Source organism: Chionomys nivalis, chromosome 22 (genome assembly GCF_950005125.1).
Source record: "Chionomys nivalis chromosome 22, mChiNiv1.1, whole genome shotgun sequence".
Lineage (NCBI taxonomy): Eukaryota > Metazoa > Chordata > Mammalia > Rodentia > Cricetidae > Chionomys > Chionomys nivalis.
This window is the reverse complement of record NC_080107.1, coordinates 16,651,615-16,928,356: the sequence shown is the minus strand read 5'-3', so window position 1 is coordinate 16,928,356 and position 276,742 is coordinate 16,651,615. Positions and strand designations below refer to the sequence as shown.

The window sequence follows — 276,742 nt, the reverse complement described above, 5'->3', positions numbered from 1 at the left end:
TAGGTTAACCTTAGCGACCTCTGCCCATGGCAAAGTAAACATTCCTCCTGGAAAATTGAGCTGCCCTTGGTCCCCTGCCTGGGTGTCCTCCCCCATCGGGACATCAGCCCCAAACACTGGTGACAAGAGAGGTCACTAGCTTCATGGTTAAGGCCTGGCAACTGAGAACTGAGAACACCTGAGTCAAAAAATTGAAGATACCCAATTTCTTCATTTTCCTAACGTCAAAATTAAGAATAATAATAAAAAAAAGGGCATGAGTGGACATGGCTATGTGGCCGCTGTGGTTTCCAGGAGGCCTCGTGGACGGCAGTGGCCAACCCAGAACAAAACAGTGGCTTTCCTGAAGGATAAAACTAATATTACTGGTCATGGACAAAACTTTTCAACCATGTATGCCAAGCAGGTTTCTTGCTCCCATCTAACTACCTTAATTATGGTCTGGCCTATCTGTGTGGGTTTTCGGTTCTCTTATTGGCAAAGACCTTTTGTATATTGAAGCTGTTTCCAGAAAAATCGAAATAAAGTTTGTGTTTGTAGATATCTTCAGCTAAAGAAAGAAAAAAATAAACTTTACCATTATCATTATCTAAATTTTACTTCCTAAATTTTAAATTTTATTTAAATTTTGCAGCTGTTTCTCCTCTCTAATAATAATAATAATAATAGGGTGTGAACACTGTTACAGTACAGTTAATCAATGGCTAAAATCTGTCCCCTCCCAGTACACACACACAGAGTCTCTCTCTCTCTCCCTCTTCCTCTCTCTCTCTGTCTCTCTCTCTCTCTGTAAGAGAGCTCTCTATTATTATCTTGTGGAGGAAGGACTATAGAGAAGCTGATATATGTCTTCAATCCCTGGGAGGACCACCATCCTCCAGGGAACTGTATTTGGCTTCCCAGGATAACTTCTTGATGTGAAGGAAGGAGGAGCCTTTGCTGATTCAAATGCGATTGCAAACGTGTCCTCAGTCTCTATGTATCCCTACACTCACCGAAAGTCAAGGAAGAATCCACCTTCAGACTCTAGTCCCGTGGGTAGAAATTTACAAGGCCTTATAAAGAGAAAGAGAAAGGGGGATAAATCTCTAAGAATAAGATTTTTTTTCTTTTTATTGAGCTCTACATTTTTCTCTGCTCCCCTCTAAATACTTTGTCTTGCATCAAATTAGCTATCACTAACAGCTTGAGTATCTGTACCAAGAATTATCCAAATACATTTAAAGGAAAATGACAAGAAATTATTCTAAATAACAGACTATGTGTGATAAAAGTTACAGGGTACTGCCGGAACTATAGAGAGACTTTTGTACAAAATGGGGTTGGGTGGATTATTGCAGGGTTTTTTCCCCCTCCTCATAACTGACAAAGGTTTCTGGGACAATAACGCAGATATGTTGGTACCAGAGGATGGGATGGTGGTTGATCTGGGTGAGTTTTGGCCCTTTGGACTTGAACCTGTCAGTTTGCAGAGCCAGCAGTCTGCCTGCTCCCCTGTGTGTGTGCGCGCACAAACACACACACACACACTCACACACACTGGGGGCCTCCTCTTCCCTGCTGCCCTCCTGTCCTACCCCCTTTACCTCCTACCCTGAGAAACGATAGCCAGCCTCCACCTTGAAGAAAATATCTCATCCTCCCAACTCTCCCGTCCCCTTTTTATAAGGAAAGACAATACACTCCCACAGAAAGAAATAGACCAGGCCAGAGCTCCAACATCCTCATCCCTCCTCCTAGTAAAATTTTCAAGGTAACCCAGTCCTGAGTTTTACTTTAACTCTGTAACTATCCACCACTAGATACGATCAATTAGGTTGTCTGGTTTTGACCTTTATATGGACAGAATCTGTTAGGCGTTTCGCCCTTGATTCTGTTTCCTAACAATGTGTTTGTGATGCTTTTCCATATTTGTATGTAACAGAAGGCTTGTGCTTCTTTTACTATGAAAACACCACAATGCACGAGCCTAGAATAATGCAGATAGATATCTAGTCTCTCTGTGCTTTTCACTTTAATCCACACTACTCCAGAGTTCACCTTGTACCCTTGGTGTGCTCATGCACACGTTCTGGGAGGTGTACATGTAGCAATCAATCGCATTTGAGGTCATAGAATGTGAGGGTCAGCTTCTGTCAATCATGCTGGTCTCCAAATTCATTGCAACAGTTGTCATCACAGCCTTGACATATTATATTATCAGAATTTTCACAGCAAAAAATTCTCATGAATGCAGTAGTAATACTGGGGGTAGGATTATACTTAAAAAATAACTATTGAAGTCGTGTAACATCTTTCATATTTTCCATTTGGATTCAATTCAAACCTCTTGCAAATTTTTATCATTGGTTATTTGTTTTTTTAAAAAAGTTCAATAGATCGTTTATTTTATGTATACAGTTTTTTGTCCGCATTTGCATATAGCCTGTGTAGGCCTGGTGCCTTTGGAGGTCAGAAGAGGACATCAAATTCCCTGTAACTTGGAGTTACAGGTGGTTGTGAGCTGCCATGTGAGCATTGGGAACCGAACCTGGGTACTCTAAAGAACAGCTAGTGCTCTTGCCCACTGAGCCGCCCTCTGGCCCCAGCAACTTATCTCTTTAAAAACTCAGTTATACATCACTTTGTATTTCAGTTGGCTAACTCTTTGTCGGTTCCAAGATTTCAAAACATCTTCCTATCTGGGCCTGAAATTGTAGAGCAGTGGTTCTCAATCTTCCTCACGCTGTGACCCTTTAATACAGTGCTCATGTTGTGACGCCCCCAACCATAAAATTATTTTCATTGCTGCTTCGTAACTGTAAGCTTGCTACTGTTATGAACTGCAATGTAAATATCTGAGATGCTGGATATCTAGTATGTGACCTCTGTGAAAGGGTCGTTCCACCCACAAAGGGATGTGAGCCACCACTCTTTCAGAATCTCCCGTATCTCAAAGTAAACAGAAGTTTAAAAAATAAAATACAATATAGCCAAATTAGTCTTTGTCATGATTATATTTTTAATATCCTGCATAGAGAGTTCACCCATGTAGTTCAGAAATTTATTGTTTAGCTTTGGCTTTTAAACACAATACACTCTTGTCAAAGTTTTTGTTTTGTTTTTCATTTTGGTGTAAGGATGAGAAGATGTGGTAAGGCTTTTTTCTTTTTCCTTTTTTCAGTATGAACAGTAACAATCACTAAAAGACTAACCTTTCTTTCAGATTTAAATGTTTTATAGGATTGCATTTGATCCTTATGTCAATTTGGTTAGAAATCATAATTTTAAATGAATTCTATCTTAATTAGGGCTTTTGCTGCTCTAATAATCATCATGACCAAAAGCAAGTTGGTGGAGAGGGCTATTTCACCTTACAGCTTCTTGAAGGAAATCAGGGCAGGAACTCAAGGCAGGAACTCAGCGACAGGAACTGAAATATAAACCGCAAATGCCGCTTGCTGGCTTGCTTCCATGGCTTGCTCGGCCTGCATTTTGGAATCACCCAGGTTCACCTGCCCAGGAATGGGCACGGTCCGCACTGAAATCTCAAGAAAATGCCCCCATAATCTTACCTACAGGCAATCTGATGGAGGTTTTTCTCAACTAAAGTTCTGCTTTTGAGAGATGACTCTAGCTTGTGCCAAGTTGACAAAAAAAAAAAAAAAAAACTAACCAAAACAAGCTCCTACTCCTACATAAATAATCATTGAGTCCTTCTGTTGATGTATGTCTTTAATTTGTTGCAGTGATTACCATGGCTTCTGAGTAGATGTTGTAGCAATTGTTAAGTAAGCTTTCAATCACTGCACCCTTGTCCATTGTTTCATTGGTGGGGAACCTCTGTCAGCCTTTAAGAGGTAGAAACAGGTAAAGACGTGACCTATTGGGTACCCAGAAAAAACTGCCAGCTTGCCCAGGGGCGCTAGCTCGCTCTCTCTCTCTCTCCTTCTCTCTCTCTCTCCCTTCCTCTCTCTCTCTCTCTCTCTCTCTCTCTCTCTCTCTCTCTCTCTCTGTCTCTCTCTGTCTGTCTTTCTCTCTCTCTCTCTCCTTTCCACATTACACACCTGAGGTCAGACTTCTCATTCTTGTTCCGTGAGTTTGCCAATTATAATAATAAAAAAAAAATGGTGTTAGCCTGGGATTCTTTGACCCGTGTCCCCGCCCCCACCATTTCATTATTGATTAGGTTTATTCTTTGACAATTTCACACACATATATAGTGGTGTAGTGTATTCCTGTTTACTCACCCCCAACCCTCTCTTATCTCCTACCCACCCCAATAATCCCTACCTTTTCCCCACAGGCCTCTCCCATATTTTATGTCTTTTTGTTTTGTTTTGTCTTGGAATTTTTGGGTTTTAACATGAACTTTACGTGTGGCTAAAGGTTTGGAACTATCCACTGGAGCCTGGTGGGCTCACCTTCTGACATATAACTTAGGAATTGTCCCTCCCCCAGAATCCATCAGTTGTCAATAGTTCAGGAGGGAAGAGTAGGGTCCCATGAGCCCTTCCCTAATCCATGGTTAACTATTGACTGACTCGGCTCATTCTTTGGTGTTGTTTGTCATTGTTGTTTTGTTTTTATTTTACTCGTTTGTTTGGGTTTGGGGTTTTGTTGGTTTTTTTTTTTTTTTTGGTTTTTGTTTTGTTTTTTATTTCTTGTTTTTCTTTCTATCTTTCTTTTGTTTTTTTGAGGCACAGTCTCACTAAGCTTATCAACTTGGCTTGGAATTCATTCTGTATTCCCATGGGTGGGATGCTTCAACCTCAGCCTCCTGAGTAGCTGGAATTACATGCTTGTGCAACCACACACCCACAAACACCACAAACAGTGACAGTTAATATTACTCTCCTATCTTGAATAACATCTTTAAATTTTTATTTCTATCATTTTTATAATTAGAAAAATAATTGAATTGGGCATTGTAGTTTTTCTGTCAGCTTAACAGCTGCAAATAAATTTCCTGATATTTTAATTACCGTCTGTGGCCCAACGCCCCCCAGTCCGTGCACAGCCAGTCACTTAGGCTGAGGCCTGGAGGGCCTTCCAGTCCTGGACCCTGACTCTACCATCTCAGCAATATGAAGGTTTACATTAAGTCTCTGTCATTCTGTTTATCAACAAAGACTTGGAAGTCAGATGTGAGACTGAAAACCTACTAGGGCAGAGAAGCCAAGAAGCCACCAGTTGACCTTAGTTTTTGGCCAGAGACCCAGCAAGAGAGAGGTGTCCTCCTTGTCATATAAAACAAAACAAACAAACAAAAAAGTGCCCAACTGTAGTGCCACCCTTTCCTCCTTTACATCTTCTCTATCCAAACTCCTGGCTTCTCTATGGCTAATTTCAGTGGGTTAGTCACTGTCTTTGCTTCCTGATTCAAGGTTTAATTTATTTGCTGTCTCAGAAGTATCAGAGTACAATCAAAATATCCCACAACAGGGTATACTGGTATTTATCTACATAATTGCCTTTACATATAGAATCTGAAATTTTATCTGTAAAATGTTTAAAGGGTTTCGCTGTACAAACTCCTGTCTGAATAGGGGCAGTTTTATCTTTTTAATTTTTCCCTAGCATCCTTTATACTTTTTTTTTAGTTTTTCTATTCACTGCCTGGGACTTTGAGTAAACTGCAGAATGTCAATAGCAAAGATAATAACCGTATTCCTGATCTCAAGAAGATACATATTGAATGTGATGGTTTCATGAACTTATCAAGGGTAGGCCTGATGAGATAAAGGAAGAGGGCTCCTCACTTTCCCTGTTTGTAAGAACCTTTATAGCAAATGGGCATTGACTCTGGCAAAGCACTTTCCTGATGAGCAAACTCATCAAAGTTGATATTCATTCTATTTAAGGAATAAACTATGTATACTTTTTAATAGTAAATTATATTTAAACTTTTAAGGAAATACTATTTATGCTTTTTTTATATAGCTTGATGTTTTCTGATATTCTGTTTGAGAGAATTTGTTCCTGTTTATGAGTGACATCAGCCTTGAATTCTCTTATTCCTGTGTTATCCTGAGGGATAACAATGAAAGACCAAAAAAAGCGGGGACTGTTCTTTTGTCTTCTTTTACCACAGTTACTGTGTCATCAATGGTTAATAAAAATGTACATAGAAACCTATCTGACCTTATCATTTTCTCTGCAGGAAACTTTTAATAAATATCTCAACATATTTATTAGCTATGTATTCTGATTCTTATGCCAACAAATGGTCTTTTCTAAGAACTTATCACTTTCATCTAAGTGTGTTGTATGTGTGTGTGTGTGTGCACGCGCACGTGCGTGAGTGTGTGTGAATGTTATGTCTGGGTTGGTGCCTTCAGAGGTCAGAAGAAGGTGTCAGATCCCTTGGAACTGAAGTTACATGGGATTGTGAGTGGCCCAATGTGGGTACTAAGAACTGAATTTGGGTCCTCTAGAAGAGTATCAAGCAGTCTTTGACACCTTTCCTAAGTCACAGGTTTGCATTTGTTTTTCTTCCAGGATTCTTAGTTGCAGTTTTAACTTTTAGGCCTTTCTTACATCTTAAAGTTAACTTTTGTATATCATGTGACAAGAAGAGCCAAACTTCATTATTTTGCATGTGTATAGGCAGCTTCCCCAGTATCATTTATTGAAAACCCTATGATTTTTAGCTGCTAATTCCATGACACTCAAATCAAGAAACCAATTTGCAATAAACTTGAAGGTTATCTATACACTCCTTAATTCTAATTCATTAATCTATATGTTGGTTTTGTGCGAAACTGTACTATTTATTAGCTTTATAGTAAGTTTTCAATGTTTGGCATCAAGAATTATGAATCCTCTAATTACAGTCTTCCTTTGAAAGATTACTTAACTACTCCAGGTCCTTTGAATTTCTCCTGAATTTCCAGACCAGTTAGTCACTTAACACAAAGGAGCCAATTGCTATTGTGATAGGATTTGTGTTGAATCTATGGTTCAAGCAGGCCAGCATTTTCTTCTTAATAATACTGTCTTTTAATATTTAGTCATGGAATATATTTCTTTCCTTAGGTATTCTTTAGTTTCTTTCAACACTATTTTGTAGTCTCCAAATCATGAATTAACATTTATTCATAAGCATTTTGTTCTTACAATGTCATTATAGATGGACTGATTTTTCCTTTGTTTTATGTGTGTATGTGCATACATGTTCATGCATATAAGATTGCACATGCAGGAACACAAGCACATATGAGTGCATTCAAGCACAGAGTTGAATGTGTCAGATGTTTTCTTCTATGACCATTCATGTTATGTTTTGCAAGAGGATTTCTAATCGAACCTGGAGCCCACTGATTCAGTAAGATTAGCTGCCTAGAGAGCTTCAGGGTTTTCTGACCATGAGCACTTTTCTTAAATGCTAAGCAGACATGACTAGGACTAACATTGTAGCATTTTGCCTGTTGGTTCACCTCGTCCAACATGGCAGAGGTACGTTCACTGCCTCTGCAAGCCATGTTCACCACCCCAACTCCAAGGATGCAGCATGTCTATGTCACTATTAAATGACTTGAAGCACTCCGCACACAAACCCCATTTGAATGCTCCATAACAGGACCTCCAGATAAAGCCAGGGTCATTTGTGCTGCCAGCATGAACAAGGAAGCTAGCTCTTAAAGGAGCCTTGCAGTTTTTGCTGCTAACTTTGAATCGGGAAGCCTTTTCTTAAAGGAATCACACCTCTGCTTGCCTCTAGCAAACAGAGTCCACTGGAGAAAATGCGGCTACCAAGAAGCTGCGCTTGGCCCTCATTTTTGTGGGTCTAGAAGCCAAAAAAAAATGTATCACCATGAGGTTGTGGCCTACCAGTAAGATTCCTGTGTCCTTCTTTTTAGGCAGTTATATGGCCTTTCCTTGACTCTGCCTACTCTCTTTCTATCTGTGGTTCAGATTTTTTACCTGACTTTACTCTCCAAACCACTAGCCAGAACAGCTTTATTCGGTAACCCATAAAAGCAACACATATACAGAAGAACATCCCACATTATACTTTGTTCTAGCTGGGTTATTTTCCTAACATATCTTTCTTCAGTTAAGCTTATATAATTATAAGCCTACTCAGCATGTAAATTGGTTTATTCTGTTTTTAATCTTTAAGGAATGGCAGAAAATCAAAAGTTTACCTCTCTATTTGAAAATAATAGTGCTTTTTAGAATATAGAAGCAGAGGCACAATAGTCATCGCAAACTGGACCAGCCCTGATCTACACAGTAAGTTCTAGACTAGCCCTGTCTCAAAATACATATAGTTTTTTCTAATACCTACTTTTTCTGACAAACTATATTCATGTCAAGTTGCCTTTAACACTTGATAATTTATTTTTTATTCCTTATTTGACACTGATTTACAAGATAAGTTTTAAAAAATAATTGGAGACCTAGATTTAAAAAATAATTGGAGCTAGCTTTCTTTAGAAAGAATTGTATTTGCTTTATCAAGCTTGGAAAATACCAGCAGCTCACGGCTCCTTCACAATTTAAGACTAAGTATTTGGTTTTCTAAAGACTTCCCTTGCTAAAGCCAACAGTTGTATTTTAATGGTGTATTGTCTACTGGGAGAATCCCATTAATTATTTTCTGTCAAGTGGTTCTCTTCCAAGAATGCATCTGTTAAGTAATCTTTGAGCCTTATCAAAAGCTCAACTTGCAGGTACCACAATTGACAGTTGCCTTCACTGTTTAGGCAACTTCATCTCACTCCTACTAATCTTCATCCCTCTCCTACTACAGCCCCCGTAGATCATCCAAATTGATCTAGAAATTGTAGCATGGTTATAAAGTCTTATACCACTCCAATTAGGCACCTTAAGTCTTTTGCACACCAAGAATGTTCCAGTAAGTTAGATATTCTCCTGCTTGAAAAGCTCTTATATTATAGGAGGGAGAAATTTGAGATTTCAAAACGGTCAGTCTGACACTTTGATGAAGAGAAAACCTCAGGGAGCCCAGGACTCAGCTTGATTCTCCCATCCTAAGAGCACAGTCTAAGTCTTCATGAGTGTGGCTCAGCACATGTGAGCATGCCTGTATTTATCCGATGGAAACCATACCTGCTCTCAGATCTCTGTATGCCAGTGATCATACCAAGCATGTTGAATAGGTAATGCAAAATGAAGCTATTCAACAGCTCAACTTTTATTGCTTTCAATGGCTAGGTCTAATTCCCTTGTCACTGATTTTGTTTTAATTCCCAAATTTGTGCCTCTTATTTTACTAGCAGTGTCAGTAAATCCAAGTCTTAGTATTTCAATGGATGTCTTAAAAGGGCACAGAGGGAAAGAGAAAGGCAGCAAATACAAAATGGTCAGATTAGTGGCAGGATGATCAGGAAATGGCAATCTCTTAAGGCACTGGTTCTGAATCTTCCTAATGTTGTGACCCTTTAATATAGTTCTTAATATTGTGGTGCTCCCCAACCATAAAATTATTTTTGTTTCTACTACATAACTGTAACTTTGCTACCACTGTAAAAGGGTCTTTTGATGTCCAAAGGATGCAACTCATGGGAACCTAAGGAAACATTCTACAGGAACTGAACATCTGCAACAGCCTCTGAAAACACCCATCAAGCAGTGTGATTGACCCAGGAAACAGGGAAGGGGTCCAGGGAACTGTTCACATACTCCTCCCTTACTCCTCTTTTCGCTTCATGTTCTAAGAAAGTTGTTTCCAAAGAAAACAAAATGCGCCTTCAAAGATCTGCAATATTTGTATAAGAAAAGTCAATGTTATTGTTATAGTCCATTTATAGCTGCCACCAAGACTCCTAAAGCCTGTATTTTTTTTAGAAAAACAATCCCCCCAGTTCTACTTTGTTTTTTTTTTTTTTTCCCTTGACTTCTTGTGTATTATTGTTGCAAAACCAGAGCAGGACAATGCCCAAACCAAGGAGAACAACAGACCTGTATATGTGGATATTTTCCTCTCATTGTAACGGCATGGGGTTCCTGGTTAGACCAATATTGACAGTCACTTTCTCATCCAGTTTTATGTCCAGCATAGCTAAAGGAATTGTTACACTGGCTTCATAAATCAGTCACAAAGTCCTATGCAATGGTCAGACCCATCAATCCAAGCAATTTTAGGTTGTGCTCTGGGTCCTGGAAATAAATTGGGTTTATGTGTCAGCTTCAGGTTCCTTAGCCAAGGAAAGCAAGGGCTATCTTTACCTCAATTCTTACTCTCTATTTTAAACTGTATGGTTCACACATGATTTCATATATATATATGGATGCCTGAAAACTCTATTTTCTTGGTCATGTTATATACAGCCCTACTGGCTAACTGCCAGTGACCTCAGTCACACTGCAGAGTTTCTTTTTGGAAATCTAGTGTATTCCGGTTTTGTAGGAGACAAAACCAAAATCCTTTTGTGTACTGTGATGAATTTCAAATTTAATGTATGAGCTACAACTTCCAGGGTAAATGAAGAAAAATTTGACAGATTTTTATCATCTTCTCAAATATCAGAGTGGATAATCAGCCTTCCTCTCTATACAGTCTGAACCAAACAGAAGTTCTCAAAGAATATTTGAAAGACAGTATGAACCAAGCATTCGTGCCATGAGGCAAGCTTATCTTTTTTCTGGGAAGCTAAGAGACTAGAGAACACCAATGTTCCAGTGTCCAGCCACAATGGGTTCGGACACTTCAGGGTAGGGGTGGGTGGATTCGAAATGTTAGGGAAAAAAAAACACAGATACAAAAGAAAAGGACAGAGACACAGAATAGGGCCGGGAGTGCAACCCAGTGAATACGGAATTCACCTACATTTATTTTCTATATGCTTTATATACCCAAATCCAAAAGGGACTGTAAAAGACTGCTTTACCATGATACAAAGAACAAACAGAGCAATTACCTCTTTAGTACCCAAAACATCAAGTAACTGTGTCCTGAGTTAAGTATTCTGTTGTTTAGGCAGGACATGCAGTGACCATGCCTTCGACCAAACATCCTGTAGGCAGCCATACCCTGGATCAAACCTCCTGTCATAACCTTGAAGGAACAAAAATTGGCCTGAAATCTCAGACCTTTGGTCAGAGTGGAGCGGATCCACAATCATGGGCTCTGACAGTCTGTAGCTGTAGGGAGAGAGCGGCTGAAGCACAGATGGATGGGGGATGCTAATAGGCTCCAAGTGGTAGGTAGGTAGGTAGGTAGGAGGGAGGAAAAGAGGGAGGGAGGAAGGGAGGGAGGGAGGTTTGTTAGGTAGGTAAGGAAGTAGGTAGGTAAGGAAGTAGGTAAGTAGGTAGGAAGGTAAGTAAGTAGGTAGGTAGGTAAGTAAATAGGTAGGTAAGTAGGTAGGTAGGTAGGTAGGTAAGTAAGTAGGTAGGTAGGTAAGTAAGTAGGTAGGTAGGTAAGTAAGTAGGTAGGTAAGTAGGTAGGTAGGTAGGTAGGTAGGTAGGTAGGTAGGTAAGTATGTGGAGGTGTCAGCAGAGCTCAGAAGTGAATTAAGATATAGGAAGTTTGGGAGTTGGTTTCTGCTTCCATGAACTTCTCACCATTGGGGATATCCAGATTCCTGGACAGAAGGTAGCTGGGACTGTCACATTGACTATAGTGTGAAGTCCCACACTATTACTGATTTGGGATCCTTCAGCAGAGAAGCCATATTTGCAAGAATGAAGTAGAGGAAACTACCAGACACAAAGGTCTCAGAAGCAAAGACTTGAACAAACCTTAGACAGGAATGCCTGTGGGCAGAGAGGGAGAGGCCTCAAAGTATACAGAGAAGGCACAGTCAGAAATCTAGGTAGTCATTACTTCCCGCAGGGTTATTTCTGCTAGCTTCAAGACTGAGTCCCACTGTCTCAGTTAATGATAGAAGATGAAGAAAATAGCTAGAAGGAGAGAAGTTGGTAAATATGGATTAGGCCAAGGCACTTCAATGGACAGGGTAGAAATTACTTACTGTTGCCATTGGCTTTCCAGCTTCTTTTTACCAATGTTGCTTCAAACGTGGTTTATTTTTCCAGTGTCCTCATCTTGAATAAATCTAGGTTGGCTAAATCTAGACAAATAGTCTCAGTTCTAATAAATTGTTCCTATGCCACATTTAGAGATATTCTAAGCCACATTTCAGGCTAAATTATTAAAAAGGGGTGTTATAATGAACTTTAAATTGAAAATAATTAATTGCATACAGTCATCTCAGCTATTGCAGTGTAATTTGCTTTCCTAATGGCCCTTGACTTAGAAGATTTTCAACATTAAGATGGTATGAATGGGGTATGCATTTAGTAGAAACCATACGTCAAATCTGAACGTTTAACGTTTCCCTGGGAGAGGAGAGTAGGCTGAGTTTACTTCTCTTGTCTTAGCTCCAGGCAGCAAGCAACCCCAAGGGGAAATTATAGAGTGTGTCCACTCTAGAGCACTTTGTTGCCATGATGTTCACAATGTAACGTTCACTAGTTTCATGTCTGTCTTAAGGTATTCTTACCTTTGGAGACGTTCATTAGGATAGAATCCCACAATAGGGGAGGAGCTGTGGATTTATGCTTATTTCTGCATTCCCATGAAGATGGCTATCATGCTGTGACTGGTTTCTTCCATCTGAAAGTTCAGATTTTCCCCTGCTTTTAAAATAAATTTCAACATCTTTTGAAATCTTTAAAGTATTGCGGTTCCTAGCTGCTATCTCCACTGTGCCGTCACCCTTAACCATGGCATTCACACCACAAAAGATGTACAGAGCTTCTGAAAGCTCTCACTCAGCTTCTTCCTGGCTAGTACACCGTGGCAGAGAAGCCACATGAAAGGATGGTGAGCACTTTTGAGAAATGGCTCTTAAGCCAGGGCGTGTTTTTCCTCAAACAACCCCTCAAAGAAACAAAAGTCTCCTGTTTGAAATATGGTGGTCCTTTAGAACCATGGTCTAGGAGAGTGTGGATCTGAGCCCACCAGCTAGGAAAGTTAGAGAAAATGAAATGTGCGCAGACCACCATAATTCATAGCTCAAGTTGAGGCAGATTTAGTTCAGTGAAACCCATGTGCAGATGTCATTTGTTGACTGTCCAGTCTGACCCCATGCAATCTTCTCCTGGCTCTTTTTTCCTCTCTTTGTTGTCTTGCTGGTCTCTTACTGGTTCTCAAACACAAACATATGAAGCCCACCCCAGACTACAGTGCTGGAATGTTCCCCGGCCCTCATGTTAGGGCAAAGCTTTATCCCTGGTATCACTTCCGTTTCTACTCTGCTCACATTTTAGAGAGCCCTTGATCAACCTCCCTCCTAGGCTTCTGTGACCATTGGCATTTTCTTCTCTTTCCAGCCATCTCCCTTGCTTCAGGCTCCTCGCTGCTTATTGCTTCTCCTCATTCAGTTGTAGAAGGTAAGTCCACGTGCTTCTCCTCTAGCTCCTAGCACTCAGTGCAGTGCCTAGCACTCAAGAACTATGAACCAACCGAATGGTGAGCACAACTGGATACATCCCTATCAGTCTGACTCTTCCCTGTTTCCCTTAGGCAGTCCAACTAGTACTAGTCCAAGGCTAGTACCTTACCCACAACCTTTCCTTGCAGGGATTCTAAGCTAAAGTACTATCTTAGCATGTCCAAAACTAAGTAATAAATAAGGAAACTCCCTTTACCAGAGACCGATTTCTATTTTAGTTGTCAGCTCTTCCACTAACACTGCACCAATTTCCCTCCCATCCTTACACCATTACGCATAGAGCTACAAACCAATCAGCCATCAATTATTGATTTATTACAGCACTGCGCCCTAGTACATCAATCAGCTTTTGTTACTCTGACAAATACCCAGGAAAAGTCAACAAACAAGAAAAAGTAAGTTTTGGTTCACGGCTTTGGCAGTTTCAGCTGATAGCCAGTTACTTGCTTTCAGGTTTGTGGTGCAGGTGTTAGCTAGCAAAAGTGAGGAGCAAATTGCCACCCTCATAGCTTGGAATTGGAGATGGACAGGAAGAAATAAGATACACAGTCCTCTTCCAAAGTACACATCCAATAATCTAAAATTTCCCAGTGCCCTCCATCTCCTAAGGGCTCCCCGACCTCCCAGGAGCACCATAAGCTAGCGATCAAGCACCATTCAAAAGACAAACTGTCACATAGAATTTTGAGGATACAAAGGTGAAATGCAAAGACCTAATTTTTTGTTTCTTAGAGTGCTTACATCTCAGATTAAAAATATAAAAACCAGAGAACAGTGAAAACTTCTCCGTATCTCCATGGAACAACAACCATGAGGCAGAGAGAGAAAGAGATAGGGGGTGGGTGGGGTTTTAAACTTCAAAACTGGCTCTCAGTGACACAGCTCATCCAACAAAGCCACACATCTTAATCCTTCCCAAATGGTTCCACCAACTGAAGGCCAAGCATCCAAATATATGAGCCTATAGGGCCATTTTCATCCAATCTACCATACTAGAGATAGATTTAGGACTTTGTCTGCTATGAAAGAAAAGTACTTCAGGCAAATTCAGTAGGCTTAAGAAGCACATCCATAGCTTGCCTGTTGATTTGAGGCATTTGGATTAAAAGAGAGTGTGTGTTGGGTGGAAGCAGAAATAAGGTAGATTAGCAACACTGAAGGCAGAGCTACTAAGTGCTCGGCAGAAGCATTGCCATCTGAGAAGCATTGTAACTCTATGAGCGGTCATCTTTCTCCCTTCATCTCAATTTCTAGGGAAAATAAAGACTTCTATTGTTGACTAATCCTTCCCAAACTGTCTTTTATGTGAACTAAAGACCATCAAAGCTCTCTGTAGGTGTGTTCAGATTAGTACTGAAGCCTCAAGCTGAAATTTTTAGCATTTATATTAGTGGTATTTTTTTAATAATGTCCTACTGCTATTTTTTACTGGAATAATTTGGTTTGGAGGAATGAGAAAAAATGATCTTTAGTGGGTGCCTTTCTGACCATGGAGGGATCTTGGTGCTAGCATCTCTTAAGAAACTTACTTTCTCAGCTATCAGTTGCAGCTTTTGGGTTCTCTCAGGGTTTCCTATATGCAGTCTAGAAATACATGGCTTAAGCTGATACTATTAACTTAAAGATTATTTCTACTTCCCCATCTTTCTCAATGTCGAAAGAAAGAAGGAAATTTGTAGAGTATGCATTCTAGACCAGTTAGCATAAACCGAATACATATATATTGTCAGACATTACACTTAGGTCTCCAGGGGTCAGCAAGACAAAGCTATCTTTCCATCATGGCATGGCAGAAGTCCTGCTCCACATAGTTTCTCGGGCTCACAGCTCACAGAGTGCCAGCAATTACACCTCAAGCATCAAGAACATATGATTTCCTTTGTGCCTCGTTAGGGAAGAGAGCATGAAAGTCTGGCTAATGTGTGCTTTCACACATTGCACAGAACCAGTCTCATAATGTCACATAACTGAGGCATCTGGGAAATATAGCCTCCCTTGAATGCTGAGTGGGACCAGAGCCAGATTCTGGCAAACACGTTCGAGGTCCACTGTTACCTGACACGAAGGCAATATGCTTCATATGTTTTCTATAACTATCCATGAAATTTTTAAGAAGTAATATTATTAAAAGAATAAAAGAGAAAATTGCATAAGAAGAACCCCATGTGAAGTATGAGAAGGCAATTCCATGATGAATTAGTAAGCCAAGAATGCTGGATACCAAGGAATGTTGGCTCCATTATAAGCCAGAGGAGAGGCCTGAAAGTCTCTCCTTCAGAGCCCACAGAGGAATAAAACATTGTGGTCCATTCTTGTAATACAAGCACTTAAAAAGGTCGGGCAGGAAGGTTGAGATTTTTGAGGCCAGCTTCAGTTACATAGTGAATTTCAGGCCGACCTGGGCTACACAGCAAGTCTCTCTCTCTCTCTCTCTCTCTCTCTCTCTCTCTCTCTCTCTCTCTCTCACACACACACACACACACACACACACAGGAAGGAAAAAGAAAAGCAAAGCAATATGCTTACTATTTTCAGATCAAAAGAAAGGAAGGAGACAGACAGAGGAAGAGAGAGATGGTAGGAAACCACAAAATGTGCAGAGTTGGTTAACAGACAAATATTCCTGAGTCTGCATCTCGATTCTGGCATGCATTAGCTGTGAGACAAATCAGCTGACATTTCTGTCCTTTGATGGCCACTTTGATCAGGCCTCTTGTTGCTATGCAGTCTGTGCTATCGTCTCTCCTTCATACTACTGTATAAGATCTATTATTAAGGTGTTTTCTTGAGCCAAGGCATTATTAGTCCTAATTTTGCCTATTGTGCTTCATCCAGTCATAAGCACCTGACAATGCTTATTGAGAGACTGCTTAATTTTGCAGCTATCTTTGGCGACCACAGCTCAGGAGAGAGTGATGCTGATAATGGCACCAAAGTACCTTGTAAAATTGTAGGGGAAAAAAAGCATAGCTATAATAATAATAATAATGATAATACTTTTACAAATTCATAGGGTGATCTAATCTGGAAGTATATTGATTCATAGGTAACTTTATTAACTTTGGTATTCATTTCATAAAACTAAAAGAACAGAGTACCATAAATAGGGAAGCTTAAAACTGAAATGTATTCTCACACAAATCTGGTGACTAGACATCAGAGTTCCAACCTTCAGCAGTTTAGTTCTCTTTCTTGCCTCTCCTCTTTAGACAAAGGCAGAAATAAACCTTGACATTCATAGCTCTTGGCTTGATTCCAATCTTGGTCTTAACAAGATGTTCCTGATAGGTGTACTTCTCTTCTCATCTATTATTATGCCAGACAAGCTGGATGGTACCCTCACTTCAATGATCTCATTTTAAGTTGACTGTATCTGCAAAGACCTAAGATCAAAATAAGGCCCCTCACAAGTAACGAGAGTTAGGTCTTTGATATACATCAAAGGGGGACAGTTTAACCCAGAACGATTCTGAATGGTATTTTTTTTTAATGTTTTCAGTAATGTTGGTGATATTAGTAGATTTAAATTTTTTAAAAAATCAGATTTCTGCGCGTTTTAAAAATTACATCCCTAGCCCCCAACTCCCAAGAGTAAGAGTAAGCTGATGGATTAGAAGCTGCATTCATAATGCAGCAAATGAGAAGAGGCAGACTAATAAAAAACTTAAGCAAAAACAAAAGAAAAATGAGCAAAGGGTTTTAATGAATATTTCTTAATGTTTTGTTTGTTTGTTTGTTTGTTTGTTTGTTTTGAGACAGGGTTTCTCTGTACTTTTGGAACCTGTTCTGGAACTACCTCTGTACACCAGACTGGCCTCAAACTCACAAATATCCGCCTGCCTCTGCCTCCCGAGTGCTGGGATTAAAGGTGTGTGCCACCACTGCCTGGCATATAACGTTCTTAATGGAAGTGAAGAATCCAGTCCTAACTGGCAGGTCCTTAAGTTCAGAAAGGAAACAACTTAAAAGTTTTGGGAAGTTCCTGAAACAAATCAGATTCACCAGGCTTCTCCTTACCTAAGAATATAAACTGTAAGGACTATTAAGAGACACTCAGACCATACAAGTCACTAGGTTCAGATCAGTTTGATCTCTCTGGAAAAGATATCCATCACAAAAAAAGTTAGAACTGAAAACCTACAATGAGTAAAATTCAAAACTTAACAAGTGGAATGCAGAGACCAACTGATCAATCAGAAGACCAATCTTTAATCTCAAAGTTAGGCTAAAGAAATTCACATAACCAAATAAGGAAATGGGGGTGGGGAAGGATGGAAGAAAATGAAGGAAGTTCATGAGGCTTCTCAGAATAGGTAAGGTGTGGGAAGAGACAGGTGATGGTGGCCCAAGAAAACATACCTACAGTTAGACGGTACACACTTGGATGTAACTATCATATGTGAGATGACAGCAGTTAATGAACACACACATTAAAAAGTAGTCATATTACAAATATGATTACAATAGAAAGTAATGTCTCTGTTGATGAGCTAGATCTAAAAATTTTATGATGGATTCATGCTTCAAATATGTTGAAGATAATTTTAAAACTTACAAGTTTTTATCATTTAAAATTTTAATTTATGAATTTAGAGTAATTACGAATAGAAAGAAATATATCACTGTGATTGTCCTTTCATATATTTCATATAGTGTTTTTTTTTTATCTCCTTTTCTGTCTATTTTTGCATCCAGTAGATTTTTTGATTCTTTTGTTTCAATTTTTAGCTTGGATTCTTTGTTCATTTTCCATCTTGTGCCCTCTAAAAATGATATCTCTGTGGTTGCCACTGCACTTACATAAAATACGTAAAGTTGTAATAATTTGTATTAATAATAAGACCTGACATTCACATCTCCCTCTACTTTATGTTATAAATGGCACAAAGCACATCCTTTGTAATTTGTATCCATTAAGATGATTTTAGAATTATTTATTATACTCTGTACCTAGATCTGTGTGAGGCCGGTATAACATTACAGGATTCTGTATTTGTCTGTATATTCTCTTTGGCGGGGAACTTTTTATTTAATATAACTTTAGTTTTCTATCTAACATCTTTTTATTTAAAATGGAAGAACTTACTTCTATAATTCTCCTAAGGCAGTTCTCAGGATAAATTTCATTAGCCTTTGTCACCTTAAAAAAGTCACTATTTCACATTAATTTTTATGAATATGTTTTGACATAGTATTCTTTTTTAACATATTTTCTCTAAGCACTTTAAGAATCTCATTCCATTTTGATGACCTGTAATGTTTTCTGATAAATCTATTTTTACTCATGTAAGACATGTCTTATAGGCTGTGGAAATTTTTTCTTGCTGTTTTTAAAATTACCTCTTTCATTGTCTTTGATTTTTGATCTTTTTTGCATATTGTGTCTGGTTGGTTCATCAATATTGCTTCTTAATTTCCTTCCTTACATTTGGAGAGTTTTCAGCCATTATATTCTCAAATGAGCTCTCTCTCTTTCTGTCTCTCTTCTCATTCTGGATCTTCTGAATCTTGTTTTTTGGTTTGACGATTTCCTCACAAGTCCCCAAATCCCTGTGGTTTTCATTACATTTTTAGGTCCCTTGGTGTTTTTGCTCCTCTCAGTAATTTGAAATGATAGTTTACTAAGTTCCTCAATTTTTTTCTATTTGATGATTACACAGTAAAAAAATAATCAGTTTATTTTGTTATTTGACTCTAAAATTACCGGAAGTTTTTGACTCTATAATAGTCTTACTTTCTGTGTTGTTTCTTTTATTTTTTTCTTCTCTCTCTCTCTCTCTCTCTCTCTCTCTCTCTCTCTCTCTCTCTCTCTCTCTCTCTCTCTCTCGCCTGGATTCCATTTCTGTTCCCCATTCATGCAGAGAACTGTGACCTGTGAATTCCCTTTAAATAAAGGACACCTTATTACACTTAACCCTGCATTAGTGTGGAATTAATATATTTGCATTTGTCTTTATCTTCCTTCTAAACTCAAATTCTATCAACTTGGAGGAGAAGCTGAATAGATGACATCAAGTGGCTTTTGTTTTCTTTTTTTTCTAATAATTCTTTTTAATAATTTTAAAATTATTTTTTAATTTCTAAAAAATTAGTGTATAGAAGTTGTACTAATGAATGGATTTCATGATATGTTCATACATACATGTCACATACTTTGGCTAGAGTCATTCCTCTATAATTCTTTCTCAACCTCTGTTTCTTTTAAAAAAATAATTTAAATTTATCACTTGGAAATGCATATATTTACATTTCATATTTTTATTATTTCTATCCTCTCTTACCCCTCTCCATTTACCCTAAGTACTCCCTACCCCATCTTCCTCTCAACTTCAAGTCCTCTTCTTATTAAAAAAAAAAAAAATGGCTTTTCTTCCTCCTGTCCACGTAACTGTTTGTGACCTTGTGGAATTGGTGCTTGATTATTACTTCGGCTTCCTAGCTTATTTTTGGCATCATCATAAAGGACCTGAGGATGGTTTGCTGCTTCAAAGCCAGTGTTTTTGTGGGAGAACAAGGTTAGGGGCTTCCTGTCGTGAGATCATCCTGGCAGCACTTCTGATGCTATTAAAAGTAATAACAGACCAGTTTAAAGACCAGACAGAGGGAATTTATAAACAAGATAAGAAAGTTCTTGAAGAGACTCATAAAACAAGGGCAAAATGCTATTTCTCAAAGGTGTGTTTTGTTTATTACTAAAATAGAAACGTATGCATCATTTAAAGATAATGAACTTTAAAACTGAGAAGCAGCTGGACGGTGGTGGTGCATACCTTCAATCCCAGCACTTGGAAGGCAGAGATAGACAGATCTCTGTGACTTTGGGCCAACCTGGCCTACAGAGCGAGTTCTAGGGCAGGCTCCAAAGCTATAGAGAAACCCTGTCTCGAAAAACCAATAAAGAAAAAAAGAAAAACCCAAGAAGCAATAGCAGGTTTCTAGATCATGTGTTAGCCAGTTCTCTGTCACTTTTCCAAGACCACCTGAGATTTTAGTTTATAAAGAGAAAAGATGATTTTGGAGGGGGTGACTCACAATCTGGAAGTTCAAGTCTTGAGCCTATGGCAGTATCACACATAACAATTCAAGCTACTCACCCCTCCTTGGTATAATTCCATCTTGCGAGTCTGTTCAGAGCAGCAAAGTGCATGCCTCTGCTTCCTGAAAGACTCACAGGACATGGCATGCACCCCCTGAGGCCTCAGAATTTTCTTTTGATTGTGAACATAAGGCTGACAAATATTTCCACCCTAAGGTAGGTAATGATGAAAGTGAGCACCAGTAATTGTCAAGCATGGTTCAGGATATTTGGTGAAGAACATAAAAAGCTTAAAGATGAGGGAATATGAAGAACGGCACATTCTTGAGGCAGAAGCAATAAATTATTATGATAACCCTTTGTCCATTAAAATAACACTAGCAATGGTGAAAATCTATATAATCAATAGTTGCCCTTGAGGGTTTTGAAGTGACAATGCCTATGACCTTCAGGTAAGCTGTTGTTCAGGGTCTGTGTATATTAATGCACATCACCTGGATGCTGCAAGAGGATGTCGGTGAGAAGATGAAGATGAGGAGGAAGAACTCTTAAGAACATCAGGGGTGCAATCTGCTCCTGGAAATTGTAACAAGTTTCCAAAGAAAAAAAAAGTAAAACTCGTTGAAGATTATAGTCACAATTACAAAGATGGTGATGGTTATGAAGAAGATGATGAGGATTATGGTGATTTTGATAATGAGATAATAAAAAGTTCCAAAGAAAAATTCTATATGAGATATTCTAGTTAAGAAAAAAGACACAGAATCAAACATAAAATATCAATATTAAGATAAAAAATTCAAGAGTCCTAAAAATAAAACAGGGAAAAGCCTATGAAACACCAATAGGACCAAGTTCTGTAGAAGACATTTAGGTAAAAATGCAAAAAAGTGTAGAGAAAAGTGGTTCCCTTCCCAAAATGGAAGCCAGTTTTGTTAATTCTGTGCAGAACCGCTTCCTGATGACTGACCATGGTTATAGGCTTTCCCACAATGATGCTATGTGTCTTTCTTTTATAGTTATTATTGTCTTTTTTTTCTGTTTCTGGACCTCAGAAATACTGATTGATACAGTTACAAGAGTATTTTAAACAGAAAAAGAAAACAAGAAAAGAAAAAAACCCTAGAACATGGAGTTTTTTCTTGACGCTTGGTCAAATGTCTTTCTGTTTTGTCATTTGGCCTCTGTTGGAAGAAGAAATATGTTGACAGAACTTTCTGTCCCATCAGATCCCACAGCCATTCAGTACCAAAGAAACACAGACTCCTGTGTTAATTATAAACTGGTTGGCCTATTAGCTCAGGCTTCTTACTAATTAACTCTTACATCTTACATTAACCCATAATTCTTGTCTGTGGTAGCCATGTGGCTTGTACACTTTTATCAATGAGGCATCCTCATCTTTCTTCCTCTTGATCTGTCTGGGTGATGACTGCAAACTGAGCCTTTCCTCTTCCCAGAATTCTCTTGTTCTGGTCACCCCACCTATACTTTCTGCTGGGCTACTAGTCAATATGCATTTTATTAAACCAATACAAATGACAAATCTTTACAGAATGCTAGACCATTGTCCCTCAGTACAAATAAGATACACAGTCAATGATCTTCCATTCTCTGGATTTAAATCTTAAGGATCAACTGCCTTGGAAAATGAAAATGTATTTGTATTTCACAGTCTGTTTCAATCTAGGTCCCCATGTCACAAACCAATAAGTCAATATCACTTTCATTTCAAAGTAAAATAAACAGAGATAATAACTATTAAAGAAAGAAAGGAAGGAAGGAAGGAAGGAAGGAAGGAAGGAAGGAAGGAAGGAAAGAAGGAAGGAAAGAAATAATTAGAAATGTGTTCAACTTTTTAATTTCATTTTTCCAAAAAGTCAAAATAGTTTACTCATATCACTAAATATGTTTTAGAGTATATTTATGTAAATATGTGATATGCATTGTTTAAATTTTGTCATCTTATATAAGATTCATATTTCAAATTCATCATTTGCTTATATATTGATAATATGTTTGAGTATTTCAAGGGAAAAATGTTTATAAAACTCACAAATATTTTTGGTTTGCTCTTTCTAGGTTTCTCAATAACAACTTTACCATATCATGTTTGACCCATTTATTTATTTATTGTTCCTTCATTTACTAACAGTGCACTATATTTCAGTTACCAAGGTAGCTCTGAAGTGAGGAAATTCTACTTTCAAGAATTTTGTGGAGGGGCAGGCAAGAGGTCTAGCTAGGAAGAGGACTTGCTGCCAAGGCTGAGGACCTGTGTTTGATTTCTAGAACCAACACTATTGGGAGAAAAAAAGAGACCTCCATAGGTTCTGTGACTTCCACATGCATTCCCTGGTGCTCGTGAGCATGCACTTACACACACACACACACACACATAAATTAATAAATAAATAACTTTTATAATTTAGAAAAACTCATTTGGAAAATGAATGAATGAGACAAAGAAGCTACCAGATACAACTGACTTGTTCCCATTTGCAGTTCTTACTGTGTTCTGAATGTTCCATAGTTCCCTCTCATCTTTTAAATTGAAATCTTAATGCTCAAAGTTCTTTTACTGGGAAGCACTGGCCTGGAAAATGACTATATGATAAGCATGGAACCACCATGAATGTCATTGGTGCCCTAACAGCCAGGCACTATCTGTGAGACAGGATGCTGGCCTCTAAGAGACAATGAACCTGCTAGTGCCTTGATCTTGAATGCTGCAGACTCAAGAACAGTGGGAAATAGCACTTAGCTGTTTGCAAATCCATCCAGTTTGTGGTGTCTCATCTTAACCCTCTGAACGCACTAAGAGCACACAGATGGACATCCCCTATGAACACACTAAGAGCATACCAATGGGCATCTAGTAAAAGGACTCCCTCTTTTTTGAACTTCAGAAGAGCCTTTGTAGAGGAGAGGACCATGAAGCAAAAGAATGAGTGAGTTTTCATCACACCGTGGAAAACCAGTTACTCAAGAGTATGGCAGAGAACTGAACAAGTAGTTCTGTACAACATACAAGAGCTGGGCTGATGCTCTACAGACAGTGGGCTGAGACATGATGAAGGTTAAAAAGAAGAAGGAGAGATGGCCCAATAATTTAGAGCATTTGCTGCTATTGCAGAGGACTATGGTTCAGGTCTCAGCCCAAACATGGGGTTCACAGTGGCCTATAATTCAACCCCCATGTGTCTGGTTCTCTCCTTTAGTTTCTGCAGGTATCTAGCATGCGTGCAGTGTCCATACATGCAGGTACTCACTCACACACATAAAATAAACCTTTTTTTTTTTTTAAAGGAGAAAGGAGATAGGAAAGCAGAGGAGAAGACACTGTGCCTTGTGGAATGAATACACACTAGAGGAATTTGGACTGCATTCTACATAGTAATTCTAAAAATCATATCACATTTTTCCAGGAGTCCTCAGTGTTTTCAAGTCGCCTCTGCTTTTACAGTCACTCACATACTCTGGATTTTGGTCCGAAGATTCCAGATGATAAAACTGAGGTATGGAGAATAAGAAACTTGGCTGGAGCTACACAGTTAGGTGGCCGTAGCTGGGTTCCTAAAGGCAATGGGAATTGCATGATGTAATGCTTGTTTTGTAAAATCAGTCTGGCTCAAGTATGAAGCAAGAATTTGAAAAGGCATTTCAATAATGCAAATGAAACAGGCTGAAGGTCTGAACTGAGTTGACATAACAGAGAGGGAAGAACGTGGTGAAATAAAACTTAAGGGACTTGTAAAGGAGTTAGTGATGGGTGGAGTGAAGTTCTGAAGCCAAGAAGGGCTTCTTCAAGTAGAACCTGTGATCCGGATGTGGGATGCAAATAATCAAATGCTTCTCTGGAGTGATTTTTTTTTCAAAGAATAAGACAAAGTTGTTGGAATATACACTATGAAATAAAATTCATAAAAACCCGAAAAAGCAGTAGAAAATAGAAAATGATTAAAAGGGTCTCTATAAAAATGATATGACAGGCCGGGCGGTGGTGGCGCACGCCTTTAATCCCAGCACTTGGGAGGCAGAGGCAGGCGGATCTCTGTGAGTTCGAGACCAGCCTGGTCTACAAGAGCTAGTTCCAGGACAGACTCCAAAACCACAGAGAAACCCTGTCTCGAAAAAGAAAAAAAAAATGACAATCTTCTGTAGTAAGGAAGATTGTCCCTCAGAGATTGAAGTAATGGTACCTTCAAAGTTACATGTATTTTTGAAGCATGTTTACCACAGTAGACTGATCTTGACCCTGGTTGATAGAGGGCATTGAAACAGTTCCTTTTAAAAATCAATTAAGGGTTCATGAATCCAAGCTCTGGATCCAGGTTCCTACACTTTAGTTTCTCTCCTAGCAAATATAGATATAATAAGAACCTATAGTGTCAAATAGCATATATGCTAACTGACAGATATGATGCTGTTTTTTTATGCTTGACCCTATGATAAAAAATTAGTTTTTATTTTTTATTGAAAACATATTTTATACAGTGTATTCAGATTATGATTTCCTCTCCCCCAACTCCTCCCAGACACTCCCCACCTCTCCACACATCCAAATCCACACATATTCTTGCTCTCTCTCTCTCTCTCATTAGAAAACACACTGGTGTTGGAAAAAGAATGAAAGATAATAAACAAAAACAAATGAACAGAAAAAAAGTAGATTCAAAGAAAAGGCACAAAATCATTTGTAAATGCAGAAAGACAACTTTGCCATACAGAAACCCCATAAAGATAAAATCGAAAAGCATCAAATAAGCAAAAGAATTGTAGGGAGAAAAAACACACAGTCAAAGAATTAGGAACAAACAAAAAACTAAAATAAAACAAAAAACAACAAACAAGCTCCAAATCCATTGAGTTCATTTTGTGTTGGCCATCTTCATCTCCTGTTAGGCATGTGACCCTTTGAGTGTGGTTTGTATACCCACTGAGACTCCATTAGAGAAAACTAATTGAAAATAAATAAATAGATAGATAATAGATAGATAGATAGATAGATAGATAGATAGATAGATAGAAACATACATACATAGATTATTAGACTGTATTTATTATCTTTATTTTTTTCCTCTGTTTATTAAGTCGGTCATTTTTCTCACCCCTGAAATCAGGACAGTCTTCTAAAGTCACGGTGCACCATGAGAAAACTAAACACTTTCAAACAAGTTTATCATACTTATGATATTTGCCCATGATCAATTTGCAATAAATCTTCAGCTAGCCAATAATCCTCAGTTGTGTCTGAGTGATAACACAACTACTGTTAGCTGTCATCATTTTGGGAACTATAAATGATTGAAAAGCAAACTCTGAGTGTGTGCTGCTGCATAAACAACCCCGAAACCACAGTACTCATCCCTCGGTATGCTTGGGGTGGTCAGTTAGATCACAGGCTTCACTGACTGAAGTTCTGTTTTGGTCTAATGTTGGTTTCAGAAGATTGGAAAACACCCAGTGGTCAAAACCATCACCTCTTTGGGAATGTCTCTTTAACACAGACATGACTCAGGAGACTTAAATAAAATTCAAAGTTCTTGTTGAATGTCTATTACTGTATGAACAGTCTGTTGCATGAATTCTCTGTCATAATCCTGTTTGGAAAAGTTGGATCCATTATGCAGTGAATTGCATAGCAAACTGCGGAAGTTTTCGCAAAATATAGTGTTGTCCAAAAGGCAAGTATTCTCCTCTGAAGTCATGAAACACGGCTTTGTTTTGAAAGCACTGTGTCATTTATGTAAGAGGTCTGTGGCAGCTGCTCAAACTAAAAGCTTTAAAGATTTGGTCCTCAGTCAGTATTGGTCACCAAAAGACTGGCTCCAGAATTCCCCATAAACTTCTCCCCAATAACGGAGACATTGTGAAATGGAATGGCAGCCAACACCTGAATCATACCACCTCTCCCTCCAAGAACATCAGTGGTCTCTTCCAGGAGAGAGGAAAGACCCTGTATTTGCTTGGAAAGCTTGGATCATCCTCAGAGGAATAACTCAAATGAGAAGAATTAAGCAAAAAGTTTGAAATTAATTCATAAGCAACCTTGGAGCTAAGATTCTCGTGAAATGATTTTTTTTTTTTTTAATTCAGGGCCTTCAAGTGGTGAGCAAGCATTCTACCACCCAGCTCCACCCTAATCCTTTAGGAAAAGATATCTGTACTGAACATCTACACACTTGCAAGAAGACTGGGGTGACTCTTTTCTAGTCTGTGATCTGTTTCCTGATAACAAACTGCTAGGGTTGAAGAAAGAAAAAATAAGAGCAAGTTGAAAAAAAAATCCAAATTTCCACTTTTGTTTGATTAAAAATTAGATGCATAAACATTCAAAGAGATGACTGTTTTTTCCAATAATCTTTGCTTACACAGCCCCATTCAAAATATTCACTGAGACTTCAAAAAGTTAAAGTTCACCAATTTTGTTCATTAAGAGTTTCTCTAAAGCCTAAAATTCAATACTCATGATTTCATGAAACTAAAATGGTTCATAGCTTTAAGAAGCACCCTACAGAATGGAAAATTTTATTAATTGTAAACTGTTTGGCCTATAGTTCAGTTTTTGAAATGTTTGAGAATACCTATTTATCTGAAATATATCTTTGTATATCTAGAAAATCTGACTAATATGATTATGAACTTGTTTATTATAGATGATTGTGGTTTTGTAAATCTGTATTTCTTAATTATACATTATGTTTTTAATTGAGCTGAATAAACACAATATCTTTAAAAGAGTAGAAATATACATACAATATAACAAAATTAGCCTTAATCTTGTATCAATAAACTAAAATCCATGTAAAATATTTTGAATTAACAATTTTTTTGGATTAAAATAGATTCAGTAATCTTTTTTCATCATTTCTGTATCATATCTGCTTTTCTTCTTTAGAAAAGGATTGGCTAAGACCAATAACAATTTGTAACCAACTCCCTTTAAATGATAACAAACATTCATAAACAATATTTTGGGAATTTGGATGTAATTTTCTATATTTCTTCCTGTTGATTACACAGTTTTCTAGGTTAATTCCTTTTGGTTGGTAGACAGGTACCTTTGAGGAACCCTGAGGGAATTTAGAATTATGGTTAAATCTTGTCTGTAGTAGCCTGTGTGGCTGCATCATCTTAGCTAGTTGTCTTAAAGCTGTTCTAGATGTTGGATCACCTGGGCAATTGCGCCCATCAGAGATTTCTCAGGTGGTCTTCCTTTATCAAATCATATTAACCTGGAAGGAATTCATAGCTTCTCATCTTCTATGGAAACAAAAGCAGAACCTCTTTTCCAAAGCAATATATCCTTAGACCCAAATTGTTTGGGGAGGCTGATTATTCATTTCTCAGTTGCCTACACTCCCAAAATAACCACACATAAATCTGTATTAATTGCAATACTGTTTGGCCAATAGCTTAAGTGTATTTCTGCCTCTTATATCTTAAATTAACCCATTTCTATTAATTTGAATATTGCCACATGGCTGTGGCTTACCGGCAAGATTCTGGTGCATTTGTCTCCTGCAGGCGGCTACATGGCTTCTCACTGACTCTGCCTACTCTCTCTGTGTATCTTTTCCAGCCTGGCTATATTCTGTTAAGCCATTGGCCAAAAGAAGCTTCTTTATTCATTAACCAATAAAAGCAACACATATACAGAAGGATTTCCCACAACAACAAATTTCAAAGATATCGTTAAAATATATATAGATTGGTTTAGCTTAACAGTTCCCACAATCAAATGTCTCTCAGCAGTCAGCTCATCAACAGTCAAAAAAAACCCATAATAATATACATAATTCAGATTTATGTGGCTTATTATATATATATTATAATATATATATTATATATATATATAGTATATCACATATACATAATCTTGGGAGTGAGAGAAGAAAGGGTAAAAACAGTCACTCCCAAGATTATGTATATGTGAAACACACTGTGGTTCATTTAGAGACCTTTTTTTTCTGAATCTGTCATTATTGTGCATTTCTAACCCTTTTTTGTCTGTATGAGTAAAGTAGCTGGTGCTTGCAACTCAAGTTCAAAGGCAGCAGCTGAGAGACATTATACTGTAGCCTGTATAAGAGACTGCAGGAACCTGACATGCAGCTTAGTTTGAGCCTGCAGGCCCTAGCTAGGGGACACATTATTTGTATCATGGCCTGTATGAGAGACATGAACTATTGTATAAATAGAATCACCCTTTTGTAAAACTTTTTTAGGTCTTATGTGGATCCACACCCCATGTTGGATGACATTTGTAATCAGGGGCAAGAACGGTTGGGTGCTGAGCTTTCTATACTGGATAACTACCAGCTTGGAGTTGCAAAAAGCACCAAGATTTCTTTTTGCAGTGGATATTTATTCTGGTTTTGTAACTTTGCTTGTTTGTGGTTTTATTTAATTTTAACATTAGTAGTAGTAGTAGCAGTATTAACTTTATTTCTCTGTGATTACATCACATGTTGTTTTCTTCAAGGTCATGGAACCAAATACCTATTGCTTCTGTTTATATGACACAATTTTCAAATTAGATTTAATTTTATAGAGAAACAAGTATGGCCCTAGGTTAATGTTTAAAGGATTAGCTGATATTTTCACATAATGCATTTTAATAAAGATTCAGATGGATTTACCTACGGGTAAACAATTCGGAAGTCTGCAGTGTTGCCCTGTAAAGCATTAAGCTCTCATTCAAGGAGCAGTCTATGGATCTCTCTACTCTCATAGAATATACAGTCTGGAGACTTTGCGCTGGAAATTAGGGTACAGTGTTCATATTTACAATTTCTGACTCACTGGCTGATTATTTTCTTTTTGCCCTCTCATTTTGTGCTCTGATAGAATAACACCAAAAATTAAATAAATACATAAAAAATAAAAATTTAGGAGGAATTCGTTCACCAGGGCACACAATGGTATTCTAACCATGACAAATTTGAGCAGTTCACACTCTGGATAATCAGGAGAAAAAACACATCACTGTTACTGTGCTACTATGTTTATTCAGGCCTTTTTAAGGAAAGAATCCCTGCTATACTTGAAATAGGATGAAAATGTCTATGAGATTCTACTGCATCCTGATTCAGCTAAGGCCACCAGGACTCTTGAGTTTGCTGAGTAAAGAATGCTAGCCCTCTGAAATTCCAACTGAAGGTAAGGAAAGTATGGCCAACAAAAGGGGTGGTGAGGAAAAACTCTATCATAATTTGGGTTTGGAGTCTTCCAGAATAAGTTGGTAGTCATATGAAAATGTTATCTAGAGGTTTATCTTATTTCTTGGATTTTATTTTTGTAAAGATACATCTTGGAAGTTGTAATTTTAAATGCTATTTTCCTGATGGAAAATATTTCTAAATTTTATATATTTTCTGTGTCAGCCAGCAAGATGGAATTTCAAATAGTTGCCTCCATGGAATTATGCCTGTTTTTTTATATATACCTAATAATAATGTCTATAAGTAAAACATTACCATGTTAGCTTACTGAATGATATAACTTACTAACAAAATGAATACCACAGTTTAGTACAAAATCTGGGTCCTACAAAGAAAATAATACCATGATTTGTGATTGGAGTCTTCCAGAATAAATTATTAGTTATGTAAAAATATTTTGGAGGGTTTTTAATTTGCAACAGTAAAATGTTTTAGACCCCCAAATAATTTACCACAGATATTATTTTTTTAAAACTTCCAAGCATTTCCACAGAAATGAGACATGAATGATTGAACACTACATTAAGCAAAGCCCCATTGTTGACTCGTGGGAATGACAGAGGCCTCATGGACTTCACTGGCTCAGTGTCAGTGTTACAGGCATTTGCTTAAGGATTATGTTGCAAATTAATGTCAATATACCATTTTAAAGATGAAAATAGAGCTTTCTAAAGCATCTCAGTTTATGTGGATTCATATGCTGCACCACTGAGACTACTGCAGGCAAACCCAAATATCAAAGTAACACAAGAGAAGTTATTTTCCCACACGAATCCTTCATCAACATGAGTTGTCTATTAACATATCATTCACTTTATTGCTACTCATTTCTATCATCAAAATAATCATGACTTCAGGCCTTTGGGCTTCCTAATATCTTCATACATCATGTTTACTTACTCATATAGAGACAACGCAGATTACTCTTTGTTAATTTAATTTAATTGATTTATTTATTTTACATCCCAAGCACTTCTTCCCCTCCCTCCTCTCCTCCCACACAATGCTTGACTTTTACTATATTGTTTACAAATATTCCTGCTAAATATTAAGCTTGCTTAGATTTATTGACAGAAACTGGACTTTGGAAATAGGCCACTGCAATCAAATCTTGCTTTTGTCACATAATTGCTGGCTCCATGTCCTAGTCCATATAATGGGAATAGTGAAAAACAATGGTCATACCTGCTTATCAGCCTGTTGTAAGGAGTTAGCTATCACTCCACAGTATCCAGCACATTCAGTTGCTCTCACCTGACACATGAGAAACCAGACTTCCTGGAGTGTTGATTCTTCAGAAGCCCAAGTACAGTGGTTTATTAGTGGCCTTCCTTTCCCTCCTTGAATTGTAGTTTCTCTATTTACAGCAAAACGATAGAAATGCTGGAAATAACAAAGGCTGGCTTTGACAGCTCATTATGGACCCCACAATGAACTATTTCTGAACATTACCTCAGCGCTCTTCACAGTGATCCCAGACTCAGCACCAGTCTTTAGAGGAAGCAACAGATGCTTAGAGAAACTAAATAACATGCCAAGAGTCAGCTAGTGAACAGTCAAAATATTTTAGAGAAAGAGCTCATGTACCTAAGTGCTGTCAATGGCTGGCCTTGGGTCATGGAATTAGAAGAGACATCTTAAAATATTTTTATATTTATCTTCATTTTATGTACGAAAACATATTTACTTGATAACAGGTTATTGAAATACATTAACAAATTGTAAAGATAATAGTATTTCCTCCTCATACTGACTATGGCGAGCTGCTCACTAAAGTAAAAGACTCGTCTTTGAATTTTTGGGCTAATTCACAAAGCAGTTCTCTTCTAGCCTAACCATGAACATAGGGAGACTGGAGAGATAGCTCAGTGGTTAAGGTGCTCTTGCAGAGGACCCAAGTTCAATTCATTGCACTTATATAGTAACTCACAGATGCTTGCAACTCCAGGTCCAGGACATCTGATATCTTCTGGCCTTTGTAGGCACCAGACACATGCATGGAACACAGACATACTTGCAGGCAAAACACTCATGCACATAAAACAAATATGGATAGAATGTTTTAGTCCCTAAACACCACCCGCTTTTTCTTAGCAGAAAAAAAACAAAACAAAACAAAACACGGGGCTGGAGAGACAGCTCAGCTGTTAAAGGCTACAACACAACCAAAAATTATAAGAAATGTAACATGTACACAGTTTTTTTTTTTTTGAAGTGCAAGCAAAAACCGAGTTTTCAGTTGGATCAGACAGACTGTGCTCTTGCCACTTGGGTCCCAAAGAAGAATACTCCCCATGGGTTTTCATGGTGATGAGCAATAGAAACGAGTGGCCAAATGGACACAGAAACCCAGCCTACTCTTCAGAGGAGGCAAGTTTGCCCCTTTTCCCACCACTTCTTATAACTTACAAGAACTAGAGAGGGGTGAAAACAATGTGTGACTGATCAGAGCCAGGCGGGGCTAATATTATTCTAGATCTTTCTAGGTCCTAAGTGATTTTACCAATGTTTTCCTGTTTCATCCTTCAAATCCAGCGTGAAACAGGTATGGATATTCTTACCTTCCATGTGAGGTCGATAAAGCTGAGAGCAGCTGTGAACTTCGGAAACTCACAAGGATGAACATCCGAGAGAAAGCACCATAGCTCTGACTTCCAGTCATCCACTCCTCTCTCCCCACAACACTCAAATACGTGTGTTCATCCTTCCCAAGTCCCAGAAGTGTAAGTCAGCGGACAAGCGCAGGAGAGCATTACATAAGACAGTATCCATGAACTGAACTGTAGAACAAACAGTGTTAGTAAACAAAGAGGCATCATTCTACTGGTATGCGAATTCTCTACTTCCTTACTTCTTCTGTGTCAGAACTCACTCTTTGAGGTTTATCTTTCAGCTTAAAATAGTTGGCCAACTTCTGGCATGATCTATGAAATGTAAGGTGAAATTTTATCTTATGACTCAGAATAAATGAATTCTGTTGATGAAAGCAAATCATAGATCTGGAAGATTATTATACCTGAAACCACATTCCACCAGAGACTTTTCCATTCCCCTCCCTTCATAAGGTCCCAGAAAGATGAGCAAAGACTGACACCTATAAAAGGGACTTGTTTCCCATTTCCCAGACAGATAGACTGAGGCACAGATATTTTAGGAAGATTCTGTTACCCCACAGCCTACCTTGGCGACAGCTGAGCTTTGCTTCTTGATTTGTCCTTAAGTAGAGCTTTAGGAGAGGTGGTTGATATCATACCTGCCTATGATATAACTATAAGGCTCTCATCATCTTTGACATTTCTGTAAATGTATTATTTTATATATCTGTCAACATGGAGATTAAAAGAAGAGAGTATGGGTTTGTATTGTTTCCAGAACTTCATGAAACTAAAGACATTGAGACAATGGGACATGCTACCGAAATGCATTATAAAGATTTTTTTTTTTATTTTTTTATTTTTTTTGCCAAGAGACTGAGCTGTCATTTGATCGCAATGCTTTGGGACAGCTGTGCCTAGGGGCAGGCCCGTGGACTCATTAGCCTCCTAGCTCTGCAGCTCAGTCCATCTCAATCCTCACCATGGTTTCAATCAGACCCAGCTGCCTCTCATTATACTCCGGTTGGTCTGGCGTGGCAGTGAGCTCTTGCAATTTTCTGTATAGCAGGGAGAAAGAAGAATCTCCAGCATGTGTCTATTGCTGTGCATGAGGCAGTGGGCATGGCAGTGCCTCCTTCCTGAAAATCGCAGCATACTATGATTGATCTGGGGCATTGAAAAAGTGCCATGTGCCAAATATAGATGATCCTTATTATTTCTCTTTGCATACAGATGAACACGCAGCTGAGGTGCTCTCCGGAGGCCTGGGAGTCAACTTACTCCAAGGAACGACTGCACTATTTTTGCTATTTTCTCATATTATTTCTCAAGGCTTGAGGGAATTTAAATGTGACTTACTTGGCAGTGACGAGTCGCTGTCCCTTCGGTACCTCTCAAATGAGATCCTTTACACCAGTCACCTCACCGCACTTTTAAATCTGGAGAGAGAAATCCTGTCCCTTACAGGGAACCCAGACTTTGAGAAAGAAGGTGCAACCTCTACCTTGAAATTGGCTTCTTAAGAATGTCATTATTAAAATCACAGTGCTCAAGTGAAACATCATCAGCATATAGATTTTCTGGAAAAGGAAAATGGTTTCCCTAAGTACCTTACATTTATGAATCTAGGACTTGAAGTTCTGAGAAGTATATCGAAGACCTTTGTGTCTCTGTGGAGAAATACCTGGTATGGACAACTCTGGGAAAGAAAGATTTGTTTGGTCTTACAGTTTCAGAGAATTCAGTCCATGTTTGCACAGCCCCATTCCTAAGGTCATTATGGCTGTGGGAGCACGGATCCCAGGTGTCACCTCACTTGATGGTTGTCAAAAAGTGGAAAGAAGAGAACCAGCACTTAGACTTTGTCTTTCCTTTTCTGCGCTTTTCTGGCCCATGGATGGTACCACCCACATTCAGAAATGGTCTTAATTGGACAGTTTCCCTTCTGAAAATAACTTCAAAGATACATATAGACAAGATGCCTCATGGATATCATAAGTGGGTCTAAGTCTGCCCAAGCCGACAATGAAAATTTACTGTCATATTAAGTAACTCAGATGAGGTCTCCTGATAAATGGACTAAAAACTGGATCCCTGGAGTCCAAGTCATTCTACAGCTTCCATCTGTACAGAGCGTCACAGCTGCTTCAGTCATCAATCTAGGTATTTACGGATTTTTTTCAGTTTCTTACAATCAAGAATAAACCATGCTGCACACTGCTACAACTGGAAACCGAGTCTCCACATTCTTAGTATCTCTCTGGTAGATCACATCCTCTCAATTAATAATGAAACAGAATTTATCATCAAGAACACCATGCTGGGCAAGCACTCTTGGAATAAGTTCCATTTTGCTTCTCATTTTTAAATGACCATTTAAAGTTTTAAGAAAGCATCCCTTCATTTCATTTCCATTCATTGCTTCAGGCAATATTCTCTGCGAGGCTCCAGGGACCTTTGTCTTGAAAACAAGCAGTTCTGGGAAGAAATGAAAAGACCAGCTGCTAGTGTTTGTTGAAGACGGGCTTCGTTGTTGCGACAGAGGGCATCAACAGGCTGGTGGTTAGGAGGAGGAGACCTCCATCTCCGTAACCACCCTGCCTCATTCCACAGCACATACCACAATGACAGTCGCTCCATGTAGACCGTCTTGTCAGCCTCCTACAACTGAAATGATGTGGAAAGTCTGCATAGATATTAGCCAGATAAAGACCAACTTCAAACTGCTGTACCTCAGCTCACACTGCACTTTGTAGATACTGTTTTCTCTTCAACTGGCAGTGGTTGTTTGTATGTGTTGGTGTGTGAGTTAAGTATACCAGAGTCAGTTTTCAACAATTCAGAATACTGTTAGCACTTTTAGTGGTGAAACATATTTAATTAAATATGGGCATTAATTTTAAGGTAAATACTATCACAGATATTTTAGGTAACATGTACAATATAAGCATACTTTAATTGTTTTGCTTTGTTGTTTGTTTGTTTTGTGACATGGTCTATCTATTAACCCAAACTGACTTTGAACTCAATACTATTGTGTCAGCCTTCTGAGTTCTAAGATTACAGATTTGTGCCAATTTTTATATACTACTGAAAAACACACAGAGAAAAGCATGAGACTCATTTTTTGTAATATTTGCTCGGCTACTAGAGCCTCAAAGTCTCCTGAAACATATGAACCTCTAAACACACTCGGCATTCTGGTAGGCAGTCAACTGTCCAAGACATTGGAAGTGTAAATTTTTAAAATTCATTTTGAAATAAATACAGACTTTCCCCACAGACAGTTCATTTAGACAATAATTTGTAAGGAAAAACTCAGTCTTAGAAGCTAGTTTCATCAGTCTGATCAATTACCAGCAGAGTAAGATATTCCAAAAGGCATTTCCATCTTGAGGGGAACCAACAGGTACTTAACTGGACTTAAGGCCCACTCAGCAGGAGGAACTTCATGCCAAGCACTGTAGATTTAAGCAACAACCTGTGTCTAGTAATGCCAGGGAACCCAGAGGAGAACCAACTATGACCATTTTCCTAAACCAGTATAGGGCAGTGTCTAAATAAATACTGAACCTACTAACCACAGATTCGTGCGTATCTCTCCATCATCTACGAGACCGCCTTCTGCAGCAGATGGAGATCATCACAGCAAGCCGCAACTGGTCAAAATGAAGAGGCCAACTGATTGTGGGGTGTCCGGCTCCTGTTAATACATTTACAACACAACCTTACGGTGAAGATCCAAGGAACATTGATTGTGACGTTGTGGAAGAGGAGGAGGAAAGACTCTAAGAGACAGGGGACCAGGAGATCTGTTTTAAGATGGTCTCTTCTAAAAACCAAAACAGAACCCAAACTAAAAAGCATTAACAGCAAAGATATTTTGAGTGAGGAAGGAGCAAGTGGATCTGAGAAAAACGGGTCAGGCGATAGGATTAAAGGGCAAATATAATCAAGAGACTTTGTATTCAAAAATAAAACATTATGTAAAAGGGGAAATCAATTTGGACACTAAAAGCAATATTGATGCTACTCCTCTTGGCAATATCACAGGCATTCTTTGAAAGGAAACATCATACTCACCCCATTAACTAGAAGACTCCCAAGACTGGCCAGGTCAGCCAAGCAGGTGCGGCCCAGGACTGCTATAATTATGTAGAGAAGTGTGAAGGTTTTCCATGGCATGGTACTCGACTGCACTAAAAATAGACAGCCCTGAAATATACTGCAGTTGAAGGACATGATAAAAATAGGAAATAAACTTGAAAAATCATTGTATAATAGAGTTCTGGCATTAACTTCACCCAAACTCATTAATAAGATTGGTTATTTTTATTGCATGAAAGAAATAGGCTACCTTTTTACATATTCAAGACAAGTGTTGGTTAAAGAAGTGTATTGAGAGTTGAAGAATGTTTGATATTAAAAACATTGATGGTTTACATTCTAATTTTGAATAGTCTCAATTTTTAAGCTGACATGTCTTATATATTTTAATGGTATTGCACACACGCACACACACACACACTAAACATCTTGAGGTATATATGGCAACTAGATACATGTAATTGACCTTTTAGAAGTATAATCCACTATTGGAAGTGTCATTAAAAATCATTGAAGTGTCACAGTTTAAGACATGTGCAATTCCTACTACACAAACAACTCAATAAGAGCTCAAGGAATTGAGATGAATCAGGTCACTTAGCTAAAGTTTAGCTCTTAAGATGACATCAAGTGACTTCCATACCACCATACCACCCTCATGGATTGTAAGTCTCACACTGATCCCAAGCTTCTGAGGTGGCGAATCTGCCCTGGATCTCACTCTTGACCTCATACTTGGTTCTCCCTTGTTTCCCACCCAGAATCCTACGACTCCCCAGCTCTACATCTCCTTCCTTCCCCTCATCTTGAGTCATCACTGCCAAAGCTTTTGGCCAGAATTCTCACCGTTCAGACTTAGATTTGGGCAAATGATCTTTAATTTCTGCATGTCTGTTTTGTCTGTTTCTGGCCTATGATTTATCATTATGTTACAAAAGCAAAAAGAAAACCAAACAAAACACTATAGAGGGCTATGTAGTAAAAAGATTTTAAATTTGGTAGCCTGGAAGTCTGGACTTTCTAAGCTAGCTTCAAAATTTTAGCTGAAACAGACTAATTATGTACATACTTTTAAACTAATTGATTTGCTAGTGATTCCCCCCTGAATTCAGTATCCAGTTTCTAAAAAAGAATAACATATCACCTACCTGGAACAATTTTCCTTCTCTTCCAGGGAAAACAAGTCTATCATTCTGCAAAATTGGTGTTTATCATTACTTACTTGAAAAATTTAGTTTTTTTTCAAGCAAAAAATAAATAAGACTTTTGTATAGAATAGGTTCTTTTCACACACACACACACTTTTTTTCTTACTTTAAAAGGTTTTAACATTGCTTACCCAAGCATATCTGTGTTGTTGACTATGGCAATCAGATAATTTGCTCGTTTGGATAACGTTATATTTGAGAAATGTGCCACAATATTCAAATACTCATTTTCTTGTCAATTGGCATTTGATTTGTTTCTTTTCCTGTGTGTGTGTGTGTGTGTGTGTGTGTGTATGTATGTTTTAAGTATTACAAAGTTTCTAAAGGACACTTGAACAACTCTTAAAAAGGTGAGCATGCTGGGTTTTCAGTATCAACAATGGTCCTGTAAGGACAAGGTGAAAAGTGTCAATTCAGTGACACAGCTATTATAGGACAAGGAAACAGGCAAGGACTAGCAAGGGCGAAGAGAAAAAAAAAATCCTTAGACTAAAGAGGCAAAGAGGGTTTAAAGAGATTAAAGGAATCTCAAAAGGCCAGCTGCTGCCAGAGAAAGGCAGACTCAACAGAGCTCCTGCTCTCAGTGAGGTAGCTGACATCCAGCAGGAGGGTTGACACACTGGGAACCCTGACCTGATCCTACCCTTCTCTCTAATGTCTTGCCAGGACTATGTAGGCTGGACAGGAAGCCCTTCATCAAGGGACCCCATTGAGAAGACTACAGATGTCTGTTTCTAAGAGTAGGATGTGGAGGATTGGAGACTGGCTCCAAAGAAGTAAACAGATACATGCAAATGTTAGCTATTCTTCAGGTTCATCTCATTTGCCAAAGTATTTATATCAGCTGAATCAGTGACCAACAGTTTTAGGAAATTAGAGTGATTCCTATCTTCCCTGACATTGACCTTCTCTTCTATTTACTAAATAGATAAATTAACTCTTCTAGAAAATCCATAGTCCCACACCATGAAGCTTAATTATGTGCTAAAGCTTATGTAGACAAAAAAAAAACTAATGAATAGTCAAGACATCTCTAATAGGGAAGGAGTGCCTTCTCCCCGCCACCCGCCCCACAAAATATGAAGGGTGCTGTCCAATTGACTGTCAACATTAGCTAGCACCCTAGTGCTTCAGTGAAAATTGTTTTGAGGGGATATCCAGCATACAGCAACTGGTCATTTTATTCTGATTCTTTTCTCCTTATACCAGCTACATTTGGCTTTTTAAGTGTATGTAGATCACATGAGACTAGAGAAAATTTAGCAAGTGATAGGACGTTGAGGTCAGGTTACCAGAGTTATGGATAAAATCTGTAAGTTAAGTTCATTGCACAAAATGGAGCTTGGAAATTGACTAAGAGCCTAATAGCTAGAGTAAGGAGGCAGAGTATTAATAATTAATAGAGTCATTCTACTGCTACACTATGATGGGTCTAGCACCAGCATCATCCTGGGTAAGCTGCCTGGCTGCTATGCATCTTATGTGTCAGCTGAATGACAACATCTGTATCACCGAGTAAATGGTGCACAAGAAACACTCGACACATTTTATTCAGCATCCTTCTCCATCAGATTGTGGAGTGCACATTTCTAGGACTGAACCACGACAACCTTCCAAAAGGTGCTTTCACCAAATCACCATTTGCTTTTCATGATGTATTCAGACCTGAGTAACACTGGGAGTTGCTAGAAAAGAAACAAATGACCACAACTTAAATCCCTCTCCACTTCCCTGTGTGTGATGCAGAAGTTGGGCTCAATAACTCATCCACTGACTTTATTATGAATAATTTCAAATATAGTGAATAGTTCAAAATCATTTGGTCATAGCTCCATGCCACCATATAAATTTAATAATAGCCATATCATAACAATTCTGAGGATAATGGGGACACTAGCAGAATTTATGATTTGCTGTTGGCTCGTAGCTATCTACAATCTCCCGACAGAGTCACTCAAGTGTTCTCTTCATGGTGAATTCACGAGTGAACATTTCCCTACTCATGACGTGGAGATTCCTTTGATGGAGAGCTATCCAGTACCTCACAGGTTGAACTCTTACTCTGTAATGGAAGCTCGTGCCTTGCTTCTGCTTTCTTTAGTTGACCCCATAACTCTTGCTTCCTCTCTCTCTTCCCAGATTTCCAAAGAAATAATAATAGCGACAAAATTGGCAAAGTGAAACACAGGATGGCCAGTTAAAATGAAATTTCAGATAATAATTGCAAGACATGTGTCCCTGATACTACACAGAACTACTCATATTGGAGAATATTTATCAGATATGTAAATTGACATAAACGTCTTGTATGTTATTTGTCAACTTGTGAGTTTGAAGAGCCTTTGAAGAGACTGGAGAACAGACCGAATGCATCCATGAACACGGGTCCAGTCACCGGATCACGTTTAAAATGGTGCATTTCATCTACTACCACACCAAAGATCTTATGGCGCAGCTCAGTGTCATGCTGGGTGAGGCTCTCTGACGTCATTGGTCTGGGGTGGGCTGGAGCATGCCAGAGAGCCAGACTTAGCAGTCACTTCTGCTTTCTCCCTACCCTTGATCCTTCCATCAGAACCACTCCCAGATCTCTCAGGGCAGTACCTCAAGCATAGATCTAGTGACCAAAATATACCAACGTTCACGATGTCTCAGAGCAAGTACAATGTCGCCTCTGTCTTGGTATTAGGCACAAAACCAGATCCTTCCACAGGTATAATAATGGGTCTGGTATCCGTACAGAGAATGCCTGCCAAGTCATGGGCCAACTGTGTGCATGAACGGCAGGGAAATAATGGGGACCCGAGACATTAATAATAAAAATCTTATATCCATGTTGTAATTTTAAAACGTTGTAAAGAACCCATCAGGGTGAAATGTCTAGCGATTCAGCATTCAACACTGAGAATCTGAAAGTGCTTCTCTGTCATTTCTGTCTTCTGTTCTCGTTATCATCTTGAGGAAATGAGGGGGGGAAAGAATTTGTCACAGACTTCTCAGTTGAGAGGAAGTGATACAATTCTAGAGCAGCGTGGGCAAGACTTTTCAAAATCCCCAATTAACGATTCATAGACTGGCACATCTCCCATCCCATGCAACCTATAAAAGATTAAAACTACTTCTGTAGATTAAAACCTGCGGTGGAAGCAATCTTTGTTTTCAAACAACGGGTTCTAAAAATACAACATGGCAACACAGTTGATGGCTCCCACATTCTCACTGGCTTTCCTCATCCGGTTCCTTTAAGTGACCAACCACTAGCAGCATGAGAGGATATTTTATTTTTTTCTACGTGTTCAGCTATAATGCACAGAATCGCTTATCATAGTTTATACTTTCATTAACTGTTACTGTGAAACCCATCCTGTTCTACAACTTTTTTTTTCTGTATCTGCGCTAACCCAGGACTCTAGCTTGACTGAGGACTGTATATGATCTATGATGAATATATCCCAGCGTGGACCACTGATAAGGATACATACACGGCTGTCACATCTTACTGATGTCTCCTTTACATGTTAGATAATTTTGAGGGTATAAGCAAGGGACCTCTGATTTACAACATGTTTCCTAGCAAACGTCAGACATCACCCCATTGTTGCTCCTTATTTTGGATGTTTACTACTTTGGTTCTTACAGCCTTGCTGAGATGGTAACCTATGCATTTCCTGCTTACTGTCTACTATTTCTCTGACTAGTAATGAAAAAATTATTTGCCATGTTTGCTAGCCTTTTACATTTCCTTATCCTGCTAACAAATTAACCCCTTTACATACCTAAAACACATTGCTCCATGCACCTTATTTGCCTTCTTGGCACTTACATTTCACATCTTCAAAGTTGGAGATTCATCGTATCTTTTATAACAGCATCATATATTTTAAACAAGTTTTCACATGCTATGGTCTGAAAGCACCAATTACGTCCTAAGTTTTCAGATGTTACTTTGAAAGCCTTCAATCGGACACAAACACATGGATGATATAGTTTGAAGTAAAACCACACTTTTCCTCAAGTAGACAATTGTCCAAACATTAATTTTCAAAAGCCTGCTCTTTTCTCTACTGGTTTAAAATGATAGAACCTAATATCTGTGTAGAAGGTTCTCACTCTCAGGTGTCAAACAAGGAACAACAGCAGCAGGAACCAGCCTAAGTATTTTCTGTGATGGCATCAGAATATCAGGGCATCACTATTCCCGGGGAAGTCTGATAAATGCATGCTAATGGTTGAAAGAAACATGTCCATCAGCGCTGGAGAGATGGCTCAGCAGTTAAGAGAACTGGCTGCTCTTGCAGAGGACTTGGGTTCAAGTCCCAAAACCCACCTAGCAGCTCACAACTGTCTTCTTTTGGCCTCCACAGGCACTGTGCACGCACACGCACACACACACACACACACACACACACACACACAGGGTGCACAGGCAGACATGCAGGTGAAATACCCACACACATAAAATTTCAAAAAAAAAATGAATTTTCTTCATATAAGTTATTCAAATATGCTAGTTAACACAAACCACACTGGAAACAAGACTTCAAATATATAACTTGCTTTTATTAACTGGAAAAAGAATTCATATTTGTCCAAATAGCAGATACACCAGTATCTTTAGTAAGATTCAAAACAGTGTCAGGCTGTTTGAACAGTGTCTGGAATAAATGAGCAATTAAATTTTTAAGGAAATTCAGAACACCAACATGTTCTAGACTCTAGGATCACTATAAGCCAAGTACACAACAAGTATTGTTCCCCTTAACCAGTTTGGCTTTCAGGAAAATATATATTATTATTTAGACAATTAGCATCTGAGTTTCATAAATGACTAATACAGCATTTTATTTTAATTAAATCAACATTTTGTAAACTTCTAACTAGTCTTTAAAGTTTTGAATATGGACATAAACTAGCCCCTGTTCTCCCTATATACCAAATGGGAAATACCTGCCATAATATATCAACATTTTCATAGGAATATTTTAAGACTTCTGGCATTAGAAAATATGTAATATCTGTGCAACACCATCATAATTATATACAGAAAGCATCTTAGAATCTCCTTGTGTAATTTAACTACTAAAGGTTAAAGTGATATATTTAAAAAGTAATATTATTTCCTATAGATCTGGCACTCACTTGTAATTAAAGAATGCACAAAATAAGTCTCACATGAAGTGGTTCTTCAATAAAAATAACTGAATATTATTTATTTGATTTACTAGTTTTCGATATCTTTCAGCCAAAAAGGCTTTATTATAATTTATGTTTCCAATTACAGCCTAATGCTGAGGCAGTAAATGTTAGTCTGTGCTTGCCTGTTTCCCTGTCATATAATATGTCCATAAATCTCAATTTACACCTTTGTTTCATGGTACACAGTATGTCCATAAATAAAAGAAAAAAATCACTAAGCTGTGATTATTCAGGTGGGGAAAAAAAAACTCAAGTCATTTACACCTTGTTTAGTTTCTAAAGCAGCACTACTTAGTTATGACAAATAAGACCAAACATTATTATAAATTATAAATTCTAGCCATGTTTCTTTTGGCATTAAATCCATAACACAAATGCTTTTCCTTGAACAGATTTATATATTAATGTACATCTGAATATACATCTTCCGATATCCCTTGTACGCAGAAGGTTAGTCAGTTAAGTGTGTCACAGCAGGTAATGTTAGCGACTGTCCTGGGCATCAGAGGACACGGCATGGCTGAGTCCTGACTTGCCATTCACAGCTATTGTATTGGACGGAACAGTAACCTAGGAGGAAAAAACACATTTTGTTCCCGTCAGTTTTTATAAAATGGGACAGCTGTCTAAGTTTTAACAATCATCACATTGTAACTTCTGCTTAACTGAAAACGTTAGCATTCAGTATTTATCACTCAATGATTTACAAATAATTAAGAATAAATGCTCACTCACTCGTGAAACGGAAAATGAGAGACTCGCTATTTTCACAACAAACAAGTTAAATAACCCATCAACATATCTTAGTCTTTATAAAATTACCAAGCCAACAGAAAAGACAAGAGCAAAAACAGACTGCAGGCCAAGCTGTCACAGTGCAGTTTTAGCTAGATGAATCCTGGCTTCTCAAAAGTGCTTTGAAAAAAAAATGAGAGAAAAAAAAAATGGATTTTGCAAAATTTTACAAGTTTGTACTAATACCAGAAAGTAGTTTGAAATCCTTCTCTTACCAATTCTCTATATATTTAAAACAAAAGCATCTGCCATCAAAACTTGGTCTTTAAGAATTCTTTCATGGTAAGGGCTACAGCCAACTGTTAAGCCTGTGACCATTAGACCTAGAAAAAGGAATGACGGAAGGGCTTTACAGGAAGCTTCAATCAACCTTCAAAACTCAATGCCTGAGTGTTCTATTTGCAAAGCACTGGAGAAAAGAAAAGAAAAGAGAAAAGAAAAACAATCATTCAAGACAGTCAAGCAGGATGGTATATACAGCCATCCCAGCACTTGGGACGCTGGGATGGTATGGGAAGTCCTTCTGTATATGTGTTGCTTTTAATGGTTAATAAAAAAAAGAAGCTGCTTTTGGCCAATGGCTTAACAGAATACAGTCGGGCTGAAAAAGATATAGAGAGAATAGGCAGAGTTAGGGAGAAGCCATGTAGCCGCCAGAGGAGAAGACACAAGCTGCCAGCCGGAACCTTGCCAGTAGGCCACAAGCCTCGTAGTAAACTATAAAATAATAGAAATGGGTTAAGATGTAAGAGTGAGCTAGAAATATGCATAAGCTAATAGGTCAAGCAGTGTTGTAAATAATACAGTTTCTTTGTGACTATTTCGGGTCTGAGTAGTTGGGAACAAACAAACAGCCTTCCTACTACACTGAGGCAGAAGAGCTCCAGGCCAGAATGGGATTGAGAATGAGACCCTTCCTCCCTCCCCACAAAAAACAAGTTTTTGAAATGCCTTGGAATTCTAAGGTCTTTTTAAAAAGACTTAGAGAATGTAAAAAAAAAAAAAAATGGATCATGACTAGTAAATATACATGTCACATGTAAAATACAATAAAATATTATAAGAAAACAATCTCTACATTGCAATTTGAGCAGCAAGGATTTACAAACAATTGCTATCTTTGAGTAAGAACTGACAGCCGGTTGTGGTGGCGCACGCCGGTAGGATTTGCTGAAGGAGGCAGAGGTAGGAGGATCACAAGTTCGAGGCCAGCCTGGGCTACACATTTCCCAGCTGGTATCTTGGGCAATTGAGGAGAGGGAACCTGAAATGACCCTATCCTATACTGATGAATATCTTACATATCACCTTAGAACCTTCATCTGGAGATGGACTGAGATAGAGACAGAGACTCAATTTGGAGCAACGGTCTGAGCTCTTAAGGTCCAAATGAGAAGCAGAAGGAGGGAGAACATGAGCAAGGAAGTCAGGACCACCCACTGTGACAGTGGAACTGATCTATTGGGAGCCCACCAAGGCCAGTTGGACTGGAACTGAATAAGCATGGTTTGAAACTGGACTCTTTGAACATGGCGGACAATGAAGGCTGATGAGAAGCCAAGGACAATGGCACTAGGTTTTGATCCTAATACATGAACTGGCTTCGTGGGAGCTTAGCCTGTTTGGACGCTCACCTTCCTGGACCTAGATAGAAGTGGGAGGATCGCGGTCTTCCCACAGGGCAGGGAATTTGGACTGCTCTTCAGTATCAAGAGGGAGGGGGAATGGAGTGGGGGGAGGAGAAGAGGAGTGGGGATAGGGGGAGGGGAGTGGGAGAGGGGGCAATATGTGGGAGGAGGGGGAGGGAAATGGGAAACGGGGAGCAGGTGGAAATTTTAATTTAAAAAGAATAAAAATAAATAAATAATAAAAAAGAACTGACAGAGGAATGGCCACAGATCCTGTGAATAGAGCAAAGGAGACAAAGAATATGTTTTTGCTTGCACTTTGGTTCCTGCTTCGCACTAAATGAAGATTTGCTTCTCTGTGGTAATGAATTTCCTGGAAGGCTTAATCAACTAAGATAAAACCACACACCTGAAATGACAACTAAGGACAGCTGCCACAAAGCAAGGGTGCTCACCTAAGCCCACTTAGCTGTCTGGTCATGTGGGCTACTTTCCAGTATAAAAAGCCACAGTAATGACTTTTCACTGCCGAGTTTTAATCCTGAAGCTTTTCTGCGTGAGAAAATTGCCTTTGTAATTCATGCTATAATTACAGTTCTCAAAATCCTTCTGTAAAGAGGTTTGTTTTTCACTTACGTGTGTGTGTGTGTGTGTGTGTGTGTGTGTGTTGGGATGTTTGGGTATGGGATGCCTGTGTGTGCGTGTGGAGGCCAGGAGAAGCTATTGAATCCCCTGGAGCTGGAGTTATAAGCCTTTGTGAGCTGCAAGGCACAGGTGCTAAAAACTGAACTCTGGTCCTCTGGAAGAGCATCAAGAGCTCTTAAACCACTGATCCCCTTCGTAATTGTTTATAAGAAACAAATGTATTCACAAAACAATAGTGGAGGCTTTCAATATTCACCCGGTAAAATTTGTTCATTGGAACATCATAAACAGAACCCAGTTCAGTGTTCACCAATAAGCAGCCAATGCCACGGTGCCATTCTGTAGTCAGAAGGATTAATGCTGGAATATAGAAAGAACTGCACCTGCACCTCACAATGGACACCTGCAAACGGAGGATCCTAATCAAGAAACCATCACGTATGTCTACCATCTCTCTCACTCATGTCTACTCATATACTCAGTAGCCCTTGTTATCTATCTTTTAAAAGAACAACAAAGAAAACGCAGCTCAGCCCCAACTCCATACTGAATGTTCTGTTTTCAGTACTGATCATGCATGGGAAGACAGGGCTAGAGTCCTCTGCCTGAACTACAGAGTCAGGGCAGGGCAGGGCTGGATGTCATGAGCAGTGGAAATCCATTATTTGCATATCTCCCTGCATATCTTATGCTCTGTTATGTGAGCCTTTGGGACAGCACTTAATGGTGTAAATGTCGGAGAGAAAATAAAGTAGCAAAGTGAGCACGATTTCGTTAAAATGCTATTCATTTTGTATTTGTACTAAAACTTCAACAGCTTCAAAAAAAAGAACTACAAAAATTCACAATAAAAACAAAACTGGCAACCCATAAATGGTCTGGACAGCTCACAAATGACCTATAATGATTTTTTAAAATGTCCAAAAATTCCAGCCATCAGAACAACTAAAACTAATTTGAGATTCTCTTATACCCGTCAGAATAGCCACATTCAAGAAAAAAATGCTGCCAACAAATGACAGCAAATATGTGGGGAAAAATAAAAATAACCCTTATCCACTGTTGGAAGTGCAAATCAGTAAAGCCACTGTGGGATCAACATGCAGGCTTCACACAAAACGAAGAAGAGAAGAAAAGGAGGAGGAGGAGAAGGAGGAGAAGGAGAAGGAAGAAGAAGGAAGAAGGAAGAAGAAGAAGAAGAAGAAGAAGAAGAAGAAGAAGAAGAAGAAGAAGAAGAAGAAGAAGAAGAAGAAGAAGAAGAAGAAGAAGAGAAGGAAGAAGCAGGAAGGAAGCAGGAAGAAGAAGGAAGAAGGAAGAAGGAAGAAGGAAGAAGAAGAAGAAGAAGAAGAAGAAGAAGAAGAAGAAGAAGAAGAAGAAGAAGAAGAAGAAGAAGAGAAGAAGGAAGAAGCAGGAAGGAAGAAGAAGGAAGAAGAAGAAGGAAGAAGAAGAAGAAGAAGAAGAAGAAGAAGAAGAAGAAGAAGAAGAAGAAGAAGAAGAAGAAGAAGAAGAAGAAGAAGAAGAAGAAGAAGAAGAAGAAGCAGGAAGAAGCAGGAAGGAAGAAGGAGAAGAAGGAAGGAAGGAAGGAAGAAGAAGAAGAAGAAGAAGAAGAAGAAGAAGAAGAAGAAGAAGAAGAAGAAGAAGAAGAAGAAGAAGAAGAAGAAGAAGAAGAAGAAGAAGAAGAAGAAGAAGAAGAAGAAGAAACATATGCCCTAGCTATACTCTACCCCACCTGGGCACATTCTCAAGTGATCCCATATCCTACTTTAGGGACACCTGTCATGTTTATCACAGTCACAAGGAAATGAATCTGCCTAGATGTCCATCAACAGATGAGGAGACAATGAAAATGTGGTATAAATACACAAAGGAATTTCAGCAATAAAAATGGAATTATGAAATTTGTAGGGAAATGGCTAGAACTGGAAAATCCCCTATTAAGTAAAATACGAGAGGCACAAAGACAGACAAATGCCGTATGATCTCACATACACATGCACCAAGCTACTAACTGCTAACTATGCATTCTCAGGTACAGCAGCTAGGTTTCTGACCACTAACTATGCATATTCAGGTATAGTGGCTAGTTTTCTGACAACATGATACGAACTTGTGTTACTTGAGAAGAAACTTTAGTTGAGAAAATACTTCTTATGAATAATCACAAAATTTGAACTGTGGCTATGAAAAGCAATACTACCTATTTTTCACACAGAACACATTTAGAGAGAACTGTCAACCTGTCTGTGATCCTTTGTTTCAAATCAAGCAACAAAAAATAAGAATAAAAGGCAAGCAATTAAACAACACAAGTTAGTGCGCCTGTGAAAGACTTCCTGTTCCTTCCATATATCCATCCAGTCAAGGAGAAATTTTACATTCTGAGGCAATCTACAATATGAAGTATAAAACACAAATTTACTTTAGACTCAATTTTTCAAAGCTGTATTCTATTTATAACGATGTAATGGCCCGACTTTCAGCAATTTTTGAACAACACAAAGCACCAAAAGCAGCCAAAGTCCTTGTGTCAAAGTCAACCAACAATAACGGACGATTTAACTCCCTTCTCTATGAACAATTTGCTGATTCATGGGTAAATCTTCACACCGGACACAATTTTAAAATATTGTGCTAGGCTAAGTAAAGCTCTGTATGAAGACAAACTAGTCTCCATGGCTACCTCTTAAGTAAATGGGAGTAAGGTATAGGAAAAACCCAGAGAAGCATGAAAATATCACATTATGTTCACAGCCACAATCACACAATGAACGGAATGTCCTAATCAAGGTAGCTACTCCAATGAAGGCTCCCTGCTCTTCAGGAACCAGAGCCATGGCCAGGTTGGTACCTGGAACTAAACTGATCATTTTAAGTTCAAAGATACAGGTAACCATGGAGCCAGCTCCCCTTTCCATATTCAGATTGTATATGCTGTCAAAGCCACTGTTGAGTCCGTATGTGCTACAAGGCATGCCCAATGGTACAACAATGGAATGATGTTGTGGAGTAACCACCCACTTTCTGATTGGATTTAAAGCCTGCTCCATAAGGTGAATCCCATACCTGGACCAGTCCATGGAACCCCCAAATCTCTGGCTAGACAGGTCATAGGCGGCCCTAGGCGCAAACCTGCCACTATCATTCTGCTACATAGACGGTATTAAACCAACTCCTGATGATTATCATTATAGTCCTAGATTAGCGCATCTCTCGTGAGGATGAAAGAAGCTTCTTTTTTGCAGTAGATGGCAGGCAATTCATACAGACTCACGACTGGTCAAGAGGTATAAATGGAAGACAACCAGAATGCTCATCCAGAAAAGGGATATCTATATCACAACTCCTCTTCCTCCTCCCCAGTTCAGGGATCTTGGGTAAGATAAAGCTGACAGAATCAAAGAGTCAGAAGTAGTGGAAAAATACAAGGGAACTGTTTTCTGGACACATCGGGTTGCATGAGGCCCCACCTTCAGCTGAGGAGCCACTGACTACTGACATCTGCTGGCAATGGGAAAGTCAGTTTGAAGGGTGTGACTCCATGAGGGGTAAACCACACGTCTGTCATTAGCCAAACACCCAAGAGGACACGCACAACACAAACTGGACTTGGTGGGCTTAAAAAAAAAAAAAAAAAAAAAAAAAGGATGCAGAATTCAGTAAAGGATAAGAAGGGGATCTGGAAAGAATGGGGCAAGGAAATGAATGTAACCAAAATACCTCACGTCAAAGTCTCAAAGGCGCAAGGCAAAAGCTGTCTAGAAGACAATATGAAGCTGAGAGATGGCGGGCAGACAGACGAATGAAAGAGCAGGAGTGGTGGGGAACATGCTCAACATACAGTGTATAAATGCAAGAACTATCAAAGAACATTTAAAATAATGTCCCAGTAAGATGCTCTAGTCTTCAAAAACACTACTGTGTATTATTTTTAGAGTCAGAGTTATATTTATTTGGAACTTTCCAAAAGACACAACATGAGCACGGTTATATGTAAGCCTTAGTACACAAAAATAATTTTTAATAATAGATACTCTAGCTGAAACGCTGGTCACTGAGTTTAGAGACTGAGTATTACTAGCTCCTTTAACCACTTTCTGTGAACTAAAATAGATTATGTATGAAATGTTCATTAAAAAATCATAGGAGTTGGCACTCTACAGGCTCCAAGCTGTTAATAACTTCCGACTCAAGGAGATAAAGTTTTCTACTCAATAGAATCTGAAGTAATGAGTTTTAAATAGGATACAATTTCAGGCGCATCATTTAGGCCCCCTTTTCTGTTGGTTCAGATCCAGATCCTTCTGGAAGCTGTGAGAGTTTACTATGTGAAAGCCTTGCCAAATCAGGCCCAGGAATCCACCAGTTAAGTGTCCTGCTGCTGGCCTGAAACACACCTGCAGTTCAACACACAGTGTTCTGCAATCTGTCCGCAGAAACTAGTGAGTGTATGCACTTGTTCACTCCTAAAGCGTTGTGTTTAATACCTGTGTAGACACCAGGTTCGCCTGTGGATAAATGCAACACTGTTTTTTGGGGCCAGGCTATAAAGAAGGCAGTGACTTGGCTTATTCACCTTACTGCCCTTGATATCTAGAAAAATGTTTGTTACTGGATTTAGGAATCTTAAATTGGAGGTAATTGGCTTGAGGATCATTTGTATCTTCCTTGATCAAGAACAGAAAATATTTCATAAAGGAGAATGGGTTACCTATTGACACTAGCAGATTTCCCCCTTGACAAAGAAATTTGTGAGGACTGATAAAATGTTAATTTCAATATTTAAATCTATATGGACTTTTCTTCTGCCTTGGTACTTATATATAATCTACAAAGTCCTATGAATTATTCCTTCATGTTTCTATCATTCTTGAAACCACTTACTATTTTGCTTTGTCTCAGTGCTTGCCCAGGAGAAAGTGCCAACTCTTCTGGAACAACAGTTAAGACACACAAGTATGCACACATGTGCATATACACACAGGCATGCATGCAGCCATGCAGGCAGAGACACTGCCCTGGACAGTTCTGCATGGCAAAGGTTGGTCACACATGAAACCCCCAGTGAGTCAGTGGACTCAGAACTTCCATGCTGAAGGGCTTCTCGGCTGGTCATCCTGTCCTGTGCTCTCCCAGGGGATGAAGGTGGAGAGAGATGCGAGACCTGCCTGTGACGCTCATGCTCTATCCAGAGTAATGGTGCCCCCATCATCGCTCTCTCTCCTACAGCTGAGTAAGAATGTACCGTATCGTGTGGTGGGCACTCTGCATATGGGCTCTGGGTGAGCTCTGCTCTGCATTCTCTAGATTCCTCTCCACTTATGACAGCTGAGGTTCCTTTTTGTAACTGTCCTTAAAAGTCACACACAATAATTACTTTGACCACTGAGATGACTGCGAACATAAATGTTCCCACAAGTAAAAATCCACCTTTTCTGGAAAAAAAGGGGGGGGGGCATTTCAAGAAATTCTTATGGTGCTAACACAATTTCTTAAAATAAGAGTCAAGGTTAGTTTTCTACATATACAATAATGAACTCAGTCATATTTTGAACTTGGCCCACAGAGTCGGGGGAAGAAACTGACATGTTTTTATGTATGGGAAGACTCTGAAATCCTTCAGTTTATACTTCAAAAATGACTCCTAAGATAAAAGAATAATTTTTGGCATCTTTCCTGTTCATATTCGAGTGTTAGAAGACCCCCTACCACACTCAAGTATTAGTTTAACAAGGTGAAAATAAACCCTCTGTTGCCCATCTGCTAGGGAAAACTTACTCTCTTTAACTTGGAGGCAGCCTCTCCAGAACGGATTGCGGTCAGCAAGCTCTGCCGAACCTGCTCCGGGTCAGAGCTTTGGAATGTTAGAGAACTCTGCCTCTTAAGGGTGAACGATGTGCCATCAGCTGGAGTCAGCATTTGAGAACTCTGTTCATTCTGTACGGGTTTATTTTTCTACAAAAGAAACAAAAAAAATGGATGCAGGGTATTTTTATGAATTTCAAGAGGAGAGGCCTGCTTTTACAAACTGTGTTATCAAGAGCCCTTTTAAGACCACAGCTGCTGTGCTAATGATGCAGACACAGGTCTGTATCTTGCCCTTCACTCAGTTGTCTCTGCTGGTGGAGCCCAGCTGGAAGATGAACTCCCTACCTTCCTTTCTCAGCAGAGGAAGCTGTGGAAGAAAAATGCTACCTCTTTTTTGTTTCATGAACAAAGTGGCAATTTTACTGTGTGTAAATCAAAGAACACTGATACTGCCAGCACAGAACTGGCTACCAGTGCCAAAACTCAAGATAAAAAAATTCCACCAAATGAAAATCAACCCATTTTCACGGTTCTAACATATTCGGGAAAATGTATAAGGCTGTTGAATATACCAATTATTTCATACTTTAGAATCCAGTGTGCCATTTAACAGGGGACTATTGATGTGTCTACTATACTTAACTACCTGAGGTTTTTTTGTTTCTAGAAGCAACAAGAACCATGGACTGACTAGGGTTTTCCCCCATTAGATTAAAAATAAATGTTAAGAACTTCCAAACTAAATACTCAGAAATTCAATTAAACCTCTTAAGAACAAATATTTAGCAACTGATGTAACTTGGAATTGTTATATCAAGCAATCTTAAAAATGTCTTTTACAAACTGTCAAATTCCTATCTTTACTTTTTCAGTGAACTAAATAATAAAGCCTAGGCAGTGTCTCAAAACTGCATCGACCAAATTAAGCAGTTATTATTTAGGAACGTGATACATTTCAGGGAAAAGGCAGGTTCTACCTCCAAGTCCAAAATCCATCACTCTATCACACATACATCCTGATGTTGGATGACTCCAGTAGACAGAAATGTCAAATGGATGAGAAAATATTCTTCAAGATAAATACTGCCTCGGCATTAAAGAAAATATTTACTTGGCATCGGGGTCACTGGTCTCTTAGTCTAGGAATGTTTGAAAAAGCTGTAAAAAGCACTCCTGGAGTTGCCAAACAAGCATGGAAGTCTCCTTTAAACACTACCAGAGCAGAGTACACACTGTAATTTTTTTAAACATGGCTTGTGGATTAACATGAATCACACTGTGAATTTCAGAGCCTCCTTAGACTATTTTATGGCAACCCAGAAGACAAGAGGCTTAGTTGACAATTCAGGTCAACAGGACTTTTTTTTTTAAAACTACTATGGTTGGATGGAAGTTTGATCTTCGTGTTTATTATGGCAACTAACATAACGGATAATTAAGAAAAATACATTTTAAAGCCACTTCCATTAAGTTACATGTGATATGTTTGGTAAGCTGAGGTTTAACACATGTGACAGACAGGCAATGTACAACTGAGACACATTGGGCCCCTCCAGTCTCTGACACCATTTGTTTCAATTAAAACTACTTACTAGGCTATTACATACTGCTATAAAAGTGGATGGAAAAGCAAAGTAAATCATAATATCCAAACAGTTAAAAAAATAGCAAAGCACAGGAGAATTGGCAATGCTCTACACTCAGCAATTATACATGCATATGAATAATGAAATGTTAACATACTTGCTAACGAAATAGCTACATAACAATGACCTTCTACCTATATGAGTGCATTGTAACTGTCAGAGTAAAAAAGTCAGATTCTTAACTACATCCAGTCTGTTCCCAAAGAGCAGTTCAAAGTTAAGCAATACACAAATGTACCAAAGTATTGGTATAAAATGGGCTGTCCCTTACTTTAACCAAGTCATACTAGAATCTGATTATATTGGAAAAGCTAAGGCTTACCTTCTCGACATCATCATGTTGGGGAACCACCGCAGGTGTATTTACTGTGTGTGTCTTTTCACCCTCCCTGTTAGCTGCAGGCTGGGCAGAGCAGTCCTCACTGGGTGACTCAGGACGCACTTTACTGAACGACTGTGACCGCTTCACCACAGCAAGGGCAAAGGGTGAGGGGCCAGAGCTGGAGTAGGGTCGTGGGGCCCCAAAAGTTTTCAAGGTCTTCAGGTTTAGTGATGTTCCCTGACCACCAGGAAGAGCTACAGGCTTGGGGGCTACAGGAGGAAGAGAGGTCTCAGGAGGAAGAGCCACAGGCTTGGGGGCTACAGGAGGAAGAGAGGTCTCAGGAGGAAGAGCCACAGGTTTGGGGGCTACAGGGGGAGATGTCTCAGGAGGAAGAGCCACAGGTTTGGGGGTTACAGAGGGAGGAGAGATCTCAGGAGGAAGAGCCACAGGTTTGGGGGCTACAGGCGGGGGAGAGATCTCAGGAGGAAGAGCCACAGGCTTGGGAGCTACAGGAGGAAGAGATATCTCAGCAGGCTTCTGGATGATTCCATCAGGTTTTGAAATATTGGACAGCGGAGCAGAATGAGTCCTTTCACTTAAGGGAGAAAGAATTTGCTCTGGAGCGGGCCGTGAGTCTCTCTGCACCTCACTGGTTGCTGATTCTTTGGGGGTAGGCCCGGGGGCCGTGTGGACACTCTTAGCAGCTGCAGAAGTCACATAGTGGCCTGATGCTCTCTTCTGCATCTGCAAAAAAAACGAACTTGGTTTGGCCTGGGGATTTGAAGCTCGGGCTCGAAATTTTGACTCCAGAATATTGTTTATGTCTTCCAAATTTGGTGCAAACGGAACGCCGCCAGTGTCCATAGTCACCCTGGGAGGTTTCGGGGGGTTCTCGGCACCAGTAGGTGAGCTCAGAGTCCTCTGCGAAGGGCGCTCTGTGCCCGGGCTGGGCTTTGGTTTAAGGTCAGACTGAGGCTCCTGGGAGCCTCTGGGAGTAGCAAGGGCTTCTGTTTGCATGGCTGTTTCTTTGGTATTCTCAAGCACATGTTTCTGCTCTACAGCATGCATCTTTTGGCCATCTTTATCCTCCAGTGTTTCTGATTCCCAGGCTTTCACTATCTCCAGGGATTTGGGAGGCACTATTTTGTATGTCGTCATTCCAATTTTAGGGATATACTCTCTCGTAATTTCATTTGACGGTTTTGGCTTGGGGCTGTAGTCCTGTCTGTAAAGTGGAGAATTCTTTTGGTAAAGAGCAGCTGGAATCTTGTCACTTCCATCTACAGGAGACAGAGGGCCGTCGTTCCCAGACACACAAGCTGGCTCTTTCATGGGGAGTCTATCTTGGACATGTGTTGGGGTGCTGGGACTCCTGGATGCCTTTGAGGCATTTACAGGATCTTGGAGACTCGAGGACGATCTGCTGCTAGTTGAAGTCTGCACACTCTCGTCAACCTTGAGGTCAGACGAATTATGGTCTGCATGATTCCCATCAAAACTGCTGCAGGCAGGGGTGGCCTGAATTGCTGCATCTTGCATTTTTGTCTTTTCTACATCTGGTTGATTCATTTTTGGATCAGGTCCTGATGGTGCAGTATGATCCGTTCTACACACAGGAGAGCCTGGGAGTCCACTAGTTTCCATATCCACGGCTTTCTTTGGGGCTTTGCCTTCTATTGCGGTTTCTGTTTCCCTCAGTCTGTCTTTCATATAATCTGTGTTTGTGGCACAGACCGTAATTTCATTTTGAACTACAAAGAGGAAAAAAAATACTGTCAAGCATATATGTTAAAATGGAGGTGGCGGATTCAGTTTCTCAATGTGTCTCACTGAATCTACACAGCTGGATGATTTAGGTGCTATATACCATTTTCAGCTTCTTAATTACACAAAGGCAAGTAATGGGACACAGAAAATAGTATAGGCTGTTTCTAAGAGAAAATAATTAAGTGTGAAAACTATTTGTATAAATCCCTAATAAGCAACTTTAATTTACTGGTATCAAAACTCTGAATTTCAGGTGTAATATTTTCAATGAGTTGACTTATTAATCACTATTTCTCATCAACAAGTCACAATTATTCCCCAAGACTGCCAAGAAGATAGCCTAGACCCACCACTGAATTCATCAGCTGCCCACCCTCATTTACATCTAGCAATGATGCTCACCAAATGCCCATGAATGGCTGCAACATTTCCCAAGGAAAGTCAGTAAGGGAGAAGGTAGCTACTGCATTACCTTTCTTTCCTTCCCTCTATTCATAACTAACACTGACTTCTACAACGGGACAATGGTGGTTTAGATAACTGCACGTGGTGAAAAGAAAAATATAATAAAATATTTTACGGATAATATAAATTAATTTTTAAAATCACCTATAAGTTGACAAAGGTCACTACAAAGTACATGTACATGACATAAAATAATACTGAGGTATACTTGCAACGAACCTAGCAATCATCTGGTGTCAAAGCCTCACTGATGTGACTACCAAAGATGGCTCAGTGGTTAAGAGCATTGCCTGCTCTTCCAAAGGTCCTGAGTTCAATTCCCAGCAACCACATGGTGGCTCACAACCATCTGTAATGAGGTCTGGTGCCCTCTTCTGGCCTGCAGACATACACATAGACAGAATATTGTATGCATAATAAATAAATAAATATTTTTAAAAAAATAAAATAAAAAAGGAAGTGACTGATTGACTTTTAGATAGTCTCACTATTTAACCAAGACTAGTCTCAGCCTTCTGAGAACTGAGATTAAAGCTTGTGTCAGTGTCCAAGTTTAAGGAGGAACTCTGAAGACCAGGATCTACCTGAGTGGCAGACGCCCACCCTCTGTGTGCAAAACCCTGTATACAAACCCTAGCACTGCAAACTAAATAAGTAAACTGACTCCCAAGTGAATCAGTTATAAAATCATGGTTTTCAATGGGCACACTATTGCCACAATGGTGCATGCAGTGAAAATCAGAACCAAGAAGAGCTTTAGAGCATTTTAATACAGTATCAGAAGAGTACTGAGAATGGAAAAAACGAATCAGATATAAGCACATTTCCATTAGCTATAAAATTCTGTACTATATTCAGGGCAAACATACACACACACACACACAACCAACACCAACAATAATAATGTTAGCATTATCCATTTCCTCTATTTCCTAACAAAAACAACAACAACATTGGAACTATTTCCTTCCAAATATAAATTACATGTGCCTGTGTTTGTTTTCCATGACTATTACAAATTTTTCACTTAACACAGATTGGACAATAAACATTCATACACCTTTGCTCTCATTCTCTTAAAATGTATTATCACACGTTCCTTCAATTCTTTCCTGAACATTATTCTGTTTTGAGGTTCAATCTCATGTTGATATAAAGTGTCTTGGTATTTTGTTATGTGCTACAAAGATTGCTCAGGAAGTCATAGGTCCAGGTCCCTGATCCAACACTATGTGACTTGGCTGAAAAGTCAGGAATACTGAAGTGCATGGCTTGCAGTAATCAAGTAACAAAGTTAAAACAGAAGAAGGGGATCAATAGGAACTGAACGGATGAAATAGATGGAAATAGTTTACAAGGACAGCACGATCCTACACCAACTGGCAAAAGTAAACCAATTACATCATGAGAAAAATAAGAAACTGCCCTTAATTTGGGTGTAAGAATGGGGAAATGGGGCTGGAGAGATGGCTCAGAGGTTAAGAGCACTGACTGCTGTTCCAGAGGTCCTGAGTTCCCAGCACCCACATGGTGGCTCACAACCATTTATAATGAGATTTGGTGCCCTCTTCTGGCCTGCAGGCATACATGGAGGCAGACTGTTGTATACATAATAAATAAATATATCTTACAAAAAAGAAAAAGAATGGGGAAATGGTGGCAAATGATGTTGCCTACTTATAAGGCTTGAACATCAGGCAGGCAAGTGCCAGCCGAAGTGTGGCAATTTGAGTACAAAATAAAAACGTGCCCTGGGGCACGGGGAGGGACTCAGGCCACAGAAAAGATGCACAGAATACAACTTTAAGACCTGAGATTTAAATTGATAGCATCCAAAGGTGGAACAACATCATAAGGTGCAGACACGACAGCTAAGAGCCCACCCTGGAATTATGCTCTCCATGTTCAAATCCTCGGTCCATCACTTTCTGTGAGACAGTACCTTCAAGAGTAACAGTTCCCAAAATAGTCATAAATGAGACAGATATGAAAGGAGACAACGCATAAAAAAATTTATTCAGCATGTTTTAAGAATAGTCTACAACATCGTGTTGGCCATCAGTATTGGTTTCTAACACTCACCGTGTTCTTGGTTTGGTTCCAATGTCTTCAAGTCTCTAATACGGTCAGATACTGTGTCTTCATTGTTCATATCATATATGACAGGATTATTTGGCCCTCTGGAAGACATGACATTGTATATTATATGTGGGGGTTATTCAAACACACCACGAAAAAAAAACAGGCAATACTTTTTTCAAAGACAGATGGATTGAAATAATCACCCTTTCCTGCCAAATATTAGAACTTTGACAGCGAAGAAAAATATAACAGAGGAAATGCTGCCATGAAACACTGGCTTCAATACACTTGTCCTATTGCAAAGGAAGATGCGAGAGGCTTGGTGAAAGGAATGTCTTCCAAATGAATGTCTTTACTTAGCTGTCAGGAGCGATTTTTTTTTTTTAAAGGGAAAAGGAAACGAAAGGGAACATTTTAGTCTCGCATCTGGTAGAACCAACTGCATAAATCAGGAAGTGAACTGACCTCACTGACTTTTTTTTTTTTTTTTTTTTTTTTTTTGCTTCCTAAAGAGTTTAATTTGGAGACAATCCCACACAAATTTGGTAAAGCTCTAATGAAGACAGCTTATGTTGGTTGTTTGATTTCATCTTTATTCATAGCACTGAAATTCAAACACAGGATTAGTGGACTAGAGGCATTTTAAAAATTCCTGCGTCAGGTGGACAATACTGCTTGCATCTCAAACTTGACTGTTAACAACGCTGGTGGCTTAGTCTACTTCTGATCTGTGGAGCATTTTCACGGTCCAGGTAGTGAAAACCCTTGGATTCATTCAGTACAAAGTCAAAATTCAGTGCTTTATTTGGGTCAAACAGATAATAGCCAAACAAACAGACAGAAACATTTTAATTATATGTGATAGTTTCCTGACATGGGGAATACTATGCCTCTTGAATTGGGTTTCATTTGAATGCACTTACATGTAGCTTGCTACCTTATTAGTAAGGATTTTCCAAGGACAGTATGAGAGAGAGAATCTAAACAAAATGGTCAACCATAATTAAGCTTAAAATACCAGTTTTCTCTCAGAACAACAGCATTAACCAAACAAACCACCACCACCACTTGTGGCCTAGAAACTACTTACTTTCCCTCTGTCTTTCTGCCTTCTTGGCTTTGTCCCTTGGAGCTTGGAGAGGCCTCTCCATCGCTAAGGCTGAGGGCTGAGTCAGGCTCATTCTCCAACGCATTTATTCTATCAGTAGATTCCGAAGGGATGTCAGGCGATTTCACAGAACTACTTCCGGCCTGATCTTTGGATGACTCACCCAGTTCTTCCTTTTCATCTATCTCTTCAAGACTATAATCAGAGCTTACGCCAGCTACAAAGAAACGCAGATACAATCCTAAATATTAACCGGCCCTTTTCATCATGAGCAATCTAGCAAGGAGGGGGTATTTATAATAATAATTAGCTAGCATTTTAAAACGTGGCTCCAAACTAACAGTGGAATGTTTTTCTAATGCTGAATGGTGATGTTCTCCTGGAAGCACACCGTCTCACACGGGTGTCATCCTAGAACCACGTTCTATCACGCTGGGCTTTCATCACGGAAGGTGAATCTTACAAATGTCACATAACTGCATTTAGAAATCAATACCTTTGATTAGGTAACTTTAGAGGCATGCGATAATAATGTGAATTAAACAAATTAGCAACTTGAAACTCAGATTAATAGAACATTTTTGTACTGCCTACTAGTATGCCCTCGGACTGCCTCAGCAGGTATCAGCACTGACTGCAGTTGAGAGGACCTGGGTCTCCTTTGGAAATCCTGATGCTCATATACATTCTGCTACTAAGTTAGAATCCTATGACAGGCGGTCAAGAATTGTGAAAATTCTTTAAGAGCTTCTAATGTGCAATTTATTCTAAGAGTCATGTATCTAACTGCTTAGTGTAATTTTTAATGACGGAAAACAAAGATCAAATACTGCAAATTAATTTTTATTCTCAAATTTTTTTTTCTCCTCTTAGATATGTTATACTAGCCCTCTAACTTTACACATGCTAGGTAAGACTTTGCCACATACTGAGCTATGTGCACAGCCATGTTATAATATTGTTCCCAGTCAGTTTCCCAGATTGGTCTTGAATATGCTCTGTAGCCCAGGGAGGCTTAGACATGCAATCCTCCTGCCTCAACTTCCGGAGTAGCTAGAATTACAAATCTGAGGCAGCAGACGCAGTTCCAGCTTTTATTACCATTTTGGGATCTCTTGCTTATTTCGTTTCATTTTTCCTTTGTTGTTAAGGTAAATCTTCTGTTTCCCCGGCTGGCCTCAAATTTTTGTACCCCTGAGTGCTGGGAAATACAGGCACAATCCACTACATCTAGCTGAAGCGACTTCCTCTGACACTTTCTCCTGTGCTCCAGAAAGGATGACGTACACACACAAGCGGGCAGCCACGCTCACATTACTTCTTAATTACAGCTTAATGTAAAATGTAAAATCAAGTATGTTACACTCAATGTTCTAAAGCTGCCCCCACCACTTACTATATTAAAATCTTATCCCATACCGATACGAATGTGTGTGGCAGCCCTTCTCAACGGTTTTGGATAATATCTCATCCTACAAGAATTTCTTTCTATCATTATTTCTTACTGCTGACAACCAATGGCAGCAGGGTCAGAAAAGGAGACATTCCAGCAACAGAGTGCTCATCGTCCTTCCCAACATTAACTGTGAAAGTCAAGTTACCCATGAGGCTCAACACTTTTGCTTAAACAAATTGAGCATTTCCATTTACGTGACAGTATCCGAGTGAAACTTAATTTAAGCTGGAGAGGGGGCAGTAAGGTCATATGCCATTGCTCCAGTGGACCCATAAACCATACCAGGAGTTGGATTTTAGTGTTAGACAGGAACGTGTGTCAATTTCAGTTCTTTGAAAAACAATATGAGCCGGGAGTCAAGTCACATACTTTTAATCCCAGTCCTGGAGAGGCAAAGGCAGGTGGGTCTCTATGTGTTTCTGGCCAACCTGGTCTACAAAGAAAGTTCCAGGCCAGCTTGGGCTACAGACCTTGTCTCAAAAAAGAAGGAAAGAAAGAAAGAAAAAAAGCGCTGGTGGTTAGTACAGCTGACTGTTTCCTTCACAGAGACTTGATTACTCACAAAAAGTTAAGGAATTTGAATTTAAGTAAGTTTGAAACACATGAAGGTGAAATGCAAGCAATATTTCAAGGAATGTGTTTGCTGCATTTGAACTGTGAAACTATTAAACTTAACACTTAAATATGTCTTTTTAGATAGCATGTGTTTTTCCTGGTTCTCAACAAAATAGAAAAATTGCTTGACAGATACTGTGCCTCTGGTAAAATACAGCTCTATTAAATCAATCCTAAACACACTCCTCTTTGTAGTCAGCACCGTACTATGACTATGGATGAGTTCAAACTTAATTGTCCAGTTTACAGCTTAGAAATATTTGAGTAATTTCCCCTTTGGAGGCGATTACCATGATGCAATCTGTAACACTGAAGGTCTTGTGTGTATGTGAGCTTTAATTTTTCTTGAAAAAAAAAATCCATGGCAATATTTGTTGAGTCATATAGGAAAAATGAGTGTGCACATTTCATTTTAAATTCACACCATTATAAATATCATTAAAGGGTATTTAATGATAGCAGAGTGGGAGGTCCCTGCCCCCTTAGCATGCAGGCATGGCATGAACCTCCACCACCACCCCAAAAACTTCTCCTCAAATTGTTGCCAAAGTCTGTAAACAACTCTACACTATCACAAGGAGCCTGTGACAGCGTACTATTTTTAAACGACTAAACTGAAATGATAAGGGGCTCTTTTTGAGTCATTAAAAAGTGAGTATATTTACGAGGAGATCCAAATATTATGCAACTATAAAGTTGTTCTATGCGAAAACAAAATAATCCTACTTTTAAAAGAGAAAAGACATCTAAGAATAACATGAGAAAAAAAATAAGTCATAAGTCACACAGCTCACATGGGAAGTTCAATAAAGAATACTTGGAAATAGTCTCTTATACGTTCATGGGAGATAATAAAGTCCAAGGAGCCCTTCCGAACAATGCAAGCCAGAGTGATCCTCAGAGCCACTGAGTGAATCCTCTTCTGCTATGCCCTGCTTATTTAGATAGTGAAGGAAAACCACGCATTTCAAACCTGCACAGAGGCAGAGACACTTACATATGAAAGGTTTTACAGAGGATAATAAGTAAACTGATCTCTACTCAATGGCACCTTCCTCTGCATATACCAAAGCCACAGCCAGTCAAGGCCTGAGCACCTACACGTCAAAGATGCTACAGCTGCCTCTGGAGTTCCAGGGCCCTCAGAGAGCGAGAGTTCATCCGCCGGCTTGGGCACAGTACACTGCTCCTGGCTTAGGAACCGGGGGCCAGGGGAGCCATCTGCCAAGGAAGGAGAGTCTGTGGAAATGGCACTTAGACAAGAGAGTTAAAAAACAAAGCAAGCAGACATCAAGACGCAGTGGGAAGTCGGTGCTGTTAGCTCACATTTACCCATGGAGTAGCTCTGAAAAGGGAAAGCGAGAAGCAGATATGGGACAAAGTTTGAGAAGCCTGGCCATTTTTCCACGATATATTTTATGTTGACAATAGCCTCTGATAAATAAATTTCCTGTGTGGAATGAGATGGTCTTGTTGAGACTGTTTTAAGAAAAACAAAAGGCACTACTACTTATATAATAGCAATGTCTTAAATCATAAACATGATTCTTCTATGACTTAAAAATCTCAAATTTCTTTTTTTTTTTTTTTTTTTTTTTGGTTTTTCGAGACAGGGTTTCTCTGTAGCTTTGGTGCCTCTCCCGGAACTAGCTCTTGTAGACCAGGCTGGCCTCAAACTCCCGAGTGCTGGGATTAAAGGCGTGTGCCACCACCGCCCGGCAAAAATCTCAAATTTCTAAGCACCTTGTAAGAGTCAAAGATTCAAGGTCAGCGACTCCTAAACGCATCCAACTTTGTGAATAAAAATGGGACAATCTAGGTACTCATATCTGGCAGCATTTCCATGCTAATGTGCTTGAGGTATTCTTTTCTTCCTAAGGGCAGGGTGGCCTGGTACTATGGATCCCCTGCTTCAGCCTCCCAAGTGCTGCAATTACAGATGCACATCACTACCCGCAGCTCCTAGTCCTTCTTACAAAAGCTACTAAGTAGTTACTATTGAACTATTAAAAACAGATCGAATTTTTTTTTTATTTTTTTTAACCTCATTTACTTGGGGAGAATCCACAGTGTGGGCTATGTTGTGGCAAGTATTTGCATGGGAAAAAACAATTCATCATTAAAGTAGGAAAGCATGAATGCTGAATTCAAACCCAAAGCAGCTGTTGAAAGAGACTGTGTTGAACTTTAAGTCTCTGAAACAAACCAAAAAATCTCCCCACTGTGGTGTGACCCTACCTAGAAGGAGGCTATTAACTGTCCACTAGATAGTGCATAAGGAAAACAGAGAGAGCACTCAGGGTCCAGCTCTAGAACTGGAACTTTCATCTCTGCCAGTTTCTTATCCTGGCGTCTAATCTCCAGGGGAGGAAACAAAGAATTCATTTCATAGACCAAAAGGGGGAAAAGAGGTCAAAGTATTCCAATGTCTCAGTATGAGGAGCATTCCGGTTAGAGTCATTCCTCATGTCAAGGCGTTTCTTCCCTTCACAATGGAAGCGTGCAGCGACGAGGGTCATACCTGGGCTGGACAACACCTCAGGAGAGTCTGCTTCCAAAGCGCTGTCCGGAGCAACTCCATCTTCTGAAAGCAGGGCTGAAAGAAGCAAGAGAACCGATAACGAGTCACACTCAGATGAGAAATGACTCCTGGGGAATTTCCCTGCTATCACTTAATCCAGGAAGGATTAACTTAAACCACGCAGCTGTGAAATGACTACATGCACCCCACCCTCCATCCCCACTCCTAGGGAGTGAAACCTGGAATCACAGTATCTTCTGAATTAATCTGCACACTGTTCGCATACTCATTACGATAATGAAGTGGTATAATTTTGCCATTTTTCACTGCAGACTTTCCAGAAGCACTTAAGCAATAATAATCAGGCGATTTTAGAAGTGTGTGTGTGTGGAGAGAGAGAGAGAGAGAGAGAGAGAGAGAGAGAGAGAGAGAGAGAGAGAGAGAGAGAGAGAGAGAGAGAGAGAGAGAGAGAGCGGGCAAAGTGCACATCTTAAATTCCAGTTCAGTTCTCAGGGACAGAAGCAGACAGATCTCTGAGTCTGAGGCCAGCCTGGACTGATTAGGGAGTTCTAGGCCAGCCAAGGATATATAGTGAAAGCTGTTCAGAAAGGGGAAAAACAAAAAGCTATGTCTCACTGCTTTACTGACTGTATTAGAACACAAAGCCAATGTACTGTACACAAGAGAATACCATTATCGGACGCAAGGCTGCTGTTATCGTTCTGCAGGGGTGTTTTCGAAGGTGGGGCGGGTGCTTTTCGCTTTGTTCTTTTCAGAGACAAAGTTCCTGACGAACTACTGAGCTGCAGGGACCCTGTCCTCACCATGACCCCGTCCGTGGAACTCTGTAGGAAACAAAATGGCCAAAGAATCCTATATTTAGCAATCAAGCACAAACTTCAGGCATGGCCCTGACCTCCACGGCAAACATGTCAAATACAAAAACAAACCACAACGGCCTCCATCTGAAAGTATTTGTGGAGCATCTGTCGTGTACAGATGGTAGACAAGGAGATGGACACATAAACAAAAAAAAATGGGCCTTCTTTAAAAAAAAAATTAACCTAGCATGGGACTGACACAGAAACTACACTGTGCAAAGACTTCAAAGGGACATAATTAAAAGCTAATTTTGGAGGAAAATTCTGGAGAAATTATTAGATGCAAAGGACAGTGTGAAGGGGCTGGGGAGGTGGGCCAAAGGGTAGCCCTGCTGCAGAAGCGTGAGGCACTGAGCTTGGATCCTTAGAATCAACTTAAAATGCACACATGGTGTCCCACATTTGTAACCCCAGTGTGTGGGGAGGGGGGGCGAGGAGAGGAAATCAGTGAATCAAGTCTCCCTGGGCAGCCAGTCAAATCAACTGATGAGCTCAGGATTCAGTGGGAGGCCCTGTATCAAAGAAATTAAGGTGGAGTGCAAAAAAATAAGATACCTACCACTAACCTCTCCACATACATGAATAGGGGAGTGTGTGCATGTGTGTACACACAAAAGGAGAAGGGAAGGGAAGGTAGTTGCATATTAAGGGCTGACTTAGGGTCCCTAGATGGGTTAATGGGTAAAGGCTCTTACTTTCAAGCCTGATGACTTGAATTAGAGACTCCGGGGATCTATATGGTGGAAGGAAAGACCGACTTTTGCAAGCTACCTCTGACCTCCACAAGTGCAACGTAGCACACATGCATTTGTGGGACAGGCATGCATGCACACATACACACACATAAATATAAAACAAAATTAAAGAGTTGATTCAGTATGAAGACATACATGGAAAAACATGTAAGAAAAATCTGGAGAACGGAAAGGATGCCATGAGGGAAGGATGGGGGAGAAGAATCAACTAAAACACGTTTATTCAAGAACGTCATAATTGTAGCTAACATATGCATTATATTTAAAAAATGCTGAAAACCACAAAAAATAAAATATTTGATTGGTTTAAAAATGTAAACACACATACATACCTATATACACGCAAGCATGCATACATACACGAATATACATTCCCTTCACACATGGCCTCCTTTCCACTTCCATGTCACATGTAGATTTTTATGTGTTTCATGTATATCGTTCTACCAAAAAATCTAGATTTGAGCCAGCTCTTTACATTTTTTTAGATTTATTTAGTGCATGTGGGTATGTCTATGTACATGTGTATGTGCACACCTATCATACCTAACAAAGTCATGTGTGCTACATTGTGGAGGCCAGAAGGCAGCTTGAAACATGATTCAATCTATTCAATCTACCTCTCTCTCTCTCCCTTTCTCTCTCATCTATCTAGATCTATCTATAGATAGACACACAGACAAACAGGCATACATATACAGAGAGAGGCAAGCCCTTTGAGGTCACCTGCCCCACAGCATGTGACTGTTAGTGGACCCTAAGACAAGCATCACCCAGCAGGATGGCTGATGCCTCCTGGGCAACTGCCTCACCATCTTTATTTCTGCCCCTTATAAGAAAACTGCTTCACAGACATGTATATATAGTTCAATCTCCTACTTTGTGTTGGAATCCCTCCAACTAAAATTTTCCAAACTTTTGATCCATTATTACTTTTGCTCAAAAAATAAATCCACTAAACTTGACCATAAGTGACATGATAGTCATGTAACACACTCCTTGACTTGACCTGCGCAGCACTAAGCACAGATGAGCACTGCTATTCAAACTTTGCCTTACCCGTGAGATGCCACACTCCCTACTCTCCACAGCCCCACACCACAGCTACTCCATTATGCTGTTCTTTACTGTTCATCTCCTGAAGAACACATGTGGGACTCACCCACAGTATATAATTCGTTTTAAATGTCTATGTTCATTCTCCTGGCAACCCCACGGTTCCCTGGATTTTAAGCATTCCTGACATAATCATGAACCCCAAACTCAGGTCTCCACCCTAGACCACTCTTCCAGCTGCACTAAAAGCTTTAAGGATACTTGATGCTGGCATGTCTCCACCTGGGCTCTTGACAACCACCACGCTTCCTTCATCCCCACAGCTGCTTCCCTCACAATCTTCACAAGCCTTGGCAAAGAGAAAGCTGTGCTTCCGTCTTCCAACCGTCTCACCCACTCTCTCCACCCACACTGCCTCTGTCTGTTGGGTCTTTCCTTAACATCCAGCACCCAGATGCCATCTAGCGCTCTCTGACTCACTGAGAACCGTCTAAATGGACTTCATTCTATGCCACTTCTCATCAACAAAAGGACTTTCTTGATAAGATGCACACTGCAGTGAGCTCCTTTACTCAAAATCCACTGATGACTTTTTGTTGGCCAAGAAAAAAAAAATTCTAAGTGATAACACGGCTCTAAGATCTCTTTAATACTCCTTCTCCAAGATGGCTGACCCAGATCAGTCACACTGCCTTCTTGCTGTCCCGACCTCAGGGTGGCTCCCTTTGCTGTTCTCTGGGTCTAGAGCTCTCTTCTGATAACACAGGATCATAGCCCTCATTCTTTGCTGGTTATTTCTTTTTTTTTTTTCTTTTTGATTTTCGAGACAGGGTGTCTCCGTAGCTTTTTGGTTCCTGTCCTGGAACTAGCTCTTGTAGACCAGGCTGGCCTCGAACTCACAGAGATCTGCCTGCCTCTGCCTCCCGAGTGCTGGGATTAAAGGCGTGCGCCACCACCTCCCGGCTTTTGCTGGTTATTTCTCATGTGGCACCTCCTCAATGAAGCCTCGACTCCCAAAAGCTCGCACCTGCTCCCCAGCTTGATGCCTGTAGACTAGCATTTAATAGTGTTCTCGCATACTACAGAGTTGGATTAATTGTTCAGTGTCAATTTCCCCTCCAAAAGACCAAAAGGGCAGGGATTTTCTTTTTCCCAATTATGCCCACTGCTGTATTTCAACACCAATATCTGGCTCATAGACGTTTTGTAATTATTTTAAGTAGGAAGCTGAGGTGAACTTGAACTAGAAATACATGCATTATCTTAGGTCAATCAAATTTTTAGAAAATAATTAAGTACATTAAAGGGTAATGAACGAATTCATAGGAAAATTTCAATCCTTGTACCTTGGTATTAAATCAAAAAAATTTAACAAATTTACTATTTCAGAATTTTAAAAGATTCTTCCAGATTAACCTCCCAAGACAAGGCAAGAAAATAGAAAGGCTTGATTTAGCCCTGCATCAGGTTCTAAAGACATCTCATAGGATTGAACAGTGACATCTACTGCAGCAGACACTCAGCTACACAAATCTCTCTATCCAGTCCTTTTTACAAAGGGAATAGGACAGTGTATCTGCCATGCTCTCTGAGGTAGCCAATAACTAAACAGCCACACCACTTGGGAAAATACCTACAACCAAACCCAAGCTAGCCCTTACCAAACACTACTCCCCTCCTCTCTCCATGATACTTGATGCTAGCATGTCTCCACCTCTCCATAGCCTTGCAAGAAACAAGCTACGATGTGCACTCAAGTCCACATTTGGATTTAGAGCCACTAACGTCAATTCTGACTAAGTATTGCAATCAGACCCCTTGGGAGGGCATGCAAGTGCATCCTTAATGGACTTATGAAATAATTCAAGGACCTCCTGTGACAAAGAGCTGAGAAGGAAACGCGGGACCTGGTAGTGTTTAAACATCACTTTCAGTGGAATATAATAAAGTTTAAAAAGCTTCTACTGATGCCTCTGAATTCTGAAACCTTTATTTCGTGTCCCATGAAAAGAACAAATTCTCCTGAGGTCAGTCAAGGGGAGGTTGGCAGGCAGTGGTGTCCATCCTGGCCAGGAGGCAGTGCCTGCTCAAGTCACCAGGGTGTTCAAGGCACGACAAAGCTTGTGTTCTTTGAAGATGTAAAAAACTGAAAGATGGTTTATCTATTAAGCACATGTGCTGATCTTGCAGAAGACTGAAGTTTGGTTCCCAGTACCGACACCTGGTAGCTCACTGCCATCTGTTACCTCAGCCACAGGGAATCAGAGGCCCACGCCAGGCCTCCATAGCTGAGCAACACTACCTGGACCATAACTGTGTAGAACGAGTACCTCCACATGTGTATTTTAAAGGGCTCTGGCTGTAGTATTTAAAACTACTTCAAGAACTAAATTGTGACACATGACATTTGGAAGGAAAAATGAAGAACTGTAGAGAAAAATACATGAACACAGGCAAATGATAAAAATTCACATGCGATTTGATTCTGATATACATGCCATATTATATAAGAAAAGGCACCCGATATAGAGATCATCAGGGAAGGCTCAAATTCTAAAAACCCTGACATTTCACTTCTTAAAATATTTACCCCAGAGCTGAAATAATCAGGTGTAATTTCTTGGTGAATTTACTTCTTTTGGCAGAGCCCTACTGGCACGTCATTCCCACCACAGTACGGGTTCATCAGTGAGAATACAGTAGATGATCCAATAACTCTGAGACGAGGGAGCAAGAGACACTGTGGTTTGCCTTCTGGTCCCAGGCTCCTGGAGCTTTGGCTGATTGCTTCCATGACTGTATAATAAAGTGTCTCACCTCTAGGCTGCATCCCCTATCAATGTCTCTCTCTGAGGGGGTCTCTTTCATCACCTGATAAAAGCAGTCATGAAATGACTGTTCTCAGGCAAGAGTATGTGGTCACAGCCAGAACTCTTGAATGTGAGGCAGAGAAGTATAATAAAGCAGATGACAGGAATGAAAAAGGGAGGAATTTTTCTACACGGGCTTGAAAATTTATATAAACCTATCTGTAACTCAAGGAGAAGACACAAAGGTTCATTTATCAGGCTGGGGGTCGCAAAAGCAAGCTAGTATTTTTACACATGATATTTACATTTCTAGGGATAAGGAACTTAAAACACATCAAAATGAGATAGACTGCAGTTTTATAAATGGTTTAAATTTTTTCAGTACTATTTATGAAGCCAGTTGACAGGGAAAACACAGACATCCTAGGAAATGTTTTATGGCCTCATCCTGTGAAAGTCACACCGTTAGCTGGCAGAGAAGATAGAAAGAAACACAAATTCCTAAAGATGCAACTTGGATCAAGGGTGCTAAGAAAGAGGACACTAGGGAAGAATGCAATTGTTACTAAGCCACAAAGGCTAGACCTAAAGGCCCAGCGTAACTATAGTTTATGTGCAAAGGCTAGACCTAAAGGCCCATCATAACTATAGTTTATGTGCAAAGGCTAGACCTAAAGGCCCATCATAACTATAGTCTATGTGCAAAGGCTAGACCTAAAGGACTATCATAACTTTAGTTTATGTGCAAAGGCTAGACCTAAAGGACTATCATAGCCACAGTCTACATGGTAAGTGTGAGAAAAACTTACTAACTTTAGTGACAAAATACACAAATGTGAGAATTGGTGCAAATGGCCCAAAGGCAGGAATTTGGAACAAATAAGAATTGTGACTTTAGATGATCAGCATAAGATGATGACAGGAATACATATTTCAGTGACAGATGAATGAGATTAGCGTTAGCTTTTGAGAAAGTAGATTATACACTTTATTGTCTTATAAGACAGGGAGACAAGAGGTGATTGATGACCATAAAGAGTTTTTCAGCAAAGAACTACAGTCGTAAAGATAGAGTCAAAGAAAAACAAAGCCATAGAGCCAAATCTATAGATCTTTTATGTTGACTAAGAACTACTTTCTAAAACACATGGTGAAAACCCAAGAACCCCAAAGAAGAGAAGTCTTTAATCTATTGAATATATCCTTTAGTCAAGGTTTTCATAGAAAGGGGCGTGCAAATCAGAAGACTTCAGTATTTCTTGACTAGCTTGTCCAGCCAAGAAAACTGTTATATATTTATGCCGAATATGTGACACACAAGACTGGAGAAGCTCCAAAGCCAAGAATATTAAACATTACAAAGCGGACTTGCAGAACTACTGCAATAGATTAAGAAACACACATTATGAGCTTCACTGGAGACCAGTCAATTTACTCAGAATTATTAACTTGTCTAACTGAAGAGAGGCGTACAGAGTGTTCTCTCAGTTTGTAAGATGATACACTCTAATACTTCCTAACAAAGGGGATCTGGAGTCAGTATTGGGGGCTCAACCAGGAAACATGCGGTTTATTGGCTTAGAAACTTCAGCCCTCTCAAGTATAGAACTTAATCACATTAACCATGAAAATTATGTCAAAAAGAAACAGGCTTACTCAAATGGCATCATGCATGTATAATAAGAGTACATGCTACATAGACATTAGTTGGCATTACTACATGTGTCTATTTTTAGGCTGTGAATGTTACTTTGTAAATAAGAAAACAATAGCTACTGAGATGAGGCAGAGAGTTATGGGTATGACGTGGGGGCATTTAAAATCATCTAGACGGGAATTTACTCACTCAAATGGAATGAGAGCTAACAGAAGGCAGAATTAAGCAGCGTCCCCCAGCTTCTCTGAGGACTAGCGTTAAGAGACAGTCTTAGCTTACACATTAATCGCGGGTACATCATAACATGGGGTAGTGAAGTATATCCTGCATGAGTCAGAAAGAATGCTGGAAAAATGTCTTTAAAGGTCAGAAACAGAGCAGCCCAACTCCAATGATGCTAAATGTTCTATTACAAAATCTTGGATTATATTTGCTTCCAAGAATACTTTCATGTTTGGGAGTGGTGGGTTTAGGGTGTACTTAACCAACAATTTAAAATGATCTTTAGTCTTAAAATGTATTTCCTTTCTATAGGACAGATTCATATTATGCTTTGCTAACCTACTGAACAGCATAAAAATGTATTAAGTATCTTATGATAGACATTAGGCTTATCCAAATATACCATGGCGTTAACTCTTGGTGGAAGAATCCCTTAAATAATTTTACAACTTAAGACACACAAATTGAGTTTAAATATCATTAATTTGAAGATCATTATTATGCCATAATAAGGGACATTTAGAAATTTGAGGTACTGAATCTGCAAAGTAGGTAAGCTTTGTAAACAAGTTTTTCTCCTACGGTAATGAAATCAGTATTTTATGTCAAATATAAACAATGTCTAAATGGAGGTGAAATAAAGAAAAGTCGCTGTAAAGTCTAACAAACACTGCCCATCCCTTTGAGGTTTTGCTATTTATTTTCTCATGTGTAATAATTACACCTGCATAAACACAATTGGCCTTACATTGGATGAAAATATAAATGTCACTTGTTGTCACTGAAGCAGTTTAAAAATAAATGCTATTCCTGGTGAACTATGGAAAACCTTCTTTCAAAGACTTAACCTCTGCACTCTACTCCTTTCTTCTCTGAGTAAAGGCAGCGCCTAGAACTTCGTGTTCTCTATTTCCATATTCTCTATTCAAGCCCATATACAGAGTTCTCGCTAAAAGCTCGGGAGGTCTTACCTCTTCAGGATCAACTCAGATTGTGCTATCGAAGTGAAGGAGTGGAGAAACAGGAGGGATACATCCTGAACCAGCCAGCTGTGCTGAGCAGGGGGCAACAGGAGGCATTAGGTATGGGGCCTGCAGTTCTTCAACCCACACCGAGCGAGCAGTCACCTACTCTGCCAATTTTAACACCACTCCTACCAATCTTCTAAAATGAGTCTATGATAGAAGCCAATACAATAAGAGCTAGATCAACTAGCAGGTGTTCCAAGTGGCAACACCACCAATAGTCTGTGGGCTTTTGTGTCTGATTAAAGTTAATGTCCCCCATGGAATTGCAAGAGGCTGATTTCGTCATGAGATTTGTATCAAACGTATCTAGTATAAAATTCATTATTGGTTAATAATGACATTTGATTCCTCTAGTCAATAAGTTGAGTAAGTGAACATACCTTTCTCACACTTTAAACCCTCTATTTCTTTGTAGTAACGTGGGGTGCTTCTAGTGTGAACTCCTGTGTTACAGGGACGACAGAGAGCAAGATGCTAGGCATTAAGCCTTCTACGTTACTACTGTTCCTTGGGTCTCAGAATTCCCACAGGAGTAGGCACTGGGTCCTGGTCATGGCTGACCACAGAGCACTTTCACCAGGTAAAAGCCCGACTTACATGTCGCAACACAAGAACTCGGAGATTCTGGGAAATTTAGTTACAAAATCTTATCCCTTAGAGGAGAAAACTCAGCAAAGGAGAAGTTCAGTGGAGATGAAAAAATAGATGGAAATAAAACGACAGGGAGAAAGAACCAGACAGGACAACGAGTTAAGACTAAGATGATACAGGACACGTCGGGGTTTAGTAGCCTCCCATTTACAACTGCACTGGCCCTTTTCTGTGCAAAGAAAAATATTACAAATTCCAAGGCCTATGCTATGCCCTCGACAGACTTCACATTCCTCTTCTTGAAACAAAGCAGTGTTTTCAGTCCTGTCTCTCATCATTCATGAAATATATTTATGTAATCAAGGCTGATTACTGACAATCCTCGGCTTTAACACTTTTAAGCCAAGAGATGAGAGTTGAGCTCAGCTGCTCAAAGATGGATAAGAAGAAAGTAGAGCCTCAGATTCAAAGTAAAGGAGAAGAAATGTGGTTATCACGGGTCCCTAGAATTACAACGAACTGGGCAGACATGTTTTTTAGGGACATGTAAGAAGACAACAAACCAATTACAGATTAACTGAGCTCAGAACCTATGCCAGAGGGAAGCACCAACCAAAGTTGTAAACTGGGGGGGCATTTCAATTCAGCCCAGACAGGAAACCAAAGCTGCCAAGTGAGCTGTATCCATGTGCCCTCCCTACAGACTTATGGCTATGTGTCATCTGTGGTTTCTCTTGATGCATGGTGCTTACTAGAGGAGGCAAAGTCTATTCATGCACCACAACAGGAGAGTAGCTAAGCCAACCTCGAATTTCTGACTTCAGTGTTCTGCTGAGACCTTAGTGCAAACTTTAAGGCAAGTTTAGTTGTTTTCTCACTCACAAACAAGAAACAGTGTGCTCTGTCTACAACTCACTGATAGACAAGGAAGAAAAGGGTGTGCTCCGTCTACTAATGGTCAATCTTTTGCTCTTTGAGTATTATTTTTCTTTAAAGTTGAAAACTTTATAATTAGCAGATCCCTTTGCTCATCAGTTTGAAGCAGGACTGAAAGTACAGACAGAGGCTGTGTAGATTATTTGAATCCTGTTCTTAGAACTTTGCCTGGAATATTAAAAATAAACCCATAAGCAGGCGTTGTAGATTTACTTTTAGTGGCTAATTAGTTAATAAATCTCAGGAAACTTACAACGAAATAATGTACATTATATCTGCCAAAGATGAAGTATTATAGTGTGATAGTACATTTTTCAGATGAATTAACCCACTCATAGTTCTGGAAGTGTAGCCAGATGTACTCTGTATATCAAGCTGCAAATGCCATGGTAACCACTGTTCCTAGGCAACTGAAGAACTATGTGTGGGGTCCACTTTCTGTACAATAAATACAAGAGGAGAGTGGAGGGGGAAATAAAGTGTACATGATAATCTGAATCAAAAAAAGCAGAGAGAGGAATATTTCTTAACGAGTACAAATCTATAAACTAAATCTATTACAACAGGGGAATGCCTTAATTACTCTGCATAAGATAACTAGAATTAAAATTCACCGAGTAAAATAAAAACAGATGTTTACTTCCTTCATCAGGACAGCATCTGCTTTTAAACCACGCTATGTAGCAAAGAGATAAAACTGGGTAAAAGAGGAATGTGAAGCACTCCTAAAATATGCCAGCTATTTAAAAACTAATACTCTGGGTATTAAATTTCACTTGCATAATATTAGATGGCAAGAAGTCTCAGTTTCTCAATATTTCAATGTTTTCTGTGGCAGCATGTAAACGGAGACCGACTGAAATGGCCGGTAGATACTGCGCCTTTTCTGTGCCTGCAGCCACAACCCTGTCCCAAAGGAGGTCAAATACCATGCTGGCGGCAGGGGAAAGCTATTGAGGGCTGTATGCCTAGGGTTCTAAGCAGTAGAGTTACACCAAAGTGAAAACTTCTCCAAAGGTTTTGTGAATTCTGAGGTCAAGATTTCCAACCATATCTTTTCAAACCCTTCTACTTCCACTTGAAACATAAATAAGCCTAAGAGGCCTAAGAGACAAGGCGATCCATTTTCAATGGACACCAAACAGGGTACAGGAATCAGATTCCTACACTTAGCTTTAATTCCAAAATTCTGTATTAGTTTCAATTTAAGTCAATACCATTGTGCTTGATAACCCCACTATATATGGCTATGCATATTACACATAGGAATACATTGTTACTGTTCATACATACACTAACGAAGGCTGAATACCATATACCTTATATCACAAATGAGATTTCAAATCACTAGGGAAAAAGCCTGCTTAACACAACATTCAGATGGTTCCAGAAAAAACTGCTAGGAAATTTCCAACTGAAAATTCATTTTGAAATGAACATTTTCATAGAACGTAATAGATTCATTCATCTTTACAGAGAAAATTACATGGGGCTGAAAATCATGCCTAAGTGTACAGAAAAAATTATGAACATAAAATATGACATTATAGCCCTGACTTAAACGGAGCTTCAGTAAAAACTTAAGTCTTTAGATGGAAAGTGCAATGTGGAAAGCCCACAAAGATCAGGAAAGAGCGTTTGTTAACTTGGATCTTTAATGATTGCTTTTGGGAAGAGCACAAGCAACTGTCAAAATTATACTGAAAACTAACAGCCAGTTATATGAATAATTTCAGCATATATATATTATATATTTCCAGAATCATACATTATATAAATCATAATTCCAGAATAACACACATTTATAAAGTATATAATTCTAGAACCACATATATATAAAATATTATATAATTCCAGAATCACACACACACACACACATATATATATATATATTTCCAGAGTCACTACCCAAGTGCCACAGTTTGCCAATGTTGAGAAATGTCCTGTAAGAATGAGGTAAATTATTAACTACGGAAAGCCAAAAATCGAAGAAACATGGTTAATACTTTTTTTTCAAAAACAGAAACATTTAGAGTAAGCACTGACTAACAAAGGTAACCACTAGACCAGTGACTACTTAAAAGGGAACCAACATGAACCAAAGATTGAAATGAAAACATCCATTACAAATAGTTTTCATGTATTACTAATATTTATCGTTCTAGTTTACTTTCCTGTCGCTTTACCAAACAAAATAAGAATTTATAACATGATATAATCATTTCAACACTTTAAGATGCTTTGGGGGTAAAAATGGAAAAATTAGAACGCTGTACTTCTGTTAAACAGCGCACCCTTGTGGTTTATACCGCATCACAAGCAATAGAAGCTTTGACCATACATATTTTTTCTTTCTGCTATGTTTTCATATGTCATTGTTATTACTTTCAGTAACATAACATTTGTTAAAATTTCAACTAAATTGTTCAAGTATATGTGTAATATTTTATTGTATTTTATACTTTTTACTTAAAATTTAAAATAGCAACAAAATAAGTAACATTCACTCATAGACAGACATGTTCTGCTGAATTTCACGAGTATTTGAATATAAACAAGATTAACTCAAGAGTTAATTATGATTTATATAAGTATCCTATCTATAGGCCCACACACAAATTAAACCACACAGGACAAATTCAGAGAAGGCAATGATTATTCTTAGGACATTCTTCATTAGGAATCAACTCTATGGAGAAGTGGGACTACAGAGGACACAGGTGGCATCATTCCCTCATGAGCAACAATGACTCAAATGTCCTGCTTAGAGTTCAGAGGGTCCTGAAATTGATAAGGAATAGAGGTTTAAAAGGAAAATTATGATCAGTCAATAGATGAACTTGAGACCCAATAAATGATCGCCGATACAGTTTCTGACCTGGGAAGTGGTAGATAAGAAACACAAATGCGCCAGCCAGCCACAGAGGGCAATGTGAAGACAAGGCAAGCAGGTTCGCTTCTGACTCTCTACCCTGGGTTGCTGTGGCAATGACTTGAGCAGAGGGAATGGAGGCACTATGAGAATAAATGAAAGCCTGGTCTCTAATAGACGTGAAAACTGTAAGACAGACACACACTGATATGATTCTGAACTTCTGAATACAGGGTAAAAACGGGATTGCATGTCAAATGTGCTGATTTTCATACAATGATGAGACAAGTATCCATGTGTTCAGATCTAACAGCAATAAGATGAAGATCAGAATTACAAAACTGGCATAGTAGTTTCCTAGGGATGCTATAAAAAAAAAAAAAAAAACTCGCACAGCTTAAAACAAGTTCTGAAGGCCAGAAGTCTAAAATCAGAGAAAGGGGAGAGACCTGCTCCCTGCCCTTGCCTACTGCAGTCTCTGGTGGCTTCCAGTGTTCCTGTATGGCAGAAACCCCAGGCTGGCCTGGGTCTGCACATGGCCTTCTTTCTCTTCTGTCTCCATGCTGTGAGAATCACCATAAAAGGATTTTAGCCTTTGCATTCTGGCCCAACTTAAAACAAGATGGTGGTAGCTCCAAACTGAAATCCCTATGCATGCCCTCTATTTCTACGTTATGTTTACAAGCACTAGGGCTTAAGAAAGAGAGGCAGAGGGTCATAGGTAGACAAGTAAAATGGAAGCAGGCTTCCAGAGAAGTAGGATTCTTCTTCCCAGAAGGCACCATGAGGAGAAATGACAGGAAAGCACAGGGGTTGGTTCTGAAACAAGAACAATGGGGCATGGGGAGGAACCACAGGCCTGTAAAATACTCACACCAGCGGCCATTTAGTGGAATTGAAACCTTAGAATCTGCACCTGGTTAAATCAGGACCTCAATACAACTCTTAGAGGGGCATTATTCAATCCACTATGGCTGAAATCCACTCACGAATTCAACAAAATAAATAGTCTTTCTTAAAGAGGAGAGTAAGTAGACTTAAGATCATAGATTCGGGTATGACCAGTATAGAAAATGGGTCATGGATAAAGACAGGAATAGTATTAAAAAAAAAAAAAAAAAAAAAAAAAAAAAAAAAAAAGACTATCAAGATGAAGAAAGAGCTAAAATTGGAGGGTGATTAGTCGCATAAAAACTAAGTAGTAAGTGCCGAGATGCGCAAGAAGGCATGAGTTCCATGAGTTCTTGTGTGTACATGAATAGACACACACACACAGGCAAACATAGCCCCGGCTTAATCATTAAGGATTTTGGTAATGAATAAACAAAAAAATGGTTCTTTAGCTCCTCTGGGGAAAAACAAATAATTCTGGTTCCTGTTGAACAATACATCAAAGAACTACCCAGATGATCCAGATCAAAAGACAAAATAAATGGAAAATTGCAAAAAGATGTGTAATTTGCCAAAGGCAATATACAAAAAAAAATTTACTTAACACGGGGCACCAGGTGGTCACAGAGCAGAGGGTGAGAATCAAAGGAACCAGCTTTCTTTCCATGAGGTCGCTGGTGGCATGGCTCAGACATGCAAGACGGAGACGCTAGTTAGATGATCCAGACTCCTTGGAAATGGAAGCACACAGAAAGCTCCCAGGATGGCTTAAATGAAGACGGCTGGAATAGACGTAACTTCTGTACAAAGGGAAGGCTAGCTTGAAAGTTACATGAGCATTTAAGAGTTTAGTTTTAAGGCAATTAATCTTTGAAAGGTTCTTGTTCCTATAAAGACGTATAAAGGGGCTACAACACAAAAGGGAGTCTTTAGGACCAGCCTTGTCCTTTCTTCCTTGCCCAGCTGCAGTTTGGTTCTTGCTCAAGCCCAAGCATGCTCTATCCTTGACATTCTGGAATCCAAATGGAGTCTTTCACACAACTATTGTGCTCCACTACTGTTTCTCTCTCAGTAGTCTGTGTGGAGGACAAGTTAGACAGAGAAAAACAGATACCTCTGTGCATCAACCTGAAAAAGAAAACAAACAACAAACAAACCCAGCACACCTTGTCAGCGTCGTCCACGCTTGTGGATCTCACCACGCACGAAGCTCGCCTCTCCTGGCCTTGAACAGCGCCCTGCGACGTGGGCATGGGGGGCAGTGGGGCACGCCTCTTCTTGGGTGCGTCCGAGGGTAGTGTGTTGGAAATGTAGGGTTTGGAAATGGTGTTGGACCTTGTAAAAGACGGACGATGCTTGCTCACTAGCGGGGTCGCAGGTGCGCTGGCAGTCTAAAGGAGAATCAGAAGGCAATGGCTGTTTATAATCAAAATAAAACCACCTTAAAAATACTTGGTAAGAGTCTTAACACGCTGCATGAGAATGTTTACCTGCTCCCGCTTTTTCTTACTGCGCTGGAAAAAGCTGAAAATCCCTCTGTTTTCTTTCTCCTTCACAATGTCTGGGGTCTGCAATACTTGGCAGGACTCTGAAAAAAGATGAAAAACCATTTCCTCTTTGTTCCATGGGTGTAACGTTCATTTCCACTGTTTCTTTTCTCGTCTCCCCTTTGAAGGCGTTTCTGGTGATAAACGTTACCAGTAACAGCCACTTGCTAGGCAGCATATACCTCATCCAATTCTCAAAGCGACAAAAGAATGCAGTCACCGCAGTAGACCAGAGGGAAGGGAAGCTGAAGGAATTGAAGACACACAGCCAGGGCCACAAGGCACAGCTAGACAGTAAACTCAGTTCCACAGGCTGCATCAAGACCAGCATTCCAGAAGCAAAGTAAGAAGGTTACCGCACAGTGACCCATGATGCTTGTCCCACCCAGCCTGTCCTGCTGATTTCAGGTACAATTTTGTCAGAGCTAAACAACCATGAAGTGTTATTTCACTCTCAAAAACATGAGCCGTTATAATTACAGCTGCCATGCTATAGGCAAGTATGCTTCAAGGGGACCAAACAAGCCGCACATGGAAAATGCTCTAAGAAAATTAAACCTGTATTGAATACATACAGATTTTTTTCTCATTGCCATCCATCCTGATTGAAAACCCACTATAATGACCATTTACAAGGTACTGGGTGTCACAAGTAATCCTGAGATGACTTAGAGCATAGGAGGGGGTGGGGGGGCATAGGAGGGGGGGGCATAGGAGGGGAGGGGGGCATAGGAGGGGTGGGGGCATAGGAGGGGATGGGTGGACATAGGAGGGGTGGGGGGCATAGGAGGGGTGGGGGGCATAGGAGGGGGTGGGGGCATAGGAGGGGGTGGGTGGGCATAGGAGGGGGTAGATGGGTATAGGCTATTTGCAAACACTAAGCAATTCTTAATCAAGGATTTGAGTTTCCACAGATTTTGGCACTGCAAGGGTTCAGAAGCAATCTCCCCCAGGCACTGGGGGAAGAATGGGCCAAATAATGTCTCATACATGCTATTTTCTTAACATAATAGTTCTAGTAGGGCCAGAATTACCAGGCCATAAAGGTTAACAGTGCTAAAACTGAACATTAGTTAGAATGGCAAGCATCAAATTTCAAGGCTGCATCCAGGATTTCTTCAAAATCCTGCCCTCTCACCCCCCCCCAAAAAAAGCCTGTTTCCTAATGTCAATGGAAAGGGTTAATAACCAAGGGTCAAGCCAGCACCAAGGCCACTGTGTCCCTGTATGCTTCCAATACAGTATCCAACTGAAAGGAACCATTGCTGCTTTGAATTAGCTGATTTGCTGTTTGTATAAAGCAAGGAGATACAAACAACTCGTCACGTCAGGGTGAAAGTAACCACAGTCCACTGGGAATCATACCGAAGGACTTAGGAGCCATCCTATAATGGATTGGACTGGCAAAATATTCACTAATATCTATATAGTGAAACATATCACATGGGCATGAGGAACTGAATTCGGATTCCCTGAAACCTCATAAGGCTGAAGGAGAGAACACCCATCTATAATCCGAGCACTCCTACTGTGTAATGAGAATCAGACAGGAGAATCCCGGAAGCCCGTGGGCCCTCGAGCTTGGCATGCACAGCAGTAAGGACCCTGTCCTGAATGAGGTGGAATACATACAACGAACAATCTGCTCCATGCATGTCATAGTGCACACACTCCTGCGCTGGTATCCCACTGGCCCTCCATATCCATACACACAAGATTAAACAAAGAAATGCTGGTAGCTAAAAAGAGGATTACATAAGACTAACACCCTTTCTCGATTCCTTAAGACGCACACAGCGAAGGCTGATGATTAGTGATGTGATTAATGTGTCTCTAAGTGGAAGTGCAAACCACTATTTAACAAGGGTGTTTTGTTTTCCTGGAGAAAGGGATCTCTCTGTGCAGCTCAGGGTGGCCTTGCAGGCCTTGGCTTACACAATTCTCCTCCTCCACCTCCTGCAGAGCTAGAACTACAGGCAAGCATCATTTGGTGCTTATGAAGTATTCTTGCCACAAATGATCTCACCCAAGCCGGTCAATTCTCTGATTTATAGTCAGTTGACAGGAACAAAAAAGTAGGTGAAGTTATACCCACAGGGTGCATGGGGTCAATCCTGGAAGACAGAGACTATGCGATGAGCCATGGAGCCAAAGGACTTGCTGTCTTTAGCAAAAGAATTATAAATTCAAAGGTGGGGGGCTGTGGAAAATATCTCTTCCACAAAGACATGAGAGGTTTATGCAAATCATAGTGCAATTTTAATGATAATTGAAACAAAGCACTTCTCATAAAAACTTGAGAGAAAGCTTAAATGGGACTTAGAAGTAAATGTACAATCTTAAATGATTTTATTTAAATAAGTATTTAAAAAATAAACAAATGGTGACAATGTCCCGACTACTGAAGAGAAGCAGAGAGAGTGAGCTGGTTGCATTTTTTTTTTTTTTTTATTTGGAGTGTGTGTCAATTTGACCCAAGCTATGGTTATCTGGAAAAGCAGGGCAGATTTCAATTTAGAAAAGGCCTCCCTCACCAGATTGCCTGTAGGCAAGTCTGTGGAGCATTTTCTTGATTAATAAGTGATGTGGGAAGGCCCAACCTCCTGTGGGTGGTGTCATTCCGGGGCCGGTGATATTGGGTTGCATGAGAAAGTCCATGGCCTCTGCTTCAATTCCTGTCGCCAAGTTCCTGCCCTGCTTGAGTTCCTGCCTCAGCCTCCTTTAAATGACAGACTGTGAGCAGGACCTTTTCCTTCTCATGCTGCGTTTGGTCACAGTGTTTTTATATCCCAGCAGCGAGAAGGAAAGTATGGCAGGCAGCTAATATCGCAATACGTTTTAGTGCAATCGGTCACAGTAACGCACTGAAGGAAAACTGCATTTCAGAAATTGAAACACCAATAACTCCAACACGAACTAAGTAGGGCACACTGCACGAGGGCCTTCCTAAGGCTAACAAGTAACCGTGAGGGCATGGGCAGGGCCGCAAGGCTAAAGGATTTTCATACGCTTTACTTCTGAGAACACCTCTGTGAAGGAGGAAACAAGAGCTTCATTCTGAGCTATTTTTCCCCACTGGTATAGGTTACCAGCGGTGTGACAAACACAAACAAAAGCAAAACGAAGCCCAGCATTCCATTTACATTTAAGGAAGCAAGTGCCCAGATTTGAATAACTTGGGAACTCATGGACCCATTCAGCAGGTACGGTCAGAATATGTCAAATCGTGCTTCCTTTGGGACACCTGGCACACACACACACACACACACAGCAGGTCAGCCCTCCTCAATTAAAGCTGTTTGCAGATCACTGAGTTAAACATTAAGACACATGAAGCCTTGCCATTATTAAGGAAATCGGCTCAAGCACTGCAACTTCCTGACTCTACAGAGAGACCAAAAGTCCCTCCACACACAGTCTGAAGGCTTTTGCTGACACCCCACCAAGTCAGGGGGGTAAGAACAGCTACTGGGTTTGGATTGACCTGACCAGCTGAACTCTGACATTGTAAAATGAGCTCTCCTGCCTCCACAAGTCCAGTCGTGGTGGGTTCTGTTCACAGCAGTTAAGCCTCTGAAAAACCCCATACACTGAAGGCCAGGCTAGAAGAGACATTAGAAATCAATTTATTAAACACTTTGAAGTTCAGGCTAAGAAGATCATGGAACGTGATCAGGAGCAAGCCAAGTATAAGCACCACTTCTAAAAGGAAACAAAGACAATTTGTCCCTATTTCCCGACTATCCCAGAAGTAGAATGCAGACATATAAAGGTACCCTCCCTCGAAACTTGCCACCCTGGGTTAACAGCCAAGGGAGCATCAGAATTAAAGAGCCTAGTTTCTGAGTCTCTGCCAGGGTATATTTTAAGATAGAAATTTTTACCTCCTTTGATTAGACTAGCCTGTAATAGCCACCAAGAATAAATCAACACACACTTGCTCCTGTAGGCTTACTGAGAAAAGCCTGGTAACATGTAACACACAGTTTAACAAGGTTTTGCTTTTAGGCAGGGTATTAACAATCAGACAGATCAGAGATCTGAGCCGATTCTTTTTTAATAGAGAAAAAAGATTCCTAAATTCTATTATCAAATAATTTTAATCAAATTGTTCCTATGAAAGTAATATATATACATATATATTCGTTATAAATCCTATAACATAAAGAAATACAAAAACTTATCACAGACCTACCTCTCAAAGCAAATCACTATTAAACATTTTATGTATTTCCTTTCGGAAGTTTAACATGAAACACTTTTTATACTACAGTATTAAACGCCTTTATAAGCCTTTAAAGCTAATTTTAACATAAAATTTTCATGCTATTATAAAATTCTCACAAAAAATGGTGGCAAACGGAAAAAAAAAATGCTGTGATTCAAGAGCAATGCCCACCTCTCCCAACAGCTGCTCTGTGAGAAGCAGCTCAGACCCTTCCACGGAACCACCCGAGGATTCGTCCACGCTCGCGTCCAAGCAGGCTCCTACCCAAACCATTTTCCCCCACATGAGAGGAACAAATTCATTTTCCCACACTTTTTGCACAATACATTTCCTATATTGTTTTTAGTGTATGGGATTTTTAAAAAATGTATGTAGCTAAGGCTGGCCTCGAACTTGGAACCCTTGAACACCCCCTAAGCAATGAATTACAGAGCTATATACTATTACGGCCAGTTCTAGAATGACATCATCGATCAGCACTCTGTTGAAGTGAAATTACTATAATTAGAACCGGAAATCAAAAGAGGGAACCTATAAGTTCTTTTTTTTAGGAAATTAAACCCCCAAGATTTTCTCAGTTAAAATCTCTTACGGGATATATGTGTTAGTAACGTTAAGGAAATAAGATTAGAATCCCAGTTTTAATCAGTCCAATTCCATGTTATAATTTACAACTTCTACTGATTCACGTATCTTACCTTGGAGAGATGACTTACGGAAGGCAGTGACAGAGGGGGCTACAGCAAGAGGGAGTAAAAAAGGGGAAATGACTGTGATGATAATGTCCGTTAACTTTTAAACATCACTGACTCAAACCAGCAGTCTGGGGATTACACTGCACCACACCCTCAGAGTAATGTCTGAAATTCTCTGCGCAGCGTGCATTAACTGTGTCCTCCACTGCACCCTCATTTCCTCCGAATGAAAGAGATTCACACTGAATATCTAAAGCTGCCTTGGTCTACCAGGCATGGGGGCGGGAGGGATGGATATCAACCTCATTTGAGATCTCCACATTTTGATGCATCCCCTTTTTGTATGAATGAAAACTCTGCTATCTACGAAATTTGGGGAGGTATTTATGATTCCTTTTCTATGCAAGTTTACTCTGGGTGCTGACCTAAGAAAAGAATTAAATAAAAGTCTCATATAAAACTGTATTAAGAGCCGGGCGGTGGTGGCACACGCCTTTAATCCCAGCACTCAGGAGGCAGAGGCAGGCGGATCTCTGTGAGTTCGAGACCAGTCTGGTCTACAAGAGCTAGTTCCAGGACAGGCTCCAAAACCACAGAGAAACCCTGTCTCGAAAAACAAAAAAAAACTGTATTAAGTCTTCATAAACAAACTACCCCTTCATTAGAACAGCCATGGGCTGGCACAGGAGTATCTACTTTATTTAAATCCCAAAGGCACAAGAAAGTAAGTTAAATCCCACCCAAAGCAGGACATAGTGGCACGAGACTGTCATCCTAAAATACTGAATGAGTTGGAACAGGAGGATTTCTTGAGCTCAGAAGATTAAGCCCAAGCTAAGCATCCTGGTGAAACCTGACCACAAGAAGAAAAAAAAAAGCTACCAAAATATAAAATGTGATGATAGCCAAGAGGGTCAGTTTTTCTTCCCATTTTAGTAACTGCTATGAAGTTAAATTGCACAGTTGGTTTGATTTACTTATTTCTATATTTCTATTCAACTTTTTTTCTTCTTATCCTCTTTCCATCCATATGATTGATCCATTAAATCACTGGCATTATGAAGCTGGGAGCACCTATCTATACACACTACACAAAACACACAAACACACACAAATCGTTTAAGCGGGGAAGGGGGAAAAGTCTACTTACCTCTGCTGATATCCATGGCATATAACTCTCTTAGTCCCAAGTCATTAAGAGATTTCGTCAAGTCCAGGGGCTCCTGAGCCTGGTAGTCCTTCAGCAACACTGTATGCAAGGGATCAAACTCACATTTACTGCATATAATGGGAGCAAGATCTTGCAGTGGTGCATGAGGACTAACTCTCACTATGGTCTTCTGGGTTTTCTTAAAGTTGATCACTACTCGGACAGTTTTCTGAAAGGTAAATTAAAGCCACAGTTACAACACGATTTATTTACTAAAAAAACATTTCTACAAATGCATCTAGAGTGATCATTAGAATAGCTGACCACAACAATTGGTTCTGTAACATGGAAATTAAATAGCTACACCACGGTCATTTACTGCAGCAAACTTTCTGCAGCGCTACCCAGAGTAACGCATTACTAGAGGCTTTACATCTCTTCAGCAAAGTTTCTTTCCATCCTTTTCTTCTCCTGGTAGAAAATTTCCCTTCTCATTAATGCTATGTCCTAACTTTAAAACAAATTCTAAGAAAAGAAAAATTTCAGTTTTTTGTTTTAATTTTTTTTAATGATCCCGGGGATTGAATTTAAGGTTTTATTCATGCAAGACAGGTGTTCAACTATATGCTATGTACTTGGCCAATTTTCATATTAATACAGAGTGTCATTAAGCCATCCTGGCTGGACTTGAACTCAATCAACAGCCAAGGCATGTCCTGAATTTGTGATCCTGCTGTGGTAGCCTACGTATCTGGAATTACAGCCATGCACCAGGCCTAGCTCAATTTATTTAATAGTTAAATTAAATTCAAAATTCTTTTTTATTTTTTTTTTAAACAAAACAAGGTTTCTCTGTGTTGCTTTGGAGCCTGTCCTGGAACTAGCTCTTGTAGATCAGGCTGGGCTTGAATTTACAGAGATTTGCCTGTAAATTCTGCCTCCCGTGTGCTGGGATTAAAGGCGTGTACCACCACTGCCCACCAAATTCAAAATTCTTTTAAGTTTGTTTCTATTTACCTGTTTTATTTTATTTTACTTTATTCCAGGCACATGGTCAGTTATAAGTAAGTGAATACTACAGATTGTCATTGATGTTTGTCATTTATATTATTATTATATTACTATTCCCAATTAGTTCTAACATAACAGTAAAGAATATCAAAATCATCCTTACTTAGACATACTACTAATAATTCCAAAATTATTTGCACTCATTCTAGAGTCTCCCTATTTTGATGTAACTGGATTAAACCCATTAAATATGGAACTCTGTCATGGGTAGCTACACTAAACAAAATCCAGTTTTCAGATTCTCAATGATGTTCATTCATAAAACTAAAATCCTGTATGTAACTGAGGGGGCCCTGAAATTGATAATTTATTTGCTACATAAATAAAATTGCTCCAACACAGATCAATAGTATTGCATACAGCAGGGACATTCAGACCTTGACAGAGGACAGACCACTGTCTTATTAATATTTAATGTTTAATCAAATATTAAAGACAAAGTTTTATAATGAAATTTCTGTAAACATTTTTAATAAATGCTTATAAGCAATGAAGACAATATAAGAATGTATGTATATAAGACTTGTATGTATTCAAGTCATCATGCAAAAAATTTTATATATTTTATGAAGTTAAAAATGTTGGTGTTCATAACTCAGAAGTATTTTTTGAAGTAATAAATGTATACACCTGTGTTTATAACAATAACTTTATGAGAATAATTTTATGAGAAGTAAAGTAAGCTCTTATAAACATAAGATCACTGGTGAAATGTCTGCCTAGCAAATATGAAGTCCTGGGTTTGGTATTGGTCAAATACACAAATAAATAATGGTATGAATATCAACAAAATAAATTAGCATTATCGTGGTTCAAACTTTCTGGATAAAATTCACACGTTAAAAACAACTCAGAATCTGAATAGATGGCTCAGTGGTTAATAGTGTGTACTGTACAATCGTGATCCATGGAACAAGCCAGGCATGGTTTCACACATGCCTACAGCCCCAGTATTGTGAGGTCAGAGACAGGAGAACCACTGGCACTTGCTGCCAGAGTAGCTAGAAAGCAAAGCTCCAGGTTCAGGGAAAGACCCTGCCTCAAAGGAGCAAGGCAGAAAGTGATAAAGTTAGGATACTCGTTCTCCTTTCCTGGCCTCTGTATGTCCACCTGAACATTTACTACACACAAACACACACACACAAACATAAACATTTACTTCCCCCCCACAAAAACAATTACTAAAAAAACGAGCTACTTTATAAGATAATAAATCATGATTTGAGTGTATGTTGTATTAATGACTTACAAAATTTATAGAAGTCAAATATATTAAATATCATGTAAATAGAAAATATTTCAAAGCATAACTTAAACATGAATTACTGTCAGATCCTGATGTAGCCAATCCTGTCATTTTTAGAGCATTTGCTATCTAAATTGTTCCCCCAATTCTAGTTGACCCAAGAATGGATAACCAGCAGATAACAGAGTGGTTTGGGGAAACATGATTACCAAATTCTAAAAAGCCAGATCAGAAATCTAATTTTATTTCATTTATGATGAACCATAAATATTGACTTAAAAAAAATCAACTGACTATTCTCAGCCGTATGAACATCAAAATCTGTGATAGAATTCTTACCTCTGGGATTATCGGTGTAGGCTTCTTCTTGTCCAGAGATTTTGGCTTTAAAATGACCTTCTCTACCTCCAGCATTCCTATTGGTGTGTTTGGCTTATATTTGATGAGATTCTCTTCGGCAGACAGTAAGTCAATTGTGTGGCTTGACGGATTTAAGTGATACTGTGCGCAGAGGAACACGAGCAAGTCCATCATTGGCTTACTGTTAAGACAGGAGGAAGGATGATCCTTAGAGTCCAATAGACTGTGCAACTTAACCATTTGGAGACTCCTACTCTGGTCCTGTTTGTCTTCAAGACATAAAGCAAGGCCACAAAGTAAGAGCTGTGAGAGCAACTTAAACATCTCATGAATAGGAAGACAAAATCTGAGCAGATTAAATGTGGTGGTTAAAGTGTCTCAGATCTTAGAGGATAAGACTGGTTCAGAGAGTTTCTACATTATTTTTATCTGGCAGGCTTTTACATTATAAATTGTAGGAGTCTTTCCTTACCCAGGGACAGTCGCTTGGTTTATAACACAGTCCTCCATGTTAGAACTTGCAGTCCTCAGCTCATGAACAGGCTACATCCAAAGCACTAATAGAATAAACTGCCTCCTTTTGGGTTTTAAAGTGTGCGTGTACGTGTAACATATATTAGTGGACAAATATATGAGGACCCCCAAACTTCTAACAAGCCCTGTGGGTTCTCACATTACTCACAGAATACTCAGTATTCCCTAGGTTCTGCTGTCACTGCCCAGGTATTATGCCATGCCTGTTCCAAAAATTCTACTACACTAGTTCACAGACCGGACCACATGTCAGCCACTACACTTTGCAGCCCTCCGACAATCTGCTGGAAGCCTAGGCAGACACAACTCCTTATGTACCCATAACTGGGCCTCAGCCTTGTGATTCTCCTGCCTCAGTCTCCCTAGTGCTAGGAGTACAGCTGTGTGCCATTATGCCTGCTTTCTGTTTTCTGTTTTTTAAATTGAGATTTTTAGGGCGTATCGTGCTTGTCACTGTTATGGCTCGTTAATATAATGTCTCAGGTTGCTTTTTTGTTACAGAGGCAGACTGAAGTTGGTGTGGCCTGTACATTGTATGGCCTACAAAGCTTAATACTTTTTATCTGGCCCTTGATATAAAAAGTCGATGGGTCCTTCTGTAAAGCAATAGAAGTAAGTGTTTGGGTTTTTAACAATTAATGGCCGACAGGAGAATACAGGGCTGATCTGTAGGCAGGAAAAACTTCCACAAGATTCTTCACCCAGCATGGCATTTGGGGGTACTTCTCCGCTTGGGAGTCCCCTTTCCATGGGTACAACCTGCTGATACACAAGTTTTTTTGTTTGTTTGTTTTGGTTTGGTTTGTTTTTTCGAGGCAGGGTTTCTGTGCAGCTTTGGAGCTTGTCCTGCAATTACCTCTTGTAGACCAGGCTGGCCTCAAACTCACAGAGATCTGCCTGCTTCTGCCTTCCGAGTGAAGGGATTAAAAGCGTGAACCACCACCGCCCGGCCCCAATTAAGTTTTTGTTCACATTAACAGAACACTGTGGTCTTGCCTTTCTTAATTGTCAGCCCTTTAGGAAAAGGAAATTATAAAATCTTAAAATCTTTTGTATGACGTTTTCCTCAAATGTCTGGTAATCCTGAATCTTTCACACTTAAGACAAAATCATCACAACAAGGCACCAAGTTCCTGTTTTGTTGTTGTTTCTTGGTCTGTTAATTTGTTTGTTTTTTTGGTTATTCGAGATAGGTTTTCTCTGTAGAGCTCTGGCTGTCCTGGAACTCACTTTGTAGACCAGGCTGACCTCAAACCCACGAAGATCCACCTGTCTCTGCCTCCGGAGAGTTGGGATTAAAGGTGTGAGTCACCAAGCTCAGCTGCGTCCTGTTTCTTATTTTATGGGCAGAGGGACTTTGCTTTAGGGAAATCTGTGACCAATCACCCCCTTCATTTTTGGGGAAATATAAATGCCAGTAAAAATGATAGTCTAATTTCAATTCTAATTGAATAACTGAAATAATTCTAATTTCAAATCCACTTGAAACTAGCTACTAGATTTCAGGAAGCTTGACAGGGAAATGAGGGCAGGAAACTCACCATTCAGCTCACCATGTCAATAAAACACTTGGGGATTTACATAAAGTTACCAAGGGAATTGTATAATCCTCAGGAATTGTAATGGCCCCTTTTGCACAGACCTTATCTAGGACCCATGCACACCTGGATGTGGTCACCTCTCTCAAAGGACCCAAGTTTAGCCATCTTTATTCCCAGGACCTGAATGGAGGCACAGAATGAAGGCAATGCTGGTCTGTGTTTAGAGAAACAGCAAAATGGTTATTTCGTCCTGGGCAATTCTGCTTGAATCACACACACACACACACACACACACACACAGATCCATGTGCAGTGGTTGATGCATGGATAAACAGCTGTTGGCGGGAAAGCCACATGCTTTAGAAAAAGATATGTACTGAAAACTTTAGCAAATTTGTGTGGCAGCTTTGTTCTCTACAAAGCTGTGCCATCAACAGGAAAGGGGGCTGGTATCTTTTCCAAGTCTACCAAGGTCGAATGGTTAAAACATGTAAGAGAAGCCTCAGCCTTTGACACGAACACACCTCATAGTCTTCCTCCACCAGAAGGGTAAGAATCAGTCTAGCTCTGCCAAAAAGGAGCCACAACACTATCAGACAGCACTCAAACCTGAAGCAGGGACCACGTCCGATGGTCACAGCTAGACTTGGCTAGTCACATATCGCTCCCACAGAACATAAAGTCATCCTTCAACATACATGAGAAGAGCCCAGCCAAGTGCCAAAGTACTTTTGTCAAAGACAACAATCTGGCTTAGGAATGACTGTCCTGATGTGATGTGACTGACGGCAGCTAGCAATCATATTTGGCTACAGATTACCTCAGGAAAAGTACCATTTTCCTGTAGCCCAAGGCTAGCTACATCTGAGACCCAAAGCAAATTAGTGAAGTGGTTAAGGAGCATGTGCACTGGACGGACCCTGACTCACTGACATGCGCACTGGCCTCCTCTCCCCTCATCTCCACATCGCTGTGAATTCTTATTAATCACACTACCTAGATGCAATATTACTATCATTATTGTTTCTATATTATTATTAATACTTAGACATTTATATAATGATTTCCTGGAAGGCATATTTAAAAAAATTTAAAACAGCTAATGTTAAAAAAAAAAAAGGTCTTTAGAAACTCTCTTTGATATGAAAAAATCTCTACAAGATCTCCAACCTTTTTTTACACATAAATGATCACCTTTTGTATTTAATTCTCTCTATTATTTCATTTGAGCTTGCATCCACGATTAAAGCTATTCCTCCAATATGACTGAACCAAAGGAGGTTAGGAAATCATATTATACATGACAGCTATAATAATCATCGGATTAAGATTTTCTAACTCTCCAATCCAGAGTTTCGAGCTACATTTTAGCATCCTCATGATTCAAGGCAGTGTCCACGGTGTTGAAACAGATGGTGAAAACAGCCTATCTGCCTTGTGTTAGAACTTTACCTTAGAGATGAAAGGCTTCATCAAATCCTCCCTACATCCTCTGGGACCCTTCCGTATCTGGGACACAGAGTAGTAGTAATCTTAACCTGGTTTTGATAACGGATGGTTAGAGCTTCTATTTCTGTGTTTTGAAGATCCAGTTGGACATCAAAAGATACAGGTCACGATGCAATAAAGGGCTCCAAGAACAGCCAGACTTGCAGAAATGACATAGGTGGATTGTCAAGCCTGCCCATGTTTAAACAAGGTCACTTGCCAACAGGGTGCCTAGGTAATTTTTCATTCAATCTGGACAGCTGAGAGCAAAGGAGTGCTTGCCCTTAGTAATGACTCGGGGATAAAGGGTGCTCACAGAACACTCTAGAAAACAGGAACAGATGACAATGAGTGAAGAGATGCATTTTAAGCAACATAAGAATAAGTAAGATTCTTTCTGATAAGTTTTTAAATTTTCCCCAGTCTCTAACAATGAATCTCATGCGATTTCAACAAATCCTCAAAACTGCTTTCCGTTGAACTGTTTCTCTGCCTTCCGAATGCACGCCAACAACTGTGTGAGATCTATGCAGTGAAGAGCTGACAGAGGATGAAAGGGTGCTGGCTACTGTGTATCCAAGACAGAGAACACAGCTCACCGGGGCTTTAAGGAGCACTTAGGTACACTACGAGAAATCAGAAGACGAACACAACCAGCAAGACCTGAAGGCAGTTAACGCTTGAACAGGTCATCGTTAAACTGCGAAACGGTTTCATAACCAACACTAAAAACAAAGGAAGAGTAAAAAGTCTTTTTTTCTTTTAAAGCCATCATTTCATACTGTAGTTTACCTGATCATTCACTTTTAATGCTATTTCCACAGCAAATTATAAATAATTACCTTTATTTTAAAAAGAAAAACCCTGGCCGGGAGATGGTGGCACACACCTTTAATCCCAGCACTTGGGAGCCAGAGGCAGAAGGATCTCTGTGAGTTCAAGGCCAGGTGGGACTACAGAGTGAGTTCCAGAACAGTCAGGGCTACACAGAGAAACCATGTCTCAGAGGGAGAGGGAGAGAGAGACAGAGACAGAGAGAGAGAGACCTATTGTAACTGCCATGCACCTTCCAGAGCTAAGGAAAATAAGCAAAAGGACATGAGTTCAAAGCCAACCTGGGTTAAAGGCCGAGGTCCTGCTGGTCTCAACAGCAACAGCACACATACACAAATCATCACATCCTAACACAAATAAAACAATCTAACAAAAAAGAATATATCTACTAAATATAACACACACACACACACACACACACACACACGCATGCACCATTGTGGTTTGTCTTTGTTATTAACTTGACTGAGTCTGCAATTACCAGGAGAAACGTCAGAGCTTGTCTCTGAGCCCTTTTTTCAATACTAAAAGTTCTGTAAGTACTACGTTGCTTCTTTGAGGAAATGCTATGCTTTTCTTCTCCAAAGGTGAGGTGAAAAGGTCACTAAAGAGGCCCTGTTTGTTTAAGTTTACATATTAAGTCTACTAGAAGTAGGAATGGTGACGGCAGAAGGAAACTGAAGCGAAGCAGAAAAGCAGAGAAAGCAGGAATTCGTTAGAAACTAACGGAGCAGCGCAAAGAGACTCCTGTAAACACAGCTCAGTTCTCGATATGCTGACAACAAATGGAATAAGGTCTCATGTTTTACAGACGGGTCACAAAGTTGCTACACAGCTGAAGATGACTGACCTTCTGATCTTCCTGCCTCTAGCTCCCAAGTGCTGGCTACAGACCTGGTTTTACTTAATATTTTCGATAAACACAACTATCTGTGAACTTTTGAGTTCTGGTATCCATACCTGCTTTGTTTTAACATAAACTGACTCACAATGGTGTCGCCTGTCATTTTGATGAGTCTACTTACTTCCAATAGGTGGCGCTCTACTCCCTGTGAATGCCCTGAGTCGGCTCCTGATCCGCCCTGTACCAGTCGGACTAGCTCATAGAGGCACTGGACAAAGTATGCATAAGCCACAGGTTTTATGTCAAATATCTCTGGTCATTTAACACAAAAAGCCAAGAGCGGTCAGCTGATGTTTCCGAGATCACAGTGAGCCGTGAAGCAAAGTGTAATTCCTAGCTAGGCGTTTCTACTTTGAAGTTTGGGGCGGGCTCTCTTTTTTCCGTAAGATTTTTCCCTTTTACAGTTATAAAGAGATGATAGTCTAAGTCTCCCCGTTAGCTTAATAAACAGACTATATTTTACTATTTGGAACACTTTTGTGCTTATTATCACCTTTTAAAATAATGGTTCATCGGTTCCTGGAACTGTTAAGACAGTTTTAATCACACACACATCACACCCCTAGCATACTCGGAAAATACCTAAAAAGTATTGCAAGGAAGTATCACGGACTCAAAATCACACAGTGGCTTTGTACCGTCGACATTTCAAATCATCATTAGTGTTCTATCTGAAAGGCTCCAAAAAATGACCACACACGGATAGCTCTTGGGTGGTAAGTCGAATAGAAGCAAGCTGCTGCATTAAAACCTGAGAGCAAATAAATTCCAACTTACAAAACCTGAACCCTAAACAAAACTTTTAAAGAATCAGAGACACTTCCTTTTAGGGCATTTCTACCGTGATCACTACTTGGAAAGAATGGCTCAGCAGTTAAGACTTTTCCAGAGGACCCAAGGTTGGTTCCTCAGCTCCAGAGAATCTGAGACTTTCTTCTGGCCTCCACATGTACAGGCAGGAACACACATAGCACACATACACCACGTACACATGCACACACACACACGCGCGCGTGCACATACACACACGTTAAAGGCGAAAAGCATCTTTGTTTTTTAAAGATAAATATGTAGAAAGCATAGCACGAAACACTACGTTCTAGCGCATGAAGAATCAAGAGTGGGGAAGTGAGATGAAGCAGGTGATTCTGGGCTATCAGGATGTTTTGTATAAAGTGTTATGTGAGCCTACATAAGCTGACTGGAGAAAAAGAACAGACGGAAGTCCTGGGGAGGGTTGGGGTGGTGTTCATAAGTTCAATACGTACTGAGGTTTTTTTTTGTTGTTGTTGTTGTTAAAAAAAAGTACCTGTCAAAAAACAAAGAGTCATGTGGTAAGGCTTAAGATATATAAAAGAAGGCAGGGAAGGACAAGCCTACTTAATTTCAGAGGAGAAATTAACATATCCCGACCTCCACGGTTCCCTGATTTTGTACTGAACTGTCATTGTTGCACAAACGGAGAGGAATCTGTGTGGAGCCATAAAGGGAGAGAGCCTAGCTGAAGGAAATCAGGTCCCTATACAAAAGAGTTTGGGGGTATGGCTCAGTGATACAGAACTTCCCCAATGCTGGTTTTGAACCTCAGCATCATCTCCCCACAACTAAAAAAATAGGGCAACTATGTGCCAACCAGAGATAGCATTTCATGTAATCCTAGCAATACACCATGTGTTATTTAATCCTAACAATTCAGGCACAAAACATTTTCATAGATAAGCGAATATCCCAAATCAACAACAGCTGGGCTCGGACACACACAGACGTTGACGGAAAATTACTCAGCTTTGAGGAATGGAGAAGCCAAAGAGCTAGAAGGCGAAAGGTGTGAACAGATCTACGGTCCTGGTAAGAACACACGTAGCAAAAATGATTCACAACCTTCAAGTCATATATATGAAGAAAACTCAGATCCAAAATAAATAAATAAATAAATAAAAAGACAGGCCATTATAAAATCAGTTTAGACTAGAAAGGAAAGGAGGAACAAATTCAGGTCATCCAAGTCGATTCCTGAGGCACCCCAGAAGAAAGGCTCGCCGGTGATGAAACCAGCCTTATCTGTACACCTTAGAGAAAAGCAGGGAAACTGAACTGCTGCAAATACGCTTTACTGCCTCCGCCAAGGCAATTCCCATCCCTGTTTAAGTCAAGCTATGACATCAGAGTACTGATGTGATGGTCACTGTCTGCAACTCCCTCGCCAGAAGAGTGCAGTCAGAGGTAGGAGTCCACCACGGATAGTCACAAGTATAGCAGCCTCATAAACAGGGTTCCATGAAGAAACAAGAAACCCTAAAACTATTGCCACTACAAAAGCAAATGGAAAAAAAAAAAAACATAACTTACTAAGATTTAAGGAGACTATAAGACAGTTATGAATTATTTCCTAATGCTGAGTTTATTTTATGCTCATCAATTTTTATAATATTATAGCGTTACATAAGACTTTAATTAACCTAAAATTGCAGTTATGCTGAGTGAGGGTTTTACAGGAAGCCACAGCATTAGAATGCGATGACCAACACAATGCTTATTTCTTGTGCCACACATGCGCAGATTCGTGCTATGCTAAGGTCAAGCAGCTTCAATTGCTAGCACATGCTACTGGATAACAACACAAGGTTGGAGGTAAGAAGTGAGTGTGGTCAGGTATATAGTTCATGTCACTTTCCACTTCAGGGCGAAACGGAAAATTACCAGGGGCCTTGATCCATTTTCTCAACTTTGTGTTACGTATTCAAAACCATCAGCCTCCTAAATTGTGTCTTCATTCCTTGCTAGTTCAAGTTTGATTTTCAATTTCTACTTGATGCACACAGATTTATAGAATCAAATAAGTAAATCGGGGGGGAAAAATCCCTAATGTTGCATACAAATCTATTTGTTGGATAAGTAAGAAAATGCTGCATTTTCAGCAAAGTAGCTCCTCCATGGTAGCAGCCTGAAGGAGAAACAAGAAGGAGAGGATAGAGGGAAGGACTGTGTGCTGTAGGCTCTGGCTTTCGATCCTTGACTTGCAAATGGAGTATCAGGGCAGGCTTACTTTTAACACCTATTAATAGAGAACGAGATGCATAAAAATCCCAAATCTTAATCACTGAATTGAGCTGGTAGAATACATAGCCTTGATATTAAAATGCTTTGAGAGATTTACTATCTTAGCACTTAACTTTAAAAAAAAAAAAAAAGGTAACAACGGAATGACAGCAGATGTATTTTATCAGAGGAAAAAAACAATGAAGACATATGTCACAGAGGTTTCAGTGGTGGCAGAAGAAAGTGGGGTCATGGTATTTTAGCAACTGCAGCATACCTGCCAGGAACAGTAGTCGATTTGAGAATGTCTCCAGGCAGGACCACCGAAAGGTCAATGTCTTTATCCACCATATTTTCATTTCGTTCCGGGATGACAGCAGTTGATTCTCCAGGCTCCTCAGAAGAAGAAACACCCATGCCCTTCGTCTCAGCAGGAGGAAGAGGTGCCTTCGCTTTTGGTTTCCTCCTAAAGTAAAAAGAAAACCCGGAAAATAAAATATCTTCACAGAAGCTTTCTAGTATTATCTAATCTTATAAAACTCCCAAGTCTAAATTTAGATTATTTTCACATCCAAGAATCAGAATTTGTTAATTAAAAGACATGAAATATAAATAGCCAATAAGCACATGAAAATGTTCATCAGTAATCATCAGGTAAACAATCTAAGGTACAATAAGAGTCCATCTCTCCTACTGAGAATAGTGGCTATTAATAAAAGTAAGAATAAATGATGCTAAGATGCACAGGAAAAGGAGCCCTTCCAAGCAGTAAGTATGACTGTAAACTGGTCAAACCACTTTGGAAATCTGTACGAAGCTTCTGGGGAAAGCAACACAGCAGATGGACTGTGTGACCCAGCGTGCCCCTCCCAGGTGTTTGCTCAAAGGACAGTAAGTCAGCGTATCATAGAGATCCTTCCTCTAGGATACTTACTGCACAAGAGCCACACTCTGAAATCACGTCAAGTGTCCATCAAGAGGAATGCATAAAGAAAGCAGGTATATGTACACATAACAGAATTGTGTCATTTGTAATAAAGCTGATATACAACAGAAGATTTTAATAGTAAGTGAATTCTGACTTGGAGAGACAAATAATGCCTGTTTCCACTCATTTGTGGACCCCAGCTTTTATACAGATGCACAGAATCATTTCTCTGTACACGACCTAAAAGTAGAAACAACTATCTATGGGAATGGCGGTGACGACTAGGAGAGAAGAAAGAGGAGAGGAAGGGAGGGGAGGGTCAAGTGCGAATGCCATTCTATGCATGTATGAAAACATCCTGATGAAAACCAGAGCTATCTACGTATAATGAATATACACTTTTAGAAGACAGCAGAACCTATATTGGCCTTCATGCAGTTGAGCAAATGGTCATTCCTAACACGTTCAGAATATCATTTCTCGTCTTTGATGCAGCCCCATGAACAATGTCTCAGGATGGACTACTTACTGTACCATACACCTCACAAAGGCTCCCGAGTCTGCCACTTCCACTCTAGTATGCCCTACTTCTCAATCCAGATAAACCTGATCTGTCCATTATAGTTTATCTTAGTTTACCCTCTGCTTCCAAATATGTACACAGAGCTTCTTTCTTTGAACAGATGCAGCATATGCAACTGGATCTCTAAATCTCACAATATTTTTCCTATTTTTTCCTGGGTCCCATAAGACACTTTGGACTTTTGGACAATGCTAGAACTGTTAATATTATTGGGATTCTTTTTTAAAAAAGATATTTATTTATTTATTTATTTATTTATTTATTTATTTATTATGCAATATTCTGTCTGCAGGCCAGAAGAGGGCACCAGACCTCATTACAGATGGTTGTGAGCCACCATGTGGTTGCTGGGAATTGAACTCAGGACCTTTGGAAGAGCAGACAATGCTCTTAACCTCTAAGCCATCTCTCCAGCCCCTATTTTTGAGATTCTTACAAATGAACTAAATGCCTTTTGTGTTATGAGATGGCCATGAGCCTTTGAAGACCATGAGTGTGGGTTATGGCTTAAACAAGGTTTGACTGTCAATCTGACACGGGATAGACTTGTAATTGGTTAATATTTACAGTTAGCATGGGTAGACTTAAAATCACCTATGAGGAATAACTTCTTGGTGTTTTGTTTAAAAATAAGATCAAGTGTAGAATTGCCTGAGAGACAGACCTACGGGTAGGCCTGTGAAAGTGTTTCCAGAAAGATTTATCCGAGGGAGGAAGACCCATCCTTCTGTGGGTGGTGCCATCCCAAAGGCTGGGAGGAGAAACCAAATGAAATAAAAAAAAAAAAAAGCAAGGAGAGCTGGAGCCTGGAAGATCACATCCCTCTCCTGACTGACCAAGGATGCCATGACCTCCCTATACTTCCTTAAGTCGCTTCCATAGGTGTTTTGCCACAACAAGAAGAGTAACACAGTTATTTCGTAAATTCCAAGTTGGCTGTAATGAACTTTCACAAATAATTATACTAATGAATGTTTTCACTGTCAAAAGGACAATGGGGCTACTTGGGCATCCTAAAAACAACTCCTACAGAACCAAATGACAGGTGTGATGAGCTTTAAAAAAATAAAATGTGGACCAGGCGGTGGTGGCGCACACCTTTAATCCCAGCACTCGGGAGGCAGAGGCAGGCAGATCTCTTTGAGTTCGAGGCCAGCCTGGTCTACAAGAGCTAGTTTCAGGACAGGAACCAAAAAAGCTACAGACAAACCCTGTCTCGAAAATAAATAAAAAATAAAAAAAATTAAAAAAAAATTAAATGTGGGAAAAAACCTGTAACTAATCATTTTTTAAATATTTAAATAAAATTAACTTTAAAAGTTTAAAAATATTATTTTAAAATAAATAATAAATGATTGCAGGGCCAGAGAACTAGTTCCAAGATTACGAGCACTGGCTGCTCTTCCAAAGGACCTGGGATTCACTTCCAGCATTCACACGGCAGCTAGCAACCACCTGTAACTCTAGTTCCGGGAGCTGTGACACCCTTCCCGGGTCTCTGCGGGCAGCAGGCATGCCGGCAGTGCACAATCGTATGTGCAGTAAAACGTTTTACACATAAAAACAGCGCTTCAAAAACTATTTGCTTTGGGAGGAAGAAAACTATTTCCTTTCAGGAAAAATATAAACTTTAAGTCCACGTTTCCTGAGAAAGTGTAAGAACCACACAAGATACATATACCACCCTCCCCACTCAGTGTAGAACTTCCTAGGCTGAGCGTGTCCTGCCAGTTAGTGCTGGTTCCAAAGGGGACCCATTCACAAAATGAGGGTGTGTCTCTCCGGTTCACTTACTCCGTCCTCCACAGTCTGATCTATGAAAAGAACACCAGGAGGAGGCCTGGATTTGGCCTGAATCTTAAATAGCTTCAATATTTTAACTTACATGACCTTTCATTTATCAGCAGAAAATTTCAAGTGCTTTTTGGTTTAACCTGCTGACTTCTCCCAGTGTTCATGTTTTGATGACATGACATGAATCGGCAGAAGAACTGAATGTCACCCAAGCCAAGTAAAAAAGCTAAATATAGATTATAGGCTATCTAAATGCAGAAAATTCTAGACATGAAGAAGGAAGGGAGAAAGATGGGGCAGGAAAGAAGAGAGAGAAGACAGCCAGACACAGGCATTTAATAACTACCATCTACAAATGCGAGTCTTTATTACCATTTATCTTGTGAGGTGTTCATATGCAGGCATGTTTGCATGTGTGGGTGTGCACGTGTAGATGCAGATGCACACACAGGTCTCTGTATAGAGACCCAAGGTTGAACGCAGGAATGTTCCTCCATTGCTCTACCACATCATTACTGAGGCAGGACCTCTCATTTGTGCAGTCTTTATAATCAGCTTGTTTTTGGGATCCCTGCATCTGCCTTCTGGGACTGGAATTACAGGCAGGCCACTGTACCTGCCCCGCATTTCATACATGATTCTGGGGATCTGAACCCCAACCTTTAAGAGTCACCAGCAGGTATTTTCATTGCTGATCATCTCCCCAGACCCTAGTTTCCGGTAGTGTACTGAAATTGTAGTTTCATATCTGAAGAGATGGTATGGCCATTAAGAGCGTCTGTTGCTCTTGCAGAGAACCTGAGCTGGGTTCTCATTCAAATCTGGCATCGTACAACCCATTAACTCCAATTTCAGGGCATCAAACAGCCTCTTCTTCCTTGTTTCATGGGCACTTGAACTCATGTGGACACACACATACTATAATAAATAAAAATAATAAACATAAATCTCAAGATGATAATTATTATCAATACAGTCCCACAACCCACTGGCTGACTGATTTTGATGCTCAGGATCAAATTCATTGCACTCAGCAATTAGAAAAGAGTTCCACCACAGGGTTGATTCCCAGCTGTGCACCAAACCTTCTAATGAAGAATACTGAGGGGTTTTCATGATAGCTCTTCTTTACCAGTGGTATAGTGCAGTTCCCTCTGCTCAATCATCAGAGCAGCTCTCCTTGGCAAATATCAGCAATAAAACAATGTACAAAAGAGAAGAAATAAAAATGTATTTGAGACAAAAAAAAGTTCCCCAGACTAGATGGAAAATTAATCCTTAAAATTTGCACACCACAGTAAGTCACTATGGGATTATTTCTTTTGAACTTGAAAAAATTACATTTATTTACTCAGAAAGTGGTGGGGAGACACAAACACGCCACAGAGGTCAGCTTTTAGGAGTCAGTTCTCTCCTTTCAATTAAGTAAATCCTGCGGCTTGAACTCATACCAGTGTGGCAGCAAGTGCTTGTACCAGCTGAGTTATTCCAGCGGCCTAAATTATTGTACTATGTAATGATTTTCAAAAGGGAAGCTCTAATTCCAAATACCTAGCATAGCACTTTTCTGTGCCAAAACACGTAACAGAATCAACTGAAGGAAAGACGGGTTTATTTGGGCCCTAAGCCTGAGGGTCCAACAGGGTGCAGGCACAGCAGAGAAAGTAGCACTAGCTGGAGCAGCAGAGGGGTTGGTCACATTGTGTCTTCCCACAGTCGTGGAAGCAAGGAGAGAGATGAACACCAGTATTCATGTCTTACTTTGTCTGGGTCCCCAGCCTCTGGGATGGTGCTATCCACAATCAGGGTGGGGCCTCCTTCCACAGCTGAACAGTTCTGGAAACACCATCACAGACACATCCTGAAGTACTTCAGGCGATTCTAAATGAAGTCTAACTAATCATCACACCCAACGATACATTTTTAAAATACCAAAACGTCAGTTGACTCGTATTTCTCCTGGCATCCTACAACTAATGTTGTTCTTTCCATCTGATCTACAACACTGAACATTCTGTGTCCAGTAGGATCCTAACTCCAGGACAGTCAAAATTGAGACCCCTAAAAGATGAAGAAGAAACAGACACTCAGCAAAATGACAGAATTAAAATGAAATGTCTCTTCTTCATTTCAGAGAAAAAGTGAGAAAGCCATCTGAGATTCAGCAGCTCCTTGGGGAGTTTCTGAGATCAACAGGGTAGCATCTCTGCTTTATTATGCTGCCTAATGTTCTTGCAGATTTAGCTTTGCCACAGGCATGGAAATACGACTCAAGACGACAGCCTTTGAATCGGTGCAATCCAAAACCAAAACCCAAATGCAACAATGTTTCCACCTTCCCAGCACAAGCTGCTAGCAAGCATGTGTCCCCCAGTGCAGGTAGTGAACCCCTCATTCCAAAGAACTGGCAGTGTTTCTGAGGCCCAAAACCTATGCCTCTTCATAATACACTGAGGACTGATCTCTTCTCAAAGTTAACATTTCTCCATCCAGGTGTAATGAGAGGAGATCAGATTTAGTTAAAAATTGTGTCATGGTGGATATAACATTAGGCCCTGGGGAGAATCATGAACAGCAGAGAGCAAGACGAATTTCCCACTGTCAATGTGGCTTTGACAGGCAAGAAGGAAAGGCAACAGAAGAAAAACTGCCACAATGACTCAGCTGACATTTGTCTTGTCAAGGGCACTAATTGCATTCCCAGGTCTAAGCCAAACAATGCAAGCCCCATTTCATGGCTGTTCAAGCTCTCTACCAGGGACCCTCCTTTTTGGTGAAAGCACAATCCACTGCCTTCCTCCTTCTCTGTCACACCTGTCTCCACTACCATACTCGCGGCTGCTGTACTCTCCATGACAGAGACCCTACTGTCCGTTTTCTGTACCTAGCTAGTCTCTGTTCAAATCTCTATTCCCAAATGACTTCAACAATCCCCATGGTTTTAAATGCTATCTACGTGTGCGTGGCACTCAAATTCATACCTGTCTATTGAGCTCTTCCTTATTGTCCCCAAATCTCATGATGATCCCACTTGGATGTACCATGTGTGTCTCCAATTGTATATAACCCCCAAATTAATTTTCATCCCCATGTCCAGTTTTATACAAATCTCTCCCTAACTCTGTGAATGAATCCCATTAACCCTTCAGTTAATGCAAGCAAAACTCCTAAGCCCAATTTGATTTCTCTTAACCTCTTCTGTACTTGCAATCTGTCACCAAATCCCACAGGCGTTTGGTCTAAATCCCATCTTGAACCTGTGTTCCTTGCTCCAGATCCTCTGTTCCCATCTGGATAATTCAGTCATCCTCTCAAGTGCTGATACACCTCCTGCTGTCTCTCCTTTCCCTTAGAATTCATTCTCCCCACAATAGTCGGAATCATTTCCTAATACATGACTCAGTCTGTTTCACACCTCTGGACCTCCACTGGCTTGTCTTGCATTGACAGTGCATCCTAAAGTGCTCTCTCTGGCCTTAAAGTCCCCTTGGAATTGATTCATTTGGTTTCAGAACACCAGCAACATCACCTAAAATCTTACAAAGGTCAATTCCTTCTCCAAGCAGAGTCAGGGGTAGTGCAACCCACACCTCCTAACCTTCCAAATGCACACTGAGCAGCATCTGGGCTAGTGTTGTCTTTCCCTTTCTGAACCAGACCCAGCCCCTTCACAACTGAGGCCCTTCCACAGCTTTCCCCATCCCCAACACTCCCAAGCACTGTCCCACTGTTCCGTAAGTCACTTATTCCTTCTTCTCATTCTGACTTTAGATAAGACATTTTCTCCTGAAGGGATGGTGCAGGGGGAGACATTTTCTCCTGAAGGGATGTGGGGGAGGAATGTGGGGTGTGTGTGGAGGATGATCAAAATACCTTGTATGCATGTAAAAAAAAAAAAAAGTCACAGTGAAGCCCTTATTATAATCAATATAACAAAAACGAAAAACCTCCTTTTTGTGTTGGGAGCTGTGAACCCCCAGATCCTGAATTTCTTGTAAACAACTTGTTTTCCTCTGCTCTGAGACAGCCTGCAGCTGCTCTGAGCACAAGATCCTCAGGAGTTCCTGATGGCAGGGGAGTGGTTTCTGGTGGGTTTGGCTGGGGTGTGGCTATCAGTTAAGGATCTCTATATAAGCAACTCTGGTACACAATAAAGGGGGCATTTTGGGGTCATTCCTGTTTCAAGGATGACCCATGTCTCTATCTGTGTGTTTCGATCTCCAGCTCCTTGCCTGGTTCACAAACTGTATGGTAGGGCATAGAGCGCATAGTGTGCAGACAGGCGTGTTGTGCTACATTTCTGAATTATTCAGACCTCTCAAAAGAGATGTCAACCCCAGTCCTATGCAGTAAACCACTTCATGACATAACACTGTCCTCATCATGTCTATTACTACCGGAAATCATCTTGCTCATACATTCACTTGTTTATTATTCAGGGTTTGAATGACAGTTCCCTGAAGGTTGGGACTCAGACCATCTCATTCTCTCTTGTCCCAGTACAGACTGGGTATTCTCTACACCAAAGCCAGCACATACCCAATTAGCATCTAAGACCCAGCAACAAATTCCAATAAAGGACATAAATACGGAACAAAATAATGCTATCCAATATTCTCAAGAGGAAACCCTTGAACGTGTTAGGAATTACCCTAGCTAGATGTGTGTGGTCCAAGAGACTGAGGCAGAAGTAGAAAGAAGAAAAGTAGAAGACGAGAGGAGAAGGGAAGAGAAGAAAGGAAGAGGAGGAGTTGTCTTAGTTAGGGTTTCTATTGCAGCAATGAAACACCAAGACCAGAAGCAACTTGGGGAAGAAAGGGTTTATTCGACTTACACCTCCCTATCACTGTTCATCATCAAAGGAAATCAGGACAGGAACTCAAACAGGGCAGGAACCTGGAGGTAGGAGCTCATGAAGAAGTCATGGAGGGGTGCTGCTTTACTGGCTTGCTCCTTATGACTTGCCCCCCCCCCAGAAACCATGTCACTAATTAAGAAAAAGCCCAACACATTTGTCTATGGCCTGGTCTTTCTTTTGTTTAAGATTCATTTATTCATTATATATAGTGTTCTGCCTGCGTATATACCTGCAGGTCAGAAGAGGCACCGTATCTCATTAGGGATGGCTGTGAGCCAACAGTTGGTTGCTGGGAATTAAACTCAAGACCTCTTAACCAGTGAGCCATCTCTCAAGCCCCTATAGCCTGATCTTATCGAGGCATTCCCTGAATTGAGGCTCCCTCATCTGCAATGACTAGCTTGGTTCAAGTTGACATAAAACTACCCAGCACAAAGAAAAACCGTCTTAAGTGTCTCCAGATGGGATAGCACATCTTCACACCGCCAATGTCATAAGGGCTAACAGGGGAGCTTCTGCAGGGGAAGGTTGATGTCTAAGGATGCCAGTGGAGCAGAGTTTTAAGGTTTCTGGTTCTAATTCTAGGGCACTCAACAGCTATAGCTCAAAGAGTCATACAAAACCAACCCAAACACTGAATGAGCAAAGGCCAAGTCACAGAGGAGAAAAGAAAGAGTAAAATCCGTGAATATCCACCACTAAGCCTTACACAGACATTTTCTTTCCATTTTACATTTCATCTCATGAGGCGGTTGCCATTATACTTTAGTGAAGAAAGGAGTCCCAAGACACCCAGAATGGGGTATGACCACAAATGAATACCAAACTCCTCAAGCTTAATACGGGTAATCTAAATAAGGCCTGCTGTGTATGCAGCAGAGCATATTCCAGATGTGCAACAACCTCAGCCTCCCCAACAGTGACCGCTTTGCCCCTGAAACAGCACGAAGACTCCTGGGTCGTAAAGTCCTGGCTGCACTGTCCACGGTCATTGTGTTATCTTTTAGCATTTCTAAAACACAGCATTTCAGAGGCTCACAGGTCCCACCACATTCAAAGGTTTGAGCACGACTTTTGTTCAGACACGGGAAACAGACACAAGATCCGCAGAACTTGGTGAGCGCACAGTGGCTGGGCTAGTCTGCAGGCAATGTCACAGGGACAGCACCCACTCCTCCCCTTGGGAGCTGTTCCTGTCCTCAGACACTTATGGGGCTGCTCTGGGGTTCCCAAGAACTGGAAATCTAGAAAATGTTCCACTGCCAAATGCCTCTCTCTCACTGGGCAAACACACTAGGAAAAGATGACCCGCTGACAAGCTTAAATGAAAAACCCTGAGCATCTTCTGGGTCGTTTCCCACACGCAACTGTTTTATATTTCAGCACCCGGAATATCAGCGCTCTCCCACAAGCCATCCTTCATCTCTCAGGGAATAAATGTAAAAAAACTACTAATGATTTCTCTCCATAACAAACTGAACCGCTGAACCATCTTCCAATCATCAAGTTCTAGTCACACGTTTCTGTCCACTGAGCAATAAATGTCAGCAGTGGCTGGACGTGACAACCCCTCTCATAAGCTTCCTTTGTACCTTGTTTAATGCCTTCCATGATGTATATGGAAAAGTCAGGAAGTGTCCAAAGTCGGTCTAAAACGGCAATAAGTGGGGCAGGCAAGATGGCTCATGGGTAAAAGCCTTTGCCTTATGAGACTTACAAAGGAGCTTAATCCCCAGAAGACACATAAAGTGGGAAGGAGAGAACCAGCTCCATAATATCAAAGTAAACTTTCTTCAAAATGCAGTAACAATCAGGACTGGAGGGGTAGCTCAGTGGTCAGGAGTGCTGGTTGCTCCTCCAGAGGACCAAGGTTCAATTCCCAGCAGTCACATGACAGCTTACAAGCATTTGTAACTCACACATATGGAATATAGATAAATATTCAGGCAAAACACATAAATAAGGAAATAAAAACTTTTAAAAATAGAAGAGTAATTTAAAATGAATAATTAATTAAAAGTAATAAAATCTGGTTGGCAGCAGATTATTTGTATTAATAGAAACACAGGGAGAACTAATTTGACAAAAGTAAGAACAGGTTTTTCAAAAGCACACTAAAATTTAAGAATAAAAGATTTTATTTATGCAGCATCTACCTCCACTGTTTCAAAGAGGTGGAATACGTCACTGAGCAAGATGCAAGAAAAATGTACTGATCAAAGACAATATTACGCACCACAAATTTTTATTATATTCTGATATAACAAGCAGATGCAAAGTAATAGTTATACAAAGTCATTCAAAGTTTAGTCCAAGTATTGTATTAGGTTTCAAAACCATAATAGGTAAGAAATTCCAAAACTTGAATGTGATATTTATAATTATTAATATCTATGTGTGTGTGTGCGTGTGTATGTGTAATAAGTAGTAGGAATGAACTATCTTCTAAGCAAGCAGGAAGATAGGCTAGTCAACCAAAGAGTGAAAGAAAAAAATTACTTTAAAGTCATAATCTCAAAAATCAAATATGGACTTTGGTAAATATTAAACAGCATCCAGTCATTGCTCTACACTGTGTTAAATCTGTGCTGGGGAGTGGTTCAGGCTGGGATAAATGAAACCAATCGCATCAGAACAAAAAAGCAAACCCCTTTAATTAATCTTCTAGAATAATTATCCTATCTAAAAGTTCTGACAAAGACTAACTAGGAGAGAAGAGCCTGTTAAAATCTAAAGCAGAGTCTAGGTAACAGATTAACCCAGTGTTATAAATATAAAACACGAACTTCTAAGTTTTTACATGAAAACAATCCAGGAAAGGCATTCAGAGCCACAGGTTGGGCACAGGTTCTCAGGCACAGGTCAGCTAAGGTTTAAAAATAAGTAGCAACTTTACAGACTTGGTAAATCGACTTAAACCTAAATTTAAAACTTAGTTATGTGAACGGCCCTGTTAGGAAGATGTAAAGATAACTCACAAACGAGAAAGATGCCCACATCTAGAACCGACAAAAGACACAAAAAAAATCAACAGAGACCCTGCCAAACTATAAGAAGCAATTTCAATTGTTTTTCAATTACAAAATGAGGGGAATGGTTTGAACATTTTAGCCATGAGGAAGGTCACTGCAAGTCTGACCACCTGAGGTCTATCTACAGAGCCTCAGACGGAGGAGAGCACGGACTGTCCACAGCTGCCCTCTGACATCCGTGCAAGTGCAGTGTCAGACGCATGCAGATACACACGTGTGCTCGCTCTCTCTCTACACACACACACACACACACACACAATGGGGGAATAATAAAACTGAATTTAGAACAGTAAAGGTTTGAAATTGGCAACTAGGCACACAAAATGATGTCCAACACCATCCAATGGGAAAATGAAAATTAAACTCAGGTAATATAAACCACTGTGCACTGCAAAAAAATCTGATCTCATCCACGATGGCTCCTGCCTTTTTTTTTGGATTGCCAACATTCCTCCTCTGGCATCTGTGTGTTTTTGTTTTGTGTAGGATGGCTTTTTGGTTGGAGAGATGGCTCGGAGGTGACAAGCCTTCACTGCTCTGCTGAAGGACTGGAGGACTTTGGATCCTAGCACCCATATTAGGTGGCACAATGCCTGTAACTCCAGCCTCAAGAGATCAAAGCCCATTTTTGGTCTCTGTGCACACAATAAGTAATTTCTAAAAGACTTCATTTTGTTTGTTTCTGGTAACTTTGTTCTAAACCTAACCCTGCACAGTCCCAGGCAACACTAATCTTCTTTCTGGGTCTATATATTTGTTTTTTGAGGATATTTCATTGATTTTTGCTTCTGTCTTCTTCCATGGAGCTCTCAGCTTTTAAGGATCATCCGTGCTATAAACGCTTTTAAGGGCCATTCATGTTATAGTCACCGTAGAATGTCTCTCTAAAACATTTTACTTCGCTGTTACAGGAACCGCCTTCTATGTATTGTATGTTTATTATATTTAATAAATTCAATATTATTAAGATATTGCAAAATCAGTCTTCATAGTTTAAGACATTAAAACAGAACAGCCAGGTAGTGGTGGCAAATGCCTTTAATCCAGGCACCTGGGAGGCAGAAGCAGGTGAATCTCTGAGTTTGAGATAAATCTGGTCTACAGAGTGAGACTCGGGGCAGCCAAGGCTACACAGCGAAACCCTGTCTCAAAAACCCAAACCAAAAATGAGAGCGAGAGGGAGAGATGGGGAGAGAAGCAGAATTTGGATGAAATTCAGTAGGCTTGTACATGTAAACTAGACACAGTCTCCCAACTGAGGATTGTACAGACATGTGGTTTGTTTTATCAGGGTAAGGGAACTTATGATCAACTTAGTTAACTAAAATTTAAGGACTTCTACAGCATTTCTACATACACAATTGCTGCAGAATTTGAACCATACATTGACACATCCTCAGGGAATCACGACCGAAAACTTGTTTTTTTTTTTTAAGTTCATGCAAACACTTGTGGACTAAAACCTGCTAACTCTTATCTCATTCCTGAGAATGGCAGCAGGGAGAAACACCGTGGGTGAGAACACACATGCCAGAAGTAATGCCAGCGATTACCCCAATAAAACAACCACCTAGGAAGCAGCAAGATACACAGATGCATCTCCCCAGCAACCAGCCCTTTGATTCCTCTAGACACACAAAGTCCTTTTATCTGAGGATGAGATAATCTGCAGCAACAGTTTCGATTACTTACACGTTCTTATTGATCAAGATACATTGAATAAAATCATATTTTAAAACACAGTCTCATACATATTGTCCAACCCATGGTGAATATAATGACTCAGTGCAAGAGGAATTGTAAAACTCCTAGTGTGTCATTGGAAGAAGACAATGGAATCGAAAACCACGTATTTTTTTCAAAGAACATTAGCAAAGAATATGAATTAGCAAAGAAGGTCTCCAAGAAAGCCCTGGCTTTACTGCTTCCATGATTATTGCTGTTTTTTTCCTTCTGGCAGGCACACCACTGAAAACGAGGCAAAGGGGTCTACTCACACACTGAAGCATAGAAACAACAAGTACTTACAAAAGACTAACCATAAATTACAATTCTTAGTATTCAAGATACATAGATTTTTAACAGCAAATGGAAGTCTGCTGAGTCTAATAAGTATTGTGAGACTTCGATTTAACCTATTATCATGAAAAACATGTAATTTTCATTTGCTTAAAGAAGCAGCTTAATGAAATATTGTTATATGCATGAAACACACACATATATACTCTGCAATGTATACAATTTCAAATTAAAAAATTCTTTCTCGTTAAGAGCACAATGGGATAAGGTTTTGGTGCCTTTACTGTCGAGTATTCTCTCGCCACTTTAGACAAGAACCTACACGAAGAACTACTTTTCACTGTTTTAAGTAGAGAGGACGCATCCACAAAATAAACCTCCTTAGCAGTCCAAACGTAACCAGCCAACAGGGTTCCTAGCATTTCTATCACATTGAAACAGATTTCTCTTCCTCCTGTCTACCCCAAGTCATACCTTTTACTTTCATATACTATGAGTCTGGCAAGTCTCCCAAGGAAATTTATTTCAAATGCATTCATCCAATCATGAAAAAAATAAGAACACATTTTCTATTCTTGTGAGACAGGTCAAGCATTTTATTTTTAAACTAATTGTACAAAATTAAAGGTAACTCCATATAACAGGAACTGAAACAGGTGGTGAAGAAGACCACACAAGACAAGTATAATTAAGCCCCTGCCCCAGCTTTGGGTAAAGAAGCAGTCACATTCCCTACATTCAAAGGACTATGTCTACTATTTTAAAATATTAAATAACTGTTCTTATAAATCCCAAAATGTCCACTAAAATGGAGCCTCTATGAATACTAAAGTAATTATTATAACACTGAATTACTGTCTTTGACACAGTTTACAAAATAAGGAAAAATTCCCAAGAGAAGACTCTCTTTGCTGGCAGTCAGCTACAGATCTAGATTTCTAACCTAGGGCAGTCACTTCCAGAGGCATCTTCTTCTCCCCATGCCATGCAGGGACTACATTCCCCATTCTGAGCTCCTGGGCCAGGTGAAGCCACGATCCGAGACCTGAAAGCCAGCTGAGTAAGGCATTGAAAGCAAACCAGAACACAAGAGGGAACAGACGCAGAACCCAAGTTCCTATGACAGGACACCTAAGTGAATCTCACCTGAAGAAAAGCACTCAGTGTGCATACACTAGGAAAGATCTAAGCTTATTTGTTTGTTGTCTAACAGCCCTGGTTGTCCTTGAACTCGCTCTGTAGACCAGGCTGGTCTCGAACTCACAGAGATCCTGCCTGCCTCTGATTCCAAGAGCTGGGATTAAAGGCGTGGGTCACACCCAGCCTAAGAAAAGTTCAATAGACCCATGATTTCATGATCCATAAAGCTTCATTAAATTATTGTGGTGTTGAATAGAAATCAGGTGTGCTGCCAGGGCGGTGGTGGCGCATGCCTTTAAACCCAGCAAGATCTCTAAGTTTGAGGCCAGCCTGGTCTACAAGAGCTAGTTCCAGGGCAGGCTCCAAAGCTACAAAGAAACCCTGTCTCAAAAAAAAACGAACGAAATCAGGTGTGCTTATTATAATAGTTATATAGAAACATCTCTTCAATGTTTTGCCTCAGAATTTAATGAACACCATTCACACTCTAACCATTTCCACACTCCCCTTCCTCCACCTTTCTTTAAAGCAAAATATGCAACCTTCCTTTTTCTTTAAAGATGTAGTGCTTATTTTATTATTTTATGGTAATGTGTATGTATTATGGGTTTGTGTGTGTGTGTGTGTGTGTCACTTTCAGGAATTACAGCTAACATTAACAACTCTTTCAGACTCAAAATGATAATAACCTTCAGTAATTCTAAACAAGCCACGTGCGACGGGTCATCAACTTTATATGCTGTGTAGTTTGTTGTTTAAACAAGAGGGGAAACAATTTTCCAGAGGTTCTCTAATGGGAACATAGTTCTGTTTTGATCTGGCGCTTAACGCAGAGATGACTGCAGTATTCCTCAAAGACAAACCAGAAATCTGAGTTTAGAAGATGCTTTTTCAAGGTTAAAAGCTCTAACACACAAGTTGCTCAGGTTGTGGGTGTAGCTGTGAGGCAAAGCAGGCCTCCAGCATGCATGTACACCGTTTGGATCTGGCAGAATCAAAAACCAATTTACTCCATGAAACAGAACCAAACCAGATCCAGACGACTGGAAGTTCTGGTAAGCCACTGAAATTAACACAAGAGCTCAGTACCAGCCCACAGCATGAAAAGGAGAAGCGCGATCCTGGGACAACGTGTTTTGAATTGTACACTCCACATGGCATAAGGACCCACAACCCCATGGTATCTTCATATGAGTTACTTTCCGTTTTCTTCTGACAAGGCTAATAGTCAAAGGAGGTGATCTAAATCAGTCAGAGATAAACTTCAAAGTGCTATTAGAAACACACTTAAAGTTAATTCTGAAGCCTAATATGTAATTATTTCAAATATTAACATAGAACACAATTATACTCTCAATATTGAATGAATGTGCAAAGAGTTTGTGTTGAATAGTTTCTTTATCTGATTCTGCATGGTTCTGTAATTTGCTTTCCAAACAACGTGGCCTTAATGGGACTCAACAAGACAGCCAACATATTTTCCTCTTCCTTACTAATGACATCATTAAATAGGCCTGTTTCTAGTCTTGACCGTCTGACCTCATCCGCTACATGGACAAATAGTTTGTTTCCTTAATCCTCACAGTGTATACTTACATACCAATTAGTCAGCGATAGTAACAATTTATCAATTTTAAAATAAAATATGATGAAGATGCATTTCCTGTTGATCTGTATGATACTTATAAAGTAAATGGATTTCTTTGTAAGTACAATTTTTAAAATATAAATCTCATGCACTGATTTCTATGGGTAATTTAAAATTCAATTTTGTAAGGTGAATTTCTACAAAGTATTTAGAAACAGCCTCTGATATGTATGTACATATCTGTTTTCATTCGACTAAAATTCCCCAGACTTTAGATTTATAACAAGTGAACTTGTAATTTCAAAATCTGTAATCTCTCCCATCAGCAATTATTGCTTCTAATTTATTATAAGGTTTGACCAATCTCAGCACTAGGAAGACTTCTGCATAGGACCATCAGCTGTATTTGGGGGAAGCCACACAGAAGGTCACAAGACAATGCTAACTCACAGTTTTCTTCATTAGGATTTTTGTTGACTGTTATTAGCGTGTGCGTGTCTGAGTGGAGATATACCACACAAGTGCAGGCACCAAAGAAGGGCTGGCGAGGGTGGCGGATGCTCTTGGCATTCCAGGTGGCTGGGAGTTGCCTGGCATCAGTGCTGAGACCCAGTCACTACAGGGTAGAAAGGGCCCTTGACTTCTGAGTCATCTCTCCAGCCCCGCCTCCTCTGCAGTCACCAAATTTTCCAATTCAAACCATTTGGAGTTTCAACGGAAAGAAACATTCATACTATGGGCAGATATTCTATTTCAGACTTCTCTCACTTATTAAAGATACTGTCCCATTCCCTACCATTATATGATACCAGACAAGGATCTAGCGGCAGGGTGGTAAGGTCCTTAGTAAGAGAATCAATTTTTTAGCACCCAAGGATCTAAGGACACAGCACAGCACATGCAAGACCCTGAGTCCGAACGCTGGGGGTTATCGATTTAAAAAAAAAAAAAAAACAAACCTTTCAGCTCTCACATAATATAAAACGCAGCACCACAGCACAGAGAGGAACCAACTTGGGCTGTTCCGTTAAAACAAACTCGTAAATCAACAGGCAGCGTAACAACTCTTCTCACTCCAAGTCCGCAGAGGCAGCGTTAACGTTTGATCCATCCATTACATTTACAGGTCTTTTCAATTTTAATTCAAATAAATCTGACCACATACACTTTTTACTCACTACCTCGAAGGTTAAGATAGAAAATTCCGCATCAGTCTACTAGAGGGAAACGAGCCTGCTGAGAAACAAGCGTCATCATTCAGCTTCAATTTCTCTGTCAAATAACTTACTCAGAGTCTGTGACTTCACGGTATATAAAAGGAAAACAGCAAAAGCTTCCTAGGGTTCTCGTGCACACTGAAAGATGGCGATTAGACTTGTGACACCATCAGAGCCCCAGGTAAGAGCTATCTTACCGAAACGCCCGGCAGAATCTAAAAGGAAGTTTATACCGTGTCTACATGAGCGTAAGGGACAGCTAGGCACACAGAGTTTAAGGAATTGTTAATTTACAACTTCTTCAACAAGCACAGATTACACAACTGCCTATATTCAAAGCTGTCGAGAAGAGAAACACCAATTCACAGAACTGTGACTATCTCAGACTTTTCTACAAGATGCTGACCTAGAAAAAGAGTCCTCATGTATAAAATATTTAAGAGTAGAGACTGTTCAAAAGGAAATATTAAGCATCTTTAAAAGCAGTTGGTGAGGAAAAAGTAAATTGGGGTGAAAGTTTCAAAAACACACATACTTACAAGTCTTCCAGAATGTCTCTAAGACACAGCCCCACGTTAGCTATTTACTTTTGGAGGATGCTGGACTGCCTGCCTTTCTGTTCTGTTCCAAGCCCAGTGTTTATCTTGTGTGTGTGTGTGTGTGTGTGTGTGTGTGTGTGTACATGCACGCATGCACCAGGCACTTCCTACCTCTGACAAATATACAAAAGCAAGAATTTCTGATTCTTAACAAAATCATTCTGGAAATGATCACATAACATTTTCATAAACTTTTTAGAGAGAGAGAGAGAGAGAGAGAGAGAGAGAGAGAGGTGTTTTGCTTTCAGGAAATATGGAAATTACAAAAGTCAATATCTTGTCTCCTCCATAAAGCAATAAATGCTTGCAGATTTCAATATACACAGACACTTAATTTTTAAGATCCATCCCATCAGATTGTTTAAACACTTTTAATCCTGAGGAGTACATCTGTACAATATTAAAGAAAAGCCTTTCTAATTATTTATAGAATAGTTAGAGAAAGCGTCCCATGTGAAAACAGAAGTCAGTGGTGGATTGTTGAAAGGACAAGGACCCAGCAAGCCCCTGGCTGATGCTACCCTGTTGGTGTAAAGGCAAACACACTGTCCACTGTGGAAAGTTAACGGAAGCTGGGCCTGGAGTGCGGGCACCCCGCCCCTACCACAAAAGCCACCCTGTGAGTGACGTGTAAATCTGCAAGGCTGAACTTCACAGCCAGGCCTTTTACAATGCAAACATAGCTCTAAGATAATTAAGAATTTTTCCAGGGCCCTCAAAATCAAATGGAGGCTACTCAAATTGAAGTCACAGAAATAATACAAAATTATACGTTCTGTTACTCCCACTAATGGATGCATTACTTCTTGTTACACTATAGATGCAACGGCAACTCTGGCACAGGGAGACATGAAAGCAACCAAGATCTTCCTCTGCAATTTCCGTTCTGGCTTTTACAGTTTTTATTGTATTTATCATCACTGAAGGAGGAGGAGATGCATGCACCACGGCTCACATGGGGTGCCTGGGAAAACTCAGCTTGGCACACTTACGTTTGTTACATGAGGTTCTTCTTCAGTCCTCTTTATTTCTTATCTATACCTTTCTGCAGAGCAAACATCTCCTAAAGATGAGCATGAGCATAAGACAGGAGATCTGATACGCAGCATGGCGCCTGCAGTGAATGACACTAGAAATGAGCTAAGGAAATGCTCTTACCATTAAAAAAAAAAATGGAAAGGAAAAAGCCAATTAGGAATAAAGCGGATAATTTAATATACTCTGATGGAGAAGCCAATCACTACATATGGACATACAACAGCATGCTGGAAATCAAATACACGCATCTGTTCTAAAGGTATTCGTGATTTCTGTTTCTACTTGGCAACTTCCCAGCCCCAGGTGCTCTTAGCCTAATCCATCTGGCTGCACCCTTGCACCTCCAAGAGGGTCCTTCATTATCTTATCAGCGCTGACCCCGGCGCTTTGAAGAACTGGACCATGTTCTAGTCCATACCTGACTACTTTTCGAGTTGCCCATCTGAAAATACTAGTCTGGAATCAGATTTCTACCTACAATCCAACCTGTTTTGTCCACTTGAGTGCTAGCTTGCCTCAACTGTCCCCCTGGTCCTACTGAACACACAGTATCCCCAGGTGGTTCATCACTGCTAAGTCTCACCCTTCCTAGTTATTGTCCCCTAACTTTCCGCCCTCTCTTCGTAACTGTCTAAGTAGGCATCTCAAACACAATGTGCCCAAGGTGACCTCTGTACTCCTCCATTTGCCACGTTAAAAGCAGACACCTGGGATACAACATCTACTACTTGATTTCTCTTTTCCTTCTTCCCCATATTCAACCCACATAAATGCACTTCATCTCTACAACACACCAGGTGACCCTACCGTGTCAGGCCACACCATCGTCATCTCAGGCCCTCTGCTCTCTGCCACTTCTGTCCCAAATCCTGTGAAGTCTCCTGGGGTTCAGTGAGGCCACACAAGATGGGAGAGCTCTGGTTCTGGTTCTACATTCCCTTCTCTGTCCACTGTGCTCTAAAAACCACGGCTCCACTTTCAGGTCTGTTCTACAGCTCTCCAACGTGTCTGCTTTCTAGGCCTGGAATTCTCTTCTCAAAGAGTTCCTGTCACTCAGATCTCCCTTCAAATATTTCCTCCTCATAAAAAAAAAAGTTTTCAGGCATCGTGTGACAGCACCACAATGCTCATCAAGTCTTTTATCCCTGGTCTCGCTTTGCATTTATGTTTGTGAGGTTGTCCCTTTAGCACATAGCCATTGGGGCTGGAGACATGGCTCAGAGATTAAGAGCACTGGCTGTTCTTCCAAGGGGCTAGGGGTTCAATTCCCAGAACCCACATGGCAGCTTACAACTATCTATAACTCCAGTTCGTGGGGGGGGGGGGGAGTTGACACCTTTGTACCAATGTTCATAAAATAAAGTTAAATAAATTTTAAAAACTTTCATTATCACAACCTAAATTCAAAGAGACACCTTTTTCGTCTTTATTCAATGCTTGCAAGAGAGACGAATTTGAGAATCAACATGATCTTTTTTTGTCAAATAATTATATAAATTATGACTAACTGTCCTCTGGGAAACCTTGTGATCAAGTTATATATGTGTGCATGTATACACACATCTAAGGAACACTATTTTTAGTCCCTCAAATAGCAAAATGAATTAATGTAGTATATTTTTAATTTAAAAATAAAATTAATGTAGTATATTTTTAATTTAAAAATAATTATTGTATTAGCATAATTTTCAATTCATAAAAAATAATTCTATAAATATAATCCTATTTACATGTTATTTTCCCTATTATTAGCATTATATATAGCAATGTACTAATAAGTCAAATACCACACTCAATTCAGTATTAAGTTGAATTCTAAATTTTAACCTTGCTTTGTTTTGCTGGGTTTATAAGACAGTAACTAGAAGTCACTATATAGCCAAGGATACCTTGAATTTGTGGTGATCCTTCTGCCTCATTTTCTGCAATTACAGATGTGAACCAACTCATCTGGCACATTAACTTTATATTTTAAAAACGAACTTTCAGTTTCACTTTTGGCAAATAAAGTTTTCCAGTGGTCTTACAACAGAAGAGAAATAAAATGCTGTGAGTCACGTGTCTTCATGTTACTATTAAATGAAGATTCACCTGAAAGATCACTATTAATCAGGATCATTTTCAAGTTCTGTGCTGTCTTCCTTTGCTTTATATTGCTTTGATAAAAATCTGTAACCAAAACCAACTTGGAGAGGAAAGTGTTTATTTCACTTTACAGCTTACAGACCATCTTAGGGAAGTCAAGGTAGGAACCTGGGGGTCAGAACTGAAGCAGAGATCACAGAAGAAAACTGTTTACAAACTATTATTAGACTACTTCCTTATAGAACTCAGGGCCACCCACTCTCCTACAATGGGCTGGGTCCTTCACATCACTCATTAAACAAGACAATGTCCCACGGACTTGTTCAAAGGCCAATCTGATGGGAACATTTTCTCAGTTGAGATTTTTCTCTCTTCCCAGATGTATTTAACTCCTGTTAAACTGGCCAACAAGAACAACAACAAAAAAAATCAAAACCAAACAAACAAAAAATACAACAAACAAACAAACAAAAACACTAACCAGTGCAGCAGAATTATCATCTGTTTTCATTTCTGCATAGGATCCAAGCATCCCATCCACCTGGGCATATGTTCAAGCAACACGGGAGGAAAATGGAGTCCTGCTAGCAGCCTGAACTTAAAGAACATTCAGAAGGCTCACAGCGGTCCTTCTTAAGAAGACTCTTCTAAACCAAAATGGATGAGGCTTATAACTAAGTGAGCATAAATTCAGCATGGTATCCTAAAGCAACTTGTAAAAGTTATATAACAATGTCTTCAAAATGGGCATCATTGAGGCACAACAGAGTGGAAGGGGTCATGATGTGGAATATGACTTTAACAGAGTAAAGGTAGGTTACATTTGTCTATGATTCAATTGAGTGGAAGGGGTCATGATGTGGAATATGACTTTAACAGAGTAAAGGTAGGTTACATTTGTCTATGATTCAATTGTTTAATTATGAAAACATATGTTGCTTTTGTTTATGCTGCATTTGTTTAATTATCTAAGGCACCTGATTGGTCTAATAAAAAGCTGAATGGCCAATAGCTAGGCAGGAGAGGGGTATGAGGGACTGGCAGGCAGAGAGAATAAATAGGAGGAGGAATTTAGGCTCAGGAGAAAGGAGAGAGACAAGGGAACCAGGGAGATGCCTGGATCCAGCAAACCCGTGTCAGTTGCCAGACAGACACAGGGGAAGCAGTGAAAGCAGGACATACAGAATGAAAGAAAGGTAAAAAGCCTCAAGGCAAATCACAGATGAAGAGAAACAGGTTAAATTAAGCTCTAAGAGCTAGTGGGACAAGCATAGGATAAGGCTGAGCATTCATAAATAATAATAAGTTTCCGTGTCATGATTTGGGAGCTGGTTGGTGGCACAAGAGAAGCCTGCTACAGGGCCAAGTGTAAAAGATACTGGTATAAGGAGACAGAGAGCTGGGTAGTATGACTGACACCTAGCTAACATCAGATGAGAACCCATGCCACTCTGTGCCAGTGTTTTTAGAAGAAACTGGAACTCTGAACTTCTAAGTCAATCTTCAATGTTATCTCATAACCCACTTCTCCATGTCCCTGGAAGAACAGCACTGAGATCTGAGGCCAGCAGCTGGGTCTCACCCCTCCCATCTGCTCCTACGCACAGTACCCAGGAGTTGCCAAAAACTACAAAATGATAAATTGGGAGACCTCCAAAAAGCGTCTCCTCAGATCTACCAGGAAGGCCGCCTGACCTTCTCAGAGGCTCATTCACCATTATTTGAGCCCCACTCCTTGAGAGACTGCTGAGCTCTAGCAGAACAAGATAAAGGGTCAGAGGATGCTGACACTCTTCTACTTCCTTCCTGAAGCACAGTCAACACCGCCGGGCAAAGAAGTCTCGGCATCTAAAGATAGGGGCTTTCCCAAGAAGGCCACAAGCAACGCTGAGTAGGAGCAGATCTTAAGGCACCTTGGCATCTATGAATAGACTAGGGATACATCATAGTTGTACCTAGTACTATCACTATACTGAAAGCAGAAGGTTGTAATTACAGGAGTACATAAGAAGGAAGCAGATGACTATCTGCCCTGGGCAGGATTCTTGAATAGCCATTAGCTTGTTGTGAACTCGAGCTGTTGTTTCTCCCTACTCCAACTTTAATCTTCATATGGGCGATGGAGTAGGAATAATAGCCACTCAAGGGATTACAGAGAAAACTTAAGAGTTCCTATAAAGCCCTCCACTTGGTGCTCACAGCACAAATAGTTAACACTGTGTTTCCTGATGCCACAGAAAGAACACAAGCGGGTCTTCCTAATAGCCATTTTGGAAAATTAAAGTAATCTCATTCAATTCTTCCCCTTGAATTTGTAACACTCATCCGTCAACTGAAAGATGAAAGATCGCTTGTTTAACGCTCCTGGGTCAACTGCATGGAAAAGTTTGGAGCTTTCTTGTGAAAGCTTTCCTCCAGACCAATTTAAACCTGGTTTGCCCATGGAAAATAACGAATCACTGACATGGGTGTGGTTGTACAAAAGCTTGTAATCCCAGCAAGTGGAGGGGGTGGAGGCAGGAGGACCAAGCATTCCAGACCAGGCTAAGGTACATAGCAAGACCTTGTCTCAAAATAAGAAAGAAGGAGTACACATTACTGAAGACCTGATTACTATTTTCCTTGGTGCTCAGGATAGAGGATTACGAGCTCCACAGACAGACACACATCAACACCCCAAAGCACAGGGCTCTTATTTTTCCAACAGCAACCCCACTTTTGAGCATTTTCACCTTTGTGCCACATTTAGAAGTCAACTGATGTTTGCCCTGGGCGGTGCTCAGAGTCTGTTTGCTGGGCAAAATGGAAATTCAGAAGGTAGGGACAGAAGCCAACAGAAGGGAAACGCTGTGTTTTCATGGAGACCTGCTGTCACCTTGTGAGGTCTCTGGACATGGAGCAAGTAGCATGCCAGCCCTTAATTTGCTCTTTCACTTAGTCAGTCTAGAACAGACACAGACTTTGACTATGTTGTGCAGATTTCCCCAGGGGCGTTTCCTAGCTGGAGAATTTTCAGTACACACACACACATCTCTTCAGAGTTTCACTCACAGTGAGTATTGTGTTTCCCCCTCCAATATTCTGAATTTTACAATGTGTATTTAGTTGCTTCCTGAGGAAGGCTGGGAAAACTTTGCAAAGGTAGCTGAAAATAAAATTGAAACTAACGAGTTGTAGACGTGTTAGGATAACACCCAATGTTTAGCCACAAAAGCTTTGGTGTCATCATCTGGTCCAAAGCTGCGGAGCTTCTAGAACACCAGAGACTTCATGCAAGGCTCCCTAATCACCGTTTGCCATTTTCTACAACCTCACAGACAGGTATTCAGCTCCTTGGAGAGATGCTTCTGGACAAATTAAGGATAAGAACTTCATTGTCAATCGGGCGTATTATTCCTGAATGATTGGATTAGCACCACTGCTGCCTAACTTTAGAACTCTCATTTTTATCCACTGTGATAAAGGCAGACTCGGGGCCCAAAGTGCTCCAAATTAAATCATCCATCCTGACTTTGTTTCAAAGACTCAGGTGTGACTTGCTCAAAGCAAATCAAAACTAAAAAGGCTTAAGAAAGCCACATAGAAAAACAGTAAAAATGACTTAGATTCAGCCATTTTATCAGCAGTTCGCTGGGGGTGCGAACCTTTACTTCTTAGAGAATCTGCAAACACACTCCCCTAATTAACAAATGTCAGTAGCTTATTTTCAACTGACTGGGGACTTTTACTGTCCATCCATCTACCTTCCTTCCCCATATAACCGGTTAAACAGACAAGAGCTTTTTATCTTATAACCTGTAACATTTCTTAAATGTAGACCCCACTTCTAACTCCCCAGTCATTTTGATGTGCATCTTTTGTCTGTATATTTTGCCATTTTAGATTTCCAGATTACAGAATGAAACATCTTGGGAGGTAGTTTTTCTGTGGGTTAACTGCTGGTATTAGAAAAGCAAGTGGAAAAGCCTGATTTTTATTACTGCTTAAATTTACTTTGAAGCTTTTCATTTGCACTACAGCTTACTAATATTTTAATGTTATATAAAACTGTCTAGACACATCATTTCTAAACTAACTCTCATAATGACAAATTTAAAAGCACCCAGAAGACTAGAAAGTTTAACCGTTAGTATCACTAATAAATGAATCGATATGTTTAATTTCATAAACTGAGCAATAAAAAAACTAACCAGCTGGTTTCCAATACTTTGCCCATTTCCAGTGCTTTGAAACCTATTACATCAAAGATAAATAATAAATGAAAACAGGAAACAGTAGCCACATTAATAGATGTTATAGTTTAGAGAAGAAAGTGCTATGTAGCAGTTTCCTCTCCAATTGGAAACATTCCATCCCGAAGTGAAGATTCTCAAGACAGAAGGTAAACAACAAAATACCTCCAGGAAGTCCCTGAAACTGATCAGCTTCACTAGGCCCCTGCCTCTGGAGAGTACGCAATAAAGACTGGTAAGACTCGATCTTAGACAAGCCATGTTGTAAAGAAGAACTGAGACCAGACCAGCTGCCTGAATGAAGCACATCGAACTGCCTGGAAGAATGATACCTGCAAGGTCATTTGCTGCTGTTTTCTGCCTGAGTCAGAAAGCAGCCCCTTTAACTTTTCTTCCCTGCTTAACCAAGGAACTCTCTGTGAAAACAGGTGTTTGGGTCTTATCTGTGCCTAACCCAGGGTGCGGGAAGAGTCCCACACCATGTGGCACCAGTGGTGGCAAACTTCTTTAATGTACTATGTAAAAGAGATACAGTTACCTCTTTTACCAGTTTTGAGGAATAAAAATGGCAATGTATATTAATAATTTAATGTATTAATTTATATTAATATAACAAGTAGATACCTGTTCAAAGACTTATACTTCATAATAGTAATAATTGGAATAGAAAAACAGTATGCTATTAAATGACATTTAATGATGAAGGTAAAATTTCATCTCCTCGAAAATAAAAATATCCAGAGGTATCTGAAAATAGTTTCTCAATAGTTTATTAGTATGCATTGCTTTGGAATAGTTTCACATGGCATATAAATGGGAGATCAGCCCTTCAGTGTGTGATAATAGCTACATTTTTAATGTGATTCCATAAAAATGATGCCAGATTCCATTGGCCTTTAAAAAAGGCAGGATATATGTATCTCTTAGCACGGGTGGGCACCGACAAAGACAGTCGAGGGAGTCGTTGGTACCAGCAGCACAAGACCTGCCAGGGTTGGCCAGAGCCACAGGAGTAAAAGCACCTTCTCCATCCCTGATGTTAAACCACACACCCAGATTTTATTGTCATAAGCAAGGAGTTCAGAATGAAGTTAAACCCATTAAGTACATCTCATGCGCAGGGGATGACTGTCACCTCTTCCTAGAGGTGCTTCCATCAGGAGGTGGCCCCAGACCTAAGTCCAAGAAGGAAAAACAGCAGGTACATATGGACCACAGTCTTCTCAGACTGAAATTAGAAGAACACACCTCTTTCTAGAGCTCTGGGGCAGGAGTTAAACATTATTAAAGCACTGTAAAATACTGCCAAATCATTGTTAACGTTAATAACAAAACTTGACGGTAAGCGCTCATTTTAATAAGCAAAGACACTGGGGACAGAGAAGGCTGAAATTATGATTAACAGCTTGATGGACCCTTTCCTTTTCCTGCATGGCTTGAGGAAACAATTATTAGTTAAGCTGCAGCCAGCCAGACTACCTGCATGCCAGCACCCGACACTCTGAGCACTCTACTGATGCCCTGAGTAAACCACACGGCAACCACAGCTGCCTATTGCCAAAGCACAACTTCACCTCCTAAAGGCACATCCCAGCCATGACTGCTTCAGATGACCTACTCCAGACTTGCCATCTTGTGCCTCTGTGAACTCTAGGTGTCTGTGCAGATTTTCCCACCCAGAGCAGAGAAGAACCCCTTTCCATCGTCACCCTGCCAGAAGGCTTGTGATTGTCCTTCATTTGCATAAGATGCTGCTGTAATTGGTGGAACATGGTTTCTCATTTGCATAAAGGGGCGGTGCTATGACTAGAATGAACACGCTTGCCTAACTTTTCCTAGACTATCATCAGGCTGTATATGCTGGCGAGTTTTATGTCAACTTGACACAAGTGAGGGCCATCTGGTTAGAAGAAGTCTTAGAGAAAATGCCCCTGTAGAATCGGCCTGAAGGCAAGTCTGTAAGACATTTGCTTGATTCATAATTAATGTGAGAGGGTCCAGCTCCTGTGGGCAGAGTCAACCCTAGTCTAGTGCTGGGTGCTTTAAGGCAGCAGGCTGTACAAGCAATGAGGAGGAAGTCAGTAAACAGTGATCCTTAGGGCCTCTTTCAGTTCCTGAATGGGGGAAAAAAAAAAAAAAGAAGAAAGAAGGACATGGCCGCTCCCAGGTATGGTGGAGGAAAAGGTTTATTATAGGTAAAAGGGAGAGCATAGCCAGAGGCATGGACATCTGGGAGGATCCAGAGTGAACATGACCCTGAACTAGGGCGTGTTAAGAGAGTGTTGGGGGAGAACAAGAGAGGAGCCAGTGACCAAGAGGGACAGCCTGAGCCAAGCAACTGTCAGAGCCAAAATGGCTGTATTATATAATGGGAAGGGTAGCCCAGTCCATGGGCTGTATAGGTTTAAAACAGGGGACATGGTATGGTAGCCATACCCTTTAACAGGTAGGGACTGAGGGATGCTAGGAGAACCTGGTGGCCAGGTCCGCTTCGATATGTTAAACAGGCTCCTGAGTTAATCATTTTTCTGGGTTTGAGATAACAGTTCCTTCCTCCAGGTTCCTGCCCTGGCCTCCCTAAATGATGAACTTTATATAAGAGCTGGAAGGCAAAATAAACCCCTTCCTCCCCACACTTCTTTTGCCAATCACGTTTTATCACAGCAATAGAAACACTCTGACACTGCTCCACCCTTGGTGAATCATCTGAAAAGCATCCAGGGGCTCTCTTTAGTGTTGCAACAGGGAGAGACTCCTTTTGAGAGGGCTTTTCTGAACAACTTTGGGTCACCATTATTAGCAGAGCAGGCTGATGTGGCAAAGCAAGGAAACTAACAGCCCAGGCTGAGGTGGCAAAGGCAGGGACGGAAGAGGCAGCAACAACCACAAGCATGAATGATGAGGAGAGGCCCAGGAGTGGGACAAAACAACAAAGAGCAGAGGCAGAGGGGACCAGAGGGACTGGTTGTGGGAGGGAAGTCAAGAGAAGGCAGGGAACTGAGGCTGACAAAGAAGGCTGCAATGGCCTAGGGAAGAGAAAGACGCCCTGTGGACTGGTTGCTCAAAGAGTTCCAGAGAGCTGTCAGGCCTTACCAGCCAAAAGTTTAGACCCGCAGCCAGAGAAGTCACATCTAAGGATCGCAATACCCTAGGTTCAGAAGCTGCAGCCACGGAGATGGGGTTCCCAGATTCTGAGGCCTGTATGAACACTCTAATACAAGCAGGTGGGACCTGCTGTTGCTTGTTCCTGTTGGCAATCAAAGCTTATATAAATTCCCAACTCTGTGTGGTAAGGGACAAGGGGACAAACTGGTTATTAAATCCCATTGCCTTTGACCTGAGAGCCTGGAACCTTTCTGGCTTCTAAAGGGCTCAAGGCTGGAGGCCTCTGGGTCTTTTCCAGTCCAGGCCCATAGGCACTGGGCCATTTGTCAATATTAGAAAAGTTACTCCCCACCTCCCGATAATTCCTAGCTGGGTGGGGCAGAAGGACTTTCCCAGCTTTCTTAAGAAGACTTTGTTTCTGTCCTTACCTAATAGTAATTTCTCTCATTCCACAATCGTCACAGCGCTGAGCTCACACTGCATTCGCATGTATGAACAAACTACAAAGCTGTTTCTGTTCATGCATATTTTATATTCTCAAAACAACTCTTAAGATCTCTAAAGGGGGTCCTACCATCACATCACAGTTTCTGTACACAGGCGTTTCTTAACAAACATTGCTGCAGACCCTCTGTTTGCAGTCAGTACTTCTTGCTAAATTTAAAAACCTTTGCTGTGTAATGCACAGATATTTCTTGAGTCTAAGTTCTTTACACACGATTGACACTGGTATATGGAAATGCCAGACCCACTGTGTGTTGCTGCTTCTGGAAAGCCCACTATGATACGTCCTCATCTACCCACTGCCGATCTCTTTGGAAGAGCCAGCTCTGATGTCATTTTTTCTAAGAGGACAGCCCTCATCTCACCCTCTCCATCTTCAAGTTCTAGATTTCCAGCTTCCATTTGCCAAGCAAGAAGAGGCCGCATTCATAAGCTATGAACATGTGATTCCCTCACAAGATACAGGCATATGCATTTACCTATTTCCCCTCTTCCGGTATGTTCTATTATGGAAATAAATTTATCATTTTCATGGAAGGATTCCATTGCCACTAGAAGCGTCAACCAAGGATATGAAAATGGCAGAGGTAAGTGTAAAGCGAAAGTGCTGTGACTGTACCCCTTCCTCCAAACCCAGGTGTTAAGAAATGGAATACCGACCCGGACCGAGCTGGGAGGAAGCTGATTGGTCTACAGGAAAACTAACGTCATTACAAAAGGCTGTCCCTCTGCACTCAGCCACATGAGGGTGCACCACCTCAGAGGGGCCTAGTGCTTGCTCCTGGGCTGGCCAGCCTCCAGAACACAGAGGGCATGACTTTCTGTTCTGTTCTTTACATATCACCCCATTGGTGGTATTGTGTTAAAGCTGCAAGAGGAGTCATGGCAGTACCATGAAACTTCTGGAAAACCCCATGAATGAAGTACTGAAATATTAAATAAGGTTTCCCCATCTCCTCGCCCACTCCTTTTTTTTTTTCTTGAAAGAAAAACAGTGGTCAAAGCCCTTCACGATGAGTCAAGAGGACACAGGGGTAACTCTCAGCAGGGGCTACTGCAGGAAGCTACACCAAGCATTTTCATATGAGCAAAGAGGTCAGAAAACAAGAGACAACATCACCTCTGGGGTTGCTATGGTAACAAACAAAGCCTGCACAGATATTCTAGTCATCACCCTATTCTATTTACTGAGGGTTTTTCAGTGGTGGCTGAGTCAAAAAAAAAAAAAAAAGACAATTAACAAACGGCAGCTGAGACTGTGTCCTGAAGAGGAAAAAAAAAAATAGGAAGCTGATTTGGGAGCACGGATCACAAGTCTTCTTTGATATAAAGTAAATAGCAAGAGGAAATCCTCTCTCATCTTCCAGAAAGGAGACTTTTAACACAGACAGTAATAAAACTTGTACCTGAGGTCATGAGGAAATGTTAGCGAAGTGGAAACACAGTAAAAGAAAATAAATCTGAATGTTTTTTTAGTTAAATATAATGTGTTAAAAATCAACCTGACAGACGTAACCATGAACACATTTCCACTATCAAGCTCACTCCTGCATGAAGAAATCAATCAAGCTTTCTACACTTGAATCAAAATTCGGAGGACCTGCCTTAAGATAAGGAGTCAGTTTATTTTGTGCTTTGGGCATGTGTGATCACATGTATATACTTGTGGAGGTCAAAGGTTAACCTTAGGCATCACTCTGCCTGCTGTCCACCTTGGTTTTTAGACAGGGTCTCTCTCATGGCCTGGAACTGACTGATTAAGCTCAACAGTTGTCCAGAGAGCCCAGGTATGTGCCCATCTCTACTTCCCCAATACAAGGATTATACAAGCACGCTGGTATACACAACTTTTTACCTGAATTCAAGTATTAAACTCAGGCTCTCATAAGCATTTTACTGAGGGAGCTATCTCTCCTGCTCTCATGTCCTTTCTGACTATACGAATTCTAGAAGATGTCGTTATTCATATAAAACACAACACATCTTGCTAGACAGCAAAGGGAATGCACCAAAATATGCACTCTTGTCACAAATACAAAAGAACATGGCCACTGCAAATCTTAACAGCCACACCAAATAAACACGAAGAGAGGAAGAGGGAAGAAATGAAGGCACCGTGTTCTAGAGGCAAGGACTGGCACAGTCTTACCTGAATTTTACTACTAAGAGGACTTAAGACATTTCTAGAAAATGGGTGGGATGCACATGCAGAGACAGGTAACACAGGGCAGCCTTGGAAAGGATCATGAAGTTCAGTTTCAATGTGGTACAGGAGAAGCTCATGAAACTGTGACCATATACATTCAGAGGGGAAGGAGGGGGAGAGGAAGGAGGGAGAGGGAAACTATGAATGAATCTCAAATCACACCGTGGAGTCTAAATATGAGAATCGTTAACTTACAGTTCCATTTTCTTCAGATCCAAGATACATCATCACAGCCGATTCGTTTCTCGGGTTCTTTCTCAGCAGCCCCAACCCACACAGCTTCTTAAAGGCTTCTGTTTCACTTCCTAAACCACCATGCTTCTCAGGAGGCCTGGAACAATCTCTAAAGGTTCCCTCCCCCTACTTCCTTGCCTTAACTTCCTTGATCTAGCTCAATCACACACTTCTCAAGCAGCGTTTGTTCCATCCTCTCTTACCCCTCTAGACAGGACAATGCTGGCATTTCCTGAGTCCCTTGTGCTCCTTGAACACTAATATGTAACCTGATCATCAGCCGCCACTCTTCTTCTCAAGGGTCACATCGTCCAAGTGAATGACACCTCGTTCACTTAGCTCCAACAACTACCAAGGAGTTGGACTTCTGGTTCACAGCAAATGACTCTTCCTTATTGCTGTCATTACTCTGGAAACGTCAGAGCCTACACTTATGGTCCATCCAATACCTTAACTGGTTCACTGGCCTCCTCATGCTTGTATTCTGCCACCTCAAAGACTGTGTTATTCCCTGAAATACCTTGTACTAGCCAATTTTTATTGTCAACCTGAGACAATCTAAAGTCACCTGTACAAAGCAAACCTCAACTGAAGAATTGCCTAGATCTGACCGTCCTGGAGACATGTCTGTAAGAGACTGTTTTGACCGCCACCTGAGGGATGAGGGCCCAGACCACTGTGGGCAGTACCATCCCTGGGCAAGTGGTCCAGTGCCATATAAGAAAGCTAGCTGACCAGGAACCATTCCTTCATGGTTCCTGCTTTGCTTCCTGCTCTCCTGACTTGCCTCACCGATGCACTGTGACCTAGAAGTACAAGCCAAATAAGCCCTTTCCTTCTTTGAGTTGCTTTTGTGGTCATGGTGTTTATCACATCAAGAGAAAAACAAACTTGAACATAGTCCCACATCAGGAAACATAAAAGTTACCCAATGTAGTATGACTCAGCAAATAGCAAACCTGTGCTCTAGAAGTTGAATATTTTACCACGTGACCAGAGTTGCTACTTTGCTGTGTATATGAAGTATAATAAAGATTAGGTTTTTAAATGCTCTTAGACACATAACGCGGTAACTGAAAGAGCTAGCTGACAAACTGTTTTGACAGTGTTATACTAAGACAGGTTCAAGATTTCTTATCCATGATGCTTTGGAGTACAAGTGTTTCAGGCTGAATTTTTTCACATTTCCATAAAATACACCATCTCTTACTCAAATATCTGACCTTCAAAATACTCCCAGATCTGAAAAAGAAGAAAGTCTTACGAGGAAAGATTGATTTGTGGCTTCTGCTTCAAAGGTTTCAGGCCACAGTCACTTGGCCCTGAGACTTTGGGTCCACGTGTAAGAAAATCCACAACGGTGGGAGAACATGGAGGAAGGACACAAGCTTACCTAAGGGCAGATGGGATGCAGAGGAAAAAGAAGGCAAGGTACCAGGATCCAGATTATCTCCTGCAAGGTCATGCTCCCACAACCTAACTTCCTCCTGATAGTCTTTACATCCCAAATGTTCCAGCATCTCCCAGCAGCAGCACAGGACATCAAGTCTTGAGGGTGCATTCAAGATCTGAGCAGTAGCAGTGGACAGACCTAATCACCAAATTTTATGGTGGGGTATTATTATCAAAAGACCTTCTCTACTTCCACACAAGGTTTCTGGATATATATTTTAAAAAAAATCAACCAACAGAATTGCTCTGTTATTGATTTCCTCTATTTCTCTTATGATTTGGTTTTCTATAGTCATGCCCAAAGTAAGCTTTTAGAAAAAATGTGATGATTATTTTCCACTGAATGAAAACACAGCCACTATAGCAGAACTTGTTAGTAGCTTCAATCCATCTGTCCCATGCCTCTCGAATGGGTTAGTAGAATGGGGGCTAGATGGGGGTGATTCTAAGGACTACGCAAATTAGCAGACTCTGACTGGCCCACACCAAGGTACCAGACATAACAGCTGTACCACTGTGGTTTACAGTAAGCCAATCCCAAACCAACTAGAAGATGGCACAACACAACTCTGACTATGTAACTGCTTGGAAAAGGCTGAAAACTGGCCCAGTGAGTTCCAGAAATCCTGTGTGACAAGCAGGAAAGAAAAGACCATTTTTCTCTATGAAGTCTAAAATCTAAAGAAGATTATTATGCAGCTGTGGCATTTGGTACTGCAAGCCTTTGGGATGGGTGAAATGCAGGGGATCAAAGTCAGGGGGCCCTGTGGATGATGCCTAAGAGCTTTACTAGTGAAATGTGCTTTGCCTTTTTTTTTAAACTTTCTTACTTTTATGGGTGTTTTGTTTATGTTCTTATTTTATAGGTGTATATCTCCCCCCTCACTCTGTGTGTGTGTGTGTGTGTGTGTGTGAGAGAGAGAGAGAGAGAGAGAGAGAGAGAGAGAGAGAGAGAGAGAGAGAAAGAGAGAGAGAAATCCAGAAGAACTAGGATGGATCTCTTGCGTGTGTGGTGTGGGATGGCTGTGTGTGTGTGTGTGTGTGAAAGGTCCAGAAGAGAGAGGATGGATCCCCTGCAACTGGAGTTACGGATAGTTGTCAGTTGCTGTGTGGATGTCAGGAATCAAACCTGGGTGCTCCAGCCCCCTTTTTATAATCTGAATGGAGATAATTAAAAGCTAGCTTTTGCAAAGGAAATGAAAATTCCATGACATACATGCAGGTAGCCCAGCCTCAGTTTCTCCCCTAGTATCACCTATTAGCCAGAGAACAGAATGGGAGATACTTTAATATAGGCTTTCTCGGTTTTACAGGTGGTAGCATGTTGGGTGAAGGTTAGTCTAAAAAGGAAGAAAAGTCTAAAATTGATCCAACCATTGCAAGGAGTTAAATGATCAACCATAGAAATCAATGAGTATAGGAGCCAGGGAGATGATGACTCAGCAAGTAAAGGCACTGGCCACCAAGCCTTCTCAGCGATGGAAGGAGATAAGCAACTCCTACAAGTTGTCTGCTGCCCTCTACATGTACATGTGACAGTCACAAAATAAATGCTAGGTAGAGAGACAGAGGGATGGATGGATGTCTTTTTGAAAAGAAATTAAATCACTACAGAAAAATGTACAAGGAATACAGGAAATAAAAAGGGGCTGGCATAGAAGCCAGGAGAATAGAGGTGGGACTTATCAGCTTTTCTTTTCAAAGGTCTGCTAATTCTAGGCAATAGCAAGAGAGATGGTTTGCAGGAACAGATGTTGCAAATAAATATATATATACAGATACACTATGACAGAGAACTAGAGATCACAAACCCCATTTTCATAGATCATGGTAGTGCGGAGGTTGGAGAGGACTAAGAAAATTACGGGCGAGGTGGAGGAGGAGAAGTGGGCATTGGTGGGAAATGACCAAGCTAGTGGACAGCAGACAAGAAGGTTGCCAATGGTGTTTGGCTGGATGGTACCACTGTCCAAGGCATCAGAACTCAGAGATTTTCAGACTTAGTTTACAAGAGTGAGGGACACAAAGCAAAAATGCAACACAGAAAATCCAGCATTTCCTCTTGGCTAAACAGAGTGAGAGTTGTCCAAGAAGCAAGGGCGTTTTTGAAAAGCGAGAACGGCAGGAAAACACCTACGCGAGAGCTCAAGGGCGGGCTAATCACTAGGTCAAATATTGATTCTCAAAGGGCTTGAATTTTAGCATTTTATTTTTTCGATTCAGATTTCCAACCAGGTGAGAGTACTAATTACCTCTTTACTGCCCACCAGAAAGGCAGAGCGGAGAAGCCTGTTTTAACCATCAGCACTGCAGATGACCTCGCTGCTACTCAGAAGAAACAATCAAGGGCAATGGGGAGACTCTCAGCTAAGACTATTGGCTATTTCTCCACACGGGGAGGTTCACACTCACAGGGCTAACTACAGAACTTAGTAATGCTTCCACAGGAGCCAGCTGGCCTTTCCCCACCCCCTCTTCCTTCCTTTGTTTTCCTTAAGCTTGCCATTCTTCTTTTTTTCTTCTACATTCAAAAGCAGGAGGAGAAAGAGATGAAGTAGATAAAAATATAAAGAAAGAAACTAAACACAAATAGTCTTTGTCGTTAATCAAGAACAAAGGGTTTCATTCATCTATGCCTGTGAAATTATGCGCCAGGGTCTAACACTTGTGCAATAAACAGAAAGGCTGTTGGGAAGAAAAGAAAATAGACCGCACAAGGGACTTCAGAAGTGAAAGCTGAGCTTGTTCGGGACATCACCGGCCACGAGGGGGAATGTTCTGGAGGACTCCTACTTCTCTGGAAATAGTGTTAGGTAGGCACTCGATCGAAAAGTCACACCCAAAGATACAACTGGGCCTGGAAATAACTTCCTTCCTCCTCACGTGTCTTCAGAACATCCAGTATCAGCTTGTGTCTCTGAAAGAATGACTCCCATCAAAAGTCTCCAGCAAAATCCACATCTCGATTTCAATCCATTCAGATAAATTATATAAATATATACACATAAATATACATTGTATATTTACAAACTTCATCCTGTGTAGCCCATCCTTACAAAAGAATGCTGCCAAAAATTATCCCAGAGATACATGGACTCAAACATGTTCCTAAATTTATATATATGTGTGTGTGTGTGTGTGTGTGTGTATGTATTTAAATTATATGTTATTATATAATCATAAATATAGTATATAACATATAAAGTACAATTTTATATATTACATATAATTTTTTTCCTGGCACTTGGTACTAAAAGTTCTCAACACCTCTTACTACTTGCTAGAATATTCAGCTTCTCAAAAATTTTATTTTTTGAGTTAACTGTTAAAATTAATCACATTTAATGTGTTTTCACTGAGAACATACCAATGGCATGGATAAAACCTCTTGTAACTGAAAATCAGAAACTAAATAATCTTTTGCATGACAGGGAAAGAAGGACCAAAGGTGACATCTTTATGATCGCTGGGGGGTGAGGCAGGTCAGGAAATGTGGCTATGGAAACCAGCAAGGGCTCATTCCACTGTGACTTTTTCAGTAGCTTGGGTAAAAACCCCAGCCTGAGCTTCCTTCCTGTGTGTCTTCCTGAATGACAGAACCAAAACCTGGAGCATTCCCTGTCCCAGGTTCCCTTCCACCCAGGGCTCTGCTGACCAGATATGCAGGCCAGAGACCAGGAAGGAAGTGAGTTCAGCAGGCCCAAAGCGAGCTGCCTCTGAGGAACAACCCCGCTCTCTAATCACTGACTGAATGAGTGTGGAAATGGCAAAACATGAGATGCATTAAAGACAGGATCTGAGATGCTGTGAGCCCCCCCCCCCCCCGTTTGCGGTTTTCTTCTGGGATTCTGGGAGTGTAACTGTCCTTGGGATGCACCTTCTCCACCTGAAGGCAGCAGACGTTGCCACTGGATGGCTACATACAACATTGCTGCATGGATGGCGCTGCTTTCACTGCCTAAAGCCCTGCTACCCCAAGCTGGCAGCCTTTTCACAATTTTTCATGAAATTCTTTTCTATTTAAAAGTTATGTGTCAGTTGTCTAATCCCAACACTAATGAGGGCAGAGGCAGACGGATTTCTGCGAGTTCCTGGCCAGCCTGGTCTACATAGTTCCAAGATAGCCACACATAGATACACACACACACACACACTGAGACCTGGCACATGTTGTATATAAGACAGATATGATCAGTGCTCAATTTTTCCAGTGCTTTATTTTCCCAGGTTTTAGTCTTAGGGTGTGTGTATTTGTATGTGTGTATGTATGTGTGGTGTTGTTGAATGATGCTGAGAATTGAACATTCTAAGCACACATTCCACTGCTAAGCTACAACACCAGCTCCCAAGTGCTTTATTAGATAATCATAAAGTCTACAAGATGACTTGTAATCAATGCTCAAAAGCTTAGTCTATCTCCAAGATAAAAGTTAGAATTCACCAAGGGAGAGATTACTGGTCAGGAAAGTTCAATGGGTAAATTGACTTCTCCAGTCGTCTACAGAGATGATCTGCCAGCAAGGGAATGAAAGTTCTCTTACCCACTTCTGGCTGGAATACCAAAAAGTGGACAACAGAAAAATCCTCCTTCAACTCCTGATTTTCAAAGACCTGATTTCTTAAAAGTCAGCATAGTGCCAGGTACAGCAAGCACCACATACTTTAGCTCTAGTTACCCAGAAGCCTGAGGCAGAGCGATTCCTGGAGACTAGGAGTTCAAGACCAACCTCAGTGACACAGTGAGATGCTGTCTTGACAAGAAGTAGTAAGGACAGAAACATTGAAACAGCATTCACAATGCAGATTTTGAGGTTGAGATGTTCTGAGTTCCTTCCTCCACTGGTTCTAAAGTCACCTGGCTTGGAATCAGAAAACCACAAGCATGTCCAGTACCGATCCCCACTGGCTCCTGAAAGAGCAAAGTAGGGGCTTCAACCATCACATAATTAGAAACGGCTGCTGTTTCAAGATAAGATCATGATTAAGAAACAAATAACCCAAGTTAAAAGACTGGTATACAAATGTCGACTCCATCACAAAACAACCTTGAGCCAACTACTGGACCTTTAAGCCTGAATTTCTTCAAATTCAGATTGAGCAGTAACAATTATATAATATTTATATAAATTGTACTTAAGGAGCCATAATCATTTATATGTTCTGAGAGGGGAAAGACTTTTCCCTTTAAAAAAATAAAATAAAATAAAATAAAAACCCACATTATAAATCGTTTGGGGCTCAATAAAATTTCTAGCATTAAATATTTACAACAATTTTCTACTGTTTTGCATTGGTGTTTTGCCTACATGTATGTCTATAAGTTGTGAGCTGCCATGTGGGTGCTGGGAATTGAACCCAGGTCCTCTGAAAGAGCAGACAGGGTTCTTAACTGCTGAGCCATTTCTTCAGGTCACAGTATTCTCCTTATTCTTTGCATCTACAGAGAATACTTTTGAGCCTAAACTCTGCCTGCGGACACTGCCCTTCACAGGTTCCTGCCTAAGATAAATATTTAGGGAGAAGATTAAGTGACCTGCTCTGGTGGAGCTGGGATTGACTCCCTTTGCAGGCCCACCAAGATCCTGGAATCCCTCCTCGAAGAAGACATTCCACTGGAAGACACACCCAAGGCTTCCACCCATAAACATTCCCACCCCCAAATTCCATTTCACTCCTAATCAGGGATCCCTACTCTACTGGGGAAAGAACAGAACAACAACCTTATCTCCTGCTGGAGATAATCAGCTTTCAGAAAGAATCCTCCAGAAGACAGGGGCCCTGCAGTGTTTCCACTGGAACCTGACAGGCCAAGAAAATGAGTCAGCCTTGGAGGCACCTTCTTCCTTCTGGGGCGCCCTCCACACTAAAATGGAAAGATGAATGAAACTTCTTTTTACCCAGAAGAAACTCTGCTGTCCTTCTTGGAGGCACGTTCCAGGCTCTAGAACAATTTTCAAAAGGAGGAATTAAACTGTCTTAGATGTTCAAAATGTCCAAAAACTCTTACATTTTTATTTGCTCTGTTATAAATTTGACAAATTCCATTTTTAACAAAACTTAACTTCAAGTAGTTTTATATTAGCTTGACACCAATTTTTTTTTGGTTAATTTTATAACAAATACGTTATTATCATAACACTCTATCCGTGCTCAAAATTAAATCCTGAATAAGGTAAATCACTAAGGCTCTGAAAACAGTCTACCTGCAGAGACTTTAGCAAGCATGGTTTCCGTGGCAAGCTGTATGTGAATTCCTTTTCAATGCTTACAGGCCTATATGAGAGTGAGAAACAGCATGAAAAACAATGTCTGTCACAGAATGGAGAAGACACTCAACAATCGAGACCAGCGTTACTGCCTGTTCCTTAGAGGCTGGTCAGACTAAAACTATACCCTTATTTTTCTTTCTGTTACTAGGGCTTCAACCCAGGGCCTCACACATGCTAAACAAATGCTCTATCACCGAAAAATACCTTCAGTCCCTTTTAGTATAACTGATTTTGAGACAGGGTCTCCCTAAGTTGCCCCCACTGGGTCTACTCTCCTGACTCCACCTGGTGAGCAGCTGAGAGCACAATCCCTCCTAGCAGAACACTGCTTCTTAAACTGCTATGAAGCATAGAAGGAATTAGTCTCACCGCTAGAAAAGCAATTTTCAATTAGATTACAGGGGTGTGTGTATGTGCTAATACTGTGAAGTTTTAATGGCATTTTAAAAACAGCTTGTACATAAACTATTTAAACACTTACTCATAATTCACAGGAACCTGTCCCAAACCATGAGATTTCCAATGTAGGACAAGGTAATACACACTTAGAAATGACAGAAGGGACGGCATTTAAAATATTTAAACACTTACTCATAATTCACAGGAACCTGTCCCAAACCATGTGATTCCCAACGTAGGACAAGGTAATACACACTTAGAAATGACAGAAGGGACATAAAGAAGACAATGGCAAGCTTGCTTTGTTACACCAAAGAATCACCGGACTTTGTCATGTACCAATCCCTCTGAGATGAGAACTAAGCCGCAGCCTTCTCAACCTCAGTGCCTGTTCTTACGCTGTGGTTATAATCCTTCAATGATGTGTGCCATTACTCACGCAACAGATATGAAAGAAAATGACATTAGTCTAAAGACTGTGTACCTCATGGAAAGAAACTGACCTTGAGTTTCAGAGGTGTTCTCTACCAAGCTCGGATCCTGAGGAAAGGGAACCCTGCATGCACTCATAGGCACTTCAACCGATTGCACTGCAGAAAGGAGATGCAGCAGAGCGCGAGGAGGGCTGACAGAAATCGGGATGATACTCCTGAAGAATGTCCCGGTACCTTATTTAGAATTGTGACACTTTCAGTGACCCTTTGCTAGGTACAGCGATGGTCCAGCAGATTTCATCCCACCGGGCGCATTCCACCGTGCAGCCAGGTGCACACTGCCAAGCAATGCCAAAAGCAGAGAAGGAAGGAGAGAGAACAGAGCTAACCAGGCCAAGGGGCAGCGCTATGCCACAGATTCCTCGGGCTACATCATCCTCCTGTGTCAGCCCCGTACGTCAGAGCAGAGACCTTGTCAAATTTGCAACTCTTTTCCCCACCCAACAAGTACTAGTGTTTTGAGAATTAGTATTATTAAGAATATGAACTGTAAAGCCCTTTAAGTCAATGCCAACAGCAGGAGCCAATAAAAACAAAAGTGAATTGTGAGCAACGCTTATCACAGTGGCCAGTTTTCACTAAACCCACTTCCTCCTCGGGCCCTTCTCATCTCTGTCTCTAGGGAAAGTGGGTTCCACATATCAAGTAATCAAATATGTTTATTTTGAAAGGGAAACTACGACTTTAAAGCGTCCCTTTAAAAATTCTTCCTTTGCAATAACGTTCTAAAGGGGAATTATTTACAATTGTTTTTAAACATAATATTTTGAAGCTCTCAGAAGGCTTGGAGGATACAAACAAAATTCTCCGACAAGAGACTATTGTGCATCTAGAAGAACATGAAGGGAGAGCTATTACATGGCAAAGTGCATGCTGATAAAAATAAACAATTTCACCCAAATTTAATTTAGCAAATAAAAATAACTTTTTTCATGTCATTGCTATTGATTATATCCATTAATTATGTTTTACTAAGCAATTATTGTATACAGTCTCTAATCTTTTCTTACCATTGAGTTTCTAGATTGACCACAATATCCACCACACACTGTGTATCCTCACCACAGCTGCACAGGGGTTGGAATGCTATGACGTCATTTTTATAACTCCTAAGAATATATATACATCTATAATATCTAAGGCACTTAAATGTTGAAAATGCACGGCTAGACTTAGATAAAGCCCTTGGCATTTGAAGTTAGTAAAATGACAAATTAAAATGTATATATGTAATTTCAAAGTTGCATTTAACACCAGCTTCTAAAGCTGCAGCTCTCAACCTGGGAGATTGAAGGACCCTTTCATAGGAGGATACATATCAGATATCTTATGTATTAGATAGTTACATTATGATACATAACTGTAGTAAATCCCAGTAACAAAAGTAGCAACAAAACAATTTTATGGCTGGGGTCACCACAACCATAAAGAAACTGTATTAAAGGTCCCAATACTAGGAAGATTGAGAACCATTACTCTAAAGGAAATATGCTAGTCTTTTAGCAGGATGAAAATGTATAATTTTTCAATATATATATATGGATCCCAAATATAAGGAACAAGTTTAGCTGACTTGGCAAGCAACACGAAGCATTTCAAGAAGAGAGGCCCCTAGACACTGGACCTCCCCATAGAACATACTATTACATTCTGTAGTAGTCTGAAAGAAAACGGCCCCCAAAGAGTGTGGTACCATTAGGAGGTGTGGTTCTGTTGGGGTGGGTATGGCCTTGTGGGAGGAAGTATGACACTGTGGAGGCGGGCTTTGAGGTCTCATACATGCTCTAGCCACACTCAGTGTCAGAGTTCACTTCCTGCTGCCTGCACAAGATGTAGAACTGTCAGTCACCTCTTCAGCACCATGTCTGCCTGCACGCTGTCATTTCCCACCATGATGATAATAGACTGAACCCCTGAAATGTAAGTCATCCCAATTACATGTTTTCCTTATAAGAGTTGGCTTGTCATGGTGTCTCTTCACAGCAATAGAAACTCCAACTCAGACACATTCATCCATGACACTATTATATATCTTGCCAACATATATTTAACTTCAAACTGTTTTTTACCTAGATCTGTGCTTTCAATGAAAGGATTTAAGAATACAGCAATATCTCAAGGAAACAACTGGAAAAAGTCTAAAAGTTGCAATATTTTGTAAAGCAGCTGACAGTCTCTTCCAGAAATCAGGGTGGAACCTCTCCCTGAAAAACTCACCTGTGGAGAAAGCCATCAACAGAGCATGCAGGCCAGAGACACAGAAACTTAGGAAATGATCAAAACCACAGAAGGAAGGCTACCTGGAAACTCACAGAATGACCCACTGGGCTCGCCCCATCTTTATTACTCTCTTGGGAAAAAAATTATAAGATCTTTGCCAATTACCTTGTGAGGAGAAACAGTGCCTACTGTCAACAGAATCCAGAAGATGGCTGAACGAGGCCAGAAGAAGAAACTGAAAGAGAATTTTATTTCTGGTACCAGGAAAAACATGGAATCTCTGTGACTCACACTCGGGTTCCAACACCAAAAACTCTATCTCTAATTTCTCTTATGAGCAGAAAACCGTAAGCAGAGAATGGGATGAACACGGTGTTACAGAAGACTATGTAGACAGATACCTGATCAAAAAGCAGAAAAATCGGGGTGTGTCAAAGCCTGAGGCACACACAGACTGCAGACATCCATTAAGGACAAACTGCACTTGCCAGATTCCTACAAGCAAGCTGGAAAGAAGTCAGCTGTTCAAGGACAGCACACACTGTAGCTCTGGCCAAAGCCTCTGTGTCCCTTCTGTACTTTAGTGTTCACAGGCTCCTACCTATGAGTACAAGCCCTTCTGGAGAGGCACTCCTTTCTTGGTCCCAATCCAGGAGCTGGGTGGTACCCTCTCTGGCTGAAGGTGGTGTGCACCTGCTCTGATCTGTAAAAAGAATACCTGAAAACCTCACAAAATGAGTGCTGGTCACGGTAGACATCATCTGAGGAAATTTCCAGGACAGAACAGATACCAAGAATATTTGAGAGTCCACTAAGCCAACGTGAGAATTGACTCATATAAGGTCAAGATTCTATCTTGGAAAATTGAAGAATATTAACACCAAAAAGTCATTTGATGGCCGGGATAAACCAAATAAAATTTCATTTTGGTGCAAACCAATCTACCAGGCTGGCTAGACGAGAGAAGAGGCAATCATTGAGGAGAAGGAAAAGAACTACAGCCCTCCCCTAAACAAAAACCCTAAAGACTGTCACCATGACAACTATCAAGACTGCAGCCAACTACTGCAAAACCAAGCAGCTCCGCACAGATCTCAGGGGTGTGATAACCAAAGTTCAGTGTGTCCTTTGCGTACAGTCAGTGAGATTTATGTTATCTAAATCCTAAGATTTACACATCGTCACTTCAAAGAGCAAGGCTGCGAACTGAGTCACGCTCCCAGTCGCATCATTTCTGGGTTCAATATGCTGACATAATCCCTCGCTGTTTCAAAACGAAAGATGCTGTGTGTTGCGACTTGCTGCTTCTCGGCTCCAAATACACCCTCTAATGAGTACCTTGTGATAAGCCAGCGAATTATTTTAACACTGCCCCAATCACTTCATCGTGCCAGTTCAACCTTTCGCAAAGGGTTCAGAAGGGAGGCTTACTCAACTGCCTGCCTTGTGCAGGGTGGGGCACAAGGGATGTGGATATGGGACCTCCAGCAAAGCCTGCACCATCCACAAACAGACCTTGGCCCAGTCATGGGCAGGCCCAAAAATGTGATCCTTTTGCTTTACCTTGACTTTGAAACCAGAACCCACAGGCTTGTATGTTCTGAAGGCCTTCTGCTTGCTTGAGCTAGTATCAAGGCCACCCTGAGGCCTTGCTGGAAGGTCATGCATGGAACAGCTCTTCCTTTAGGTGCCCCCTCACACTCAACCTTACCCAGCCCCACCATCCAGCACCCTGGGAAGGGTGTCTGTTTGCCTGTAGCTCTTAGGCAGCCCCCACTTTCCACACCACTGGCAGTTGACTGCCTAATCCCCAGGTATTCTCTGGAAAGTTGTCTACTTGCCAAGTATCTCTAAACCAAACCATCTAGTTTCCAATGGGTGTATGTTGTACTTTCTCCAAGGACGTGTCCCGCTTCTGTGAATGTGTTCTCCTATGGCGACCTGGCCTCACCCTAGTGTACCTGTGTTTCCTTAGATATCATAATCACTCTTTTAGGCAGCTGATGACTCTTCATGTGAATTCTCTGTTGAACATACAGTCTGGATCCTGTTTCCTTATCGAAACCATACTACTTCAGATGTCAAATAGTAGTTTTCTCCTATACATGTACTGAGAAAATCTTCTATTGTTACTTAACCTATTCTATCTTAGTCTTCCATTTCTCTCTCTCTTTTTTTTTTTTTTTTTGGTTTTTTGAGACAGGGTTTCTCTGTGGTTTTTTGGAGCCTGTCCTGGAACTAGCTCTTGTAGACCAGGCTGGTCTCGAACTCACAGAGATCCGCCTGCCTCTGCCTCCCGAGTGCTGGGATTAAAGGCGTGCGCCACCATCGCCCAGCCTTCCATTTCTCTTAATAGTATACCACCTTCATAATTCATAAGTTCACCCTAGAGTCCAGAATGCCCAAGTATGTCGTGTATGCTAGCCTAATATCACTATCTTATGATAAAGATGAGGCCTCAGACATTAGTGGCATTCTGAGATAGCATTCGTATGCATCAAAAAGTTTAAGAAATAAAAAGAGCTCTTTATAAAGAGCCTACGTTCCTGACCTGGCAAAACTTTACCTAAACTTATGAGGCATCTCAACTCTCAGGACACATAAACAGACCTGGGAATCAGAAGACCCTAAACTGTACATCATATTAACTAAGCTAAACAGTTCCTTAATACCCATCAAGACTGAGCAAAAACAAGTGATCTTGCAGACAGCCCTGAACTGGTCAGACATGCAGGCACACATCTGTACTCCCAGAACTCTGAAGGCTGAGGCAACTCTTAAGTTCAAGGCCAGCCTGACTATATACCAAGATGCTGATTAGATAAATAAGTCATTAAATGTCTTCCTATCGGATCTAACATTGCCATGAAGGCAAGATTTCTTTTATTCTCATTTTTATATTTTTAACATTGTTTTATACTGATATACTTGTATATATTGTGCTACAATCATATTTACTCCCGTTTCCATTACTTATTCCACTGTCACTTCTGCTGACCCTGTTAGCCCCTCTTCTACTTTTCCTTGTCTCCTTTGAGTGCAAGCGCTGTGCAGGTAGCCATAGCTGTCATGTGTTTATAATGGCCACAGCAGTGCCATGTCCAGAAGACAGTGTTTTATTGTGCTCCTCCCTACCCTCTGGCTCTTAAAATTATTCCACCCTCTCTCTTCTGAGGCGTTTCCTGGATCTTGGAAAGAAGTCATGTAGACATCCCACTCAGGTCTGAACACTCAACAGTCACATAGTCTCAACACTCTGACCATCTGTGGGTCTCTGTTATAACCACTATCCATGGCAAAAAAAACAAGAAGCTTCCTTGATTCAAATTAAGAGTAACACTGGTCTTATGGGTATCAAACACGAATACTTAGAAGGCAGTTTGGCTATATGTCCATTTAGCAAAACCTAAGTAATGGATTCCTTCCTAGGGCCGATGACCTTCCCTGCCACAGGCTTGACCAAGTTGCCAGCACCCAACACAGAATGCCTCATGCAGAGACAGCCTCAAAGACCATCACAGAGTGGCTGGTTACCCCCTCCACAGTTCTGCCACTGTTGGACCAGTAGATACCCCTTGTGAAGGTGTTACCTCTAAATAACGGTACAACTATGTGCTAGGCATAGTTTGGAGTTATTTTTCCAAAATGTTCTGGCTGGAATCACCAAATATTCCTATGAACCAATTAAATCAATTGCTTCTTCTAGAAATCAGAAAAGGTTTTAGACACTTGTCAGTGACAAAGGTCTGAGATCCAAACAGATCTTCCGGCCTTCAATGTCTCCACTCCCATTTTACCACAGCCACACGATGCCCATGACTCCAAGCCTTCATCAAGATAAGGCAAAACAGAAACGTCAGTCATTCCTTCAGAAAGTACTGATTACAATTTTTGGGGCTATGATACAGTTTTCTTCTAAGAAAAAAAAGGACATAGAACACTTTGACTCTCTTTTGTAAAAGCACATCAGCTAGCCCTCCTTTCTCTCAAACAACAAACTATCCTTTGCTTAGATATCCCCATATAAGAAACGTAACAGCCCTGACAGATGTTGCTCCAGATGTTCGGTTTCAGAGCTACCCTGAATGAAACCCAAACGATGCAGCTCCATCCCTGGACCTCCATGCAAGGCTACAGACGACATAAAACACCCACTGAGAACATCAGTTACTGCATACTGAATCAGAACTCCATGCTGGCTTGCAGGTGGCATACTTAAACAAACCTGAGACACAAAAGTGGCCAGCAAATGTAGGATGAAATGTATTTACTTACCCAGTTTCAACATCAAGGTCCTTAGTGCCCTCACTGCAGGGTTTCTGGATAGAGAGGTTAACGGTTTTAAAGCAGTTATAAGTCACAGACTCTGCATACGTTAGAGGAGAGCTGTGTTTCTAAAAGTTCTTTTACGTCTCTTCATGTACATTAGGAAACGTTTAATTATATTTAAATTTCAGTGTGCTGTGTGGGTATATGGCTATGTGTAGATCAGGAGACAGCCCTCAGGAGTTGGTTCTCTCCTTCCACCGTGTGGGTCTTGAGGTCCAAACTCAGGTAGGTCTTGTTGGTCTTTACTCACCATGCCATTTCTCCGGTCCTTTTTTTTTTTTTTTTTTTTTTTTTTTTTTTTTTTTTTTTTTTTTGGTTATTTTTCGAGACAGGGTTTCTCTGTGGTTTTGGAGCCTGTCCTGGAACTAGCTCTCGTAGACCAGGCTGGCCTCGAACTCACAGAGATCTGCCTGCCTCTGCCTCCCAAGTGCTGGGATTAAAGGCGTGCGCCACCACCGCCCGGCCTATTTTTAAAAAATTACACTTTCACTGAATTTTTACTTTAAAATTTTAAATTGTATAACATCAAATTTCTCACACACAAGAAAACTCCATTTTTTTTCATTTCACTAGAACTCAAATAGGAAGTTTTTAAAGAACTCAAAACTAGTTGTTCAGATATAATACCAAGATTTCTCTTCTTTAAAATGCATTTAATTACAACTATCCCAGCCAAAAACAATCTTCCTAATAAATACTTTCACTGTAAATAATAACTGAGTTATCAGGCAGGGAAAAGAATTGCATTATAATTCTCTTGTCAGGAAAACAAAAGAAAACTCTCAATATAGAGGTTGAAGACTTGCTCACAGCAACAAATGTTTTAATTTTTTCAAAACTACTTGATTTAAGTCATCAGAAGACACTGTTTCAGGCTCTGGCTTCACAAGAAATGAGCAAATACACTCTCCTTGGTTTCTCCAATACAGATACACCACATGAAAGAACGGGAAAAATCTGCGGAGTGAACGGGAGCACCTGATTCAATTGCCCCCCCCCCCCATCCGAGTACCCTGTTGGACTCAAAACTCAAAGCTTAGCTGCAACAGAAGCTGAAAGCAGACCAAGGAGACATGGAGGGGCCCAACACCCAGGAAGAAGCTGCCCTTTTGTTTTTCTTGAGCAAAAGCCCAAAGTCACAGTACCAACTTCAAAAAGATGTTAACTAACTCTTATCAAGTGTGTTGAGGATCTGGATTCTGAAGCTTAAATAACAAGGCAGTAGATACCAAAGAGGATCACCCACTCAATGAGGAGACCTATCGTACATGTGGATCAGAAGGCCCAACACAGTAAAGATAGCAACCCTTCCTCAATCCATCTATATATTTAACAAGCCTGTCAAATCCTAGTAAAGCACAGAGATACAGGCCTCCATTATTGTTAATTTAACGTGAAATCCAAAATTAAAACTTCATAAATAATATTAATAAATAATGAAGTTGCTGTAAAAAAAAACAAGAAAAAAATACCACAACTTGCTAAACTAGCTAAAAATAAACACGAACAACACCGGTTTTTGGTGAGTTTGTAAAGCAAATAAAATTTCATGCAGTATATAAAGTGTAAAGCCATCCTGAAAAGTAGATTGGGAATGTCTTATAAAAGTCAACATATATTTAAGTATGTAATTCGGCATAATTACATAATATGTACTTCTAGGTGGTTCCATGGAAGAAATGAAAACTGAGTCTCTCTCTCTCTCTCTCTCTCTCTCTCTCACACACACACACACACACACACAAACCCATTGCATGCATGATCTAGTTGTAATGATCAAAAGCTGCAAACCATCCCCAGTATATTCAATGAATAAATGAGTAATCTAGTATATGGGCTACTAGACTGAATAGCAAAGGAATTCACCACTAAAAGAAGAAACTGGAACTCAATGGCTTAATCTTAAGTGAGAAGAGACAGTCTCTCAAGGGGCTTAGAGAAGAAAGGATGAAATAAAGAGGGAGAGAGGAAGAGAAAGAGAGAGACCTGAAGTTTTGAAGAAATACTTTAAAAGTCAATCATAGCAACAGTCTAGAACCAGACTTACCAGGTGTTATGCGGGGGCAAAGTTCTGACTATAAAGGAACACAAATATTTTTCTACAAATGTGACCATGGTACACCCCAATGGTGGTGGGATTTACAAAACCCTATGCATGACCTGAAATACCTGTAATTCTACAACCAAGAAGTCCATGCATTGTGTTGACTATCTGAAAATTAAGTCATTTATAGATATCAAGATTGTAGAGATTGACCCATGGTTTCCTGCATATTCCTGTCCCTAAAATCAAAACATCCATAACAGGAGAAGGACCTTAGATAGTATGTTCACTGCTATTGGGCACTGTGAGTAATGTATTTTTCTAGAGGAAAGGGTATGCTCTAAAAGCGAAAACGGGCTGGATATAACCCAAAGTCCTAAAGATACATCTAGTCATTAGAACCAAGCCATTACTTGCTTGAAATGTGTGTTCATATACGGTGTGTATGATGTGTGTAGCATATGTGCGTAGCTTTGTGTGTATGTCAATGAGCCTACGTGCAGGTCAGAGCACTGCGGGTTTCTGTGCTTGGAGTTCACCTTGTTGCAGGGGGATTTTCTCTGCTGTTCAGCGCTCCACTTCAGGATAGCTGACCCACAAAGTCTGGAGATTCTCCTGTTTCGCCCTTCTATCCCACCATAGGAACATGGGAATTACAAAGTCAAAGTAGTCAGGTGTCATGCACAGAGCCATTCTGTAAGTACCGAAGCTCAAAGCTCACTAAGTAAAGTCTACTGGACAGCGTTGGCTGACGTCAAAACGTATATACCTTCACTTCTGCAAGCTATAGAAGACCACAGCAATTAAAATGGAACTCTGGATAGTTTTAAACTAACAGATATGGTGACACACACCTTTTATTTCAGCACTCGGGAGGCAGAAGCAGGTGGATCTCTTTGAGTTTGACGCCAAGACAACCAGGGCTATATAATAAAGGGACCCTGTCTGAAAACAAACACACAAAACAAAATAAAGAGGCTTTATCATTTTAAAACCATAATTTTTGTTATCTAAATTTTTAAAAGTTTACCTGACTTTCTAAGAAACATTCAATTTCATTTATTGCTAATAAGTTTAGAATAACATTAGAAAGGGACAAAGGCAGACAAGTTTACTTGCAAAGAAGACATGAACAAAAATTGTTCAAAGCCAAGTAATAATGAGGCAATAACATCAGTGCTAAATTGGTAGCTGGATGAAAGATTAATATACCTGTATATGAGTAGGGAATATTCTATTTGTTTGTTTAGTTTATTTATTTTCTGGTTCAGGATTTCATGTAGTACAGGCTAGCCTCAAACTTGTATGTGTATATATATATATATATATATATATATATACACACACACACACACACACACACACACACAAGGTTACCTTAAATTCCTGATTCCTCTGCCTCTGCCTCCCAAATGTTAACCATCTCACCCTATAAGCTGGGTTATTCCTAATTCACTGTGATCACACACACTGCCTTACAGACAGGAACTAAAGACCTCAAGTCCTCACAATCTCATCACAGTACAGTTCCTTCACCCCATGCCAAAAAAATAAGTTACCGAAAACTTTGGGACAAAATTAGAAGGTAATGTTCCTGTTAAGTATTTTGTTACTGCATGCCTTGCCCTTTCAATGGATGTGCTATTAGTAATAATACCTGAGTGTTTTTAAAGCATGACAGCAATCATAAAAGGCTTTTTTAAAGTTGGCAAACAAAACTAACATTGGTTATCATCACCTAATGTAAACAGGCTCATAATCGTTCTGTCTTTTCTCGATTACCATGGCAGACGATTCTTTATCTTCTATTTTCTTATAAAATACAGTGTCAATTAATCTAATCATAATGGGACCCACATGAGGACAGCCAAGGAGCTAAAGCGCCAGACATTCTTGAACTCTGCCCCAATTAAAACCAAAGAAGAGTGATGGTTGAACCCCAGCAGACGTGAGAGCAGGCCCCAAAGGGCAGACCTCAGGGAGCTAGAGGCAAGAAAGGGCTGCAGACAACTCAACATTCCCAGAGCATGAAAAATGCACAGCCCTGGGCAAAAAATGTCCTCATAGGCATAGGTGAAAGAGGAAGCCTTGTGCACAGGAGGAGCCTAGCTGGAATAGGGCACAGGTTCAGATAACCCTATTGCCAAAGGCCTAAACTGACTCAGAACATAAGCTCGGGCATTGAGACGATTTCAACACTTATTGGAAATGGGAGAAACAGCAGGATAGATGCATTTCAGAGAAGTCTGGGGTATTTTATTACATAAGGGAAAAATTACAAGAAACCATGCACAACATCTTTCATTTGATTAACATGGGATTTAAACAGTCGCTTACTAAACAATTAATGAATTCCTGTAATAATCTTACCACGAGTAACTTAATTTAGGGTTTTCCTCAAGAAAAAGAGTGGTTTCTTTTGAGCAACTTCCTTGCAACATGCCAGGAGAAATTACTCCAGAGCCTTTCGAAGGTACCATCAATCAACTGCTTTCTGTTTGGTTGGTTGATTGGTTTGGTTTTTCAAGACAGGGCTTCTCTCTGTAGCCCCTGGCTGTCCTGGAACCCACTCTGTGGTCCAGGTTGGCCTCCAATTCAGAGATCCCCTTGCCTCTGCCTCCTGAGTACTGGAATTAAAGGCATGTGCCACCACTGCCCCACAATCAACTTTCCTCACATCAATTTTCTATGGCTGAATCAACAACTGATGCATAATTTAATATTTTGTTTTCTTTGAATATCCTTTTATCTAGAAATTCCAACTTAACACCCCCTCAGCACATATATCTAGTATTTTGTTATTGTTGTCTGTTTCATTTTGCTTTCATTTTGAAACATTTTACACAGCTCAGGCTCGCCAGGAGCTCACCATCTCTTGTCCTGGATTGGAGCCTGGGCTCCAGCCTGGCATAAATAGCTTTCTCACACCTTGACACCCACCTAACAAGTCTATTTCATTCTTCTCTGAATTCCTTTCTTCCCCCAAAGATGTATGGCTCCCAGCCTGTACCTCCCCTCTTCGTATACACTACTGTCTTCTTCCTGTCAGCTTTGTTCCTCAACAAAATGGGCTTAATTTCTTAGCTCACGTTCTCTCATCTTTAACCTCCATAATGAAAATCACACATTTTTGGCTTCCAAGCAGGAATTGTTACTAATACTAGGATTCTATTCTCATACCTACTCGTTTTGACTTCTTTTTTGCAACTCTAAATGCTTAGAGAAATCTGGTCACTATTTCCAAGACGTTGATTTATTTTTATTTGAACTTTATTTTAAATAGTATCTTTGGACTGAAAAATTTGTATCTGTGGAAATAAACTAAGGTTTCCCCCTGGGATGCCTATAATTAGCTTCACAAGCTTCTTAAGAACACTAAGCACATTTTACTTTAGTCTGATGCCTTCTGGTTTCTTTTAATTTAGTAAATAGCATGTTAACGCTCTGTTATGTGATAGCCATAGACCAGCTTGGAGACATCATAGTGAGTAGAGGCCATCAGAGTAAGGTCTGTGTGGTTCCTGACTTGAGGTCTGATAGTATTTCTGCCACTGTCTTCCAGCCATGGCTGATGGGGAACCTTCTTCAGCCTTTAACCTTTAAGAGGCTGGACCACAGAAAAACCGCCCAGGGCTCGTGTTCTTTCTTTCTCTGGTTCCCGCGTTACACACCTGAGGTTGGACTTCTCATTCCTGTTCCGTGAGTTTGCCCCTTATAATAAGGAAATATAACTGGACTCTTTTGGAGTTAACCTGGGATTCTTTGACTCGGGTCCTCACCCCCTTTTCCAGTAACTCACCCCTGCTTGCTGCTAACAGTCTACTTGCACGTTCCAAAATCACCACTACGAACACCTGCCCCTGACTTTAAAGTCAAGCCTCTGCACGCTAGCACAAATAAAACCAATGTTAAATAAACCCGATGAGATATAAGCATGGACTCTGTTAGCACAATCTTGGGGAAAGACTTGAACTTTATACCGTGTCCTTCAGCTGCTGGCTGTATTACTTACTTCTTCCTATTGAGTCCAGCTTTCTAGGGTAAAGGCTCCTAGACTTTGAAAGCACTCAAGCACATGAAAAAAGCTAACATAGTGAATGGCTGCTTTTTCAAGAAAAAAAAAAACTTACAGTTTAGTCTTTAATATATAAAACAAAGTCCACAGTATTTTGTACTATCCCCTATATTATTCCATTTGTGAACATCGTCACTGAGATTGTTTAAACCAGAAACATCTGGTTTGTTGCCCCACACCATAACACCACACTCTTTTTTTTTTCATTTATTTATTTATTATGTATACAATATTCTGTCTGTGTGTATGTCTGAAGGCCAGAAGAGGGCGCCAGACCTCATTACAGATGGTTGTGAGCCGCCATGTGGTTGCTGGGAATTGAACTCAGGACCTTTGGAAGAGCAAGCAATGCTCTTAACCACTGAGCCATCTCTCCAGCCCCAACACCACACTCTTAAAAAGTAAGAACGATCTTACAATGTGGTACTTACTGCATCCACTAGATAGTCTTAGTGGACATCAGCTCTGCAACATATAACACCAAAAAAAAAAAGGTTACCACATGTTGGGAGCTGTGAACCCCCAGATCCTGAATTTCCTGTAAACAACGTGTTATGCATGCAGCTGCTCTGAGCATGAGACCCTCAGGAGTTCCTGATGGCAGGGCAGTGGTTTCTGGTGCTTTTGGCTGGGGTGTGGCTATCAGTAAAGGATCTCTATATAAGCTGCCCCTGGGCACAATAAAGGGGGCATTCCTGTTTCAAGGATGACTCGTGTCTCTGTGTGTCTTTGTGTGTTTAAATCTCCAGACCTTTGCCTGGCTCATGAATGGGCCTGTAGTGCAGGCACCACAATACAGGAGTAGTGCCATACTACCATGTAGTACAGGCGGGCGGTACAATCACAGGCTGCCATCCTCAAAAGATACCAACACACGAAATAGATGAAACATTCTCAACATCTGCAATCTATTGCCTTCCCTTGTAAGGCAAAATTCCTTCCTTTAACTATAAAATATATGCTGAATTTTAATGGAAAAAAACTTTTGAAATATGTTGCCAAAGATCTGTAGACTCAGAGTTGAAAAGGAAAATATACTGTATATATTTCAGTATTGTGGTCTTTGTTAACATTCAGCTAAATTATTTTTAAAACACCTGAGGAGAAAAGAAATACTTATCCACCACGAACCATCTGACCTACTGAATTTTTCTGTGTAAACAGCCAGAACTCTGTTTCTGGAGTCATTCAGGGCACCTGACATTTCACCCATGAAATCGGGTGTCTGAGAGAAAGGGGAAAAAAAAGAGGAGAATGATACAAACAGGAGTTTTTGTGGTTTAAACTTCTATACGACGAGGTGCTTTGGCTGAATGAAAATAGTTCAGATCTAGGATTGGCCTTTACAAAGCTATTAGTGGGGTCTCCTAGGTACCAGTCAGTATTAAAAAAAAAAATGAAGATAACTGCTAAGTAATTAATTTTATCCCTCGCTGCATGTTACATTCTCAGTTCTAAAGAACAAAATCTCTAACAAACTCGCAATTGATTCATTTAGAAATGCCATTAATCAACTGAAACCCAACTGTGTTCACGTACCCACAACAAGTGGACTACAGCAGTCTCAGACCGGCAGTAAATACACTCCAGTGTTTTATAAGGCATCTAAACAAGTCACCCATCGAAGTGACAATATTAGCAATCAGTCCCCATCAAATGTGCCAGTGACTTCGTAATCCCACAGGTCAACAAAGTCCTAAATTCATGTTTAGTTTTATTTAACTTCCCTAATTGAAAGTCAGACATCAATTCCTCTCAGACAAGTTTCACGGTGAGTTTCAAGGGACAATTCCGCCCCAGGGGAGAAAAAAGTATTTTTAAAGAAAAATGAAGAACCATGAAAAACAGGTGCCTTGCTTCAAGCATCAATTTGTCAGAGTTCTTCTGACTTTACGAGGCTTGCAGGGACATGTTAACCCAGGGATGAGAAGGGGGAGAAAATCTAGAATTGGTCAAATTAGAAAATGGCAGCCAAAACTTGCATAATCGATCCAATCTACTTAAAATCCCAAAGGCAAGAGCAGAGCAGGTCTGGTTCCAGAAGTGTCATGTCACACTGCAGGTGCTGCTGTGCACAATGCACAGAGCCAGCAGAGGCACTGGCTGCCAGCTGAGCTACAGGGAAGCACCTGACTCTGAGCAAGAGGAAGTAATCCCTACTACAGCCACTGCATTTAAATATTCCTAGGTTACGCTGGTCAAGAATGATGCAGCGTGACAAATTAGAATATTCTATTTCTAAAAGCGCTGCCATGCAAAGTAGCAGGTTCCCTTGTGGTGTGTTCCTACAGAGTGGGCGTTAGCTGGTCCTTCGCCATCCCTTTCCTCTGCCCTCTGTCTCTGCCCACATCCCACGTAAACCCTTCCATCTCCAGTATCCCCACTTCCATGTTCAAATCCTTTATATCTTTCTGTTCCAATAGATGAACATTAAAAACTAAGACACATATTGGTACAGGTCTACAGTACAAGCACTGGGGAATACAAGCACAGAGGTAAGTTCAAAGCCAGCCTGTGTGTGCACACCACACCACAAAAATACTAAGTGGCAATGCACTGTGTACATAATCACAAGCCAACCCCAGTTGGGACACTAGGACTCTGACTACATGTGTTTGGCAAGGCTGTGAACTAGAGGGATAGTCTGAGGTCAGTCAGGGCCACAAAGTAAAACTGTGTCTCAAAAGTCAACAAAGCCTGGGCCAGAAGGAAGAAGGTTCAGCAGGTGACAACGCTTGACATAACAAAAGGCTTCTGTGCAACCTTGCACTTACACGCACATTATATACCTACACGTTAATAAAATTTCTTAAAACTTGTAGAGCTGTATGTGAAAATCAGAAAAATAACATTGGCTAACATCCTGGATTCAGCAAAATACAGAAAAGTACATCTAAAGATTGACTCCAAATAGAGGATTAAAAGCGCATCATCTGGGACCAGTGCTGTACGTGTGGTTCAACTTTCCCAACCCAAAGGTAAACGGGCCCACCGGTTTCCTCCCAGTGCTCTTCGTTCTAAGACTCCAGGTTTTTAAAAGGTATTCTGACTTCCGGAGACATCAGGGTTCTAAGGTCCCTATCTGAAAGATCCTGTGAATGGAGGCAACAACAGGACGTGAAGAGAAGGTGCTCCCAGAATTACCTGCAGGTTTCTACTGTCGCGTTAACACTAAAATCAAGAACTGAATTTATTTAGTTCAAAAGCAAAAATACAAAAAGCAAAAGTTGTTCAAAGGCCAAAAAAAAAAATTCACTTATATTCTCCAACTTAAACTCTAGACATATTTAATACTCAGAATCCTCTGTCGCGATATTTTCTTTCTGAGATTCAACAGTTCAAGAGGCCTGGGATGTCCAAACACATCAGCTTTCATTCTAAACCTAAATGCCCCCAGCATGTTCTTGGTTCTCCTGCCCCCACTTGGTTGTACCCATATTAGCAGTAGACAGGACCACACACTGCAAACTGAAACTGGCTACCACGGTAGGAGAAAGTACTTTGAGACTCATGCTATTATTTTTTTTAATCAACATCAAGTACCACAAATGAGACAACAAAACCATTTTACTTCTGAGACTTGTGGATTTATGTAAGAAACTAGGTCAGCCAAGAACATCTGAATGCCTTTCAATGGTGAATTCCTGCTTTACAGAAGATCTGAAACAATAATATATACAGGACATTCAGCAAATCTCTTCTACAAAAAGCCATTTGGGATCCACATTCAAAACTGAACTGGCTGGTGGGCAGTACCCTCAGGGCTTGTGATTTATACAGGATGGTGGGCAGGCCATATTCTGTCTGTGTCTCTAGGATTCTTTAATCTTAGTTCTTATCTGTGTAATAGTTTTAACAATTCACAATCTTGAATAAACATGACGATCAACTCGAACTGGAGTATCGCTCAGTGATAAGCACCTGCCTAGCTAGTTGCAGGCTCCATTTGTTCTCCAACACTGAAATCAACCACTCAGTTACACTTCACACAGAAGCGCTTTCCACAAATGTGTAAACAGGAGCATTCGGTGACCACAAACCAGGCTAGGGGACAGAGAATGGCTTCAGACAGTGCGTCCGCCTTATACGCCTGTGACTGCCAAGATTCTCACTGTCCCCACTTAATTTTTCAAGTTGTAAGACAAATATATTAGCACCCAGATTGATGCTGTATAAAAATAAAACACAAAGTTAGTATAGTCTAGTCTAGTTTAGTATAGCACCTGGTATATAATAGGCCCCTGAAAACTGCTAGCTGATTTGAGTGCTAAAGTCACAGCCATGACACCCTTTTAATACGGTATGGGCAAGGAAAGGCACTGTCATGCTTAAACATTATAATATAATTGAATATATTATATTACAATATATTGAACATTGAATATAATATTCAAGCCACTTGAACATTAAACAACAAAGTAAACTATAACTTAAATTTCTATATTTTCCCATGGCTGTGACATAGCCAAATAAAATGCTTAAATTTAACTAAGCTCAAGTAAATCAGGGCTACTGTATTCATTTCAAAAATTTTACTGTTTATTCCTTTAAATGACAATTTTCTTGAGGACTTGAGACCAAAATATTTAACTTTCAACTCTAAAAGAAAAAGAAAATTGAACTTTCAGCTTTCCCAGAATTAGGTTGTGGAAAGTGACGCATTTGGTTGCGTGTCATCAAATGGTCTGACAAGCAGAAATGCCGACCCTGGAATGGATCCTTTACATCTTCACTGGACTCAGATGAAACCTGAGAGTCAATTGCTTTTTAAATCACAGTTAAACAGTACCAGAGGCTAAAATACACACGCACACATATGCATACACACACTGACATAAAATATCTTTGTTTAATCAACAATGACGATTTCATGGTTGTATGTTCAATTTACTAGAGAAAGAATGTGCCCGCCAAGAGGTCTCATGGAATAAAGAGGACACGAAATCATAGCATAAAACATGTTCGTACGGAAGATTTTACCACAAACCATGGCCACTTGGGTTTAGCGACAGCACCAGAGAGCATTATCCCATCACATAAGGGACTCCCGACATCCACAGGGATGTTTTTCCTTATTACTTCTCAGCTTAGTGTAGACTTGGTACTCCCTTACCAGCTAAGCAGTAAAAAGTGGTGAGCAAATTCATCTACTACAGCATCTCCTTCCCTTCTAAAACCTGGGAGAAACAAGTACAGCGTAAACAGAAGGCTTCTGATGTCAACTCCAGCCTTTGCTCTCCAGAACCCAAAACATTCCTCAGGCCACTAAAGTATCTTAGAAAATTATTAGAAAATCTAATGGAAAAGCTGAAATCTTTTCAGTCATTTTTATTTACTACAGTCACGACTGAGTTGTTCAATGGGGAAAAAGAAGAGAGGGACTGGAAAATAAGGTGTCTGGGCCCTTCTTCATGCACACTGCACACACAGACACACAATTAGTTTTCATCTCATTTTATAAGCAAGAGAACAATGGCTATGAGGATTTAAATAACTTGCCCAAGGCCACCCAGCAAGAAAAAAAATGCCATTTTGTTTCAGATCTGTGTCTGTATAACATTAGAACAGGTAGCAAGAACTTTGCTTTTTATTCCTTCACCCTTTCCCACCCCTCCTACCACCACCTCTTTTACCCCCAGCCCTGCCACCAGGTTCAAGGAACTGAAGGCAGGGACTGCTCATGTCAGAGGAGCTGTATCATCAAAGGATTTGGAGCCTTCACCCTGGGCCCAAAAAGCTGCTTTTTACCAAGCTTTGCCAAACTCCCTATGGGAAGTCTCTCCTGTGCACACAAGAAAATAATCTTTCACCTGGATAAAATGGATAAACCAGTAGGCATCAGCTATGAGTTACAATGGAGGCGATGCTTCATTTCGTTGTCTCGGGTTTCCCTGTCTAAGCTAAACAGGGTCAAACACAGCAGTAGCGCTCACTGACTACCAAATGTTAGAACGCGGCTAACAGAACCCACATAAGACTTCACATCGAATAAGGTAGTAATAAAGACTGGCCAATCGTAGCCTGGCACACAGTGCTTAAACACGGAATAAGTAAACTGTCCAAGAATCTGCCAACCGCATTTATCTCAAAGTTTGTACATTGATGAGGAAGAAGATACTAAGACATCAAGATAACCTTTCTGTCAGTCCTTCTTTCCCTCCACAACGCCACCTCCATTTTGGTCTGAAGACAAAAAACAAAGTAAATCAAACAAACAAACAACAACAAATCAAAACAAACCAAAAAAAAAAAACCCACCAAACACCAAAATTAGTTGAGACAAGAAATAAAAGAAAAGAAAATTAAAAGAAAACCAGGCAGGCATAGATGTTTTAAAAATATATTTAATATTTTTTCCTCTTCCAGTTGAAAGCAAACTAATCCAACTCTAGAAAAATCCCTAAACTCCCATCGCTTTCTACCAAGCTCCTTCATTATCTGTCCTTTATGCAACAAAGACAGCAGAAGCAAAGTCAATTCTCCATCAGTTGACCAGAGCTGACGTAAGTGACTCTGAACCAATGTTTACATTTTAGCCTCTTTTATTATTAATTTGATTGATTAACCTAACTTTGTTGACTTAAGCACTTGCGAGTTAACAAGCTGCTTTGGAGAAGGGCTTATGCTAAAAGCCCTTCTTCTACTCTGAGTAGACCCTGAAGCTTAACTTGATTGGATCTCCTAGCAAAGAGGTTGGGTCAGAAATGTATGCATAATGAATTCTTTAATAAATAAAACAGGAGACTGTAGTGGGGAAGGACACGTTCACTGAAATAAGAGAGGCCCAACATGAAAACATGGCTCTCTCCTGTCCTTAATCTCACATGAGAAACCTGTTAAAGCACATCAAGGCCCTGTCATTGGACATGGCTCTTAAAATATCCAAGGAAGAGGATTATGGTATTTTTTCAAGCAATGTTTAAACAACCAGCACAAAACCACAATTGGTTAAAAGGTCTGTGGATCTGCTACAAAACAGCTTCCCCTGGGACTGAAACATTCAGTCCTGCAAGAAGCTGCTTAACAAGAAGGTAAACAACTCAGTATAGTTTCAGGAAGTTCCTGAAACTGACCAGACTCACTAGGCCCCTGTCTGCCAGAATAAGCAAAAACAGCTGAAAGTGGAGTTGAGCCACAAAGAAAGCTCTGAGACCAGACCAGACCTGGAAGAGGTTTAGACCATTGAGTCACTTGGAAAGGACAATCCAACCTATTGAGCTCCCTCCAGGCTGTGCTGTGTGTTCCAGATTCCCCAGGCTTGTGAACTGTCACCTGTCCTGAGGGCTTTGGTACTGTAACTGTCTTTGAGTCATTTCTGCTCCTGCAAGCAACCCCTCACCCATATTCCTCTAAGTAACGACAAAACGCTCGTTTGCTCTGCAAGTCGAACTTTGGTGGTATCTGTCTTTGGTCTGTTCCTATCTAGGGTGAGTAGATGGGTGTGCTACATCTCCCAAGGAAAAGTTTTGTCATATAATAGGATCATCCCTCCCTAAATCATTTTTTTAACATATCTTAAAGTACATATCCAGGCCAGGTAATGGTGGTACACACCTTTGATCCCAGAATCTGGGAGGCAGAGTCATCTTTAAGTTCAAGTCCAAACCCGGTCTACAGAACAAGTCCCAGGGCTACATGGAGAAGTACATGTTCAGAAAAAATTCCTTTACCTGGCAAGTAAAAGCAAGGGAAAAGGGGGAGGGGAACTAAAATAGGCAGCTATTTTAAAAATATGAATTCTTTCACTGCATCTTCCTTTATAAAAAGTAATAGATCATCAAAGTTCTAATTATGGTCAAAGCAATTATTAAAAGCCTCCCATGGAAAAATCAATGCAAGTAAGTGCTAAAGCGAGAAAAAAAAACTGAGTAGATCTTTGTACTTAAGAAGTTTTCCATTTTGTATAAAAGCCTGCAACCCTGGAGACAATCAGGAAGAAGAAAAGTATTGGTTCAAGGATCCCGGAAAGCTTCAAGAATGTCGAATGTGGAACTCGGCAACACTGACAATCCTATGATGCCTCTGGACAGCTGAGCTGGGCCAGTAGAATTCCACACGACGAGGAAAAAGGCCTGGGCAGAGAGAGGAGTGGAATTCTCTGGATTTCTAACGAAGCTCCCGTTGGCTTCCCAGGTGTGAAAGGAATCTGGGCAGAAGGAGCCTGGGGGAGGTGAGGCCAGAAAGGAAAGTTAGGAATAGGAATCCATGTGTCCACAGTGCCTTGACAGACACTGGGGTTGTTAGAGGACAGGAAAGGAGCTCCCTGTGGACAGACCCCAGGTTTGCCAATATCCTTGTAGGTGTAATAAATACTACAAGAAAAACCAGACCTCCACCGTAAGACCCCTTGTCTCCAGGACAGAACAGCTAACAGCAGACTGAATGCTAGCACGTTCTCTGCACACCTCAGCTGCAGGATCTACGCCTCCAGAGCAGGGCACAGTGACTCATACTTGTTAATTCCAGCATTCAGAAGCATGAGGCAGGAGAATGACAAGTTTGAAAACAGCCTGAGCCGCTGTCTCAAAAGATGAGGAGTAGGAGGAGCAAGGAAAGAAGAAGAAAAAGAAAAGCAAAAGGAAGAAGAGGAAGAGGTGAAAGGAAGGAGGAAGGGCAGCTCAAGGGTTTCCTCTCTCAGGATGCCTCAGGCCTTCCAAGGCAGCCTTTATTACTGGACTTTCCATAGTGAGCACCGCACCCCTTAGACAACCTCCCCAACCAATAATAAACTTCTAGGCACAAGGAAAGCTTGCCCTTTTTATACCTATTTACCCCCCATTTGTGGCATGAAACAATTTCACAACATATTGAATAAATAAACATTTTTTTTCTAGTTTCCTAATAACTGATCAAGTTTTGGGTACCTATTATTGTACATCTTTATTGCTACTATTTACTACTTGAATGAAGGCATTAATCCTAATTCCACTAGTATATTCTGGTTACAAAGACAGATTTTTAACTGCAGAAAAGTTATAGAAAGAGTTGTGCCATCCAGTGTAATGTTGAAAACTAATAACTTAATCCTACAGAACACTGGTGGCATTCAGTCCACATCCTAAGTGCCATCACTTTGGTGCCGACACTGACATTCCTCCACCGGTCACTTACCAACTCTCTGAGAACATTGACAGCTGCTACAACGCAGGTGATTCCCATGACTGCCACTACCACAGATGACGATTTGATAAGTCCTTGATCTAGCAGCTAGCCAGTGATCTGCAGTTTTTTCCAATGCCCAGAATCCCGTGGAAGGCCTAGAAGATGTCCAGCATCCATCCCCCTCAACCTTCTGAGTGCGTACATTTGGAGCAGAATAGAATAACTGCGGTTTTCTTAAGTTCGCACCCAGCAGACACTGGGGCTGGTGGAAACCCCCCCACAAGACCATGAGGGTAAAGCTGCTTCAGGACAACTGTTAACTGAGCAGCTCTTGGGAGGAACAAGGACAAAAAGAATGGGGAGTTTTGTGAAGAGGTGATACTTCAGAGGAAGGAAAACAGATCAGAATATGCCTGCACACTTCTGAGGAGGCAAAGTCAAGACCACGGAAATAATACAGAAGTTGAATTCAACCCGACAAATCTCATTTCCAAATCTAAATTTATTTTGGGATTAAAAAAAAAATGGCTGAAAAGCATCAAGGGAACTTTACAACGGAATGTTAATCATTTCAACATAGCCTACCCTGCATTACAAAAATACTTTTAAGAGGTCAGCAAGATGGCTCAGTAGGTAAAGGTACTTGTCCTGTGAGCCTGATGACCTGTTTTATCTCTGGGCCCCACATAAAGGTGGAAAGTGAGTATCAACTCCAGGAAGCTGCTCTCTGCCCTCCCTGGTATGCTGTGGTATGCATATTCCTGCACACATTGTAAAAATTTTTACATAAAGGTAAAACATACTGTATGACACCTCAAGCAAAGTATCTTTAGCAGAACAAAAGGGGAGTGGACGACTAAATAAGGCCAAGCAACAAATACATAAACAAAAATAAACTCAATGTATGCTAAGGCATTCCTTCAAATAAATCCTAAAAGATCAATTATTCAATAAATAAAAGAATAACCTTTAGCTGGGTGGTCATAGCACACGTCTTTAATCCCATAACTTGGAAGGCAGATGTAGTATGATCTCTGGTGAGTTCAAGGCTAGCCTGGTCTACAGAGTGAATTCCAGGATGGCCAGGGCTACACAGAGAACCCTGTCTCTGAGTAAGAAAAAAAAAAGGAAGAAAGAAGAATAACCTTCATTTTATTTCTAGCAGATATTTGATGACACATTAAGGGAATATTTTACATATAAAATACAAGTATTTTAAGTAAGACAAAGGAAAATACACAGAAATATCTCTAAGATAATAATAAAATTAAAATGTTTCAATAAACCAAGCTGCAGGATTTCCACAAAGGCTGGAAAATACTGAGAACAGGACATACAGTGTCAATGGGTTTCACACAGTAAGAGTTTTGTAGGACAATCAGCTAGCTGGGCGCAGTAGCTCGTGCCTTAGGCAGATTTCTATTGGTTGGAGGCCAGCCTGCTCTACATAGCCAGTTCCAAGTCATCCAGAGCTATGGAGTAAGACATGGTTGGGGGGGGGGAATAATCAAATAAAAAGATGAATGTGAAAATGTAGACGAGCTCTCTGTCTCCCCTGTGAACGTGTGAGAGAGAAACATGACTATTAAACACCCTGAGAGAGTCCTAAACATCAGACCCACAGAAGCAACACAAAACAAGAATAGTAACTCAATCTTAATTTGAACACGCTTCACAGATACAAACGTCTAAGGAAAATGTGTCCAGCACAAGGGAATGTAAGGCTGAAGATCAAATCGCTCCGCAACAAGTAGGTGCAGACTATTTATAAACCTGAGGCCATTTTTCACCAACTTTCATTTAGAGTGCATCCTTGATTTAAAATGCTAGAAGATGTTTAAAGGTTATCTCAGAAGAAAATCAATGCCTCCTAATTTCTTTTTTAACTTCATGAATGTCCACGTCTTCCTATTTGAGACAGTTCAAATCACAGGCCAAAGGATGCTCAATTGTACCACAAGGACATGTGCTCAACTATGTTCATAGCATCACTGTTTGTCATAGCCAGAACCTGGAAACAACCTAAATGTCCTGGATCAAAGAATGGATAAGGAAAATGTGGTACATTTACACAATGGAGTACTACACAGCAGAAAAAAAATGGCACCTTGAAATTTGAAATGGATGGATCTAGAAAACATCATATTGTGTGAGGTAACCCCGATTCAGAAAGACAAATATCATATGTACTCACTCATAAGTGGTTTTTAGACATAAAGCAAAGAAAAACCAGCCTACACCTCACAATCCCAGAGAACCTAGACAACAAAGAGGACCCTAAGAGAGACATACATGGATCTAATCTACATGGGAAGTAGAAAAAGACAAGATCTCCTGAGTAAATTGGGAGTGTGGGGATAATGTGGGAGGTTACAAAGAAGAGGGTGTTAAAGGGAGGGGAGCAGAGATAAATATATACCTCAATTAAAAACAATAAAAAGGAATAAAAATGTGTCTTCCTTCAGAAATGGCCCTAACAACTTTTAATTAAACAGACTTATGGAAACAAACTTTGGCAGAGTGATGATGGTACCTTGGAACACAGCATGAAACAGCTCCTCTCACCTGACTCCCCTCCCTCCCCCGAGAGATCCTGTCAGGACTACATACATAAATTATACAGCACATACACAGTTACAGATGTGCAAAGTGACTTGAAGAACACAGTGAGTAGTGTCCAGTCTGTGCACACAGATGGACATAAAGGCACCAAAGAAAAACTCCTTATATAAGAGAAGACATCCTAGGCTGGGAGACAAAGTGTTCTGATGAGAGAGTATCCTAACGATCAAATCCACTTGTGTGGTTGCTTATTTTCTTTCCTACAGGGAAAGGTAATGAAGTTTTTTAATACAGACAAGGTGTACTTTCTATTATCTCTTCATCTTACCGGGTAGAGCCTTTTCTAATGATTGCTACAGGCTAGAAAACTGTGCTTACAGAGAATCGCATTCCATGAATTAATGAGTTACAAAACAGTCTGATTTATACTTGGGAACCCATGATCGCAAGCCAAGTATGCACTACGGACTTACTAAGCAGAAACTGAGAGCTGGGGCAAGAGAGAGAGCTCAGCCCCCATCCATGTCCACAGGAGGTTTGCCTTGTAAACTCTGAAACCTTTAGAACCCACACGAAGTCAGGCAATCCCAAAGTTCAAGAGATAGATAGGTTAATGCCTGGGTTCTGTGGCCAGTCAGCATTATTTGGGGGCTGCCTGGCCATTGAGAGTGACCCTACCTCAAAACATCGTGCATACATCATATGATATGGTAGCTATTCCAAACCTTCAACCACTCAGCTATAGACATTGATTACATGAACTTGTGCTCAAAGAGTTGCTACTGGTCTTTTGTTCTTCTCTTTACATACAGCTACTTCAGGTGTCTTATCACTCTAGGAAGACCAGTCCCAAGTTGAAGACAATAAAGAAGACTTGCCAGAGTCTCCTCAGATGAAGAATGACTGTCACTGCGGCCTGTCAGACTGGCAGCGTGACCCATGCCTACTGAGCCAACCAGCCTGGCAGGGAAGAAACAAGCCAAAGTTAACTGTCTCTCGCTGCCATAGCAATGAACCTCACTCCTCCTGGGTTACAAAATATTCCCTCCAGGAATTTTCCCTTTGGCACCTCAGTGGCCCTTGCAGTGTATGCTCCATGGTGAGGCCAGTTTTCTCCACACTTGCCTTTAGAAGCCCAGGCAGTTCTGATACTGGGTTATAGCCAAGAAAAAAATCTGTGCTAACTTCCTAGAGTCCGTTAAAAAGCAAGCTTAGGAGAATTCTGACCAGGGAAGCAGAGAAGAATACACACATGCACACGGTCTCCATACCCGTACACTCCTCAAAAGACCCAGATACCTTACGAACCAGACATGATGCCATCGCATACAGAAAAGCAAAAAACCATTTGATGTTCATAGTAACTGCCATTTCAAAGATTTGGATTTTCATTATATAAACTCAAAGTATTATTGTTTACATGCCTCAGAGGTTGTTTAAAGATTGTGTGTGTGTGTGTGTGTGTGTGTGCGCGCGCAAGCATGGGTGAATGCCACAGAACGAGGGGAGGTCAGAGGACAACTTTCAGGAATGGGTTCTCTCCTGCCACCTTGTGGGGTCCAGGGATGAACCTGAGGGTGTCAGGCCTAAACACAAGGAACTCTACCCCCAGCTATCTGCCGGCCAAAGGTGTACACTTGCCATGCAGAGTGTACAACAATACCAAGAAGCAGATAGTTTCATGTAACATCCAGGCTTGGTTTCCAGACCTGCCACTGCCTGGTCATGTGACTCTGTAGCTTCCACTTTAGAAAAGGTACCAGATATCAGCTGCATGTTACCACTAAGCAAAGGAGAACATGGCAAGCTGCTAACATGACACCTAGAAAATGGGCATGACATCTGTGACAAGTATCAGGGAAGTCAACACCATTGTCTTTTTTGTTGTTGTGGATTTGGTTTTGTTTTTTTTGGGGGGGGGATAGGGGCAGAGGTTGGGGCATATAATGAGTTGGCTCATTATACAAGCCCTAGTAGTTGGTCTGAAACTTGATATATAGAATTCACAGAGATCCACCTGCCTCTGCCTCCCAAGCGTTGAGATTAAAGGTGTGTTGTTAACTTCCTGGAGCACCAGAATCCATACACTGAATGACCCAGAGACCTAGCATAGAACCAAATACTACTGGAGGGAAAAAAAATTGTCAATGTAACGATGCCTAGTGATAGTCTGCTAGACTCATAGACTGGTGCCTAGCTAGCCCAGCTGTCAGCAGAGAGGCTTCATCCAGTAACTGATGAAAACAGATGCAGAGACCCACAGCCAAAAATGAGGCAGATTTCAGGGAATCCTCAGAAAAGAGGGAGAAAGGACACCACAAGAAAATCCACAGAATAAACAAACCAGGGTTCATAGGGCCTCAAAGAGACTGAATCGACAACCAGGGAGCCTGTACGACTGACCTAGACACTCTACATATATGTGACAGCTATGTAGCTTTGTCTTTTGGGGACACCTAATAGTGGGAACAGGGGCTGTCTGATTCCTTTACTGGCTTTTGGGACCTTACTCCTTATACTGGGTCACCTTGCCCAACCTTAGTACGTGGGCGGTGTTAGTCTTATGACAACTTGATATGCCATGATTTGTTGATATCAATGGGAGACCTGCCATTTCCTGAACAGAAACAGAGGAGTAGATTGAGGGGTGAGACCAGAGAGGGGATGAGATGAGGGACTGGGAGGAAAGGAGGGAAGAGAAACTGCAGCAGGCACGTAAAATAATTTTTTAAAATAATTAAAAAAAAATAGTGTGTGTGTCACCACGCCCAGTATCACCTAAGTTACCACAACCTCGCACCTTTTAAAAGTGGGATTCTGACTGCACAAATACTCGTTTGGGAATCATCATTTACTTGAAAAATATCTTGTGAATATTCTTTTGACATCTGAAGCTGGCAAAAGTCTGTGCCACTTGGCAAATTATCTTGTGAAGCATACCAACTAAAGTCAATTTACCAGGATCACCCAGTTCCTGTAATAATTCTAAAGGGCTAAGGAGCCCATGCCTAAGTACAACATATGCTATGAAGACCCCCTCCCCCCCCAAAAAAAAAGAAAGAAAAAGAAAAAAAAAGGTTTATATACACTTGTCTCAAACAAATTAAAAATGTCTAGGACTATAGCTCAGTGATAGGCTCTTCTGCCAAGCACGCAGAAGGTCCTAGGTTCAACTCCTGGTATACAGTCTTGTTAAAACAACCAAACAACAAACAAAAATGAGTCAAAAGAAAAAAATCCAAGTTAACATATAAATCCATGGTCCTAGTTACGGTCTTCAGTCAATCTGACACAGCCTAGAGTCACCTGAATACCCAGGATTTGCAGCACCCCATGCCTCGACTTCTTGTTTAGGAGAGGCAGGTGTCCGTTTATAGAAAGAATGTTCTCTTCAGTGTTTGACCTGGGGCCACAATGGTGTCAAGCTCTTACTCTGCTCACATACAAATGTCACTCTGATAGCACTTTCTTCCATGGAAATAGCAGATGACTTCATCAAGATTAGTGTAGGTTCTGCCTTCAGCAGGCCAAAAGCAAGCACCATGAACCCAGCACGGATTTTTCACAGTGGATTTAGGAAGCTTCACCAAATCCCATCCTCTCCTTCCCAGGAAAACAAACTGAAAAGTAGGCATCCTTGCCCCTCCTTGGCTTCCTGTTAGTTCCAGTAATAATGGCAACATTACAACGGGCTGCTTTCTAATAATGTAGACAGCTATTTGAAATTTCTCAAACATATCACATGGCTGGTACACACTATGATTTCCACAGTTACATTCTGAAGTACTAGACTTTTCTATGACTGAGCGGGATCACACAGTGCCGGAGTCAGCCAGCAACAATGCAGAGAGACCCAGTGCCAGCTCTTCTGCCCAAGCTCACCCTACGACAGCAGCCTGCCAAGTGCCTGATGACTTCTGGATGGACCAGTTTTGTCTGAAACCAAAACTAAAGCTGTTAAATGCCAGGGAGCCAAGTGTGCTGGTTCCTTCCCCCAGCCAATTGTCAGTAGGCTGCAGCTCTGAATGAAGGGAATGTGACTCACTTTTAAATGCACCAAGACTACAGGATCACCTGTCCATAGGTTATCATTTCACAAAGAGCTTTTTGTTTTGTTTTGAATTAATTGTGTTCACTGAAAATCCCATCCATGTATAGAATGCATCCAGATTACTCTCGCCTCCCCCACATACACCCTCATACCCATGCCTGTCAACACCTCCCTTTCCGCCCTACCTTTCCCTCAAAGGTCTTATTGTTTTGCTGTTGTTGATTGTGAAGATAAATTCTGGCTTAGGAGTTCATCTTATTTTAGGAGACTAGAAAATGCCGGTGCATTGCCAAAATATCCTTAGGGAAAAAAAAAGAAGAAAAAACTACTGATGAATGTGTTTCTATGAACTATAGTTTGTAGTTTTACACCCATTTTGGTAAAAACCAAGCCACAAATCCAGCAGCACTTAAATCTAAGGAGAAAAGAATCCTCAGAACTGTCAATGAACAGGGTTGTGCTATGGAGGTAATCATTTGGCCATCTGGGGAGATGAAAGTGGTTATGAGTTTGTTATTTGAGATAGAACCTCATTATGTAGTCCAGGGTGACCTGGACCTTCAGATCCTCCTGCTGGGGTCCTCAGAGTTCTGGATCACAAAGAGGGCTTTTGACATAGGCCTGCACGTCCACGCCTGACACAATTTAATTTCTTGCCTTCCTAACATCTCCCAATTTTGTCTGTTCTTTCTAGGGCCGGAACAAATAGACCATTCACAATTCTATCTTATGTTTCAATCCATTGTTGCTTGTGTCAACAGGCATATTCCTCTGCTAATAGGCATCCTGCACCAAAATGCCAAGGCCACCGACAGTTTGGATTTTCCAGCCTTGACACAAGAAAGAATGATTAGGTACTCCTGCCTTCTTCAATTTCAGACCTCCTAGCCTGACTTACAAATCAAATTCTCCTTTCCTGTCCTGACTCAAGCAGGAATATTAAACCTAAAGAAGAACAGCACTGTCTATGTGTCCTGTTAATTTTGCCCCATAAATATAAAACGGAATCAACAGCACTAGGAATTTTCACTTTTTAAAGAGTGAGAATCAGACTGAGTATGGACCAGAGGGACCACAAAGCTAACACAGAATCTCAAGAATGATGGAAAATCTTTGTCAGTGATTTGACAATACTGCACTTAACGGCATCTCAGCAACTGCCTGCCATCCGTGCTTACAGAAGTAAGTTAGTACTCTACCCACTCCAACGTACAGCACAGTGGAGTTTCTCCTACTTTTCTAGAGAAGCAGCTCTTTTGCTTCCATCCCCAGCATCAACTTATGACTCAAGTCCTCACAGATTCAATTAATTCCCATCTAAAAGCTAATTGTTGCTTGTCTGAGTTTGTGCAGAAATGACATGAAAATCTGATATTTACGCAAAAGTCGTAGCCAAGAACACGGCCTCAGCCTTTCTTTTTCCTATGTCACAGTAGATGTAAGAGTTTTATGGTGATCACTTAGTAGCAAAAGGCTAATGCCTGCCAAAAGAAAGATAAAAAGCGGTGTGGGGGGAACTTTATAAAGAAAAGGAATGCATACTAAGGTCGACCAAATTTAATGCAAGGTACAAACCAGCATTACCAGGTAAAGAAAACAATATGCAAACACACTTTTGCTCATGACTCTAAAGACACACTTCTTCACGTGCAGGATACACGGCTCTTGAGTACCTGAGAAGAGGCTACGTGACCATGAAACAAGATCTTCATGCTATTTAATTGGCTGAAATTTTACATCTCATTCATTGTAAAATATTATTTCTGTCAGAAGACAACTTTATTGGGGCTGGAGAGAGGGCTCCATGGTTTAGAGCGCCCATAGTGCTAAAAGAGGGCTCACGTTTGGTTCCCAGGAAACCACATCAAGATGGCTCACAAATGACCTGTAACTCTAGCTTCAGGAGATCCCATGTTCTCTTGAGGGCATCTGGACTCAGATGTAAACATAAACACATACACACTTAAAGAATAAAAATAATTTTTAAAGACAACTTTGTTAGTGTGCTAGCACCAGAATATATTAACCAGTGTGTTGCTTACTATTTAAATTATGTTTGTTATGTGTAACTGAGGAAATTTTTTTTTTTTTTTTGGTTTTTTGAGACAGGGTTTCTCTATAAGCTTTGGAGCATGTCCTGGAACTAGCTCTTATAGACTAGGCTGGTCTCGAACTCACAAAGATCCACCTGCCTCTGCCTCCCGAGTACTGGGATTAAAGAAAGGTATGTGCCATCGCCGTCAGGTGAGAAAATTTTAAATTACTGCCTCCTACAAGATCTGAGTAATAGGAGATGGTCGAAGGGGAGGGGAGAGGAAGGGAGAAGAGCAGAGAAAAATGCATAGCTCAATAGATCAATATTTAAAATAAGGGGAAAAAATAAATGTAACAGTAAAAAAAAATTCAGTCTCCTACGAGGATCCCAAGGAAACAGTAAAACTAGTGCTCGATATGATCATGCATGAGGCCTGGGTACGGCTGGGGGGGGGGCAGGAAACGCTCATTTTGTTGTTGCAAGTGTGCTTTGATTTGTGATGACTTTTGCTTATGCTTGTTCAGAGTTGTCTTACTGTTGCTTTTGAGACAGTTCCACTCTTACGCAAGCTGATCTTGATCTGATTTCATTGTAATCCTGCCACAACCCCCCATGTGCTGGGATTATAGGTGAGAGCCACTCTGTCCCCACAAGGGGTGTTGATATTAATACCTATCACCTGGGAGGGGGGAATCTACATGGCCCCCACGAAGGGGCTCAAAAGAGCTTTCTCACTGCTTTATGTCATTCCATGTCATTTCAATATACCACCTACTGGGAAAACAAGAACCAGATAGTGATACAACCCACATACACAGTACAGGCACCTTTATTGGCATAATTGTCTACATAATTTGACTACAGATTAGACCGCCCCGCTGCTGTATCGTTTTCCTTACGGTGACAAAATACTGACAGAGGCGATTTGTAAGGGAGAAGCTCACTATGGCTCATGGCTTTTCCTATCCCTGGTAGGACGAAGAAGCCAGGTGGATTCTCGGGCAGCCAGACCCTGTACCGGAGGTGCCAGTTTTGGAAGGACCATGAAACAGAGCTAGAACCTGAAGTAGCACCAGGCTGCTGTCAGCCCTCAAAGACCAGTCCCTGTGACCCACACCTCAGCTAGCCTAGGCCCAAAACATCCTTCCAAAAGAGTGCTACCAGCTCGGAGTCAAGTTCCCCAAACATGAGCCTCTGGGAGACATGTCAGGTTTGAACCAAGCTATGTCCCCCAAGTTACATAAGCTGCTCTTGAAGAGGTTGCATACAATCTTGTGCATAAAACATTGCAAATAATCTAAGATCACTTGAGTGTTTCACAACAGGGCCATAGATCAAAGCCCTCAGAATTGCTTGTTTAGTGACAAGGCCAACCAGCATCAGCCCAAGCAAGTGTTTCTCCACCATCAGAAGCTGTTGTCTTTGATTTATCAACTCTCTGAATATATGATCTTGGCTGCTGGTTCCTTTTTTTTCATCTACATCCCAAGTACAAGTTTGATCATCCTGACATTTGTATTTAGCAAGACACATTCTCACCTAACCTAAGTAGAATAAAAGACAGTTCTCCCCTTTAAAACCCGCTGAAATTGGTTTCTGAGGTAAACAGTGTGAGAATATTAGCCAATTACAAAGGGCTAAAGGAAAGAAAATAATACAACTGATACACAAATTTTAAAAAATCAAATTGTATATAGAGTTGTTACCACAAATTTCAAAACATTCAAAATTTTGAAAATAAACATGATTTTATACCTTTAAATTCCTGAGATTTAAATGCATGCATCACCCAAAATAGCTTTTCCTTGGCAGCATTACACTGTTTGACCTCCCTTCTGGACTCCCAATCAACACTACCTTTGTCCTCCTTACATGTCCCTGAGAGGATCTGCTGGAGCCTGCGAGGCTGTGCCTCATTCCCAGAAAATGCCCTAGAGCCACAATGGCGCAGCAGTTCTGTGCTGACTAAACCGGGACACGTTCCTCGCCCACCACCTGAATCTCACTGCATGATGAATAATGCTAGATTCAACAGAGGGCTGGGCCCTTTGCGCCAAGGCATAAGACATCCCAGATGCCTCTAACGACAGGAGTGATCGGCAAAGCGCTGGAACTTTCACAAATCGTTTGATAGGAAATCTCTCGAAGCACAAAGTAAAAAAGGACAGATTAGAAGTTATGACATGCTCACCACTTGGTCCCTGTCTGTGAAACAAAAGGCCTCTGGTATCCTTTTTCCCTTTGTAGGGGCCCAAACCATTACTATCAGTGATTTACTTCACCTTTGTGTCCAAACCAGTTCAAATATTGTGGGATTCCAGAACTGTGGTCTCTAAGCCACTTAGCTGACAGAGTTATTATAAAGAACCAATGAATGACCAAATTCAGTTTTCAAATACCCCACTGTTGACAATTGGCCCCTCATCCCCTTTCTGTCTTTGTCTTTCTCTCTCTGATTTGGAGAGAAGCTCTTGCTCAGAACAACAGGTAGACCTCAAACTACACATATAGCTCAATTTGAGTGTACAGAAATCCTCCTGCCTCAACCTTCCTTACTGCTGGGATTACAGGCATGAGCTGCTACCGCTGGCCAATTTTAACTTCAAATGTGCTTAATGGGCAGAGAATGGATTTGCGTTATCAAAGGCAATTACTAATATTTAATTAATCTCAAAAGCTTTTAGCAGCACCATCAATTCAAGCTTGCAGCCTTCTCCATATGTAAAAATGCAAATCCCAAAATGCTGCACCGCAAAAATGTACCTGAAATCATGAATTTGACTTCAAAATCCTAAAAACTTATCTAAATAAATTCAAACCCATTTGTTTTAAATGCTGGAAATGTGTTCTCAGGCTTAACAAATCCCAGGGCTGCATTTTCTTAGCATTCTGTATGAATGAAGTCCTTATACAGTTTGACAAAACACGTAACAGCATACTTGGAAGGTGAGAATCCCTTCTGAACAGTGCACCTTCCAAAGCAGATTGCATTTCAAAAAGAAAATATGGAAAAGGACAGTGAACTAGAGGTGAAATACATTGGAGAGAAAAAATTTGTCCCGAATAGGATGTTAAGGGGAAAGTGGGTATATTTCCTTTCAGATCACCTGAGTTAAATATTTTTCTGTGAAATGATGGCACAGATCACACTTTCCTAGATGGAAAAACAGTTCATAGGGAAGACGCTATCACAGCAAAAGCGAATCTACAAAAGAGAGAAAACAAAAAAAGTGTGGGGGCTGCAGGACGGCTCAGGGAGGAAGTGCCTGCCACACAAACATGAAGGGCTAAGCTCAAATCTCCAGTACCATATAAGCTGGGCATGATGTGGTACAATAGACATCTGTAACCCTAGTGCTGGAGCAGAGACAGGGAGAGCCCCAGAGCTCTGTGGTCAGTACTCTGGCCAATTGGTGAGATCGGAGCTCAGGGAGGAAGACTTCGCCAAAAAAACAAAAAGATGGAGAAAAATACACCCATGTACACCCATGGTCAATCTCTGGCTTTTCCGCATAAGCACATATGCACATGTGTTCATGTACCAGCATGCACATGTGCATACACACAAGCATGCATTCATGCACTGTATGTAAACATTTATGCAGAGATAAAGTCTGGTAGCACACAACCACAAAAAAAAAAATCAACATTTTAAATGCACCTCTTTTCCCTTATAGACATTCCTTTCTGCTACTTTCAGCTTCACTCTCTTGAAGCACAGTAAAAAAATTAAGAGTATCTAACTGCTCTCTGGAGACGGAGAATGACACATCTTAGGATGGAGGATGTATGGGGGGTGACACATAGGAAGGAACGAGAACTAGGACAAAGGCACTGGACAAAGCCAGGCTTTTCTCAGAAATTTTGCAGCCATCCACCAGAGTCACAGAGAGCAGAGAGAGTGGCCAAAGGACAGAAAACACAGATGTCATACTCTTAGACAGCAAGTGGCAACTGGGCACAAAATAACAAGGCAGGGACACCAGGCTGCTTCTCAGACATTCTATTCTGCTATCACTCCCATCCCTTTTCACAAGTGAGAAAGTGAACTCAATGGTTCCCATAATTACCCTGACTACCGTTGATTTGATTGGTCTGGGAAGCACAGCATATCCAGTGAGCCCAGAATGGAAGGGTCCCGGTCATTTTCCCATTAGCAGCTCAATTTCCTGTTTTTCTAGACTATTTGAACTGACACACAATCCCAACAGCTGTTAAAACGCTGGCTCTGACCGCCACTGCTCCCCCTGGGCTCATCCAGTCCTTCCAGACTTCTGTTTCTGCAGAAATAATGGCATGTGTCCGTGTGCACGCAGACAGTAGACAGATGGAAATCCTCCAGGACTGGCCATAAATTCCTCACCTAGGGTTGAGGATCTTAACTACTTCCTTAGAAATAGATCTTGTCATACAGACAGACGCTATGGCATTAGGCCATAAACAGAAATGGTGTGGCGTTAGCAGATACACCCAAAGGCGGTCAATTACTTGGTGTTTGTGAGGGTTCATCTCAACTGTCAGCTTGATAAACTGTAGAGTCACCTGGAAGAGGAGCCTCTGGGCATGCCTGAAGGATAATCTTGATTAACTGAGGTGTACCAGGAGCGTGGTGCCATTCCAGAGTCAAAAGGAGAAAGGGAGCTGGGCAAGCAAACGTCACCCTCTGTTCTCCAGCTGTAAACGACGGCTCCTTTTGTCTTGACTTTCCCACTGCAGATGGGCTGTACCGATGAGCCCTAAGCCAGAATGAACCCCTTTCTCCCCTAAATTGCTTTCATCAGAGTATTTCATCACAGCAACAGCGAAAAGAAACTTAGACAGCATCAAGCTTTCAAACTAACCACACTGGGAACCACATGGTGCCCGCACGCTATTAGCAGTGTTGGCACTTAAAAGTCGATCTACACACAAGATCAGAGTCACTATGCACCATATCATGAACCTAAGCTATTAGAACTCAAGTTCATGTTCAACAATATCTTAAAATCTTTTCCAAACATCAAATTTTCTCAAATAGGGAATTCTTTTAAATATTCTTTTAAAATAACGACTCTATTAAATTAATAATGTCCAAATGACATGTTTTCTACAAATCTGGGGAAATTATAACGAATAATTATAAATAAATAAATAAGTAATTATAAAATAACATGTCATTTTATCTCATACTTTGAAAACAATACAGGATTACAGTCCGATTTAAAGCAATGCAGGGTAAATACAGGAAATTCAAACGAGGGACTCAAGTCATAACCAGGACCTGCATTCTCACAACCTGGAGGCTTCATGGGGCTCCACATTTTCTAGACAATAAACAAAGTTGAGAAGTTGACCCAAATTTGTAGTTCAGTAGCTTTTCCCCTATCACACTCCTATGAGTTTGCTTCCTGAGGAAGCATACCATTATTTTAAGACATGGAAATAATCAAAATATCACCTACTACATGACAGTGAAGAGCGAGACACAATTTACTGTCTGGAAGCCACAGCGACTTTGGTTCTTGACAAGAGGTATTCACTACCTAAAGTCCACTCAATGTTACAAATCGATCTAGCTGCCTTTCCATTCTTTAGGGTCTCAAACCTGAGACCACCACACCCTTTTATGAACTCCCGAAGATACTTCAAAATTCACTTCCAGTTTCCAGATGTTTGAAATCCATCCCTAAATCTTTAAATTGATGGGCAGCATTGTGAATTCAGTCTGTGAAAAACCAGCAACCCCAGCTCAGGCCTCACATTTCCTAAGGACCAGCCAATCACTGAAGAGTCTTTTCCAAAGCAGGCATTCCTCAGATAGAGAGCTTGTATGCAAAACTGGAGCCCCTTGGCCCTTTAAAAATAGTCCTGGGAAACTTCACTCTCCCATACTTTTAGTTTGTTTTTATTACAACAGATGGGGAAAAAATTTAGCAAAGCAGTGTCATGAAATAAAAAAAAGTTTCATAGCTATCATACTAAAGCTGGAACACTGAAAGGCCCAAGGCTAAGAAATATCTTGAACAACATTAAAAATATTGCTCGAAAAACAAAAAAAAAATATTGCTGGAAATTATAAAGACAGTTTGACTTAACTCTTAATAAGTAGAGTCAAAATGCTAAACAGGGGCTGGTGAGATGGCTCAGCTGAAAAGGTGATTGCCACCAAGGCCAGCATTGTGAGTTCAATTCCTGGAACACACACAGTAGGAGGGGCAAACCTCTGACTCCACGCACACACATACATACACGCACATACATACATACACACACACACACACACAGAAATATAAAATAAATTAGAAAAAATAGATACCGTGTTCATTTCTCCCTGGGCATTTACGTCTGAAAACTGTACCACATCTGCCATTATTTGTGAAGCTTTCCCTAGCACAGGCGTCTAAAAGTCCAGCCGATATAAGATAATGAATACTAATCCAATGTTCTCTAAATGTTAAAATTCAAATCCATTTGCCAAGGGCCAAGTCTAGCCTTCATTTGAAAAGGAAAACCAATTTACTATTCTGCAAAACCTCTGATATATGATATATTTTCTTTTATGAATGTATACATCATTTAGAGCTAACTGACATTTGTGTTCAGTATTTAAAAGTAAATACTTTTTTCAATTAAAAAATCAATACTTCATGTTTTCACTTCATAGGTGAGGCTGGAGGGGTCAACCAAGTTTTGCAAGAAGCATCTGAATGTGCACATGTTTTCAGCTCTGCAGGCCACAATCTGGTCTGTTCAATGTCAGTGTGAACACAGTATGCAAAAGCATGGGTGCCAGCCAGTTCAGCTTCTCCAAAACCCTGGTAGAGAACAAGAAATTAATATCCAAAGAATACCTAGGATCAAAAAAGAAAATTTTTTTTTCAAAAACACTTAAAGTACTTGAACAGTAGCTCTCAAGAAGATAGAGAAGAGGCCGAAAGAAGATACATAACTGAAAGCTGCATGACGTCACTAACCAGTATAAATTATAAATCAAACACATAATGAGACACACTGTCATAACACTAAGTTGGCTACTATTGGCATGAGGCATGACCAGAAAATTATACTTGGTGAGAAAGTCAAGAAATTAGAAGCTTTATCTACTGTTAATCGGAATGTAAAATGATATAACTATTGTAGAAAACACTATGAAAATTCCTCAAAAAATTAAAAAGAGGTCGGCATGGCAACACATGCTTGGAAACCCAGTAAACTGAGGCAGATGACAGCTCTGGCTGCATAGCAAGTTTCAAAAAGCCAGAGCTATGGAGCAAAACCCTGTCTCCAAACAATTAAAAGGCATTTAAAGACTGTAGTCATGGTAGCAACACACCTATGTTGGGAAGCTGAAGCAAATCTTGAGTTCCAGGCTGATCTGCACTACATAGTGAGGCCCTATCTTGAAGGGAGGAGGAGGGAAGGTAGGAGGAGGGGAGGAAGGGAGGGAAGAAGGGAGAGCAGGCTAGCGGGCTGACGGGCAGACGGTATGAGACTCCAATTCCACGTCTCACCACCTATCTAAAAGCTGAAAGCTGGGTCTCTAAGTGTTAATTGTACACTCATATTTATAACATCACTCCTCACAATAACTAAAATACAGAAGACACCAAGCATCCACAGATGGATGACTGTATCTTTACATACAAACATATTACTGACCAACACAAAGGAATGAAGTGGTTACACATGATACAACATGCAAACACTGAAGCCATGCAAAACAAGCAGGTCACAAAAGACCATCAGATCCCACTTATGAGAGACGGTCAGTAGGGTCAAAACCACAGGCAAAAAGCAGAATGGTTGCTCGGAGCCTCGAAAGGGGGAAGCAGACCGCTCTCGCTGAATGAAAATAAACTTTTTTAACAGAATATGGAGATGGGGATGATGACTACATAGCAATATGCTTAACACAACTGAACATACACATCCAGACATCTAAGACAATAAAATTTATGCCATGGTTACTGTTTACTATAATTTTAAAAACGAAAATAGAGACCTATCTTGACCTGTATATAGGTCACCATTTGTCAGGCCACAGTCTGCAAACCCACGCGGTAGGTATGGTATCTTAAGTTCTAAGAATAAACAGAACGTTAAGTTGGCACCAAAGTACTGATGGTATCCTGATGGTATCTTGTTTCTTTTTTTCCTACACAGTACAGATAATTTCTTCAGCAAAGTAGTCAGGAGCCAATTTCCCAGTGTCCCCCATCCAAATTGTTTCATATAAAAATAAGAACTAAACTAAAATGAGGATTTCACAAATTAAATGATAAGAAGTCTCAATAAGATGCTGGGTGGTGGTGGCACGCCTTTAATCCCAGCACTTATGAGGCAGAGACAAGTGGATCTCTGAGTTGGAGGCCAGCCTGATCTACAAAGTGAGTTCCAGGACAGCCAGAACTACACAGAGAAACCCTGTCTTGGAGGGGACAAGGGTAGGGTGGGGTTTACAGAGGCTTGGTTAGCACTGCTATGTAAATACATGCTACAAAATTGTTACTGTTTCCTGCTCACCTTACTCAGAGGAAATTAAGATTTTTGAGGGAGAAACTGAGTATTGTTTTACTAAACAATTTCATGCTTCTCATTTGGTAAGCTCTCTTATTTTTGAAATTTTGCTGCAAATAAATTTCACAGCCACATGACAGACATAAACACCTTGTCAAGTAACAAAGGATTGCCATTTACTAGGAGTAAAAGCTTTACTGTGAGTTTGGAAACATAATTTACCAAAAATAGTTCACTATGGGCTTCAACACACAGCCCAAGTATTTAACCTCCTTTCCAATGGTACATACTTCTATAATCATTGGAATGTGTAGTATTTTTAAATATATAAAATATAGACATTGTTTTGAAAAGAACTATGAGAATGAACTTTCAGACCTCGTGAAATAAAAACCACTTTGAGCCAGGTGGTAGTGCACGCCTTTAATCCTAGTACTTGAGAGGCCAAGACAGGCTGATCACTGTGAGTTCAAGGCCAGCCTGGTCTACAAGAGGTAATTCCAGAACAGGCTCCAAAGCTACAGAGAAACCCTGTCTCAAAAAACAAACAAACAAACAAACAAACAAAAACCTTTGAGTCATTAATCATAACACCAGAACTAATAAATGATACAGTTGTAATGTGTCACTCTGTGTAATGCTGTTGAAAGACACAGCTTTGGAAGCAGATCTTGTTTCCAATATTCCCGTGTCTACTGGTGTTCTGTGATCACAGATGTTAATTCAGCAAGTATAAGATAAAGTTAATACACTTTCTCAAAAAGGACAGGCAGCCAGAGATGGTGCACGCCTTTAATCCCAGCACTAGGGAGCCAGAGGCAGATGGATCTAGCTAGCTCCATGACAGCCAAAGCTTACACAGAGAAACCCTGTCTGAAGAACCCATTTAAAAAGTAAAAAATACTATGCATAATGCGAATAGAATCTTTAGAAACTAAACACCAAGCTTAGTTCTTTAAACAATAGCCGTGCTCCCCTCCCAACATCAGCTGGTGCTGTCAAGCAATCACTCAAAGCCAACACCATGCCCTTGGCCTAGACCAAGCCAATCAAACCAGAACAGGTAGGTGTGTGAGGAAGTGTGGGCATTGGTTTTGAAGTTACCTGGGTGGTTCTTCTGTTGAAACTTTAGGCTAAATATTCAACAGTCAAACTTTAGAACCAAGAACGCATCCAAACAGAGGCAGAAGAAAACAGTAAGTTTTTCCTTCATTGTCCCGAGCCCTCCAATTAACGCCACTGCCACGAAGCCAGGAAAGTCAAAAGTGAGTCTGTGAACCCCTGTCTATCCAGACTTGCCTCAGAATCACAAAGATTCTTCAAAACAAGGCCATAAGACTCCTCTGACATTTACATTTTGAAAAGTCAAAAATGAAAATAAATAAATAAAAGCTTATCTGGGCAAGTAAAGAATGCCAGCCTAAGCACCTGATTCCAAAGATAAAGTCTCAAGCTGAGGTCAGCAATCACGCTGCCTTTTCTCAGTGATTAACGCCAGGGTCCTTGAGTGCTGAGACACAACGCTTGGATGCCTTTCCTCCAAGGGAATAAGCACGCTCTTCTCTGTGGGGATCATGTGCCAAAGCTCCCGTGGATGTCCAAAACTGGAGCTGGTTCTAAACCCTTAAATTTATAAACTAGGAATGGTGAGGTGCTAGTAACAAGGACAAGAACATGGGGCATTAGCATAACAAAGGTCGTGGGAGGTGAATGTCTCTTTCAAATCACCTTGTACTTTCAATTCAAGAGAGCCCTTAACATATTTGTGACATATCTAAATTTTCAGATTCATAAGTCCTGGAATATTGGGACCATTATTAAGTAAAATGAGTATTTCTTCCTGGTTTTTTATTATTATTATTATTAACCATGTCTCACTCTGTAGGCTGGCTGGAACTCATGACAATCATCCTGCCTCAACTTCCCCAGTCCTGGAATAACAAGCATTAAGACACCCAGCAAATAATGGTTTCTTGACCCTAAAACACTACTGTGCTTTATCGGCTTATGTGATAGCCAAGATGGCTACCAAGTGATCAATGGTAGCCAGCAGAGACAGAGCTGGGTTGGTAAGACAGAATAACTCCAGATGACATAATATGTCATCACGCTACTCAGAAAGAAATGTGACTTAACATTTACAAACCATTTCTTTCTGGAATGCTCTATGTAATATTTTGCTCCCATTACTGAGCACAAGAAACTTTAACTACTAACAGTGGCTATCCACAGTAGAAAGGAAAATCACATTTGGTTACTACCCTCACCTCTAAAACCTTCCAACTCTCCAACCACTGTCTCAACAGTGCTTGTCTCTTCAAAGACACACTAACAAACCAAGCATTTCCAATCAAGGAAACTAGTAAGTGATAATAATATTCATGTCACAGTACAAATTAAACCAGCTCACTTTCATTTCTGCGAGAACCTACAGAATAGACACAGAGAGATGATAGATGCCAGACAACGAACATACATAGAGGATACATATTATATGATACCTATGAATATGCAGAAGGAAAATTATTAGATGAATTCACAATGCTATTAATTTGAGCAGAGATTTGAGAACTGGACAGCTCCTACAATCAGAGCAAGGTCTGAAAGCATTCACTATGGAGATGACAGCACACTGCTTATAGAAAACAACTCAGCTGAGTCAATCAGCAGGGAGCTGGTTAAAGCATAACTAGTTGTTTACACCTTAAACCATTAACTAACCGCAAGGCTCAAATACTCTGATCACATTATGTATTGGGTTGGTCTGTTGGAACTAGTACCAGAGGACTGTTCAAATCAATTGCTTTTTGCAATTTTGCTTTAAAATCATGTGTGTATGTGTGTGTGTGTGTGTGTGTGTGTGTGTATGTTTAAGCCATGTAAGTAACATGCAAACTTTAACCTAGTATCATAGTACACACAAAGGCAGAATTTCCAAGAGGTTGATGCGAGAAGATCCAGAGTTCGATGTCAGCCTCCACTTAGCAAGGCTCATCTCAAGACAAACAAACCCATGGGAAAAATAAACAAACATTTAATCTCAAAGTAAAATCAAAGCTGTTGAAATTCAGAGGCTCTGAAGTCTAAACTCAGAAGCATTTTTTCAAAGTCAAAAAGCCAAGCCTACACGAAATGCAGCCAATGACTAGGAGTGGATACTTACACAGAATAAAAAAAAGAGAACTAAGAAATTGATAAGGGACTACAGAGGTGAGCCAGAAGCCAGGGTAAAATGCACTGGGTGTGGTCACTAGAGCAAAGACCCCTTGAGGACCAGCAGGCGGTCACAAGGCAGTCACAACTTCTTTCTAAGCAGGTGGCTCCCATCTCTCCCCGATGCTTCATCATGCTACGCTGTGAGTTAAATCTATGAAAACACTGAGAGAGAGAAAAAAAAAAAAACTACCGTAACTTTTATTGAGACATCCAATATCACAATTATTAATGTTTCAAAGAAGCAGTAGTAGCCAAGGGACTGTGTTTTGTTTGCCTAAAATAATGCTACTCCCTGAGTTTGCTAATACATAACAAAAAACAATGCGAGCTGGAAGAGGGAGACTAAGCAACTTTACTGTAAATACTGTACTGCAGGTCCATCTTAAGATACAATCAAATAATGCCTGTGACTAGGTACTTCTGGAAGAAAAGAGTTGTGTTGAGCTCCAGCTGTAGAGGCTAAAGCCAGAGTGCAGGCAGCACTATCTGTCCATCAGGTGAGGGCTTGCGGGCTGCACCAGACAGCGCAGGTACCACAGCAGGAGACCATGAGAAACGGAGCAAAAGGAAGTAGAGAAAGCCAGGTTCACTTTATAACAGTACTCTCTACCCGCAGACAACCCCTTCCATTAATCTTCCCTAGTGACCTCATCACCTGTTAACGGTGCCACCTCAATTCTGTTTTATTGGGGGAGGGGGTCAAGTTTCCAAACAAGGCACCTCCATCAGAAAACCATATCTAAACTATAGCTCTCGGCTAGTGATTTAACACCGATGGTTTGTTAAAACATAAGGTTTTTTTTTTTTCTTTTAAGATCTTACCATGGTCAGGAGACTATTCAAATCAGTGAGCACAATGAACAGTCACCTCAAACTTCAGGTTTTCCTAATTGGCTCAGGAACTTGAACAGAGGGTTTCCTCTGGTCCCCTTTGTGAAATAGTAGCTGCGTTGATTTGTCTTTCAAATAACCTGTTACAACAGCGTGCACCTTGGGAAATTACAGACAACAGAGAACCTCTTTTAAGTAGGCCTCACCAGCTATTAGGCTATTGAGTCATAATATAATTAGTTATACAGTAAGGAACCGACCTTCAAAACCAACAATTATATTAAAACTGCACCCTGCCACCTCCTAAATACTCTTATTTTTCCACAATTTAAACCTTTTTAAAGGTAGGTGTGTGTGTGTGTGTGTGTGTGTGTGTGTATATATATATATATATATATATATATATATATGAAAAATCCAAAGATGGACTAACCAACAAATATAACAAGCACTTAGAATTACATGCCAATAGACAAATAAGTAGAAGAAGGCAGGCCACTAGGAACTCATTTTTAAAAGGATGCTGTTAGGTATTATTGTAGCGCATGTATTGGTGCACTTTTCCAGATGTCTTAAGTTTGGAAGGTTAAAGCAAGGTTCTTTAAAATATTTTCTTCGGTGAGATTTTCAGGTGTATACCTGTAATCTCAGTACTTGGGAGATAGAGACAGGAATTCAAACTCTAGATAAGGTTCCAGACCAGCATGGGCTAAAGAGTATCTGACTCAAAAATAAATAAATATATGTTTTAGAAACAGCAAAACATTTCACTGAGAAGTTATATGCATACTCCTAAAGAACCCATGAAGTTTAGCCTCTAAGCTCTCAAGTGTACCTTGAATATTCCCTAGAATACCTGGGGTATTCTAGGCTTGTACTAGAAAGCTCTTTGTGTATTTCTTCATCACGGAGCTATCTGAACTCACCCATTTTACTTCAAAGCACATTATGATTCCGAGCATTCGTAAGTGCATTTTGTTAATTTTGTATTTTTTAGAGAAGTAATCTATTACCAAAGGCACCAATGTAACCCTCCGTTACTTTGTGAGAGTTGAAGTCTTGTGAAAGGCAGTTAACTTATTAACTTACACAAATCTCCAGCTGTTTCCACGCCTTGTTCTAGGCTCGTCCTAGCAACACATTGAAAGGGTATATGGAAGGATACACACTAGGATCTAAACAGTGAAAAAACCAAGGCCAAAAGAAAAAAAAAAAAGTGGAGATCTACAGCAAAGGGGACAGTAGCATGGAGAAGGTCAAAATTTAGAGGAGAAAAAAAAAGAATTCAGACACTGCATGTTTCCTCTACGTAAGAATTACACTAAATATCTGTTAGATTAGTCATGTGGCCTTGAGAGTCTTCCACAGTTCCTCTAGACAACTGCCAATGCTCGCGCGGCCTCTGATGAATAAACATGCTGTGACTTGCTCCTAAGGAAACGCCTGTCATGTTCCAGGGAAAAATGACTTCTTCACTCTTAAACCAGGAAGAAAAAAAAAACTGAACGACTCTCATTCATTGCTTACAAAGTCAACGGTTCCTTGATGTTCCTATTTCTGGAATGTTCACACTCTGTTTATGGCATTTCTACGTTCTGATTAATACAGAAAAATGAAAACTGGGGTGCCTTATGGGAAAGAAGGTGCATGTCGGGACATCTTCAACTAAGACGGTCCAACTAAGCTTGACCATTTACCACGACAAAGGTTACTCTCAAGTTCTCCTCGGCCCTTGCAGGACTACCTGTTCTCACTACTGTTTACCCAAACGTTTAACAGGGTGATTTCTAGCATATTTGGCAGGCAGGCATACTTCATTTAATATTAACTCACCATGTGACATCCCCTTCCCCTCCAATCGCTCCTCAGACACGTGACAATAAAAAAAAAAAGTATAGCTGTTTGCCAATGCGACTTTGCGCTTGGTTTTGGCATCACCAATTGGCCAGAGGCACACACACACCCCCAGTCAGAGGCAAGCACCCCGCCTGCTCCCGGAACTGTCAAGCCGGGCTGACAGCTGGCACACCTTGCAGCGCCCTCCGTGGGCTTTCAGAAAACCCCTTCCTTGCAGTCACCTTGACAGGACTGATCCTCCTGGGCCTGAGCACTCGGCCAGTGGAACTTTTCCTTCCTTTCCTGGAGCGCACTTACAGGTGTCGCTCCCCCGGCTCCAGAGCCTCAACAAGGAATCCTTTGTTACCACTTTTGCTCCGGGACTCCTCACCCAACGCCTGGCATTCGCCTGGCCTTTTACCACCCCGGTCGCAAAAGCCTGCCCAAACCACTGAACCCCCACCCCGGGGACACCGGGAAGGGCGCAGTCTCCCGCCGCGTGTGGCTCGGCCCGGGAGCCAGGCGACCCCGCGGGGAGAGCGCTGAGGGTTGGTGAAACGCGCCGAGGCCTCGGCGGCCGGGTGGATGACTCCCCTGCTTACCCGACGGAGCCCGTGGGTTGCGGGGCTGGGGTGCGGGGCGCGCTGCGGGGTCCGGGATCCGGAGCGCTACGGTCCATCGCGCTGCAGCTCGCTGCGCGGGCTCGGGCTTGGAGGCGGCGCGTCACTGCTGGGGTGGGAGAGGCCGGCGGGTCAGGGCGGGAGTGAGCCGGCCAAGAGCCCGCCTCGACCCAAGGCTGCCGGGGGCGGACCCGCCTCCCCGGGGCGCTTCCACCTGCGGGCCGGTCCCCGCCCGGGGGCGCCGCCAGCGAGGAAGGCCACAGGTCCCCGCCCCGGCTGCAGCCCGCAGCCAGTTGGCGGCAGAGGGGCGGCGCGCAGCGGCCCCGGTTGCGAAGGAGGAGGAACGGGCTGGGCGCGGGACGGTCGCCACGCCCGCAGTGCTCGGCCTGTGGCGGCCTGAAGCGCACGAACTAAACCCCTGTGCAAACTTTCCCCGCGGAGCTGCGGAGCGCAGCGCCCCCGCTTTCCTAAGCCGCTCCCCGCTCTAGGGGATCTGGCCCGTCCAGTCCGCACGCAGCCCGCCCCGAGCTCCGCTCCTCCCCCGCACGGCTGACTCGGACGTCCAGAGCGAGCCTGCGGCCGAAAGTGGCAGTCCCCCGGCCGCAGCGCCCGCGCCCCCACTCACCCTGCCCCATGGCCGTGCCCTGAGCTCGCCGCCGCCTCGACCGCCTCGCGCCTGCAGAAGTGAGGCTGACGAGGTCGGCATCGGAGCGAGCAGGGCAGCCAGCCGGAGAGGGGGGACGGACAGGGCAGGCGGGCGGGGACGCAGAGCGAGGAGAAATTTCCTCCCCTTCTCCCCCCGCCCGGAGGCGTGCGGCTTTAGGGTACCGCGGGCGAGGCTGGAGAGCAAACTCCTGGGTGGTGCATTCTAGTCCCTGTCGCCAGCGCGTCGCTTTGGGAAGCTCCGCAAACCCGTGGGGGACAAGGAGGGAGGGTACCTGGCCGGCAAAACCTGAATGAGGACCGTCACGGAAGTGCAGACAGCTGGCGGACTGAGTCCTGCGGGCTGACATTCTAAGTGCAGGGTTTTTTGGTTGTTTTTTTTTTTTTTTTTTAACCTTACTGACCCCTGCGGTTGCTAGCCTGTAAATGGCACCTCTGACATTATGATCTTTCTAATCGGTGGCAGGTTTAAGCTTGTAGTGCCTTCCCAGGCATGCTTCTCCTGATGTAAACATCCAACAGCTGTGATTTGGGGACTAGCCGTTCTCATATGACAGTCTGTAAGCTAGGAAAGAGCTGAATGTAGATTGAGAGGTCTCCTGGAAGTTTCACAGGAATTAAGGAATAGCAAACAGTGCCTGCTGGTCTGTAGTTTCGGTTCCTGCAAGCCTGCTCCTCAGAGGAGTGTTCCCTCCTGACAAGCAGGTACATTTGCATATCCTCTTTTCATTCTTAGAAGTTTGCCAGTTATTTAAAGTCAGTCATATTGATGAGTCCAAACGCTTACGTCAGAAAGTAATGTTAAATTTTAAAAAGTAACTGGAAACCTCAAGTGCTGTGGGATAACAGAAAGGATTCAGGTTATTGGTACACGTTAGAATTAAGTTGGTGTTTATAACCTATGCTTAATTCAAGGTTCTTCGATTGCTCATTCATTGTAACCACCACCAACGAATTCTGGAATTAAAAGTACCGACTACTCCCCACTATTTGGCATTTTGTCTGTTACAGGCAGTCTTCGGCCTCCATGGCTGTACAGATTATAGTCTCCGTACAATCCTGAATATGAAATAGAGGTAGGGATCGTGGCGGCTTCTGAGGATGACTGTATTAGAACCATATCATTAAAAGTTGCTTTTAAACATTTTGACTACTAATGAGACGGTTGATGGAACTAGATCTGGATTTTAGACTTGGAACAATAACACAGGTTCGACAAGTTCCTGGAGCCTTTCTGGCTCCTGACTCTAAACGAACAGATTTACAGTTGTTGCATGGACAGTGAGTAACACCGAAACTACATAGAAAAATCACAGGATCAATCACCTAATTAGCTTCAACCTTAAGTTACTGCATATTAGTAATATTATTAGATCCCAGCTAGGCTGATGCTAACCCTAAGGTTTTCACAACGTTTCCTAACTCTGAGAGCAATTTTCAGGGCACCAGTTCTGCCTGTCATCCTTTTGTTCCTGGGCAGAGGGCAAGGCCAAACTTCCCATGCACTGCCAGTGAGCCTATCCAAGTGGCTTGCTTGCACAAGTGGAATGTTTCAGCTCCTTCTAGGTTCACATCAAGGGGAGCGCTGAGTCTCCACGGCCTTCTGCGCTGTTGGAATGATGCGGAGATGTGTGCAGATGGAGGTGACACAGAACTGAAGGATCCTAAGATGTTAAGCTATGACTCTGAGCACAGCTTCATGGAGAGGCCCGGGATTTACAACAGACTCCCACAAAGAGCTACTCTTGTTTGGGATTAAGTCACTAAAACACATTCAGCAGCTTTTGGAAACAAGACTATACTTCATGTTCTTATTTATTACCATCCATGATGTAATCTTGGAATTGCATAAGGTACCAGCAAAATAGTAATCGTGGTTACTAGAAACCTTTTTACATAACACTGGAAAATGGCCCCTTCTCAGTCCCTCTGAAAAATTGTTCAACTCTGTTCAGATGTTGCTTAATTTCCTGAGTGAAAATCTCACCTTTTATTCCATACAATCATTTCTAGTTCTTCCTCTCAGGTATTGACTTTTCAGAAAGGTTTTCTAGACTGCCCAGATAGAAATAGCCCATTCTTCTTAGCCCCAGGGGATTGGTAGATGAACCAAAGCCAGCATACCTGACGAAAATAGGGAGACAATTTTATTTCAGCTCACTGTTCTGGGGATTTAGAGATGTCCATTCATCATGCCGGGGGGGAGGGGGGTGATGGGAAATAGCAGTTCGTGCCACAGTGACCAGGAAAAGGAGAAAAATCATGTGCCAGCAGGGGCCTGGCTTTTTCCTTTCTTCAACTTTTCCTTCATCTGAGCCCTTAGCCCAAGAGAGAAAGTGCTGCTCACATTCTCAGTTCAATTAATCCTTTCTAGAACTGTCCTTGTCAACAGGTCCACAGGTGTGCTGTACAAATCGAAGTGACCTAAGTTAGAAAAAATGACACTGACAATTGTCATGCCCACATAGAGGGATTTGAAAGGCTCTGTTCTCATTGCTGTCTCCTAAAGGTAGAACTCAGGCCACAAAAGACAGTCTGTGAAGATTTGTGGAAGAGGCAAAAGAAAGAAACCCTAAGGGTTTCACTGAAGACATTTGATGTGTGACAAAACTTTTCCTCGGGAGATGTAACACACGTCTGCTCACCCAGTTATGAAACCCACACAGACCACAGTGTAGATACCACCAAAATTCAATCTGGTTGTACTGACTGATTTTGGGTGACAACTTGGCCCAAGATAGCGTCATCAGAGGAAGGAGCCTCTGCTGAGGAAATGCCTCTATGAGATCTAGCTGTAAGGCATTTTCTCCTTTAGTGAGCAATGGGGGAGGGACCAGCCCTTGGTGGGTGGTGGCATCCCTGGGCTCTTGGTCCTGGGTTCTATAAGAAGGTGGGCTGAGCAAGCTAAAGAAGCAAGCTAATAAGTAGCTTCCCTTCTTGATCTCTTCATCAGCTCCTGCCCAGGATCCTACCCTGTTGGAGTTCCTGTCCTGACTTCCTTCAGTGATGAGTTGCAGTGCTCAAGTATAAGCCAAAACAAAACAAAACAAAAAAACAAAAAACCCAAACCCTCTTTCCCCCTCAACTTTCATTTCAGTCATAGTGTTTCATGGCAGCAACAGAAACAAATTGGTACCAGTCTAGTGGGGTATTGCTGTGACAGATCTATGTTTTGGGGAGGACTGTGGAAGGACTTTGGAATTTTGGACTAGAAAAGCCATTGCGTGTTGAGACCTCAGTGGGATGTTCTGTAGGAACTTGAAACATAAGAACGGTCAGAGCAGTGCAGAAGTTGGAGGCTGGCTTGCAAATTGTCAGAGAAGTTTAAAGACTGTCGGGGCCCTTTGTTATTTTGAATTAAGCTCCTGTCCTTAGCTGGGGCTGAAGAATCAGTTGTGATTAACAAGACACCAGAACTAGTGAAGTGAAAACTTTGTTACTGGGACAACGGATGCTGCTTGGCTGGAGCTGAGAAATTAGTGGTGATGAAGGAGATACCAGCATCAGTGGTGAAATCTTCTGGGAAATGTTTCCTGAGAACACAGAGAAACTGCCTTCCAGAGGTAGCCAAGGTCGTGCCTCGTGCTGGCAGCCAGACATAGTCATGTATAAATGCCACCCAGGTGGTAGTGGTTTTGGAAGGATGAGGGGCTGTGGAGCACCAGCCTACAAATAATGACACAGAAATTTATTAATATGAAAGCTTGGCCTTAGTTTAGGATTTTTTCCCAGTTAGCTCTTATAACTCAAAGTAACCTGCTTCTATTAATCTATAGCCTACCACATGGCTCGGTTACCTCTGTTCTATACTGTATGTCCAATCTCCTTAGTGTCTCCCAGGCATCTCCTGCATGCCTATATTTCTTCTCTTCTTCTCTCTCCCTGGAAATCCCGCCTATCCTCTCCTGCCTAGCTAATGATGGTTAAACTTTTTATTACATCAATCAGAGCCACACATCTTCACACAGTATACAAATATTCCACAACAAACTATTTTTGAAAAAAAATGCATTAAGGCTTCTCAAAATATTTTGTAAACGTTGTAGAACAATAGGAGTGATGGTTTGGAATAAAGATAACCCTGCTGGCTTTCAGTCTTGCTTTGGTCCAGGTTTTTTTTTTCACTGTCCTTCTTTTCTTCCCTTTGATGGTAATGTATATCCTGTGTCATTATATGTTGGAAATATGTGATCTGATTTTTATTTTGGTTTTACAGAGGGTTACCTTAGAAGAATGACTTTGAACTTTGGGCATTTTTTTTTTAGATATAAACTGATTGGCCCATTATCTCAAGCTTCTTGTTAACTCTTATAACTTATATTAACCCATTATTCTTATCTATGTTAGCCACATGGCTTGCTACCTTTTTCGGCGGGGCAGATTCACATCTTCCTTCTTCCGTGATTTGGGTAGGACTGCCGAACTTTGGATATTTAAACAATGTGGAGACTGTGATAGATTATAGGGACTTTCGAAGTTGAACTAATTGCGTTTTTGCTTTATTAAATGGCTATATGCCTGTGGGGGCCAGGAAGTGGAATGTGGTGTTTTGAACAAGAATAGCCTCTATAGACTCATGATGTAAGATTCCCCTCTGTATGCTGTGAATATCATTGGTGAATAAAGAAACTGTCTTGGGCCTGCACAGGGAATAGAGGTAAGCCGGGAAAACTAAACTGAATGCTGGGAGAAAGAGGAGGAGTTTAGAGAAGCCATATAGCCCTACCAGAAACAGACGCCAGAACTTTATCCTGTAAGCCACAGCCACATGGCAATACACAGATTCTTAGAAATGGGTTAAATTAATATGTAAGAGTTAACCAATAAGAAGCTGATGGGCCAAGTGGTGATTTAAATAATATGGTTTCTGTGTGATTATTTAGGGGCTGAGCAGCTGGGAACAAACAAGCGACCTTATAACACTCTGAAGTAAAATCCTTCTCAAAAAATTTTAAATGATGACTAGAGATAGTGCTTGGTGGTAGGGTACTTACCTGGTACGCTCAAGGATGTGGGTTCAATCCTTAACACCCCCAAAGCAGTAAAAGCATAATATTGTTTGTTCACCATACATGTGCACACACATGTGAAAGACACTTCTTTGGGTGAAAGAAGGAAAACTTTAGATAAAGAGGGGGCACATGAAGTATGTATGTCCTTGACAAAGGAAATTTATGCAAATATTAAGTTATATTTACTATATAGTTAATAAATAAGTATGCCTATTTAACTGTAAATAGTCAAAATAAAAAAATAGTTAACATCAATCATAAATTCTGACTCTCAAGAATTATTTTGTTGTTGTTTGTTTTGTAGTTTTAAAAATATATTTTCATTGATTATTTGAGACTGTCAAACCTGCATGCAATGTATTTTGATTTTAATTACCCCTAATGCCTTCATTTAGCCCTCCCAGACCTCCCACTACCCATACCCCTCCCAACTTCTCACCATCTTTATATTTTTTTATAACCCACCAAGCCCAACTTGTATAGCCCACATATTCATGAATGTGCAGCCATCCGTGGAAGCATTCTGATACCTCAAGATTAATAATTCTCTACTTTTTCCAACGTAGGTGCTTCCTTCCACTGCAAGAGTCTTGCTGGCAGGCACCCTTGAAGGTGAGTCACAGTCATGCCACCTCTGATACGTACCTGCCAATTTATAATGACTAGCATTTAGCATAATTATGAATAATCACAATTTCGAGCTGGAGAAGCACATGAGCGAAACAGAGAATTTTGATACGTAGCATGTGTAACCAAGACAACTGGTCTTTTGTTGATCCGAGTTGTGGAAATGTTTAAGGCAGAGATGATTCTAACACTACCAAGGCCAGCCCTGGTGTAACATAGGCTGTGGTTCAAGATAATGATCTCCCCCACAATAATTGCCTACATTGTTTAGTTATTAACTAATGTCTTCCAGGAATAAAACTGGGTTTCCATTCAGCCAAAAACAGGTGTCCAACTTGCCTAAGTTTTTTTTTTTTATGCAGATGGTATGTATGTAGCCTGACCCCTTCCAGATCCTCTGTTTTTTGTTTTTTGTTTTTATGAACTTTTTATTCTGTTTTGAAGCAAGCATAAGATGGGATGTAAGTATGCTTAGGGAATGTCTTTTCTATCTCTTCCCCTTGACCTTGTAATTATGCTGTTGTATATACAGATGAACGAACCCAGTACTCAGTGAGATGAAATCAGCAGATGGCACTGGGAACTTGCGTTTCGAAGCCAAAGACTTAAATCTCAGGTGTCCTGGCTGTTTAAATGTCAATCATTGAACAGTTTTATAGAAGCAGGTATAGCAATAATCTTAAAAGCAGCAGGAGCTAAGCACTCTCTCGTTATTTAAGTTGCCCCGAGGTCTCTGTACCTTTCTCCTTAAGCACGTGTCAGACTGTGAGTGGGAGAGACATACTCATATCCTAAGACACAGAACATCTCTGTGACCTTGAGAAATTAACTCTTCCGGCACATTCCTCCTACATTCCCCCAAACATCTCCAGTTCCGCCACCTTTAAACAAGAGCTGAGAGTGTGGGGAGAGGACTTATTCTGTACTAGAAATTATTCTCTAAGGGAGCTAACATGTGCTCAGTACAATAAGATATTTCAATTACATTGTTTTTTATTTGTTTGTGTATGTGTGTGTGTGATATATATGGGCTTGGGGTTTCACATGCCATAACATCAGAGGGCCTCTTTTGGGAATCATTTCTCAACTTCCACCATGTGGGCCCTGGAGATGGAATTCAGGTCTTCAGACTCAGTGGCTGGTTCCTTTACTCAAGCAGCCATCTTCCTGGTCCATATGGTGGTTTGAAATGCAGACTCAACTGCGGCTTGAGATGTGACTCAGCAGTACCGTGCTTGGCTAGTATTTACAACCCAGGTCTCAATCCTAAAAGAAGGAGGAGACTGAGGAGGAAGGAAAGAAGGAAGGGAGGAGGGAGGGAGAAAGGGAGGGAGGGAAGGAGAGAGAGAGAGAGAGAGAGAGAGAGAGAGAGAGAGAGAGAAAGAGAGAGAACAAGAGAGAGAGAAAGAGAGAGAACAAGAGAGAGAGAAAGAGAGGGAAGGAGGGAAAGAAGGAAGGAAAAAGCAGTTTGTCAGCATGTTCATTTATTTCAGGTGTTGTACAAGAGTCTTGGTGAGTTTCTTTCAGTTTCTCTTTCATTTTACCTTCTTTCTTCAAAGACTGATAGATTTATCATTCTCAAGTGTACGGATACCCATGAGATTCTGGTCAGAGTTTAGAACCTTATTTAAGGAACTAAACTTTTTGCTCGACTATGAAGCAGGAAAGCTTCATAAAGCCTGGTGTTTAGGACAGATAACACCTTTTGGTTTATGTTTTTATTCAACACATGTTTCAAAATGACAGAGCACGTATATGCACCGTAATAATTCTTTGTCCGTTGTCTCTTAATATCACTGTTAGCAAGACAGTTAGAGGACACGCGGACTGTCAAGCAGATTCCTCTCCGAAGCTGAAATATGTCCACATGTCAGCAGCTGTTTCTGCTGTTGGATGCTCTAATCCTGAGCAATGGCATCCTTCTGCTTTAGCACCCTGTGGGTGGTGTTGACCACACCATGTCTGTCTAGGCAGACACGTATGCCTCGCTGAACACACACTGCATCTGAAGTCACTTTGTATAACTGATATATAAATTGCTACAAAAAAAGACTTTGTTTTTATTCTTTCACTTTTGTAAACCAACCTGGATCTGTACTCCCTTTCCTGAGCCACATGGCAGGAGCGCAATCACAAAGCCATCATGGGTATCACTATCTCTCACTGGCCAGAGTAGAGCACATGGCCGAAGGCCATTAGGAAAGGGCTGGTCCTTGGCTTGCTGTGTCAGATGGCACCTACTGCGCAGGCTCATTCTGCTGTAGTAGACAGTGTTTTCTCTGTGTGAACTTAGGGTGGACACACAGGACTCCCCAGTGTCACTGGAGGCAAGCCTGTTGTTCTGTTTGTTCTTCCCTACACCCAAAATTCTGCCATCACATTTCTTAGCTGAGCCTTTCTCTCAGGTTAGGGACCAAAGGGCTTGGTCACTTCAACTCAATGAGCCAGTGTCTACACCCTACTTTTTCTTGAATATGTCCAGTTAATTCTCCAAGGGGCATGACCTTCAAGAGCAAAGTGTAGGACCTTAGGAATATCAGAGCTGAGAACCAAGAAGCCAAGAAATCCTCCTTGTGACAATGAATGAGCAAACAAACACATGTTCCTTTTGCTGATGAGCCCTTGGCTGATAATGACATGCTTACTAATAAGGGTGGCTACTGTTCTCTGGTAGAGGACTTGGCTAGCATATTAGAGAGTCCTGGTTCCACCTTCAGCACTGTAAATAGTAATGATAATAATTGTTATTTGTTACATTATTTATACAACTATGTTTTATTTATAGTGCTTTCATTGTGTATTTGATTGGCAGTTAGAGAATTACTTCTAAGTGAATGAAATGTATTTGCTGAGTTTATTTTTTTCGCAATATGGATTTAATCTTCATATTTTGGTATTTGAGGAAGCTTATTAACTTTTCATGATTTCACCTAGTATTTGTTTTGTTTTACTTAAAAAGCAAACAAAAACAAAAGTAGTTTTCCTTTCCAGGCTAGCCTCAATCTCACAATCCTCCTGCCTCAGTGCTGAAATGAGGAGCATTTTCTATCATGTGGCTGATTTGGCACCTGTTTCTAATAACTATCAAATCTATACTATTTTTCTACTGGCTTTGTACATTCATCTACAGTAAGACATCTCCATAATGTTAAATTATGAAAGTTCATTAAAATCTGTTTTCATTAATATGTTCTTACTTCTCCCATTACCAAGAACAATAATAATAATAAAAAGTCGAGACATGGTCTCACTGTATATCCTAGGTCAGCCTTGATTCTTTATCTGCCTGTCCTAATCTATTGCTCTTTCAAGATATTGATTTATTTTTTCATTTTATCTATGAGTTTGTTTGTGGTTTTGTTTTGAGACAGCCCTATATATTGCCATGAGTGTCCTAGAACATACTATATAGACCAGGATGACCTCAAACTCACAGAGATCCTTCTGCCTTACCTGCCCCAGTGTTGAAATTAAAGGTATGCCTCACATGCTGAGCCCACCACAAGCTTTTAAACTATATGTCTTCATTTCTATTTTTCATGGGTATCAATTTTTGCTGATTCTTTCTTATTCTTAGTAATACTTCAACCTTTAAATTCTAAAATCTATTTAATGTTGGAATCGGGTGTGGTGGTACATGCTTGCATTCCCAGCATCCCGGATTTCATGTCAAGAGACTCCTAAATTTGAGGTTAGTCTGGAGTTCATGAGGATTTTAATGCAACCTGGACTACAGAGTAGACCTGTCTTATCAAACAAACAATAGCAATAAAAATATATACCCTAAACTATTAATATTTCTTCACAATTTTTTTTTTTTTTTGGTTTTTCGAGACAGGGTTTCTCTGTAGCTTTGGTGCCCGTCCCGGAACTAGCTCTTGTAGACCAGGATGGCCTCGAACTCCCAGAGATCCGCCTGCCTCTGCCTCCCGAGAGCTGGGATTAAAGGTGTGCACCACCACCGCCTGGCTTCTTCACAAAAATTTACATGTAATAGCAATTAATAAATAATTAAAGCCAATATTTAGTATGTATTTATTATTGAAGTTCTAGGGCATACCACATAAACATTAAAAATAAAATCGGTTTTTTGCAAAACATATTGTAAAAAAGTCCATCCACACTGGGAGGAGTGAAATCGTTGATCCTTGCAATTTGTAAGGAAAGACATTAATTGTATCTTCCTCCCATGACCCGGGGGGGGGGGGAGAAAAAAAGAAGTGTAAAGAACTATTTTTGATAACCACTTTATAGAGCCACCATGTCTTAAGCACATGGGATTCTGTGACTTTGGAAGTGAGCCTTTTCTGGTCCCTGCGGCAGTCTACCAAAGTCCTAACTGTCATGCATCTATAGCTGTGTGCTTGTGTGGTCTTCAGCTCAGAGTAAAGCAGGAAGGTGAGCTCTGGGTGCTGCCCTGTCTCCTGCACTTTGGATCTAGTGTTATATGAACTCACAGGCGTATTTTTTAAAAGCCTACAATGCAGCTATTTGAGACAAGTTGCTACATCTTCATTAAGCAGTTCTAATACAACTCTCCTCATTTATTATTTTAAAGGCAAAGAACAACCTATTCTCCCCATCCCCACTCCTAACATACACACACACACAAACAGCACACATTTCTACCTTGATGCTAAAAGCAAGTGTGTTCCCGGATGCTGGACACTGAAACAGCTGTCACAGAAAGTTTGTGTTTGGCACAAGATATGCCTTCATGCTTTGTCATTTGCAGGACCCAATAATGCTGGGACATGCATTTAGAGCACATGCCTGGTTCCCCTATATCATATTGCTTTCCTCCAATAAGTAGAAAACACAATACCTTAAGGTTAAGCTCACAGACCGTGTGCCATCTCAAGAAAGAGGCCATAGCTGAATCCAAGTGCTTGCCAGATTGGAAGAAGCAAAGTATAAGGAAAAACGGTCAGAAGCCAGGGGATAATCTCGTCTATGTAGGATCTCTTCTGTCCTCTTCCAAAGAGAAATTGTGTCAGAAAGGCTCAGGTAACCCTGGGATAGCTTGAGAACTTTGGAGTACCTGTGCCCTGCCCTGAGGCTTTCAAGGCAAGGCAGTTTGGAGTCATGCCATTATAAAGCAGAGCTGGAGGGCTTGGTGAGATGAGGCTAGTAGTGTCCCTACCTCTGTGTAGAATCTTTGGCCAGAAGTTTTCAGAGGTTGTTGAGAGCTGGTGAACATAAATAGAGAAGCCTAGAATCAGGACAAGGGGAGCCATCGGGTCAAAATAAACCCAGCACTTGGACCCATCATGGGAACACCAAGGGGAGAAGTCAACACAGCCAAGCAGGACCTAAACATAGCACTCTGCGGGTCTTTGCTCCACACTTCTATATGCCCAGACAGAGGCTACGAGAGAGAGAGAGAGAGAGAGAGAGAGAGAGAGAGAGAGAGAGAGAGACAGAGACAGAGACAGAGACAGAGACAGAAGACAGAGAGGGAGGGAGGGAGGGAGGGAGGGAGGGAGGGAGAGAGAGAGAGAGAGAGAGAGAGAGAGAGAGAGAGAGAGAGAGAGAGAGAGAGGAGCAAATGAGCAGTTCAAGTCAGTCTGCATGGAGTAGCATGATGACATCACATGCCCATGCCATGGCATCCACCAGGTGGGAGCTCCTGAGGATAACTGAGTCAGCTGTCCTTGCCTTAAGCCCACAGAAGCGCCAAATGGAATGTGTTTATTCTTGATGGGGCAGAACAAGAGATGGCGGCTCACCTTCCTTGGGAAGGGGAGGGAGAAAAGTGTGACTGCTGATGCTAAAGGTGCCTCAGGGAGCGGGAGAGGCTTTCTCATCCTCACCCATATTCCTGTCCCTGGAGGGAATCCTCCCTTGAACTCTGAAGTGTGGGGTTGCTCCTGATAGTTTTCGTTTGAGGTTCTTTTTTTCCCCCTGATTGTTGCATTCAGTCGTCAAGTAAACATGTTCCAGTGCCTGCTTCTTACATAGCAAAAAAAAAAAAAAAAAGCCTAAACCACAAAACCAGAATGTCACTTTCCAATGCAGAATCAGTGAGTCATTTCTTTTGCTCTTTATTCTACACTCCTGGAGATAGTTACAGGGGGTTCTTTCCCTCTTTCCTTTAGCCCCTCCTTTTTTTTTTTTTTTTTTTTTTTTTTTTTTTTTTGGTTTTTCGAGACAGGGTTTCTCCGTAGCTTTTTTGGAGCCTGTCCTGGAACTAGCTCTTGTAAACCAGGCTGGCCTCGAACTCACAGAGATCCGCCTGCTTCTGCCTCCCGAGTGCTGGGATTAAAGGCGTGCACCACCACCGCCCGGCTTGTTGTTTTGTTTTTGATTTGTATTTGTTTGTTTTCATCTTCTCTTTAAAACATGGCATCTAAAGAACTTTATGGGGTCAAAATCAGGGAGATATATTCCCTGTGGTTCTACTGGACTAGACAAAAGCAAACAGTAAAAGAAAAAAGATTAAATAGATGATCCGTATAACACTAGAACCCACCATAACCTAATTGACATTCATAGAGCAAGACACCAATATGTTTTTAAGGACACATGGTGTATTTGTAAAGACAGCCATATTCTGATCTAGGAAGCAAACCCCACCACATTCAAGAGATTTGAAAACAGGTGCTATAGTTTCTAATTACATTCTAGGAATTATTAGACAAGATATTTAGAAAAATATTAAGTACTTGCAAATTAATATAGTTTTCCATAGTGAATAAAATGAATGATAGGTAAATAAGAAAGTACTTAAATTTTGTATCAATAAAATCTATAATATGAGAATTGGGTGTGAAGCTAAACACTGTTTACAGGAAATTAAGAGTTGCCAAGAGTTACACATCTGAGGAGATCAATTTTGATCTGATTGTCAAACATTAGCTATTCTTTTCCTTTTCTTCCTCTGGGTGCATGTATGTGTGAGGCTGTACATGGCATGTACACTTACATGTGGATGGCAGGGATCAAACCTGTGTGTCTTTCTCAATCCCCATACCTTTTTCCTGTTGTTGAACCTGGAACTCACTCCTGAGCTGGGCAAAACTGGCTGGCCAGTGTGCCTCAGGAGTCCTCCTGCCTCTGCTTTGAAACACTGGGATTATAGCCCTGTGCTCTTCAGCATTTTTAAGTGGGTGCTTGTCATCAGACCTCAGGTTTTTATTATGGCATGTCAAGTACTTTCCCAACTGAGCCACCTCGCCAGTTCACTAATTTTCTTTCTAAGGTAAAGAAAAATGTCCCTGGAATGCAGGTCAAGCTGACAATCTCTACAAGATTTGTAGCGTGACTCTTACTGAATGCCAGGGTTAAATGTGCAATAATCATGCTTCAGGATTAACTTTTCTTTAGCATTTAAGCATCTTTGGTCTTATGCCAGTGAAAAACATGTGGTGCCATATCCAGATATTTGTTTTTGTCAAGAATTAACATGGGATTCATAAGCCCAAATACACAATACAGATGGAAAGCCTTAGCTTTCTGCACAGCTGGCCTATTGTCACAGCTGGGCACAAACACCCAGAGGCAGCTGGCACGCATTTGCATACAAGGCCCAGCTCACGTTGAAGCACTCTTGAAGTATTACATCGACCTAGAAGGGGACTGTAAATAAGATGGCATTAAGCAGGCATCATGGGGACACGGCAAAAGTCGCTGGAGAAGGACGTGGATTTCCCCTGTGTGACAGTGAACCCTGGTCGTTTTTGTGAATGCAGAGAGATCTGGGGAACCTTTGCGGGTGACCCTAGAGTATTTCCCTTTGAACTTCCTGAAAGTTGAGTTTCCAGAGTATAAATGGACATAAGTCATTTATGAACATTGGCTGAGGGTTTTTGTGCTGCTGTTATTAACCAAGTGTAACTAGCATGTTCCTTCCTATGTTTCTTAGTGGTATTTCACTCTTCAAACCCCGCTAAAATAACTCCACCTTTACACAGCTTCTCTCTACATGCATTGCCAGATGAGCAGGCTCTTGCTTTCCTATTGTGCAGTCTCCCTCGACTTATAATGTTTCCCATTGTTCTTGTTTAGGGGTCTCTTATCCTTTGTCCCTTTTTGGGCTATACCCATATATGTCATATGTGCATAGATATGTATATACATATATGTGTATATGTATGTGTGTATATATGTATGTATGTATATGTGTGTGTGTGTGTGTTTTTGAGACAGGGTTTTATGTAGGCCAGGTTCACCTTGAACTTGTGTCACTGAGGATGATCCAGAAGTCCTAACCCTCCTGTTTCCACTTCTGGAATGCTGGCATCACACACAAGTAAGAAAGAAGCTCTGTGGTCCATTTTCAGTACGAGGTGCACTTAGAGCCCATCAAAAAGTCACAGATGAGCAGAAGGCTCAGGCCCCTCTCTGCCCCAGCTGGTTTCTGTTATCCGGCTGTCTGAGGAGTGTTAGAAATTTGCAGGCCATATACTCTGAACTGAGCCCACAATAAAAAGAGAAAAGGGAAGGAAGGAAAAGTAGCATTCTCAAGTTCCAGAATGTTCTTTAGATAAGGCTGAACAAGTAGAATGGGGAATTTGGGAAAGGGCTGTTCTAGAAGAACGTGAAGGTTGCCCCTCTCCAGAGTACCAGCCTTTGGAGAAAAGAGAGCAGGAAGTTCCCACGATTGGCAACTTTAAAGACCACTGTCTTACACCAAATCAACACACCAGCCATCTTGTCTTTTCTGTGCTAGTGTTCCTTCTGACAGATGGTATATTAAAAAGGGTTTCATTTCCACTAATCTCCAATTTGTTATCACAGAGCGAGGGTCTTGTTTCTCACCCGCATGTGCCACCACAGCTGGTTTATGTCTATTTAATCTTTTGAAGCATGGACTTTAAAACAGAACCTAAATACCATTAATATATCAATACATCTTAAGTCATACATAAAAGGAAAACAAATGAAAACCTTGGATCTCAAAAATGCATACCAGTGCAGGCTTACCTCTTGGTTAAGCCTGAAATCTGGGGCACGGCTTCGTGAATTCTTTTGTCCTATGTTACAGTTTTATTCACCTCTCTAGCCTTGGGTATAGATGCTCCGGGATCTGTTTAAACAGCCCACATTTGGCTGCGTCACCCATCTTGCTAAGGCGGTAGTGGGGTTCAGACATATAATTGCTTAATTTGAGCTCATGAATAGTCTTACATTATTCAGTTCTAGTCCTCTCGTAAACTGTGTTGCCCCAAGGTATTTGGGAGTAAAGATCTGGTTGTGGCTAGTTTCGCCTCATGGCCACACCATAAACACACACCTCTGTGGGTCACAGAGGTTGGTCACTGCATTCTCCAAGCCGGTCATCCTCCAGGTAGGTGCCAGAGAGGAGGCTGTTCCCCAGTTTTTGGTCCCCTGGGGCTGTGTACACTAATTGGCTGCGGTTCTTTAATCTTGGTGTTTCTCAAACTCTTTCAGCTTCTATTCAGAAATTTTCTCACCCTAGGGCTCCTAGAAGCCAGTTCCATGGCCCGTTTAATTACCTCTTCTAACATGTCGGGACATCCCTGAGTTTCCCTGAACTCAAGTTGTATTCTACATTATCCCCTGTAAAAAGGGAGGTGTTCAAACACTCTCTCTGCACCCATAGTTGATAGTGCATCGGTTGGATTCCTGTCTCACGCTAGGATTAGCTCTCTAATCTTGACCTCGGTGACTCTAAGTAATTTCATTTTGGCATCACCTGGCTGGTGACAGCTGACATTCAGATTGAAGATAAGCTTCTGATAAACAGTGTAGATCTTCTGTCAAAGAAATATTAGTACTTGGGATAATTGAAGGCACAGAATTCCTGTTTATAAACGTCGAAAATTGGTAAGAAAGATTTTGAAGCCTTGGCTATAAAGCAAAAAGAATGGTGTGTCCTTCCATTACCAAATGGAGCATCATCTAACAGGTTCGGCGAATGATAATTTACCTCTGCGGCAGTTATGGCCTTTCTTAACCATACACTATTCACTGTGGATTCCTGAATGCAGTACTGTGTGCAGTGAATGCATGCCGACTAAAGAAAGAAACTGGATAAAAAGGAAAAACAACGCAGATTGTAAAGTCATGTGGTAACCTTTGGAGTTATACTTTTTTTTTCTTTTGAGTAAAGTCTTGTTATGTAACCTGGTACCATGCAGCCCAAGCTCGTCTCAACTAGTGCCAGTGCTCAGACTTTGGCCTCTCAAGTATGTGGCCATGCTTGGCTTTAACTTGAGGATTTTTATTAGGCAGAAACGTAAAGAGTTTTTCTAATAGAAAGGACAGGCCCTAAGGACATGAATCATTTTGTATCTGATCTAGCCATCTTACTTCAACATTCTTTCATTTACTGAGTGCCTCCTTGTGCACACTTAAAATCACATTTGGCTCAGCAAGTAAGGGGTATAGGCTTGGTGGCCTGAGCTGGGTCCCCAGTATCCACATAACAGTGGGAGGAATGACTTCACAAAGCTGCCCTCCTCCCTCCACATCTGTGCTCTGCACATGCATCCACACACATATCATGGCCAGACATATATCATACACATGGGCAGACACATAGTGGCGATGATGATGGTTACTTTAGAAACACATTTATCAGTTACTTTCTTCAGTGACAAGTCCCATCTCTTTGAGACCCTCTTGATAGTTATATGAAAGCCAGATTTTACCACAATTTTTTCGTTATGCCTCACTATTCTTGGAAGCTGTCACTGTAGGGTGCCCAAAAAGACTCCCCAGTCACGACTAACGATGGCCAATTGCAAGAAGCGCAACTCAGAACTGTTTAAACCAAACACTTCTCTTCCTGTGTCCTGAGAGAATCCCAAGCTACACTAGAACTTTACTGCAGTCAAGCCTCCATTTCTTGGGTTTGCCTGTTTTCTCATCTGTCCTTTTTCTTCTTTCTGTTTCTTGGCAGTCTGCCAGTCCATCTCTGCCTTTCCTTAATTGGGCCACACAGATACAGAAATGACTGGCTGTCTTAGTCCCATTTCCACAACCATGACAACATTGTCCAAAGATCATGAACTTATATAGAGGAAATCTTATTTTGGCCTGAGGTTTCAGCCGAGAGTCATTTGGCTTTGTTGCTTTGGGCCTTAGACGAACCAGAACATCATGAAGGGAACACCTGTTGTGCAAAGTTGCTTATCTTTTAGGGAACCCCAAGCAAGCCAGGGGACAAGGAACAGGCCCAAGTGTAAAGCCTGCATTTGTTCTGAGTATCCCACTTGTTCCTATGGGCCCACTTGGTATGCCTTGGTTCTAAAAGGACTTTGATTTTCTTTTTAAACCACCTTGGATGGGCACCCAGCTCATCTCTGAATCACTTCCGAAAGGAACATCGTTCTTTGAGGGAACATCCCCAATAGTCAAGTTCCCACTGCTAGGCCTGACCTCTTAAAGCTCAGGTCACCTCCCAATAGCATCAGACTCTATGAAGTCTTTATCTCACAAGTCTTTGGATCCCACATCCAACTACATCGGCATCAGAACGACAAAGCTACTTTCAACCGATTGAGAAAGTAGCTGCCATATCAATGTTCTCAACCTGTGGGTTGTGACCCCTTTGGGGTTAAACAATCCTTTCATAGGGCTGCCTAAGATCACCAGAAAGCACAAATATTTATATTATGACTCATAACATTAGCAAAGCAAGTTATAAAGTAGCAATGGAAATTATTTTATGCTTGGGGGTCCCCACACTGCATTAGGGAGGATGAAAAATGACTGTTCTCACTGCATGCATGTGTGGCTATTGCACAGCCAGTGACGTATTATCCACTGTGGCTGCAAAGGTTTAAAGTTTGGCCACGGTCTGCCCATTCCAGTCAAGTACATGACAGTGTTTTCTGTCAAGTAAGAGAGAGTAGAAAATCTTGTCTCTTGTATGTTTTTCTATTTGCAAGCACAAATCAAAAAGAAAAGCATTCATCCCCTCTGGAAGAGACAACCTCCTTGAGCTCAAGACTAGAACATGAGGGCTTCCATGCTGTGATCGACAGCAGAAAGTGGACAGCCAGAGATTGAAGCTCTCTTTGTCTGTGATAGTAGAAATCCCTAGCCCTCATTGACAAACAATTTTCATAGCTTTGGAAAGCATTAAAGTGATTGCTACAACATTTCTTGAAAGAGCAGGGCTTTGGGTTAGTCACTTTATTGAGGATAAACAATTAGATAAATACTAATTCTGAGAATTCCCAGAAAAAGAAAAGTGGTTTCTCACAGACACCAACAAATCAGAAGACTGTGCGTGTAAGAATCAAATTTATAGATAGAATTATAAGTGAATCTAAAAAAGAAATTATACTAGTTTTAAAAATTCAGGTGTATGCCAGGCAGTGGTAGCGCACACCTTTAATCCCAGAACTCGGGAGGCAGAGGCTTTGATTTTTTTTTTTCTTTGAGACAAAGTTTCTCTGTATAACAGCCCTAGCTGTCCTGGAACTAGCTCTTATAGACCAGGCTGGCCTTGAACTCACAGAGATCCGCCTAGGCACACACCACCACTGCCCGGCAACATTTTGATTGTTTTAAAGCATTTTATTATACTAATTCATTTATTTTGTCATTGGAGCATGCACACTGGTATACCATGAGTAGATGCCAGTAGAGGTCAGAAGACAACTTGTGGGACTTGGTTTTCTGTTTCTACCATCTGTCTGGGTTCTGGGTGATTTATAGCTCACCAGGCTTGGTGATTGATGTGGGAAGTCCTTACATCTCTGCAGACCCTAGAGGAAATCTTGAGGACAGTCAGTGGTTCTTTAAGATCCTGCCTAAAACACAGTCCCTTTCACAAGGTTCCAGAGCTTTCCTTTTCACCTAGAGCTTACAGGAAATACACAATATCTAGACTGAAGAGAAAACCACAAATGGATGCTATGACTGAGTTTTCTCTGATGAATGACTATGTTATGAGATCTAATCGTGTCAAACTGGAAAACAATGGAGCGTCTATTGGAGTACCTACCACATAATGACGTTATTTTTGGGGTTTTGATGTGACCCTGGCTGGTCTGGACCTCACTTTGTAAACTAACCTGGCCTTGAATTCATAGAGATTCACTTGCCTCTGCCTCCTGAGTGCTAAGGCTAAACATATGCACCACTATGTCTGGCCTACATAATAATTCTTTTTTTTTTTAAATATTTATTTATTAAGTATACAATATTCTGTCTGCATATATGTCTGCAGGCCAGAAGAGGGCACCAGAACTCATTACAGAGGGTTGTGAGCCACCATGTGGTTGCTGGGAATTGAACTCAGGACCTTTGGAAGAGCAGGCAATGCTCTTAACCACTGAGCCATCTCTCCAGCCCTACCAGCACTGTTCTTAACGTATTTAGCTAAACAAACTTAGTTTGCCCCCTCGACTATGAATGAGACTCTAGAGATCCCAGAGTCCATGGCTGTTGCGTGTAGGACTGAAGAACCTTCATGGAGAAGGTGGGCTGTTTGTATGTGTCTTATATGAGCTGTGCAAGATTGGAGAAATTCCTTAACCTCTCTGTGCTGCAATGCTCACATCTTGAAAATGGGAGTGGAGATAATATCCCTGTCTCGAAAAACCAAAAAAAAAAAACAACAAAAAAAAAACTAATATATGCATAGGACATATGGGGTGTAGTAATCTCAGAAAACATATCTGCTATCATTGATATCACATCAGTTTCCCCCAGACCATAAGAGATACCCAGCATCAAATTAAAATGAATAGCTATGACAGATTTTAAAGAAATCTTACCACTGTTTCCACTACTGTATGGTTTAATTACAAACAATATTTATTCCAATGAACTGTTAGACAGTATAAAACATTCCAAGTCCAGTCGTCACAGCCCAGCTGAAATCTTTTTTCATTTAAGTGTGCACTTATTTGCTTGCTAATAATGCTAGTTAAGTTTAAAACACATTAGCCAACCTTTGATAAGTACTAAAATTTGATCATGCTATCGAATCCTTGCCCCTCCCCCCTCCTCTTCGTTGTTATAGATTTAGGGGTACCACACTCCAATTGAAGGTCGGCATCCTGACATTTCATCATCTGTAATACTGAGATGGCCTCACCAATGTCTGGATCAGGGTTGAAGGGAGGCAAGGTTAAATGTTAGAAGATTCCTGAGAGGGTCAAGAACAGGCCCTAATTTGTAGCTGAAGTTCAACAGCACTAATTGAAATGAGTGCTAATTGGTTTCCCAGCTATATCCCACACTTCTCTGAGCCTGGTGGCTGTGATTTCTTAAGACCGCAAACACCAAGTTTTAGAATTCCAAGTGTCTCCTGAGTATTTGGCAAGCGAAACTCACTTTTCTGAAAATAAACGTGCCAGAGATGGCGTTAGACGCGGAAAGCTTTTCATTGGCTGCGGCAACACGGGCGGCAGGGTTCTAGCAGCCGCGTTTCAATTTGTAATTTAATTTAGGAGGTCAGAATGAGAGCTACCAAGAGCAACCTTAATCCAAGTTCTTCGAATTCTTTTCCCTGCCTTATGTTCTGAGCAAATGGTTTATTAAACAAGCTTCTTAGAAGTCATGATAGCTTGGCTTAGGCACTAATCTGTGTTCTACAAATTTTGAATTCATACTACATGCCAGGCATGACGTCTAAGCTAATAAAGATAGAGTAATGAATGGAACACTAGATTTAGCATTAAGAAATTAATTGCTAGCTGGGTAACCTTGATTTAACCTTTACTTTTCAGCTTTGTAGACTGTGTGGTTAGGGGAACATAGAAGATGAGAACGACATTGTCTGTTTCCATCACTGTCTGTAAAACAGTGACTTTCCTTGTCACGTCGGCAGGCTACCTGGTGGAAGCCGCATACAAGAGAAGGGCTCATTGTGACTTGTGGTTTAATCAAATCCTGTGATGGCTAATCTTGCCTGTCAGCTTGAGTCAATGGAGATTCTAGTTGCTGGACACTCTCCTGTGAGGGGTTTCCTTTATGAGAGTGTTTGAAGCAGGAAGACCCACCCTAAAAGTGCGGGCACCTGCTGGTGGAAGACCACGCTGAAATGACATAGAAGAAGAAGAAGGAACTTTGCTTTTTAACTCTTTGTTTTCTCGCTGGCTGGCAAGTGTTGTTGATGTTTTAGTCTTCTGACTGTTCGGGGGTGCCCACCACCCAGCTCTCAACTGCATCACACACGGAGGTGTTCCTATTTATGAATCCCCGGCCTTAGCTTGGTTTATTTCTTTTTTTTTTTTTTTTTTTTTTTTTGGATTTTTCGAGACAGGGTTTCTCCATAGCTTTTTGGTTCCTGTCCTGGAACTAGCTCTTGTAGACCAGGCTGGCCTCAAACTCACAGAGATCCGCCTGTCTCTGCCTCCTGAGTGCTGGGATTAAAGGCGTGCGCCACCACCGCCCAGCAGCTTGGTTTATTTCTTGCCAGCTTTCCTTAACTGAAATTATCCTGACTACCTTTTGCCTCTGCGCTTTTTCCTTTTCTGTTTCTGCATACCTTTCTTTACTTCTTTCTCTGTGACTGGCTGAGTGATGTCGCCCTTTCCTTGTTCTCTTGCTCCTTTTCTTCCTGAGATTTCCTTCTATTTATCTTCTCTGCCTGCCAGCCCCACCTAAACTTGCTCCTGCCTCGCCACTGGCCATTCAGCGCTTTGTTAGACCATCCGGTGTTTTAGACAGGCAAAGAATCACAGCTTCACAGAGTTAAACAAATGCAACATTAACAAAAGCAACACACCTTAAAATAATATTCCCCAACTGGAAAACTCGTCTATCCTGATACTGAGGCGTTCCTTTGCTGATATCAGAACCAACATCTTCAGGATTCCAATGTAGATGAAGACCAGCAGTTCTCGGGGTTTTCTTCCAGCTTCCAGCACCAGGTTGGGACTGCAGAGACATCTGCATCGTAGATCGAGATTGTCATTGTTGTGCTACCAGGACACCTCCTGCATGTCAATCTAATAAATCCATTCTTATTATATATTCATTTTGTCAGTGCTATTCCTTTATAGAACTCTGACTCAGACACACACACTCACACACATCACAACTACCACCACCACCACGGCAAGCATGGTACAGCTCCAAGGCTGGAAAATGAGGGTTGTTACACCCCAGTAAAACTGAGGAGTGGAGAGCTTGATCCAGATCCCAGAGTGGGCTAAAGTCCTTTAGATGTTATAAACTGCCTCCTCCACCTAAAGCCCACAGGTGAAAGGTTCTGAAACCTCCTTTGGGAAGAAGGTGCCACCACGTGGGCACCAAATGTTTAACCACACAAGTGTTTAGCAGGGGGCTTCACCCCAGAACCCTGGTATCCATATATACAAGGAGTTGGAAATGTTGGGCAGAAAACTCCATTCCAAGCCCCCTCCCCTGGGAGTGGCCGCAGTTCAGACTCCACCCCGAGAAAATTCGCCAGTGACCCCTCCCACAAGCTATTTAAACTGCCCCCCCCACCCAGAAAATGAGCAGGTGTTCTCCTCTTTTCCGTTCCCTCTCCATGTTTTCCCGGAAGCCACCTGGGAGTGCTGGCAGCCATTAAATATGGGCATCTTTTAATTCGGCCTGATTTTGTCTGATTGGGATTATTTGTGTTGGCGGAGAGGTTTGTCGGCTAGAAAAGCCTGGCGGTGGTGGCGCACGCCTTTAATCCCAGCACTCGGGAGGCAGAGACAGGCGGATCTCTGTGAGTTCGAGGCCAGCCTGATCTAGAAGAGCTAGTTCCAGGACAGGAACCAAAAAGCTACAAAGAAACCCTGTCTCGAAAATCAAAAAAAAAAAAAAAAAAGAAATAAAGAAAATGAAAAGTACTTAACAATAAGCTCCTCTTGGACAATTCAAATCGTTCTGACCCTAGCCCCCATGGGCTAATGGCCGTCTCCTAATGCAAAATGCATTCAGTCCAACTTCAAAAGACTCCATCAGTAAAGTCTGAAGTCTCTTTTGAGACCCAAGACAAGCTCTTATCTGCGAGTACCTAAAGAGTCAAACAGTACACGATGGCACAGAGTAAGCACTCCCAGTCCAACGTGGAGAAAATTTAGAAGTACGAAACAGGTCTCTTTTATAGGACTGGTAATCTGCTGCCTAAGGGCAAACAGGTACCAAATTAAAAACTGAAGTAAAGTTCTGTGACTTTTCCTAATGGACAAGTGGATCGGCTATGAAGAAAATGACTAGAAGAAAATATACCTAACGTTTCTTAAAAGGTGTCTGAGGCTTAAAATAAACACACTGTTCACTTGAAACAACCCTAAATGAACCCTAGAGATGCTACTGCTTTTGTATAGGAGTTCTGAGTCAGATCATTTCCAGAGATACTATTCACAGAGAAGGTCTTGGATTCTAATTGCTCTGTTCTGCCACCTTGAGAATGCATTTAGATGATGTAAAACTATACAAAAATGCAAGACACTAACCAACACGGTAGAAATGGAGATAAAAACAACTGTGTTGATTCTGGGCTGTTGAAGGTTGTGCTTTCTTTCCGAAGCTGTTTCCTGCTCAGCTTTGAATGCCTGGTGTTGAAGCTGAGAAGCAATGGCTTTGTCAATGGGGTGATTATCTTTCCCACCGTTCTTATAAAAGCCACAGTGCCTTGATCCCAGCAGTGATTCCCGAGTCTGCCTTTCTGCTGGATTTCTATTGTGACTGGTGATGGCTGAAACCCAGCCCAGATCCCTTGGTTGCACAACACCGCAAGAGAAACCAGGAGGCCTTTCACCCTCTCTCCCTGCCTCTGAAAAGGGAAAAATGGCAAATATTTCCAAACAAGTAAATGTGCTAGTCAGAAAATACTAAGAGAGAATTTCCTTCAGAAACCCATCTGCATACTTTCTGGCTATTTCTATGCTAATGCAGTTGCAACAGGAAATAATTGATCTGAGTGGACATAGTGAGGAAACAGTCGAAATTAGGTATCGTCACATGACAGATTTGTTCATTTGATGGAGGAAATTCTTTTCAGGAATTAAACTGCCACCACCACCACCCCCCCCCCAGAGTAGAAGAATTTTAGATATCTTATTTTGAGGCGTTAGTGTCTCTTCGTGGTATATGATCATTCATCCTTAGCTTCCAATGGCCTTCTTCATTCCCTCACTGTTTAGAAGAGAGCCTTGTCCTTCCTGGCCCTTCTCTGCCTTCCACACTGGGCAAGGACTCATGAAACTCTAAGTTGATCTCATTACATTGGCCTGGCCTTATTCCTGGCCTTTCATAGGATGCCAGATTTTGTAATTGATGCTTCAAGCATGATTCCCAGATCAATCTGTTTTCTGTTCTGGGGCTACCACTACCATGGTACTCCAGCCTCTTATGTTTGCTTCATTATAAATCCGCCCATACTGTCTCTTGCTTTTGTTTCTCTCCAGACCCCCAGAAGCTCTGCTTCCTGGGTGGACCTTGTCTTTTCTTTTTCAGTTACACACGTCTATGCTAGTGTGCAGAGCTGTGATAGCCTGAGGAGGCTAGAGGAGGATGCTGGGTATCCTGTTCAGTTCCTGCCTTATTCCTTTGAAACAGTGTCTCTCACTGAACCTGAGTTAGGCTGGCCACCAGGACTCTCCAGAGACTCTTGTACTTCTGCATTTCCAGAGAACTGGAGTTATGGGGGAATAGTCAGACCTGGCTCTTTTTACATGGAGGCCTGGTCATTTTAATTCAGACGTTCAAGCATGTGCTACAATAAGCACTCTTACTCACTGAGCTATCCCCACACACCAGCACGGTCTTGAACTACAGTAGAATTCAGACTTCACCCTACATTCAAGACTTGATGGGTCAAGCATGTTTGTGCACATCTACAATCCCAGTTCTCAGAAGGCTGGGGCGTGGGAGGAGGGTGGTAAGTTTGAGATCAGTTTGTGTCTCAATATAACCAAAAAGCCAAAACAAAACAAAAAACCTAGAACAGAACAAAACCCTAAACCAAACCTTTGAGGTTTCATATTATCTGCACAGTGGCATTTAAAACCCTTAACACATTGTGCATACCATTTTTTTCCTTTCAAGGCCAATATACATCTTACTAACAACGTCCAAACTGTCACGGATAATGGTTTTGGTAAACTAAACAACATATTATTAACACACTATATTTCCTGATACTGTCTTTTCTAATTTGAAATCTTTGGACTATTACATCCTTCATCTGAAATTTTATTTTTCCAGTGATTGCATATTAAATCCTAAACCCTAATCAACCAGTCCGCTTACCACTGATCTCACATTAACAGCTGCAACCAGACTCTACCATATACCCATAAACTGTCCAGAATCACACTGGATATCCATGGGCATCATCCCCCATACTCTTTCAAATACATGCCAGGAAAATATTATCATTATTTCACAGGTAAAGGAAATAGCTTCAAGAGGTGGAAGACTGGGAACTAGCTGTCACTCTCAGTCTTTCTGAGGCTGGGAATATGGACAGAGTCATGCAGATGACAGTTATCAGAGACACTAAGAGACAGGTGATCCGGGATCACACATCAAGACACTCCAGTTCCCCTTGGAGTAGGACAACCCCTGCGTGTGTGGGTCCTGGAACCAGAAACTAGACGCTGATGGAACTCCTGGTAGTGGGGACGGTGACTGTGGAGGGTACAGGCCGGGATGTTGCCTAGGAGACACAGAGGAGCAAGTAGCAGTATCCCAACTTCCCCCAGTTTAAGAGGAGGCAGAAAGACAGTAAGAGCCAGAGGTGGTGGATGACGTCATACGCCATTGTCCAGAACAACAGGACCGATGCACCGAGAGCGATTAGGACAGTTCACTCCAAGAGCAATTGGGACAGTTCCCACAAGATCACACTTCTTAAACTAGCGCTGAGAAGGGGAAGTGGACACAAAGCCTCACTCCTAATCAAGGAGCTATTTGCAGCTGATTCCTACCGTGGGAAGGAAAATCCGTTTTCTCTAGCAGAGTGACACACATGTTCAGGAGTAGTTGCCAACACAAAATGGACCCCATGCTTGTTTTGGTGTTTTTGTTTAGGCTTTTTTTTTTTTTCGTATTTTGTTTTGGCCTTTTTTGTCTTACTGGTCTTTTTTTCTTTAAATTGTTTTGCTTTTATTTTCGTTTTGAGAGAGATAATGAGGAGGAAAGAAGAGTGTGAAGTCGGGTGGGTAGGGAGGTGGGACTCTGGGAGGAGTTGGGGGAGGGGAAAGAACATGATCAAAATATATTGTATGGGAAAAATACTAAGTAATGAAATTAATTAATTTTAAGAAGCAAAACACGCTCAGCTTCTCCTTGTAAGGAATCTGTTAGCGCAACAGACTTCTGTTTGTTTCTTTTAAGGACTTCTGTGTTTGGGAGCTGTGGGCAGAAATCAGCATGCGCTAAATTGAGTGTGGTTGAATGGAGACATTCATAGAGCTGCGAGCTGCGAGCCAGCAAGTGGGACTGGCTCATCCTCACCCTAACCTGTCACGGGGTGAAACAGGGTGCTGGCTTTGTGTTACATCGCACCTCAGTGATTTCATGGGTCCTGTGTCCTCCTCCCACAGAGCAAAGAGGTGGTTTCTTGTCGTAGCTGGCCTGCCTATGTGTGTGCTTGTGACGTGCAGATTCCTAGAGTTTAATGTTACTGTTTTATTCTCAAAACAGCTGCCTGCGCTGCCACTGACGAGCCTTTGTTCCGGAAAAGAGCACCATGGGCTCAGAGCAGTTAGCTGACGAGCACGCACATTTATCCTTGGATGTTCTAGCTGTAATTTGGGGTGCTGGAAGTGCCCTGAATAACAGGCTCTGCCATGTGGTTATTCACAAAGGTCTATAGGTAGCCACATTAACATGAAGCATGTTCTTATAGTCGTAAGCCTCCGTCACTGTCCTCCGGCAAGCTCTCATCTTTCCTCTCCGGCAGTGAACTACCATGGCTTTATTCACATTCTTGCCTTCTCCATCACAGCAGTTAAAGCCTTCTGATGCTTCCCTACTCTAATGTAGTAAAGGGCTGTATGATAAATGAGTTTTCTAAATTATATTTTTCAGTTGCATTTTTCTTTAAATAATAAAGACAGTGTCATCATCCCCCGCTTCCCCGCCACCCCCCCCCACCCACACCCCACACACCCCCCCTCCCGACGCCCCAGCCCCATGGCTCCTCAGAGGCCACAGGCAAGCTCTATAAGGAATGTTATATGCTAGGCATGGCGGAGCAGCCCTATGGTCGGGGGAACTTTAGCAGTGGAAGCAGGAGGATCTGAGTCAGAGCTTGGGTTACATGAAACGGTATTTCAAACAGTCGCACCAGCGCCAGCACCCCCAAGGGAACTAGATCCTGCACCTTTGGCCTGGGAGAGCAGTGCTGATCCCCAGGTAGCAGCAGAGCTCAAAGTCTGACCAGCATTTATTTGCCAACTCACCTCGCCTGCGGAGGCTTTGGGGGTTAGTGAGTTGCTGGAGCTGCTGGCAAAACAACACGTGTTTTCTAATGTCTGTCAATGAATGGTGCTATTTGTTTTGGCCTTTCCTGGGTAAATTTGGTGGGGAGCCAGGGCAGGACAGGGTAGTCCTTAGAGCGGAGCTAGGCAGTGCAGCTGCAGGAATCTTTAGCGGTGGACAGGAAGCAGAGCGAAGGATGCTGGCCGAGGCATGGTGGGAATAGAACTTGACTTACCTGCTCATATTTAAATGATGAACGGAAGCCAGAGAACTACCACAGCAAGCCTTAGCGTGCTGAGAGAGGTGACTGCTCCCAAGGTGGGGGAGTGTGGGTACATATATCATTCTGGGGTATATCACACCAGGACTGCAGCTTAAAAGTTCCTCTCACCTAGCAAAATTATCTTAGACATTTCATATATGTGATCATAATTTCAGGACAGTGTGAGAAGCTTGACACTATTGGGGGGTTATGTATACTCATATTTCTGAGAAATAAGAATGGTTAGCTGGTATAAAGACATGAACGTATTTACCAGTTGAGAAGTAAGCACCAAAAATTAAATACCATAGGAGAAGTCGTATGCCCTCAGAGACTAGATGTGCCACACCTAAGTGATGAGAACTCAAGGAAAGACACATCAATCCACCTTTGAAAAAGATTTATCTCAAAAGGGGGACCTGATTGGGGGAGGGGGAGGGAAATGGGAGGCGGTAGTGGGGAGGAGGCAGAAATCTTTAATAAATAAATAAGAAATTGTGCATGATCCTGGTTATCTAGACAAGGTATCATAAATCAAACATTCACTGCTCATAAATCTTGAAGAAATTTATTTTAAAACAATTCTTTGATATTCATGTAATTGTACCACCTGTATTAAAGATGAAAGCAAACTTGTACATGAATGTCTATATATATATATTGCTCTGAAGCAAAATAAAGTCAGAGCAAAAAGATTTCTGTCAAAAAAGATAAAGAAAAAGGTTTATCTCTGTATATGTGTCTTTGGGTGGACATGTCCAGGAGCCCATGGTCACACTGGGTACAAAACCCCACTCTTAATTTGTCTCCTTAACTACCAAATCACATTTCCAGCCCTGCAATGTGGATTCATGACGCTTCCACAAGGTTGGCCAAAAGACCTACAGATGATGATGACCACAATATCAGAAATTCTCATATTTTAATCAAAATATGACTTCTAAGACTGTTGACTATGAGCCTATAAAAAGAACTCTAAACTCTTCTTCATTGCTTTGGGCTTTATATAGCCAAATAATTACTGAAAGCTTCAACCTGTCCTTTTTACTTTTTTAACTGCAAAGGTCATCTCTCTGCTTCTTCTTGCTTTGAGATCAAGCACAACATCATCAATTACATGTTATTAGGATGTTAATTCTCCCTTCAAATACTTCATTATGCACATATGAAGTTAGCTATGTATTTTTCCCCTCTGAATCAATTTAACAACTAGAGGTCAAGAAAAACCTCATTTATTTTACTGTGCTTTGCAGTTCAAAGCATCACCATCTAGTCCCTCACAAATACTTTTTTTTTTCAGTTGTTGCCTGGAAAAATGCATTTGCCTAGCTTTTTTTTTTCTTTTAAAGCTAAAATTGCAGAGGTCAAATTTTATGGATGATACAAAAGACTTTTCTCTGTGAACAATCACACATCCTTACCACTATAAATATCTGAAAGCAATCTCACAGTCCCCCAGGTCCAGACGGGTCCACCACAAACTGACAGCTGTCTTCTAGTTCAGACCCACTCAGACTCTCCCAAGGAAGCGTCTCCTGTCATGTGATCAAGAGTTTAGTTTTTTTCTGTGAAAATGTATCTGGTCTCTACTTTCTGTTAATATATGTATGTATATATATATATATATATATATCCGTTCTTGATTTATTTTTTCTCCTAGAACACGGAGAGAGAACATCAAGTCAGACGAAATGCTGTGAGGGAAGGTGTATGTAGAGGGATGGTGTGTGTGCAGGGAAGGTGTGTGTGCAGGGAAGGTGTGTGTGCAGGGAAGGTATTGTGCAGGGAAGGCGTGTGTGCAGGGAAGGTGTGTGTGCAGGGAAGGTGTGTGTGCAGGGAAGGTATTGTGCAGGAAAGGTGTGTGTGCAGGGAAGGTGTGTGTGCAGGGAAGGTATTGTGCAGGGAAGGTGTGTGTGCAGGGAAGGTGTGTGTGCAGGGAAGGTATTGTGCAGGGAAGGTGTGTGTGCAGGGAAGGCGTGTGTAGAGGGAAGGCATGTGTGCAGGGAAGGCGTGTGTGCAGGGAAGGTGTGTGTGCAGGGAAGGTATTGTGCAGGGAAGGCATGTGTGCAGGGAAGGCATGTGTGTAGAGGGAAGGTGTGTGTACAGGGAAGGCATGTGTGCAGGGAAGGCATGTGTGCAGGGAAAGTGTGTGTAGAGGGAAGGCGTGTGTGCAGGGAAGGTATTGTGCAGGGAAGGTGTGTGTGCAGGGAAGGTGTGTGTGCAGGGAAGGTATTGTGCAGGGAAGGTGTGTGTGCAGGGAAGGCGTGTGTAGAGGGAAGGCATGTGTGCATGGAAGGTGTGTGTTCAGGGAAGGTATTGTGCAGGGAAGGTGTGTGTGCATGGAAGGTGTGTGTGCAGGGAAGGTATTGTGCAGGGACGGTGTGTGTGCAGGGAAGGTGTGTGTGCAGGGAAGGCATGTGTGCAGGGAAGGTGTATGTAGAGGGAAGGTGTGTGTGCAGGGAAGGCGTGTGTGCAGGGAAGGCGTGTGTGCAGGGAAGGCGTGTGTGCAGGGAAGGCTTGTGTGCAGGGAAGGTGTGTGTGCAGGGAAGGCTTGTGTGCAGGGAAGGTGTGTGTAAATTCAAGGTGGCTTACTTAGATTGAAATATGTGTCTTTGGCTGATTTGATGTATTTGAAAGTTGTTCATAGCAAGAAAAACTAAGACTGTAGTGTGCGGGCTTGCGAGAGGGCTTCATAGGGAACAGTCCTCTGAGTCTCATGGCCTGACCCCAACAGTGGGAAGAGGTTAGACTCCTTTAAGTTGCCCTCTGACTTGCACTTGAATCCCACTGAACAAGTGTGCCTGCCCTAATAATAAGTAAAACGTAATAAAAATTTAAAAATATATGATATATTAAATTAAAATTATGAAATGTTATGTATGCTACTATATTAAAATGGTACAGAGTAAGCTTAGAAATTTATCAAGAGTTTGACATATAAACCAGAGCCAGTTCTCTGAAGTGGTCCTGGGAGTGATCTATGCAGACAAAAGAGTCTAATCCACATTGTGAACAAGGGTAGAGACCAAGAGATAATATGCAGGCTCCTCGATAGATAACTTCACTGTGTACCTTCCTGCCTTGAAGCTTTCACTAAAAACAGAGGGCTTTTAATTCTTTAAGGTTATAAAAACTGCACAAGAATTTTTAAGAACTTAATTTTTATAATTATTTATTAGCATATTGATGGGGACACGGTGTGAGGGCAGAGATGTGCTGTGGCATGCCTGTGGAAGTCAGAGGACAGCTTGCAGGCAGTCTGTTGGTTCTCTTTTCCACTGTATGGGTTCTGGGTATGGAACTCAAGTCATCAGACTGGGTGATAGGTTTTCTGCCCCTCCCCCATAGGTTTCTCCATTAGCACAGTAAGCCAGATCAAGCCAAACTTGAAAAAGTATGACCATAGGTTTATCTGAGCAAAGCAACCCCCAGGCAAGTTCTCCAGTCCCAGAGAGGGAGATCAGAGAAGCCACCCCTACCAAGAAAAGCAGGGAGACTATAGGTTGTTAGGGCAGCAGTGATGACGTATCCACCACAAGCTGGTTTTGTGCCCAAGTATGATCGAAAGTTGAGTGCTGCTTACGCAAGGACTTGGACTGCTGGTGGCAAGAGGGGACGAAGTTGCAAGAGTCACCAAGAATGTGGAACTGGGCTTTCTGGCACCTTTTCTGTTGTTGTTGTTGGTTACTCTCTGAGAGGGCAGAGTTTGGAGAGAGAGACGGAAATGGGGCTTTCTAGATCATACAGAATGAGCTGGTGGTTTCAACTGAACCCTGGGTGAGTGCCCTTACCTCCCCAGCCATCTCTTTCGCTCCTCCATAAAAATTTTTAAAGGATGTCACTAAAGAAGACATCATAACATAAAATCTTTGCTGATGATAGTTTTATCTTTATAGTCATTGGGATAGAATGGAGGTACAGATTTCTCTCAATCTTAGGTAAATCTGGAGCCATTCATTTTGAGGGATTCAGAGACTGGCAGCAGTTAATGCTAGAACATTCATGGTATGAACTCTATAGATGATACCTTCTGACACTGACTCTGAGGTATGGAATCTTTGTTAATATTTTTGATTTGTGAAGTAAATATTCCTTTGAGTGGCAGATAAGAGAGTAAGGAGGTGAAGGGAAGGGGGAGGAAAGAAAGAAGCAAAAGTCATTTTGGATGAATGAGCCACCTTCCACAGTTGCACAGGGAGCCTCAAGTATACTGTAGATTTGGCTTGGTTGGAGGCAGAAGCTTGGCTGTTAACCTCCAACACAAGTGCATATATGATATGAGTTTTCCCAGCATGGGGGTACTTCTAAGGCTTGTCTGTTTCTCCGTCCAGAGATGATGGCCAGAAAGGACTGCTCAATAAGTCCTCAAAAGGGGCATATACTTGGCTATCAAAATCTGTATTTCAGTTTGGATATATAGCTCTCTCCATGTTTTACTGGGTCAAGTAGACTGTGGTAGGGGTTTCACTCTGAGGCAGGGTTTACCATGCCAAGGGTGTGTCAGACTTGAACAAAGAAACTGATTGCTCCTTGGTGTGCGGTGTGGGTTGGGGGAAGAGGATGGCATCCAGAAGGTGAATCAAAGGTATTACAAGGGATAATACATATTATGGTTGGCTTAATGTTGCCTATAAATTAAAACCACCTGAATAGGGAGGCTCACCTAAAGAACTGCCCTGATTGATTGCCTTAATGGATGAGGAGAGACCCACCCCAACTGTGGGTAGTACCTTCTGGTAACACCCTACATAAAACTGGGTGTGTCAGAAGGAAGATTGCTCACCTTTTGCTCCCTTGGCCTTCAACTTGCTGTTGAGTTCATTGACTTAACTGTTGCTGTTGCTGCTGATTGTTGATTGCGCGGGCTGCCAGATTCCCATCATAAACTAAGAAAAAAAGCAAAAAACAGAAAGGACTTGAGTGCTCCTAGGAGTGGTAGAGGAGAAAGTTTACTGTAGATAAAAAGGAGATCTAAGTAGGGGCATCTGGGATTGTCCAGAGTGCACATGACCAGACTGAGCAGGGCCATGTGGGGAGAGGGCAAAGGGGAAGAGAAAGGGAAGAGAAGGGAACCAGGTGCAGTATCCAGGAGGCCAAAGGTACAAAAAGGAGAGCGGGCAAACAAAATGTCTGGATCATATAGGGTAGAACCTCTGGGGGGAAGGGCAACCCAGCCCCTGGGCTGGATAAGTGCAGAGAAGGGGGCGGGGTATGTGGGCCATACCCAGTAACAGGTAGGGTCTGAAGGATGCTGGTGGGAGAACCTGAAGGCCAGGCCATTTTCATGTAAGCTGACTTCAGTAAATTCACACACATATCTGTCTAGATCTGTATCATCTATGTTGATCCCATTGGGTCTCTTCCTCTAGAGAACCCCAATGGATATGTCCAAGTTCTATGAAACTGGGGCACAAGGGAGGAGCAAGGAAAGGAACTCAAAACCCACCACCAACACCAACAAACACGACATAGCCAAAACAGACCTAAGCCGTGCTCATCTGTGGGAAGGGTGAGGATACTCTGCTCATATAAACTGTGCGGTGCTCCTGCTTTGGAGTAAGGCTGGTTGGGGAGCTCTCAGCTCAGATAGGAGGAGTTGCTAGAACAGTCCCCATGTGAAGAGTCCAGTGCAGTGTTGTAGGCCACAGGCTGGAAAGAAGCCTGGCTCTCCAGGGACCAAGGAAATCTGTGGAAGTAAACCCCCACAGAGACCTGGAATGATGGTGAACTTAGCACTAAGGACAATGACCTTGGGTGAAGTCCAGAGGAGGGGCCGGCTGACTCCAACAGAAAGGATAGTGAAGCTGTCCAAGAGCAGGAGTGGAAGGCTTTCAACCTGTGCCAGAATAATTGAGGAATGTGAGGTTGTTGTCGTGCAAATTACCTCAGCCCAGTAAAATTTGTCTTCTGAAATTTTCTCACACTTTAATAGGAATTCAGAGCCTTTTTGACTCTTTGAGACTCTAGTTCTGTGGTCCTCAATGGGTGGTGTGTGTAACGTGCCCTAAGGATGCTGTGTTGTGAGCAGCATCTCTGGGTGTGCCTGGGAAGAGGAGTGAAAAGAGTCTTTATTTAAGGGCTTTCAACATCATGTTGGCAAACAGCATCTTCTTAGAGAGACTGAAAAGCTTTAGGATTTTGCTAGCTCTTTTGGGCCCCAACCACTGAGGCACAGTAGTATCTGTCTGTTCGGGAATATCTTTCTCTCCTATAACCAAATTGAAATCACTCAGATTGGCACTCACTATGCATCCTCGAACAGACTTGGGCCTCCTCTCTCCAGTTCTTGATCAATAACAGGAATGGTAGCCGGGCGGTGGTGGCGCACGCCTTTAATCCCAGCACTCGGGAGGCAGAGGCAGGCGGATCTCTGTGAGTTCGAGACCAGCCTGGTCTACAACAGCTAGTTCCAGGACAGGCTCCAAAACCACAGAGAAACCCTGTCTCGAAAAAACAAAATAAATAAATAAATAAATAAATAAATAAATAAATCAAGAATGGTCTTTACAGAGCAGCAGATAGACTCTGCTGTAGGTTCTTGAGCTTAGAGATAAGCACTAAGGGAATCAGGAATGCCAAACACACAGTATTATCCTTTCAAAGGGAGGAATGCACAAACTGTCTTCCCACCCAGACGGCTAGGAGCCTAGTGACCTTTACATTATCTGTGTGGTAGAAACCACACCACATCAGATCCTCCCCCAGACCTTTATCATGAGCTAGTCAATCTACAGAACCTATCTTTGTGGAAGGTGTCGCCTGTACTCTACAAAGAGTTTCGATGTTGTCACGTCTTAAGCTTTATTGTGCTAACAGGATTGAGTTCGTTATCATCAGGGAAGTTTTCACCAAATTGTGTTGTGTTTAAAGATGCCTGAAATAAATAACCTAGAGTCAGACTCTCAATGTTTGAACTAACGGAGGCTACTTAGTCATGTTGAACCAGATTTCCTTTGGCCTCCTATGAACTGTTACTCTGCTGGCTGGGGAGGTTGCAGAGCCCCTGTGCTCTGCCATGGGTCAAGACACTTTATTTTTTGGAAAAACTGACTTTGTCCTTCCCCACCACATCTTCAGACCACATAACTAACCCTTCCACTCTTTACCCAGAACATAATCAGCTACTTCTATGGCCCTGTGCTTCCCATAGAAAGTGCAAAGCTTGCCTTCCTTGTTTGCTTTGGTGAGTTTCTGACAGCTAGTAGCTATTCAAAGGAGACACTCAGTTTCATCTTGATACAGACAATGGAAAAAAAAGCTGTCTTTTATGCATTTTAATAAAAGTAAACCATAAAGACAAACAACATGGTTTTCCTATGATATCTAGATTTGTGTTGCGTGTATGGGTGTACCTGTAGGTAGCACAAGAAATCAGAAAGGGGACCATGAGAAGAGGTCTGCAGGGATGTTTCTCATTCAAACCACCACGCTTTGTTGTTCTCAGACGCTGTACACAGATGACCTAAGAGAAAACCTAAGGAGTCCATCTCGGTCTGATTCCTTTGTGGCTCAAGCCCTGTTTTCCTTAGTTCTATGGCAAGTAAAACTTTAAATGCACACTAAAAGTGTACAGCATTTCTGAAGAGCATCCAGAATGCCAGACTTTGTGAATCCCAGCAGGACAGAAAGCTCCCAGATCTTTATGTATGTAGATGCTTTTGTTTGGCATGCATGTTTGTGCATGCATACATGCAGTATCCAAAGAGGCTAGAAAATAGCATTGGATCCCCTGCAACTGGAGTTACAGGTGGTTGTTAGTAACCACGAGAGTGCAGGGAACTGAACCCAGGTCTTTTGGAGAGTGGTTAGTGCTTTTAACCACCTAGCCAAGCCATCCCTTAAGCCCCAACACCCAAATTCATCCAGAAGGTGATGCTGTAAACCTCTGAACCCAATTTCTGGCTCTGTGTCTTTACATTCTCACCTGTGCTTAGGTTCCTTTCTGCTTCTAGGGAATTCCCTTTTCTTGAAGAAGGTCACCTATGTGGTTTATTTACCTACTTAGAATATAGTTACTAAGCAATTTAATGTTTCTTGCAAATGGCCTCTCCATTGAGTAGAAAAGCAGGAAAGATGACTAGAAGGAAAAGAGCGAGAGCTGGTTTTACGCACCTCAACATGCACAATACATACCTAACCACACAAAAGGGATAGAGGAGGGAAAGAAGTGGATGGCCGTTATTCATGCTCTTAGCGGTTTATCCCCATGTACTTCTTGTTTAGCCATGTACTTTTAAAAGGTCATGCAGCAAGGAGGAACAGCTGTGTTTAATCTCAACAGACACACGAGGCAGAAGGCAGGCGCTCAGCACCGGGTATACCTTTTTTCAGAGTGTTCCACTCATTACTTGTATATCATGCCTGTCAAACCTCTGTTTAAATTACCCAGGACAGAGGAGTATCTTGGTCAGCCATGATGCCCTGAAATGTTTATTCACACTGGGTTCTTCCACTTCCTGTCAGGCCCAGGGATTGCAGAGGAAGCAAAGTTTTTGTCTGCTGCAAAGGCTAGGAGTCCTTAGAGAGGAGGAGGTGTGGGCACCAATTTAATATTCTCTCGGAGTTCGAAGTGATGGGGAGAGGGTGGCAGCATTATTATTTTCTTAGAACCAGACTTCCCGAGGGCTACTTTTGATCCTCGAAATTATTCGCCAGTGTTAATGAAGGTCCATATTTCCTGCTTTCTTAAGAATTTCTATTTTTATCTCGCTGTATTGGGATGGAACCCCCAGGCCTTGCAGTTGCTAGACAAGTGCTGTATCACAGAGCTACATCCGCAGTCCAGAAGTGTCTGCGTTAAACAAGAAAATCAACAACCTGTCTGATATCGTAATAGCATGCCAGAGATGCTAATTTTGAAAAGCAGAGGAATTTAGAGTGTTGTCACACTTGTATAATGATGGTGATCCATTTCAGCTGGGCATGTAAGTCTAAGAGGCTATTTTTATCCAGGGAGCAAAGCACACAGACATACAGCTGGTGTTTTAAGAATAGACAGTGTTAGCTGAAACAACAAAATAGTTGGACAAAAGCTGGGTCAGTGCATTGGATTAATATCATGGGAGCTACTCAGGCCCATTACTAACTAGGAGCAGCTTCCACTTAAAGCTATGAGCCCAAATTTGGCTTTTATATAAATTGGAAGCCTCCTAGGTTTCTTATTTCTTTGAATGCATCTCAGAATATGATCAATTCAGAAATGACCAAGTATTTCAAGGAATGAAAAACAGTTCTATTGACAGCTTGTATCTGAATTATTCCTAAAAAGAGAATAACATTTGTTTAGAAAGTGAAAATGATAAGGTGTAGAGTAATGGATGGGGATGTTGAGGGGCAGGGAGCTTCTAGAGGCTGCAGGTACTGGGAACTCCCTAAGGAAGAATATACTTCATTGTTCATTTCAAAAATAGATAAATGGAAAGAATAGAGGTGGAGCTTGATGGCCAAGCCTGAGGACTAGTGGAAGGACCTTCACAAGGATTCACGCTTCTAAAGAGGCAACAAGAAATAGAAATGCATACACTTCTTGAAGTGAGTGTAGTTTTTTTCTTTTCTTTTTCAAGACAAGGTTTCTCTGTGTAGCTTTGCTGTCTGTCCTGGAACTAGCTGTTCTAGACCAGGCTGGCCTGGAATTCACAGAGATCTGCCTGCCTCTGCCTCCCGAGTGCTCAAATTAAAAGCCTGCACCACCACCACCCAGCCATGAGTGCATTTTTTTATGGAAACAATGAAACAGTTGTATGTTCTTTGTCTAAAGTGGTTCTCAAATTGTGGATCAAATGACCCTTTCATAGGGCCACATATCAGATATCATGCATATTAAATATTTATGTTAAGATTCAAACCAGTAGAAAAATTACAGTTATGAAGTAGCAACAAAAATAATTTAATGATTGGGGGTCACCACAACTTGAGGAACTGTATTAAAGGGTCACAGCATTAGGAAGGTTGAGACCTGTGAGTCCAGAGTATTGTGGTGACTACTATGCAGAAGAAAGAGCAGCTACAGTCTATGGCTGCAAAGAAAACATGAGAAGGAAAGCCTGAAAATTTGCAAAAATTAGAGTGCAGCCCCCTTTGAACTGTAGGATAGGGTTTAAGACGAAGCTTAAGTAAATGCACTGGGGACCAGGCATTCTCAGATGACATTTAAGGTATACACAGCAAATTATTTATCCCTAAGAAATTTTCACATGAATCTAACATTTTTAATTGCTTCTCTTCTTTTTGAAGTGTTCTTTGAAAGGTCACATTGTCTCTGAGGGAGCATCTCCTGCTGTGTTTCTGCAATCAAACGGCCTCTTCCATAAACCCTGAGGTTTCATAAGTCCAAGTTCCCTCAATGTTTAAACCTCCTTTTTTTCCTCTTGTCTATTTTTAAAGCTTGAAAAGAAAAACCTGAATTAAAAAACTTGGCATAGCAACTGTTGAAGTCATGCTATCCCCCATTTTGATTTACTCTGTGTTGTATAAGACGGTGGTTTCTCAGGCTCTCCTTTGTTCTAGAAGACTCCATTTACAAGCAATGGTGACGGGGAAGTATGACTCTCCACCCGTCCAACATAGAGTGATAAATGACTTACTTATTCCTGGAAACAGAAAGGTAGTTACCCTGTAAGTATAATGGGGTGAATTGAGACTTTTAGGGCACACGGTTATCAGGTGCCCCTCCTGATGTGCTGTCCATTTCAGAAATTAAATCAAGCAGCAGGGGGAGGATGGGGTTCTTGGCCTATGTGACGTCATACTAACCTATCATCTGCTACACGGTACGCGTCGAGCGCCAAGGACTTCCCAGCTGTTTCTGGAACTTCAGCTTAGCTCTGTCCCCTGTTGTTAATGTAGCCTGCCCGACTGCCTGTCTGTCCACCTGTTCACTTTTGGCCTGTCTAGACCTGGGCTTGTCCTGCAGTTTCTTGCTGGTGATCCGCTTCCTGCTTTTCACCTGGCAGCTGAACTGTATCGCTTCCTTCTCAAATCTGAGTCCAGCAGCTCCCGCAGCCCCTCTGTCATGGCGCTGGTTTGTCTGTTAGCTCATTATAACAAACTCTCACCTCTGAAACCTCCTGAGTGCCACTAAAGGCTCTTTAACCTGGATTCATCTTGTAAACCATATTCATATGCATATAGATATATAGGTATATTTGCCATGTGCTGTGTAATATGAGAGTTATTAGTATCTGAGGATGAAATAGAAGGGTTTGCATTTGCCTTGGCAGAGCTAAGAATTCGCTGTCACTGAAACTGCTCAGTGTTAGGAATTTATTGAATAACAATTGTTCAATAAATTCTGGTTTCATGAAAGACATATCTGTGTTCATTTACGTTTCTGGAATAGTGTCCCCAGGACAGTGGCACATGACTGTAATCCCATCTTCACTCAAATGGGGGAGGCAAGAAGATAAGAACGTTTAAAGTCATCTTCAGCTGCATAGCAGGTTTGAAGCCAACCTGGGCTAAGTGAGACCCTGTCTCAAAACAAACCAAAGACAAAACAAAACATAAAGGAAAGGGGTGGGAACAAAACTCATTTTGCAATGTCTTAGACGCAGAGAATGCCAAACCCAAGGACATGGATCTGAACCTTTAGTCTATGTTGCTGTTTATAGAGAGAACCATACTGAAAAGGTAGAGTTTGAGAAATTCTTTTTACAATTAATTATGTGAGATGAGCCAGAAATGTCCCAAAATCTGCTTTTCTGGGATAAAATATTTTGCATTTTGTCTTAAAGGGTGCTCTATTGTTTTCTTTCCCGGAACTTAGCCAGTTCAGCACTGATGGGAGTTGATCAAAGGAGCCGGCTGAATTTCTTCTTCCGGGACAAGTCTTCTTATCCTTGGGCAAAGTCAAATTTAAGAAATGATAAATACATAGCCTTAGAAATAAGAAATCTCAAAGTCTTTCAACTTTTAAACTCTCAGCTGAGGTATTGCTTGAGGACATTTTTTCAAATCGCTGTCCTTTGCTGAGAAGCTTTTCTTCTTAGTGTTAACGTCGAACTACAGAGCTATCTGCTGAGGTTCAGTGAGTGCTAACTGTACCTAAGAAATAATCAGTTTGACTAAATACTCAGCGGATCCTGTCTCCGGAGTAAAGGGGATGGACCAGAGCAAAGTTTTCTGGCGGGACCTAAATTTTAATATGGGTTAAATATATCCAGGTGAGGGACAGTCAGCCAGTAAATGTTTATTCAGTGAGTGTGTAGAATAAGATATGCAAACATACACTGACAAAAAAAGAAATATCATATGACTGTTCTCAAAGAGTTGATAATTAATAAAATTGCATAGAGGCATGGAGTATTCATTCAGTAATAGAAACATCTGAACGATCAGAGCAGGTCAGTATGTGTGTGCTTGGGTCATCTAAAGACTATTACACGTAATTTTTCTGACAGTTCTATACATTGTAAGGCAAAAAAAGAATCCCACTTTAACTTCTTTCCTTTTGGTTTTTTGAGACAGGGTTTCTCTATGTGGCTTTGGAGCCTGTCCTGGAACTCACTCTGTAGACCAGGCTGGCTTCAAATCACAGATGTCCGCCTGCCTCTGCCCCCGGGTTCACTTTAAATATTTCTTTTGGATAAATGTTTATTTTACATACAACTTATTGAATGACAATCATAGCTGGAAAAATTCAATAAAAATATTTTGACTGTTATTGATACTTTTATCCAGTTTTTCTTTCATACTTTAAATCTTATGTCAAAAATTACTTACTATGAAAGACATAGTGTTACAGGTTACAGAGAAAAAGAGGCTTTTAAAACACAATCTGTTTCCAAGGACTGTTTGCCCTGGTTGGTTAGACAAAGTCCTTCCTATTATCATAATGACAAACATTACAGAATTCCAAAGGAGGAAGGGACGGACCAGTTAGGGCTGCAGGAGATGGAATCTGGAGGAGACAGACAGGGTGATGGGATTTTGGATTTTGGTGATGGTGGGGTGGGCATTTCAGAGGAGAGCAGTATGAGAAATGAAAGGCAAGTCTGAAAGATACTCAGAGCAGTTTTGGTGCAAAGAAATGTTTAGTAATGTTTGAATAAGGGACCTGTCTCTTGCAGTCATGGCCGATGTGGCCAGACGGCAGTATTGTGACCATGTAGTGCAAATTTTGAATAGTCCCTATGGAGTTTGTCCTTCATCCTAGGAGAGCCTCAAGGAAAGATTTTGACCAAGCATGTGATGCCAAAATTCAGGTTTGTTGAAGTGGTCCTCAAGGTGAGCCACACATTATTTTGGAGAACAAAAAGCCTGAAGGCAAAATGCTCAAATTAGGGGTCTTGCCAGTGTCTGGTGATAATCTGGGAAAGATTGGAATCCCATTAGAATCGAGAATGAAGAACAGACCAAACCCAGTGCTTTTGGGCCAGTGTAGTTATGCTTTGACACATATTCATAGAAACTGATTGCAAAAGAGAGTGATATGAGTTCTTGATCTGCATGATTTCATCGTCAACAACCCAGCTTCACTCTCACAGTTTGTACAATATTTGAAGCAGGACATTCCATTCAGAATTTAAGTCCTTAGAAAACATTGCACGGGTTTGAGGAACTGGTGGATTTTCTTTCATCTCCCCGTGAGGGCTATGAAACTCAGACTTCCTGAAGCTGGCAGGTTAAGGACTCAGGCTTGGGCTATGAAGCTCAGACTTCCTGAAGCTGGCAGGTTAGGACTCAGACTTGGGCTACGAAGCTCACACTTCCTCCAACTGGCAGGCGGCGACTCAGGCTTTGAGCTGCACCACTACAGCTGTGTTGACTTTAGGCTACAGTCTCTATTTTCCCTTTGTTCTTAATTCCCCTGCCCCTCCCTACATCTTGCCTGCATTTTGTCCTCGCTGCTAGACAGATGTCTATCTGGCATTCTCAGCCTGTGAGCAGATGTCTTCATCTTGCACTTTCTTTGCCCAAATCCTAGACTTATAAAAAAATGTGATTCTTTACCAATATTACTGGGCCTCACCTGGCCACTTTTCAGAAATGTGAACTTTCAGGCCCTCTTAGGGAGAAGAAACCTTGTGGGGAAGTCTGGCTGTCTGTTGAACTAAGCCTTCCAGGTGATTCAGACAGATGCTGAAGTTTGAAAGCCATTGCTCTAGGGGGTAACTTAAACTCTATTTGTCTAGTCAATACGTTCTCCTGCTGATGGTGTCCCTTGTCCATTCTGTATGTTTGCTCTGTTTTTCTAGTAAATTCTGTATGTGCTCTCTAGAATATATAAATTCCTTCTTTCTTCTATCCTGGGTGTTGATCTTTAGGCCTTGCACATGCTAGGCTACAGCAGAATTGTATCCCAAGCCCTCCTTTTAATTTTTCTTTTGATACAGGGTCTCACTAAGTTGCCCAGATTGGCTTGAGTTTACCCTGTATCCCAGGGCAGTTTTGAACGGTTTTGAACTTGTAATCCTCCTTGTCTCAACTCCTGAGTAGCTAGGATTATATATCAATGTCATTTAGTCTGGTGAGATGTGTGTGTGTGTGTGTGTGTGTGTGTGTGTGTGTATACACATTCCTGAAGAAGACTGTCTAATGTTTGTAGTTAATTAAAAGTCCTGAGAGGCACTGTCCTCTGCCTTCTTAGTGTTGGGATGAGAGGCAAGCACCAGCACACCTGGTCCATGGGATGCTTTCTTTCGTGGGCATTAGCACATAAACCTGGAGCATCATACTTGACTTTAAGTGACTGTATGACATTAGCAGAGGAAGAGTTGGGATTTTCTTGGATAACCTGGACTCAGACTCCTTGTGGGAAAGAAAAGAGGTGACGAGTGATGCTTGTCACCTGTGCAGCTGTCACTGGAAATGGTCCAGAAGCAAGGAACGTCACCTGCTCTGAGTTCTGAAAATAATCCCAGGCAGGACGGAAATGAAAGACCCTCAGCGAACTGGCTAGGAACACAATTCCTAAAAGATAGAGATGCTGTCTGATGTATGTATATTTGATAGACACGAGCTGCTGGATGTGTGCTTTAATTTGTCCAAACACCATTCTCACCAATGCCTCTTTAAACTTTAGGAAACACTTTAGAAGTTTAAAGGCATGGCCTTTTAACAAATTGGACAATAGCCTATGAATTGCTTTGTCAGCATCATGGAAGGAATGAGCTTTGGTGGAGGAGATCTCTTTCTAAATAAATGGAGGCAGGACTCACGGGGATGGAAGGTTAGGCCTATCCTATCACAATGTGAAAGATGTTGGCAATACATGCGCCCGATAACTGGGTCAAAAGTGCTTCTGTTCTTCATTTGTTTAATAACCAACAAACACCTATTTATTGGATATTAAAGATGTATTTGGTTCTTACCAGGGGATTTTCATCTAGCTGCAGATTCAAGGTTAACATATCTGAAGCAATACCAAAGTGCAAGATGACAGATTGCTAAGTATTAAATTGTGTTATCCTTGATGTCTGTTGTTTGTTCTTGGTAATCTCACCCATCTCTGATGGCGTTTTCTAATAAGTGAGCGGGCAGGTCAGTGGTTCAATTTTTTAGCGTGGAATGAAAGTATCCACATGTACCATCTGAAAGTGTGTACTTAATCTAAAAATGGCATAACAGTTTAGCTGTATGACTCTTAATGGAACTGGGAAAATATATAAATTAAATATTGGAAAACTGTACAGCCAACAGAGCTTGTATTCCTGAGTTAGTGGCTGATGCCTTACAGAAGCAAAACTCACTAATGACCCCGCAGGCCTGTTCAGGTATGCCCCTGGGGCTTTTGGGGGGTCTTTTTTAATTGAGGACTTATTTGTATTTTTTTTTAAATTATGTGTAGGTATGGGTAAGTGCATATGAGCATAGCTGCCCAAGGGGGCCAGAGGTGTCGGATCTCCTGGCACTGGAGTTACAGACAGGTATGAGAAGCCTGATGCAGATGTTGGGAATTGAACTCTGGTCCTCTGGAAGAGCAGCAAGTGTTCCCAATGCTGAGCTATCTCTCCAGCTCCCTTTAGGCCAGCAGTTCTCAACAGGGGTGGTGGGGCGTGGCAAACAACGCTTTCTCGGGGTTTGCAAATCAGATATCCTGTATCACAAGGTATTTACACTATGATTCATAAGAGTAGGAAAATTACAGTCATGAAGCATCAACAAAAATTTTATGGCTGTGGTCACCACAACGTGAGGAACTGCATAAAGGGCTGCAGCATTGGGAAGGTTGAGAACCACCGCACTACGCCTTTCTTACTGTGTTGTTTGATGCCGCAAGGCTCAGCACTGGATGGGAAGTTCTGTGAAACTGTTTTATAGAGATCCTGGGGGGATATTTGGTCTGTGTATTATTTTTAATAATATGTCCGTATTACTTCTGCTTGTGATATCATCTCGTAATTTAGCAGTCGGATGACCCAAACTGATCCAAATACAGATGAAAGGGTAAAATTGCCGTCTTGGTGGCACTTGATGTGAAGACGCCATTGAGATGAGCAGGATTTTCTTCTCCCGATTACATACTTTTAAAGATATGGCCGGGCGGTGGTGGCGCACGCCTTTAATCCCAGCACTCGGGAGGCAGAGGCAGGCGGATCTCTGTGAGTTCGAGACCAGCCTGGTTTACAAGAGCTAGTTCCAGGACAGGCTCCAAAACCACAGAGAAACCCTGTCTCAAAAAAAAAAAGATATGAAGACATGAAATTCGTTCTAAAAATGGAGGTTGCCTATAGTAGACTCAGCTGTCCTAGGGATCTCTGGGAATGAATGTTGTAGACACCCAGCCTCTAGCTCTCTGTTCCTTTCAGTTTGCTCCGCTGCACATAGCTGTCTAACTCGGGGGCCCATTCTTCCCTAGAAGCCCATACTCAATGACTCATGGAAACGCTACGGGGACATTTGCCTGGGTACTCAGAACGGAGCCAGCTCTGTGGCATAGCTTGGTATGCCATTGGCTTGGTAGAGCTCTGCTTCTCATCACCGCTGCTTACGATTCCCAGTAAATACCCTGCATGACAACCTGCATGTCAGCACCTGCTTCCTCGTCATTGCAGGGACCTTTAATCCAGCCCTCTCCAGAGGCAGAGGCTGGCAGGTCTCTGTAAGTTCGAAGCTAGCCTGTTCTACATAGCCAGTTCCAGGCCAGTCAAGATTGCATCATTAGAACCTGTGTCAAAAACCAAGCCAAACCAAACAAACATCTCCTAAACAAAGCAAACAAAAAAACCAAGCCAGATTAACAAGAACTCCCAACTGCTTCCTTGAGGGCCTGGGACAGTAAGAATGTGTCCTTTCCTAAATTCCAGATTCAGGGCAAGCTTTTAGTCTCTAGGTTCAGCTTCTGATTGTCTTATATATTACTGTCATGCTGCAAGCTCTATAGGTCCAAATCTGAAATGTAGCTGATGAGTTAGGTTAATGCCTCAGAACAACAAAAAAGAGTGTGCCTTTCTGATTTAAATAGCACACGTATCATATTCCCTCCGCACAGGACACCTGGAGATAATTGTGATATCCTACATAGGCTTGTTCTGCCCCTCCACTTTATTATGTGTGCTTCTTCCTGGGAGCTTGTTGCTTATTCATCCAGGGACCCACTTCCTCATAAACACGGGATGCTTCCAGAGTTACAACAGAGGGCTTCTCTTTGCTGCTGGATAGTTATTCTACTTAAGAGTTGTGTTTTCTTCTCCCTTCCATTCGACACATTTCTTTAAACATTCGCTTTATCCTGAAGAAACCCCACCCCCAGTTCTAAAGTACAATCACCTACTTATTTGAAAGCACAATACAGTGGCTCACATACAAGATAATAATGATTTGGGGACTGAAACCGAATACTAAGGTCAAACTGGTCCTTCTCAATTAGATTAGCGCAGTCACAATAAAGCATGTCTGCCCCCGTGTAAGGTAAAATATACATTCAATTTTTTTTTATTTTTCATATTGCTGTAAAGAGTAAAGACGAGCAAGTCTTGATACATGTCAGTGATTGCAAGGGACAAAGAGACTCGCACGCGTGGTGATTTCAGGAGGTGACATCTCTGAAAGCAAGCACAGTCTGTAAACCAGTCGGCTCACTGAAAGATGCTGAGGTTCCCAAGGGAAAGCTGTGTTGTCAGTTGAAGATGGGTCCGGGAGGAGTTTGTGAGGGAGGAGTTGCCAGGAAAGCAGTAGAACATTTCCTGTCCGTGGGTGCAGTCCTGAGGACTTGTGATGGCCATGATGAATCCCACCACCATCACCACTGCACCAACCGGAAGCATGACGCAGGCCATTATCTTATCCGTGTGTGTCCTTGGCTCCTCGGACAATTTCAGATAACAGGCTGAGGGGATGATAAAAATCAAAGGGGCCGCACAGAGCACACCCTGGGTGTTGAAGACAAGATGCAAGTTAACGTTAGAGGAGCGAATTCCTTGGGGTGTGTGTGTGTGTGTGTGTATATATATATGTGTGTGTGTGTGTATTTTATTTTTCTGAGACAGGCTTTCACTATGTATTCAAGGCTGGCATCAAATTGGCAGTCAATCTCCTGCCTCACTCCCCCAAGTGCTTGGATTACAGACATGAACCATCACATGTAACCTCATATAGCTTTTGAAAAGCATTATAGAAACATTTATGGGTGAGGGGATGGCTCAGTAGATAAAGGCACTTGTCACCTAGGACGCAAGCCTTTTGGTCTAAAGTCCATCTCAGGAACAGAAGCAGAAATGGGAGGTGAGAATTGACGCCACAAAGTTGTCCCGTCTTCCACACATAGGCCATGGCCTGTGTGCTCTCCCACCTCCATGGCATACATACATATACACACTAGTGATACATATTTAAAACAGTCCAGTGTTTTAAAAGTATTTGTCATTATACATATTAATAAAGTTGTATAGGTTCAGCGAAGACAAACCAAGGAAGGAAACATGTTAAGGAAAGACTTAGATGTAGGTTTCCCTTTCCAATGGAATAGTTGCAAACAAATAATAAAAGGAAGATAGAGTAATGAATAGCGAACCTAGGGGAAGATTAATAGACAATAAAGCAGATGGCAAGATGAACTCCTGGCAAATATGAAACCCACTGTTTGGTCACATCGTCTTTCCTAATACTGTCTAGGAATCCCAGTATATCAATAAGCCTTTCAAATCGGAGTGGGTTTTTCTGCTGTTTGAGTACAGAGAGGGACAGTGGGAAATTGGATGAACATTTCTCTTTTCTCTTCTCCCACATCTGTTTGAAAGTGGAGCCTGTCTGTGTCAGAAAGAAAGGTTTAACCCTCGGGGCTTAGCATGAAATCCTATTTCTAAGCCTTCTTTCAAGTAACGCTAAGTGCATTAATTACCCTAGAAAATTGACAGCGGAACCAAATGACCATAACTTGTTCCACTCCCCCAACTAACTGCCCATAAATCCAACCTAAGGGGGAATGTCAGGTTGAAAATTATGGGTGGGAGAGTTGTTTATTGTAGAAACAGGGACATGTACTGACTTCAAAGGGAAAAAGATTTTCCCCTTTAGAAGAACTAATTCTCACTAGAAACTGTGCAAACGTTGTTTGTAAATGTTAAGATTCACTGTATTCTAGACAACACATTTTTTTCTCACCTTGTCAAGTGCTATACGTTAACTAAAACATAAAAATTTTATGACAAACGTTTGTCATACATCATAAAATTTTTCCTTTTAAGCAAATCTCATTGTGTGTATTGGAAGTTTACAACATGGTGCTGTGGGACACGTGGATAACATGTTACTATGATGGAACAAGTTTAGAATAAGACTCAATTACTTTTGCATGTAGGAAAAAAAGCTTCTGAAGATCTATTATATAACCAAATTCTCAAATACAGTATGCTGTTGTTAGTCTTACTTGTTACTCCTTCCACCTATAGCCTTGTTCAGACCGCAAGTCTGCTACCCTGCACCCTCACCCCATACCTCTGTCTTTCCTCTCTCCCTTCCCTCTAATAACCCATATTTAGTCTCTGACTCTATTTGTATTTTTTTTTCATTCTCTGTCTAACTTGTTGCACTTAGCATGATGCTATTCACGTACTGCCAAAAGGCAGGGTTCCCTTCGTTTTAGGGCTGAGTTACACTCCATTGTGTACACAAACTCTGTCTCCTTTACTCACTCATTGCTGATAGACACATATTTTGACTAATGCAGATAATGCTGCAGTGGACATGGCATGCAGATGTGGGTATGAGATGGTCAGTCTGTCGCCTTTGGGTATTAACCTTGGATAGGGACGGCTGGCTTTTGGATTAAAGACATATGTGCCACCATGCCTGGCTTATTTATTTATTTACTTATTTACTTACTTCCGAGACAAGGTCTCATTAGTTGCACAGTATTTCAATCAATGCAAACTGAATTTGAAATTGGGTGATGTAAAATTACAGACTATACCTTTAACATCTTGAAAAGAACGAGTTTCTCAATACTAGCCAGTAAAATTACATGCTTCATACGAAATGCCATCTTCATAGTAGAAGCGTTCCGTAGTATATTTTTTTTTTAGTGTTTTTTTTTTTAAGTTACAGATAAATGACTTTGTGGAATCAGACTGTGGAATCAGGTAGTATCTAAAATTTTGGGGAAGAATGCCAAGAAAATATTTCTATAGTAAGAGAGACAAGAATGACAAAATACTAAGAGGTGCTGATACTGCATTCTAATCTAAAATATTTAAGGCTAAGGAGGTGGCCTTAACATTAAAGTTCTCACCATGCAAGTGTGAGGACCAGAGTTCTGATCCCCAGAGCCCATGTAAACACCAGCTGGATGTGGGCACCTACTTGTAATTAGTTCTAGCCTCTGAAGACAGAATGCAGACAGGATCTCAGAGCAAGCTCGTTAAAGACTTGCAACATTGGCAATGTTGGTGTTTGATTGAGAGACCCAGCCTCAACAAACAAGAAAGAAAAGCAGTTGGAGATGATTCCTTACATAAACCTCAGACCTCACATGAATGTGCATGCAAACTTAACCACACATGTGCCCACATACATGCAAACATACATGCATACATATGCATACCACATACACACACACAAAGATAGAAAAGAATAAACAAATGCACAGTGGTGTTTTGCCCTTTAGCACTTGAATAGATACAAGTATCTACGAGAGGTACATAGCAAATAAAAAATCAAATATCAAATGGCTGAAATTAAATGAACAACACGATACTTTGAATTAAGTTATGAAAATATTATGGGAATGAATCTTCCTTTGTAAAAAGTATGAGCTTCTAATTTCTTTGAAGTAAGAGATTAGGGGGTGGAAGTTGCTCACACTTCTACACCCTGGTTTGTGTGTATAGATTCTGCCCTTTGTAGAGACCATGTATGGGGCTAACTTATCTAGAACAGAGGGTGTGATGCTGCTGTCAGGAAGGAAACTGTCACCTGCTGAGATGCTGCCATCAGCCTTTGGGGACTCTTCCAAATCCAACTTGCCAGCAGGCAAGGCAGTATATATATTCATCCTTATTTTTCTATCTTTATGTGTGTAGGGCATGCATGTCTATGTATGCATGCTTGCATGTCTATGGGCACATGTTGAGTGTGCAAGCACATTCATGTTTGCATTATAGTTCTTATGCGTTGATTGCTGTGACTTGAATGAATATGGCCCCTTCAAGTTCATATATTTGACTATATGGTCCCCAGTTGGGGGAACTGTTTGAGAAGGATTAGGCAGTGTTGTCTTGTGGGAGAAGCTGTATTGTGGGGGGCAGGCTTTGAGGTTTCAAAAGCCCCTACCATTCCCACTTAAATCTCCCCTTCTGCCCCCACACCTGGTGCTTAGGTCTCAAGATATCAGTAGTCAGCTCCAGCATCATGCCGCCTGCCTGTCGCCATGCTCCCTGCCTTGATAATCTTAGACTCTAGCCCTCTGGAACCATGAGAACTAATTAAATGCTTTTTTTTTTTAATAAGTTGCCTTATTAAAAAGTTGCAAGGTGCTGTATCTTGTCACACCATGAAAATTGATAACAGAAAGATCAGTAAGTTGGGACAGGGACAGTTACAGAGCAAACGTGACAGCTGATTTTTGTGCTGGAAGAAACCCAGTTGACTGACTTGTTCATGTTACTTTCTAAATGGCGTGAAAGCTCGGCTTTGCTAGAAGTCATGACTGGAGCTCAAGACCGACAGAAAAATGATAGTCTGAACGAAAAATGAAATTTATGTCCTGGAAATGCTGAAGCATGCATGGGCAGCCCATATGTGGCGGTTCTGTTGAACTTGTCCATATTGGACAATTATTCCTCAAGAGGGCACCATATCTCATTACAGATGGTTGTGAGCCACCATGTGGTTGCTGGGAATTGAACTCAGGACCTTTGGGAAAGCAGGCAGTGCTCTTAACCTCTGAGCCATCTCTCCTGCCCACTTTCTTTTTAATTGACTCTATGTAAAGGAGTACAGCCTATTAATCCATTTAGTGAAGGACTATCTGAAGATACACCACCAGCTTTGGAAATTGCTTGGCAGGTCATAAAACCATAACTGCTGACTAAAAAGATGGTACAAATATTGTCTTATTCATTAAGGCAGGTCAGTTCCATCCATTGCCGATGCCAGGACATTTTGCAATTTGCATCATGGAAAGAACAAAAGGTCTGCAGGACATTTATAAGCACTACAGCTCATAAAATTATGTTTTGTGGCCTGAGTAGAATCTAGTAAATGATGCAAGAAGCTAAAAACTAAATAGAAAAAAAAATAAATCCTGATGAACTGTGGACTCATGGGGAAGAGTTTTCCATCAGCCTCGGGGTCCATCAGGAACCACTCCCAGCAGAACCCCTCCTAGGGTCCCTCCTTGGCATGTCACACCCTTGGTCCATGGGACACCTCAGAGACTGGTGATCATCTTCATCTTCCCATTACCATGGCTCTCTGGCTCCTTAAGGCTGGCGGTTGCTAGGTAGGCATCATGGCTGCTGCATGCTGTTGGAGATTCCAGGCCTCCAGGGCCTGCAGGAGTGAGGTTAGGTAGACTGGGGGTTGGGATCCATTGATAGGAATGAGGGAAAGATCTCACTGGGCCCCTTGCTGCTGCTGTCTCATTGAAGAATCAGCCCTGCGGGTCAGTGCCACTGGCATAGGCCCCTGGTACCAGGGTTCACAGACAGGGTTTCCTTAGTCACGGGCATCAGTCCTATCTGGGTGACTGCAGGGAGGAGGAGCCCCCAGGCCCTTGGCAGTGATACAGGTGACAAGCGTGACCCACTTCTGATAGCCCCTCCTCTATCCCTGCTCATACCCCTGAAGGGAGTGAGGTATGTGGCTACCCTGGGTAGGGGATACAGCTTCTGAGATTATCAAAGCCCTGCAGGGACCAACTTGTCAGCTGCTCCTCTATAGTAGCGGGAAGGAATGGCAGGAAGATTGACAGGATCCATGTTACTTGGAGAGAAAGCTCAGGCCTGGGGTATACAGGGAGTGACAGCCGGTGGTTTAAAGGTGGGGTTTTCTCGAAAGATCCCTTCTCCTTGCTATTGGTCCTTGCCTCCCTAGCGAGCCTTCCCTTCAGCCCCTGGAGCATACCTAGTGACTCCTTTCCTTGGGGGACACCTGATGAAGCATGACTTCCTGTAAGGAAGGGTTACTACTCCTCGACCCTCCACCCCACAACCCCTGTGGCCATATTTTGGTAGTTCCTGGTTCCTTTGTTTGTGCTGGGGAGCAGGTCTGAATCTCGCAGGGTCCCTTCCTCTGACCTCCTCTCAACTCCACTCCCATCACTGCTAATATTTCAAAGCAGAATGGGGAGAAAAGACAAAAAATTAACCTATCTTTTAAATTTCTGCTTTACAATCAATTGATACTCATGAAAGTTATTCCTATATCTTAGGAGAAAAAGAAAGCCTCTATCTTAGGAAGTATACCTACTCGGGCCCTGGTTTGCGCGCCCGATGATTATGTCTCTCTGTCTGGGTCTCATCGGCCTGCTTTCTTCCTGCCAAGCAAACAGCATACAGTGCTTTGGGGGCTGGTTCCTGTGGCCACGGCACCAGCTGTTTCATTTCCCCCCCTTTGTTCCACAAGTAGAAACCCACAGGGCCCAATTACTGCAGCTACCTCGTCCCTAACAGCAGCATCCAGCCAAGATGCTGGAGTCTTGCAACAGAACAGGTCAAGGACTGCTTTTCTTTGCTTTTAAAATGGACTCTAAGATTGAGAACGCCTCTGCTTTGAGAATGTTTCCTTGCTGTCCTCTGCTATGAAAACATGAAACAAAGGTGAAATTCTAAACGGGCTTTGAATTTTTACCAGATAACCCAAATTATTTAGCCTGTATTTATTTAGTTTTTAGCAATATCAGCATTTCCCTGATTTTGCAAGTTCTCATTCTAACATACCTCTCATCTTTGTGGGTGACTGTGATATCTGAAAAGCCAGAACAGAGAAGAATTTCTAAAGTGATTAGAGACTGTGGCAAGGCCCTGAATTGTCTGTCATTCACTTCCCCTCACAGAAAGTCTACTAATTAATATGAAAGCTATGAAGAGAAAATGAACACAAAAATCTTTAGTTTCAGTTTACTTCCAGCCTGTTATTTACTTTAGTCCTTTAAAATATTGTTTCATACGTAACATGGGTTATTCTTAAAAATAATACGTAAAGATAAGCTTTATCTCTCTTTCTCGCCTTCCCCCACAAATACACATGCCTACACACACACACATACACAAACACATACACAAGAAATCATTTTTCTGTGCTATGGATAGAGTGCAGACCCTTGCATAAATAGGACAAGCAGTCCACCGCTGAGCTCTATGTATGTATGCATGTATGTATGTGTAATAAAAGTGGTATATTCATATGTATGTCAGTGTGTTCATTCATGTGGAGGCTAGAAGACAACTTTTGGTGTCCTCTGACATCGATCTCTGCCTTCTTTCCTTGAGACAGAGACTCCCATTGAATCAGAAACTTTCTGTTTCAGCTAGACTGACTAGCTGTTGGGGCTGGAGAGATGGTTTAGTAGCAAGAGTATTTGCTGCTCTTGCAGAGGACCCAGGTTCAGTTCCAGGCACCCACATGGTCACTTACAACAATTCTTAGCTTTAGTACCAAGAGATTTAGTGCCCCTCTTCTTGCTTCTGTGATACCTAGGCATGCATCTAGTACACTTACATAAATGCAGGCAAAACATTCAAACTCATAAAAATAAATACATTTTCCAAAACAAAAATGATCAAGCTGGCAAGATGACTCAGTGGGTTAAAGTTCTTGCAGTACAAGGCTGACGGCTTGAGTTCAGTCCCCAAAACCCATGGTGCCAAGAGATAACCAACTCCAAAACACTGTCCAGTGGCCCTTATGCATGTATATAGCTGCATACATGTGCTGCCTGCTCTCTTCTCCCTCTCTGTCTCTCTCTTAAACACAGACACACACACACACACACACATCATGAATACTAGTGAATAAGTAACTCGAAAAGTTAAAAAAATAAAAATCAACCTAATAAATTTTGAGAACTCAAATGAGGTATTTCATAAAACCAGAAACAAACAAACAAACAACAAAAAAAAAATGATTGGTAGTGTTGTAGCTTGAATGAGAAATAGGCACCATGTATTTGAAACTCTGGTCCCCAGAGGGTGATGCTGTTTGGGATGGCCATTGATCCTTTAGATGTGGCCTTGCTGAAGGAAGTACATTACTGGGGACAGGCTTTGGTGTTTTATAGCCTGGACCCATTTCTTGTTCTCTCCCTCCCTCTCTCCCTCTCCCCCGCCCCGTGTGTGTGTGTGTGTGTGTGTGTGTGTGAGTGTGTGTGTGAGTGTGAAGTGCAATCAGTTTGCTTCCTGAATGCCATGCTGGCCTCATCAGTGGCTCTGTCTTCCCTGTCATGGTGAACTGTGAGTCAAAATAAGCCTTTTCTTCCTTAAGTCAGCTTGTCAGGACATTTTATCACAGACAAGGGACTGCTGTAGGGATTCATTATTCCAGACATCTCTACAGTGTAGTTGCAATGGTATTAGTACTCACAACACTGTGACATGCGTGTGTATGAGAGAGATGTATATGTGTGTATGTATATAATATACGTAATATATATTCCTTGCTTGCTTTCCTGCTTCTATTCCAGTGGTTCACTTATGATCCTGAATAGTTATAGAAACAGGTCCTAAGCTGTGGTGGCAAGGCATGATCATTCTTGTAATAACTTAAGCTGTTCTCAGCAGCGTGCCCAGTGTGCTGGGCCATAGAGGAAGTCATTACATATGCTTGTCTTGGAAGAGTTTATCATTTGTAAAGTAAAGATAATTCATGGACAGTTCAACTATCACATGGTCTAAGATCTTACGTAAAAGTTATTTCATTAAATTAAACAGGGACCATTCACAGAAATCAAGACTACAATGTGATTGGATTTCTGCTTTTTCTCCCCTTTCAATTTGTTTGAGAGATGGGGTCTTGCTATACTGCTCAGCCTGGGTTCAAGGGATTCCCGTGCCTAGTCTTCTGAGAAGCTAACTTGCTTGAACTACAGGGCTGCATCAACATACCAAAGGAAGCCTTTTTCCTGTTATTGATGTAATGGAAAATTCCCCAGGGTCCCTAGTGTTTGGCATCTGATATAAGAAAAGTCCAAATTATTTGCTTCTCGACAGGCTGTGTTCCAGCTTTTGTCTGGAACTTCAGGTCACAATGGCATTGGGAAAGCATAGTGACGTCAGTATGAGCGATAAACCCTCATTCATCCTGCACTTCTCATAGCCAGGAGAGCAGGATGAGCTGGAGTCTCCCCTATACAACCCTGCCCTCCCCGTGGTGCATGACCAGGAGATGCTAACTGGTTTTCTTCTGATTAGAAATCCTGGAAGGCTTGTGGAGAGGGAAGAATAATGACCCTGCATTGGTAGTTTTCCTTCCATTGCTATCTCAACAAATGGCGTCATTAGCCTAGGGTCACACAATAGAGTGGAATTATTCTTGATGTCCTTCTCTGTCCCTCTGTGTTCCCAATGGAATCTGTCACCAAAGTGTGTGAAGTTTTGTGTGTGTGTTGTTCATCAACCACATAGCAACTGAATGTTCATGTTAGTGAGAATGGTTATATTCTTTCAAATTTCCTTCCATCACTATGCTTTTACGTGTAGTGCAGAGTAATTGCTCAATTACTATATGGTTAATGAATAAATGAGTTCCAAGTACCAGCCAACAACAGACTTTGTAGGACTTAGGCAGACATAGAAAAATAATCATTGCAGGAAAAGAAATGAATGGAAAAATAGATAGGATAAAGGAGAAGAGAAAAGATTGATATGGCAGAGCGACAGGCTGAAAATAAATCTGGCAGCTAAGGGAGCCTTTGGAGAAATACACTGGAAAAGCCGGGCGGTGGTGGCGCACGCCTTTAATCCCAGCACTCGGGAGGCAGAGGCAGGCGGATCTCTGTGAGTTCAAGACCAGCCTGGTCTACAAGAGCTAGTTCCAGGACAGGCTCCAAAACCACAGAGAAACCCTGTCTCGAAAAAACCAAAAAAAAAAAAAAAAAAAAAAAAAAAAAAAAAAAAAAAGAAATACACTGGAAATAAGTTCCCATAAAGGCAAGGATTGGGCTACTGAGCAACAGCATTTCCAATCGCGTTGAAAGAAAAAGATCAGTTCAGATATGACACAATAGAGAGCTACATCTGAGTGCTTAGAGATGACAAAAGAAAAGTCTGGGGAAAGAAAAAAAAATATTGAAAGGAAAAGAAGTTTGGATCATCCAAAGTGATGATGTGATCGGGATAGAATTTTATTCTTTCTATAATTTCAACAAATCCACTAGACATTTCAATTCTACACACAGTGTAGGGTGTGGTCAACTTGAGAAATACCTGGATAGTACAGGGACAAGCTATGCAGCCATGGAATTCTAGACACTTCTAGTCAGATATAGTTTGGTTGTGAGGGATTGTTCTGAATATCATGAGATATTATTGATGTCCTGGCTTCTTCTTACTATATACCCATAGCATTGCTACCCTGCTAGGCAACCAAAGATGTCTCTGGACATCACAAATACCACCCTCTTGGATGGGGAGCAAAATCATGCCCTTTGAGAAGCACTGCCATAAACCATATGCTTTCACAGACAGCAGAGGGTCATCGTTGTCAGTATTTATTATTATAATGCAAACAGATTTCCACTATACTTCAGAAAGTGATACTTTGAAGAAAAGGAAAGCACATTTTGTATTAGACAGTAACATTTTAAAAGATATTTCAGAAAGCGTAGAGCAAGTCCTTTCATGTACTTACGTTGAGTTCTAAAACTATCCCAAGGCAATCAATCAGCAGTGATACGAGCGTGGCTGCAGTAACGATAACCACTGTTAAGATGATGTGGAACACTGATGAAGGATTCCCACCGAAAAACACATTGGCAATTACCTGGCGAATAAACAGAGCAGTTGATAGGTGTTCTTGAGGCTTACTGGAATCAGTAAGAGGCTTTTGTACTAGCGCGATGACTATATGAACCATCCACAGTAAGGCAACGCATCAGACCTTAGGACACTAGGAATGTTTCTGTTTTTTCAAAGAAACTGCACATCCGCATACATAGCAATAATGAGTATTCCTTGCTGTGAACATTGTCAGTCAGTGTCCTATGCTGTAGACCCAGAGCCTGGCACACCATTGTTGTAACACACACACATTTTTTTTTTTTTAAAGAATAAGAAGACTTTGAAAGTTTCCTTATCCTTCTTGAGCTGGGCAGATTGCCACTAAAACAAATTACAAACACTAATTGATTATTTAATGTTCCCTAAGGAAGGTGTTAGGACTTACCCTCTTAATGATATTGGATGAGTGCTATCCTTTAATAAGAGAAAATCAATTCTATACGAAAGAAACCCACAAAGAGGAAAGACAAATTAAGGATAGTTTGTCGATATTTTTCATAAATAAACAGATTAGGAGGCTAATCTATAGTCACTATTGGATGTATCCCACTCTGATGAATTTACAATAAGAGAATGTCAAAAGAATGATCCTGTTCTCAAGAACTTACATCCCAATAGAAGGCCCATAATTGGTATAGAAAAAAGTAGAGACCAGTTTGTGGCAGGATTTTAAAAGACCAAGTAGAATTTAGAGGGCTCTTCCGTTGTCTAAAATGGTCTCCTGAGGGGAGCAGAGGAAGCCCTGGATGAATGTGTGAGGAGCAGATGAAGCCCTGAGTGGAAGTATAACACTGACAGAAGCACCGCCATGTCCAGGACCCCAGTGCCTCAGACCAGTGTGACTGGCAAAACTTCCCCAAGTCCACATGCAAATGTTGAGAGAAAGTGCACTCTGTCGCAGGTTCTTCCTCCTAGACATTTACAGCCTGAGCTCCCCCACCAGGACTAGCTACCCCCTCCTTATGCTGTATATAATAAACACAATCATTTCTGGGCTGTCATGGTAGGTGCTCTCCACCATGGCAAGCGCAGGCCACCCAATCTAAGCTTGTCTGTACACGTGTCTGTATTTCTTCATCCCTATGTCACCCCAGTCAGGTTTCTAGGACCACAGCACACAGGACATGGCCTTCCTTAAAGTCCTCTTCTTTTTACCGTTTCTGAAACGTGAGTGACCTAGCCGAGCTTGGGGTGAGGATTAAGTTAGAGCAGAATGACAAGCTGAGGCCACCGTGGAAAGAAGAGCAAAGGAGAAAGAGTAAGAACATTCTCGATGGAGGACAGAAAGGAGACTCTGAACAGAGTGATGAGCATGTGCAAAACACCAGTGAAGCGAGAGCTCTCAGTGGAGAGAGCATCAGGTGCCAGACACTGTAACCATGACAACTGTGGAAAAATGACCTAAACAGATGATATCCCTGCCCAGCTGCTCCTTCAGCGCTGCTGCTGGTAGAGACTTAATAGTGATACTAATAACTTAGATGATGTGGATTTGCTATTTTTTTTAAACACAACTGTTCCATACATCTCTAAAATGGCCTTATGAGGCCGAAATAGCTAAATAGGCAGGATCAGGGCATACAGTCTTTTTTTTTTCAATCCTCTTTATATGTATCTGGTTTATTTCACCTATAAAGAGAAATGGCTGTGTTCATGTTTGCTCTGTGTGTGTGTGTATGTGTGCAGACAGTAACAGCAATCAAGAGTCTCATACAGCATCTCTCTGCATGGCACATGCTGCCAGGGCAAACATACTAGTTTTACTCTGCTTTCCCATGATGGCAGCTAGAAAGAAAACTCATTCCACATAGGAAAGACAGACGCTGCAGGTGATGTGACTCAAGTCACCCACACACGGCTGACCAGAAGGCATCCAAGCCTGCACCGTCCACTCATGTTGATCTGGAGATCCGATCTGAGCCTGAAGTGCTGGGCAGATGTTGACAGAACAACCTTTCCCGACCAATAGTTAGCAAAGTTTTAAAAGAATCTCGAAGCTCAAAATTCTGCATAAAGTCCTCTCTACCCCTTTCTTCTGTAAAGGAAGGGCACCAGCCTTGGGTCATGCTGTTTGCGAACAGGAGTGAGACCGGAAAGAATGCACAGCACTGAACCTGTATTTCAGCACTGGTTCACCTTGCCAGAACTGGCCTGCAGTGAGAAACCAGCTGCCTTGAGACGCCTGTGGATTCGATAGGGGATTTAAGGCCCTTCATTCATTGTATGCAATCCCAGTGCACTGCATAAACAGCTTGTAGGGGAAGATGCTGACTAAGCCCTTTCCACAGAGTTCGTGGGTGCTGCTCACTCAGCACAGTGGATATCTAGCCAATGGCCTAAGAGATTCCTGACAAGCCACGTTACCCAGGATTACACAAGAATAGATTCTCTTTTGTCTACATAACTGCCTGTATTTGCAAACATGTAAAATTCTCATAAGACGTTTATTATAAATATATGCATCAAAATATATCTGTAGACCTATAGGTTTAAGTTGAAGTTTAATTCCTCATGGAATATAATATATTATTTTTAAAAATAAAACAAATTACTCTGGCCTTTGGTAAATAAACAATGGCTTATGAAACATCATAACAAAAATATAATTTTGGGAATGAGTTCTTTAAACTTTCATTCTTCATTTGGCTTTTCTAAAGGCTGTTAGTCACTTGGGGACCAAGAGATGTGTTTGTGTTTATGATCGTCTAGACTCAACCCTGGGGCATGATTTATAGTCACAATATCTAAAAACAAATTATTTTATAAATATTTGAATACGTATTTAAATGAAAATGAGGACATGACCACTCCTAGGTATGGTTGGAAAGAATGTTTTTATTGTAGGTATGAGGGAGAGAATAGACAGAGGTATCTGGAAGAGTCCATAGCAGAGAGAGAAAGAAGTTGGGGGAAGGGCTGCAAGCAAGAGAGGATAAGAAGAGAGAGAGAAGAATTGACCCAAAGATCAGAGGCCAAAAAAGTATGTGGCCGAAATGGCTAGAGTCAGAAGCTGGGGGAAGGGAAGGGAAGGTCAAGGGCTGGATAGGTTTAGGGTAGAGGGTGGGGGTAAGACTTGCTGAAGTAGCCTGGCAGCCAGTGTCTGCTTTGATAGGCTAACCAGAACCTTAGTTTGTCCCGAGTTTCTTTGGAACCTAACAATGTTTATCTGTAGATTTTGATACCTTTCAGCTTAAAGAGAAGGTTGTATGAATCTATCCCCTGTCATCTTGCCTTTAGGGAATTTAGGTATTGAGTTATCTGTGTCTTCTTAAGTAAATGCAGTAGAGCAATCACAGGGGCACAGGGTTGGAAAGAGCCTGGGCTAGCTTACCTCTCTAGTCACAAAGCATTCAATCGGGTACGTCAAAATGACAGTGATGCCGTAACAAAACCTTCCGAAGGTCACGAGGTCATCACTTCTGCAGTAATTTTCAAATAAGTCTCCTGGAGAACAAGAAAAATATATTGGAATTGCAAGGTCTTGGGAGTAACTAACAAATGAGATATTCCTTCCTATAAAAGTGGTGGCCCATACACTTCATCTCATCGAATTAGACGAACAGATTACAGTAGCCCTGCTATTATCCACAGCTATAGTACATGCTCCACTTGAAGGTAGACTCATCATTCTTATTTGTTTTTGGTAAGTTTGCCTTAAAGTTGTGCCAGTTTTTGAAAAAATACTTTGTCCATTATGGGTTGGGTTTTCTTTATATATATATATTTAACAGAATCAACTCCCTAAATTCTTGTGCGCTGCCTTTATAAATGGCTTCTGGTCTTTGTTTCTGGCGATTGTATTATTCTAAACAAATGCCTATTAAAATAAACAAATTTCTCTTTGAAATGCTATTTTTAGATCGAGGACAATCCTGCAAGGAAGAGCAGGACCAGGGCCTGTGGGAGGCTGAGTTTCCTGCACGGGAGGTATAGGTCCTGATCACAAGCTCGGCACCACACCAAGGAATTCCAAAGGTAACACTGTCCTTCGTGACATTTGATATATGCAAGTGGAAACACAAATTTCACTGGTTTAACACTGCAAATAGGACCGATTCCAGGAAAGGACACCAAATTTAATGACTTCTAAACCAAGTAACAGACCACATATACCTTCGGCTCCTTTTTATTGAGACTCTGTATGTTTGCAGGAGTCTACGAAAAAAATGCCAGGCTCTGGTCAGCTCACAGCAGACAGCCTTTGGGCCTCATTACTTCCTGGACATAACATGGTTAAGGCTGGACACTGCAGTTGCCTTTTTTCAATTAAACCAATTAAAAAATTGCATGAGAGCCGCATATTTAACGGCACCGTTTCAGAAGAAGAAATTAATCCTCTGAGCTTGTTTGTATTAAAGAGTGAGGCTGCAGCCTATTCATGTGGAAACTTCCTCTTTCCAGGGCAAGTCCCTTCTCTCCACCAAGGACACCTGATGTGTGTGACTCTCCTGGTGTCCCTTCTGGGCAGAAGAAGATGACAACACAGAGCAATAGAAGCAGAAAACAGCTTCAACACTGATTAAGGGTTCAACCCTGTGAGAAACCCAAGAACCTAGGTTCCCATTGCCAACCTTCCACCCCCAATAACCAGGTCCTGTGTTTGCTTTGACGTCACAGGGTATCACAATGAGACGCTACACTTCCCACTGCCTTATTGGCTCGAATGTACCTGATGAGCAAGGGAACATGTAGTTTGCACAAACACAATCAGGTCGAGCTAAAGAAAAATGAGCTAAAGAAGCAATGTTGGCTCATTTCAGCTGGAATCTAAGTGTGTGTCAGGGAATTAGAGCTAAGGGGAAAAAACAGGGACAAGAACAATATCATCAAATACCTGTCAGCTTTGTTCTATTAAGATGTGTATAAGAGGCCGGGCGGTGGTGGCGCACGCCTTTAATCCCAGCACTTGGGAGGCAGAGGCAGGCGGATCTCTGTGAGTTCGAGACCAGCCTGGTCTACAAGAGCTAGTTCCAGGACAGGCTCCAAAACCCCAGAGAAAACCTGTCTCGAAAAACCAAAAAATAAAAAAATAAAAAAATAAAAGTGTATAAGAGACAGAATGTGTGTGTGTTTGTGTGTAAATGTATGCAGTGTCTGCACATAGCTGTGTGGGTATTTGTACCTGTGTACAGGCCTGTGGAGGCCATCGGAGGCCATCAGGTACCCTGCTTCATCATGCTCTGCCTTGTTATTTGTGAGACAGAATCTCTCACCAAAGATAGGCAGGCAGTCAGGAAGCCTAAGCGATCCTGTTGTCTCTTCCCTACATGGGCCCATGTGGCCACACTCAGCTTAAAGAGGCTTTTTACAGAGTGTTGCTGTATAGCACAGGCTAGCCACCCTCCTGCCTTAGCCTCGCATGCGCTGTGTGGGGATTACAGATGTTACTGACCATGCACAGCTGTCATAAATATTTAATTACAGCAGGGCAATTACCGTTGCTAAAGACACTAGGAAGACATCACTAGCGAAAACAGACATCTATTAACCAAGGTTCCATGCCTGCTGGAGTCCTTAGGCCATTCAACTTGACATACTATGTAGCAATTTTAATTGGTCCACGGCAGTGCTTGAAAATAGGTCAGTTCTTATCCAGACTTTCAACGCTGCTTTTAACTGTACTATCCTATAACTAATCCATATGTTCTGCATTGCTATCACACTATCACTAGTTTTTTTAATCTTTATTATTTTCTGAGAATTAAATGCACACAATCACAGCGACCTATGATCTCTGTGCAGATCAAGGCATCCCAAGCGTACCACAGAAAACCAAGTCAAGAGGAGCTGGACTCGAAGAGGTTGTTGAAGACTCCATGTTAGTCAAAACTGAGGAAGCAGATAGAGAAGGGGGGAAGATATCTGAACTTGAGCTTCAGCAGACCACGTGCCTTCTGGTTGTTACCAGCCAGCTGGAACAAGTTACTTCTCTTTCTGTGTGAGCAGGAAGTAAAACTCGTTATTCCACTTACCTTCAAAGGGTTGTGGGAAGGTCAAGCGAGAGGCTAGACCTGTAAAAGCTGCGGAATCTCTGAATCACTGTGCTTGGCCCACTGTCAGGCTACCCCGAGTATTACACCCCGAGTGATTGGATGAAAGGGTCAAAAGCGGTAAAGGGAAGACCACTTAGTTACCAGGCCCGAGAGAAACAAGAAAAGAGAAGGCATTTGGAAGTCAGCGAGGGCTGGCTTCATAGGAAAGATGATGTTCGTGATTTAGTCCAGAATGAGACAATTAAGCTGAGATATCCTACAGGCTGGAGATGGAAAGGAAGGTCTGGGTTAGAAGGAGAATAAGGAAATTACACAGACTATTTGTCATCAGAAAGACAGGACCCCAATGTCTGGGTGGGATGGGGGATTAGAAAGTCCTTAAGAAAAAAGAAAAAAAAATAGCACAGAAAAGGAAAACCCATTATAGTACAGTCATTCTTTCCTCAAGTGGGAGGCAAGGCAGTTCAGGACAGCTGACTCCGAAAGGTTCAGAAGGACCAGACCAGAAAGGTTATCAGCTTCAGCACTGGGAGGCTGTTAGTGCCCAGGAAAGAAAAGTGCAGAGTGGTAGTGGAGAGAGGAGCCAGAGTTCATGTCTGGAAACAAACAAACCTGTCTGGAAGCAGAGGATCCGTGGTCACGGAACTAAGTCTCAGCGATTAAGAAGAGAGAAATTGGGGAGCAGAGCATAGAGAGGCAGGAGTATAGAGCGGAGAGTGAGGAGAAGGGCAGACCCTGGGAAAACTGTTCCAAAAATGAGTAGAAAACTGATATACAGGCACCAATCCACATGTGCACCAAGGTAGGATGTGGTTTAGGCTCTCGTTTTACCTTGAGTGAAGCCGGTAAAAGTCAAGTACCCACAAGTGGCAAAGAGCACACAAATAAACACAGAAACCAAGATGGACGTGTGGATGATCCGGCACCACTTAGCCACCGTGGGCTCTTCGAGAGACCCATAGACTAGGAAGCAGTTATGGTGGCAAATGAACGCTGTAACACAAAAGAAAACAATCATTACTGGGGCAGTAGCAGGCCTGTGCTTTCTACTCTGAAAAGCTGAGAGGTGCATACGGCCTTAGAATTTCAAGTATCTATGATGAAAACATGTTGATTTTGTTACACTGAATAAGACAGAAAGTTTCCTAAGAAGCCTACAAATGAGAACCTACATAGATGTCTCACCTGGTTTCTTCGTCACTGTCAACAAGAACCAGGCCTGCCTGCCCAACTTCTCTCCCAGTTTTTCCTCTTCCTGATGACCCTTCCTATCTTAAGGAAAATCTGCACGTGACTTTCCTTGACAACAGGAACATAGGGCAGCTATAGATATCTAGCCAGATTTTAACTTTTTCTGCAGAGACTTTGAAGAGGTCTATAATATTTGCTGGACTTCCAAGTTAGAAAACACACTAACTGTAATGAATGTCCATCCTGGAAATACTTTTCTTCAATTAGGAGCAAATTTTAGTAACGAGTGAGGAAGGCTGGTAATGGACAAGAAAGGGTTGGTAATTTTATATTAACACAAACTAGATTGTATGCTGCTAAATGGAACTTAGAAGACCTGGTATAGACATACAGGGAGCAGTACCTCTTCACTGAGCAGAGGGAGTCATACTGAGAAAGGGTTTTGTAGCCAGGTACTCACCAAAAGACATCACCCCAATAGCCTGGATGGCGTTGGGCTTTGCAAACACCCAAGCATCTTCTGTCTTTGGTCTAGAAGAAAATCAGTTAATTAGATATATTATTAAACAAGTGTAATAATAAACTTACTGGAGAATAAGAAATAGAATCCCACATCACAATTGAGCATCTTTCAATGAGGACTTATTAAGGGGGGCTGGAGAGATGGCTCAGAGTTTAAAAGTGTTTGTTGCTCTTGCAGAGGACCCAGGATTGGTGCCTAGACCCCACCTGGCGGCTCACAGCCACCTGTAACTACAGTTCCTGGAAAATCTAATGCCCCCTTATGAACTCCTTGGGAACCAGACACCCGTGATACACACAGACACAGGCATAGATGGGACACAGACACACACACAGACACACACACACATATATACACAGACACACACACACACATACACACACACACCATGCAGGCAAAATACCTATACATATAAAATAAATAATTTGCCAAAAAGAAAAAGAAAGAAATTAATAAGGGGGTTTTCATTCATCTCATCATTTCCTGGGGACGGGCACCAGCATTTCCTCAACCCCAATGCTCTAAAATGCCTGTGGACACAGAAAGATTCTGTGTATATACATGTAAAATACCCACCGAGTGTGTGATTCGGGAAATTGATTTGCTTAGTCAATTTAACAACAAAGTTAGTATGGAGTCAGCACACAGGATCCCGAGGGAGATACTAAGTTACCAGCGTCCTATATCTACTCTTCATTCACCTCTTCAGGTTTGCAGGCTTGATCGAGCTGACAGAAGTTTAAAGGGAGCTGTGGTTTACTGAGGAAGGTGGACGTGAGTTGAGACTGACTGAGGGTGCACTGACTATTTCTGGGCAAATGCACTCTTATCTCATTTCTTTTTTTTTTTTTTTTTTTTTTGCAGGTACATTCAAGAATTATTATGTAGGCCAGACATAGTGGTTCATATGTTTAGCCTTAGCACTCAGGAGGCAGAGGCAAGTGAATCTCTATGAATTCAAGGCCAGGCTAGTTTACAAAGTGAGGTCCAGACCAGCCAGGGTCACACATTGAGACCCTGTCTCAAACCAAAACCAAAACCAAAACCAAAACCAAAATGAGAATTATTTTCATCTAACGTTAAGGTAAGCATTACGATCTAGTTTGCTTAGCTTCTTGCTGTGTTTCAGCCAAAATCTTTTCGGACATTGGTCTCAGGTTTCCACCTGTTAGTGTACTTCTAAATGGAGTTTTGAACTATATACATTTCAAAAATTATTTTCATTCATTTATTTATTCTGAGACAGAACCTCACGGGTGATCTAGCCAGGCTGGCCTCAAACTCATGATCCTCCTGGCTCAGCCTTTATAGTTCTGGGGTTAAAAGTGTGGCTTCAGCATGTCCAGTTAGGTGCTCTACATTCTCAAGCACCTTACATCCCAGTGGAATTAAAATATGTAGCGTCAGCATGGACTGGCCTGCCTCATAAATACTCATGTCTCCACCTCCAATAATAACGAATATCACAGACTTGAGTCTGTTCTTCTGGCCTCTGCTATTTGTTGGCTAAGGTATTCCTTTAGCTAAGTTAATTGATCTGCGTTTTAATTCCTTCCTCTGTGAAATGAGAGTAATCACAGTATCTAACTTCCTGAGTTATTTAACAGATTAAATGAGATAAAACATGTAAATCTTCTGAAAAGGGGTTGTAAGACAGCATATATTCAATATATACAGTTTTACCAGTACTATCTATTAATATTTGATTAGTATCCTTTCTCACGTATTCAAAGGTAGATAAAAGTCCACAAGTAGCACGTACTTCTATAGACAGGTTTGAATGAGACCCAAAAGAGTGCATGGAGATAGACAAGAAGCCCACTAGAGAGCACGGGGGTCCTGGAGGGTTAGAGAAAAAGGGGAATTCTCAAGATGAAAACTCAACTTTTATGTTTGCTCCTTATTGTCTGTATAAAGAGGACACAAACGGATTCTGTTTGCTTTGTCAAGGTTTGTGGAATTTTTTTGCAGTATATCATCTCTATCATCTCTCTATAAATGAAACGAGCAGCTCTCAGGGGGGAAAAAGCCTTACAGAAAAGAGAGGAGGCTTCCCACTGTTCTCTGACCTGATGGGAATCTCTGCTCTTGGAGTGGGAGCTGCTGCCACCTGCTGCCTCCAGAGCTTTCTCTCCAGTCAGCCTGGCAAATTCCAGCCACAATGTGCAAAGTGCACTTGTTTAATGTAAGATGCTTATAAAATGATTCCCATTGGGCAGTACTAATGGAAGATGGTCTAAATTTCTGATACGCTCTGAGAGAGTAATGTGCTCCAAGTCTGGGAAAAGGAGCGAGGTAATGGGTTGTTGCTTTCCAATTGTTTGCAATAATCCAGGAATGCGTTCAGAAACAATAGTTCCATGGGGGTGGGGTGGGGGACAGAAGAGAAGGAATGGCTATCTCTCCCTGTTATAATTTATGCATCGAGATAAATTTTGATACCCATCCTGGAGCAAAACAAATGAAGTTATGTTTCTTCTACCTTAGACTATAGATGTCAAATACAAAAATATTAATAATGTGTCCAAGCAATGTGTATGATTAAAACATCACCAAAAATGGCTGTCCTAATCTTTGCTAGGGTAGTTTCATAGAAACATCTGTTAGTGCATTTACCATATTAATAGATTAGTGCTGGAAAGTGTATGGATTTTAGCACATCCACAAAAGCATATGATTCAGTATTGATTTTTCATGAACATACCAAGCAAGCTGTTAAGAATTTTCTTATCCCAAGGAAGAACATCTACAACAAAACATATGTGTAATAAACATGGATCTTAAAAGGTAGAAATGTTACAACTAAGGGAAGAAACCAGGTATGTTTCATATCCAATTGTCGGTTCTTACTTAGTTCCAGAAGTCAATGAGAAGATGTCTAATTACAAAAAATGTGTAGCTTATTCGAGCACAACATGATTGTAAACATGGACAGTTCAAGGGCTCTTGTGGTCAACCACTAGGGTATTTAACAGAGGGCTGAATATAAATTCAGTTCACACAAACACACACATGCACACACACACATACCAGTAAAGTTGGTGTAGACAACTGACATGTTGTAAAGAGCGACTGTAAAAACAAAATTCTGATTTTCCAGAGAGTTTTAACATTATGTTATACTTCTATTAAAGATACAAAGAAATGGAGAGATATACCATGTCTACATTTCTGCTCAGGAAGACTCAATATTATGCACCTGCCAATTCCTCCCAAATTAGTATTCAAAGAATAAAGTGTATTGAAGAATGAATTCTGCAAACAGATACTATTGACATCTGAAGGCAAATATTGGTAGATGACAAAATCAATTAAAGGTATCATAAAACATTTGTAAATGATATAATCCATATGAAAAGCTAAGATTACAAATGTCTAACTGGAAAAAGAGATTGGGGATTGATCACACATAAAATCAGTGAAATGATTATTATCTAGTTTAAAGTAAATATTCTGCAAGGCAATAAGAAAAATAAAACATGATGAACAATTGATAGGAAAAGAATCAAGACTGAGGTCATAAGTATTCATTTTAATTTTGTGTGTGTCAGGTACCAGGGAAATGGCCTTCTGCATGCCAGGCAAGCACCCTACCACTGAGTTATATCCCCGGATATATTTCACTTTTTTGAGATAGGATCTTGTAAGTTTAAATTGGCCAGTCAGCCCTTCAACTCCCTCTATAGCCCAGGTGGTCCTTGAATTTGTCATCTGTCTGATTAAGCTTTCCTAGTAGCTGGGTTTACAGATACATCCAACCATGCCAGGTGCTTCAGTTGTTAAGTCCTGAATGTCTCGAAATCAAAATGAATGGACAGGTGTGCTACTGTAACCTGTTACATTAGGTTTCCTTAGTTTTAACCCTTCTTATTTATGGCATCTATCCTAGTCTGTCCAAGATCTCCTTGATCTTCTCCAGCTCCTGAATGTGGGGATAACAGGTGTCCACCAACTTGCCCAGTTTGATGTGATGTTGGAGATCAAACCGCCAGGCGAGTACTCTACCAGTTGACCTACATCCACAGGCTTATCAAATGAAAACGGTGCAGCAAATTCAAATATATATATTTGCAAAGACAGAGGAAATACCATGGACATTTTGAAGATTGAAAAACAGGAAGATAAAAGATTGAAGGATTAATAGATGAAGAAAAGTGGACAGACGGAAACAGGCTCCTGAGACACCACCTAGTCTACCTAGTCAGCATTGTGTCAGAAGGCAGAGCGAGAGGGAGAAAGAGGGAGAGAGAGGGAGAGGGAGATGGAGAGGGAGGGAGGGAGGGAGGGAGGGAGGGAGGGAGAGAGAGAGAGAGAGAGAGAGAGAGAGAGAGAGAGAGAACAGATAATGTTAGAAGAATAGCTGAAAATTCCCAGATTTCATAGTAAGCTCAAATATTACGAATATGAACAGAACAAACTCAGGTGACTTCAGCAACATCTAGCCTGACCCCATGATAACAACCCTTAGAGACTGAGGAGGCTGAACGGCACTCATGACATTTGTATGTTATCATTGACAGTGATATGTCAAGCACAAACATTGAGCAAATTTCATGAACAACTGGGACTGCCTTTCCACAGTCCATTTACCTCATCAGTGAACTTACACTTTTTCTTTCAGAACCGTTAGAGGTCCAGGATAGGTTTTTCATAAGGAAGGGATGTGTGAGTATGAACGTGTGCATTTCGAATTCTCTGCAAGTGTTGGGAAATTAGCTTCCTATGAATTTACCAAATTAAACTATGATTGGATGTATAAACAGGAATATGCCCTTAACACCTGGCTTTCCGCTTTCTGTGAAGGAACATTTTCAAGGGTTGGCTCTCATAGATCTCTCCCCCAAAGCTTTCAGCTAAATGCTAACACTGCTTCTTTTCCTCCTTTAACCTTTAGATCATAGTTAGAGTAACAGAGACTAGAAACTGACAGGTAAAGAGATTCAGCAAGTGGAAAATTTATTATGTTTTTCATCTGCATAAAACTCTACTTATGGACTGGAGAGATGGCTCAGTGGTTAAGAGCATTGCCTGCTCTTCCAAAGGTCCTGAGTTCAATTCCCGGCAACCACATGGTGGCTCACAGCCATCTGTAATGAGGTCTGGTGCCCTCTTCTGGCCTGCAGACATACAGACAGAATATTGTATACATAATAAATAAATAAATATTAAAAAAAAAACTCTACTTATGTATGGGGTACCATGTGATTTTTATAATACATATATATTTACCAGGTAATTTTAAAATCAGGACAAACACACACACATACACATGTTTTTTTTCATAAAAATATTTAAAATACTTTCTCCTAGCTTTTTAACCATTAACTGTAAATTATCATCTGTAATTATTCTACTGTACATAAAACATAGAACTTATTTCTGTTACTTGTGTAGTTAGATACCCCCTCCTCAGCCTCTAGTGACAACCATTCAACTCTTTAACTTCTAGGAGAGCAACTTTGTTTGCTTTTGGGGGACAGGGCCTCACTGTATGGGGTTAGGTGGGATTCTACAGACCTGCCTATTTCTGCCTCCCGTGTATTAGGAGAGAGGGCATGTACCACCAAGCCCTGCCTGAGATCAACTTTTAAGATATTTCATAAGTGAGTGAGATCATGTGGTACTTTCTGCTTGTGACTTATTTTACATTTCCAGTTTCATGTTGTGGCAAATGAAATATATGAATAGTATTATGTTGTATGTATTTGTCATATTTTCCTTATTCATCAGTGGCTGGACACTTAGACTGTTTCTATATCTTCATTATTATGAAAAATGTTACAATAAGTAATGATGGAGGTGGGTCATCTTTCTATCTGTTGTTTTATTGGTTAAGTAATAAAGAAACTGCCTTGGCCCCTTTAATAGGACAGAAAATTAGGTAGGTGGAGTAGACAGAATAGAATGCTGGGAGAAAGAAGGGGAGTCAGTGAGTCGCCATGATTCTCCCACTCCAGACAGACACAGGTTAAGATCTTTCCTGGTAAGCCAGCTCATGGTGCTACACAGAATATTAGAAATGGGTTAGATCAATATGTAAGAGCTAGCCAATAAGAGGTTATAACTAATGGGCCAGGCAGTGTTTAAAAGAATACAGTTTCTATGTAATTATTTCGGGTAAAGCTAGCCGTGCGGGCGGCCAGGTGCCAGGAACGTAGCCCGCCGCTAGTATCTCTACAAAGTAATTAGGTAATTTTTGAGAAAGAATTACCTATCCATCTGCGATGGCAATTCTTGGCTGTCACTTGACTAATCTGGAATTAACTAAAAACCCCAAATGGGGCACCCCTGTGAGGAATTTTTTTGTTTGATTTGAAGTGGGAAGATCTACTTCTAATCTGGATCTTGGAGGTGGGAGGACACACTTTTAATCCAGATCTTTTGAGATGGGGATACCTGACTCTAGTCTGGGCCACACCTTCTGCTAGAAGTCTATATAAGGGGGACAGGGAAAAGGGAAGTTCTGCTCTTCACCTACTTTTTTTTTATTTATAGCAAGTCCATTCCTCATTGGCATTTGAGTCTTCTTCTTTGAGATATCATATATATTGAAGACCAGCTGAGACATCCAGCCTCATGGACTGAGTAAGTACTGGATTCTTAAAATGTGCATTCTTAGGCAGCCATTGTTGGATTAGCTGGACCACAGCCTGTAAGTCATTCTAATGTATCTCTATCTATCTGTCTGTCTGAACACACACACACACACACACACACACACACACTCTTAAAGTTGGCTTTCGAATTAAACCAGAGTAGACAGGCCACATGGATTTCCCTTCTGTCCTGAGATCCCACTAAAATGTTATTAAAGGAATTTAAATGGTTCGTGAGGGAGAGGATGGTGGCAGGAGAGACATCAGTGGAGGAGAATTAACAGGGGATGTTTATGTCATAACTATGGAGAGCCATGTAGAGGTTGTTCACCATGAGAGTAGTTGGCTTCACGCCAGCCCTGAGAGTGTGGAGTTTTGAGGCTCAGACTGCATAGGGAAGAGGTGAAGGGGAGTCCGAAAGTGGGGATGGAGGTGCAGGGCAAACTGAGAGTCAGTCTGTCAGAAGGCACAGCAGCACAGGGCTTCCTGTCAGGCTGATCCATTATCTTATCTAAGCCTTTAGAAGAGGCTTAACAAAAGGAATCAAGTCTAAAAGTCAAACAGGGTAAACCGGTTAAAAGAAAACCCAACGCAGGAATTGAGCTTGGGGAGGGGAGGTGGGGTGTGGAGGAAAAGGGGGTTGGGAGGAAAGCAAAAAAGTACTTAATCTTAAATCTTCTGAGAACTACAATATGTGAAGAGTAAGAAGATAATTTAGGGCCCAGCACACAGCAGTTCGTAGCCTTAGCACAGGCAGCACTTCAGAAAGAAAGGTTGCTTCCTTTACATAAAACATCTGAACAGCTGTTAATGTATATAATTTTTGTTTAGTCTTTTTGGTGGGGAGTGCGCTGCAAATCGAAGTCAGAGTTTCTTTATATGTATGCTAATCACGAAGCTATACATAGTTGTATATGCTTTCTAAGAAAAGATTTACTTTTAATCATTTTTATTTGTATGTATGTCTGAGGGAGTACATGCAATGTGTGGACATGCCCGTAGAGGCCAGAAGAAGACATCAGCTCCTCAGGATCTGAAGTTACAGCTGGTTGTGACCTGCTGGGTGCGGGTAATGGTTTGGATTCTTGGATTCAGTCTTCTGATCTTGATTGGAAACTTGAATTTGTTATCTTCCTAACAGCTGAGGGATACGCAATGATATCCTAGCAAATAAATCTGTCTTCATAGACTGAGGAAAGCAAGCTTCAGGCTGGACATGGTGTCTCCCCTGCAACCTCAGCCCTCAAGAGGCAGAGGAAAGTGTGTGTCTGTAAGTTTGGGGCTAGCCTTGTCTACGTAGTGCATTTCAGGCCAACCTGGGCTATATATCTACTGAGCCCCATTTCAAATAAATAACAACGAATCAACAACCAAGCTTCAGAATATTGCTCCTGGGTCTTAGGACACCGCACCTCTGGGTCAGGAGGCTGGGAACATTTGTGCCTTGTGGTTGCAGGGGAGGCTTCCAAATAATCCAGTGTGGGCAGAGCTGACTTTTGTTGGGCGCTTTATAAATTAACTGCTTCAACCAGACGCAGCTGAGAGTTAAATGCTCTGGACACCCTCGGGCACAGTTCATGTTTCCTGTTTTCTGTCAAGCTCTGAAGAACCGGCAGACCTGACCGCGTCCCCCAGCTCAGCCTCCCCTGGCTCCTCAGCCATTGTGCTGTCCCAGCTCATTTGTGTCTGAATCTTTGGTACAGATCTGTGTGTGACAGAACTGCCTGGGAAAATCCTTCCTCGTGATTACTCTCAGTGTCAGAAAGGATTCACTTATGTTAACTACAATTTTCAAAAGTCGATTTAAATATTCAGAAAACTTAATGCTGATTCTTTTTGGCCGAAATATAGTTTTGATCTTACAAAAAAAATCCCCAAGAAAAACCCTGTAATCATGAACACAGCTTGCCACTGGAGATGTCAATGTTCTTTGATTCTTATTATCATCTGTTCTATGATTTCCCTGCCAACTCTTCACAAAGTGTTGGTGGTTGGTTGGTTTGGCACAGACAGGCAGGTATGGGAGGGAGCAGAGTAGGATTTCACTTTTAAAAATATGTATTATTATTATCACTATTGTTATTATATATATATGTGTGTATGTATGTATGTTCTTGTGTATGCATTTGTAGGAGAACGTAATTATGGGAGCGTTGTAAGAATGTGTACTTGTGAAGGTCAGAGGCCAACACTAGTGTTTTCCTCGATCGCTTGTCATCTGAGATGGGTTTGTTCGAGGAACCTGACACTCATTGATTGGCTTAGACTAGCTGGTCAACAAGCCCGGAAATCTTCCTGCCTCCAGCTTCCTAGCCCTAGGATCACAGGCATACACTGATGATTTGACTTTTCATAGGGGCACTGGGTATTCGAACTCAGGCCCCCATGCTTGTGCTACAGTCACATTGCTGACTGAATCATCTCCCTGCTCCCTAATTGTTATATTATGAATATCAGTTATAATTATGAGTGTTATTTGGTTTTTGAGGTTTATATGCCCAACTCTACCCTCAATAAACTTGAATCGACCCACAAAGGGAGACTGGGTACCACCTACCTTTGTAGCCTCACAACTGACACAATAGGCATTTAATGCATTGATTGACAGTAGACTTTTCTATTTCTCCCATTGGTAGTGAATTCTGGACATCCTATGAATCTAGTTGTTTAAGCTGAAAACGCTTATGTCAATCTAAGTAACTCCTGCTCCCTTAGAACCTTCACAGTGACACTAAGTCTATCAGCTGAAAGGCTCCTCTCCCTTTTCATATCTGCCAGCCATATACATACACTGTAACCAGTTGTCCTGTGCCTCAACCCTTGCCATAGACAGTCTCCCAAGCTTCTGTGTTCCCATTGCCCTCACCTGGGCTCTAAGAAGAGCCCAGATTAAAATGGAAAGCTTTATCTGACCACTCTTCTGCTTCATAACTGTCAACATCCAGCAGCTGAAGAACAAGCCAAGATTTTTATGCTGCAGCAAAGTCTTCCCTTCATCTTGGGGTCTTTGCCAAACCATCTGTGCTGATTTCCTTATGTACCCTGGATGGGCTTTCAGCCTAGAATCATCAAAACTCTAGTTATGTCTTTAACACAATATCTAAGTGGTGGGAGGTGGGGGGGAGGCATAGGAAAATGGGGGTCAGTGGTTGCCATGAGCTGGCTTTGAAAGGAACCCTTGGAAACTTTGCCTTGCTAGTAAACACTTTTTCCGTGAAAATTTCATTGCCTCGAGACGATTCTTATTCTCTTGTTCAGTCAGTCTGCAGGATGAACGGACTAAAGCAGGTAGGCACACGGTTTCACCAAGCTGTTGAGCTATTATCTGGCGATTCCATTCTGAGCCCCAAGTTTGTGTTGCACGATCTGCTGAGAGGTGAGCACACAGCGGGAAAGAGCAAACGTGACCTCTGTTCTCATCCTGCTTGCGGCGAGATGAAAGACATAAAAGTACCCCTACGAGAAGATGCCTAAGCGATGAGTGAAGACAGTTCAACAAGGAACATCATCATTTTACTTCTAAGTGGAGAACCCTTCTCATTCCCTATAGCTCCAAAATTACAAAGCCAAAACGCTCAACTTCTGAACCTACTCCTGATCACCATTCCAGAATGATAGCACAAGCTCCCGGCATGAAACTGACATTACCACTCACAATCTTCAGAATGGACCCACGTGTTCCTCTGTGTATCCTTAGGCCGTACTTTCAAGAATGAATATCTCAGCTTCTACCAACGGCCACACAAATGATGCCCTAAATGCCTTTAAGAGTTCCGGGAAGCTGGATGTGGTGGCACACGCCTTTCATCCCAGCATTTGGGAGACAGAGGCAGGAGGTTCTGTGAGTTTCAGGCCAGCCTGGTCTAGGACACACAGAGCAACATAGTGAGACCCCCCACCTCATCTCTCCGCACCAATAAAGAGTTCACGGAGCACTTTTAGATTCATCTTTTGACTCGAGATATGATTTGATCAATAATTCCTATGTTTACAACAAACTAAAGCAGTTTAGCTCTCTTTTCTCTCTCCAGCCAATTTTCCCATACTGTTTCACTCCATTTACACCCCTTCTCAAATAAGGAGAACGGGAGGACAGAGAGGGAAAGGAGGGTTTTCCAGATTCTTTGTTTTCTACTGAAATAATTTATTGAACATAGCTATGCCATATGCCTTTTAAAGTATATAAATGTCATAAGACAATTTACTAGAAACACTGTGTTTTTCTTTAATTTTTAAAATTTTCATTAAACAATGTCCCCAGGCTCCAATAGGAGTATTTTTTCCATGAGGACATTTGACATTTATTTATATCTTAAATTCTTTTGTAAGTGCGTTCTACCCATACCATTTAATTGAAACCCCTGTAATCTAAATGGGTATTGCCATTTTCAGGGTTCATGGTTCTTCCATATTTCCAATCATAACTGCCTTGATGTCTTTTGGGGCCACCCATTTTTCTATTCAGTCTGGATGCAGTGACCCTTTTCTTAGCTCCAAGGGTAGGCACCCATGACCTGATCTCAACTCAGCAACTCAACGCAGATCCCTAGGGTAGGAATCCTTACAGATCCTCAACAGAGCCAACTGGCAATAATCTTTGCAGTGGACTGCAACCCCCCCAAAGAGAAAACTCTCTTTCTCTAGACTTGGGCCTAAATAGATATAAGTTGAGCCTGTTGCTGTTACCTCGTGACAGCGAGAAGGCATTTCAGAACCTGGAGCTCAAACAAGAAGCAGAACAAAGAGATGGATAAAAAAGAAAAGCCGTACCTGACTTCATTAAGTGAGCCACACCCATAACCACACCCAACAACTGACCTTGAATCTCATAGTTGGGTGAACAAATTGTCTTTTTACTTCAGTCAGATTACTGTTTGATGATTGTCATTTACAACAAGAACAGCAACAACTCATGTGTCATAAAAAAACAAAAAATGTTCAGTGATTGACACCCATCAAATCTAATCATTCTCTTCGTCAAATATGTACTTTTACATATTTTACCCATTTTTTTCCTGATTCTCTCTTGAATCCTTTCTAGGTCATTAAATTGTATAATTTTAGGCATAAGATGGACAAAATAACTAAATTAATGCTTGCTGGGTTCTAGGGTACAGTTTGTGTATCTAAGTGTTTATATAAATCTTAGGTGTGTATATACTACAGTTATGTTTAGAATGCTAAGTTATTAATTAAAATGTTAAAACAGAGATGTCATATGAAAGAAAATAGTTTCAAATTTGATTTCATGTTATCATTTCCACACTGATTGTAAGATATGAATATTAATGACATTCCTAAGTAAATTTTTTTTAAATAATGCCTCCTATTTAAGTTAGAAAAAAACCCAAGTGTGTTACTGCATTTTTGAACTTGTGCTCTCTCTGGAAAACAATTAAATTGCCTTGCTACCCAAGTTTTTATAAAGCAAAGACCTAGAAAATGCAATAAAACTGAATATAATTTCCAAGAAGAACTGAGAGTCGTGAGGCTGTGGCTATTTGAAATAATATCAGAAAGCAGAATTTATGGCCCTATGAGTTATGGAAAAGGAAATTGAATTGTGTTTTATTTTTAAACACAACCACTAAAAAGGTGTTTCCATGGTAACGAGGTCACCACTAGCAGCCGTTACAGACCTGCCTGTCTTCTGATAGTGGGTTTAAAGATCTTTTTTTCAAATATGATTTTAGAAGACCGAGGGGAAGAAAAATGCACAGCTTTTCTGATCACTCCTCTGAACTGTAAATGAAGGAAACACACATGGTGTATTGGGTCTCTCATGTTTTATGGATGATGAGCATCCATGCCCGCCTTATTTTCAGAAGGAAGCCCGCTTGACCAGCTTCTGTGCCAACCTCTGAACAGATCTCATTAGCCTGATGGTAAGCAGGGCGAGCAGAAGTGGTTTGCAGAACTAGTCAAACAGAAATAAGGGGTGTACGAGAGAACATACTTCCTAGACATCTAAATATTGGAAGAGTTGAATAAATATTCCCCGGTTATTGTAAAGACTCGGTCTCAGATAAAATATTATATCACCAGTAGAGGAGATTAAGGCTACATTTTGTTTGGGACCAAAACAAACAAATAGTTTTTTAAGCTCTGTGACTATGACATCAGCTCATTTAGCCTGACAGGAAGAGCTCAACCCTTCCTCTTTATTCTCATAGTTATCCTCAGAGTGTTATTTTCCCCACTGAACTGGAGATCCTTGGGAGCAAAGACATTTCATTTATTTTTGTATTCATAATGCTCTGTCACATGACACTTTCTATATTAAAAAAAAAAAACCCTGAGAAACATAAGCGAAGAATGATCATCAACCACAGAGCTTCAAGTAGAAGCAAAAATCTCTGGTTTCATTTTGGGAACGAAGTACAGTCTGGGTATGCTTCTGGCCAGTCTCTGGGCCAGCGGCTCTGTCTAGCTCCTTGCTCATGGGTCCTTTAACTGTTCCATAAGGAGTCCAGTTGCCTCACCACTAGACAGATGGGGCAGAAGCTCTATGGGTGGGGCCCTTGCACCCCAGTCATTCTAGCTACTCAGGTGAGTATAATGTGCAGTCTTGAAGGGGATCAAGGTTTGCCCCTTCTGGATCGTAATTGAGTTCTGATTCATTGACTTCCCAAATTTTCTAATTTTCTATCTACCTTTCCCCTCCTTGATCACCTCATTGTGTTATATATACCCAGTATACAAAATCTCTTACTATAAATAACTACTTAGAAGCATTTTTCATTATAAAGTTTTCAGTCATTATAGTTAAGTCTCATGAAATCACTAGTTTGCCTAAATTATTACTTATTGTATTATTCGTTGCATGGATTATCTTTTTGTTTCTGTAAGTCAGTTTTTCAAAAACCAGGATGGAATTTGGTATCTGCGCAATAAATACTAAATAAGAAGCAGAAGAATGGCTGTACACCTCTGTGTTTCTATGTGCACATTTCCTGAGCCCCAAATGCCTTTTACCCTCCTATCTATCTAAAAAAGTTCCAGTCCTTCCAAGATACCAAGATCATACATGGTTTCCTCTTTAAGGAAGGTCTTCTAGATACAAATAGGTCATGAAGCCCTGGTTTGGGCAATGCCTTTGCCCCCTTTCACATTGCCCCTTTACACTTATCACACTGTATTGAACTTATTTTTCTTCTGTTTTGAAATCATCCAACTGATAGACAATTTGCGGCAGACACTGATCCAGACAATATATTGGTCTTCTCTTCCAGGACACAGCAAAAATCACCAGCAACAAGGTGCTTGCTGAAACAAGGGATAGATGGCCACACTGAAGGGAATCAAACCCAATTCATTTCAAAGCTGCTCAGGCTATGTAAGGACTGGATTATTGAACCTTTCTTCTCCTTCCTTCCTTCCTTCCTTCCTTCCTTCCTTCCTTCCTTCCTTCCTTCCTTCCTTCCTTCCTTCCCTTCCTCCCTCCTTCCTTCTTCCTTCCCTCAATCCCTCCCTCCCTCTCTTCCTTTCTTCCTTCCTTTCTCTTTTATTTGTTTAATGAGTCTTTCCTCTCCTCCCTCCCTCTCTCCCTTCTTCCCTCCCTCCTTCCCTCCCTCCCTCCCTCCTTCCCTCCCTTCCTTTCTCTTTGATTTGTTTATCTTAGTAATTGATGAGGGGAGGGCGCTTGTGTTCTAGTTAGGCTCTCTTCCAAGGGGGCTACAAGCAGATAGTTTCTCCAGCTATCTGCCCCAATCCTTATGGTAAAGTCCTGGAATATTGGTGTGACGCTGTCTAAAAGGAAGGCCTTTAGGAGGCAATAAGGGTCAGATGAGAGGAGGTGGGCAGCAACCACAGAGCCGGCTGCCATGTGATGACCTGTAGCAAGGGGACCCAGGGGCTCTTCTAAGATCAAAGCTCTTTGGCACCCTGCTCTTAGACTTCCTACCTACTTGAGTAACAGTTTTTTAACTTTTTTTTTTCAGGCAAGCTAAGAAGAAGTGACTTTACAGAGCAACAATTAGTCAAAAGGGAAACAAATTGTCTTGAGCACGTGCTGCTGATCAGATCTATCCAGCAGGTTTCCTCTCCGCCTTCTTTCTTAGAGACCATTCATAGAAGATGCAGCATTTCTTGCATTCATTAAGACATGACTTAAATTAATCTTTTTTTATTGTTTAGTACATTTCAGGTCTCCTGATGCATTTACTGACTGTAAATCTTTCTCTGATTTTTTTTCCCAAATACTCACTATATGGTGTTTCTCATTGCTATGTGTATATAACCTCTTTCTTTCTCCCTTTTTTCCTTTCTTATTTTCTATTTTGAGACCAAGTCTTCTGTATCTCAACATAACCGTGACATTGCTATATAGTTGAAAATGACTTTGATTTTTCACTCTTGATCTGCTGCCGCCTCTTCTTGGGCCCTGGGATTATAGGCATGAGCCATCATATCTGGCTATATTTTTATTTGTGTCTTTTTCTTATGTTCTTGAATATGATATATTTCAGCAAATATTGATGTAAAAGTCAAAAATACAACAGCACTTACATGTTTGGCCCCAAAGAAACTGCTCTTGTCATTACGATTCCAAGGATTATAGTGGTTAAAACTGTGGAAATGAAAGAGATCTGTACAAAGAAACGTGAAGACACCATCAGTATAAGATGCAGAAAATTTGTTTAAAATAGTACATCATTTTTAATTAATTTGGTAAACTTATTTATAGATTGCTTCTATCAGGCTCCCTAAGTGTTTTATAACCTTATAGATTAGTCCCTACACTGGTTGGGTGGGTGCATAACTACTTAACAGATTATAATCGTCCCTGAGACCCAAACAGAGGATCGAGGGTCCACTGTGGTTTTACAATGAAGTTTGAAGCCCTCTCAGTGACTTCCTGCACAGGATACAAAGTGAGCGCTTTTAATTTATTAAAGTTAAAATGAAAATATCTTTTTTTAAAAAAAATTCAGGTCCTATTTTAGTACTGACTTAAGCTGCTTTCCATCTACTGTTGCTTTTTCCATTTTCATCTCCCCCTTTTCCTTTCAACATACCATGCATACACTCATCACAATTCTCTTTTTTCATGTCTGCCTTTCCCTCTCTGCTCTCGAGCTCCGTTGGTCTATTCTTCCCATGTGGTTTGCCCTTTGCTCTGTGTTTCTGGGTCTGTTCTTTGTCTTCCTCTCAGCACTGTGCCTGTTTCATCCAGCTAACACACGGGTCGCTGTGCGTGCGCATGTACCGTGTACACTCATTACATTAGGTTTGCGAATCGATTCTCCATTTAAAATGGATAAGCACATCTGAGATGGTTTCTAGGATAGGTTAAAAAAAAAAGCGCTCAGATCGCTTTTATTTCATGTGCTTATCGTTAACATTGGATTTTAAGTTTTTAATGTTTAATTTGAAACAAATATCTATGATGAGTTCCCTGGTCCTGTGAGGGACAGAGAGAAAAAATAGCCAATGGAAGTTCACACAGCTAGAAGGTGACAGGTGGCATTCAAATGCAAGCAGCCTACTCCATAGAGAGCCTGCCCTGTGCTTTTTAAATCAGGATTTCAGTAGGACACTTCAAGAGATGTGTAGGGAATTCATATGTTAAGGATCATTATTTTTTCATAAATGTTTTGCTTTCTACTTTCAGAAGATAACATTTATGCATCTATATTGAACATTTACGTATCTATATTAAATATATATATTTATATATATATTTTTCACTTGTAAAGTAAAAAAAAAAATGCTCAATCATTCAGATACCTGACACAAAAAATTGCTTTTGATACAATTTTCTTACTTTCTTTTTTCTTTCTTCTATCTCCCTCCCTTTCCCTCCCTCCCTCCCTCCCTCCCTCCCTCCCTCCCTCCCTCCCTCCCTCCTTTCTTTCTTTCTTTCTTTCTTTCTTTCTTTCTTTTTTTCTTTCTTTCTTTCTCTCTTTTTTGATGAGGTCTCACTACGTAGCCCTGACTGGCCAGGAATTATGTATAGATCAGGTTGGCTTCAACTCATAGAGATCTGTCTGCCTCTTTCTCCAGCTCCTGAATATAACAGCTGCGCACTGCCATGTCTGGCTTCCCTTTTGGTCCTTGCTTGTCACTGAATGGCTGCTAAAGACAAAAGGCCTGGTAGTGAGAACACTCCCCCATGCTGGCTCCCTGTCCAGCTCTGCCTGGAAGAAGGGACCTCACTCATCCCTGGTAACAGTGTCAAACATCAAAGGCAGGAACAGAATGGAGTTGATGGGTGCAGTGTTCAAAGCAGACCATAGAAGTGTCACATGATTAACCCTTTTAGAAAATGTCCGATCAGAATATTTAATCATGTAGACATAGTACCAATTATATTTTGAGTAAAATAAAAACATTCCTTGGCAGTAAGAGAATAAAATACAAGCAGATAAAGGATAGTCTATGTAAATAAGGTTAGGTGGTGAGTCAAATAATGATTTAGTTAATCTTATTAGAAAGACTTTAGTCCCATGGGCAAAATTCTCTACAATTGATCAATCAAAAAATTGGTATTTAAAGTCACTGAGTGGGTAGCCTGGTGGTGGTGGCACAGGTCTTTAATCCAGTACTTAGGAGGCAGAGACAGGCGGATCTCTAAGTTCAAGGTCAGCCTGGTCTACAGAACTATTTTCAAGATAGCCAGGAAATAGAGAAAGCCTGTCTCAAAAAACAAAACAACAAAAAATTCAGAGTGGAAACACGTAGAATAGACATTGTAATTTGCAAATAAAAACATTTTGCATCATTTAAGTGATTCATCCTTTATATACTTTTATTTACATTTTATTTTAACTGATACACAAAACATAAAATTTACATAGATTCAGGGTCCCACACAGTTTGTCAATGCATTTATTGTACAATGCTTAAATAAGATTAAACATTTATCTCTTCCAACACTTCTCTCTTTGTCATACTTAGTTTAATCCAATTGTTTAAAATACCTACAGAAAAGGTGGGACACTTTTCTAATAAAGTAGACTGCTTTAAATACAGTTTTCCATATTTTCTAAATTGAAAATTTATTGTCTGATATCAGATTATCTCCTTTAGAAAAGGAAAAAGGAAGAACATATTTTCTTCACATTTAACATAAGTTTCCCCAAATGAGCTATTCTCAGTTTGCTAAGCATAACTGTGGTGGCAGCTGAGTAGACTGCAGGTCCGCAAAATTAAGGGCTATTTAAAAAATGTAAAAATGGGGCCGGAGAGATGGCTCAGTGGTTAAGAGCACTGGCTGCTTCTACAGAGGTCATGAGTGGGATTCCTAGCACCTACGGCAGCTCTCACACCCTCCGTAACTCCAGTTCCAGGGGATCTTCCAGCTCCCGGAAGTACACAGTACACACACACACATGCAAGTGCAACACTCACGTACACAGAAATAAAAACAAGTAAAGCTTTAAAATGTAGAAATTACCTTTCCTAGCTTTGCTATATCTCGGTACAACGACAGAGGCAGAGTAAATGTAGCCGTTGAAACCACAATAATGAAGTGTCGGCCAATAAACACGCTTCCAGGATCAACTGAAATATAGTAAATATTATTTAGTGTGTATACATATAAATAGCGCATTGTGTGGCACATTAACTACCCAAACATTTCATTATAAACAATGATGTAAAAAAACTAAACCATATATGAAGATGATTTCGAGTTAATAAACAAAAAAAATCATGTTAAAACAGAACTATGCCACAAAAATATAATACAAAATAACCCAAGAATGAACTTATGCTTCCTATGATGTCATAGAATTTTACATTCCTATGAATAGCGTCTTTAAAAATTATTAATTTATTTAATGTTCATAGCTGTTTTACTGTATATATATCTGTTCATCACTTGAATGCCTGATGCCCCTGAAGGCCAGAGGAGGGTATCAAATTCCCTAGAAATGGTTACAGATGGCTGTGAGCTACTATGTAGGTCCTAGGAATCGAACCCTGGTCCTCTGCAAGGGCAGCTCGTACTCTAAACAATGAGCAGCTTCACTAGCCCCAGCTGCCTTCTCGTCAGTTTCCCCGCTCCTAAACTACAAGCAAGCATGCCCATCCTTTTTGAATTACTCTCAGAGCCAAGCCATGGTGACGGGCTCAACAGGAAGTGGGCTTGTGACACGTGCTTAAAATGTCACCTGAGGATATTCACGGCAGCTGTCACACAATTGGCCCACAATGGAAACAACACAAACGTGCCCTGGCTGACTGCCACACTAGTGTGTTTATGTTTCCATAGCATGGGAGACTCCTAAGCATAGAAATATAACCAGGCAGACTCCTCATGGAGTCAGTGGGGTAACAAATTCCGGCCACATACAACCTGCTGAGTGCAAGGAGTCAGAATCAGAAAGCTGTGTGGTTTGTTTGTTTATTTATTTATTTTGATGGGATTTACATGGTGTTCTGAAAAAAAAGTGAATCAAATGGAAATGCATTGAAAATGGCAACTTTTTTTGAGACAGGGTTTCTCTGGCTTTCCTGGAACTTGCTCTGTAGACCAGGCTGGTCTGGAACTCAGAGGTCCATCTGCCTCTACATCTAGGGTGTTGGGATTATTGAAGACTTGTACTACCACACCTGGAGAAGAACAGCAACTTTTAAAAATTGGTCAAAAAGTAATTTAAGTTTGTTGTATTGGATGGATGTGAGCCCTGGGAACTGCAAGGTCTGTGAGGCAGCCCAGCTCCACAGTCAAATGTTTTGTTTGTAAATTATGAATTACATCATACCTATGAAAAGTAAGCTTATTTCAACTCGCCACACTTCTCATGTTTACCTACCTCCTGGGATTCTTTGAAAGACTTTGCTCAAAGTATCTCCGGTTATTATGTTGTAACTTATCATAGCTGAAAGCACAATGACAGGAACGGCCGTTAATAAGCCTGCACATGTTTTTCTCTTGCATATTCTGAACACTGGAAGTTACAACATTCTAAATACTGACATAGGCTTAGCATGCATTGCACATAATTTCTAGTATGCCCGGCTTAAGGATAAGATGAAAGATTTATGCCAAAATGTCAACTTGAGCTGCCGGAAAATTTTCACGATACAAATTGGTTCATCCCAGAATGTGCTCGATCGTTGAGATTTGACACTCATTTGAAATGTGATTTATTTTGTTGTGGAGGGTTGGTTTCCAAACACCTTTTTTGGGGGAAGACACATGCTACTTACACTGAAGAATGACAACAGTAAAATTTGAAGACACATACACACACACACACAAACAAAGTCTTCATTTGAAAATGCAAGGCTTTCAAAGGAAGTATATTTTTATATATTTTTGTGGGAACACATAGACTTACTTCAACTGTAGCTTCTTTAATTCTAATAAAAATATGAAATCACCATTGTTTGAAATTCTCAAAGAATTAATAAGATGTAAGTGAAGTCTTTGGTTGTTAATTTATATGAACATTTTATCTGTTTAAGAAGTGGGTGACATTTTTACCATTGTAGTACAAATATTGGCACATGACTTCCCTCAAATCATTAGGTTTTCATAAAACAAAAATCATTTGTATTGAGCCTTAAGAGAGACTTGTTAGTTTTCTCACTCACTTTCAATCCCAAATCACTGTGTATGTCTATGTATATATATATATGTGTATGTATATGTATATTTGTGTGTGCGTATTCTGTGTGTAAATGTGTGTATGTCTGTGCATTGTGAATATATTTTTGTGTATATGTATGTGTATTGTGCATATGTATGTGTGTGTGAGTGATATTTGCATGTATATATATGCTGTATATTCATATACACATTTAATAGAGAGAGAGAGCATACAGCAGGTAAGGAAAATTAAAACATTAACCAAATTCCCATTTTATTTTAGAAAAAAATAGTAATAGAATAGGTAAAATGTATTAGAAAATATGAAGGAAAATTGTTAAAGATGCAAGCGCTTAATTTGGAAAACACTTTAACTATTAGTGTTTTTTTTGGGTTTTTTTTTTTTCTTGGCTCTCAAATGCCTATTAAAGATGCTGTCATTCAGAAAGGACCACATGGGTACCAGCTATTATAGCATCTTTCTTCACGGCCACCTTACCTATGAAAGGGTACATAAACTGTAGGGCAGAGAGCAGCAAGTATCCTGGGAAGCCAAAGGTCTTGTTAACCAAAGACTGGTAGGAGTCTGTTCCAGAGAGGGCTCCTCCTTTTATCAATAAAATGAGGGAAAAGTCTGTAGCAAAACAAAACAAAACACAAATCATCTGAAACAAAGGGTCGGCATGTTTTGACTGTTGTCTTTGAGAAGAGATTCATTTTTAAATTAAGGTTTCATGTGGCCAGGGATGGCTTCAAGTTTGTTCTGTATTCATGACTGACTCTGAACTCCTGCGTGCCCTGCCTCAATCTCCCCAGTGCTGAGATGATAGTCAAGAGACACCATATTGGGGTGTGGGAACTCCATCCAAGAATGGAGTCCTGGGAGGGGGATTTTGAGTGCATGTAAGAAAACAGAACAAGGGTCTTGTGACTTCAGTTTCTTTGAAACCATGGGTTTGTTCTTCGAATGCATTTTCCTGGCCCTCCCAGGTCTAGTGGGTAGGAGGGAGTTTGCTTCAGATTATTTGTTAACTGGCTATGGTTAAATGTTTAAATGCCTTAGTGGAAAAACATGTTTTCTACATGCACAGCCTGACCTCATGAGAACTTCACTCATGCACCCTTTCTTAACCCTCAGAGTGTACACTGCTCTGAATAAAGTTTGCTATTGCATGGGACTTGAGTTCCCCTCATTTCTTGGCTCCATCTCCCAGGTTCCACTGCCTCTAGCGTGGTTTCCCTGGGTTCCTAATGGTGCTGGAGGGGCTGGGGATTGAACCCAAGGCTTCACACATACAAGACAATCACTGTACCAATGGAGCTTCATCCCCAGCCTGGGAAAAGGAGAATTCCAAGAGAAGAGCTGCGGTGGTACAGTATTACCATGACAAGGTTAGCGACTTTTAATAAAACATCATTTTTCTTCTACTTATATGTCTTTCAAACACAATGCAGATATCCTTGAATATCCAGGTGATGCCCTGAATAGGGCAGAGGCAGTATGACCACCAAAGGCCAGGGATACTCATAATTTTCTATTACAAAGATGTAGCCACGGTTATGGGGATGCAACTCCACTGCAGGTGATATAACATAGGTGCTCAACCTGTAAGCACCGTGGTGAGGATTTTAGGGTTAATGAATATATAAGACTCAGAGCATTTGGTTTGGAACAAAATAAAATCAGTAACTTAATTTTAAAGCTATTATGGCTAAGAGTGCACTCTATGGATTTTTTTAAAAATTACTTACATTGTAGCTATTTCATTTCAAATTTTAGGTTTAAGCTGAAGACATAAATATGCAGTAATTATATAAATAAAAATAATTTTCCCCAGGTGGTGGTAACACACACCTTTAATCCCAGCACGTGGAAGGCAGAAGTAGGGGGGCTCCATGAATTCAAGGCCAGCCCAGTCTACAGAATGAGTTCCAAGACAGCCGGAACTGTTACACAGAGAAACTACTGTTTAAATGTAGCCTTACCAAGTAATTTCCACTGGATCGAATGGGTACTAAGGACCATAGGGTTAAGGACACAGGATTTAAATTCCAACCTAACTCCATAGTTTAAGATTTTAACTACGGTGTTGAACAATAGATCTGTAGGATTCCCATAATTTGTAAAAAAGACTGATTCCCATTAAAAAATTGTAGTGTTGGGCAAGAAAAAATTAACTTGCTGTATTTGTAGATTTTGCTCTTAAAGCATAAAAAGTGAATCTTAAAATATAAATTGTTTGACTTTCGTGAGGGAGATCTTTTATTTATCAAAATTATTCAAAGATGTGGATGATTTTAGTAAATGAATGGGTTAATTGTTCCTAATGATAGTGAGCTTGCAATGCAGGACTTTGGTGGAATTGTACATCACGGGTACACCAACAATTGAACATGCTATTTGCAGTGTGGTTTATTTACATGTAATATGATGTGGGTTTACTAACCATTCATCTTCTTCCAATCCTGATTCACAGGTGAGATGTTTACTTTTCTCTGCCTGCTGGTTTATAATTATGTGTTCACCATGCACTAAAGCTATGGTAATATACTGGGTGGAAATTAAATATTTGCCAGCACCAACTGGAAAGCAGGCAATTAAAAAATGGGAAGGCTTTTAAAGATACTTATATTCATCAGCATAGATTATGCATCTCTCAGGTCTGGATTGGAGAGGCTGTTCTGCATGTACCTGCCAGCCCAACCCTGTGCATCGTGGAGCAATGTCCTCTCAGCCAGCACTGGCCTTGGAAGTGACTTTCTCAGCCACCACTTTCTGCATGAAGTGGAAAAGGCACATGACCAGGCTTAGGCTTGGTGATAGAACATGCTACTTTCACTAATCTGTTTAAGAGATTAGGAAGAAAAGCAAATCCCCTCAAATGTGATGCTTAATTTCCTCAGGTTCCTTTGATGAACTTCTTAATTAACTGGGAGATCCAATTGCAGGGCATATTTGTGTAGGTGAAGAAGTCATTGAACAATTTATACTGCAGGGATATGCAACCGTGTGCTATTTACCTGTAATATATGATACCCAGAATAAAAGCAGCATTCCCAAGGGAAATCCAGCTTGATTCATTGAATATGGCAATCCTGGGAAAACACGAAATGGCCCAACCCATTAAAATGACATATAGAAACGCAAAAATATCTCACAATTCATATATAGGAAGTAAAATAAATTCTGTATATCCATGATTAAAAGTTGTATCATAAGACAAGATAGTCCTAAATCAAATATTAGCATATTAGCACTTATTCCAGAATGGAATGCCATTAAATTGATGGCACGTCAGGAGGGCAAGCAGATGAGATGAATGAAGAAGAATTCAAAAGCAGCAAATCAAAAATCAATTTCAGTTCAAGCAAGGCTTATTTCAGTGTGATGGTTAGTGCCCTAGATTCCAGGGAGAACAAAGACCCCAAGCCCTGCCTGACATGCTGCTATAGGAAGCAGCGGGAAATGGTTGTGGGATCTTAGGGGAGACTGATCATGGAGCCAAAATGGGGGTGTCATTTAGGAAATGAGGGAACGCAGGAAGCACAGGCATACAGAATTACTTTTTCTCAAGCTAAATGGGGTTTAGAAGATTATTTTTTATGATTTTGTGGATGTGGATAATTTTAGATTATAGATGACAAAATATTCAAAATGGAATAATTTAAACATTTCTCTCCAGAATATTTCTTTTTAGAAAAGATTTCTCTTTAAAACAAAGCTTCCGGGTGCAGTGAAGTGGAACATTATTGCATCACTGACCTGCATGTACCTGAAAAGTATTCATAACAGGAACAAATTTCAGACTTCTGTCAGTTGAACTGCTCATGCTCCATGACACATGGACACAGACTTTTAAGCAAGCTTTAACCCTGCTTACTTCTGTTTCACCCCAGGAATCTCCAATTTATTGTTCATTTAAAAAATATGTATACATGGATTAATGTAAAGCCAGAAAGCACATAAACTTGTGAAAAAAAATAAGAAATTGACTCAGGGGCTAGAGAGATGGCCCAGCAGTTAAGAACACTTATTGCTCCTGCCAAATACCCATTTCTCAGTACCCACATGGTGGCATACTACCATCCTTAAATCCAGTTCCAGGGAGTCCGGCACACCCTCCTGACCTCTGTGGGCACCGGGTAATGCATGTGGTGTACGTGCATGCAGGCAAAACACACACACACATGCACATAAAATAATAAATAAATAAAATCAAGAAAAGAAAAACAACTCATTTGATAAACTTAACAGTTTTAAGCAGATAACAATATGAAAAAATGTTGTTGCAGAATGTTGCGTATTTGGTGAGCAATGCAGTTGACAGAAATTTGTTTTTCCTACCTCTTTGGAAATGGAATGTTTTCCAACTATGACAAACAATAGAGGCTGGAAAATACCGTTTCTCTCACTGTAGCGCACAACCCTTTCAAAGTTTTTACTCTTTAAAGAGGCTTTCCCTTGCTTCTGATTGATTGGAAAAACATGGACTATTCTTTCCTTATCGATTGTAACCACCATTGTAAATGAACCGTAATAGTGGCTAGGTGTTCAAAATTAATATTTCATACGTTCACGGTTTAAGTTTAGCATCCTGTAGGTAGGTCCAGAAATATTGTCTAGTTTAATATTCCATAGGATTGATTGTTAAAGTCTCGTATTAAACTTTTGTGCCTGCTGTGCATACAAGAATCGGGAATTCCCTCCTGAGACTAATGGGATTTAAGTAATGGAGTCTACTCGAGGAAGAAGAACAAATGCACTAGATGAAATGATAACTGACCAGGCCATCTATGAAGAGCCCATTTTCCCTGTCCCCTGGGCACTCCCCCTTCTCCTCCCCAGGATACTATCTACTGTGGAGCAAAACACAGTCATCTAATTAAGATTTTTTTTTTCTTTAAAACAACCAGCAAATGCTAGCAGAATATTAACAGTTTTAACTCCCTCACCCCCCTTTTAACTTAACTTCACAAAGAGAACCCAACAGGCACAGATGGCTTACCTATTATCCCGGATCCTATGACAGAATTGACCACATTGAACACAGCAGCAGAATGGCAGGATTTCCTTTGGTGTTCATGGCCAGAGACCAGGCTTTCTCTGTCACTCAGGTGTGTTTCTCTCTATTTTAATAGATGAAAGAATGATTAAACATTTACTAGTTTGAAAGTGGATAATGTCAGATAAATAAGCAATGCAGGATTCAAACATAGTTAATGACATCAAGTAATTCCTATAGCGTTAATAATATGATAACAAGGGAAAACAGGAAAGGCTAAGCATCCCAAAGAACTTTACAAACTTTATCCCTAAGTCTTCACATTGCCTTCACCCAACTGTTTTGAGCGAATTCCAGAGTATGGGGTCTGTTTATGAAATTAAAGAAGTTATAGAAAAGTGTTTATTCAGAAGGTGTAGGTCAGATTCAATCAGATAAAGCCCCCTCCTCCTTTTTGCCAAACCAAGACCCCAGCCTGAAAGTGGACGGGAGCTGTTCAGCTCCTGCCCCTGTTGCCACTTTTACCTGCCGCCGGTCGCGGTCGCCTAGCTCTGGACGCTGGTAGCTCATATCTGCACAAGGGAAGGTTCTGGGCTGGGAAGCCGGCTCCCACCTGGCCAGGCTCCCCTGCCGTTTTGCCTGCAATCAAGGTCGCCAGAGAGATAGAGAGAGCCGGTTCCGTGGTCCCGGCTGCAACTCAGAGGTCTCCGCCTTCACCAGGGCGGGTTCTCTCGCTGGCTGCTGCTGGTTTGGATGCTCTAGGATTTTTCCAACCCGCAGCCCGCTCTCCCCTCACTCAGATCACTCAGGTATCTCTCCCTGAAACTGCGAAAGTACAACCTGTTCCTCCCACAGCGCCCTAGCTTGCTTCTTCTGTTCCTAACTCAGTTGTTGGTTCCTATCCTAGAGTCTGAAGCCAGCTAAGAACCCAGAAGCAACTTGCTCCACAGAGTGACTTTTCTACCCAGCGTCGCTCCCCTTACACTTCTTTTGGGTCGAACAGGACGGTGGAATTTTAGGACTTTTATAGTAAGTGGAAATAGAAAGAAAGAAAGAAAGGAAGGAAGGAAGGAAGGAAGGAAGGAAGGAAGGAAGGAAGGAAGGAAGGAAGGAAGGAAGGAAGGAAGAAAGAAAGAGAAAACACAACACAACATAAAACACAGTTCTAGGGTTTTAGCAAGCTTGTTTACTTTGCATGCGCCAGTTAAATGCACCCTGGAGGAGACAGAAAGAGAAAGGCATGATGGATTGATATTGGATGCAGGCAATGGAGCTTTTAAAAGGAAAGGGTAAACAGGGGAAGGGAAGGAACCTAGAATATTTGAGCTAGGAAGAGCCTTAAATGATCGTCTATTTATCCTTTTGTGTTAAGCAGATGAAACAGGTCTGGAGATACATGATGGCGAATGAACTTTGGGGCAAGAAGAATAATAATACACAGATGCTAACCGAGGTTTTTTTTTTTTTTTGTGTGTGAACATTTAAAATTAAGGGGGGCTTTAAAAATTTTTTTTAAATAGGGAAAAATGAGAGTGGGGAGGTAGGTCGGTGTCTAAAGCCCTTTGCATAAAAGCGTGAAAGCCGGAGTTTGGATCCTCAGGACCCCTTGACTGCCAAGCCAGTGTGGTGGAGACAGGATTCCCAGGGCAAGCTGGACAGCTAAACTTGCCGAGGGACACTCTTTGGGGTACGTTAAGAGTTGCAGCTCCAGTGAACGAAGTGGAGATCTACGGAGGAGAGCTCCACCTCAGCCCTGGGCCTCCACACGTGCACACACAGGCGTAGGCACACACGTGTGTACACAACATGCAAAGGAAAAGAAAGAAAACTATGGAAAATCTAGTTATATAAAAACCCTCCATTACTCTGAACCATCGACTGAAGAAGTTTTAATATTTGCTCTTGCTCTTTAGTTTATAGAAATGAACACGTAATGCTACAGCAGAAACCCCACTGACCCCCTGTTCCTTCCTCCTCACAACAGCCCTGGAGCCACCCAAGTCATGAAGTGGCCAGTACATTTCCCCATCTACCATTCATAAGTATTTATTTGTAACCATAAGTATGTATGTATGTTTGTATGTGTATATGTATGTATGTATGTATCTCTCCCCCCCACACACATCTGTGCCACGGTACACTCACCCGCACACATCCAGGCACACACTAAACCCATAAGTAAATGTACTCTGAGGTACGAGTTAGACCCCTGCAGATACAGTTCATCTACTTCGTCTTACCTGACATGGGCATTTCTCGATGGAAATGAACTCTGTTTACTTCTCATTTTACCACCTCCTGGAGCATATGTTATAGAGAACTGTTCCCTGGGAAGTCGACAGGAGCATTTCAGCTTCACTAAATGCTTCTAAATTGCTCTACGTGTTGATAATTCCTATTACTCTCCCCTAGCAGGGTGAAATCCTTGGTTTCCTGCATCATCAATACCAAAACATCAAGAAAGGTTTATTTCGTATTTTGTTTAAAGCTTTGCTGTTTTTCTGTGAGTTTTAAAGTGAACCATGATAAATGTATAAATTTTTATTATCTTACGTTGAAGTAAAGGATCTTTGCATATATTCAATAACTATTGGTTTTGTTTTTTTAGAAACTTAATTTTATAACCCTTGAACATTTGGTATTGGCTATTTGACCTTTCTTTCTTCCTTCTTTTCTTCTTTTATTTTTTCCTTCCTTCCCTCCTTTCCTCCCTCTCTCCCTTCCTCTATCCCCCCCCCTTTTTTTTGCTCATTTTGAGACAGTGTCTCAGTAAAGCCTTGGTGGGCTTGAATCTTACTATGTAGAACAGACTGGCTTTGAACTTCCAACAGGAGAACTGTTCTCCTGCCTCAGCCTCCTGAGTGCTGGTATTATAACTGTGTGCTCTCGTATTTAGTTGGTCTTGTGGATTTGTAGGGATTAGTTATACATCTGGGACATCAAACCTATGTCAGTCATGTATTTTGTACAGTTTCACCCAGCTTCTATTAGAATTATTTTTCCTCTTTAATATTTGCAAGTTTGATATACTTAAAGTTAATAATCTTAATCCAGATCCAAATGAATTAAGAAAGGAACTACAACCTTATTTTATTAAATTTATAGATGCAAAAGTCTTAAAGGAAATAACAAGTTGGATAAAATAGGATTCATAACCAGCAACACATATTTTTCATTTTGAGGAAGCTTCGGAAGCAATCTCATTTCTTTAAAAATGAAACAGAAATGTGCAACTTGTGACTTTTACACAAAGTGGTATTGAAATTCTAAGTCTAAAACGATAATAAATGAAAAAAAATGAAGGTATGAGGATTAGAAATATAGAAAAAAGACCCTGTCATTATTTTCAAGTGATGAGAGCTTTACAAAGAAAAATCCAAAAGAATTAGAGAAAATGTTTGTTATAATTTGAGAACATAGAGAAGACAAGATTTAAGATTGACCTAAGCATATACTAATTTCTGTACTGCAATAATAAACAACCAGAAATAATGTGAAAGAATGTAATACTACCAGTGAATAGCAAATCCTTGGCAATAAATGCAACACATATTTGAGACTGTAAACTTGAAAGGCTTGTAAAAACTTAAGTTCTCAATGAAAAGAAAAACTTAGTCTTAAAAAGTATAAACTAAGGGAGCAATTATTAGGGCTAGGAAAAGGATAGCAAGGAGGAAGGAGTGGGGAGGAGGGTAAAAGGCAGGGTGAGGGAAAAGAAAGAAACAATGATGTCAGGAAATTTGGAGGCAAATGGACAGGATTAGAAAACAATCTTCCTGAATGAGGTAACCCAGACCTAGAAAGACAAACAAGGTATGCACTCACATATAAGTGTATGTTAACTGTAAAATAAAGAATAATCATGCTACAATCCACAGACCCAGAGAGGCTGGATAACAAGGAGGGTCCCAGGAGAGGAGGGCACTTGGATCTCCTAGGTGAACTGGGGCTGGGTGGGTGGGAACTTGAGGCATTGGTTGGCAGGTGAATGGAGGGAGTACTGAAAGAGATGATGGGAAAGAGGGGGGCATTTCAGGGTCAGGTAGATGCAAGAGAAACTCCCAGGAATCTACAAGGATGTCCCCAGACTCCTACCATAGTCGATAGTGACTATGCAGCCTGAACTGGTCATCTCCTGTGATCACGCAAGACTTCTAGGGGAGGAACTGGGACATCAATGCAGCCACATTACCTTTGACCTACAGCCAGCCAGTCCTGTTTATGGAACGTGTGAAGGTAGTGGGGGAATTAGGGTGGTGCAGAGATTGTGGGAGTAGCCAACCAATGACTGCTCCAGCCTCACACCCATATCCATGAGAGTGATCCAACTCTCATGTGTCAGCACTGCCTGGAAAGTCAGGGCCCAGAGGCTGCATGGCCCAGAGACCTGAGATAGAACCAACCTATGGGAGAGGGAAAAAAGTCAATGTAATGATGCCTAATGATATTCTGTTACACTCATAGATTGGCCACTACCTCAATTGTCAGCAGAGAGACTTCATTCAGTAACTGATGGAAATAGAGGCAGAGACCCACAGCCAAACATTAGCCGAGCTCGGGGAATCCTACTGAAGAGATGGAGCAAGGACTGTAGGAGCCAAAGGGGTCAAGGACACCACAAAAAATTTTCCAGAATCAACTAACCTGGTCTCATCGGAACTCATGGAGTCTGAATCAACAACCAGGGAGCCTGCATGTGACTGACCTAGGCCCTCTACGTATATGTGACAGTTGTGTCATTTGATCTACTTGTGGGTTCCTAACAAGGGGAGCAGGGGCTGTTGCTAATGCTTTTGCTGACACATAGGAACCTATTCCTCATGCTGTATTGCTTTGGTCAGTCCAAATACAAAAGGAGGTGCTCTGTCCTATTGCACGTTGATATGCTGTGCTTTGTCGATACCCTTGGGAGGTGTGCCCCTTTCTTAACAGAAACAGAGGAGGAGTAGATGGGGGTAGGCAGGTGAGGGGAGGGACTGGGAGGAGAGAAGGAAGGGGAAACTTGTAAATAAACAAAAAAGAACACAGTACCATGAAGCCCAGTACTTTGTGTGCTAACGTAAAACTTCCTGGAAAAAGGATTGGAGGGACTGCAGGATGGCTTAGTGAACAGAGTACTTGTCACACAAGCCTCGTGGCCTGGGTTCTGTTACTAGCATCTGTGATTGAAAGGGAGAAATGACTCTAGAAAGATGCTCCCTGACCTTCCCATGGACACTGTGATGTCCATGTTCTCTGACCTCCCCATGAACACAGTGATGTCCATTTTTGTTTACTAATAACTAAAATAAAAAATTAAAAAAGAAGAGAAAACAAATAAAAAATAAAAGATACTTCATAAATTTCTTTCTCTCTTCTTTCTTTCTTTCTTTCTTTCTTTCTTTCTTTCTTTCTTTCTTTCTTTCTTTCTTTATCTTTGGAGCCTTTCTGGACCTCGCTTTGGAAACCAGGCTGGCCTTGAACTCACAGAGATCAACCTGTCTCTGCCTCCCAAGTACTGGGATTAAAGATATGTGCCACCACCACCTTTTTTTTTTTGTTGTTGTTGTTTTGTTTTGTTTTGTTTTGTTTCTACTCCAGAGATAACTTTAAGATGAAGAAAAATGTGTCTGTCTTTCTGTGTATTTATTTTTCTATTGAAGAAAAATTTTCTCTTAGAGTCTGTGAGTTTTAAAACTTATTTACAAAGTCTCCCTCTGATATTCTCTCCAAAAGTCATTTAGTTTATCTTCTTTTGTGACTAGGAAAAGCTCAGTGATCTCCTTCTGATGACTAGCTTTTGATAAAAGTGATGTGTGCCCTTTCAGCTATCAAGTCATAGATGTCTGTGGCCATTGGTTTGCTATTTCTTTGGTCAGGGAAACTTTTTAATTGCGTATGGAGAGACGCATGTACTAAGGGACTGTAGACTCCTACAATGTTATGTGACTGAGACATACAGGTCCTCCAACCTCAGTTACATTTGCAGCCCCTTATAGCAGCCTAACTGTAACCTCATGAGAGATCCTGAGAGAGCTGGGGTCCCCAGTCAAATTGCTCCCAAATTCTTGATCCATGAAAAATGTGAGACAAGCAGTGTGATGGATTTTCTAGATAGGCCACTAATTTTGTAGTGGTTTGTAACACAGAGATAGCTTGCTAAAACAGGATCTCTGCATGTTTCTATACAGGTTTATGTATGTTTAAACAAATGCTGAACAACTTTTCTATACATATTTTAATGATATTTCTTGAATGAGCCTTTCCATAATTTCAAAAATGATTGTTATTTAGTGTAACTTCAAAAGCTTTAGGTTCTCAGTGAGGAAATCTGAAGATAGAAAAGCCAGGACAGAACCGCTGACAGTCCTCCCCTGCAGAGGTAAACACAGCTAATGTGCTGGATGGAGCTCTTTGGTTTAGATGATTGCACAGGGCTTTCTAGGATGAGTGCATGTTCACATGCAAAAGGAAAAACACTCACTGACATCACTGAGTCTGTCT

General features: G+C 41.1%; 2 protein-coding genes across 5 annotated transcripts; both read right to left on the bottom strand.

Annotated features, from left to right (window-relative positions):
* Positions 1 to 42,133: 42,133 nt before the first annotated feature.
* On the bottom strand, positions 42,134 to 181,849 carry Cobll1 (cordon-bleu WH2 repeat protein like 1). Of its 4 annotated transcripts, XM_057755607.1 has the most exons (16): positions 181,784 to 181,849; positions 181,141 to 181,267; positions 96,243 to 96,431; positions 87,605 to 87,806; positions 84,949 to 85,177; positions 83,802 to 83,840; positions 78,819 to 78,916; positions 78,495 to 78,719; positions 64,321 to 64,474; positions 63,630 to 63,704; positions 62,210 to 62,329; positions 59,020 to 59,254; positions 57,930 to 58,027; positions 53,616 to 55,366; positions 51,618 to 51,794; positions 42,134 to 43,344 (listed from the first exon to the last, which is right to left on the bottom strand). In XM_057755607.1, exons 1-16 carry the CDS (start codon positions 181,791 to 181,793, stop codon positions 43,258 to 43,260), a joined length of 3,816 nt encoding a protein of 1,271 aa, XP_057611590.1. In that variant the 5' UTR covers positions 181,794 to 181,849; the 3' UTR covers positions 42,134 to 43,257. The 4 variants fall into 4 exon arrangements, with proteins under 4 accessions (XP_057611590.1, XP_057611592.1, XP_057611591.1 ...); XM_057755609.1 differs by lacking the exon at positions 62,210 to 62,329; XM_057755608.1 differs by lacking the exon at positions 83,802 to 83,840.
* Positions 181,850 to 226,991: 45,142 nt separating this feature from the next.
* Slc38a11 (solute carrier family 38 member 11) lies at positions 226,992 to 270,903 on the bottom strand. The gene is made up of 12 exons (XM_057755542.1): positions 270,785 to 270,903; positions 270,263 to 270,383; positions 268,278 to 268,352; positions 265,756 to 265,890; positions 264,478 to 264,543; positions 263,115 to 263,221; positions 260,225 to 260,304; positions 245,058 to 245,128; positions 244,238 to 244,399; positions 240,745 to 240,857; positions 237,265 to 237,396; positions 226,992 to 227,351 (listed from the first exon to the last, which is right to left on the bottom strand). The coding sequence occupies exons 1-12, from the start codon at positions 270,827 to 270,829 to the stop codon at positions 227,058 to 227,060; spliced, it is 1,401 nt and encodes a 466-aa protein (XP_057611525.1). The 5' UTR covers positions 270,830 to 270,903; the 3' UTR covers positions 226,992 to 227,057.
* Between the last annotated feature and the right edge of the window lie 5,839 nt (positions 270,904 to 276,742).

What these genes read in the sequence shown, in the direction of transcription:
- Cobll1 (XM_057755607.1), bottom strand. An exon ending in TCGACTACTGTTCCTGGCAG is followed by an intron (nt 87,807 to 96,242) that starts GTATGCTGCAGT and finishes CTGTCTTAACAG; the next exon opens with TAAGCCAATGATGGACTTGC. An exon ending in CTGCCTCCAAGTTAAAGAGA is followed by an intron (nt 43,345 to 51,617) that starts GTAAGTTTTCCC and finishes TTTTCCTCCTAG; the next exon opens with GTTACTGTTCCGTCCAATAC.
- Slc38a11 (XM_057755542.1), bottom strand. Translation starts at nt 270,829, where the DNA reads ATGAGCTACCAGCGTCCAGAGCTAGGCGACCGCGACCGGCGGCAG. An exon ending in CATAGGATCCGGGATAATAG is followed by an intron (nt 268,353 to 270,262) that starts GTAAGCCATCTG and finishes GTGTTTTCCCAG; the next exon opens with GATTGCCATATTCAATGAAT. An exon ending in TATTGGGGTGATGTCTTTTG is followed by an intron (nt 244,400 to 245,057) that starts GTGAGTACCTGG and finishes TTTGTGTTACAG; the next exon opens with CGTTCATTTGCCACCATAAC.